The sequence below is a fragment of the Lissotriton helveticus genome, chromosome 7 (genome assembly GCF_964261635.1).
Source record: "Lissotriton helveticus chromosome 7, aLisHel1.1, whole genome shotgun sequence".
Classification (NCBI taxonomy): Eukaryota; Metazoa; Chordata; class Amphibia; order Caudata; family Salamandridae; genus Lissotriton; species Lissotriton helveticus.
Window position 1 is genome coordinate 1,021,732,973 of NC_136068.1, and position 256,370 is coordinate 1,021,989,342.

Consider the following 256,370-nt stretch of genomic DNA (forward strand, 5'->3'; position numbering starts at 1 on the left):
CGCACCGCATCAGTTGCTCTTTTATGCACGGTTGGCCTCTCATCCTTTTTATCCAGCGTCTTGTCCAACGTCACATTCCAATCTCCTCCACACACAACAGCGTGTCAATCATAACGTGTAACGGTGACCCTGCGCACATTCAACCCAACCAACATAGGAGCCAGATTGACTCACACCTATTCTAATTCCAGTGGGTATGCGTCACAAAGCACCACAAGCAAATACAGTAATAGGGTAACCAAACGCCAAATCACATCAAGCAGTATACTTAAAGCCACCGCAGTGCATTCATCCAGTCCGGTCACTGCCTGTAACAGCGATCATGGAAGACTCGAACATCAGTGTCAAGAACAGGAAATCAGTGGACAGTGACACCACAGCACAACAGGTTAAGGCCAATGTCCGTGCCATCCAGAGGCACCCGTTCACTCAGCTTCGTCTAGAGCCTCTGCCTCCTCGTTCCGCGCCGCAGTCGCGTCTCTTCCTTTTCTTCTGCTTCTTCGCATAATCCATAGCCGCCTTTGATGAGGTGAAGATTTTGTTATCCGACGGTGGTCCAATCCGGAGTCTGACGGGATATAGCATTGCATACGGAACGTCCTCGGCCCTAAGAAGTTGTTTCACTGCCTGGAATTCTTTTCTCGCCCTTTGCACCGCCACTGTAAAGTCGGGGTAGAACTCCAGTTTACTGCCTTGCCAGTCAATGGTGCCCTTTTCTCGTGCCAGTCGAAGAATCACGTCCCTGTCCTTATAATTCAATAAGCGGGCAATAACAGGACGCGGCGGTGCCCCGGACACCGGTCTCTTAGCAAGAGAGCGGTGCGCCCGTTCCACTATGAACACACGAGACAGTTGTTCCGCCCCAAAAAATCAGTGATCAGCCGCTCCATGAAGTCTTCCATGCGACCAACATTCGTGGATTCAGGCAGGCCCGTGACGCGAATGTTGTTGCGTCTGGACCTCCCTTCCAACTCCTCGTTCTTGGCCTGTATGACCGCCAGGACGCGCTCCATGTTAAACACTTTCGTAGTCACTGTGGTCAAACCGTCCTCCGTGGCCGATACCCTCTGCTCCACCTCTCCCATCCGCTCATTTTGCCTATCAAATTGGGTGGCCATGTGGTCCAATCTGTGATTGACCGCCTCCATGGTGCCTTCAATGGATTGCAATGTCTTCTGCATAGCGACAAGGACTCCCTCCAAATTCGGCGTACCGCCCGTTGCACCAGCAGACTCGGAGACCGGCGGTTCCTGCGTGGTAGACATAGTGGCCTTTTTTGCCTCAAATACCAACTTAGGCTGATTTCGTTCAGTCCTACCCATGTCGCAACCCACGCAGCGGGACCTCTGCAGGGTCAGTACAGTAGGCTATTGTCCAGAGAAGAAGGCGCACTTAGGAGCACTTCCGTCGCTACACCCGCTGAGGAACGCCAACAGCGCAGGGCCAGTCCTCTCCCCTATAGTGCCAAGCAAGTATCACCAGGCAGCTGCGTTCAGGTCCTCTGGCCTCACGTAGTCTCACAACGTGCACAATTCACGCTAATCCTCAATAACGTTCCACTCAGTTGCAGCTCAGTCCATCATGGCCGCGCCTATGCAGGAGGAAGCAGTACAGACACTACAGCCCCTCGGCTCGCAATAAGCAGTGCAGCAGTCGAGTAGCAAATATGTCCCCACCGAGAACGCTCTCCGATGAGTAGCAGTGGAGCAGGGACTGTCAGGGCACTTCTCAACCCAGCGCTTCCCTCGTCAGCTTTCCCGGACCCGCCCCGCCCCCACCAGCCACAGTTTGCGCGGCGCGTCCAAGTGCGGCCCAGCGCCACCTCCGCAGCCCCAGGCTATCCCAGGCCGTCACCCCACTCACCACAGCCAGCAGAAGTCGGACAAGGCCCCGCTGCCTCGCGCACTCCACCGCCGGTCAGCCGCTCCCCTCCGGCAGTCCAAGATGCGAAGTATCGTCCGATCACCAAGCCGCCACCGCAGCCGCCGTCTCCGGCGCCCAGCCCTTCCGCAGCCTCCGGGAACAGCCTCCGCTCTCGAGCACCACAATGGCGGTTCGCCAGCCGGCAGCTCACTCATCACCTGCAATGTCAGGGGAGCTCCGATCAGCCAGATCACCGGCGCCGATCAGGCTCGTCGCAGTTCTCCACTGCTGGCCACAACGCCTGGCACTTCACCGCGGCAGATTAAACAGGATAGATGAAGGATATTGATCCGATCTGGCGGAGCCTCACGGACGTGCGGCCATCTTGCCTGGCGCCCTCTAGCGCCCCGGCAATTACATAGTTAGCGAATTTAGGGGGTTTGATGGAATTTGCTAGGGCTTTTCCAGGGCGGTCGCCCTCCCCATAAACACGTGCTTCATGTGGTTTGCAGCGAAATCTACACTCGGTCTGCAACGGTCTCGTATTCAGTGAGTTTTTCCCCTTTTGTGGGCCATGGTCGCTGCATTATCCGCTTCCTGGCTGAGCGCGCGCTCTAATGTCTGTAGCTCGGTTTCCTCCCTGAGTGTCTTGGATGGCAATTACATAGTTAGCGAATTTAGGGGGTTTGATGGAATTTGCTAGGGCTTTTCCAGGGCGGTCGCCCTCCCCATAAACACGTGCTTCATGTGGTTTGCAGCGAAATCTACACTCTGTCTGCAACGGTCTCGCATTCAGTGAGTTTTTCACTTTTGTGGGCCATGGTCGCTGCATTAGCCGCTTCTCGGCTGAGCGCGCGCTATAATGTGTGTAGCTCGGTTTCCAACTTGCGAAGGTCCGCCCTTAGGTATTTAAGTATTCCCCCGCCTTTGGCTATGCACCACCCACGCATAGTGACTTTAAAAGCCTCCCACACTATTGTGACACTTTCTACAGATGTACGGTTACGGTCGAAAAAATCTTGGATATCCTGCTCTAGTTCAGCCTTGAAAGCCGTATCAGTGAGGTGGGAGGGATTGAGGCGCCAGCTTACAGATGGGGAACTATCCAACGGGATCTGCAATTCTACCAGTACTGGGGAGTGGTCGGAAAAGGTACGGGGCAGATGGGTTGCCTGTTGTATCCAATGCGTCATCCCTGTGGACGTAAACACGTCATCTAGTCTAGCCCAGGTGGCGTGAACTGCTGAGTAGTGTGTACCTTCTTTAAGTCCTGGGTGCATATGTCTCCACGTATCAATCAAGCTGTTCGCATCTGTTATGTCTCGCAGTGTGCGTTGCATGGCATTGTAAGAGACAGGCAGCGAGCGGGACTGGTCTACTTGCGGCTGTATGGCAGTATTGAAGTCACTCCCCAGGAGAACGTGGGTAATGCCTAGTGCTTGTATTTTACCCCATATCAAGAGCAGTGGATTGGGCGTGTCAGGGTTAGGGCCATAGTAGCTGGCCAACAGGATGTCATGTGTGTGCAGTTGCCCCCATAGTAAGTAGAATCTACCCTCCGCGTCGGCTTCCATGCCTTTGGGCGTGAAGGCCTCTCCGCGTTTGACTAGGATGGAAACCCCCCTAGAATAAGTGGAGTACGATGAAAAGTTACGTCACGTGGCCCATCGGGCTGCAAAGGGGGGGTTGTCATTGGGCGCTAAGTGTGTCTCTTGTAAGAGGGCTATTACTATGTTGTGTCTAAGTACCCCAGGATTTGCCTGCGTTTTCTAGGGTCATTGAGGCCTCGAACATTCCACGATGCCACTTTAAGAGTTCGGGGTTTGAGTGTCTCACCTATCGGTCCCCCGGTGGTACATACTGAACAGCGTGTGATGCAAAAGAGCTGCCCCACCCTCAGCACTAAGAAAAGCGTTGCATATTGTGTTGGTAACCCACCCACTCCGGCGTCCCCAACTTGCCGGGTACAGAAATCCCACCCTCTGAACTAAAACGTAGTACACTTATCAAGATCTCCCCCATGTGCCAGGGGGGGTCAGGGGTTTGCCCTATGAGGGGGGGGAAGTGTCACTAGGGGCGCTCGACTAGCCCATTCACCTCCATTCTTACACCCACTGGTCCGCCAGCTGCTAGGCCGGGCAGGCAGTCGTGGGACGGAGGTGGGTCGGCGAGCATATCTACAATTCGCATATTCAAGAAAAAAAAGGGGATATGTTAAATTATCATATACATCACCAAAGCAGTGCGCTCAGTCTCATCATGAGGAATCAATGTGACTCTCTCTTTGGGCATCCATTTGCCATAAGTATCAGTCCTGGTGTGATAGTGGAGAGCTGGATCTAGAGCGGTTGCGGGAATCAGTCTCTTGTGAGGATGCCTTTTTTAGACGTTTGATGTAATCTTCTGCCTGTTGCGGGGTGGTGAAGAAATACGGTTTCCCTCAATGTGTGATTTTGAGCTTCGCGGGGTAGAGCATGGCGTAGGGGATCTCTTGTGTTTGTAGCTTCTTCTTTACACCTGCGAACTTTCGTCGGGCCTCCTGCACAGCTGGGGTGAAGTCGGGGAAAAAAGCCAGAGGTGTGTTCTCATATGGTATTTGCTGTTTTTCTCGGGTCCGGGGGAGGACCGCATCTCTGTCGCGGTAATTGAGTAGGCGGGGAATAATAGGCCTCGGCGGTGCACCAGGAGGGGGGCGGGCAAGTGACCGATGCGCCCTCTCCACGGTGAGGTGAGGAGAAAAAGAGTCTCTGCCGAAAAGGTCTATTAGCAATTTCTCTATAAAGTCCTCCATACGGCCCGTGTTGGTGGTCTCCGCAAGGCCCTTGATGCGTATATTGTTTCTGCGGGACCGAGCCTCCAAATCTTCGTTTTTGTCGGCTATTATTTTAAGTAACTTGTCCATTTGTGAGACATGGCGGTCCCGCGACGTCGAGACCATCTTCCAAGTCCAATATTCGGCTCTCCGCTTCTTTCAGGCAGGTGTCATGCTGACCCAGTTTGGCCACCACTGTGTCCATTCTCATGTTTAGAGTGTCTATTTTAGAATCAATGGAGGTTAGACTGTGTTTCATCCCGAGCAGGATCTCCCGCCAGTCTTCCTCAGGTGGGGCGTCATTTTGTTGCGCAGCAGTGTCTGGCGGTGGAGGCGCTGGGGTTTTGAGAGTCTCAAAAGGGATTTTGGATTGTCTAGTGTCCGTGCGCCCCATTTTGTTGCGGCCCTGGTGTGAGGTGGAGTCGAAGTTGCAATGCGTAATGGGCAGGAGCGTAGCTTATAGAGTGTGGCGATATCCCTTCTGGTCCCTCAACTCCAAACCGACTGAAGCAGTCCCACGGGTTGTTTTGTGCGCCAATCAATGTAGTAGGCTTGTCGGGGCTCAGTGGAGAAAACAGCCAGAACGGTGCGGACTAGGGTGTGTCTAACCGCCGCCCAGGAACGCAAGTTAGTGATGTGTGGTGCCGGCCTTCGTTTGGGCTACAGGGCAGAGTCCTTCTTAAAAAACTGATATGACCGGGACCAGGCCGTCGCCAATTGCACCCTAATGGGATGAAAGGGTGGTCCAGAAGATCTGCAGGTGGTGCTGCCTGCGTCGTGTTTGGGCCTGATAAATGCTGTAGCTATTCCTGGGTGTGCATCAGCAGTTTGACCTGTATATCGACAGCCTAGTATTCCGTTCCACGGCGCCCTCCAGCCCGCCCGCACACTGCCATTGGTTCAGTAGGCCCCCTCAAAATGGCGGCGTCTATGGCTGCTCCGCGACCTCCCCCGCTCCGCCGGCTCTGTCTCCGTATCTCCTGCACTATGGTAGCACCAGCCCTCCGTCCGGCGCAGCTCGCTGGTCCTCCGCGCTGTCTCTTCCGGGGGGGGGGGGGGGGGGGGGGGGCGCTTACTCGTGAGCAGCACCAGGGGCCAGCACCAATGTTTCCGCGGGAGAAAAAAAGGGGTAGTAAGTAGTCCGGAGCACATCAGGTGTATGCGGCAGGGGCGGTCACTGCTAGCACGACGTGTCCCCAGGGGCTCACCAGTTGTCGCGGAGCTCACCTGCTTGTTCCGCTTGTCCCGCTGCCGGAGCTCTTGTCCGCCATGTTGTATTGGGCCAGCAAGCCTCTGTCTCACGTGAGAGCGCCAGCCGGGCGCGGGGTCCGCGAGCTCAGGGCGAAGGGTCGCGGCCGACTACTAGTGCCGCCGTTTCGCTCACCAATCGCAGTGGCGCCACATGTGGGGCATCGGCAGATGTCACGGCTCGTTCAGCTTCTATCGGTGATGTTTTCTTCTTGAAAATATGCAGCAGGATGGGGCTTATGTATATTTGTTTGCTCGGCGGGGCTGGAGCCTCACTCAAGTGCGCCCATCTTCGTCCAGCGCCACCTATCGCCCCCGAATTGTTCAAAATTAGACAGGGCTGTTACCATACCCTGGCTTGGTTATATTAAAGATATGGCTAATGAAATTGGTCACCCTGAATTTTTTGAGGCATCTGAGAGTATGGTATCTACTTCAAGAAAGACTTTAAAAATAGAATGTCCGATCCACATAGAAAATAAGAGATGGCTCAAAGAAAGAGTAATAATAACTGTCATGGACAACCAAATGATGTTAATATGCCAGGCACACAACCTTATCTGGCTCAAGTACAGGGAAGCTTCTATCGCATGCTTTTAAGTCGTTTTCGTTTTGGGACCTTCCATAGATTGATTACCTTTCCAGGAGTTAATGATTGGTCGAGAAATCTTCTCTGTTTTCCATGTGATGACATCTCAAACCAATCTACTATGCATACCATCTTATTTTGTAAATGTTATACATTACGCGGGAAAAGGTTCTTAATACCAATACAGAAAAGTATGGGTTGAAGACAATGTAGAATAGCTTACTTGAAGTTACAATCTCTGGAAAATGAAATGATTATGAGGGGTATCGCCTTATTTTAAAAAAGTGTCATTAGGTTCAGGAATACAATGTAAAGATAAAAACAATGTAACCCTTATCTGTTTCTTATGTATACATTGAGTTTATGTGGTAACATAATTGTGTATTTTAATTGTGCTTTTATGATTATCTTTTTTCAAAAATTGAATAAAGCTAATTTTGAATTACTAAATATATATCACTTGCAATTCTGATAATACAGTTTTCTGCTAGACATACCCATTAAACAAATTTTAACCAGCAAAAAGAAAGGTGTTGGAACATAGGAAAGATCAAAAACAGTCTTAATGAGGGCAGATCTCAGGGTGTGGATCGCCGTTTTTGGTAAATGATTCAAGTTTAAGGATTGCAATGGATATGCCCGTTGGCTGCAGAGCTCTGGGTTTAGAATGCCACCTTCTCTTCTAACTATGCCACCACCTCCCCGCCCAAAAATGTGTTTTATTTTTAAAGAGGATCACCCAGCTTGCAAACTAAAAATCAGGCAATAAGATTTATTTGTCATACTTTGCTCCCAAGTAACCAGGTCATCCCAGAGTTCTATTGAGGTACTCACAAACCTTGAAGCCTTTTTTTTTCCAGCCACAACGGACATGTGTCTTTAACAAATACGAGTTTAACACATTTTAATAGCCCTAACCTACAAAATGCACCTTTAGACAACTGGCTCCAGGCTAGATTAAATACTTGATCGAGACTGTACTTGGACCTCAGTTTTATTCTCAGGAGCATTTACTGTAATTTGGTGTACTCCTAAGTTTAACATATGTACCTCGTCCTAAACTTTTGCATGGTCTTAGTGTTCCAGTTCTGAACGATAGATATATCGCTCAGAACTTTAATGCCATGACAGCAGCACTCAAAGAATAATCTTCTAGAAATAGATTTTGAAGGTAGACAGCCTTACAAAAGTTCAAAATCCATCTGCCAAGTACCCATGCAGAAAGCTTTCCTATGTGTGCTCAAGATCAAATAATGTTATATAATATACTCGGAAGCTTTATAACAGGAAAGAATTGGCTTTTTTATGCACTCAATTATAAGAAGATCATCATGGATATGTTCCCACTTGGAAATGGTGGTGGAAGAGTAAGATTTTGTGTCCTCTCAAGAAAGTATTCAAAGAAACAATTGTCTCGTTAGAGGGGGAATAGAGTTTAAGACTCTTGGACTGCTAACTGAAAATGTTTGAGAGTTCTCGCTTTTAGTGGCAGCTGGTGATCTCTGAAAGTGGTGAGGGGCAATACTTGACCCGAATTCTAGGAAGTCAGCAAAGTGAATCTCGCCTCTTCTAGAAGGTTTAGAATGGGGTATTTACCCTTAGGATTTTTTTTTTTTAATGAGTCAACTACTGCATTTTAAAAACACAATTTACACATACACTTGCTTATGAACCAGTAATGGGCAAAAGAACGATGGATTTAACCCAGATCTTTTGACTGGGGGATAATGTTTGCATTGCCAGCATTCCATCCATCATTTGTTTGCTGTAACATTATTTTACTATCCTGCTTTACCAATGAAGCCCAAAGTTTACCAATAGTGGAACCCCAGGGCTCGAAAATTCCACTCAACCGCTCGCATAGTCGAGCTAAATTTAACAAGGCCGAGCTGTTTTTAGGTCCTACTCGCCCTTTCTGTCGAGTAGGAAAACAAAACAACTTTTGTCCTGGGTCTATGAAAACGGAGCAAATGTGACAAGATAATAAGATTTAAAGGCATTTTTATTGCTCACAAAGTTAATGAGCAATAAAGATGCCTTTAAATCTTGTTATCTTGTCACATTTGCTCCGCTTTCAGAGACAGAGGTCAAGTAGGTTGCAGTTAGGTCAAGGACATTTTTTAAGGTACTAGTCCTGCAGGACTAGTACCATTTTTGGGATTTTTCGAGCCCTGAACCCATTTTTTTTCTCTAAAATTTGCTAATTTAAATCTGCCTCAACGTTAAAAATGACCTCCAAGGGCCCACTGCCAGTATTTTGCATGTATGCCATGCATAAACAAAGAGTGCACCCTTGTGATAAGAATCATGTTTAACATATCAGTATCAGACTTTTGCCTTTGGTCATATTGTTTGATATGGGTATCCCATATGCCAAAATTATCTCTGGTATGTGAGGTCTAGCCTGTTCTCATGCCCTACCCACAACTATGCTGAGTTACTCTCCTTGAGGTCAATTACCTCCAACGTGCCAGCACCAGTATATTGTCCAAGGTGCCATAAATAACTATGAACGGCCTCTGGCATGCCAGGGCCTACATTTTGCCATGGGATTCCCATTAGGCTGAGAATTACATCCAGTATGCCAGAGCCTGAATTTTGCCACAGGTGACCACCCTTATACCACAAATTGCGTCCCAAATGCCAATGCCACATAATAATAAAATGATTATTGTCTTGATTAATGAAAAATATCAACAATACAATGGTGATCCAAATCATAAATACAAACAGTATCAAAAAGCACTTCCAAAACTTGTAGGTGCATGCATTAAAAGTCAGAAGACAAAGCAAGTGTTTAGTATAAATAGGATTGTGAGCCTACGATGGACTAAAAAAAGAATACATTTGTCCATAAGAAAGGGATACATATAGAAGGGATACAGATTACAAGCAGTTTGCCATGGGTGCCCCATAAGCTAAGAGATACCTAAAGTAAACCATGGCTTGCAGCAGAAACACAAGCATACCACACGCTCACCCACACTCATATTCCCTCAGTCACTCTTACTCATGCTCACTAACTTGTGCTAATTTTTCCTTCCTCATTCTAACTCACTCACACGCCCTTATTCGCACTCCCCCCACCACCCCTCTCTCTCTCACTCCAAAATACTCCACTACAGGCCCCATAGACACCCCCTCGCCCTTATATTCCATGATGGATTTTTTTTTAAAGCATCTGGTGTTCCTTAAAAAAACTTGTGCAGCTTTAAGAAAGAAAATGGCTTACATTTTGGAAAACTTCAGGTGGGAACAGGCAATGGTCCTAAGAGAACCCACTCACCTCCGTTGTGAATCAGTTATCACCACCATTGAGGAGTAAATATCTCTTCAAAGGTTTGCGACAGAACAATAGACACAAACCATTAATGTTTTCAATATTGATTCGTAATTTCTATGGAACGCCAGTTCCAAATTTGACATTCAGTGTGGGTCACAGAGCTCACTTTAAAGTTGGGAACATTTTTCTCACTCTTAAAAATCGGTTTTTGTACAAGACAAAGCCCTTCAGAGGAGAATGTGAAATATTTGAACAACTATTTTTCTGATGCACCTGGTACAACAAATCTCCTACACGAATAAGGATTGAATACAGAATATTTATAACACTCAATAAGCCCTAAAGTTCTTGCTGAATGAAGCACATTGGCTACAGGTTTTACCATAAATGAAGTATTAATGAAGTCAAAGGCAAAAATAGCAATGGACTATTTTGTACTTTTGCTTTTTTTCAACCGTCAGGTTGAACTGTGTTTTTTATACGAGTAAATTGGAATCACCTACTTGCATATTTGAGCGCCTAAGTAGAGTACTGAGTTAATTTGTAAAATCTGTCCTTAAGAGCAGACCTGGCAAAGTCATCATCAAATAATCCTCCAAATAAAGATTGATACAATACCAAAATTGACTGTTGAACGCCAAGGGGTTTGACCCTAGGCGAACCAGAAGCATGCTAACTGTACACTGGAAATCGGATTATGAATGAACGAATATTTATGACCTCATCATATACCAACACAACAACGAGTGATAGTGCTATTTAGTCAAAAATCCTGAAACACTAGCAATGGGCTAAACCTTTGCGCTAAATATATTAGGATATGAGGGAATTAAAATGGGAAGTGCAAAAGGTTTGTGTGGGTTAGCACAAGGGTACGCTCAATTTAACAGATGCAAATCAATCAAGTGGCGCTAATATCAAGGCTGGAAATTTAGCACCCACAGACTATGGAAATATTTATTTGGTGGTAACTTTCGGGTAGTGAGGTGGGTGGGATGGCCACAAAATAATGGTGTAGAGTAGGACAATTCAGGAGCTTGGAGTGGAAAAATCCGAATAAAACAGAGCAGGTTTTAGAGTTGGCCTAGTTTACTGAGGTGGATGTACTGACTACATAAAGTGAGGTCAGTAGAGAATGGAGAGGAGAGGCAAAATTTCAACCAAAGAAGTACATATGCTGATGCATAAATTTCAACCAAAGAAGGACATATGCTGATGCTATGAAGAAGAAGAAAAAAGCAACGGGAAGGGCTTTTGTTTTTTTTAAATTGCTATTCTCGTCTCGCTGAACAGGGGACAAAGGTGGAGGGCCAGAGTCGCCTCCAGCTTGTCAATGTCACAGGTACCACTAGCTTGTGGCCATACAGGGTTGTAGCCTTTTTTTAAACCCTTAAAACCAGGAGTTTCTTTTCTCCTCGTAAGACATGGGCCACAATGAGGGAAAGATGGGGGTGTGGAGTTTGGATTTGTGTCCATTTTATTAGCAGAAAAAAATTAGGGAGAGACTATGCAAATAAAAGGTACCTCACAAAGGGTGCCAAAATACTTTTGAAAAGCCCTGCATTGAGAATTCCTGTTTTGTTCAACTGATATCCATTTACAATCATGAGAGAACTGGATTACCATGCTGAAATACATCTTGGGAAACAAAACTGTGATGGAGAATATGTTCTACTCTATGCATGTTCATAGCTGCACAGCATTATATTTCTGTGTTATTTAATGGCAATTTAAAACAATATAATATTACATTAATATAACTCGCTATCTCAATGCGAGTGACGAGCTGCCAGTGTGTCGGTTAAGTTTTGTTTACGAAAAGAGAAAAAATCAATTTCAAAATACTTAAGGAAAAGCAAACATCTTGTGGTGTCTCAAAACTTTAAATTGAATTAAATGTTTTCAATCTTTATAAATGCCTTGCTTTCTTTTTCACAAACTTTTCACTTAGGAAACAGAAAGAATTTAAAAATAAGAAATGTAACGCTTCCCAATGCCTAATTACCTTTCCACAGTCATGTGGTCCTCCTGTTGCAACCCAAGGAAGAGGTTTATAGGCATCCTGGAGAAGCATCAAGCTAAATAAACCTTCTGACTCAGATGCCAGCTAAGTGAGTGCAACAGATGGCCCTTACCCCAGTGCAGAAAAAGCCTGTGTGTGACAAACTTTGACCTTTCATGCAATAGGTGGAACAGAAGGTAAAGAAAAAACCCTCTTTCAAAATCTGCTATTCAAAAGCCAATAACAATATCACTGCTGCTCTGATTTTACATACAAGTTGGGAGTTGAACAACACAGCACAAGGAGGAGAAGCAGCCCCTGACAGAGCTAGTAAAACACATTCATTTGCGTGGAGTGCTGAATGAAAACGAAAAACACAGATCCCTAAAGGAAGCTGTGGAAGGATACAAGTAATCCAATCAAGGGGTTCACAAATAGGCTAAGCTTCAGGGGAGCAACAAACACAGGAAGAGGAAGGCAAGCAATCAAATAATAAGCAAACAAATGAGAGTTACAATAATGCCAACCAATGGTAAGCAATGGATAGGCTTTAACTCTTATTTAAGTTCACAATAAGTCTTTCACAACCCGACAGCTCACACGGTTTGTTAGACTCGCCCTAAAGATGTGACTCATAACAGTACACAGACAAGGAACAAGTGGACCCTTATAGTCAGAAGGGACCAGGGGTAGTAGTAAGTTATTAGAGACAGCGGTCCCCTTCAAGAAAAATACATACAGATAGCCACAATACTACAATCAGGATTGGGTCTACTCGTGTCCAAATGGATGATATTTAGAAATTATTTACAAAAATTAAAGCTTAACATTACATGAACATTGAGTGAGCAGGATGTGACGGGGTTTTAGGAAATCAACAATTTCTTTACCACAGGCATATGACTTAAAAATGGCTTTTAATGAAAATACAAAATAACAATAGTCACAATACCAAAAGCATCTTATACTCCGCATAAATCTCAAGAAGGTTAAAGTTTAAGACGTGGTTGTCGACGGCGTTTCAATCCCCAACAACGGTTATGGGATCATCATCAGGACTAGGCAATCAAATAAATGCCTGGGAATTTGCCGATGAGGCAAGTGGTGAAGCTGTAGGTGCATTGGAGGGTACTGTGTCCCAACCAAGGCAGGTGGTGAATCACACTCTAAAGGTTATCTGATGAACTGCCATGAGGAGGAATAGGGCTGCCAGCACGAGCGTGATGAGGGTCCAGTTGGCCGGGAGGGGGTGGTGGGCGAGAACGAGGTATTGGTTCCTACAGGATCAGTGAATCGGGAGAATTGTTGGGTCCGCAGGATAGCAAGCTGATGATCGGGAGAGGCGAGGTGAAAATGAGGGGCCGAAGCACTACCGAGCCTAAAAAAGGGCTGCGTTGCAGGACAGAGAGAAGCGTGCAGAATGCCTGCGCCATTCGAAGCGGCGATCAATGAGCGGGATAGTAAAGGAGGCCAGGCAATGCTGGAACACCGGTGATTCAGCGATCGCATCTTTGAATTTTTTACTTAACCACTTGTTCCAATTGTAATTGTGATTCTTTGGGAAAGTGTGTGAAAGAGGTACAAAGTTGCCATAATATTAACATGGTCAAAGTAAAAGAAAATGAACTCCTTATAGGTAGCTGGGTGCGTAGTGTGTTTGTATGTGAGGTAAGGTGAAGTGAAGGCGATACCAGGAAGCAACATATGCAGAAGAGAGAGAAAACAGGGTGCTGAAGAGGAATGAGGTGAGGAGTGAAATATGCAGATAGAGGATTTAAAAAACAAGTGGGGATAAAAAAAAGGCGTAAGTATCTGCGAAAGGGACTGCAGAAGAAAGTCGTTAAGGAGAGAACAGGAGCGATTGAACCATTCCAAAGACATCCATCCTTCAACAGACCTCAGTGATGTTCATAAGTTTATAGTCTCATATTTTTAGAATTGAAACATTTTAATTTCCAACTATGCAAAACAACCATTGATGCAACTTATTTCTCTGACACTTCTAAAAAAGGGCCCTTACAAAGCCAATAGGTCTTGTTTGTTCAAAGCACATGCTTGGTTATCAAGTATTTTTATTTTATTTGAGAGTTTTATAGAGCGCAAATCACACCTGTGAGGGGATCAGAACACTTTACAGGATTGACAGATGGTACAAACAGTCTTAGGACAGGTGTAAACAATTGGGATGGGAACAAGTATATGCATTATACAAGGAACAAATAATAGGCAGTAACATGTCCTGGATACAGGTGGGATGAAAACAGGTAGATACTTTATATGAGAGAGCAGCTGTCTCAATTCCCGGGCGGGATGCCCAGAAATGCCAGGTAGGTAACATCCGGAAGAGCCATGGGTAATGCCGAACAGAAGGAGAAACAAAATCGCTGAAGTGACACTAACATGTCTTAAGCAATAACAGAAAGCTCACGGAGAGGCACCAAAACAAGTCAGGTGGCACAGAGTTGCAGCACTGCACTTTAGCTTGCGTTTTAAAAAGCGCAGCTGGAATAATGTGATTTTGCTGCAGCTACTTTTTTTGCAAAATTAAGGATGAGCTGCAAAATTCACCATCTGCTGCAAAATCTGCAGATGTTAACAAAAAATTGTTTCCAGCTCAAACGGTACTAGAAATGTGGCTATATGTGTTCCCACGTGTTGAAAGACACTTGGCAAAGGTCTTTCAGTGGCTTATTTATGTATTTGGCTGTTTAACTGGTAGTAATGAGGTGGAATGTTTGTCCACACAGAATTAGTATGTGTAAAAATGACAAAATAATGAAGTAATGCTATCAATTTTTTTAAAGTGATTCTAATTGCAGTGAGGATACGCCTCTTGGAAATTATTCCCAGTTACATTTATTAGGCACCGTTCCTTCTAGAGATTTCATCCTCATCATTTTTAAACCTACTTGAACCCGGGGTTCCTGTGCCTACAAAGGCGGTGAAGGTTCTTTCGACGAGATGTTTTTTAGCAGGAGTTCGTGTCCTCGCAGTCAAGCGCCCGGGAGAGACTGGCTATGGCCTTCGGCGATTGATTTACAGGCACCACTGACGGCCCGTGTGTGGCGAGGGGGTTCGTTTGGTTCGAAAGAAGGGTATATTATATAACATGGAAAAGCAGGACATGTTACATAGGGTGGGATTTGAAGGTTCGGCAGCCGGTGACGGAAAGGATATGTTTAAAACTAGAAGGGGGAGGGGTACAGCTACCCAGTCCGGTTGGGCACTCTTAAAGAATGTGTGTAATGAGGGTGGGCTTATCGCAGCCAGTCTCAGAGGGGTGTGATGAGGACTGCACCCAACCTATGCAAGCAATTCGCTGAAGTTAGAAACAGCCACGAGGGGGTGGGGCGGCTGTACACTCTGCCATACGGGGGATGGCGCAGACAGCAAAAGGGAAGATCACTCTCACTGCGATTAGAAGCGACCGCACACAGTCACCTTTCATTGTTTCAAATGCACCTTCATGTCCCTTCTTCTGGCCCTTTCCCAGCGTAAGATACCCTTTGCCGCCCCTCCCTCCTTGCACATACCTCAGCTCACCGGATATACATCACTTCTCCCCTTCTCTACAGGTTCACTTTAATGCACGCTACCCAGGCTGGGCCCCCATACGCTCACAACCACCACCCACTTTTTTCTACACACTAACACGTTAATTTCCGCCCCCCCAAATCCCTGGGAGTCAGACTCACAACAATCCGCTTGGGCCTCCGAGTCGCGCATGCGTACACCCTGATACACCAAACAGGCAATGACGCGTAGCTTAGACATAGACAATGGACGAAACAAAATGTGACAGCTCCCATCTGAGAGCTCCAGTTAACAGCAAGAGCGCTAACTTTGCAAGCAGCAGCATGCTCGCACTGTCGGCCATGTTGTTTGGCAGAATATGTTCAGGATTCTTCACGTCTTATCAAGTGATCTATTTCAGACGCGTCTTGTTTCCTTCCACAAGATGTAAACATTTCAACATGACCTCTAATCGGTTTTATCGTATTTTTAAAGAAATGCCAGGACGTTTTGATTTGCACAGCCGTGGTTCTCTTACAAACACACATCATAAAATAAGGTTAAGTTACATGGTGCAAACTCAGTATCCACTGCCTAGTTTATTATTATTAATATGTATATGCCAAGAGAGATTTAGAGAAAGTAATGGGGGAGTTAACCTTATCCAAATTTTTGGTTTTATGTAGCGCAGCCTAGACACAGTGAAGGATAACAGAGTACTTTACAAAAGGACGGGTAACGCCGTTGTAAAAGAAGATGAGAACCAGCAGTCGAAACACGTTACAAACAAGCATTGGCATAGCCGATAGGTCTCGCTTTTGGGACCTTCTAAGTATTTAGTTATGCAGCACAATATTCTTGGTGCAACAACAACTGTTGCATTGCTAAACACTTCCCCAGAGTGCGAAAATTCCTAGGCAGTCAGACTGCCTAGGAATTTTCGCACTCAGTTGTTTACCCTGCCCTAGGAGTCTAAATTAGCACTACCCAGGGGGTCCTTGTTATTTTCACATAAACACTTCCCCAGGCCTGTCAAGTATCACGCAACAGGTGTGACTCTAACGCATTTCAGTGCGGTGCTCCGCATCACCGCACTGAAATGCATTGTCACGCATTTTAGGCCACCATCTCACTCTGCTGTACCATCAGTGAAACTGGTAACACCAGGTTGCTAGCATGCACGGTGGTGCGCCTCTGATCCCTGTGCGCTGGCTCTGCTGTTCCCCGCAGGCTTGCCGGCCAGGCGCTGCCACCAGAACAGGCTCAGACTGTCAGTAAACAGACAGTTAATGATCTTGACGTGTGTACTGCTGCCTGCTACAATGTATCCAGGCCGAGGCAGTCCTTTGCCCGATCCGAGACACCCGGGCGGGGCCTGCTGTGCCCTCAGGAGTGGTTAAGGGCAGCATACTGACTGTGGCCCCACGGGGGGCCGATCTGACCTGACCTCACGTTCTGGAGGGAAGTGAGGTCAGATTCCGGAAGCTGGGACTAGTGAAGGCGTTCTGCGCGCCGGCGGGCTGACATGAACCCGGCCTCTACCGCCAAACCCGACTCGACAGGACCGAGCATATGTGAAGGCAGCCCCACTGTGCAGCAGTGAGGCTGCTGCTTGCTGAGTTTGTTACTCTAATGCCGGAGTGGCGCACGGTCCGACTCCGTGCCCGTTTGCCGAAGGAGAGACTAATCAGTTGCAGTCAAGTCTGAGGACACAGTTAGGCGGCTGGCCCCTAAACTGAACTGTGCAGTGGCAAGCAGCAGCCTCTTAAGTATTAAAGCATGTGAATTACTATAGTAGAGATCACCGATCTGTCTGTGTGTCGGTATGATATGCATTTTAACCATTGCACATGAGGTTATGAAATCAATGGTTTATAATGTGAGGAGAAGAAAATCAGCAAGCCACAGATCGCCCCAATTTATATCGTCATGGTAAAGGAGTCAGCATTGGAGTCCCTGATGAGAAAGTTTGTCTGCACTTGATCATCCACACAGCACCTGCTCGGGCCTCATTGGGTGTAGCGACGGCTGCTTCAGAGGCCTGCACATATTTGTTTAGCAGGCTGGGGTGCTCCTTGCACACGCACATTGGGACCTGGAAGGATCCGGCCAGTCGCTCTGCGAGGCCAGAGTGTGGCATTGACAGAATAAGGTAAGGGTATTCCATATTATTAATAAGGTGTTCTGCGTACCGCAGGTGCTTGATGGCTGGCACTGCAATGACCGTATTATTGCCTCCACTACCTTACATTGAGTATATCACCACGAGAAGTTGCTTTTGGGGGGCTGGAAAGCCATCCCAGCCTAAGGATGAGTTTGCAGAATTAGCAAACGGACTGTTGAAGGACAAACTAATGAAAGCATGCATGGCTTTACTGTTAACTGTTCAAACCTTCAAATATAAACCGTGCAGCTGCAGATATGCGTGTTTAAGTGCATGAAATCAAATAGCAAACCAAGAATGGAATACTGTAGCTATAGAGTTGCTTTTGAAAGGTCTGTTGGTGGTGATAAAGTCCCCTCACTAATTCATTCAACTATTTGTTGTCCTTGAAATGTATAACAGTTATGTAGGCTGACATGAACTTAATGCGCTTCGGCTTTCAGCAAGTTCTGAATTTGTAGGCAAATAAAAATAAAACTTCAAATCTCAGAATGCAGGAAGGGGTTGGCTTCAAGAGCAGGCTGGCTAAAGTTCTAATTCATAACAATGACAAAAGGGTTATAACTCTTCTGGCATATTATGACAGGATGACGAAGCAAAGGCACCAGTCAAAAGTTTCAATTTCTTATAGTGGCAGAAGTGGTGCATGACTGGTGCAACCATCTGAAAGTAAAAGCAAACTTTACAGGAGCAGGACAATGCATTTGATGTTTGGAGGTCCATATATTTTCTTTTTCAAAAGTTATTTTAAGTAAATTGATAATATGCATATAAAATTCCTTTGTTGATGGGGGTGTCAATCAATCAGAATCCTTATTTTTAATACAGTGTGAGTGTCACTATCAGATAGCTGTCATGTGGCAGTGAGGTGAAAACTGTCTATCATTCCTAGCTTTACATTCTGGGTCTGTATTTTTCACCTTTCTCACTGACATATTGGCAGTTAATCCTATCAGGCCAGTGCTAGTTGCGACTGATGTATTAAATGCCTAAAGTCAAAGCACACAGTGATGTATTGCAGCTGCACGTTCATATGATAATGTTCTTTATTATCGATGATGAAGGTAAATGTGCTTCTTAAGCAGCGTGATGCAACTCCTAACTGCCAAGCAAACAAGTGCTAGCACTCAGCTCACTATTTCTGCACAGTTTATACTCAGTATGTGTGCAGAATGGCACAAAGCATAACTGCTGGTTTCTATAGTCTCACTCAAAGAGAATGAAATGTCACAAACAAGCACACTGAGCTAAAGAATTGTCACACATAAGCAATCTGAAACCTAAGCAGCTGTGTTGCCGCAGCGCCGGCTCACCAGGCTTGCAAATAAGTGCCTGAGACTGAGTGAGGGTACAATCTCCTAGGTGCACTTGCTATGCTATGCTATGCTATAAAGTTTGTTTTGAGGCTAGCACATGGTCATGAATGATCAGATTGATGAGATAATATACTGAGCAGCTGCAGCGACTGCCTGCCCTGTTACTGAGAATTGCAGTCATTCAGTCTGTCTCTGGTTAGTGCCCCTCCAAGATCTTCTTAGAGTTTCTCGTTGCTCAAACAGGCGTAATTTCTGATATCTATATGTTTCCCTCATCTTCCTTGCTTGATTTTGCTCGAGCGAAAGTGTCACTCATAGTCATTGAAACATCACTCATAATTGCATTGAAATTATACAAGTTGGAGATTAAGAAAGCTCAATCTCAGCACTTTACGCAAAAGATCACTGATGCTAGGTCCAATTCTAAGGAAATATATAGAATAGTAAAAAGCCTTACTGTCCTTTCCCAGCCTCCCATAAACAGTGACAATCCACAAGTCCGTTGTAATGAGCTGGCAGACTACTTTTTTATTAAAATAGACCTTATATACTCTGCCTTTCCAATCACCCAACCAGATATCCCAGTAGCCATTTCTGGACATGCCAAACATGGCGTGACAGATAATACGTCACCAGTGCTGGATAACTTTCCATTGCTGCACTCGGATCTATTAGCCACCTTAATGACCCAGGTAAAATCGGGCTCTCCCAGCGACCCCGCCCCTCCGAGTTTCTTAAGGACCGTCAGTCAAACCATCCTTCCGATTATATTGAAGGTACTTAATGCCTCCATCTCCACCAACACAGTTCCATCTAGGTGGAAAGAGGCCAGGGTAAAGGCACTTGCTAAGAAGCCTAATCTGAACATCAACAACCTCAGCAATTATCGTCCAATCTCCCTGATTCCTTGGGCCAGCAAGCTACTGGAAAAATATATTAATAGTCTCCTGACCAATTTTCTGGAGAAGAACAGCCTCCTTGACCCCTCGCAAACCGGCTTCCGCCCCAAGCATGGGACGGAGTCGGCCTTATTGGCGGTCCTGGAGGAAACAAGGGGCATCTTGGATCGGGGAGGATCGGTGGCAGTCATCCTCCTCGATCTAAGTGCCGCTTTTGACACTGTAAACCATACCATCTTATTGCAGCGCCTCCAGGACACTGGGATTCAAGGAGTGTAGTTCTGAAAATTCTGGACTCGTGTAATAACTCTGGACTCGAGAATTAAACTTCGTCGTAATATGACGAATTTGGTATCAAAAGACCGAGAATGGCCAGTACACTATGTACAAGCATTTTCGTCATATTCGAGTGACGTTTTCACCTCGAAATCGTCATTCTCGTCTTGAACCCTTGGCTTCCAAGGCAGCCATTTTGTGAGTTGCCCTTTACATAGGCTTATAATACAGCTAAATTCGATTCCAAAGGACACGTACACCTTGATTGACTCTTCTCTGACCTGGGCAAGTTGGAACCATTGCCCCAGGCCGAACCTGTTTGGTCAGTTCCTCTCCCAGTGGTCGAACGAGATAGCATCAAGGTACAACAGGCCATAAACCCATTCATCGCACACACACCCTGCCGAATCTTGCTCACACCTGTCCTCGCTCTTTTCTCTTTCACTTGCTTTATGATGGGGAGGTGCCCGTTTTTATTGGGGGTGCACTGGTATCTGATGGAAATGCTGGACCTTGCCGGGTAATTTATTGTGGGCTGGACAAACTGAACTATGGCCTTGTCATCATGACTCTGCTTTTTCTTTGTAATGGAAACATTTCAATAGTATAGTAAAATGTAAAGAATGTTTGCCTAAAGCACAATATTTCGTATAAAAGGAGAAGCCTGACTTTGTGAATTGCAGCAGTCTCCTGAGAATATACATCCTGTGTGTTGTACTTCTAGGACGCTTGTTACCTTGGTTGCAGCCAATAAAATCGATCCTTGACTTCACCTAGAAGACTCTGAGTTTCTGTGGTCTGAATCAGGAAAGAACTCGAGGTCTTTGGGTGTGTTCCCTGACACCGCTGGGTTACCGGTTCAGTACCGGTTCTGAAAAACCCAGTACCTCAGTTGGCGCCCAACGTTTGGGGCGATTCCAGCGGTACCGGTCCAGCCAGAGGTTCGTGAGGAGCTTCGTCAGAAAATTCTGGAGGAAGGCCTGCCACTTCATCGACCCCTGCATGTCGACGTGGTCCGAAAGTCTTTGCTGCGAGGTTCCCCGCTTCCCGACGGCTACAAAGGACTGCTGCCCTGGCTAGCGCCCTGATTTGGACCCTTGAAGTTTGGTAGTGCGAAACGCTAAGACGAGTCTTCTGGTGACGTCATCGATATTTCAGTTAAGTATAAGTGGAGCGTCTCCCAGTCCTTAGTTGGTTCTTAGTCTTGGGTATCCTTTGGGATCAATTTGGAACTTGCAAGTGCCAAAGCCGAAAGACTCGTGTATTCACGAGAAATATCGTAATCGATAATCCTTCGAAGTTTGGAGCTAGACTAGAGAGCAAAAATGCCTGGTCTTAGACTTGGAAATTTGTTTTGTCTTGGTTGTAATAATAGGGACTCCCGATTGGAGGACTCGTGTCCGGTTCCTCCGGTTGGAACTCCAACTTATGAATTATATGTGAAACATGGAGTAGGCCCCATCACATATAACGAAGTGTGGATCAAATACACCAGAAAAGATGGTATTTTAAAATGGCCCCAATATGGTAGCTGTGACACCGAAATCCTAGATAACCTTGAAGTTAAACTTTTCAAGAAGAAAGCCCGGCCGGCGATGTTTGACTCTTTCCGCCTATGGCGTAAGGAGGCCAAACAGAAAGAAATTAAATCAGCAAAGAAAAATAAGAGAGAAGGGGGTACTTCAATAATGCAAGCTGCTATGCAGTTTAAAGACAATGAAGAAGAACAGATGAGTGAGCAGTTGCACAGGCAACGTAAAATGGTAATAGATAAGTGCTATCCAGTTTTGCCGCCTCTTAAGCAAGATGCAGCAAAAGAGCTTGAAAAAGATCCGCTAATATCGCATTTGTTAAGTTCGCCACCCCCCTATGCGCAAAATGCTACGGCACCTCCGCAACCTTTAGTTGCGCAACCTGTGATTGCATTGCCTCCTGCTCCTCCACAGCACCCACCAGCTACTCTTCAGCTGGCTCCTGCTCCTCTGGTGCAGCCTCCTCAAGCCCCACCGATCACATCTGCTTCACCTGTGCTTTCTACTACTTTGCCTAGTGCACCTTCTATTTCTCCTGATGCCCCCTCTGCTATTGCCTCTGCTCCTGCCTTATCTCACCCTGTTTTTCTGCCCGTTCTTCCGTCAGTTTCTCCTTCCGTTCGACAGAGAATGGCCAACACTGTTACTAATCTTTTCTCACCTTTTCTCGGGTCGCCTAATACGACCCCTAACACAGAACGAAGACAGTTGCGAAGTCAACTGCCTGACTATCGAGAGAGAGATTTACTGAATCGTTTAGCGCATAAATGGGTTATGGACACTGTAAGGTATGATGTAGAGTCTGTCATGGAAGTCTTCCGTCAATGGGAAGCACCGAAGCAGAGATACGTTTTTGAACAAATGTGTGTTTTTCTCTGTGAAGATTTGGAAGACAATGATCTGGAATGTAACCCGCCCGAGTTGTGTCGTGCGCGGTTCGATTTCGCAGAGGGCATGATTGTAGGTCCCGATGTCAAGAAAGCGGTTGAGACATTGTTGTCATATCGGAGTAAGGGAGGCACTTCTCAATCACTATTTGAGCGTGACGCATCCAGTAGGAAAAAGGCACGACAATACCCTGTAGGAAGGTGGATATCTGACTATGGTTACCCCCAAACTTTTTGCCTGGTGTTTAGCTGGTTTTTGACATAGTTGGCCTGGGATCCTGCTATTCAGGGCCCCAGGCTAATTGCTCTCTCCTTAAAATGGACTCCATGTACCTTAGGTGCATAACGAAATTGGAACTGGTTCACCTTATTGGCCCCTGTAACAGTGTACCCAGGTACCCAGGGCATAGGTGCTTCCAAGGCCTACCAGGGGCTGCAGCACGTATTGTGCCACCCCTGGCCTGACCTCCATATTTGACACAACTGGCTGATCACTCAGCTGGGGTAAGTCAGTGTAACCACCCTTTACTTAGGTGTAGTATGCCTATACCTAACCTAAAATGGACACATATGTTCCTATCAGTCACTCCTATGGAAGGCCTCATCAATCCTGGAGGCAGAGTGCTTGGAAATATGTGAGATGGTGCTCTGGCATGAGCTGAGCCTGTCTGCAGCTTTCGGAACCATGTCCTTTAGCTGTTTCATGATACTGCCATACCATATACTCTTAAGTGCATTATGAACCTCGCGGTTAAATGCTATCTTGGGTTTGGCTTTATCAAAACATGTCGAGTAAGGTGTCATACGAATTGGAATACTACCCCCTCGCCAGTTCTGGCGATGGGGGTAGCATTCCACCCTTCTAGAGGGACACGACATGTACCTAACCTGAACCCCGGTTAAAGTTAAACAGAGCCTCAGCATCACAAGATGGATGCTGCCACCGCAGACACAAGTCTGACCTCCTGTTGCTGGGAGTCCTTCCAGCGAGGGCAGCTTGGACAAAGGGTTTCCTGCCTTGGGAGGTGCTAGCACCACCCCAGACAGGATTTTGTGTATTGGGTAGGACAGGGCTGAATAGAATCAGACATGCCTGGGGCACACAAAGTGTCCCTGTGCATAGGCCAGTTCAAACCGGTGCTGGGGCCTTCCAGCCCCAGTCCTGGCGCGAAACTGGACAAAGGAAAGGGGGTGTAACCACCCCCCTTCCTGGTTTCACCCAGAGGAGGGACCTAGTAGGTGATCCGGCCCCCCAGATTCGAATAAGAGTGGGAGCTGTGTCCTGAGACTTCAGATCATCCTGAATCAACTTGAAACTACGAAGACGACTGGACTTCGACATTCTGCTGCACAGAAGACTGAAGAGCATCTCCCTTGTGGCCTAGGAGTGGCCACCCTGTGAACACAGGCACCATCCAGCAACTCGACGTCTGCTTTGCCGCCGCCTCCCGCCGGAGCCCGAGCCCAGAGCCTGACAAGACCCAGACTCCCAGACTTCTCACTGCCCGATCCACAGTTCCTGCAAAGAAGGGACCCGTGGAGGCACCGAGAGACGTGGGACCGGACCTCTTGAAAGACCCCCGAGGAGCTGACTGCGCAGCACCTGAGGCACCCTCGATGCTGTGCTTTGGGGTTTGAGAAGCCCCAACCTCGAGCAGCCCTTGCACCGAAGATCAGCCCCCCAGCATCTCCACGATCTGCGTGGGGCCCTTTTGCACTGTGCCACTCTAAGCGTCATCCCGGCCACTTGCCACGTGGCTAGCGGCCATCTTGGCGACGAACCCCAAGAACTACACCGCTGGTCTGGTTGCTCCAGACTGGCCCTTGCTCCCCTGAAAAGGAGCACCCGCTCTGACCTTGCTGGTCCGAGTGAGAAGCTTGAATCACTTCCTGCGTGGCTTGCTTTAGCCAAGGCCTGTTTGCTCCAATCAAGTTGCCGACACAGCCATCCGCGAGAGCCTAGGTGGGACAGCTCGTGACCGACTCCTGGACGTCCTTGACCTCTTTGTGTCCACGTGGCTGCAGAGACAATCTTCACGACATCACCTGTTTGCACCCAACATCGCCTGGTTCCGTCCTGGTTCCACGGTAGTCACTGGCTAGTGACTTTGAACATTGTCCCCTCTGCTTTCAGGTCTTCACCTCTTCAGATCCACCCTTGGATCCACCGGAACTCTTCACATCGAGCCGCCTGCAGCATCTTCAGCTCCAAGCACCATCGACCTGCGTGACGAAACCCGACACTACTTCGACCCTATGCACCCGCTTCCTGTGGGTGAGGTAACTCAGCTCCGCCGGTGTTCCCACACTGGTACACACCTCTAGTGTCTGTGTCTAAAGTTTCATCCTTCTAGGTCACTCGGAAGGTTCCTTAATAACTAACTTTGTAACTTTTACGCACCATTGACATTGCATTGGTATTGCGTGCGCTTTCCGCACTGCACCGAGTCCCGCGGGCCTTTCCCGACTTCTTCACTGCTAGTCCCGAACAGCTCCAGCGATTCCCCGGGCCCTAGGCCTCTTCACTTTCCTCATAGTGGTTCTTATACCACTATTTTGGTATATGGTTTAGGTGGCCCCTAGGGCTCATCCATATTCGTGCAACTTTTGTGTATTTAAACTGTGTTTTGTTTTAACGCATTTGCTTCTGTGCTCACAAAGAGTATAGGGGATATTTGTAGAAATAAATATATATATATTTTCAATATATATCTGTGTGGTGTCCTTTCATTTGGTATTCAAGGGGATTGTGTATGGTAAAACAGCTTGCTTCACATGCCTTTACAGAGTTTAGCCTAAGACTGCTTAGTCCATGCTACCCCTAGGATAGCTTGTCTATAAGGTTGACTTTACAATCTGCACGATAAGGGTTGCTTGGCATGGTACAAGGTGATCACTAGAACTAGTGAGCAGCATATACCAGGCCAACTTCTCACATACCCCATGAGAGAGGTTCCCCCACAATGGAGAGAGGGTGACGCAAATGCTAACCCACCTATTCTGCCACACTTTCAGCGTGTGTGGGTACATGTGCCATGGAAGCGAGCTGAAGTTTTGGCCCTTAAACAGACATTGCCTGATCTGCGTAAAAATCCTGCAGGGTATTACAAAGAGTTGTCACAGACTGCTGGGGCATGTATCATGAATTTAGCCGATATTGATATGTTATTTGGGAATGTTGTTCCACAGCCTTTATGGGGAAAGATTCGTCATACAGATCATGATCAGGAGTTAGGTGACTCATGGGCTAATATTGCTGCTGCAGATGCCCTACAAATTGGTGGTGCTAAACCTGAGCCTTTAGTAGCAGAACTTCCTGGTAGGATTATTAATTACATGAAAACGATAATGCCTGCGATGCGTGTGAACTGGGATAAACTGTCTGCATGTAAGCAGAAGAAAGATGAAACTGTGTCTGATTTCTTCACCAGGTTTGAAGAAACGTTTGTCGACCACAGTGGTCAAGATATGAGCACAGAAGGTGGTCAGCGTTTGTTCGTCGATACATTTGTGCACAATCTGCTTCCAGAGTTGTGTAAAAAGTTAAAGGATTCAGAGAGTTCTTGGGCAATTTCCTCTTCAGCACAGATATTGGCTACTGCACAATATTACGAAAATCGAGACAAAGACGAGAAAGATAGAGCAGAAAAGAAAACTAAAGAGTTGAAAACGAAGGTTTTGTTACAGCAAGCATATCCGCCACGTGGTGGTGGTGGCCAGACTAATGGTGGTCAGAATAACTATCAGAGTAATTATCAGCAGCCTCAGCAGTATCAGAGGAACTCGCAAAGAGTCGAGTATACTCAGCCACGTGTTCCTGTAGGTCCCAATCATTGTTCATATTGCAAGGAAGAAGGTCATTTTAAGTATAGTTGTCCTATTCTGTTACAGCGTGCAAATGGTGGTCCAAACACAAAAGGTAGAGGTGTTCAGCAAGCCTCTAGAGGTAGAGGACGTGGAAACCTCCCCCAGAACACACAGTCTCTTCCACCTCAAAATTCTATGAATAGGTTCGATCAGCAGAATAACGCGTCTGGTAGGACAGCTCAGTACTATGCTGATGATTACTATACAGAAGATGAACATTGGGAAGGTAATGATTGCTAGGACAGCCATAGACAAAGAGAGGGAGTTGTTTCAGTTCCAGTAGATCAGAGTGGACCATACGTTGAGGTGATTACATCAGGTGTGTCAGAACCTTTTCTGTTGGATACTGGTGCTACAAAGAGTTCTATTATGCACTCCAAGTTCCCTGGCGCACCTTTGTCTGGCGAAATGAATGTTTCTGTAGGTTTTTCTGGCGCCCCGGTTAGGAACCCGATTTCTGACCCTTTGTCTCTTTCTGTTGGTCCTTGTGAATTAGAAGCACCCCTTATTCTGACAACAGGTTGTGGTGAGAATTTGTTGGGATTAGATCTGTTAAAAAGATTGTATGCGACTTTGTACTGTTCTCCTTCAGGAGTACAACTTACTTTAGGTAAGCAAGTGGTTTCTCCAATGTATTTGTCAAGGGATAAACTTCCAACAGAATTGTCGTTCCTGCCTGATAGTCTTTGGGCTACTGGTCCTAATGATGTGGGTCTTTTAGAAATACCACCATATGTTGTAACATTGAAAGCCAATGTTAAAATGCCACAAATTCCCCAATACAGAATTTCTAGTGAAGGTGAAAAAGCTTTGCTAGCGATCATTTACGATCTAATTGAAAAAGATGTCATTGAAGAGACAAGAGGCAACGTTTGCAATAGTCCTGTTCTGCCTGTTTTGAAACGAACTGATCCTTCTCAGCCACCTTTTTACAGATTTGTGATTGATCTTAGAGAGGTGAATAAAATAGTTGTGGCACAATTCCCAGTTGTTCCTGATATTACTGCCCTATTGACTATGATTCCAGCTTCTGCAACATGGTTTTCGGTGATTGACGTGAAGAATGCTTTCTTCAGCATCCCCATTGCTGAGGAGAGCAGGGATATCTTTGGCTTCACTTTAGGAGGATGAAGCTTCCGCTTTAAACGCGCTGCCCAGGGCTACTGTGAAAGTCCATCAATATACAGTCAAGCTCTAAAAACACAGCTTGATACGATTGTTTTACCTAATGGTGCTACTCTTGTACAATACGTTGATGATTTGCTTGTTGCTGCAGATACTAAGGAAATCTGTAAGAAAGCCACGTTGTCATTGTTGCGTCATCTGTGTGATTTACATCACAAGGTGTCGCTTTCCAAATTGCAATATTGTCGACAAGAAGTGCCCTACTTAGGTCATCTCTTATCGAAGGAGGGAAGGAAACTGACCCCAGAGAGAATTCAGGCAATAGCGAAATTGAGTGTGCCAAGAACACAGAGAGAAGTGCGTGCTTTCTTGGGCATTACATCATATTGCAGGCAATGGATACCAAATTTTTCGTTATTGGCCAAACCTTTGATGGCATTAACGTGTAAAGGTACACCCAATCCCGTCCCTTGGTCTGAAGAGTGTCAGAAAAGTTTTTCTGAATTGCCTGATGCATTATGTTCGGCTCCTGTGTTAGGTACCCCCAACTACAGTAAGCCCTTTACGTTGTATGTCCATGAGAAACAAGGTTGTGCATTATCAGTACTGACACAGTTGTTTGGAAACAAACAGCGTCCATGTGCATATTTTTCGTCGACTTTGGATCCGGTAGCTAAAGCATTGCCAAGTTGTTTAAGAGCGGCAGGAGCTGTTTCTATTCGACAGTCTGCTGGTTTAGTGATGAATAACACCTTGATCGTCATGGTTCCGCATGCAGTAGACACGTTGTTAAACAGAACCAAGACACAGCACTTAACTAGTGCTCGATTGTCAGGTTACGAATTAACCTTGTTAGCGAGTCATGTGCATATAAAAAGATGCACACACTTAACCCAGCTACGTTGTTGCCAATTGTAGAAGAATTAGATGCTTCAGAACAGCATGATTGTTTCCTTAAGACAGAAGAGGAAACGAAAGGGAGAATAGATCTCTTAGACACTCCTCTTGCTGAATGTGATGGTACATTATGGGTGGATGGTTCATGTTTCAAGCTCCCGAATGGTGACACGACTGCAGCATATGCTGTCACGACTTTGCATACGATTGTTGAAACTGCACGTATTCCACATAATTCAGCTCAAGCAGCAGATTTGATTGCACTCACGAGAGCATGTGTGTTGTCGCAAGGAATGAAAGTGACTGTCTACACCGAAAGTCAGTACGCGTTTGGAGTGGCTCACAGTTTTGGACGATTGTGGAAAGAACGTGGGTTTCGGACTTCGCATGGAGCTAAGATTCAGCATGGTCAGTTGGTGAATGAGCTTCTTGAATCACTGACTTTGCCTCTGCAAGTGGCGATTGTGAAATGTAGTGCTCACAAGAAGGTGACTGATGATGTTGGTCGTGGAAATGCATTTGCTGACGAAATCGCGAAAGAAACTGCAAGGAATGTGATGAGCCGAATGTATGTTGCAGGCCCTGCAAGATGGGTTGGTGATGTTGGTATGTGTGAAGACACGATAGAGAGTGTGAAGTCTATTCAAGCTGAGGCTACAGAGAAAGAGTTGAGCATGTGGAGAGAAAGTACGGGTAGAATGGATGCAAATGGTTGTTGGGTTGAATTGTCAGATCATCAGAGATGGTTGTTACCCGATGCATATGTGCTTGCAGTGGTTACCATGGCTCATGGAATGGCTCATATCAGCGTGAAAGGGATTTGCAAGCTGTTGGCTCCAGTATGGCAAAATTCAGGAATTCCCAAGTGTGCAGAGAATGTCGTCAAGAATTGCATGGTGTGTCTGCAACACAATCCTTGTAGGGGAACCCCAACTCCAGCTGGTCATTTTGCACCTCCTACGTATCCGTTTGAGGTTTTGCAGCTAGATTTTATCCACATGGAGAGGTGCAACAATTTAAAATACGTACTCGTTGTTGTTTGTGCCTTTTCAAGATGGGTAGAAGCATACCCCCTAAAAGACAATACTGCCTTGTCCACAGCGAAAGCCCTTGTGAAAGAGTTCTTCCCCAGATTTGGAATGCCTAGAATGGTCTGGACTGATAATGGGAGTGAATTTGTGGGTCGTGTGATGAAGAATGTATGTGAAGGGCTAGGCATTCGGCAGAAGTTCCACGCTGCAAATCACCCCCAATCAGCTGGATTAGTAGAATGTTACAATGGCACGCTTAAGTTAAAATTAGCCAAAATTCAAGCGAGCACAGGTCTTAAATGGCCTGACGCTCTACCCTTAGCACTCCTATCCACCAGAATGACTGTGCATTCGCGAGTGAAACTTAGTCCCTATGAGATAGTCTTTGGCCGTCCGGCCAACATATGGGGAGTGCCAAGGCCCACCAAGTTCAGTGAATTGGAACACCCTGTTTTGCTTGATTACCTGTACGAATTGACGGCTAAATTGCGTGTTTTGCATCAACAGGTTCACGACACCCTGCCTCCGGTCTCTGAAACTCCAGGTCACCCAATCGACCCTGGATCCTGGGTCCTTGTCAAGAACTTCCAGCGAACCAAGAACGCGCAGCCCAGGTGGACCGGACCGCACCTCGTCCTTCTTTCCACAAGATCAGCTGTTCGAGTGGAAGGGAAGAAGCACTGGATCCACGGGGTCCATTGTAAAAGGATCCCTTTACCCCTGCCGTATGACCAGTGGGTCCAGAAGGGTGTCGCTGACTCAGACACTGACACCGTGCCACGTTTTCTGCCTTTCAGCAATGCACGTGTAAAAGGAACTAACTCTGAACGTGAAAGTGAGAACATTTTGCAAGAAGCTGTGCCACCATCAAACGATTGAACACTTTGGAGCCTGAACTCCTGTTTCAGGATCAGACAGTACCGGGAAAGAAGCGCTATAATTTGAGGCCGAGACTTATGGACAAATAAAACCTTTTTTCCCTCCAAGTGCTATTTTTGAAAGTGCAGCTCTCCCATCTGAAAACTTGCTTATTTTTGTTTTTCGAACCGCCATCCGGGTTCCGCTGCTAGGGCCGCGATTGCCCAAAGTCTTTGGGGTGCAGCTGACGACGTTAGGTCGGCAGTTCTGGTTGGTCCAAGGGAGTTGCCCTAGACTGACAGAAGCATTCCTTAGCAGAATCAACCTCCCATCGCGAGCAGCACTTTAGAGAGGATGGAGTTTTCCGAGATGGAGAGACCTGCCAAACCAATGAACTTTAAACACAGATTATGTAAAATTATGACAAAGAAAAGCTTCTTGATATTGTGCATTTTTATGTTATTCAGTGTGATGACATTTTTAATAGGATATGTTTTATTCTCTTTTCGTGTAACCTTTGCACCCACTGCATCGCCCATACCTCCTCCTACTGTTTCCTCTCATTCTTTTCAACTCCTTCCTGAACACGAATCCGCTAGGAGATTAGAGTTCATTAATACCTCCTTTGTTCAGCTTTTGCACCAACACCAACTAGTAATGAACACAACTAACTGTTGGGTGTGTGGTCTTATGCCTCACACAACGGATAAAGGTATCCCTTATCTGGTTCTGCCTTTCAGCCACAATGGTTCTGTGTGGGCATATAGAACAATGTTCATATACGCACGTGAAGCCCACCCCCTACGTTCTGTAAAAGACAACCCCAAGAATAGCGCCCTAGTCAAAGGTATAGTTGACATGATTAAGGATGATATCTCTTATGAAACTACCCCCGAAGATGAGATACGTGCCTATGTAGGATGGAACGTGACCGGATATGGAACTACTCTGAGTGAGAAACAGCAAGCTAAGAGATCCTCCCCGATTTGGATTGTACCCCATCAGGGTCACTTGTGTCTGCAAGGTACTGGCAAGAATCCCAGAGCTCAGTTAGGGAAGAGTGTCTGTACTGAAACGTATGTTTTTGGGTCTCAGACTTCCCCTGCGTTTTTGGCAGCTAAGGGTACTTATTTCATCTGCCATGATAGAGCCTATACATGGTTGCCCCCTGACTTTTCGGGCTCATGTTTTGTTTCATTCCTGTTGCCTCCCACCTACACAGCAGCGGCAGATTACCACAAGACAAGGGTAGTTAGAGGTGTCTTGATTAAAGAAGACACTGCAGGTCAAGAATTTGGGGACTTTGCAAAGGGTTTTCTGCCGTTCTGGGGACCCATGGTTAACAGCAGGAACATAAGGCAATTAACAAGGGTAGTTGAGTCTACCGTGATTGAAACTGCTGGTGCCCTTAGTAACTTGACTGCTGAGCTCCAGTCGGATCGTCTTATGACCCTTCAGAACAGGGTCGCTTTAGACGTCATACTTGCAGACCGAGGTGGGGTATGTAGATTGATCCAATCGAGTTGCTGTGTTTTCATCCCAGATAACGCTCCAACAGTGTACCAGGCCATCTCCAAACTGCATAAGATTTCCGAATCTATTCATGTGGATAAAGGAGATTGGTCATTAATGGGGTGGTTCTGGGAACTGATATCCGGCTGGGGATGGAAAATTCTGATGGTCATTGGGATGGTCTTAGCCATTCTTTTCCTGTTCTGTCTGTGTGTACAGTGTGCTCCTGCAATATGTGGCCTCGGTGTTACATCATGTGTAAGGAAACCTGTATCAAGAGACGAGCTAAGTACTAGGATGATGTTACAGCAACATCTCAATGACTTTAGGAATATAGATCTGGACTCAGAGGATAGATTAATTGCCTTTGTAAGGGCAAAAGGAGGGTTTGTAGTTCTGAAAAGTCTGGACTCGTGTAATAACTCTGGACTCGAGAATTAAACTTCGTCGTAAAATGACGAATTTGGTATCAAAAGACCGAGAATGGCTAGTACACTATGTACAAGCATTTTCGTCATATTCGAGTGACGTTTTCACCTCGAAATCGTCATTCTCGTCTTGAACCCTTGGCTTCCATTTTGTGTAAGGCAGCCATTTTGTGAGTTGCCCTTTACATAGGCTTATAATACAGCTAAATTCGATTCCAAAGGACACGTACACCTTGATTGACTCTTCTCTGACCTGGGCAAGTTGGAACCATTGCCCCAGGCCGAACCTCTTTGGTCAGTTCCTCTCCCAGTGGCCGAACGAGATAGCATCAAGGTACAACAGGCCATAAACACATTCATCGCACACACACCCTGCCGAATCTTGCTCACACCTGTCCTCGCTCTTTTCTCTTTCACTTGCTTTATGATGGGGAGGTGCCCGTTTTTATTGGGGGTCCACCGGTATCTGATGGAAATGCTGGACCTTGCCGGGTAATTTATTGTGGGCTGGACAAACTGAACTATGGCCTTGTCATCATGACTCTGCTTTTTCTTTGTAATGGAAACATTTCAATAGTATAGTAAAATGTAAAGAATGTTTGCCTAAAGCACAATATTTCGTATAAAAGGAGAAGCCTGACTTTGTGAATTGCAGCAGTCTCCTGAGAATATACATCCCGTGTGTTGTACTTCTAGTACGCTTGTTACCTTGGTTGCAGCCAATAAAATCGATCCTTGACTTCACCTAGAAGACTCTGAGTTTTTGTGGTCTGAATAAGGAAAGAACTCGAGGTCTTTGGGTGTGTTCCCTGACACCGCTGGGTTACCGGTTCAGTACCGGTTCTGAAAAACCCAGTACCTCAAGAGGAGCGTTGGAATGGATCCGTTCATTCTTAACCAATAGAAATTTCCAGGTCTTCGAGGGAACCACCACCTCTACCAGCAGGCCCTTGGATTGTGGAGTTCCGCAAGGTTCCTCACTCAGCCCGATGCTGTTTAATGTCTATATGAGGCCGCTGGCTGGGATCGTCCGCCCATATGGTATTAAGATCGTGACCTATGCGGACGATACCCAGCTGGTGGTCTCACTGGCGCGGGCTGAGGACCCTGTGGGTACAGTGGATCTGGTGGGCTGCTTGAGTGAGGTCAGCAGCTGGATGACCCTGTCTTGTCTCAAACTTAACGGGGACAAGACAGAGGTCATGCTGTTGGGCCACTCAGCTCCATCTGCGATCGACCAGATCTGGCCAGCTTGCTTGGGCATTCCTCCAGTCCCTAAGGATGCCATCAAGAGCTTGGGCGTCTGGTTGGACAAGTCCTTGACGTTTGACCATCAGGCTGTGGTGCTATCTGCCACCTGTTTTGGCCTCATTAGAATGTTGAGGAAGATTCTTCCTTTGCTACCTTTTGAGGCAAGACAAATTGTGGTTCAAGGACTGATTCTTTCCAGGTTGGATTTCGGAAACGCGCTTTATCTTGGGGCCCCAGATTTCACACTAAAGAAGCTGCAGGTGATTCAAAACTGTGCTGCTAGGACCCTGCTTCAAATCCCCCGTAGGACTTCCGTGAAACCTGGACTAGCAAGACTGCACTGGCTCACGGTGAAGGACAGGATTAGTTTCAAATCTCTTTGTGTCGCCCACCAGTCTTTCTGGGAAACTGGCCCAGTGATCAGTCACCCCTTAATTACCCCCTACCTTCCTTGCAGACAGCTACGGTCTACCAATGCTTTACGTGCTGTTGTGCCTAAGGTAATAAGGTCCAGATCAGGAGGTCGCTCTTTTTCCCTGAATGCGGCTAGGCTTTGGAACAGTCTACCTTTTCATTTAAGGTCCAATTCGGACCTCATCTCTTTTAGGAAACAGTTGAAAACTTTTCTGTTTAATAAATAGTTGTTTCTGTTCTGCTCACTAATTCAGCTGACAACACTCTGTTAGCACTCAGCGCTTGGACGCCCCCAGGCAGCTATCTGCGCTTTACAAAATTCATTTTCATTTCATTTTCATTTCATTTCATTATGAAAATGTCACACATAGCAATCTGAAACCTTGGCAGCTATGGGTCCCAAAGGCACGACCTATTGGCTATGCCAATGCTTGTTTTATTAGCTCATGCAATGAAACACCGCTTGTTGCAGGGCTTCTCCGAGCAGTTTGGAAACTAAGTCTGGCTATGATTTCAAAACTGATGAGTTAAGGTACATGTCATTCCACAGCCAGACAACACTTTGAGTATAAGATATTAATGGTCACCACCACTGCCGCATAATGAAGCTTTTGAGCTATTTAGTTATGTTTTGTGCAGTATAATGCCCCGTACTGGAATGAGCATGTGACATATGTGCTGTAACACTGTGGCCATTTTGTCCCGCTTCACAGCACATTGTTTTTGGGGGCTGAAGTGCACAAAAACAGGCTGGGTGGAATTAGTCAAGCTGTCTGAATCCTGCTGGCAGCCCGACACCGCCAAATCCATCTTCAGCAGGAGAGATGCAGGCCTGCCCCCTGCCCTTCTACACACATCACATGGCCCAAGAGGTATATGAGCGAGGGCGATAAGCCCCATTTTCTCTCAATATTGCAGGCATCATGGAGCCTCTTAGGATAATAAAGACAAAAAAAAAAAAAAAAGGAGCGGGAGAAAAGTCCCTTTTCCATCCAATCAATTCCATTTCTATTTAATGTCCAAGGGAGGCGCTGTTAAAGCGGTAATGACGGTGGAGAGATTTAGGTCGGCTGTCCCACTCTATGGCGAGTAATAACTTAGGAGCGAGCGGCGGGAGGGACGGGAGGGGGTGTACAGTCACCACGCCTGGAACACTTAGCCATATCCAATACCTTAATCTCTCACTCTTTACGACATTAAAGTGGGAAGGAAGAGGGGAAGCAGAGCAGGCTGTTCTGGCCCAACCTGGGAGAATACAAGACCACGGACTGCACCATTCCAGTGATGGGGCTGTACCACTGCTAAGGTGAATAGTTGGGGGGTGGGGGGAATGTGCCTTGTGAGTAAAGCATGCAAGTTGGCCCATACAACCGGGTTTAGGAGAGTGCGGATGGAACCATTGCAAGATTGGGGGGGGGGTTGTAGTAGATTGGGCTATTACTACATACAGTGAGCGTAGGCTGATTTCCAATAGGGCCAGACCAGAGCATAAAAGAATGGATCAATATCAGCCCATTGGTAGGAGTGGCTGTTTGATTTCAGACTGATCAATTCTAATAGCTACACCATTGTAAAAGCAGGGGTGAACCGAGTCCATTTGGATTGCGGAGGGGAGGAGATTAAGTCAAAAAGGATGGCATTAAAGAAGAGTGATGTATATGTAATGTAAGCCAACCGTAAGCCAATTCTAACTTGGTCTGTTTTGTGTATAACACGGTTAGCTGTGTTTACAATTGCATTTAAAGCTATTCTCCATCACTGCGATTTTAAGGTGTTTGCAGCGCTTGTTAATGTAAAATCCCACGGTTGCCCGGAGCAACGACTAACAAAGGCCGACAGCTCCCTTCCACAGCGTAATGATGAACCGGGAGATAAAGGCGTGACATTTGGGCTGCAGAATGAGTAATGGGGGCTGTGGGGTGAAACAGGGTGAATGCGTGAGAACTTTTGAGACAGCATGAAAGGGGTTTGTGGTTCCTGGTTGGCGTGCTGTATCTCTGTAGCGCATAAGAACGCCCCCAGTGATTTAAAAAGAACATCTCATAAGTTATCCCTATATAAGCACTCAGGAACATTGTGGACGGAAGAAGCAACGTGGTTAAGAGAACAAGCGCCCGCTCGTGCTGCAAGTTAAAAATAAACAAGCTGCGAGACGCGCTCTGTGGTGGGGGAGGGGGAGAGGTATTGAAGTGCGCGTGAAGGCAAGAGTGAAAGCAGAGGTGCGCGTGCGCGAGACGGCAAGCACGCTAGTGGAAAATTAAGATGAAGCTGATGAGGAGGGAGTGGGAGAAGGGAGGGGATATGGGAGGGGATTCACGCGCTGTAAGGCTGTAAGGCGTAGTGAGCCATTACAGAAAGACAGATGGCAGCTGTGCACGTCCACGCACGCGTAACTGCACGCTGGAGGCTGGCAGAAACCTTTGGGTAGCACTTTGAAAAGCCAGTTACTAAATGTCTCGCCAGGCCAGCACATGCGCTGGCTCAGGCGAGACCTAAAAGCATTGGCAAGTAAATAGGTCTCGTCTGTGCAAGAGGTACTGGCTTTGTCATTGCCAATGTGTTTTATCCACATTGTACACCAGCGTGGCTACTTTTCAGCATGGGTAAAAGTTAGTGATGTAGAGGTGAGTTGCGTGGAGTGTCGTAGACTGGAATGGCAATGAGTGTTGTAGAATGGAGTGGCAGAGAGTGTCATTTATTGAAGTGGCAAAGAGTGGAGTCGCATAGACTGGAGTGGCTTTTGAGTAGAGTGGACCGGTATAGAGTGCATTGGAGTAGAGTGTTGCAGAGTATAGTAGCACAGAGTGCAGTGTCACTGAATTCAGCAGCATCCAATGCATAATCGTAGAACACAGTGGAGTAGATTAACCCCTTCTGTGCTTGCGTCGACCAACGGCCGACGCAAGGACTACCTGCTGGGTGCTGCGCACAACTGTTGGCCGACGCAGCCCCGCCCACTCCGTCGAACGCCCGCACATGGGCAGAATGTTCGCCGCGGTAAACGGGTTAAAGGGACTGTGGTAGTCTGCATTTCTGTCTTTTCCATCTTTGCCTTGTATTAAACAATCTACCTTTGTTGAGATTGCTAGGATGTGTTCTAATGTGGAACTCTCTCCCCAGTGAGAGAATGTTGTTCTTTAAGCTTTTGTCAGTTGGCCTTGACTGTTGGTGGCTGAGATGTACAATAAACTTCTCTTGATTCTTCAACTACAATTTGTCTCCTGCCTGCTACTTAACCTTTGGAGAACACCTCAGGGATACATAGAAAAGTATAGTGGCATAGAGTGATCAGCCCTGCCAAGAACCACGCATCAGGCGCTGGACTAACGGATTCCGTTGTGGTGGTCCGCATCCCCACACTGAAATGCAAAGTCACGCATAATAGGCATAGAGCCTGCCTCGGCTGTCAAGCTATAGCACTGCTAATTCATAACTGAAACTTACAGCTGGGGAACCAGCACACTGTGGTGTGCACGCTGCTCCTGGCAGGCTTGGGGGCTGGCTGTCTGAGCCCTGCTAGTGCTACAATGTAACAATTCGGCACGGCATTAGTTGATTCTGCTGATGTCAGGAGAGGTGGTACTTCAAGTCCTGCTGCCTCCAGTGGCGGGTGGCGCGGACTGGCTGCACATGCAGATCACAAGTGTAACTGCGGCAAATGGCAGAGCTGCTTAAAGCGCTGCAGTCAAATTTTAAACTCAACATTGAACCTGCAATGACCGGACACAATCCACTGAATGCGGCGGCCACTGGAGCCCACAGCAGAACAGCACCAACTCTGCAGCTGCTGTTGTGCTGAGCCTGACTCTGAAGAATCCTGCCTTAGTGGCACATTGGCTGCAGGATGAGTCGTTGCGGCCATGATTGGTGGAGTCGGCCCGTAACCCGAATTTCCAGGCCGGCTTGCAAATTAGTAAGTGACTGTGTCAGGAAGAGCAGCCTAACCATTTCACTGACTCTCTGATCCTTGTATATCTCTAGAAACTATCCATATAACTGCTATTCAAATATGGCCTTATTCCTTGCACAGCGGTACAAAAGGGGGTGGTGATGGACGGAGCATCTGAACCAATCAAACACTCACACCCAGTCAACAGATCTGGGTTTAATCCATCACCGTTCTTTAGCCCACTTTGCCACCCTAGTTCAGACATGACCATATGCAAATCAGTCTGACCCTGTGCCTCAGGGGAACAGTCCAGCCTGAACTGCCAAGCCATGCCTTCCCTGGACCGGAAACAAGCTTCCTAGGACCGGTTTCTGGCATTTCAGCCGTCTTCAGCCAGGCTTGCTTGAATCCAGTGGCAAAGTGAGCAAGGGACTCTATGTTTGAGCATACCCTGCCAACTTTTGGCGAACAAAGCGGTACAAAAGGGGGGGGTCATGGACGGAGCATCTGAACCAATCAAACCCTCACACCCAGTCAACAGATCTGGGTTTAATCCATCACCGTTCTTTAGCCCACTTTGCCACCCCAGTTCAGACATGGCCATATGTAAATCAGTCTGACCCTGTGCCTCATGGGAACAATCCAGCCCGAACTGCCAAGCCGTGCCTTCCATGGACCGGAAACAAAAGGCATGGCTTGGCAGTTTGGGCTGGACTGTTCCCATGAGGCACAGGGTCAGACTGATTTGCATATGGCCATGTCTGAACTGGGGTGGCAGAGTGGGCTAAAGAACGGTGATGAATTAAACCCAGATCTGTTGACTGGGTGGGAGTGTTTGATTGGTTCAGATGCTCCGTCCATCACCACCCCCTTTTGTACCACTTTGTTCACCTTAAGTTGGCAGGGTATGCTCAGACGTGAGTCCCTTGCTCGCTTTGCCACTGGATTCAAGCAAGCCGGGCTGAAGACGGCTGAAATGCCAGAAACCGGTCCTCGGAAGCTTTTTCCGGTCCAGGGAAGGCATGGCTTGGCAGTTTGGACTGGACTGTTCCCATGAGGCACAGGGTCAGACTGATTTGCATATGGCCATGTCTGAACTGGGGTGGCAGAGTGGGCTAAAGAATGGTGATGGATTAAACCCAAATCTGTTGACTGGGTGTGAGGGGTTCAGATGCTCCATCCATCACCACCCCCTTTTGTACCACTGTGTTCGCCATAAGTTGGCAGGGTATGCTCAGACGTGAGTCCCTTGCTCGCTTTGCCACTGGATTCAAGCAAGCCGGGCTGAAGACGGCTGAAATGCCAGAAACCGGTCCTCGGAAGCTTGTTTCCGGTCCAGGGAAGGCATGGCTTGGCAGTTCGGGCTGGACTGTTCTCATGAGGCACAGGGTCAGACTGATTTGCATATGGCCATGTCTGAACTGGGGTGGCAGAGTGGGCTAAAGAACGGTGATGGATTAAACCCAGATCTGTTGACTGGGTGTGAGCGTTTTATTGGTTCAGATGCTCCGTCCATCACCACCCCCTTTTGTACGTATTCCTTGCACATCTGTAGACACAATACATCATTGAGTCCATCTTCAATGTTAATGGGCAGCAAGATTTGTCAGTGTCCGCTGCATTTCGAATCATGAGATCTCCTCGAGCAGCTCAGGGTCTGGGGGTCTAAAGTCACAGGCAAGAAGGCAGCGCCCATGGGTCTGTTTAAACCCAGGGTATTGTGATTCCACAGACTGGCACAAGCTCAAAGCAGCTCGAGGAAGCAGGTATTTTCACAACACTGACAGTAATTCTTAGTAAGTCAAAGACCTGCTGAGGAGAGATCAGAGTTTTTTCTAGTAGCAGTTTTGAGTTGTCTCAGACTCACCATATAGTAGTGCAGAAGGTTAATATGCCTGCAGCAAGGAACGTGTACCTTGATATCACCGAAATGTATTTTATGTAGCTAGCTCAGTGGGTTATTGCTTTTGCCATAGAGATCCTTTTGTTACTTGTGGTTCTGCCTCACCTGTGGCTGAGCTGGGGGAGGGGGTGTTGTGCTAAGACATAACTTATGGATGTAAATGCTCCTGCTGGAGAGTTACTTGTGGGTTCAGCATTTTTTACGCAACAATAAAAACATCAAAGTTAACTGATGATTAATGTTCCTGCTGGAGAGGGATCAGAGTTTTGCCTAATAGCAGTTTTGGCTCACCATAAAGTAGCTCCCAGCGTTAAAATGCATGCTGCAATGATCAGGTGCTTTGCAACAGTTTCAAGATCTAGAGTTTCTTGTTGCTCAAATGGGTGTCATTTCTGATATGTTTTTCCCCATGGACTGCATTGCTTGATTTTGATTTGATTTATGACATTTATAGGTTTCCCTCATCTTCATTGCTTGATTTTGCTCTCAACAAAGTGTCTCTCATAGCGGCTGAAATGTCACTCATAATTACACTGAAATTATGAAAATATCACGCATAGCACTCTGAAACCTTGGCATCTAAGAGTGATGCAGAGGCAGTGACATAGAGTCGAGATGATATACTGATATTTGGAGCCCCCAAAAGAAGCATGACAAGGCTCTTACACAGGTGTGCCAGTTTCTTGCTGATGCAGGTCTCACTCTGAACGGAGCAAAGTGTGAGTTTCACAAGACCAAACTTAAATTCTGTGGGCGCATTTTCTCTAATGGATGAGGAAATGACTTCTGACCAAGATAAAGTGCAAGCTCTATCAGCTACTTGCCACCCACAAGATTTCACCATGCTGCGATCCTTCTTAGGCATGTACAGCTATTGCTCAAGGTACATTTGTGACTTTGCTACTATGAGTGGCCCATTGGGAGACTTAACAAAACAAAATGTCCCTCTCTAGTGGTCTGCATAATGTGATCAAAGCTTCAAAAGAAAACAACATGCAATTGAGAATGCAACAGAGATGGCCTATTTTGACCCTAAGTTACAGACTGAGATCATAGTAGATGCAAACCCGGTGGGGCTGGGGACATCCTTGCTCAACATAATGGTCATCAAAAAGCTCATAGACACATTGGGGCCTATGCCAGTTGAAGCCTGTCTGACACACAATGCGCCTATTCTCAGCCAGAGAATGAGAGTCTGGCTGTAGTGTGGGCTTGCAAACATTTTCACGTGTTTCTAAACGTAAAACGTTTCACCATCATTACAGACCACCAAGCGCTGCTCAAGATTTTTGGAAATCCAAAAGCCAAGATACCCCCTCACATTGAGAGGTGGGGCTGCGACTGCAAGAGTATGACTAAGCAATTGGACACAAGCCAGGTACAGTTCAGAACCCCGCTGATTACTTTTCACGAGTACCACTGCATCATCACAGTTCAACATCCAAAATGGCTGAGGAGTACATTAACTTCATTGTGAGGTCCAGCACACCCACAGCCCTATCCAATGAATAGATTATTGCCTTTACTAATGCAGATAAGAACATGTTTATCCTCAAGCACATCATTTCAACTCAATCATGGAAAAAGAGTGCTCAACCTTTTGCTAACGATGTTGAATTTCAAAAATTCTAAAATTTACAGGATGTACCTTCCGTGACCAGTGAAGGTGTTGTATTGAGAGGCTTAAGAATCTTCATACCTGTGAGCTTAAGACAGCAAGTCATTGAACTAGTCCATGAAGGATATCATGGCACTGTAGCCACGAAAAGAGCCCTAAAGACAGAGTGTGGTTCGTGTGCCTAGACCAGCGAGTTGAGAGGGAACTAAAAGAGTGCCATCTTTACAACTGCCTGTCTTCTAAAGTGACGCAGAATCCATTGACAATGTCTGACCTTTCTGCACAGACTTGAGAAAGAGTTGCAGTTGATTTCTTTGGGCCCTTAGGAAACGGACATCATCAATCATTATCCTCAACAACCCATGGCAGGGTCATCAAGCGACTAGATGACATCTTTGCAGCATGGGGTATCCCTGCCATTCTTAAATCTGACAAAGGTCCACCTTTCAATAGCAACAAATTCAAGAAGTTCTAGTCAAACTAAATATCAAGCATTAAAAGCGTGCACCTCTGTGGCCCTATGCCAATGGTGTTGCGGAACTATTTATGGGTACCCTCAAAAGGGTAATTCAGCGAGCATCGATGGAGGAGATTTAGTTAAACCAAGTCCTATGTCAAGCCCTCCATGCTTATCGTTCAACTCCTCACTACACAACTGGAGAGAGACTTGCCACCTTGCTATTTGGGAGAGCCATCAGAACAAAACTGCTACAGTGGACAGTAGCCTGATTCCTGAATGCTGATAAGGTTCGTATCACAGACACTTCTCGAAAGTGCAAAATATGAAAACATATGCCAATTGGCCTTGAAAAGCTCAGGAAACAGTCTTTGATGGACTGGGTCCTGCTCAAGCAGAAACGAAAGCAGAAATCAAACACTTTGTTTGCTGTCAATCCTCTGAGGGTTGTGACATGCGAAGGACACATAGTGACAGCGCATTGTCCCAGGAAGTCCATCATGCAGGACTCGTCACAGTTTAAGCACCTACCTCGCCGATGGTCAGCTCTTGCAATTATCAATGAGGTGCTCCTGCCTAACAGCCCAGATCAAGCATCAGAACCTATGCCATCAGTACACAAGTGCGTCTCAACCATCTCATACCACTTGATCTGGCTAATTATTGCAATGTTTAGAGATGCACGCACATTTTACAATTCAGCATTTTATGAGGAGCAATGTATTATGGGACCAGTAGTGTTTACAGGAAAGCGCGGGAGGTTTCAGTGACACAGGTGCTAATTACGTGGAGAAGAGGGGGAGGGCAGCCTGCAGGGAGGAGTTAAAGTGCAGCTTATAGTTAGGAGGGTGAAAGGGAGAGGGGAAACTTCATTTGGGATGGAGCGAGGAGGATGAGTGCTTCTTAGCAGGTATGAAATGAACACGAGGAGGAAAATTAGAGAGATGTTTTTTTGAAGATGAATGGGAAAGGATGTTTACATTGGAAGGCTGGGGCGAAGGGGTGAAAGGTTGGGAAGGTTGGGAAGGTTGGGAAGCATGAAATGAGAAAGGAGAGAAGAGACTCGGGAGGGTCACATTTATATGATTGGGAAAGTAGGAAAGAGTAGATCGAGGCTGCAGGCAGTCATGGTTAAAGTCTGGTAATGAGTTACTGAGTGAGAGGAAGCAAGTTATGTTCCTTTATAAAGTGGGGCTTGAGTATGTCAGAAATACTAGGGGGAGTGAAAAACATGCATTCTAAGTTTCACTAATTATTGAGACTAAGAAGAGAGGGCAACTTTAAACGCGAGATTTTTTGCATTTGTTCGCATATATTGGCTGATGTAATATTAAAGCATGTGTATTTGTTATTTGCAGTTTTCCCTGACAAAGGGCCCCAGAGGCCCGAAATGCATTGGATTTTAATAAAACTGCTATGGATGAATTGGCTTTAGTCGTGTTTTTGAAGAGAGGTTCGGATGGCCCAGCAGGAATTTGAATTTGAATTTTAAAATATTTCTAAAGCGCTCTTATACCGGATCGGTTTCATGGCGCTAGATAGCCGAGGGTCAGTGGAAGGCGGGTTAAGCAGCAGCGGATCTGGAGAATAAGAAGGTCTTCAGTTGCTTACGGAATTCCAAATAGGAGGGAGACATCCTGAGAGCAGGAGGAAGTGAGTTCCAAAAGGATGGAGCCAGCACTGCAAATCTGGCCCCCCCGGCCTTCTGTTTCCTGAAACGAGGAACTGACAGAAGGGCCAGGTGGGTGGAGCGAAGTTCTCTGGACGGGAGATAGGGAGAGATGGCTTCGCACAAGAAGACGTGGGCGGTCCCAGATCTGGCCTGGTATGTGATGCATCCCAGCTTGAAGAGCGCCCTCTCCCTCACAGGGAGCCAGTGGAGGGACTGCAGCAAGGGGGTCGTACGATTAAACCTAGGGAGCCCAAAGATCAGGCGAGCCGCCTGATTTAGAATCAGTTGGAGTCGGCGGATAAGGTATGCCGGTGCACCGTTGAAGATAACATTCCCATAGTCGAGGCGCGACAGCACCATGGCCATGAGAATGAGTTTGAGTGCGGCAACAGAAAAAAATCGTGAGACCCTCCGGATAATCCGGAGGGAAAAAAAACAAGCAGACACAACAGCACTGGTCTGAGTATGGAGGGTGAGCAGTGGATTAATGAAAATACCCAAAGTTTTGACTTTGGGAGCTGGGAGGGGGGGAGGACCAAGTGAGGAAGGCCAGAAGGAAGGGGACCAGGGACTGCAACCACCCCCCGTCAGGACCAGTTCGGTCTTGTCCGGGTTTAATTTGAGGTGGTTGCAGTTCATCCACCCTTGGATGAAGAGCATAACCTTCTGGAAGTTGGAAGACGAGGAAGGGGAAGATGAAAGGTTAAAGATAAGTTGGAGGTCGTCGGCGTAATTAAACACCGAGACCTCCATCTGCTGTAAAGAAAAAATGAGGGGTGAGATGTATAAATTAAATAATAAAGGGGAAAGGGAGGAGCCTTGTGGGACTCCACAGGTCACCCTCCTAGGAGGGGCCGTGAAATTGGCAAGTTGAACGGCCTGCTCCCTGTCGGACAGAAAGGAGCGGAGCCAGGCCAAGGCCGTGCCCCCAATGCCCGCCGCTTGGACACGGGTTAACAAGATGTCATGGTCCACCGTGTCAAACGCGGCGGACAGATCTAACAGGACTAGGGCCTGTGGTCGGCCGGTGTCAATCCCCTCCCTTAATTGATCCATCACCGACACCACTACCTTCTCGGTCGAATGCAGCGGACGGAAGCCCGCCTGTCGGGCGAAGAGACAGCCCGTGGATTCTACAAAGGAACTGAGAGACCTGGTGACATGAGCCTCTGAGACCTTCGCAAGAAAAGGGAGAAGGGAGATAGGGCGGTAGTTGGAGGGCAGGGATGGGTCCGCCCCTGCCTTTTTCAAAATAGGGATGATAACTGCCGACTTATGAGCAGAGGGGACAGTGCCGATACTGAGGGAGTGGTTAATAAGGGTGAGAGGAGGAGAATGGCAGTTGGAGAAGAGCTCTTTTAGAGCGAATGCAGGGCCAATGTCCTGGGGGGAGCCCGATTTGATCCGGGCCAGGAGGGGGAGCAGGGAGTCTCGGGTGAGGAGGGGAAACTGAGTGAGTACAGGAATCGGGAGAGTAGGAGAGGCAGGGGGAGGTGTCAGAGGTAAGGGGGGGATATTGGCATTGATGAGAGCAATCTTCTCGAAGAAATAAGAATTGAGGGAATTGCAAAGGGTTTGAGACGGGGGGATTTTAGGGGTCGCCCTGTCGGAAGCAGCAAGCTCATGAACAGTGGCAAAGATCTCTTTTGGTTGGTTATCTGCAGTCAGGATTCTGCCTGAGAAGTACTCCATTTTAGCTTTTAGTATAGCGTGTTTGTACTCTTTCAAAGACAGACAGAAGTTGGTTTTGAGAAGGGGACAGTAGGTACGGCGCCAGGCGCGTTCGGCTCTGCGGGTGGCGAGCTTTTTGTCCTTTAAGGCAGGGGTAAACCATCGATTGGCCGCATGGGCACGTTTAATGGTCACTCTCTTAAGGGGGACGGTGGAATTGCACGCCTTTAACAGCCAGTTGTTAATGGCAGAGAGCTGAATGGGGAGGGAAAGGTCGTTAAGCTCCGGACTGGTTGCCGCAAGGGAGGAGCAGACCGCGGGGAGGACCGCCTTGTCCCACTTTCTAGCCCAGATGTTTTTGGGCAAAGGGGGTTTGGGCGGCCGTCCGAGGTCGGCCGTAAAGGAAATGAGGGAGTGGTCTGACCAAGAGCACGGAGAAATAATTGGAAGATCCATGGGGATGTTAAAGGACCAAATTTGGTCAAGTTGATGTCCTTTGATGTGGGTGGCCGAACTGAGCTGAGGAAGGAAGTTTAGGCTGGTGAGCAGAGCCGTAAACTCCTTGGATCTTGAGTCTTCAGCTTGGTCATTCGGCCAATAGTTCAGGTCTCCGAGTAATAGAATAGCGGAGTTATTCACCACCAGAGTGGCCAAAAGATCCTCAATAGCAGGTAAGAAGGCAGGGGTGGGCTGAGGCGGGCGGTAAAGAAGTACACAGGTTAGAGGTACCCCAAAAGAAATGGAGCGGACTACTAAGCAGTCCACAGACGGGATCACAGGGGACGGTAGGGTTTGGAAGAGGAGGTCCGTGCGGGTAATTAGGGCCACACCCCCCCCGTCTTCCCCCCTGAGCGGTCCCTCCTAATGGCCGAGTAAGTGGGGGGCAGTATGGACAACAGACTGGGTAACGAGTCGTCCCTGAACCATGTTTCCGTGAGGAATAACAGGTCGGGCTGGCGTGAGTCGAGCAAATGGATGGAAAAGCTCGTGTTGGTGCCCAACCGCAGACCTGGTGTTAAGGAGGATCGCAGATGTGCCAGATTTAGGGTTATCAGGGGTGCGTTGGAAAGTGTTATCAGATCTAGGAGGCGGCCTAGTAAGGGTGGAAGGGGTGTGATGAGGCTGTAGAGATAGAGTGCAAGGGCACGGGGGAACAGGGTTGGGATTGCGTAAGCCAAGTAAGGCAATACGTTCCAGTGCAGGGGTTGACGGGAAGCGGGGATGCCAAAGAGAGTGAAGCGTCGCCGAAGAGTAACTAATGGAGAAATGAGCATGGTGACCGAGCCCGGGCCCCGGCCAGCCGCGGACGGGCGCAGACGGGCTTGACTCTGGCGCAACTCCGGCGCGCCGACGTCGCGCCCGCTGCGCTCGTCCGCTGCGCTGACGCGTGGTGGCCATTTAAATAGTGATGGGAGCAGGGGGGAGTGGCTAAGATGTTCCAGGCCGACTGCCCAACCCAAAATGGCGCCCACAGTCGCCGGGGGTCGCCGTTAAGCGGCTAGCCCACGGTAGATTGCTGGCTTTAGGCGGCTATCGGGAAGCGTGTGGCGGCTAGTAATCAGCAGGGCCACTGAAAGGATTAAAAAAGCAATTACCGCTGCTCGTGATCAGCAGGGTGGGAAGGGAGTGAAGATGCGGATAAAACGCTCGTAATCAGCAGGGTGATCCAAAGTATTAAAATCAAATGCTCGCGCTCCAGTAGATGCGCGTTAACCCGCTGCCACCGGGCTACTAGCTATCGCTGGTGCAAGGGCAGGGCGGATCCTAAATAGTGATGGGAGCAGGGGGGAGTGGCTAAGATGTTCCAGGCCGACTGCCCAACCCAATATGGCGCCCACAGTCGCCGGGGGTCGCCGTTAAGCGGCTAGCCCACGGTAGATTGCTGGCTTTAGGCGGCTATCGGGAAGCGTGTGGCGGCTAGTAATCAGCAGGGCCACTGAAAGGATTAAAAAAGCAATTACCGCTGCTCGTGATCAGCAGGGTGGGAAGGGAGTGAAGATGGGGATAAAACGCTCGTAATCAGCAGGGTGATCCAAAGTATTAAAATCAAATGCTCGCGCTCCAGTAGATGCGCGTTAACCCGCTGCCACCGGGCTACTAGCTATCGCTGGTGCAAGGGCAGGGCGGATCCTAAATAGTGATGGGAGCAGGGGGGAGTGGCTAAGATGTTCCAGGCCGACTGCCCAACCCAAAATGGCGCCCACAGTCGCCGGGGGTCGCCGTTAAGCGGCTAGCCCACGGTAGATTGCTGGCTTTAGGCGGCTATCGGGAAGCGTGTGGCGGCTAGTAATCAGCAGGGCCACTGAAAGGATTAAAAAAGCAATTACCGCTGCTCGTGATCAGCAGGGTGGGAAGGGAGTGAAGATGCGGATAAAACGCTCGTAATCAGCAGGGTGATCCAAAGTATTAAAATCAAATGCTCGCGCTCCAGTAGATGCGCGTTAACCCGCTGCCACCGGGCTACTAGCTATCGCTGGTGCAAGGGCAGGGCGGATCCTAAATAGTGATGGGAGCAGGGGGGAGTGGCTAAGATGTTCCAGGCCGACTGCCCAACCCAAAATGGCGCCCACAGTCGCCGGGGGTCGCCGTTAAGCGGCTAGCCCACGGTAGATTGCTGGCTTTAGGCGGCTATCGGGAAGCGTGTGGCGGCTAGTAATCAGCAGGGCCACTGAAAGGATTAAAAAAGCAATTACCGCTGCTTTTGATCAGCAGGGTGGGAAGGGAGTGAAGATGCGGATAAAACGCTCGTAATCAGCAGGGTGATCCAAAGTATTAAAATCAAATGCTCGCGCTCCAGTAGATGCGCGTTAACCCGCTGCCACCGGGCTACTAGCTATCGCTGGTGCAAGGGCAGGGCGGATCCTAAATAGTGATGGGAGCAGGGGGGAGTGGCTAAGATGTTCCAGGCCGACTGCCCAACCCAAAATGGCGCCCATAGTCGCCGGGGGTCGCCGTTAAGCGGCTAGCCCACAGTAGATTGCTGGCTTTAGGCGGCTATCGGGAAGCGTGTGGCGGCTAGTAATCAGCAGGGCCACTGAAAGGATTAAAAAAACAATTACCGCTGCTCGTGATCAGCAGGGTGGGAAGGGAGTGAAGATGCGGATAAAACGCTCGTAATCAGCAGGGTGATCCAAAGTATTAAAATCAAATGCTCGCGCTCCAGTAGATGCGCGTTAACCCGCTGCCACCGGGCTAGGAGCATTGGAAATTTGGGAAATGGCCTTTTCCTTGCATGAGGAGTACTATTAATTCAAGTGAAAGTGTGGATTATTAATGGAGAAAAATAATGACTTGTAAAACGGAAAAGAGGAATATGTGAAGAAAAATAACATTGCAATTGCAATTTTGAAAATAGCTGTGCCAATGGTTAGGGGCAAAAAGGTGTCCCAATATATGTTGTTGTTTAATTATTGCAAGCGCCTGACGACTTATTGAAGGACTCTAACATGACTGTTGTTTGTACTTTTTATTTGACAAAGGGAAGACGTAATGTTGTGTTGCTGAGAGGTGTCAAGATGTGGCTATTAAAAGTTATGACGTAGTCAGAGGGCAGTATGTGATCATATGCTGAAGAATAAAGACGTCTTTTACAGAGGTCAATGTGTGGTGTATTCATTTGCATGCACCTGGGCGGTGAAGAACGCTACAGTGGCTAAGACAGTTTACAACATTTAGGTTGGAAAGATCAAGAAGAGTTACGGATGGTGTTGAGGCCAGGTACAGCTTGTACCATTTCCTTGGTTGAAGTTGGTGATTCCCAAGTGTGGTCACTGGATCAACTTTTGAATCAATGCAAACCTTTATTTGTAGATAGACTAAGCTCAGTGAAGGGATTTGAACATATAATTGTGTTGAAGGATCAGGTTGTCCGGGGATATAAGGTCAGAAATGTTTATTGCGCATTAGGAATGAGCTGAAACAGCACTTGAACATGTTATGTGTTATGTTATTTTTATGTTATATATTATTCACAGTTAAAATGTTCCATAAACTATCCATCTCCTACCCTCTTTCTCCCTTATTAATACCCTTTATGAACAATGGTACGTTCTCAGCTCAAGTTAATATGTTGAGAAATTACAGTTGGTGTAACAAGAGATGAGGAGACGTGCAATAAAGAAGATGTGTTTTATCTGATTGAAGTCCTATCTATGTTATTTCACTGGTGACAAGTATATTCCTGAGAAGGGGGCAGTTTCTGTTTTCTCCCTTTACTGTTCACCTCTGCTACCCAGTCAAATCCCTGGTCTTCAGTTGACTGGGTGACTTAAGACTTCTGTTAGAGACTTTGTGCAGACATCTGACTGGAACCCAGCGCCCTGCTATACCCTTTCCTGAGCTCCATTGTGTGTCCTGCTTTTCAGAGTTTCTTCCGTTTGCCAAGACTCTGTCTCTGTATGCGGTAAAGCACCTTCCTGTCAGGCACCGTAAAGGCGTGGAGGATCTTCTTGTTATCGGGGAGAAGTTGCCAGTTAACCATGCCCCTTGTATGGACAGAGGAGCTCCTGCTCACCACGCGTCTAAATGAGTGGACCCTTTTTTCTTGCGGTTAGATGTTGGCTGGGTGCAGTTTGCTCTTCACTTGTTTCCTCAGAAGGATGTTCACTGCTGGTACGAGAGATAAACAGCGAGGGGAGGAGATGGTAAAAAGGGGGTCATAAAAACTATTGACCCGTCAGAGTGGATATCCCCAATAGTCGTGGAAAAAAACTGGGTATTTAAGATGATTTATTTGTTTTAAAAACTTTTTATTGCATAGGTACCTTATGAACTTACACAGCTTTTTGCCTACAACCCTGGGGCCGGCAGCGGGATAACAGAAGAAATTAAACACAGCTTTGTGGCCAACAACCCATGGGGCAGGCAGCGGTATATATACCGTAAAATACCATATATCACATATGAATCACGACAATGATGCACTCAAGTCGAATCAACATAATACGTTGTCTTTGCTTACAATGGTCAGGAATCTATACAGCGCCTATTCTCACCCAGTAGAGGCAGTAGCAGAAAGTCGCCACTCTAAATTACATCTCTCCCTCCAATTTACACTAGCGTCTCCGAATTTCTCTACTTAACATCTCCTTGTTCTCCCACTAAGGATAGATTCGTGACATGTCTACCATCACCCATCATATGTTGTATAATGGTGTTAAACTTCTCCCTCTGGTACTGCCGACACTGTGTCCCCTGGCTTAACAGTCCTATTAAGCTGGTATGTTGTATATAAACCCCAGAAATTCTTAGGCCTGCTAAGAGGCAGGAGCAGCTCACTAAAATTATCCGATTGCGTGCAGCAGTTGAGCATATTATGGGACCACTGTGTAACAGTAGGAACTGGGCATCTCATCCAACACATCGCCACCCTGCGCTTTGCAATTAGGAGCCCATATCCACTAACCTACGTATCTCTTTAGGCAGGGCTTTAGAATACCCCAAAAGGGCTCAGGTGTGAGCTCCGCCTCTACCAGAGTTCCCAATTCCCAGAAGACAGCCTCCCAAAAAGCAAATACTCCGGGGCACTGCCACGCCAGATGCATAAATCCTCAGGAAGGGCCCGACATCTATCACAAAATGCATCCTCCCGCAGCCAGTATCTATGGAGCCTCTCAGGGGTGTAGTAGACTCTATTGATGTAGTTAAAGTCAACTAGTCTATGCCTGCTGTGTAATGAGATTTGTCTGGTGTTAGTGCAGCAGTAATTCCACATCGAGTCATCTACTGTAACCTGAAGATCTCTTTGCCATGCAAGCCTTTGAATATTGATTCACCCTATGTGACATAGCCAATTTGTATATGTTGGAGACCACTTTGCGGGGGGACTTAGTCTTTTTGACGTAAGACAGTTCCGGGACCTCAGGAGCTTCATTTGTGTCTTCACCCAGCAGTTCACGCATAGCTCTGTGCACCCTGTAAAACTGAAAGCGTTGCAGTAAGGTGTTGGCATCCGCCGCACCTGCAATTTGTTCCCACGTCTTAACCACCCCATCCTGGAACAGGTCTCCCGCAGTGACAATGTTCAATGTGTGAAGCGCTCGAGTGACCCCACTATCCCTGCATGGGGCTATTTGAGATGATTTCTCTGTATACAGTTTGAACTGGCCTCAGCAGCATCTGTTTTTCAAAAACTATTGTACAATTTGTTTGGGAATATAATAAATGTGCTAGCTTGCAAAAAATAAATCCTCATATTTACAGAGACTGAGCTGGAGCATTGAGTTGTTCTGCAAAAGGTATTCAACATTTCATTAGACAGGGATTTTACTGTTAAGAAAAGCAAGTATCAGTTCCTTTCGAAAGAGGTTGAATATCTTGGCCATAGTATTTCGGGGGAAGGGATCAAATATAAATTGAGTTTGGTTAAGGCTATAAAATATTTGAAAAGCCCTATAGGACGAAGATCAACTAAGATCATTTCTTGGGTTCTGTGAGTAATACTCCAGTTTCTTGGGGAATTTTGCACTACAAACACAGCTGTTGAGAAAACTGTTGAGGAGTGGTGTTATATTTAATTAGGCAGAGGAATCTTCATTTGAAGATCTGTAGAGTTTGACTATCAAAGCTCCAGTTCTTTATCATTTTTGTGATGATGTTGCTACCACTGTCAGAGTTGATGCCAGTGGAGTGTGTTCAGGAGCAGTGCAGCGTCAGTTTGTTGGGGGAAGAGAGACTACTCCTGAATTTGTGTTGAGGTCTCTCTCTTGGTCGGAAATAAATGACAGCAATTTCGAGAGAGAAGCGCTGCTGTGTGTGTGGGAAACCAAGCACTTTGTAACATATTTGTGTGGAAGGAAGTTCTCTTTGGGAACAGATTATAAACTTTTAGTACAGATGTTAAATAAAAAAAGTTCCAACAAATCCAGTCCAAAGTTGGTAAGGCTTTTGTCTAAAATGTATGAATAACATTTCAGGTGAAGCATATACGGAGATACTGGGTGGTGGGTGGGGGGGTGGGGGGGGCGGGGGTGCCAGAGCAGATTTTTTTCCCTCAGATGTCTGTTAGCTAATACTCAGGAAGAAGGTGGCATGAATGTGGGGGATTGTGTGGGTGTGATTTACGAGGGTGTCTTATCTCAAAAGGTGAAATCATCTCAGCAGTGGAAAATGTGTTCTGGTCAAGGCACTTGATTAGCTACCATAAAGAATTAATGAGGAAAGCTGAAGGTTTATTCTAAGGTTAAAGATAAGTTGACGATTGAGGCAGATTTGATAATAAGAGGTAACTGTCAGATTCCACCAGCAGAGCTGAGATCACGTTTTGTTAAACTGGCCCATATGCAGCATGCAGGTATGACTGTCACTAAGAAAAGGCTTTGAGGAAAGTATTGGTGGCCAGGAATGGATACAAAGTTTGACACCTATGTGGTATCTTGTGTTGAATGCAGGGGCGTAGACAGATCTCTTCGTACACACAACACTCCTTTATCTCATGTGGAATTCCCAGAATAACCATGGGAGGAATTGGGAATGGATTTCATCTGACCTTTGTAACGGGTCCAGGAAAGAATGAGGTATGATTTGAATATTATGGGCTATCGCTGGTATGGTGAAGAGAGTGAATTCAATTGGCAGTGACAACTGAGTCAGATGTTTGTTAGATGGTTGGTGAGAGAATACGGGGTTATCACAATACACCCTACGCCACTATGGGTGTAGCTCCTTGTTTTTTATTGAAAGGAACAGACTCATCTAACAAGTTACCTATGAGATGGGTTTTGGATAGTACACTGGTGATTCTACAGTGGTCAATATGCAAGATGTTCGGAAAAGGGTGGAGTGGGCGCAAGCCAAACGTAAGTCAAGGTATGATGAACTTAAGAGAGTGATTGATGGTTGTTTTAAAGTGTAAGATTTGGTGAGGATCGGAAGGCCTCTGGGTGCAGTCAAAGATAAATCGAAGTGTTATTGTGGGAGGGCTGGCTTGATGAACAGGCGTGAAGGCTTAAGAATAGGTTTAAAAGAAGATTTATTAACAAAAGTAGAAGATGTAGATTGTTGTGATAAAGTTATTGGTGGGTCTTTCTCTTCATCTGATGATTCCCGTGAACTGGAATGGTCTGATGAGGATAGGGGTGTTGTCCTGTCTTCTGGTGGTCCTTGGCCGTGGTGTTCATCCCGGAGGCTCATAGGAGAACAAAGAAATGAAAAGGAGCTGTCAGAATGGTATATGGTACTGTTTCAGGGGTATACTTCCATCACCACACCACACCAGGTGCACTAGGTTTTGTTTAAGGTGCCTCGAGCGAGAATGAGCGAGAATAGTTCCAACAACCAAGAATAAGGCAAGGATAAGGTAAGAAGAGGAATAACAAAAAAATTACACATATCTGTGTGACTTCGTTTAAATTCAGTATAGCAAGTCACGTTCCGTGTTCAACTAGAAAATGAAATGTTGCACGCTCTCAGGTCGATAGTTAGGGTTCTTTATCTAGGGCGTATGTAGTCACAAGGGGATAGCACTATGATGTTCCCTCTGTTATACGCTACTGCCAGAAAATTCCCTCCCATTATTTTACCACCCTCTCCTAATTCACTCCCGAGTCACAGACACTAACCTGCCTCCGCCGTAACTCTCCTGAGTCACGGCCGCTCCCCAGCCACCTCCGGACACCACCAGTCTTCGGACCAAGTTTCTTCACCGTCCTCGGTATTCTCCGGCATCCAGGTTTTCTCTGTGTCGGGTCCCGTGTCTTCTCTCTGTAACCCGGGTCCCGCGTCTTCCCTGCGTTGGTCGGGTCCCACGTCTTCTCTCCGTTGGTCGGGTCCCGCGTCTTCTTTCCGTTGGTCGGGTCCCGCGTCTTCTTTCCGCTGGTCAGGTCCCGCGTCTTCTTTCCGCTGATCGGGTCCCGCGTCTTCTTTCTGCCCTCCGTCACACTCAGTCCACCCTCCTATTATTGTTCCAGAATATCCTCTTCTGGTTCGTGAAGGCGGGACTTCCTGGTTGTAGCTCTGACCGCGTCCCTGTGGAAACAGATTAGAGGAGTCTGGATCTCATGGTCTTGAAACCGGGTATGGAACCGACATCCCTTTGGTAAGGGTACCGCTCCGCTCGGTATCTTTCTCACATCCCCTTTCCCTTGCTGTCTTTCTTCTAAGGGGTTATGTCTCTTGTGGATATCTTGACAGATAATCAGCATTTCCTTGATCTTGCCCTTTCCTATGTCGAGTATGGAATCTATATGGTTGTAAGGATAGAAACCGTCTCAGTACTCTCTCGTTGTGGCCTTTATTCCTAGCTAACCATTCTAATGGTGCATGGTCCGTAAACAGAGTGAATTCTCTCCCCTCCAGATAATATTGCAAAGTTTCTATTGCCCATTTGATGGTGAGGGCCTCTTTCTCGATTGTTGCATAATTTTGTTCCCGAGGAAAGAGTTCACGGCTAATGTATAGGATTGGTTTTTCTCCCTGAGGTGTCTCTTGAGAAAGAACCGCCCCTAACCCCTGATCTGAAGCGTCTGTTTGTAGAACAAAAGGACGAGAATAATCTGGACTGATTAGGACAGTGTCCGATGGTAGAGACTTTTTCAGTGCCTCAAAGGAATTTCTCACATGACTAGGGGGGTATTGTAATACCTGTTCCGTTTTACAGTTCTTCTGTAAAAGATCAGTCAGGGGAGCTGCCATCTGGGAAAACTGAGGGATAAATCTCCTATAGTAACCTAGTAAACCCAGGAATGCTCTCAAATATTTTTTTGTTTTGGGAAATGGTATTTGGGAGATAGCCGATAGTTTTGACGGCTGTGGTCTTATGACTCCTTCCCCCAGTAAGTATCCTAGATACTTGACTGTTTGAGCAGCCAGATGACTTTTGGCTGGATTGATTTTCAAACCCTGTGCACCTAAGGTTTGCACGATTGTAATGAGGTGGGTTAAATGTTGTTCCCATGTGTCGCTATATGTTACAATATCATCAATGTAAGCTCCAGCAAAATCATCATAAGGCCTTAGAATTGTATTCATGGCTCTCTGAAATGTTGCAGGCGCCCCGTGTAAGCCAAAAGGAAACATTCTAAAGTGGTACAACCCGTCGGGCGTGGAAAAAGCTGGTTTTTCCTTGTCTTCTTCTTTTAAAGGTATCTGCCAGTAACCTTTACATAGATCCAGGGTGCTGATATATTTGGCTTTTCCTATTCATTCTACAATTTCATCCACTCGTGGGAGCGGATAGGTGTCGAACTCTGAAATCTTGTTCACTTCTCTAAAGTCAATGCAAAATCTGACTGATCCATCTGGCTTAGGCACGAGCACTATGGGAGAATTCCATTCGCTCTTCGATGGTTCAATAATTCCCATCTGTAGCATTTTCTGTACTTCCTCTCTTATTATTTGTCGCCTTGCTTCGGGTATGCGGTAGGGTCTTAGTCTAACACGCTTATTAGGTGGTGTTTTTATGGCGTGTTCAATAAGGTCGGTTACACCTGGGGTAGTGGAAAAGACAGAATCAAGAGGTTGTAACACCTCGATTAACCTGTCCTGTAAAGCCTTAGGTAATTCTGGATCAAGGCATTGGTGAAACAGGGCCACCGGAGTTTCCATACTGTGAACGGCCACTGGAGCCGGTCCCTCCCATTTCTTCAGCAAATTCACATGATAAATCTGCGAGATTCTTTTATTGCTGTCTACTTCTATGCGGTAGGTTACAGGGGTGACTTGTTGGAGCATTGTGTAGGGACCCTGCCATTGTCCTAACAGTTTTTGGTCCGATGAGGACATCATCAGTAACACGAGATCCCCTACCTGGAAGGTTCTCAGTTTGGCCCCTTTGTCATATTGGATCTTTTGTGCATTCTATGCGCCTTCCAAATTGTTTCTGACTATCTCTTGTATTTGTCCTAAATGTGTCTTTAGATTTGAGACGTACTCTGGTAAGGGTTTGGTATTGTCTCGTTCAGTCTCCCACTGTTCTCGGGCCATATCTAAGAGAGTACGGGGTTTGTGCCCATAGAGTAACTTGAAGGGGGAATAACCGGTACTTTTTTGTTCCTTACACCTAATGGCAAAGAGCGCTAAGGGAAGAATGTCCTCCCACTTTCTAGTTTCGAGGTCCAGCAGCTTCTTAAGAGTGGCTTTGATAGTGGCGTTATATCGTTCCACCAATCCATCAGTTTGTGGATGATATGCAGATGTTCTGATTAGTTTTATTCCTAACTGTTTACATATGTCTTTCATCAGTTTGGAAACAAAAGGGGTTCCCTGATCAGTTAAGATTTCTTTGGGAAATCCTACCCTAGAAAAAACTCCAATCATAGCTTTGCTATATTAGTAGTGTCAGGACGACGGAGTGGTATGGCCTCAGGAAACCTAGTGGCGTAATCAACCATAACCAGTACATATCTATACTCACTTCGAGAAGGTAACAAGGGACCAATTATATCCATACCCACTCGACTGAAAGGATCATTGATGATGGGAAGTGGTAGCAATGGGGCTCTGGGGGGATGATACCAACTATGTCGCTGACAAATAGGACATTCTCTGCAGTATTTCTTTACTTGCTGGTATATCCCTGGCCAGTAGAAGTTTTCTACAATGGTTTTCTCAGTTTTATCTGCCCCGAAATGCCCCCCTAAAAGGTGACTATGGGCAAGATATAATACCTTTTCTCGAAAGGGCTCTGGTACTAACAACTGGGCTTTATGGTCGGCACCTCCTTTCCAATACAACAATCAATTCTTAGTAAAAAAATATGGACCTACGTGTTGAGGATCTTCCTCTTCAAGTGCATTTTTCCATGCCTCCTGAAGTACAGGGTCCTCTCGCTGTGCAGCATGAAAATTGCGGTCTGTTTCCCAAGGGTTTTCTATCGGAATGACTGGCATTACCAGGGTTTTTATTCCTTTCTCAGCCCTTCTCTGACTTCTGCTTTTACGGGGTTTGGAAGTCGGCCACTCTTTGTCTGTGTCTTTAGAAAAAGGAGCTGTAGCTAGCCAATTATTCGCTTCCTCTGATCCTGACTCCTGCAGCAACTGGGGTAGCTTGGCGGAATCATTACCAAGTATGGCTTGTTCTGGTAGTCGGGGTATTAGTCCTACAGTTAGAGACGTGCCTTGATCCTGAGGATGTTGAATTAATACCTTAGCGGTAGGATACGGTTTGGTGTCTCCATGTACACACTTAATAGCTACCATACCGTCAATGGGACCTAAATTTTTACCTAGGTCCTGAGGTCGGACTACACTATGTAGACATCCTGTGTCAGCTAAAGCTGTGACTGGTTGACCGTTCACAGAGACAGTGCATTTGTAAGGAGGAAGTTTCTTGTTGGGTGGAGAGCAATAGTAATTGCGAGCCATTCCTATTTCCATAGGCTCCTCTCGTTGTGGGCAAAATCGGGCTATATGTCCCATTCCTCCACATTGGAAACACTGAGGTCCAGTTACAGGAGGTCTGATGAACGGGATACTGGGCATAGGAGCGCTAGGAACAAGAGCAAGTGGTTCAGACTTTTTGGCTACGAGTGGCCTTGTTGGTCTATGAATTGGGTGCCCCCCGGTTTTCCCTACGTTGTCTTCTTTACCCTTCTGGAAATCTTGGGCCCTACTATAAGCACTAGCTATTTCTACTGCAGTTTCTAGTGTGAGATTCGCCTGCTGTCGAACCCAACGTTGAATAGGGGGATGCAAGGAGGTTAGGTATTGTTCCAGATAAATCTTTGCCATGATTCCGTCCTTGTCTGTAGTGGCAGGTTTCAACCAACGGTCTGCCATGTCCTTGACCCTAAAGTACAGAGCACGTGGTGTCTCTTGCGGGCCTTCTTTCATTTGCCTTAGTTTTATTCTATAAGTTTCATCATCAATTCCCAGTCTTTCTAGGATACTTTTTTTTATCTCTGTATAGGGAACTGTTCCCTGGAGGTTGGCAGCTTGGTATGCGGCCTGTAGGTCTCCTGATAACAGTGGTCCCAAATACTGACCCCATTTATCTGCGGGCCACGAGGCTGCACTTGCCATGTGTTCAAAATTACTGAAGAAAAAATCTGGATCTTCTCCCGCTACATATCGTTGTAATACTACTGAGGGCAGGGTTGTTGGACCTCTTTGTTGTCCAAGGGCCGTAGTAAGTTTGTCCATAACGGCCCCTTGAGTCTGTTCTTGACCAGCGAGTACTTGGTGTAATTTTCCTCGGTCTTCCTCGACAACAGTCAAAAAGTGTTCCATAACCTTCCCCAAATGTTCTTGATTTTCAGCCATCTTTGCTAGAGCAGCCTCCATTTCGCCTTTGTATCCCACTTCTGACACCACTTGTGGGAGGGCGGGCTTGATGAACAGGCGTGGAGGCTTAAGTATAGGTTTAAAAGAAGATTTATTAACAAAAGTAGAAGATGTAGATTGTTGTGATAAAGTTATTGGTGGCTCTTTCTCTTCATCTGATGATTCCCGTGAACTGGAATGGTCTGATGAGGATAGGGGTGTTGTCCTGTCTTCTGGTGGTCCTTGGCCGTGGTGTTCACCCCGGAGGCTCATAGGAGAACAAAGAAATGAAAAGGAGCTGTCAGAATGGTATATGGTACTGTTTCAGGGGTATACTTCCATCACCACACCACACCACACCAGGTGCACTAGGTTTTGTTTAAGGTGCCTCGAGCGAGAATGAGCGAGAATAGTTCCAACAACCAAGATTAAGGCAAGGATAAGGTAAGAAGAGGAATAACAAAAAAATGACATATATCTGTGTGACTTCGTTTAAATTCAGTATAGCAAGTCACGTTCCGTGTTTAACTAGAAAATGAAATGTTGCACGCTCTCAGGTCGATAGTTAGGGTTCTTTATCTAGGGCGTATGTAGTCACAAGGGGATAGCACTATGATGGTCCCTCTGTTATATGCTACTGCCAGAAAATTCCCTTCCACTCTTTTCCCACCCTCTCCTAATTCACTCCCAAGTCACAGACACTAACCTGCCTCCGCCGTAACTCTCCTGAGTCACGGCCGCTCCCCAGCCACCTCCGGACACCACCAGTCTTCGGACCAGGTTTCTTCACCGTCCTCGGTATTCTCCGGCATCCAGGTTTTCTCTGTATCGGGTCCCGCGTCTTCTCTCTGTAACCCGGGTCCCGCGTCTTCCCTCCGTTAGTCGGGTCCCGCGTCTTCTCTCCGTTGGTCGGGTCCCGAGTCTTCTTTCCGTTGGTCGGGTCCCGCGTCTTCTTTCCGCTGGTCGGGCCCGAGTCTTCTTTCCGCTGGTCGGGTCCCGCGTCTTCTTTCTGCCCTCCGTCACACTCAGTCCACCCTCCTATTATTGGTCCAGAGTATCCTCTTCCGGTTCGTGAAGGCGGGACTTCCTGGTTGTAGCTCTGACCGCGTCCCTGTGGAAACAGATTAGAGGAGTCTGGATCTCGTGGTCTTGAAACCGGGTATTGAACCGACATCCCTTTGATAAGGGTACCGCTCCGCTCGGTATCTTTCTCACAGTTATCCTTGTACAAGAGTTGTAAGAGTTTCCAAGAATGCTATTTTGCAAGAAAATTATAGATAGCAGAGCATGTATGCCAACAGACCCATTCAGGCAGGAGACATACGATTTTCATACATGCCAACAGACGCCAATTCAGGTGGAAGACTCCCTATTTTTAAAGCCAAAATTTGCATTATTTTAGCAGTCACACATCTGAAAATGTCCTGTGTTTCAATGTACTTCAACTGAGAAAATGAAGTCCCCCGGTTTATTTTTCAAAATCTCACTCTTTGTAGTGTCAAGATGTTGGCATGTATGGTGGAGCAAGAGAAGTTAAGTTCTGCCTTGATTAAGATAGGTAGTGATCCAGCGTAAGCAGTATTAAAAAATGTATTTTAAATTGAAATTCAACTGTACTGGCCTCCTACAGCTAGACGGATTATAGCATTGCCCTCACCACAGAGGCAAATGGACCTCTGATGGGTCTTTCTCTGCCGATAGGAGGGATGGGAATTAGGATGTCCTAAACACAACCTTACTCGATTCTCTTTAACAGCATCTATAAATTAAAAGCAAAAGATTAAAAGGAATCACATTTTTAAGTCCTATAAGGGCAAGTCCATGACCATGGGCAAAAAGGAAATATGAAGCAAAAACCAATTAGTTCTGGAAAGATGGATTTCAGGTTTACTGCATAAAGGCAGTAGCATCAGCAAAAAGCCAGTACATGACAGAAATATGAAGGATGATTATGAAATCATAGGAAAAGAGTTCTGTTCCCTCCCAAGGAAAGAAAAATAGATGCGTTGCCCCTCCTTTGGTGGTTCTTTTTTTATAGTCCTTATGACACCTTAATTAAGTGGTATCACTAGTAAGCTCATCGCATGATTCGTTTATGTATGTAGTCACCAAATACATTTAGTTACTCCTGCATTCTTTCCCGAGCACTTCATGTGAACAACTTGGCTCTCTAGGCCTCACGGGTTTGTCAACGGTAAGAAATATACAAAGTAACAGACTACGGCATCGGGTTAAAGTTGATTTTCCCATCGAGCCATCTCACAGTGAACTTCGAAAGAATGTTCTGTGTATGTAAATTAAACATGCAGAGAACAAATAATGCCGCATTTGCAGAAATGCCAATGAATTATTAATAGGGCTCGTGGTTTTATGGTATTCATTCGTTTTTAATTTCCTTCTGCATTTATCCATATTTATTTTTGGCCATTAGTATTAGTATTTATCCATATTTATTTTGTGTTTTGAGAATAAATGGAACTGTAAAATAGTATATTTCCGCAATTATTTAACTCTTCTATGTGCACTCATACATATACCTCAAATTAAGTAGCCACATAAAACAAAACAATATACTCACAGGTACATATTAGTGTTATACTACAAATATACGTTAACATATGCCTGTATTTAAGGAAATCTCATCCTGGTTTTCTCTCTCCATGCTATCTATCTGCTCAGCCGTTACCTGGGATTCATAAAAATAGCATGGAGAGTCTCTAACAAGAAGAACAATTTTCTGTATTTTCCACTTTTAAAAATAAATACAGACAGGAAACGCTTTGTTTTCTTTCTGTATTTATCTGTAAAAATCAGTAAACACGGAAAACAGTGAGCCTTAATTATTATGCTTACTAAAGGAAAATTGCAGCTCAAGAAAGAACACATTTCTATGGGAATGCCCACATAAAGCTAGATATTGGAGAGAGGTCCACTTATGGAAGGGGAGGTCATGGGCCAGGCAATCACTATTGAAGCTAAACGCTGCCTTCTAAATATATGGGAGCCAATGGACTTGTGTAGCAAAGAACAAACCTGGGTGACTCTGGGATTGATGATAGCCAAGAAAAATGTAGCAAGAAAATGGGGGGTACATGCAATCCTGAATCTTAGAGAATGGGAGGGCAACATGGACTGGTGCATGTTTCGTGAAAAAAAAGGTGCCGCTCGAAGGCAAGACTCTTGTTGCCTGACTCGCCCAAGGATACCTGGTAGTGCACAGGAGCACCAACGCGATTCCAGGGAGTCATCACCAACCCTTCTGTTCGAGGCGGGACTGCGAGGACCAGCGTGCAGCGCGGCGCTGATCGGCCGCAGCTGGTCCTCTTCCCGCCCCCTTCACCTCCATCTGCTCTTCCTATAACATCGTGCAGACCAACGCGCACGCGGGACGCGCGCGGGGAAACGGCCGGGGCGAAGACCGGGCAAAGAGCGGGCCGTTTAAGGCCGTTCAAGGACGGCAGAGGACGGCCCAGGCCCTGATTCCCTGTCTCATCGCCCTGAAACCACCATCCAGGCAGGCCGATTGTCGCTTACTTTTCTGTGAGGCCACAGCCAGTCAACATCTGGTACAGCCTTATTAAAGTCAATTATGCGACACAAAACAAGAAGCTGTACCAAAAAAGCCATGGAGGTAGCACAAGTGACTGGTCCCATTGACCTTTTCATCTCACGGGTAAATGAGACAATTGACAAGAGTATTGTACTCCTAGAGAAAAGAGTCTCTTTGGACCTCATGAATGCCAAACGCTCCTCCCTGGGCTCCCTTGCCAATGTAAACTCACCTTCCCAGCAAGCTCTGAACAATTGCTCCTTGCCCTTGCTCTTGGCCACCATAGGCACTGTTACAGTACCGAGTGCCGTTGACTTGTCGGTTACCTGTTCGGATTCGGACCCGTCCTTTGTGGATCTGGAGGCGACTCCAGACTTAGAAGCTTGCCGGACACCTAGAGAGACGGAACCGGGCCTGTATGGGTTAACCGCCAAGTCGACCCCTTTCGTGCCCAGTGACTCTGGGGGTAAGTTTACTTCTATACCTATAAAAGTAGTGCCTAAGCCCAAACCCAAGGAGTCTAAACCCAAGGAGAAGACCAAAGCCAAAGCTAGTAACCATAATTTGGTAACACCTACTCCATACTCAGCGTCTGGCATTCCTTGCTGGGTCGAAAACATGGTTACGGACCTCAAGCATGATCTTGAGGCTACAATAGCAGTCCAAATCAAACCATTGATTTCGAAACTCGATAGACTAACATCGCTCATTAATACAAAATGGCCTAATAAGATTAATGAGCCTGGGCCTGTTCAGCAACAGGGGCACAGAGAATTACCACCCAATCCCCAACCCCCAGCTAAGGTCACTAAGACTATAACCGATAAGGCGAAAATACCCCCATCTACCAAGGACCAATCTGCATCACATTCTCCCCATTCAGGGAACAATTTTGTTCAACCGCCACTTATTTCCACTTCAAAAGTGGCGAGCGATCCTTCATCCGTGCAGCAATTAGCCGCTGGTACCAATTCTACCATCTCCCAAGCCAAGGATTCCAAAGGGAAACCTACGAATATCCCAGCCCCTCACTCTACCAATAACTCTGAAGCTCCTAAGCCAAGGCAGGCTCGTTACAAATCTATTAGTTTGCCACCAGAAGTCTCTCCTTTTGTTGTTGTGTTGACTGCTGTCCCCCCACTGAAGGAAGGAGTCAAAGAGACCTATGTAGAGTTAAGAAATAAATGTGCCCAGTGGCTCCAACTACACAGACCCCTACCCAGTAGTATGAATGGGGAAATCCTTACTGTGCGTAGAGGGGATTGGGTGGGTAGGAGCAAGAAAACAATATCAGGGGATGTAATTACTGTCAATTTTAGGGATGTGGGAGCTGCGAGTTTCATCTGTAATGCACCTAACAGTGGTCCTGCCACCCAAATCAAACCACTCCCCTTGTCTTACTTCCTCCCCAACTTGTCAAGATCCAACTTCCACCGGCCAATTATTCCAAGTAATCAAGGGCCTGCACGTCCCCCACAATATGCCCCTAACCACTGGCAGCAGCCGCCTAATTTTCCATCTTTTGTCCCGCATCATGCTGGCCCTCAGTGGCAACAACCTCTCCACCCCTTACCACCTTTTTTCCAACCTGCCCAGCAGTGGCAACAACTCCCTCAGCCATTACTTTCTGCTAATCATCAATGGCAACAGCCATGGCAGGATCCGTCTTCGTCTTTGTCCTTTAACCCCACCTATTCACAGTTTGCCCATTCAAATAGGTATTGTGTACTAGATGAGGTTGATTGACTTCCTCTTAAGGGAGGTTTAGATACTAACCTCCCCTATGTTAATATCACTACGAAGGATGCAGAATTGGGTACATCTCTCCCCACAAACTTAGAGGTGTCACCACCTACACTAATTAGGGGCAGTGTAGATCCATTTAACCCCAAATGTACTGTGATCCCAGACGGAAATCCAGCACATGGCGAGATAAAAATCCTTAGTTGGAACCTTGCTGGGATCTTAAGGAAACTAGGCCTCCCGGACTGGAATGCCTTGGTTGATGCCCATAAAATTTGTATATTTCAAGAGACATGGGCTACTGAACCACTGCATCGGGTTGGGTTTGTCACTTTTTTTACACCAGCAGTAAAACCGAAGGCAGGGAAGGGGCGGCCATCGGGGGGGCTTATCATTTGGATAAGTATCCTGCTCAACTGCAGGTTGATTACTAAGAAGGCAGGAACACCGGATATTCTTGGTATTTCCCTATTGGGCCTACAGGGAAGAATAACTGTTGACCTCTATAATGTCTATATCAGGGGAACAAAAAATGGGCGCATCTCATCTACAATGATGGAGCTAGAGGCCCAGCTAGGAGAGCAGAGTGGACTTGGACATATCTTAGCAGCAGGGGATTTTAACTGTACATACGAGCCACTCCCCCTAGAAGGAATACCTGACCTAGGAGAAGAGGATAGCAGATGGGGTATCTCTACCCTCTCTATCCCACCCATCAAGCGCTGGACACGCAGTGCAATCCATCTAAATGCACTTACATTGGAGTTTGGATTACGAGCTGCCAATGGCCGCACTCGATCTGACCTGCTGGGTGCTCCCACATTCAACAGAGTTGGCCACTGTACACGGATTGACTATATTCTGTTGGATAGGGCCCTCTGGAGTCATGTTAATGATATGGTTGTTACTACTACCATAGAGAGCGACCATAACCCACTCTCCTTATCCTTAAAAAATCCCTGGCCCATTGAAGTATTGCCAGTTCCAGTAAGCCGCCCACAGCGGATTACTGTTTCCTCTTGTGGCAGGCGTCTAAAGTGGAGCAAGTTTATGTGTAACACCGACAAACTATCCACCATAGACGAAGTGGTTAAGGGCACGCAAGCCGAAATTGGCTCTATTGACCTAACTAAAGCAGCAGCCAAGGCCACCGCTATTTTTGAAGCTGCCGTAAAAACCATAGGGGACCTCTTTTGGGTACAATCGTCCTCAGGGAAACAGAAACCTCTATCTAAACCTAAAGGCAAACATGACTGGTACTCGGCAACTTGCAGGAAGGCCAAATCTCGCCTAATAGAGGCAGTCAAAGGGAAGTCCCCCCCATTAATTCAAATTGCCAGAAGAGATCATAAAAAGGCCCTGCAGGTAGCTAAAAGGGACTGGGAGGATGCCTACTGGTTAACCCTCAAGGAAGCAAGTATGAAAAAAGACTCCAAATCCTTCTGGGACACCATAAGGACACGAAACAGACCGGATAGTGACCTTGTAACCTGCAACATTTCGGGACAGGTATGGGAGGTTCACTTTTCCAAACTTTACTCCTGCCACAACGGCCCGAATGACAGAGGGTCTGCTCAATCCTCTCCTTACACTAACTACATGTTTCTCCCTAGCGATCCTGACTTTACGTTGAAGGAGGTAGAATATGCTATAAACTCCATCATTCCACAAAAAGCTGCCGGACCAGATGGCATCCCCGGGGACCTGCTAAAATCCGATAGTGTTAAATGGGGCAAACTTATCCACTCCCTCCTTCTTGCCATCTGTAGGGGAGCCCCCATTCCCGTGTCATGGAAGGGGGCGGAGGTGGTTCCCATCCACAAGAAAGGCCCAAGGGGTGATCCGTCCAATTATAGGCCGATTAGCTTGTTAGATGTCAGCCAGAAAGTTGTCGGTAAAGTTATTTTACTCAGGATACTCAACTGGGTAGATGAAAACAAAATACTTACCGATTTTCAGGCTGGTTTTAGAGTAGGTACTGGAACGATAGAGCAGGCCTTCAGGCTTATGATGATTTACTGGAAGGTGGTAGTGATAGGCAAGGGCAGTCTTTATCTCGCATTTATCGATTTAAAGACTGCCTTTGACCTTGTCCCTAGGGACTTGTTATGGAAGGTTCTGGCCAACATGGGGCTGCCACAGTATCTATTATCCTTATTAGTTAGGCTCCATCAGGACAGCTTTGCCCAAATTAGGTGGGGTTCTGGAGGGGAGAAAACGGACTGTATTCCGGTCGAGAGAGGGGTCCGCCAGGGATGTGTTCTGGCTCCAACCCTTTTCTCTCTGTACATCAATGGGGTTGTTGAGTACTTACTTAAATTTCCATCTGACGAACCATCCCTGGCTGGGGTACGCATACCGACCCTCCTCTTCGCGGACGACACGCTCTTAATTTCTAAAACCCCAATGGGACTACAGAAACTCCTGGACAATTTCCAATCATTTTGTACTGATCGGGGCCTGGTAATAAACACCAATAAAACAAAATACCTCGTCCTTAATCCCCCTAAACAGCAAGTGCGTCCCCCTATTTTAAACACCGAGCCCCTGGAAAGGGTAAAAGTATTTGATTACTTAGGGATACGCCTCTCAGATAAAATGGATTGGACCCCCCATCTAGACAAGATGCTGTTGAACCATAAAAGGATCACAGGTGCCCTATTGAGGGAGCAACGTTCCAGTTCGTTCAAACCAATAGGAACAGTCCTTGAGATCTATGCTGCAAAAGGTGTCAGCTCTGCCCTTTATGGAGCTGAACTTTGGGGCTCTGCATCTACCGAAGCTCTACAAAAATCTGAGAACAATTTCTGTAGACAAATAATGTCCCTCCCTCAAAGCACCCCACTCTTACCCTTATTTATGGACCTTGGCTGTACCCAGATCGGCGAAATCGCGAAATTTCGTCCTCTCTTACTATGGGCCCGTATTTGGCGGGTAGAGGAACTTAGTGGCTACGCCAGAGGTCTGGAAGAAATAATGGCATCACCAGATTGGGCCAGAATCAAATGGCTAAAAGACATGAAAACCTTATTGTCGAACTTGGGCCTATTTGATTCCTGGTCAAGCAGAACTTCACCTCCAAAACAAATACTCAAAAAGCTTTATCGGGATTGGATTTGCTCCCAAAGACATTCTAGCACATCCATTGGCAGGCTTACAGAGGATTTCTTGATGTTCAAAGACTGTCCCAGGCGAGAACCCTACCTAGACATAATCGGGAAACCATTTGCCCGGTCTTTGTATTTTAGATTTAGAACGGGTACTTTGCCACTGAATACTTTTACTAAAACATGGAAATCCTGTACAGGCAAAACTGACTTGTGTCCATCATGTTCTGCCCACCCAGAGACATTAGCCCATTTCTTTTTTGTCTGTAAGGAATATGCTAACCCAAGAAGGGTGTGGCTGAAGAATTTATGCCGACAGTTGGGAACCAGGAGCCATGATGTGGCAATTAGGATACTTGTTTCGGACAGTTATGTACCCTATGTTTGTGCCCTAGCTAAATTTTTATTCTGGGCTTGGGCTATTCGAGCCAGAAAGCTTAAATATTCTGTTTAATCCCTTTTTTAAAGAATATTCATTCTAGTGATGTTTTACTTTTTGCTATTAACTGGATATGTGTTACCAATTTTATTAACTTGCTTTTATGATAATGAAATTTTATCGAAATAAAGCTTTTTGACTTTGACTTTGATTACAGAGGTAATATCTGTGAGCCACCAGCTCTGCCGACGCAATCATCCCTAGAAATGTCAACACTCTAATGCTTCACTGTTTGCTGTAAAACTGTAAATGAGAGTATAATGCTGTGTGCAAAGTATTATTGATTTTCATGCTCTATGACTTGAACAATTGTAAGTCTGTGACAATGTTTTGTTGATAATAAAAAGAAATTTAAAAAAAGAACACATTTAAAGCTTAAAATGTATACATCGGCTTTAAATTAATTAAACTTAATTAGAATCAAATATATTGCATGGAATCACCATTTCATAATAAGGGAAGAATAATAAATGCTACACCAATGTATTATTACACTAAATTGATTTGCATTAGCTATGGCCTACTGTCACACATTTTTAAATATCCATACCTGTAAATTATTCTTAAAAAGCATTTTACTAAAATCGTTTCCTAATTTCTATTATCATTAGGGTCTCGCATATCACATCTGTAAGTATCAATTTCCTAAATAATTTCATCGCATAATTGCACCACAATCTATTCACAATCCATTTGCAATGAGACGCATTAGAACTGTTAGGCCTCATCTTTAGATGTATTAGTTCTCATGAGTATGTGAATAGTAAAACATAGTTTCATGAATCTTGTTATTAGAATCTATTAATACGTTTTATAAGTACTCAGCAATGTATTTTCTCCAAAAGTGAATGCGTGGAAGAATCACACATCTACTGGTGATAATATCATCGTTTTGAATGGCTCCGTACCTCTTCACAAGATTCAAGACAGGTAATTGACTTTACGGGAAGAGGTGTCAAGGGAATTGGAAAGATTGAAGGAAATGGATGTTATAGAACCAGTAATGCTCAGACTGGATTTCTCCACTGGTTATTGCCCGCCGCAGCAATGGAAAAATCTGTTTGTGTGAGGACTTAAACCATGTAAACAATAATATTCTTATTGACATTTTTCCTTTACCAAAAATTACAGAAATGGTGTCAAGTCTCAAGGGTGCAGCGTTGGTTTTCAACCATTGATCTTTCTATTGCTTATCACCAGATTTCCTTGTCAGAGAAGTCTAGAAAGATAACAACGTTCATCACGCCCTTTGGATGTTTCCAATTTAAGCGCATCCGTTCAGGCTTGCTTTGGCACAGCTGTATTTCAAAGACTCATGCACAAATTGTTTGGGAGGGAAAAAGGTGTACTTTCCAAGACGATATACTGATCTTTGGGGTGGATAGAACCAAACACAATAAGAGGTTGCATAACGTTTTGGGAATCTTAGAGAGTAAAGGGCTAACAGTTAGTTTGCTGAAAGAAGTGTGTCTTACCTAGGACATGTAATTTGTGAAGAAGATGTCAAGCCTAAACCTGATTTACTAAGTGCTATTACTGATGCGCCTGCTTCTACTATGTAGTATCCTCAGGTTATGTATATATGTTCCTTTTCTCTTTGTAACTAGCTGCTCAGCCAGTGTGAGTGTTCTGTGTAGAATGTTGGAATGAGTGACATGAGTGGAATGCTTGGGTGCCTGGTGTGTGAGTTCTGTCAGTTGGAAGATGCGTTGAGCAGCTAGGAGGCTGCTCCTGGCGGTGCTTGCTGTAACATCTACTTATGGACTCAATAGATTACATCAACTTCAACTCGGCTACGTCTACTTTGTCTCCTGTACACGTGGGTCCAGCCACTACATACTAATAAGGACGAGGTAAGATCTTTCCTAGGAATGGCCGAATATTGTGCCAAATGTATTCCTAAATTTGCTGAGAGAGTGTTTAATAGTATGCAACTACTCAAGAAGCATACAAAGTTTAGTTGGGATCCTCTATGTAAAGAAGACTTCTGCTATATTAAAAGATTATTTAGGAAAAGTACCACGTTTGAGCAGTTTTGATCCCAATATGGAGAGTTACATCACAGTGGATGCCAGCAACAAAGATCTTGGGGCTGTACTCACACATGGGGATGGTCATGGTAATAAGAACATAATTCTGTTTGCGTCCAGGTCTTTGTCTCCTACTGAGGAGAAATATCCCATTATAGAGAAAGAGGTGTTAGCGTGTGCGTGGGCACTTGATCATTTTTTAGCTTTTGTTTGGGAGAGGCCTATTGTTATTCGCAGTGACCATAAACTATTGGTGAAATTACTTACTACAGAAGGTAGTACATCTGCTTCAGCGAGACTGGCAAGACTGTCAATGAGAATGAAGGACTATGTTTATAGCATATTATATGTTCCAGGGAATGAAAATTTGATGGCTGACTGTTTATCTAGATTGCAAATAGTTTAGAGGTGTGTGAGGATTATCCGTGGAATGATTTCAAAGTAGCCCTGTTCCATGATTCTGGGTCACCAGCTATTGAGTATAAAGATTGGGAAAATTGAAGGAGGACACAATCTTGCAGGATATTTTGAAGTTCAGTGGTTGGCATAGGAAAGAATTGTTACCAGAGGAGTGCTTAGCTTTTTGGGAAGTTAGATCTGAATTATTGGTAGACAGGGATGTATATTTTAGAGGTTGTAAGATAATTTCGCCTGTGGGTGTGAGGAATGAAATTTTGGATCTCTCACATGAACGCCATTTTGGTGTTGTAAGAACCAAGAATGTGGTTGAGGAATTGTTTGGATGGTCTGGTGTGGATAAGGCTGTGGAGAGATTTGTTCGCAGTTGTGGGGTTTGCTCTGTTTCAGATAAAACGTTAAGTACCTTAAGACCTCCTATGAGTGAAGTTTTGGTTCGGAATTGTCAGTGAGAAAATGTGGCCATTGATTTAATGGGTCCAATTGGTGAGAAGCACGAGTATGTGATTGTATTGATGAATCTATTTACTAAATGGCCAGTTGTGGAAGTAGTGGAAAAAGCAGAAACGGTTACTGTGTTGGATTTTTTTAGATAGAACTTTTTGATCAGAGGGGATTCCAGTTACGCTTTTGAGTGATAATGGAGTACAATTTACTTCGGTGGCAGCTAAAAAATATTTTGAAAGAGTAGGGATAAAACACAAGACTACAGCACTTTACACTCATAGTGGGAATGACACAGGTAAGAGATTTAACCAGCAGTGAAAAGAGTGATTCAAGGTGCTGTTGCCAAATGAGATGATTGTAGAATAGCTGTCAAGAAAGCTGTGTGGGCATATAGATTTTCTAAGAATGAGGCTGCTGGTTGGTCTCCATTCATTATGAGGAGAGGTAGGGCTCCCAGTTGTAAATGTACACCAGATTGGCTGAGTAATAGTGTGGTACAGAAGTGGTCGCGAGAATTGGTAAAGGAAAGAATAGAAGAGAATCAGCACAAAAGCAAGGAGTATTATGATACTCGCAACAATAACAAGATGGTTCATGTGGAAGCGGGCGATTGGGTGAGAATTAGGAAACCGATTAAGGTGCTTACGGGAGAATGTCAGTTTTTTAAACCTCAAAGGGTGAAAGAGATTCTTAAAAATGCAGTACGGTTGGAAAATGGGAATGTGTGGAATATGAAGCAAATTGAGTTGTGTTCTAAAGATCGAATGGAGGATGTGAATATTGAGAAGGAAAGGGATCCACTTTGGTCTTCTGACATTTGTGACATATCTAATGAGAACATTACTTAACAAGACAGGAGCAGGAGTGATGTGATGAGTGGAGGTACTAGTAGAGTAGAAGAAAGTGTGGATGGAAGTATGCAGGGTGATGTTTTGGGAAAAGTGGCAGGAAAAGAAATTTACCAGGGTGGTTGAAAGATTTTTTGGTTGGATAGCACCTTAATTCGACTTATTTTTTGTACTCACTTTTTAGTTGTTGATTTGTTCATTTTAAAGAGGGGTGGGTGGTTGTTCAGGTATTTAGTTTTGTAGTATATTGTTACTGTATCAGTCATAATTACTTATTGAGTGGCATAAATATATATAGAGTATAGTATATATATTCATAATTGTGTTGTTATAAGAAAGGGGGTGTGTTGTGGTTTGTATTCTTGAACAGAACATGTGATGATATATGAGTGTTCCATATTTGGGAGTTCTAGCTCAGTACTGTTGCTGCAGCTGAACCTGACACACCCGTTTCCTGTGTGTACTAAACTTAAAAATGAATCTTGATTCCACAAGCATTCCGAGTATTTATTGGAAGACTAAACACAACACAGGTCCAAGAGAAACGCTGGCGTGCCCACGTATTTGTATGATTGTGTTTTATCTTAAAGTTTTTATGTTGTTTTCTTTTTATCTTTTCACAGTATTTTTGAGTTGCTTTAAAGTTAGTTGTGGGAAAATAGGGAGGTGTGTTGTGTGGTAATATTTACTGCTTTGTGGTCACTTTTTAGATGCTATGTTTGAATTAAAAATTTGCTAACATTCGTGCCAAGAATTTTCAATTCTATTAAGGACAGGAGGCGAGGATTATGCTTTCTCTATTTCTTTACTGAGGAAAAACAGCAGCCAATCAGTACACAGTAAGGAAAAAACTACAATACCCATAACAGTTAAGCAATGAAAAGTCAAAAACGTAGAAGAAGAAAAAACCAAGGATCCATAAAGAACATCTGGCCGCAGGACATCCACAAGGCAAGCAAACAGGCAAATCCAAGGACCAGAGGAACCAACCACAGCAGCAGTCGCAGACGCCGGATCCAATGATCATTTGAGGTCGGAACCTGAAACAGTAAACAAAGTCGTAATATCTACACCCACAACTCAAGGAAGCTAAAAACATGAGAGGGCGGGAGATATTGCAGAAACATTGCATAATAAGACATAAATCAGTCATATCAGAACAGTATAGAACAATGCAATATCAAGTAGAATAGCAAGGGTGGGATAATCCTCGCCTCCTGTCATTAATAGAATTGAAAATTCTTGGCACGAATGTTAGCAAATGTTTAATTCTATGGCAGGACGGAGGCTCCGATTATGCTTGTTCAAAGCCGGTCCACCACAACAGATGCAACATCAACAATTGGTTTAAAATAAAAAGTCTTAAACACAGATTTAGAGGACCAATCTGCAGCCCTCATGATGTCATGAAGGGTAGCACCCATTGAAAAAGCCTTCGAAGCCATAGCTCCCCTAGCGGAGTGAGCACCAAACATGGAAGTATCAATGCCCGCCTCCTGCATGAGCCAACAAAGCCAACGTGCCAGAGTAGCAGGAGTAACAGGCCTGAAAGGCTTTTGCAAAGCAATAATAAGTTGACCTTGTAAGTCATGTCGTAAAGATGCAGCGCTTACCTCGTAATCCTTGAGACACTGAACCACACACAATTGAGGATTGTGAGGAAAAGAGGGATAAGAAACGGAAGAGGTATTACATTTCGTCCGTTTAGAGATAACAAAAGTGACACCCTCCGGGGAAAAAGTGCGACCGGCGAGATCTAAAGCTCGCACATCAGAAACCCGTTTACAGGAGATCAAACACAGAAGCATAGTCAGCTTGGCTGAAAGCTGTTTACGGGTCAAGAACGAATTAGAGGGCCAAGACGAAAGAAAACGCAAAGCCACAGACACATCCCATAAAGCAACGTACTTGGGACAAGGAGGTTTTACCATCCTAATGCCCTTCAGCAATTTAGAAATCAAGGGATGTTCTCCCGCAGGTTTGCTATCAAAAGGAATGTGACCTGCCGAAATGGCAGACCGGAAATTGTTTACAGTCCTATAGGCCAGACCCGAGGAGGCCATAGAAGCCAAAAAATTGCTAATCATAGCGAGATCTGCTGAAACGGGATCCACTGACCGTTGTGCGCAACAAGCACACCAGCGTTTCAAGAGGACGCATAACGCTTGCGTGTGTTGGGAGCCCAAGCTTCATTGATAAATCGGGTAGCGTCTCCCGATAATCCCGGGACTTGCCAGCGTCCCCCGAAATCCTCCAAGCCACCAACAGGAGGTGACCCGACAAAACCAGAGGGTGAGGATTGTGAAGAGGATCCAAAAGCAGGTTCCACCGGTGTGGAAGGAGGAACAGCGTCGAGCAACTCATTTCCAGAACAACTGGAAACCACGCTTGGGCCCTCCAAAGAGGGGTGATCAGAATGAGTTCCGACAAGAATTGACGTACCCGGGCAAGAACCCGGGGAATCATCATGAACGGGGGAAACGCATAGCACAGAAGCGGAGGCCAGGGCTGGAGAAAGGCATCCGTAGCCAGGGCCTCCGGATCCGGGCACCAGCTGAAGAATTGGGGAAGCTGGGCCTTCAGACGGGAAGCAAATAGATCCAGATGACAAGACCCCCAGATGAGAGTCAATCTCCGAAAGACCCGAGGATGAAGCCTCCAATCGCTGAAGTCGCGGAGATGTCGGGAGTGCCAGTCCGCAATCTGATTGCAAGAGGCCGGCAGGTATTCTGCAATAACAGTGATCCTGCGCTGCAGACACAGATGCCAAAAGTCTTTCGCAATCTCTGAAAGAAGTCTGGACTTGGTACCCCCCAGTTTGTTCACATAACGAACTGCAGAAATATTGTCCATCCGGAGAAGAATGCAGCAATTCGTCTGCTGAGGGGATAGGCACCGAATCGCGAAGGAACCCGCTAGAAGTTCCAGGCAATTGATATGTAAAGACGGCTCCTCCTGTGACCAACGACCCCCCGTTGTCACAGAACCGCATCGGGCTCCCCAACCCCAAAGGCTGGCATCGGACTCGATCACAACATCGGGAGTCTTCCCGAACAACGCCCGGCCGTTCCAGGACTCCATGTGGTCTAGCCACCACATCATTTCCGTGCAAGCATCCTCCGACAGGGGGACATGATCCGAATACCGTAGACCCTTCTGAAGATGTCGGATCTTGAGACGCTGAAGCGCCCGATAATGCAGAGGACCCGGAAAGATCGCCTGGATGGAAGAGGACAGAAGGCCCACAATACGAGCCACCGATCGCAAGGAAACGGTCTGTTTGGCAAGAAGCAGACGCAAGTCCCTCTTGATGGACCTGATTTTTTGGCCGGGAAGACGGAGTTGGCAGGAGACAGAGTCTATCCGAAAGCCCAGGAAATCCATCGACTGAGACGGAATAAAGTCGGATTTTTGAGGATTTACCAGGAAACCCAAAGATTGTAACAGATCCATGGACCATTGCAAATGAGAGCGAAGAAGGAGAGGACACTGCGCCAAGAGAAGGACATCGTCCAGATAAACAATTAGACGAACTCCGCGGGATCTCAGAGATTCCATCACAGGACGAAGAAGCTTTGTGAAACACCACGGAGCTGAAGAAAGGCCGAAAGGAAGTACCTTGTACTCGTACCAATTTCCTAGCCATTGAAATTGTAGATAACGACGATGAGGGGCAAATATTGGCACTGAGAGATAAGCATCTTTGAGATCTAGACGAACCATCCAGTCGCCCTCTCGAAGCAAGTCTCGCAGAAGATGGATGCCCTCCATCTTGAAATGGCGGTATACCACTCCGCCGTTGAAATCCTTCAAATTGAGGACCAAACGAGACCCGCCCCCTTTTTTCTCTACGAGAAACACATTGCTGACGAAACCTCTGGGATGTGGAGTTGTTGGTACAATGGCTCCTTTGGCCAGAAGGGAGGCGATCTCTGCGGAGATAACCTCTTGATCTTGTTGGGAAAAAACAAGAGGGCGCGGCCGAAGATGCTGGCGAGGGCGAGAGTAAAACTCTATCTTGTACCCTTGTTCCGTCTCCAGCACCCAGGCATGGTTCAAGAGCAATTGCCAATTGTGGAGAAAAAATTGCACCCTTCCCCCCCCAAACCACATTGGAAGCGAGAATCAAGCTCACCTGAGGCGGAATCTGGACGTCCTCCTTGGTTACCGTTGTAACCGCCTTTTCCATAATTTCCTCTACCCTTTTTGGAAGGATAGAAACTAGACTTGTTGCCGGAATAGGTCTGATTTCCACGCTGGGACTTATTGCCTCGCTGCGAGACTTGATCCGCGCCACGGCCGGACGAACGTCCCCTTCGTCCGGCCCTTCCAAAAAGTGGACGAAAGGCTCTACGGAGGTTGGCCTGGGCCTTATCCAATACACTGAAGGTGGAAACAAACTTCGTCAATTCCTTCAGAAAAGGAGCTCCGAAAAGCAACCCTTGAGCTTGGGGACCCGATTCTGAGGAGGCCAGGTCAGTCAACCTAGCGTCCAATTTCATGAGGATAGAACGGCGTCGTTCCGAAGAAAGGGCGCAATTCGCATTGCCAAGAATACAAATCGCGCGCTGGGACCACCCCACCAGTTCGTCGGGGTCAATTAAGGTTCCTGAGTCTTTCGCCCGGTAGGCCATATCCAATATTTTAGTGAGCGGTCCCAACATATCCAAAAGTTTATCTTGGCAAGAACGCCAAGAACGATCCAAACCCTTAGTAGGATCCTTCGAATATTTTTTCATGTATGTGATCATTGTCGGATCCACCTCAGGAGTAAGTGCCAGCTTATCAAAAGGGGTGCGAATATGGTCCTGAACATACGCGCTGCCTCAGGAGAGAGCAGCCACGAGGAAGAGTTCGGATGTACTATATCCGCAGGGTCAAAAGTCAAAACCTGAGGAGTCGCAGGGGCATCCACAAAATGTTCCTTTCTAACCTTTTTAGAAGGAGGCGGCTTCGCAGGCTCAGAAGAAGAAGACGAGGTGGACGAACCGGTGTCTGAATCAGAGGATGGAGAATCACGTGGCGGAGCAGAACGCTTCTTAGGTGCCGGAGCAGAAGATAAAGTTATCGCCAACTTAGCAAAGTCAGATTGATGTGGGTTTTAGGCGACTTCTTACTGCGCTTAGAGGAAGGAGGCAACCAGCCCTGCTGGACAGCATACTCAGACAAATGCTTCTTTAAAGGCGCAATCACCTGAAATAATGCCTGACCCATGAAGTCATCCATGGAGGCAGAAGGCTCTTCCTCCTGGTAATACTCATAACCATCATCATTAAAATAGTCAGCCATAGCGACAAAAACCCAATAACAGTGCGCACTGTTTGAAAATTGGAAGAATTCCAAATTATTTGAAAGGCCAAAGCCTAATTTGGGGGAGTGGAACCCCTAATGCAAGCAAGAGAGACAAACTTGACAAGCAAGGTACAATTTAGAAAGTGGAGGGAGTGCTTGCATTAAAACAAGACAACCACTCTAGGCAGAGCCTATGCAGAAATTTTACAACCCCTGTATTTAAATAGAGCCAAACATAGCAATTAGGGGCGTAATGGGGCTCAAGCGGCAGGCGGGGAATAGGGCACGTTGTTTCACGAACTCGTAATGGTTGGAATACCTCAGGACTGACGAGCGCTACAGAAACGCGCCGTGTCCAAAACCAAAACAAACGCTGACGCGCCTGCGGGAACAGCAGCCGGCCGATAGGAAGGACGCGCGACACACGCGCGTCTTTCCAGCCCCAGAAATAAACTCCCGCTCCACTAAGGAAAGACGCGACACTGCGCGTGCAAAAAGAGAGGCGAAACACGCTCGCACACTACAGCGGCCGAAACCGAACCAACACAGCCACGGAAGACGGCGGAAAGCGACACACCGCACGCGCTACCAAGAAGGTACAGAGCAAGCGCGAGAATGCTAAATAAGCGCACAAAGCGTTAGCAACTACACCACAAAGCAGTACAGTCAATAGCAATAGCAAGTAAAAGTAGTGAAGTAGTAAATGCACTTAACAGCAAAGAAAGAGGACGTTATGACCTCTGTGACCCTATATATACTGTCTAAGTACTCATTGGTATTGTAGTTTTTTCTTTACTGTTTACTGATTGGCTGCTGTTTTTCCTCAGTAAAGAAATAGAGAAAGCATAATCGGAGCCTCCGTCCTGCCATAGAATCTAAGCTTTGCGTGGTGCAGTTCTGAATTCGAGTAAGTTGCTGCCTGGGAATGGAGCGAACACTAGGGCACATCGAGCGCTGTTCCATTATATGGATAGTAATATACCCTTTTATTAAGCTCCCCATCTTCACCGACATATGTTAAATGTTAATGCTAAAAGTCCCGTCTTTTGATGACTCCGCTTCTTGCTTTGGTTCTTAGAGAGTACCGTAGCTCAGAATTTACTAGCTTACCCATATCAGAACCAGTACGAATATGACCACCAATGCAGTACATATATTAAAATATAAGCACAATTGATGAAATGGAAACGTTCAAAACATTTTGTACAGAACGTATTTTACCCTACGTATTGTTTTGCTGCACGATAGTGTGAGGGATTCTAATGCTGCTTTGTCAAAAATCAATGCAACTAGTGTGGGCACATTTGAGGAGTAAATCAACAGCACTATCTTATTTATAAGAACTCTTCTCGGTTAATCGTGTTCTTTTCACCAAAGTAGAAGTCGGCGCAAAAAATGTCTTTCCTCGATGCCTATGAAGCCTACATATGTCCGTCATCTATTTTGCGGTTTCCTTCAGCGGACGTGACGTACAGCAACAGACGGTTGTTGCTGCGGCAGGTTTGGCTTTGGAAACTCTATGGACACGGTGTCCGGTGCGTGGTGGGCTTCAGTTGGGATGGAGTGTTAGCAGTAGGGGCTTCCATTTAGGTGACAGGAGTAGGTGAGCGGTGGTTAACGTGAATATAAGGGCCCCGGAAGGAACTGAGTTGTCGAGAGGGGTGTTTCATAAGGCAGTATGCTCTAAGAAAGGTGAACGGAGACAGACTTATAATGCAGTGAAAGTGGGTAGGGTACTGATAGAGCTGGGATCTCAAATAGCAACGTGTGAGATGTCCGCAATCCACCCCCCGTTCCGGTTTCCATTCTGTTATTAGCTAGAACATTTCACATTGAACACACCTTGACATAAAAGGATCAACGCTATTAATCATACACGTTTCTGAAAGAAAATAATGCAGATGCGATTCAGAGTTTTATCCTTTTATTAACGCTTTTTTCCCACCGTCCGTTTTGTGATCGTATTACTAAGTTACTTTGTCATTTGTACACGTTAACATCGGGTACAAGATATATCCAACATTACATACCGTAACGTAACATAACAGACGTGGTACGATGGCCTGTCTGCACAGTGGGTCTGACAATATGCTATAAGGTGAAGCAGGAGCAATTTGGAATGTGCACATGTGTTGAAAAGTAAACCAAATATGCGTATATCTGAACTTCTACTAGTTAGAGGAAATAACGCCGTAGAGTCCAAGGATAGTTACATTCTGTCTACTGAAGTAAGTCCGTCTTTATTTGCAACGGAGCCAGGTCATGCACATCATGTCTTTTGTTGCTACAGTGTCCCAGAAATATGGTAGTGTAATGAAGTAATGACCAATATTTGTATAACTCACATGGTTGTTCCTCTATAAATAGGTCAAACTAGGAACCAGTGGGAAATCGACAAATAGCGAGGATGCTAAAGCATGTACACCGTGTTAAAGTGCTGAGCATGGAAGGACACATCGTCATTCATGAGATTCAGTATGCATGCATGATAGCAAACATCAACTTATAACCAGACAAGGGGAGGAAAAACGAAATGGGTACTTATCAAAATGTAATTAATTTAATCAGAAAATGTTCAACACTTCTTTGTTTGACTTTTAAGTAGTAAAAACGTGTATTTAGGCCTTTGTATTTAAAACATTAACTCCTATATATAATTACACACACAAAGTTAAAAGCCATATTTCCATTCAAATCAGTTAAAAACTTTCACATTAGTTAAAACCATTAATACCCTGCACGTCACATCTAAAAATTGCAGAGCAAAAAAAAATGTATTTTCTCCTGTTGACCTTTTATCCAATATTTCAATAGTACTGGTTTTAGTAGCCGATGGCTTAGTTCGAAAAAATATAAACAATCACAAGATATGTACAGGGGAACTTCGTACTCTGAGGCTGCAGTTCCAAGTCCCATCCTTATCTAGGTATTCTTTCAAATAAGTACCTCTGGCATAAAGAGAATTTAATCAAGCCCTACATTTTAATAAACATTCCACTTTGCTGGATTGGGTATTCAACGAGATATGGGTACACTGTTACATCTTGCCAATAGGCTCTCAAATGCACACTGTAAATCTTCTTGGTCTAATAAAAATTCTTGACCCTGGACTCCACTAGGGCTCTGCTACTTAACTACTCTTTAGGTGGAAGTAGCAGATCCTCTTTATTAAAGTTCTTCAGTTTAAAATCTGGACTTGAAAACTCTTAACATTTTTACCAGAACTGCAGGCCTAGTGACTTGAATAATCTACTCGACCTAACTGTAATGCTCTTGTCCCATAAACTGTGTGCTTCTAGTCAAATATTTTACTTCACCGAGTCACCATTTTCTTGATTATCACATACAAGAGCACCTTCAAATGTGTGAGTTCTGTATGTCTGCTGTATAAAAAACTCTTTAGACCAAACATTTACTCTATGTATAATTAGAATCCAGCCCACATATAGCGTGCACATCTACCATGACTTGCCTCTTAGTTCATTGATAGCTTTGTGATCAGCGCTGGGCAAGTTGTTTCTCAGTTCATGTTTAAAAACTCACTTCTAATAAATTGCTAAAGCAGGATGTGGTAGCACTGCCATTTACAGACTGTACATTTTCATTGAAATGGCCACAAACTTTCCCACTGACAGGTATTTTTACTGAGAAAACTATGCAGCGTACAAACAAAATTGTGTGGAAATTGTGGTTCAGTGAATATTATTTGCACATCTCAAAGTTACATGTTTGATTTGTTTTTATCCTATTAAAAAAATTCCTTCACTCTTCGAAATGACAAAATATGCTTTCTTTGCTTATATAATTTGAAATATTTGTACTGTTCATTTACAAGCTATTTAAATGTTGACTGTTAGTTATTTTTCTATCTGCAGTCCTTATCAATCAATCAAAAAGTGTCTTTATTTAGATATAAACATATATCTTTAAAAGAAGTTACAAAGTTCACATTGTGTAGCTACTGTTAAAAAACAAGAAGAAAACATGTAACAGTTAATTAGCCAGCAGTAATAAAAAAAAGAGGTTATCCGCTCTTGGACCTCCTTAGTCCATGACAGTTTAAAATAAAAATAAAAACACAGGGCGATAATGATGAGAAAAAGAGTAGGTTAAAACGTATTGTGCAAGATACTTTTCCCATCAACCTTTTTGTAAAGTACCCGTTGTCCATGATGCCGTACATGTGCAAAACCGCCAACAGTCCTAAATCTCTATGTTAGGATTTCGTTTTGTCCCCCCTCAAAATTAAAACTGTTGTGGGGAACCGCAAGGTTAAAAAGTATAGGGGTGGGGGTGCGTTAGCAGGACCCAGTTTGGTTAAGTTTGCGGTATGCCAGCTGAATGAATTTTGTGAGTTTTATATTTAAAACTGTGTTTTCGGGGTTCAAAGCCACCATAATCGCTTGCCTACAGGATCGGACACCCTCATTGTTCCATTCAACTTTAAGTTTGGACCTACGTTCGGAGTTAAAGGCTGGGCAAAGGCAGACCACATGCATCAGAGTTTCTGCTGCTTTGCCACATCCTCTGCAAGTTACGTCCTCTGCCGTACGTCGCCATGAGGGTAGATCTTGCAGAAATCGCCAATCACCCATTCTGATAGCTGTAAAACTACGTTTAAGATACAGTGTGTATGTGCAGGCCAAATAGGCGGCAGGGACTAACCGGCTGTATGAGTTTAAAAGAGCCCAAGCGTGGCTGCGTTTTGAAAATTGTGCTTTGTCCATGATAAGAGATTTCATTCTCACACATTTTTAATCGTCATTTTAAAAGCTGTCTGACTGAGGTTAAGGGCCCATAATTCACTCGCTGAGATTTGCTGAATTGCGTCCTTGAAGAGGCGACCAAACGTTCCAACTGAGTTTTTCTGGGAGATTTCTAGCCAGACTAAGAATTCTAGTGTGCCAGGGTCCGCCTGCCTAACTTTGTGGCAGAGGTTCAGGTATACCCCGATGTCTGAGGCATCGTAGTTTAGTAGCCCCAGCTCTAGTCTTATCTGTGCAGCAGATGCGGACTTTGGTAACTGGAGAACCTTTTTATAAATTTTAGTCATGTGCCTATTCAAAGCGGTGTTCAATTTACCCCTGAATGTCTCCATGCCGTATGATAAGGTGGGGCCAATATTTGCTCTCATTACTTCTAAAAGAGGCATTAGAGTTGGACCTGAGAGTTTTTTAGAGAGCTTGCCTAGTGTCACCGCTAGGGTCGTGGCTTTGACTGTGATCTCTCAACGCTGTTTTAAAAGGTTGCGTCTAGAATCCAAATGGACACCTAGGTATTTGTGCGATTTTGTACAGTCTTTAATTTTGCACACGCTTTACAGCAGCATGATTGTCAGACAGTTCACTTTACAAAATCCTCTAACTGCAATTGGGGAAAGCAACATGAACACTAGTCTCCAGGCTAAAAGAAGCAGCAATTTGTTAGACATAAGTGGGCATTTGGCCTGTCTTTGAATGCACATCAAAATTGACAAGATAAAAACAAGATTTAAAGGCATGCTTAATGCTCATTCACTTTCTGGATGAACAGAACATCTTCTCTTTGCCAGCTTGCGCTCCCAGCAGAATTGGCTAGTAGGCTGTAAAAATAGGTTGCACTGAAAAAATCTGATTGGGCATAGAGCATGGCAAGTAGATTTTTCGAGGCCTGAATATCTTTCGTAATCTGAACTAGATGGTCTTTTTGTGCACTTGCCCGCTTTACATTTCTAACAATTGTTTTATGTTTCATGAAAGCAATATCATGATACCTTTAAAATTAGAGAATTGAGTTGTTTGAACGAGCAGCGAATAGTGAGGTTCTATGCCAGAGGTCTTCAAACTTTTTTGCTCTGAGCCCCCTTACCCAAAATATTTTGAAGTCGGGGCCCCCCTCCAAAACGTTATGGAAAGTCTTGGGTAATTGTGAGGGTTAGGGCTGAGTGCAAGGAGTGGGGCTTAAGGGATAATATCAGGGGCACTTTTTGAGTAGCTCATACTTCACACTAAATGTTAGAATTATAAAAGAGCAAACCCATACAAACTGAACTACACAAAAACACTGCTCCCATTAATTGAGGTCCTCATGCTCTTGGGTCCCAATGCATTTTCGTCTTTTGTACTAATGGTCGCTGTAGCCATGAATAATAGGTGATTCCCTCTGTCTCTTTCACCCCTTACCCACCACATCTGCCCTACACTCCATTCTTGTAACAGATTCTCTGTCCCTTACAGAAAAAACGAGCGTCCATGTGTCTACCACCTCGTCCCTAATGCTCTCTTCATGTCTTGTAAAGTATAAGACCGTCTTAATTGTGATGCAGTGGGTCCTTCACATTCCTGGGCCCCTGTGCCACTTTACTTGCTTTACTAATGAGACCTACTGACTTGCGAAGCAGTAAGTCTTCTCTACCCCGTGTTAAAGTCCTCCTCCCATCCTCCTATCTGCCATCTCCCTGAAGCCTAAAGCTAAGGAGTGTCCACTGCTCCAATTATTCTCTCTCTTGGGCCATTGGTCTGATGGAGGAAACAACACTGGCACAGCAAGGTTGGACTGAGCCCTAATGCAAGAAAGGAATGAGTAAAGCAGCAATGATTGGGGTTTAGTTGGGCCCTCACACCGCTGGGTCCTAGTACCACTGCAGCACCAATGATACCTACTCTTCTGCCCATTCCACTGGCCGTTATTTCCAGGCCTGAAACCCAAAGCAGACTGTCTGCCCCTTTGTTTTGAAAAAAGGGGGAAAATATACACATTCTCCCCCCATAGCTTGTAATCTGGACCATAACGCTAATAAGCAAAATGGCTCCCCACCCTTTGTGCTAGCGCCATGCTCTTATTGGTGTGCATTGGCCCCTCGCACGTTTGTCCCAGTGCCAATGCAGCTGCTGTACTAATGGTAGCGGTGGCCAAAAAAAGAAATATGAACCTGCATTTCTGAACACCTTCAGGCATCTCTCTGAGGATGGGGGAAGATGTCTCATTCATAAATGAAAAAATTCAGTTCCACATAGCGTGTCCTCCGCTTGGCCATCTCTTTTGATGCTATCCATGGATTTCACTCCTTTCCTCTTTCTCCTCGGCCATTACCCAGAAACCACAGATGTTCAGGCGATAGGGCCTCTGAATATTACATGTTAACAACACTGTAGTGATGGCACTGGGCTAGAAAAAGTTCCCATCAGCCCACCCATCTGGTGGAGTATCGTCACGTAGGAGATGTATCATGAATCCAATACTTAACCAAGGCACCTAAAGTTGATGCAAAGATGGATTCTGTTGATGTAATCTTAGACCACAGTGCTTCACTGGTGATGCCAATGGAGTGCAGTGCGCGTGATGAGTGAAAGTGAAACTAAAATAGACTCAAAGGACCAATAATGGTCCTAGCTTTCTTCAGGACCTAGTGAATACTGCGACTGCAAATTAAAGTAAAATAAATTTACAATAACGGTGAATTTGTGCACTGTAAATAATGGATAAGTCCTACCAGTTACTCTGAGCCCAGATGTACACTGGTGGTGATCCAATCATACCGTGTTTCCCAACTTTATGTGGGAGTGTGCCTCACCTCGCCCGGTCACCCACTCGGGAATAGGGAGGCCCCGCTCTGTCCGTCGGTACCTCTACACCAACATCCGAGAGGGGGTGGAGTGTAAATTTATTTTACTTTAATTTGCAGTCGCAGTATTCACTAGGTCCTGAAGAAAGCTAGGACCATTATGTCCATCTAGCTGAAACATGTCGACCACACCACACTGTGCCCTGATGTAGCTATTTTTTCAAAACTACTGGGCTCTGTTTTTAGATTTGACCTTAGTACCATACTTATTAAACTAATTTTTGGTCCTTTGAGTCTAAATTAGTTTCATTTTCACTCATCACGCGCACTGCACTCCATTGGCATCACCAGTGAAGCACTGTGGTCTAAGATTACATCAACAGAATCCATCTTTGCATCAACTTTAGGTGCCTTGGTTAAGTATTGGATTCATGATACATCTCCCACGTGACGATACTCCACCAGATGGGTGGGCTGATGGGAACTTTTTCTAGCCCAGTGCCATCACTACAGTGTTGTTAATGGGTCTCTGACTCAACACGGCATACTCACAACTATCTTTGACCAGGCCACTTTTTTTGTGTTTTGATAGTAGCTAGGGGCCTAAGTCGCCTTGGTCGTTTAAACTGCCCTTTTTGACCCTTCACTACCCCATTTTTCTAGTACCTCTGAATATTACCCCTTTTGGCTCTTCCCTTGTACCCTCTCAACTCACCTGCAAGGACATCTGCATGTGAACAGAGGCCAAAGTTGGCAGGGGTACGAGGACTAAGGTGCCTATATGTTTTTAATTTTGCAAAGACTTCCCATAACCTTTGTTAAAAACTACTATCCCAGATGTGTTAATGGGGACCTGGAGGTACCTCTGCGTGAGATTTCAAGGAGGTGGTCTAATGTGATTTAATTTATGAAATACCTTGAAGTATCATGATGACAAAAAAGAAATCTTTTTTAGAGGCAATGTAAGGATGTTGAGTTTTGAAAAGTGTAGTTTTAATGGACTTATAAAAATGATTCCTGCTAAAGGTACAGTCCAGTTAGTTATTACTAATATGTATTTTTTGAAAGCACTTGTTTAATCTTATACAGGGGCGCTGGAATTATGCGATTCTGCAGCTGTGACATTTGTCGCATATTTATGGGTTTGCGGATTTGCCACATAATCCACCACCTGCAGTATTACATGCAGATTTTAAAATATTTGTTTGAAGCTCAAATGGATCAAAAGTTACTAAGAACAAGGTGACGTGTTTGCACGCATTGGAAGCCCTCTTCAAAGGGTGACTGGACAACTTTCAGTGGCTTATTTCGGTAATTGCTGTTACATTGGTATTAATGAGGTGAAATCTTTGCCCAGACAGTAATAACAAGTAAAAAAATTAAAAAAGGTAAAAATAATTATGTAATACTAGTAAAAATGTGCCGCATTATACTGCATAATTTGTTTATGGTGCTCCACTGCCACATAATTTAATTGGCCCTGATGACATACACAAAATGATTGTGTGGCAGCCTATCTTAAACAGTGTTTAAAATAATTGTAGAATAATGCCCTACATATTCACATTGCTTTCTGTTACATGCTGGGACCTTAAAACATTATAAATACACGTCGCTATTATGCACTGCACCATACCGGATTCAGGTTTTTGACCCTGTTCTCATACAGATATCTTCGGGGATCAAAATAAACACGTTTCATAATATGAAGATGTGCGGGTCCCATCAATTTAATTAACACCTCGTTTCTCACTTGTTGGCGTGAGCATTATTTTAAATGCAGCTGCTGAACATGTAAATACAATAAAATACTTACAAAATAGTTAGTTGCTTTTAGCCTAGCTGTTTCCTTCGGGACCCCAAGATTCAGGATCACAGCTGCCTTACTTTTCTTGACACTTCAATAGTCATGTAAATGAAGAAGGTCTGGAAACGCGCAAAATAAACAAAGTTGCTCTTCCAGGCCATCTTCATTCTTAAGTACTTAATGAGGCATTTGCGCCCCCCCTGGGACTGCCGCCACGGACCCCCAGGGGGGCGCGCCCCACACTTTGAAGACCTCTGTTCTATGCTATTTAATCCCATGATTTCTAGTTGACTTCCAGTCTAATGGCTTGTACCATTAAGCAGCCGGGGAAACGCTGAAGATTTTCTAGGCAGCACCCTTCTGCCTTATCGTAGACTAGTTTTGTTCGTAAGCACAGTAACTTTGCCCTATATAGCATTTGAGGAGAGACCATCACATTGTAGGCTGTTAAAACCGGTTAATTGATGAGAATCTACCAAAATTCCCTTTTAACTTTCTTTAACCCTCCTAGTGGAATCAGCACGCAGAGTTTTAAGACTTCTAAATGCATTTTTATCAAAAGTCATGCCAAGGTATCTACAGTTGTAACCTTCGAACACCTCACTGCGGATTAATCATGTATATAGGGTTTACATTTTTGTTCCGAAGCCAGAACTTTGTTTTTTTCCCCATATTGATTATCGATGGATTTGCCTTGCAATACTAACTAAATTCCCTTAATTTTCTTTGGAGCCCCACTTGTGTCATATCCAGTATTGCTAGGTCATTTCCTACAGTAAACCTAGAATATGATGACACCCCCCCACCTAATTTAGTAAAGGAGTATGTATTCTCTAGGAAGACTGATTTCTCTCAACTGTGCAATCTCAATTGTATCCAAAGAGTGTTAAGCTGGAGGCTCAGCAATAGCCTGGGCGCTACAATATTGTAATGTATTTCTAATGGGAAACCTTGATTCCAGTTCCTTGAAGATCGTTACCTAACTTTAATTTGATAAATCTGTAGCATTCTTTTGGTTTGTTTTTCATCATACACTTTGTCCCTTCATTTAACACAAAGTTCATGATTCTAATTTTCTCAATTATCTAAGGATTTTAAGCTATTACCATTCAAAGCTGCTATGTATTTCCAGTTTCTGCTCTTCATTTGTGGCTTATGTCTGGTAGCAGTTATTTATTTATTTATTTAACTTCTAAAGCGCACTATCACCTAAAAAAGGCATCCTGGCGCTGGCAGACTCATATCGAAGGGAGGCCGAACTGATGGTGAGCTAAGGATTCGGGAAAAGCCATGTTTTTAAACTCCTGAATAAAAGGAGGTCGGAGGTGTGTCTAAGCTCAGCCGGAAGAGCATTCCACAGTTTCGCCGCGGCCACACCGAACAATCTTCCTCCTGCTTTGGATTTCTTGAACCTAGGTATTGTCACCAACCTAGCAGAGGAGGATCGTAGGTTACGGGCCGGCGCATGCCACATGAACTTCCTTTGTAAACAAACAGGGCCCAACCCATGGAGGGCTTTAACCAAACCGAGAGACTTGAATTTAACCCTCTGTCTCACCGGGAGCCAATACAGCTGAGCCAGAGCCCTTGAAGAGGAAGATCTTGTTGGCCACGCCAGGGCTAATTTTGCCGCCGCAGACTGAATTCTCTGGAGTCTATCCATAAGATAATTTGGAGACTCCAACAACAGAAAATTACAGTAGTCTAACCTACTGAGCACGGTGCAACGCAAGGCCGTAACAGTGGAAGGATTTTCCTCAAGAGTCTAATAATGGCCAGACAGCCAGCTACTATCTTCGAAACCTGCGCCTCCAGAGTAAGATCGCTGTTAAACATGACACCCAGGTTCCGCAATACCTTCACTGGCTGCACCGATGGCGAAAAATCTGCGTTCCAGAAGTTGCAGGGTAAAAGAGATTGCACCCTAGGCCTTGGGCAGTATAGCACCTCAGTTTTTCCTGTATTAAATTGCAGGGAATTAGCCTTCAGCCAACCCGCCGTATCTCGCAGGCAGTTGTGGAATACTTCCAAAGAGGTTGAGTAATCTCCCTCCAAGGAGAGAATCAACTGTGTGTCATCAGCATAGTTAACAATTTCAATATTGTTTTGTTTGATGACCGTGACTAAAGGGTTCATATAGATGTTGAATAATATCGGGCTAACTGCCGAGCCTTGAGGAACGCCATGCGAGATGGTAGAAAAGGCGGATTGGAAGGGAGGGAGGGACACAGCTTGTTCTGTCCTGAAGAAAGGACTCAAACCACCCAAAGGCACTACCTGCAACCCTCACCTCTCTCAGCCTGTCCAGCAGAATCCCGTGTCGAAGGCGGCAGACCGGTCAAGCAGGATCAAAACACCTGCCTGATCCCTGTCTGCCTGCCAGCGAAGCTCATCCAACACGGTCACCAAGGCCGTCACGGTGCCATGGGCTGGCCGAAAGCCAAACTGGACTTCCTCCAGGAGTTTATGCTGTTCTAGGTGTCTAGAAAGAGTGCCTGCCACTACCCGCTCTACAATTTTAGCTGGATAAGGTAGAAGCGAGAGGGGCCTGAAGTTCTTCAAGCACTCGTGATCAAGGGTGGGCTTTTTTAATAATTGGGTCACCACCGCTTGTTTCCACTGAGGTGGAACCACTCCAGTGGTGAGCGACTGGTTACAAACCAGCCGAAGCGTGGGAAAGAGCTCAGCCTCGAACTCCTTCCAGATTTTTAGTGGAATCGGATCAAGCAGAGACTCGGATGTAATGCCAAGGGCCACTCCCCTGAACTCATCTGCAGTCAACTGCGCGAATTCCAAAAGGGACTTATCTCCCCCCTGTTCAGGGACTGCCCGAGATTCATCGGGACCTGCTTCAGCGGACTGCCACAATCATCCAATGCTAAAGGGTCGATTCCGGTTTGTTGCTGCTCCACCCCCAAATCATCAATGATCGTTTTGATTTTGTCCTGAAATAATCTAGCTAGGTTCTCACAGAGTTCCTGGGCGGGGGAGCAGTTCTTTCCTCCAAGTGTGACTGCAGCTGTAGCCTGGAACCAGCTTAGAAGAGATTGAACTTCCCTAATGATCACCCTTGTTAGAAGCCCAGTTGTCTGTTAGACTCGGCATGGGGGCAGGAGGGGGTGTGGACTTCTGTGGTCATACTTCACAACTAATGATGAGGAGGTGAAGTTATGGTAACAATGGGTGCCATGCAAGGTCAAGCTCTTTTTCTCTTATATCGCTAGCATTAAGCATCATGTAAAATGGCATTAAAGAGCACCAATAACCAACATTCCACAAACGATGATGAATAAACAGTACTTCTACCTCAGTGGGTTAATGGTTTTCTCCATGTCCTTAATAGAATGAATACTTTGCGTCTCAGCTGCTAGAAAAATCTGTATTCTACATCAGGACTGGAGGAGCATTTTATGCTTTCAAAAGTCTGCTTATCAACATTGAAGCCACATGCTTGAAGTAAAATATCTTAAGCATTGGCAATGCCAATATCTCTTTCCTTTGAGAACTTTTGGCTTTGCTAACGACTTTTTAACCAGGCTGTACTGGGAGAAGTGCAGGAAAGCAACACTGGGAGAGGAGCACCCAAGGGTAAGCCCATCACATAGGGGAGTATGGGAAAACCACACAGACAAGACAGAGCGGCGCGGAGAGGGGAAGAAAATCACACTAGGGAAACAACTGGAAAACACTTGTGCTCTTGTCGTGTGCTTAAAAAGAAAAAAGTAGCGTCTAAAAGAATGAGCAGTGTAAGAACACAGTAATTCGCCCTTGGGGAGGGATAAACAAGAAGAGGAAGGAAAGCTCTCACACGCTAATGATAAGAAGCAAGTAAATGAGTGGCAATGAAGCCAACCAAAGGTAAGCCGTGGGTGGGCTCTAAGCCCAGTGTAAGCTAGCTATACATCTCACAACAGACCTCAAATGCACTGTCTTGTAGGCAAGACCTAAAAATTGAATCCCTGGTACAGATCGCAGACACGCTGCATCCAAACTGATAATTGAGGCCATAGCTCTTCTGGTGGAATGCGGCCCTATGCCAAAGTTACTAGTCCAGTGCAGCTCTAAGCTAAGGGTATCAATCCCTGGTTCCTCCATGATTCATCTTATCCAGTTAGGCAAAGGGTGTGTGGGAGAGGCACCGGTGGGACCCCAGGGAAAAGTGCTTCCTGAAATAAACAAGCATTTACAATGCAATAGGTCTTGCATTTGTAAAAGTAAGAGCTGTTGGCTTTTAAATTGACAATGTTTTTTTACTTTTGTGTTTTTATTTGCTGTGGAATCATTGTATTTGCAGAGCAGCATTGCCATTGGTATGTTTAACATCAACACCTCTAACTTTAACAAATGAGAAAGTGTTCTAGAGAAAGGCAAACGATAATCAAATTCCCACAGGAGCACTGATGTGAAAACGAGCTGGAAATTGTAAAAGAACCCTGCTGCATGCCTATAATGTTACTGGGGAGAAAGACCGGCCTTTGTTGGACTGAAATAGTAAGTAAAAAATTTGGCTTTTGTTGCTTGAAAGAAGTATTAGACAGTTGACTAACCACAGCGTGTGCTTTTGAGGTCAGAGGGTGAAACAACTTGTAGGTTATGACTTGTTATTTAACTTGTACGGTGTTCTATATAAGTATAAAATGAATGGGTAGTTAACACATCGCTCTATGTCGCTTTTGAGAAACCGCAAATCTGATTTCAAAATCCCCACTTCAAGGCTGATAACCAATCTGGTTTCTGCCTGGTGGGCATAATTGCACCTCCGATCACTAAAAAGAAGGCAGAGTGGGGCGTGGACATGACTGCTTGTGTATTTAGTTGCTCGATTCTGTGACGTGCGCAAAATAGAAATGTTTTGCTGTAAAACCGGCTTTAAAAAGCTATACATGGGCATGAATACACAAGTTGTATCCCAAAGTGTGACTGTTTTACGAATTAAAAACGGAAACATTCAGACTTGCTGACACGGTACTAAAACGCTTCTGAGAAGGTACGTTGTACAAGCTTGCCATAACTGTATTTGTTGTGCCTTTTATGTGCAATGCAGTGCAAACAAGAAGTCACTGATACAATTCACTCTGTATCACAAATGTGTAGACAGCATGTATTTCAGACCTTCTGGGCCAGATGATGACTGCCAAAATAAGACTGCTGCAGGGACGGTGTATGCTCAGAGGGTGTGGGGAGGGCTTATAAAGCAAAGGGGAATTAAAAGTGGGAAACCAGCGAGGCCAAAATCAACAGCAATAACATTTTTTAAAAGTTATTACACAAAGGAAAAATAAACCTCCGCCATGTGTTAAAAGACAGCCAGATCAATATAAAAGCAAGCAGATTGCAGACAGCGAACGGAGAACAATTTAACAAAAGGTGTGGCGGACAAAAATATATTACAACATGTTGCTTTGTAGCTAAGGTTTAGAGCTTACCTCCCACACAATAAAGAAAGAAGTAAACGAAGCGCTGCAAGGCATGTGTTACATATTTAAAAACGTCACTGGCGAGATGCAGTGAAATGCAAAAGTGAAACCGATATATATATATATATATATATATATATATATATATATAACACAGAGTTAACGAAGCACTGTCGAGTCTGCCGAGAACAAAAGAGATGCCGTGTGCAAAAGACGCCGTGTGCGTGCACATCTCCTGTCTGGGCAGGCACGGCAAACAGGAGACAGGGAGGGAACAAATATGCCTCCCTTCCAATCAAAAGAGCATTTTTGACACGTGCCAATTAAAAGCATGGTTGGAGCTTCCACCCCGCTTCCAAAGCAAAACAGACTACAATAGTTTCACAAGCGAGCAGCACTTGCACTGTGTCGCTAGGCGATGCCTAAAAATCAGTTGCCTCTCACCCTTTTGTCCGACTTCTCGGGTCATCGTCTCATATCCATTTAGGCAATGCACAACCTTGAGGCTAAGTTGATCTGCAAAACCACGGTTGCAACAGATCAGGATGGGACCGCTTTGATCTACAAATGTTAAATACATCCCTTTTTAGTGATTAAATCAGAAATCCAACACAAAATACTAATTTGTTTTAAAGTGTTTTTAATGAGATGTTTCCTCTCCCTGCTGTTTCTCTGTAAAGATTAAATAGCTTGCTGACCTCACATAAATGTGAATATTTACATGTGCATGGCTTTCCCGATCTAATTCTCCTCGATAAGTGTGCAACTAGATGGTGTTTTATTAAAAGCTTTTTCTCTGCCCTGCTGAAATTACCAGCCTCCAGTTATTTACAGGTCTGTAACTACATCCTCCCCTTACGTCACAGACTCCGCAGATCAAGCCTTCCAAGCTGTTCATGAACTGTCCGGTTCATCAAGCTCATGATTCCCTAACTAATGCAAACACTTCCAGTAACTCCCAGGATGGACCATCTCACCTTCAAATTCTCCAAGCCCTTGATGAACTAGTTCTGTGGAGATTAACAAATGAGATACTTTGTGCTGCACTGTGAACTACGTTAGGGTCGTCTACTCGAGAATGATCCGCTTCAGATTTCTTGTGTCTCCTGACTGGCAGAATTACCCTGGACATAGCAGAAAAATGTAATACCTAGATTGCACTTTGTGAATAACATTGGTTACCGGAGGATTAAGATGCCAACTGAAAACATCTTGGTATTTTGCCTTGATTCAGGGTTCAAAAATGTCTTTGGAGCTTGGACTCCACCAATGCACAAGGGCATATGTTTATTCTTCCAGTCCAGCATCTAGAGGCCCTCCTTGCAGAGGAGTCCAGTTTAAGAATCCTGGGTGGTGCTCTGCCTGTAATGGGTTCTTGATTCCAATGGCTTAGTGACAACATTTTTTTACCAAATTTGCTTCCTCTTGCATAAGATGATTTGTGAACCTCCTCAACCAGGAAATGTACATCTGAAGGAGGGTACAGCATTGTACTTTGATCATGGTCAAACATTGATCATAAAGGGGCCTTTTGGAAATTCCTAGTATTTCACCCCTACCTCCCAGATTTGTTTGTTCTTGCTATAAGTACGCATTTATCCTACAGCGGTCCTACTAGCATCTGACTTCATGATCAGATTCCGAGCTCAGTTGAAGTTTTTCCTCCCATTTTATGCTTCCATGTAATCGAACTACCACGGAGTTCAGTCCTGATACTTGGTGGAGGGAAATACCTGCTTGCTATAGGGTTTCAAGGGCCGATATTACCTTGATCAGCTGATGGTTCACTGATCCCGATTAACATCTTAAGGGTTCCACTGCAGCTTCAAGAGGCAATGTTTTTGAGTTTCCCATTGGTAGTGTGCATTTGTAGTTCAGATATGATGTTGAAGGTCCAGCTAAATATTGATTTCCTGTTATGGAATGACTTCAGAAAGTTGGTGGAGGCTGTGTTGACAAAGTCACTGACTATCCATCTAGAGTCTTGGAAAGAGGACACCAAAGACCAAGCTCCAATCAAAAGGTGTTATAAAACCCCAGAAAGTGTGTAACATAGCAGAGTCACCAGATCAGCCACCAGAGGTGAGATGCCTGTCCTCCATTGAAGCGTTGGATGGCAAGGCTTCTAGCCAGTATGTGTGCAGATCTGCAAGAGATGGTAGCTGGTGGTGATTCGCATAAAGTGTGTGTCCTGTTGTCAAAAGACTGAGTCCGTGATCCCTGTGCATTCAAATTGTGAAACAACTGAATGCTTCATGATAACCTGGTGTGATAGACTGCTATATAGTGAGTTTTCAGATCCTGAGGTTGGTCGTTCCCAGTTCCACCCAAACCTTACAAGGCAGCTTTCTGGGCCGCTTAGGAATCAGGAATGTAAAGGAGAGGCTTTACTTTCATTGAATTGACCTTGGATGGATATGTAAGTGGAAATATGTTTTCAATTTATTTCACAAGATGAAGGCTAATCTGTCTAGTCTTGAGGTACCGAAGACTCTTATGATAAGATTACTAGCATGGACTGTATATACTCTTCATGGTTCTGACAGCACTTTTTGTTTCCCCAGACCTCTATGATGTTCATATGCATTTTCTCTCAGACCTGCTGTGAAGTCTAAAAGAATTGCTGTGGTAGAAGTTTTTCATCTGCCCAATCCCCTTCCACCCCCTCCCCCCATCCCAATTTCATGCATCTCCATCAGGAAGGGGAAAGGACAGTTTTCCAAACTAGTTTTCCTAGTGCTATGTTGACATCCATATGTTTTCTGTAAATTGCAAGGCACACACATGGTCAGGGACTGCTTTAAGGCACACGTGGCTAGTATACCAAACTTAAGGTATTTCAGCTTATCCAAAGTTCATGGCCAAGCTAGTGATTTTAGAGATCTACAAATCTCCATTTGATGTTTCATTATTGTGTCTCAAAGCTGTGGAAAAGTCTGACAATTTATCTATCAGCTTGGACATAAACTATGTGTTGCTAAGTTACTTTGCCTTTATCGTTGAGTGCTGCCAGATTGCCCTTTGCACATCACCATGGAAAATATGGCATTCTCCATGCTAAAAGGATGTTTGGCTAAAAAATGTCGTTGGCATGTTAGGGAAGTTGATATACAGACATCAACTTTTGTGTTGTATACCTGGATGACCTAGCAATGTTGAGTTCCAGTTGTAAGAAACACATAGTCCATTTCAAGGTGTTGCAGGCCTTTCGGAGGGGTAGTCTGATTGGTAAGGGTTCCACGGGCCAGATTGATTGAGGTTTTGTGGTGTTTATTGCAAAAATGGGGAGATGGAGGGGCTTCTTGCCAAGCCACTTGCACCACTGGTGCGTCACTTCTAATATGGGGAAAAAAGTGACATACAAGCGGCGCAAGTAGCTTGTGAATAAGCCCTAGAGTCACTTAAGGTTAAGGCGGTGATGGACAAAGAGGTGGCCACAAACCTGGTCAAGGTGGGTATTTTTCCGGCTCTCACGTTATACTTTGGGTGCTTTGTAAGTATCTATTGTTTTATAGTTGGTTCCTTAATAACTCTGATGTCAAATATGCTTTTAATGGTTTTTAACAGAAATAAAAGCTACTGTACTATGAAGAAAAACAACCTCTGTCAATAAATTAGTGTCTCAATGTTTTTGACGTGCTCAAGAAGGCAGGGAATAAAACATATTTGCAAAAGACTCTTGACTTAAGTCCGCCTGTTATAATGATGTTGTCCATCAGACAAGGGAGTAGATGCCATCCTGGCACATCTTAAATGACTACAAGCATCGGGCAGCTTTCATTTTTGATTTCTCCTGCCCAACGAGCAAATTTAGGCAGTGATTCTGGAAGACAGGTGTACAGTCTTCAACTTTGTAGTGCTTTTATTTCTGTTTTTTCTTTGGCCATTTTCAAAGTCCTAATAGCTACAAAGCCTAATCAAATGACTGGAACTATCCAGGCCTGGTGTAATCCCTGGCTTGCCATAAGAGCAAATGTTTGTGCTGGGTCAGTCAATACTGTCCCACTTTTATCGCCGTTCTAGATTTGTCTCCCTTTTTGCTCTCCAATGGCTTGAATTCTCAGACCTTTTGAATTAATGATGCTTGCCTTTAGTGGCACTAGTCAGTAGTCTGGGCACAGTCTGTTTTTACTGCAAGCCTTGAGAATAAGGCCCACTAACCATTGCTGTGAAAATCCTTTAATTCCTCAACTTGGCTTGCTCACTTCCTCAGTTTGTGTGTACATGTGTTGAAGTGTGAATTGGCTCCTTTTTCGAGGATATCGTTTAAGTAACACAAATCAGTGATGTCGAAGTGTTGCAACACCCGCCTTAATTTGCTTGATGGTATAGCATTGCTAAGCAGACACCTTCTAAAAGTTGGATGTTAAGGCATTGACCTCCCTGGAATCCAGGCCTCTGTATTCTTTCTGCACCAAAAATGTTATTCCACTTGCTAGGTGACATACAGTAATAACGGTGACACCTTACTGATCAAATTCTGCTGTTTCTCCCGAAGCAGTGTTTCTTCACTAATGAATATTGCAGTGGAGTGAGCCCTTGGCTGCACAGAAATCCTGGTGTCCTGAAACCTGTGAGTTTATAACACAAGGGAACTTTACTGCTCAGGAGCAGGGCTGCGCAGAAAAAGAAACCAACCTGCCTGTGCAACAACCAATTTCAGGGTCTATCACCATACAAGGTCTCCCAACTTCATCGGAGTGTGTGTGTGTGTGTGTCTTAGGCCTGCCATGCCGTGTCACAAATCTGACGTGCTGTATGTAATGTTAGCATGCTGCTCTCCAAAGGAGTGCTAAACTCGCTTGGTCGGCTCAAGTTAGTGTCCACCCAAAGTGGTACTCCTTTCAACGTGAGTAACATTTCACTTTGGCCCGTCATGACACTGGTTCTGGTAGGAGCTGATTATAGTTTTGGGAGTTCTAGTGAGCTTAAAGCAGAGCCTAGTTCCTCTGTTTCCATGGATGACGATAATACTTTTTACATGATTACATATTTTTCTTTGGGTCACACCTGCCTTGTAGAACTAGTCTGACAACCACGAAGAGCCAGTCCTTTAAACTGATACTAAAGTATCTCAAAACCTTTACAAACATTTAACCGTGCGAAGATAGAGGTATGTGGAAGGGATGTTTTCCTGCCATGAGTAGCATAGAATAAAGTCTTGCTGCGATGGTTGGAGATGGAAGTATTGAAAATGAGATTCTGTTGGGGGATCTTTTTCCTCCTTTCTTCTCCCTTTTTGGTTCTATGGCCCTTGTGTATCCCTTCTTTCGGGGCTCTGTCTCGTCGTCTGTCCCCCTGGTGTCTTTCTGGGGTATTTTTCCGGTATCGCGATGATTCTGATTTGCTGGGTGTGTTTTCTGTATTTTCAATGTCTATTTTGTACCGGGTTATGGTTTTCCTGTTTCGTCGCCCGGGGGCGGGTGTTTGGATAAGAGTCCCTTCCTTTCCTTCTTCCCCCTTCCTTCCCCCCCCCCCCCCCCCTTATGCGGGGTTCCTTTCTTTTATTGGGGGTCCGTTTCGTATTGTTCTTGTATTTGGGTCTTTTTCTGTGCTGTTTGGTGGGACGGGTGGTAGCTGCGGTGGGCTGGCATTGAACGGTGTGTGCGATGGCCTTTCCTCATGTCTGTTGTTTTGACCGGTGCTTATTGGTATGCCTATTTCGTGTTTGTTTCTCCTGTGTTTTTACGATCATTGTATTGCTGCCCGCCGCGGCCCCGCCCCTTTGGATTGTCTCTTGGCCCGCCACACTCCTGTACTCCCTTACCCGTCCTTTAAAAATAAGAAAACTACCTTTCTAATTCTTATCTCCTGTGATCGCTCTAAGATGCTTGTTATTTCTCCTGTTTCTTTGCCTTTGTATACTGTGATACTCTGTGCATTGCTCCTGACATTCGGCTCTGTGGTGGCCAGCCCGGTGGGTTGTAGGCCCGTATTTGTGAGCTCTTTTTGTACAATAAAGGTTTTCAAAAAAAAAAAAAAGAAAATGAGATTCTGAGTGTTAAAGAAACATCTTTGTGGTCTGACCAGATTTTCTTTCCGAATACTTAGAATATGTATATTTGAGACAGTACATTTTATTTCCTTTGCATGCTGCGATTGGTAGTTTGAGTTAAAGCATAATTCTAGTTTTTCTCTTTGCTGTAAATTTGAAATATATAATTCCTCAGTTGTAACCATGCAGATGCCCACATTTTATTACGAAGCTGAAACATTCCTAAATTATATAATATGCAACACATTTTCAAAATAAAGAATCCAAATCACACCACTAGTTGGTTCTCTATTGCTCTCCTCTAGCCACTGGATTTGTTGATCCACATGCAGATTGTTCTGGCATAGTGAATGTGGTTACAATTTCAGGAGCCTTCTAAATTCTCCGAGGAGCAAATTCAAGAAAACATGTTTTGACTAAGGAACACACATCAGCCCTTGTTTAAATGTATTATTTTGAAAAGTTACTATTAGGCAATGGCTTTGTTCTCTGCAGCACATCATTCCTTGTAAGATGCGGGTCTTTTTGGTGGTTGAGCATCATTTTGGAATGTATCCAGAGAACAAAGCGAGAGTTCAAATGTTTGTGAAAAGATGGTTGATGGCACTTATGCTGCCTACTGCAAGATAGCACAATGGTCAATATGTTCAGCATTTCCACATGCCACATTGACTCTTTTACACTTTGTCTAAGACTCGTCCTTAGCAGAATAACCGTTCAATAAATCCCATGGGTCTGTGTGCCTCCCCACTCCTTTTTTATGGTCATACTCCTTCTAGGCCCTCTAGTCCAGAGATCAGACCTACTTCAGACTTTCTCCATCCCTGATTTTCTTTTCCTCACAGAAACCTGGTTCTCTTCCGATTCCCTCCCAGATCTTTTGGCCATCCTTCCAGACTCCTACTACGCCCTCCGAGCAGATCGCCCGGATGGCAAGGTTGGAGGGGGTGTGGCTATGATAATCCGCTCCTCCTTGAAATTCCAACTTCTTGCTCACCCCCTCATACCCAATGTAGACTATCTGGTAGCCCGTTCTCTCAATCTCCCCTCTCCCCTCACTGTTGTCCTTATGTACCGCCCCCCTCAAACTATGCCCCTGTTCGTGTCCACCCTGTTGGATCTCCTGGCCACACTGGTGGTTAACAACTCTTCGCTGCTACTGCTTGGTGATTTTAATTTCTGGCCAGGTGACCCCAGGGAGGACTCATCGTCCAAAGATTTCTCTGCCACACTTCAGTGTCTCAAGCTTACATCGCACGTTTTGGCCCCCACTCATATCCAGGGTCATATCTTGGACCAAATCTGGACCTTACACTGTAACGTTTCACTTACCTCCATTCTCCCTTGTGTTTGGTCGGACCACTCTATGATTTCATTCTCTATCTACTTGGGTCCAGCCGAGAAAGCCCCCCTACCTAAAAATATCCTGGCTCGTAGTTGGAACCAAACCGACCTTAACCCCCTTTTGTCTTCTTTGGCCTCTTCTGCTCCTGACCTGACTGACCTATCTTTGGAGAGTCAGGCAGATGCCATCAGCACCTGGCTCACCTCCTTATGCGACCAGGCTGCCCCGCTTAAGAGTGTCAAATCACTCCGTCCCTACGATGCGCATAAATGGTTTACCACAGAGCTTAAAGCTCTTAAACTTGATCTTAGGCGCTCGGAACGCCACTGGAGACGGAATTATTGTCCCACTCTCCGCCTCAAATATAAAGCTCTTCTCAATGCTTATAAAAGAGCTATCCTAGCGGCCAAAACAAAATATTGCACTGAGAGAGTGGCCCTCTCGGCCAACAAATCTCGAGAAATCTTCTCATTAGTCCACAATCTCGCAACTTCCGATCGCACCTGCATGTCTCCTGTTCCTTCCCAAACCCTCTGCTCTTCTTTGAATGACTATTTCATCAATAAGATCATCAATATTAAGGTCAATATTCCCACTGTACCTTCTTTTGAACTCCCTGCTCCCTTTCCTTTGCCCTCTTCTTCTTTGACCCATTTCCGACCCATCTCTCCTGAGCTTTTCCTTGACTTGCTTGCCAAGGTTAAGTCTGGTTCCCCGGCAGACTGTGCCCCTGCACGGATTCTCAGAACACTCTTTACTTGCTGCCCTGCCCCTCCTCTTACTTTTCTTAATGCTTCCTTGGCTCTGGGTTCTGTCCCTTCCTCATTCAAATCCGCTATAGTTCTCCCTATTCTCAAAAAACCTGGTTTAGATCCCTCCCTTTTATCTAATTTCAGGCCCTTTTCCTTGCTCCCTTACCTGGGGAAGATCCTTGAAAGCCATGCCACATCCTGCCTGTCCACTTATATCGAGGAGAACCATCTTCTGGCCTCCCATCAGGCGGGTTTTCGCCCAGGCCACTCCACTGAGGGAGTGGTTCTTGCGGTCCTGGACGAACTCCAGGGGAAAGCTGACAGCAATCTCCCCCAAGCTCTGGTCCTCCTCGACTTGTCCGCTGTGTTTGACACGGTCGACCATGCCATCCTTCTCGATCGTGTCAGCGCAGCGGGCATCCAGGGCGCTTCCTATTCTTGGATCGCGTCCTTTCTTCAAGGCAGATCGCAAGCGGTTCACCTATCTGGTTTCTCCGCTCCCCCTCGCTCGGTCACCTGTGGGGTCCCTCAAGGCTCCTCCCTCTCCCCTCTTCTTTTTAATCTTTATATCCGTCCTCTTATCTCTTCTCTTCTCGAGCTGCGGGTCTCGGTGTATAACTACGCAGATGACCTCCAGCTCGTCTTTGATCTTTCGTCCCCTTCTGATTCCCTTCCTAAGTTTTGCTCCACACTAGTCTTTATTTCTCAGTGGATGAGCTTCAATCATTTGAAGCTCAACCCGGACAAGACAGAGCTTGTCCTCACTGGTGGTCCTTCTAACCCCTGGTCCCTGGCACACTGGCCCCTTTCCTTTGGTTCCCCTCCTTCACCGCTTTCTTCTGTTCGTACTTTGGGTATCAAGTTCAGCCATGACCTGTCTATGCATGCCCAAATTAGCTCTGTTGTGTCATCTTGTTTTTTGTCTCTTCGTTTAATTCGTAAGATTTCCCGGTTTTTCTCTGTAGATGCCCTCAAGACCATCATTATGGCTCTCATCACTTCCCGTCTGGATTACGGGAATGGCCTGTATGTAGGCATTCCCGCCTATGAAACTCGCCGCCTCCAGGCCATTCAAAACCAAGCGGCCCGCCTCATCCTCCGCCTACCCAAATCCTCTCACATTACTCCCGCACTGAAATCCTTACATTGGCTCCCTGTTCATTTCAGATCCTTCTTTAAGCTTGCTTGTCTGGCTTCTCGGTCTTAGCCCCCCGGTTTTGGAACAGTCTCCCTCTTTCTCTACGCTCCATCCCTATCTATACCCACTTTCGTAGGGCCCTCAAAACTTTTTTGTTTTCTCGGGCATTCCCCAGTTAGTCCCCTTGGGTCCCCTCTGTGAGTTTGGTTGAGTCCTCAGCACCAGGAAGCCGCTTGGCCACAGTGCGCTTTATTAAGTTTCTTTTTCATTTCATTTCATTTCATCCTTCCTAGGTGTTTGGTTTCTTGCCTGTTAAGGCCCCAGATGCTACTAACTTAACAGTTAATTCCTCTTTTTATGTACCCAACCTTAATTGCTGAATTGAAGGTCTGACTCGTCTTAATTGTCCCCCAGGTGCTGCTTTTCAAGTGCTGGTGAGTCCAGAGGATGTCTGTATCACTGATTATAAAATGGGGCGGACAAGAGTTTTCAGTCACAGCTCTCTCCGAGGAAGACACAGTGCTAGACTTGAAGCAGTCCTTGCGGAGCCTCACTGGGGTCTTGCCCGAGCGGCAGAAGCTTCTGGGACTGAAATATAAAGGTAAAGCTGCTCTGTTTGGAAAATCTCATGCCACATTCTCCGGTTCAGACAACATGGTAAAATGCCCCATAGCTCTAAATACCTGGCTGGGCAAGTAGGGGATGGAGAGAGTTCTGATATTTCCTCACGTTGTCTGAAGATGTTGGGATAACCCTGCCATATGCTTACCTCTGATTCCTCAGTGCTGGCCCTCAGGCTTATTCAGCTGTGAGTGCCGGTGCTTTTCTACCAGTGGGTTGTCTCACCATGTTAATGTTTCGCTGAGAGTGGTAGGTTGTGTATCACCTACTGTTGTTGCTGGATCGGACCTTCTGCATGGGTTTTAATTAATAGCTGATTGATGATGGTAAAGCGATATGCCTGCGGCTCTTATGTTTGTAAGTGTAGTTTTAGCCATTTGAAATGCTGCTCCAATTATCAGGACTGTAAAAAAGCTTTCTCCCCTTAAATTCTGAGATCATTGATCGTGTGACAGCAGCCAAATAGGGGTAGGCTCTTGTCATAGTGAGTTGCTACTGAGGTGTCTGTCTTACTGCAGCGATCAGCTCTGGCAGTGCTAGTCTTCTTACACTGAGCATTGCAGATGGCGTGGACCTGATCATAGTTGGTGGTTCTGTTGGTCTGGCTGGAGCTTGTTTTATTACAATACTTGGTTCTCTTGGCATCCGCTTTGTCAGCATTAAGTGGCTGAGGCAGGGTGAGTCTTATAATAATTAACTCTGGTGGTGGTGCTCTTTTAACACCTTAATCTGACGTGTTTGAAGGCTGACCATTATATGTTGACTACAGGAGTGTGGAAATGTTGGATTCATGATGTTGGCCATGCCCTAGTCTCTTGATAATAATGATGTGGCCATCTCTAGATGGTGGTAACCAGCGATTACTTTAGTCTGACCATGCTTGATTGACGAATGGTGCGGTGTTCAGGTTTGGTCAATGATGGAGGTATGGCTATTTTAGTTTGTGGGTTTCAGGCCATAGTTAGTCAGTGATGGTAGTTTCTCTGTTTTTGGTTGACAAAACGACCAAGACTGGCTTTCAACACCTGCCAATCATGCTGCGTTTGACAGAATGCGCTGGGCCCCTGACCATAAAAGTGCTATGTTTTGAGACTTGCAACAGCATAGACTAATTTGTACTCGTGAACTCTGGCCAGTGTTCCTCATCACCCTCTTAAAAAGTTCTATCAGATGGATGAAACTCTGCATGTTGCAAATTACTAAAACAAATATATATACATTTATTTATATATATATATATATATATATATATATATATATATATATATATATATATATATATATATATATATACTTGTTTTGAGACCCTCCCCTGATGAAGAAGCCGCCCTGGCTTTGAAACGCGTTGGGAAAAGAAAAGAATCACGGACTAACATGCTGATTGAAATAAAATCCTGGTGTTGAACCTCCCTCCTTGAGTCTCGTTTCCGCATCAGGGCAACTTTCTTTGGATATATATATATATATATATATATATAACAGCTCCAAAACACCAGCCAACTGCACTCTCGAGCGGGTGCACACAAAGCGGGGGTGTGCCCGCGAACGTATTCAGGCTCCAAAATCCACAGGATATTAAATCCAAAAAAATGCAGCACACGCAGGGGTGGTTCCAACCAAGATTTTAATGTCGGAACACTCACAGATTTAATATCCTGTGGATTTTGGAGCCTGAATATATATATATATATATATATATATATATATATAGTGTCACATCAAGGTTGCCCAAATGAGGATGCCACATACACCGGGGTTGCTGCACTCGACGCCGCAGGCAGCCGTGGATTGAGTGAACTGCCTCTCCCTTTCAATCGCCAAACGCGTTTCGGGCTCCCATGAGCCCTTGGTCACTGGCAGAAAAGATGCAGGAAGCGGAATGCTGGAAATTACTTTATTTGAATATCCGGTCCCGCCCATGTGGGCGCAAGGTATGCTGGATAAGGTAGTCCGTTGTAATACCCCTGGCCAGTGCAGGCTTCTCAGGTGGGGTGTGATGTGGCTGCGTCGGGGGACATCGAGGATTAGTCATGCCGAGGCGTTCTGGATTCGTTTTAGTCGTCTCAGGAGCTTGGTTGTTGTTCCTGAGTAGAGGGGGGTTCCCGTAGTCGAGTCTTCTGGTGACGAGGGCCTGGGTGACGGTTTTTCTCGTGTCGGGAGGGATCCATTTGAAGATCCTGCGGAGCATTCGAGGGTGTTAAAGCAGGATGCGGAGACGGCGTTGACTTGCCTGGTCATGGAGAGGGTGGAGTCGAGGATGACCCCCAGGTTGCGAGCATGGTCTGTGGGTACCGGAGCTGTGCCTAGCGATGTGGGCCACCAGGTGTCGTCCCAGGCTGATGGGGAGGGTCCGAGGATGAGGACCTCCGTCTTGTCTGAGTTCAGCTTCAGTCTGCTGTCCTTCATCCAGTCGGCTACGGCCTTCATTCCTCTGTGTAGGTTGGTTTTGGCGGTGTGGTGGTCTCCGGTGAGGGATATGATCAGCTGGGTGTCGTCTGCGTAGGAGATGAGGTTGTGTTGTCGTGCGACGTGGGCGAGCGGTGCCATGTAGATGTTGAACTGCGTCAGGCTGAGAGAGGATCCCTGTGGGACGCCGCAGATGATCTCTGTGGTCTTCGAGCGGAACGGTGGGAGGCGCACGCTCTGGGTTCTGCCGGAGAGGAAGGATGTGGTCCAGGCCAGGGCTTTGTTATGTTATGTTACTTTGGTTTATATAGCGCCAACTCACCTACAGGTCTCGAGGCGCTTCTCTTGGATTCCGGCGTCGTGGAGGCGTGCTGATAGGGTGCGGTGGCAGACTGTGTCGAAGGCTGCTGATAGGTCCAGGAGAATGAGGGCGGCTGTTTCTCCTTTGTCCATCAGGATCCTAATGTCGGTGGCGGCGATGAGGGCGGTCTCAGTGCTGTGGTTGCTGCGGGAGCCGGATTTGGAGGGGTCCAGGATGTTATCTTCGAGGTAGCGGGTTAGCTGTTTGTTGACAATCTTCTCTGTCACTTTGGCCGGGAACGGGAGCAGGGAGATGGGCCGGAAGTTCTTGAGGACCTTTGGGTCCGCCTTGGGTTTCTTCAGTAGGGCGTTGATCTCGGCGTGCTTCCAGCTTTTCGGGAAGGTTGCAGTCTCGAAGGAACTGTTGATTGTTTTCCGGAGGTGGGGCGCGATGGTTGTGTTGGCTTTGTTGAAGACGTGGTGAGGGCAGGGGTCGGATGGGGATCCGGAGTGGATGGAGTTCATGGTTTTGATGGTGTCTTCGTCGCTGACGTTGGACCAGGTGGTCAGGCGTCTGGTGCGGATGGTGGTCACAGGGGTGGTGTACTCGGTGGTGGGTGCGAGGTTGTCGGAGTTGAACTTGTGTTTTGGTCAATTTTAATCTTGCTATTGTGGCATGGATTGTATATTTGGTTGCCGATTTCAATTTTCTATGATTAATAATCACTCTAGTATGATAATTTCATTATGCAACACTGACCATGTTTTTGATTACGGTGATCTGGTCATGCTTGTTTGATAGTCTAGTCCTGTTTAGACATATTGTAGTTAGTGTATTTACCCATTTTATGTATCTAGTAATTCTTTAATTTTATTTTTAGGTAAGCCTGCTGATAACAATGTAAAACTTGGTGTCTTGAAGTTAAAACCGAATACAAAGATCATGATGATGGGAACATGCGAAGAGCGTTTGGTAAGTATTCCTTTTTGAGACATTATCTGACTGCATTCGATTGCTTAATGTTTATTGTTTTGATCTACATACATATATGCAACTTCATAAATGAGCCATTACAAAGCACCACAGCAATATATCTCGAAATTCTGCTGACACTCCCTGTTTGCGAAATGATCCAGAAACGGGTCACAGATGCAGATTCCTGATTAGATGCTAATGTCAGATAGGATTATAGTTCGATCCCTAATTGATCACTTACAAATGCACCTGATTACTTCAAATTTTTCCATTGTCCCGATCCTTCCCTATTTTTCTTGTTTTTCAAATTCCCGATGTTGAGATTTTGAATGTTTGAAACATTTTTTGTTGAAGACTCAGTTTCGAATTAAGTGATGTATTTGAAGTTTTAAGGTAATGCCACCCAATGAACATCGGGTAACTCCTTGCCCCCTGTATTTACCATCTCTCTCACCTACTCTGTGGTCGACTGACTAGAACCTGGAAAGGCAAGGTCCTGCCATTTATAGCTTCATGCCTTTGTTTCTAGGAAGATGTTCTGGGTCCTCCACCTGACAACGATGACATAGTCAACGACTTTGACATTGAAGAGGAAGTTGTTGAAGTAGAAAACAGGTAAAAAAAAAGTAGGATGCTGTTCTGTACTGAGGATTCTATGTAATATCGATGGGAGGCGATTTTATGTAGGTTGCATGTTCATCCCAGTACATGCACACTTTTAATTGATTTTTGCAATGATTATACATATGCTCTTGTTTTTTTACTCGCTTCTGCTTGAAAACAGGGTATTTCTGACTCCACGTATCCACACTACATCCCATAGCTTAGTGCGCATATAGATTCTTTTGTTCACAGAATGTGTTTAACCTCTTATTTGTGTGTTTATTCTTGATGTATTTCTGTGATTACTTCTAGTGTGCCTTTGTGCTTAAGCGTTGCTTATTCTGTGTTGGTGAATACTGCTGCTAGAAGTGCCCTTGAGTTTGTGCAGGATTCCTGAGTGTGTAAGCTTGACAGGAGCTTAAAAGATTGGAGGCTTTCAGTATGCATCTGTTTGTAGGCTTCATAAATGTCTTTGATTACAGACTTAATTTGTGCTTGTGTGTGTAAAGTTCACGCTGTGTATTTGCAGGTCAACCTTTCTTGTGTGTGTAAGCTTCAAATGTTCCTTTTGTGTTGCAGGTTTTACACATGACTTTGGGGATGTGCTTTGCTTGTGCCTGTGTGAGTATACTAGTGTGTCTAGTTGATTGGGTAGGTGTAAGGTTGCAGGCATTTGTGTGTAGTAATCCTGTGTACGTGTCGGCAGGGATGAGGTCTCTGCACCCGTGTACATTTTGCACATTTTTTATGTGTACATGATGAGTTTTCAAGTGGCTATGTGAATTCTGCTGTACATGCTTACCCTGCATGGTTGTGTGTACAAAGAGCCTCATTTAATTGTTTTTTGGCATAAGTATGTGTGCACTTTACATGTATCTTTGTGTGTAAGCAGTACCACTACCCGCCTCTGTGTATTTGTATTCTGCATCTGCATTCTTTGATGGCATGTTAGACATGCAATATGTGTGTAGCCTTTCTCTCTGTGCATGTTTTATGTATGGGTGTTTAGCTGTTGTTGATTTTGAATGACTATTTTTATCTTGCACATTCTCTTTGTATGTTTTGCCTATGTTTGTCTGCTTTGACCATGTGGCATTAGTGCCTGTGGTCATCAGTTGTGTGTGTCTGATGAAATCTGAGTTATTTTAAGAATCTCTAACTTGTTCCAGGGAAGAGAATCTTGCTAAGATCGCACGGCGCGTGAAAGACCACAAGGTGGAGGTAATGAACGCTCCAAGAGAGGGCAAGAAGTTGCTAGTGCTGGATGTGGATTACACTTTATTTGGTGAGAGTTGTGAGGAACATTCTCTCTTTCATACCCAAAAAGTCTACATTTGTTCTTTGTCCTGATTTTTGGGTCTGCTTTTGTAATATTTGTTGCAGCTCTAGTTTTTTTTTAATTTTCCTGTCTTTACCCATTTCTCTTCCCAAACACCTTCTCTCCCAAACCTTTCTTTTAATATATTTCCATATCCACAGCCGTCTAATGTTTTCTTACCTATACACTGAACAACTTTATCCTTCACTATTATGTCCATTTCTTTCGTGTACCACTCCATTTGACATTGGAACTGTTATCCTGTATAGGAGAAATGCACTGTATAATGCTTTTAATGTCCTCGTTTGTTCTCAGACCATCGTTCCTGTGCTGAGACTGGAGTGGAACTCATGCGTCCATATCTGCATGAGTTCCTGACCTCGGCCTATGAAGACTTTGACATTGTCATCTGGTGTAAGTTCTGTGCTCTTCTGAATGGGGGTTATCAGGAAGTAAAGTAGGATCTCTTGATAATGTGCCTTTCCAACGTCTCCTTTGCTTGTCTGTTCGTATTAGATGCGTTTGTCTTGATGTAGTATTGATCTGCTCCCTTTACTTTTGTAGGTTTGGGCATTTGACATTGTGCTGCTTTTTTCTCTTGAATGGGCTGGTCTCTTAAGTGCAACCAGGTTCTTTCACAGGTTTTAATATGAAAGGACTGTAAGGTAGCATGAACTTCTAAGGCAGTGGTTCCCAAACTGTGCACCGTGGCTCCCTGGGGAGCCGTCATGCCTAGCAAGGGGATCCATGGACCAAGCAATTTAAAGCATTTCATGTTGAAAGGTCTGTTGGCTTCACGTGAACTAATTAGACTAATGATGTTGATGATTTGTAAGTGACTTGCCTAAAACTGTAAACGTAGTGCTTAATTGATGGCATTTCGAGGGAGATGATCGCCATATTTCACTGGATCCCCACGATCCTGATTTCTTTTGTTAGACTCGTTAATAGTTTATTTTTTTTCCAAATGCATTTTACACCAATGCAAGTTATCAGAAAAGTACAGTTGTTCCTGTCTATTAAACACATTAAGTATTATTAAGTATTGGCATTTATACTTGAATCATAGGTACTACCATTACACATTTCTTTCAGTACACACACATTTCCAGACAGGCGTGCTCTCTCCTTGAGTACAGGGAAGTAAAACACCATATACGGCATAACGCAAACCTTTGTAAGCAAGAAAGAGGGGCGTTAAAAATAAATAAATAAAAATCAGAGGAATTTATTTTACTTGCATTGATGTGGAGGCAATTGTAGGGAGGAGACAGCACAAATAAAGCTGTATGTGGTTTAAAAAATTGTGAGTCACCCTACTGAGACACGTGTGTTGGCATGTATGACATGGGTAGAAAAGGAAGTGCATCCAAATATTCTTCAAGCGCAAAAAACACTTTGGCAATGGGGCCTACATGCATAGGGGTGCTATCTAGCACTGTAAGTGGGATAACAAAGTTTGAGAAAGTTTTCTAAAAAAGGCATGTACAAAGAAGTGTAACTAGGAATATTTTATTACAGGTGCCGCCTTAGTAATACGAAGCACCCTAAGTATATGATTATAAAACCTTCATCAGCTTCATCCCAGTTATTTTCAGGGAGAAAAATGCAAGTACTCCAGAGGCTGCGCTTACACCCCCCCCCTCCAAAAAACTAATAGTGGGGAGCCACGGGCAATGGCCAATGGGTCAAGGGAGTAGTGGGTCGAAAATGCTTATAACCACTGTTCTAAGGAAACATTGACCCGTATTCCTAAGAGACCAAGTTATTTCAGGTTAATTTGATGCTCTGACAAATTTTTGCATATGCCTACCTGAAGATGTTGTTTGAGACATTTGTCTCATGCCGCTAGTATGTCTAAACTTGTCTCACAAAAATTCTCCAAACATTTCCTGTCCAAGTTATGGTAAGAATATTTTGTGGGGTAAAGCCACAAATGGTATCAGTAGAAAGTAATTCTATGTAAACAGCAGAGGAGACAGACTTTGCCATATATGGGATGGAAGTATTCCTATTGTCCGCAGGCACTGGAATAATTGGACATTACCAGGGGTTATGAATTGTCTTTATTGGAGAGGACCGCAGGAGTGGTTGTATGGGCCTAGGCAACAGGATAAGACCGCAAACTAAGGAGACACAATTGCACCGGCTGTAGATTGAGACATGAATGAAAACCAAAAACCCTATTTCAATAGGCTCAAGCACCTCAACGGAGGCTAAGCACTTGACAGAGAACCCAGATAGAATCCAAATTTATTTTTTTATTAGCCCCTTTCTCACAGTACTAGTAGCATGGTTCATTATCTGGTCTAAGCATGTTCCAGCGAGCATTTCGGATAATTTCCTACTTGTTTCAGTCTTTTAGATCAGCCACCTGGGGTCCTAGGCTATTGTGAGGGCTATAATTAATAACCTTTCTAAAACACAACATGCATAGGGTATACTTGTCCTCTAAATCTTGCTCATGTGTCTCAACCCTACAAATAAAATTATATTTGAAATAACTAACAAAAAAACAACAACAAAAAAACAGCGAGGTTTGCCAACTAAAGAAACTTTTATTTATTTTCCTTTTTAGCATCATCCGCACGCAATTTAGCTAAACTATTTTGGACTGAACCGTGTTCTAAAATTTAGTGAACCACTTGCCATTTCGAACAATAAAAATCTCAGGTCCCAATTACTTTTTTACCCCCTACTTGACACGGTGGACCATGCGCAGCTGCTAGCCCGTGTCGAGCGGCTGGGAGTCGGTGGGAGGGTACTTTAATGGATTACTTCCTTTTTGGAAAATCGATCTCAAAGAACCCAACCTGGGGACTGCAGGTCCAGGCAGGGTGTCCTACCCTGGGGGGCGGGAGGGGTCCCACAAGGCTCAGGCCTATTCCCCCTGCTATTTAACATCTATTTTCAACCTCTGGTCGAATCACTGGCAAAACTAGATTGCCAGGTGTTCAACTATGCTGACTACACCCAGCTAATACTCCGAATCAATAATTGACCCAAGCTCGGCTCAATGTCCAGAATATAGTACGGTTCACCATGAACTGGATGACCTTGAACTCACTAAAAGTGAATCCTGATAAGACAGAGGTGCTGGCCCTAACTACAGAGGCCTCACCCTGGTCAAACCTTTCTGGCCCCTAGAGCTCTGTTCCACCCCTACACCAGTACCAATTGTAAAGCGTCTCGGCATCAAATTAGATGCCAAACTTGCCCTCAACAATCCGGTGTCGGCAGTGGTGGGGAGCTGTACAAATCTGCAGCGACAACTTCGAAAGCTGGGTACCCTGCTGTTATTTTCTACCATGCGTACCGTTGTGACAGCCCTAATACGGTCACGGTTGGACTATGGTAGTGCAATATAAACAGGGCTCCCTGAAAAACTTCGGGGAAACTTCAGGTAGTCTTAAATGATACAGCAAGGCTGATCTTTAAATCTCCAAGAACACATGCCCCCCCCCCCCTGCTGAAACAGTTGCACTGGCTCCCTATTAGGCAGAGGATCAGGTTCAAGGGTCTGTGCATTGCGCACAAAGCCAAATATGGAATGGCACCGAAATATATCAAAGACCGCCTGAAGCCCTATGTTCCTAGTAGGCACCTTCAGTCGTCGGAGGCCAGCTTGCTGGCCTGCCCGCGCTTTAATAGAACCACCATGGGAGGACGGGCCTTTTCTGTCGTAATCCCCCAGGCCTGGAATAAACTCCCGGTTAATATACAAACGGAAACTATGTTACTGCCATTTAGGAAAAAACTCAAAACCATCTCGTTTACTGAGGCTTTCGGCTAAATCCACACAGTGCACTGACTACACCTCGGTCCATGCTACTAGCGCCTAGAGACCTATGGTGATTGGCGCTCTACAAGTATAAAATAACAATAACAATACTTTCCACTGGTTTATTTAGCAGGCGTTGGAAGATATTTAATTGTGTTTGGGCCACGCATCCTTTTCTCTCTGCACTTTCTGCCCCAGAACACGGGCACCTATACACACACAGCCTGATATTTTTTCCTTTACTTTTTACATATTGACTGTCCTGTCGGGCATTGTTCTAATAATACTGTAGTACTTGGCATGTGTAAGGAGCAATATGTCTACTATGGCAGTCTCTCTCTGGTTCACTGTTAAGTTCTGCTTGTACCATCTACAGTATGCAATGCATGTAACCCATGTGTGAAATGAACAGATTTGATATGTCCGGTTGGTCTCAATTATGCTGTTTTCATATTTGTTTACTATACACAGCCTTGGAAAAAGGCTCTACAAAACACGTATTGCCTTATGATCGTGTACTTGGTTGGAAACCTGTAAACCCAATAAAGATGACCAAAATATCACATGACCCTGGACTTATGGACTGACTTCTGTTTAAAAGAAAAAAATATTTATAGAGTTTTATATATCGCGGACTTGACCTTTGGGTATCAGAGCGCTTAGCATTTATATTTTGAACATAATTTTGAAATATTGAGATACGTACCGAAAAGCAACATTATTATAAATAGTATTCCTGTACGTGTCTTTCTTATCATTTTCAGCAAACATGCATTTTACACTGTTTAACAGTATTTCTATCCACACGGTTCCGATGTGCTTTCCGTTATTTCTCCCGCAGAACCGGTTCATGATCGAGCGTTTGGGTCATAGACAAGATGATAAAGTGTGCAGTCTCGTCTATGGAAGGAACTTGCTCATTAGGAAGTTCTTTGCGTCCTTCTTGAATGTTGCTATGTTTGGAATTTGTCTAATGTTTGGAGGGAGTGCGTTCCAGATTCTGGGGGCTGCTCCGGAGAAAGCTCTGTCATGTTTTCTTCTTCCGGAAGATGGGTGGTTTCAACAGCAGATCTCTGCTTCCCCCTTGGAGCTCTATTTTCTGAGCTAAATACCTTGGAGTGGTTTAGTGGAGCGCTTTGTGTGTAGTACATGCCAGTTTGATTTGAATTCTGGCTTCATATGGTAGCCAGTTTAATGCTTTCAGGTGAGGGGAGATATGGTCGTATTTTCTGGTTCCGGTAATGAGTCTTGCTGCCGCATTTAGACATGCTTTTAGTGGAGCTGTGGAAATTTTCGATTGACCTGCTACAGTTTTACATCCATATTCGATCCTTGAAATAACTAATGACTGAACTGCCAGTTTGAAGTCCGCTGTAGAGATGAGTGGTTTCATTTTTCTAATATAGTTCAGGTGAAACCGGGCACTTTTTCTCATTGACTTGATGTGGGCTTTCATGTCAAGGTCCTTATCAAGCGTGATTCCTAGTGATTTTGCAGATTCGACTAGTGAAGGGGTGCAATTTAGAGCTGTGATCAATTTGGTCCATTCCTTAACTTCTGTGGGTTTCTTAGCTGGTGAAATTAATAGGAATTCCGTTTTTTGTGCTTTTAGTTTCAGATGATTACTAGTTAACCAGTGTTGTGACATTCTCAAGGCCTCATTCGTTTTCTTTGTCTTCCAGTGACGTTATCTTGATGTAGATCTGAGTGTCATCTGCGTACATGTGATAAGAAATGCAAGCATCTCAGAGAATTTCTGTGAGGGGTTCAACATTGAGGTTGAATAGTGAAGGGGATAGTGTAGATCCTTGAGGGACTCCAATCGAATTCGGGCAAGATGGGAAAAGCGACTGGTTGACTAAGAATCTTTGAGTTATGTACTGGAGAAAGGATTCAAACCATTTCAGAACAATTCCAGATAGTCCCATCCTGTCTTGAAGTCTGGCTAGCAGTTTTTCATGGTTTACCGTGTCAAAGGTAGGCGACCGGTCAAGAAGGACTAGTAGGCATTGTTGATTGTGATCTACGGCCTGCAGCGCATCATCCACTATGTGTAGGAGTGCTGATTCTGTACTGTGGCCTGATCTGAATCCGGATTGGCAGTCGTCTAGCAGCTTGAAATTGGCGATGTGTTTGCTCAGTTGATTTTGTACACATTTCTCGATTAGTTTGGCAAGTATTGCAATATTGGTTACTGGGCAAAAGTTATTCGGCTCTGTTGGGTCCGCTGTAGGGTTTTTGATGATGGGGAGGAATTTATTATTTTTGTCCATACTGGGACGACAATATGATAGATTCTTTTCAGGCATTTAGAGGGGAGGGGGTCATTGTAGTGGTTATTAGGTTTGATATCCAATAGCGTTTTGTCAATGGTATTCTGGTCATATAGCTCGAAGGTTGTCCATTGTGCGTTGTTTTTCAATCTATCATGATCGTTTCTCGTGGTAACAATGTTTTGTGTTGGTGGTTGTCTAGGAAGGTTGTCGGCTGCCAACCTGAGCTCTCTTTCTCTTCCAGGGGATACTCATTAAAGTCATAAGCACTGAATTATCTCCGCCCATGAGCGGGAACCCGGAACACATAACAATATACATATATATGTAAATATATCAAAAAGTACATAGTACTAAACTAATTATACACATATACATGTATAATAACCATAATATGCAGCCTAACATATATACATAGGCTAATAAAGCCAACCTTACACACGTTCTGAAGCATGAAAATATGCTAAACATAAATGCAATAAACAGGCATGAGCCCAAAATGCATTTCATAACCATGAAAAAACTTTTATTTTCATCAAAGAACCTGTTGTAAACAGTTATTAGCCTAAAAGGCTGCATATGAAAAATTGTCTGTGTACAGAAAATCAGACTGGCACCCTGCCTTTAAGGCCCCAGAGAATCTGCACACTTTGCCTTTAAGGCCTCTAGGAGAACTCTGTTCCCATCATGCACCACAGGTGACCGTTAGGTCAGTTCTTTTTTCCGGCTTGTTCTGTGAGGAACCTGGAACTTGAGCTCTGCTCATTTGTAGTATTTTTCTGTCAGAAGTTGGTTTTTTCTTACCTTTTTTTGAGAAAAGATTACTTTGGTGGTGTTTTCTATCTTGTTCTGACTAACTGTTGGTATTTTTTAGTCAGAATGCCACCTTTATTTTACAAATGTCCTTCCTGTGGGAAGAAGATGTCAAAAACTGATCCACACTCTGTTTGTGTGTCTTCCAGCTTCTCATAAGGTGGAAGATTGTTATCACTGCCTCAACCTTTCTAGTAGAACTTTAAGAGAAAGGGAGAAAATGAGGTTGCTGGGCCTCCTGGAGAGAGAAAACCGTGGTGAGAAGAGTTCCAAGGGCTTATTATCATCTGCTAAGCCATCTTCTCATCCTAAACGTCGAAGATCCGCGTCTCCAGAAGGTAGAACTAAGAAAACTCGACTCCAGGGACCGTCGCCGTCAAAAAAGGTGCGGTCGACGTCGAGATCCAGATCGCCGTCAGCATTGTCGGCGTCGAAGAGGGCTCCGTCGACGTCGAGGACTTCGCCGGTGAGGCAAGGTTCAGCGTCTAGACAGTCGCCGTCGAAATCTTTCTCGACGTCGAGACATCTGGTGTCGATTGCTGTAAAGACGACGTCGGGGGTGCCACGTTCGACGTCGAAGACTGGTAAGAAGTCGACGTCGAGGGAAGAGAGGCGTTCGACGTCAAAGGATGGTGTGTCGGCGTCGAAGGTTGTGTCGACGTCGAAGGTTGGTGTGTCGAAATCGGAGGATGGTGTGTCGACGTCAAAGGATAGACCGAGGTCGAGAGAGAGACTTACGACGTCTTCGAAGAAGAGGTCGACGTCGAGAAAAAGGACGACGTCGAAGGAGTAGACGTCGAGACCTAAAAAGAGAAGATCAAGGTCTCCATCGCGACATAAGTCGATGTCGAAGTTTGCTTCGGGCTCGAAGCATGGAGTGTCTAGGTCTCCCCCACCTGAACACGGGTCGGCGTCGAGACTATCCAGACCGGGCTCTCGGACCTCAATTAGGTCTTTGTCGAGGTCAGACATCAGTCCAGAACATTTGTCTTCTCCGCGAGACCAGCAAGACGACAGGTCTGCGGTGGGGCAAGAGGTAGTGCACCAGGACTCGTCTGTGGTGGCTCATTCGGGCTCAACCTCAGGGCAGGTGTCGGATGACAGACAATTGGTGCCCAGACAACGGACTCCATTTGGCTCCTTGGTTTCTGAGCACAGTGTAGTTTCCAGAGCCTCCAAGTCTTCAACTGGACTGAATATTGTGCAGGTGTCACGTGAGGCTTCACCTGAGCGTGTAGGGCGGCCTATTAACTTGTCTCCGAGGTGGCTGGAAAGCCTGAGACATTGGAAGATGCGTCCAGATGCAGGACTGATGGGGATGAGGGCTCCGGTCCCTCAGACGGAGCTGCATAGAAGATCACGCTCGAGGTCCTTAGTTAGAGAGAAATCACGTTCAAGGGAACGAAGGAGGCAGCGATCGGCAACTCCTCAGAGGCGGAGTAGGACTCCTTCATCATCTTCTACGTCATCTAAGTCTTCTTTAAGATCTTCATATAGAGACTATTCTCCCACAATCTCATCTACTCCTCCGTCCAGAGTTTCTCCAGTGGATGATTTGGGCACATTTAATGATGTGTTGTGTCGTGGGGCGAATAAGTTCAAGATCAAGATGGCAGTTCCTCAAATAGCAACGTCAGTCATCTTTGAAACCCTACATCACAAGACGACTGGTAGGCCTCTTCTGCCGTTAGTGCCCGGGTTGATAGAACCAGCAATGAGAACATTCTTAACTCCGGCCACTGTGGGTTCTGGTCCTTCTAGGATTGCTAAGAAGTACAGGGCTCCAGCAGAGGATCCTTTATTTTTGCGTTCTGACCCTCCTCCAGATTCACTTATTGTGGCGGCAGTCAGAAAAGCACATTATGCGGCATCTACATCTTCTGCTCCACCTGAAAAGGATAGTAAGAGTATGGATTCCTTGGGGAGAAGAATGTGCAACACCTCAGGTTCGGTCATGAGAGTGGCCAGTGCGTCAGCCTTATTGGGCCGCTATGATCGTCTGCTCTGGGACTCAGTGGCTCGTTTTGCAGATAAACTCCCTAAGGAGGATCAGAAAGACTTCCTGGAAATAGTGGAAGAAGGAGGATTGGTGGCTAACCAGAGTATAAGTGCGGCTGCTGATGCGGCGGATCTGTCAGCTCATGGCTATGCACATGGTGTTTGTGCTAGACGTACGGCTTGGCTTTGCTTCGCCTTACGGGACTAAAGCCAGAGGCGGAGAGAAAAATGGTAAATTTACCTTTTAATGGTTCGACTCTGTTTGGCTCCCACGCTGACGACGAAATGTCTAAAATGAAGGTGGAGTTGGACACTCTGAAGGCCGTCGGTCTTGAAAAGAAAAAAGAATTTAGACGTCGGGGTAATTTTCGTCCCTTTGACAAAAGATCTTTTCAGCAGTGGGGCCAACAGTCGAATTAGTCCTCGCAAAATCAAGGCCAGAATCAGCAGAGGTCGCAATTTCAACAGCGACGACCTGGACGAGGCAGAGGCAATTGAAACAGGCAGCAATCCTCTGCTACCAAGCAGCCTCAAAAACAATAAACAGATGCTTCCTCCACAACCGTGTGCCACTCCGGTTGGAGGAAGTATTGTGTGGTATCTGGACGAGTGGAAGCAAATCACAAAGGACAGATGGGTGCTGAGTATCATTCAGAGCGGGTACCTTTTGAGATTCAAGAAGGCTCCTCCTGTCATTCGCCCCCTAAAGATGGGTCAGTGGAATATAAGGCGCTTGCAACAGGAAGCGAATGTTCTTCTGAAGAAGAACGCCATAGAACCAGTACCATCTCAACAGAGGGGTCAAGGACTGTACTCTCGATTTTTTTTCTCGTAAAGAAAAAAGGTCCAGCTACGGAGTTCAGACCCATTCTGGATCTGAGAAGATTGAACAAATTCATTCGGAAGGAGAAATTTCGAATGCTGGCTCTTCATCAGATTTTTCCTCAATTACACCAAGGGGATTGGATGTGCTCCATCGATCTGAAAGATGCGTACTTTCATATTCCGGTATCCAGAAAGCATCACAAGTTCCTCAGGTTCCAAGTAGAGGCTCATCATTACCAGTACTCTGTACTCCCTTTTGGCCTGAGATCAGCTCCCAGAACATTTTCAAAATGTATGGCGGTAGTGGCAGCTTGTCTTCGAAAGAGACGTATTTTCATATATCCGTACTTAGACGACTGGCTTCTGAAGAGTTCATCCCCATCGCTACTAGAAGAACATCTATCGATATGCCTCCAACTCATGTGCAAGTTGGGTCTGCAAGTCAACTACAAGAAGTCCATAATGAATCCCACCCAGAAGATCCACTACCTGGGTGCACAGCTGGACACAGAAAAAGAAAACGTGTGTCCTTCGGAGGAGAGATGGTCATCTATCAAGGCGAAGTGCGTGCTTCTCCTCCAGTATGCACGTCCGACAGTTCGTCAAGTATCCTCTCTCCTGGGGTCCATGGCATCATGCATATTCATCGTGCCAAACGCACGTTTGCAGATGCGTCCTCTGCAGCAGTGTCTGGAAGATCAGTGGAAACAGAGGACGGGACGCTGGGAGGATCGAATTCATCTTCAACAGTCGGCAAGAGATTCCATTCGGTGGTGGATGAAGAAGGCACACTTGATGAAGGGAGTTCCTTTTCATCAGGACCCACCAACGCAGACTCTAATCACAGATGCCTCTCTCTCTCCTTGGTTGGGGGGCACATATGGGCCCTCTTCAGGTACAAGGGCTATGGTCAGACTTCGAGAAAGGATATCACATCAATCTACTCTAACTCAGAGCGGTCCATCTTGCTCTCAAGTCTCTGGCTCCATCTCTACAGACTCGGTCCCTTCTGGTGCAAACAGACAATACAATAACAATGTATTATCTAAACAAGCAGGGGGGTACCAGATCCAGGACTCTGTCCATAGAAGCCCAGACCATCTGGCATTGGTTACTTGCACGGGACCTGTCCATAACAGCAGTTCACCTACCAGGGAGTCTCAACTCAGAGGCGGACGGCCTCAGCAGAGACTTTGTCGAAGCGCACGACTGGGTTCTCAACGAAGATGTCGCGCTCAGCATTTTCCATGCTTGGGGAACACCAGACATCGATCTGTTCGCAGACGCGGCAAACACAAAATGCCCCGTCTTCGCGTCCAGGTTTTCCCAGAAAGGGTGTCAAGGGAATGCCCTTTTGATAGACTGGTGTCAAAGTTTGCTGTACGCCTTTCCACCGACACCGTTGATACCAGCAGTGATCAACCGGATGTACAAGACCAACTCCAGAATGATATTGATTTGCCCGGAGTGGCCACGCCAGTGGTGGTTCCCAGATCTCCTCTAGTTGTCAATCAGGCCACACAGGAGATTGCCTTGTCGCCCGGATCTTCTGTCCAAGCAGAAGGGGCGAGTGTTTCATCCCAATCTGCCCTCCCTGCGCTTGGCAGCATGGCTCCTGAAGTCATCCACTACGGACATTTACAGCTTAATCAGGAGTGTATGAACATTCTTAAGAAGGCAAAGCGGCCTTCTACAAGACAATCCTACGGATTTAAGTGGAAACGCTTTTACCTCTGGTGTCATAGTAAAGGTCTTGACCCTATTCATGGTCAAGAACAGGTGATCTTGCCTTATCTTCTTTATCTTGCTGAGTCTGGTTTGCAGTTTAGTTCTATCAAGGTCCATCGTGCTGCAATAACTGCTTATAGAAAATCGCCAACACAGATATCGTTTTTTCGGATGCCTGTGGTGAAGGATTTTCTAGAGGGGTTAAGGAAGGTGTTTCCTCCAGTCAGGTCTCCTTCTCCACCTTGGGAGCTTAATGTGGTATTGACTAAGTTGATGGGTCCACCATTTGAGCCCATACATAAAGCTTCTTTGCAACACTTATCTTGGAAAGTAGCATTCCTGGTAGCCATCACTTCTGCTCGTAGAGTGAGCGAAATTCAGGCTCTGTGTTGCAAGGAACCGTACACCGTTTTTCATGGAAACAGAGTGGTGCTTAGGACTCATCCTGCTTTTTTACCAAAGGTGGTGTCGGATTTTCATGTTAACCAATCCATAACATTGCCTACTTTCTTTCCAAACCCTTCGAGTCCGGCTGAGCGGACTTTGCATTTATTGGATCTAAAGAGGGTTTTGAAATTTTACTTAGATAAAACGAAGTCTTTGAGACACACGGACCGTTTGTTTGTGAACTATGGTCCTACGAATACTGGTTTGGCAGCATCCAAGAGATCCATTTCTAGATGGATAGTGTCATGTATCTTACAGGCTTATCAGCTAGCCCACAAGTCTTTATCAGGTAGACCTAGGGCTCATTCTACGAGAGGGAAAGCTGCTACCACAGCTCTCCTTAGGAATGTGGCTATGTCAGAGATATGTAAAGCAGCTACTTGGCGTTCAGTGCATACGTTTACACGCCATTACTGCTTGGATTCTGATGCGCAGACTGATGCACAAGTGGGACAAGCATCACTCAGAAATTTGTTTGCTGTTTCTAGTTAAACACTGTATTTTTAAAAGTGCAGCTATGCATTTATCTGTTCGCCCGCTTCTAGTGGGTATGAGCTTGCTACTCTATTCAGTGCTTATGACTATTAATGAGTATCCCCTGGAAGAGAAGGATTAGTTACTTACCTGTAATCCTAGTTCTCTTCCAGGGGTATACTCATTAAAGTCATAAGCACCCTCCCGCCTCCCCGGGTGAGCAGTAGTATTGAAGTTTTTTCAATATGTATTATGAAGTTTTTAAGTGCAGATTCCTGCTAAAAGTTTACTGTACCGTACAAAAGAACTGACCTAACTGTCATCTGTGGTGCATGATGGGAACAGAGTTCTCCTAGAGGCCTTAAAGGCAAAGTGTGCAGATTCTCTGGGGCCTTAAAGGCAGGGTGCCAGTCTGATTTTCTGTACACAGACAATTTTTCATATGCAGCCTTTTAGGCTAATAACTGTTTACAACAGGTTCTTTGATGAAAATAAAAGTTTTTTCATGGTTATGAAATGCATTTTGGGCTCATGCCTGTTTATTGCATTTATGTTTAGCATATTTTCATGCTTCAGAACGTGTGTAAGGTTGGCTTTATTAGCCTATGTATATATGTTAGGCTGCATATTATGGTTATTATACATGTATATGTGTATAATTAGTTTAGTACTATGTACTTTTTGATATATTTACACATATATATGTATATTGTTATGTGTTCCGGGTTCCCGCTCATGGGCGGAGATAATTCAGTGCTTATGACTTTAATGAGTATACCCCTGGAAGAGAACTAGGATTACAGGTAAGTAACTAATCCTTCTAGCGTATAGGCCTTATCATTGAAGAAAGTTGAGAATTCTTTGCAGCTCAATTGAGTTTTAGTGGTTTCTTGTGCAGTTTTAGCCAATTTGTTTGATTGTTGTTTTAATATCTTGAATCGTTTCTGCGGTCTGTTTTTGGCGCTGTCCAGTTCCGATCTAAAGAATTCCTTCTTGAAATTGAGTACTTTTTTTTGTACTCGTTTCGGATCTTTTTGAGTGTTTAAAGTTGGTGGGATGATGGGTGCTGTCTCCATTTTCTTTATGCCAGTCTCAGTTTACACCTATCTTCATTCAAAGACTCATTAAACAATGGATTTTTATCCTTCTCAGATATTCTTTTTAGTTTTAGCGGCATGGTGGAGTTGACTAAATTCGTCATTGATTTAGTGTAGTGCTCAGTGAGTTTGTTAGCGTTCAGTAAGCTGTTGGGCGGATTTAGTTCCTTCTCACATCTTGCTATTAGCAGCTCAATATTAGGTTCTTTGGTGTCCCGGGTCCATTTTTTCATTTTGACAGGCTGTGTGATTCTGCTCTTTTTTTATTGTGGGTATCAGGAAGGTTGGCATGATGATCTGACCAATCACAAGGAACAATTGATTGGACTGTAATGTCTTTACTCCTTGAAATTACCCAATCTAAGGTTGCTCCTTTCGAGTGGGTCGGTTGTGTGCAGGCTTGAGTAAGGTTTAGATCTCTTAAAAAGTCTTTTAGTGGCATGATCTGTTTGTCCTTATTGTCATCCCAGTGTAAATTGAAGTCGCCTAGGAATATATTATTAGTGTGACTGTTAGTTAGCAGTGATGATCTCCATTAGCTGTTCAATGAAATTAGCGTTATTTCCTGGTGGGTGGTAAAGCGCATGCAGGTTGTATCTTTGATTGTCTGCAGTTCTTATGTTGAGGCCTAGGTATTCACAAGATTCGAGAGGGTCGGATTGTGTTTGGTTGATCTCTATATCCGATCGGTGAATGCAGGCTATACTGCCACCTGTCTTTTTTTGGCTATCTAATCAGACAATGTTATAAAGAGGTGGAACCAGAAGATCCATGAACGGGGAAGAGGATTCAGAGAGCCATGTTTCTGTTAGGATTGCTACGTCTATTTTCTGACTCACAATAAGGGCAGCGATGTCCGAGGCATGTTTTGCTGCGGACCGACAGTTAAGCAGTAGGCATAGTGATGGTTTCCCTGTGCTATTAGTGTTCATTTCTAGAGTATTGGTGGTTAGCTGGACTTGTTGTAGGTTGTTATGGTTGGGTTTCCTATTCTTAGGCCAAGATATTCTATTGGCATCGATCTGGACTGACTTAATTTCTTCCCCTCTGCTGCTAGCTTCCTGCTCATATAATCGTGTTATGGTTAAGGTTTCTTCATCTGATAGGTATTTAAGATTTCTGTCTGGTCGGTTATGCCTATTTGACAGTGGCATGGTTGTCTCTCTACTCTGTTCTTGAGAGCTATGCACTAGTTTTGGAACGTATTTGGCTTTGGCGTGGGTGCTTACCGTGATTTCCATAATTTTTTCCAACGATTGTAATGCATTAAAAATGTCCTGTGCCATATTATCCACTTTTGTTTGAAGAGCTTCGATTTCTTTCTGAGATTGTGAAAATATTTTGGGAATATGTGTCTGCCTATTTCGAGTTTTGCTTTTGTCCTGGGGCTTATGAACTTTGTGTTCTTCATTTTTCTTATTTGTGTCATTGGTTCGGGAGTTAGTGTCTTCTCTTTGAGTGGTGGGATGCACTCCCTTAGACCCGCGCTCTTGATCTTACGTTACGTGGATAAGATATTCTTAAGGTCCTTGATGTACTTTGTGAGTATGTTGATTGGGATATACTAGGGGGGGTTAGCTTTCATATCTTTTCTTTCTTGAGGGTGGTTCCCATTGTCTGTCTTACGTGTAGGAGAGTTCTCATCTCGAGATAGATGCGTTGATTCTTCTCGCTGAGGAGTCATCCGATCCCGGGATAGAGGTGTTGATTCTTCTCGCTGAGGTAGCGCATATCCCGGGATAGAGGTGTTGATTCTTTTCTGAGGTGGCGTTGAGGTGGTATTGGCATATGGTGTGGAATTTTCACCTGTCTCGGTATCATTACCGTCTAATGAACCTCCTGTTAATGTTGTTCCGTTGACTGTCCAACGTATGGGAGAATTCCAATCTTGAGAATGGAATGCGTTGATTCTTCTCGTTGACATGGCTTCAAATCCCGAGATAGAGGCGTTGAGTCTTCTCGCTGAGGTGGCGTCGGGGCAGTATCTCGCTGAGGTGGTGTCGGGGCGGTATTGGCATATGTGTGGAATTTTCCCCTGTCTTGGTATTATTTCCGTCTAATGAGCCTCCTGATAATGTTGGCCTCCTGGTATCATTGTAGAGTGTGGATCTATAGGTTCTCTGATTGTTGCGACGTCTGTGGAGATATTGTTGGAGGTGAGTAGTGTGGTCTGTTGTTGATTAGAGAGTTTATAGTTCTCTACCCACCCTTTTAGCATTGAAAATAGGTTGTCGAACTTTTCTAGCTCGTTGTTAGCTGCTAGTTTAAGTACAATGCCGTTCTTGTAGATAGTTATGTATAGATCCGCTCTTAGTCTTGGTGACGGAATGATCTTAAATTTTGTGCCATGTGGAATGTTGTTAGTGACTTATACATTAAGCATCTTTGAAATGATAGTGCGCCATTTAGCTGTTTTTCTGGTAAAAAATATCAAGTCATTAATAATTGTGCCTTTGTTTAGTTTGAAGTAGAGGTCCGAGATCAGCGTGTCTGGGTGTTTTCTAATAAGGTTGTGTTTGAATGTTTTGGTTGCATTCTTGGATAGGCTAGTTGGGTATTTTATGATAAGAGTTTGTGCCTGCTGGTTCTAAATTGGTTCCTGCCATAATAACAAAACAAAAAAAAAGTATATCTATATATATATCTCTACAGTGGTGCTCTCACCTGTATGCTATTCCTGGTCTCTCGCAGCTTGCAGGTCTATTAGTCGTAGTTTTATCCTCTTTGCCCCCTAGGTCTTATATTTCCCTTTAAGTGATTTCAACTGAGCCCTTCCAAGATGGCCATCGTCCTAGTAGTTTAGGCTCATCTCATGGCTGTGAGGGCCTTTACTCATGCCGTGTCCAGTCCTCTTTCTGTAGCCCTTTGCAGTGTAGTTCTCATTAATGGAGGTTGATTTGGGCTGTAACAATGTGGTGATCCCCCTTTTTTTGTTTCATTTCAAAGTGGTTGTGGCGCTGGGTAAAGTGAGAAAGCAGCTGATGATGGCTGCACTGTTTTGATTGTGCCCCTCATATTGCATCTATGTCCGCGGTGGCCGCCATTTTAGAGTCAGGCAGCCAGCAACCCTGTGCAATGCCACTTTCCAGGGGAGAGAAACAGTTAAAATCTTGATAAGTACTTTACTCGCGCATTACCGGCAGCGTGAACTTCGTCGATATGCCAGACTCCTGGGGACCTCCAACCATCTATGTGGGCGGAAAACGAAAGCATCTGAGGAGTTCTGCACGTCTGCTGATGGGCGGTTCATCCAGCGTTGCCCCCACCAACTCTCGAGCTCCTTGGGGGATCCACTCATCGATGTCCGGCCCCGCAGGAGAAAACTCCTCTCATCGGCGGGTGTGCGGCGCATCCAGCGGGGGGGGGGGGGTGGAGCTGGCCAGACAAAGGATACGGTTCAGGGACCCCACCTGATTGTCCCCCGTGCCGATGCCGCCCGGACGGCCCCGGTTCATTGCGGCTCCTATTTGATGCAGGCGGGCCAACAGCTGGCTAACATGCAACCCTCACCTGGTGAAGCATTGCCCTGCACTTAGCCCAAACATCGAGGCAGGAGAGGGGTTATTTGTTCTCAGTGTTATTTAAACTTTGTTGGAGCGCTCCAGTATATCGTTTTATGATTTAGTCTCCGGGGTTTACATCATACATTAGCTTACGAAGCTACATCCATCCTTTTTTTTTTCACACCAAGCTGAGCACTCCTCCATGCATATAAATGCTCTCTTGTATCTAATGTGAATTATACATGCGTCGTTGTAGCAACGATACAAAGACGTGATAAGGTAACGCTGTGTTTCGTTCCTTACTGGAATTTTCTGCCATTTGGAAATTTTATGTGCTGAACTGCAACAATTAGGGGTTTGTACAGCGTGGCTACTCACCAATGAGGGTCTCAAAGCGCTGTGGTGGGGTGTTATAGGGAGCCAGTGGAGTTGTCGGAGGTATTGTCATTTGGCTGTGGTGGGGGATGGCAAGGACCAGTCTGGCTGCGGCGTTTTTGGCGTTCTGTAGTTTTCTGAGCTGTTTTTGGGTGACCACACAGACTTGAAATAGGGTATAGAATATTGTCCTATAAGGACCATTCGTAGCTCCTTGAAATAGAGTATACGATGCAGTTTGTGGTTTGGAAAGTGACTGAGGGAGATGCTCTCCTCAGTCATGGAATGTTCTCTCCCCCTCTTTGTTGTTTGACCTGTTGGTCATAATTGGCTTATAGGTTCAACATTGTATTGAGGCGTACATGCACCTGCAAGAGAAGGATATGGGGAGGTCCTAAATAGTAACTGATCAGTTTTATAAAGAAAAAAGTAGTATAGTGAATGGGAAGGAGGAAAAGGAAGAAGCGGAGTTGCCCTACACGGAACCCTGTAGCAGAACCAAGCATTGGAAATGGTTCTAGATTAAAGATAGCAGAAAGTGACCTGTATGACAAAATGCAGAAGTAAGAGTTGCTGGAGACTAGAATACTTCTTCAAGAGAAATTAGCATAAATGCTCCTTCTGTTGAAGGAGAAGAGAAGGCTCTATGCTCCAATAAGGGAACAAGCTGTAAACAGTGAATTGGCGTGGGAGGGATTTAGTAGGTGTAGTGGGGAAGGAGGCAAAAGTGGTCAGACATTAAAATGATGCTGAAATGGGCCTTCAGTCAAGTAAGACAGGAATACACCTAGAAGATAAAGAACAGTTTAGAAGAACCAGTTGATAAATCATACAATGGAAAAGTGTACCAGTGGTAATATAGGGGAACGGGGCAGTAATGATGATATAGAGCAGTAATTCCAAATTGTGAGTCACAAGCTGATTTTTGGTGAGTCTGAAAAGTCAGAGCAATAACTAAAGATGCCTTTAAATTCTATTTTAAGCTTGTCACATTTGCCGGTGATTCAAAGACGGAGGTACAGTGTCAGGATGCTTTATTCATTTAACATGGAGATTGGCGTTTACTTCTCTTTCTTTGACTTTGAGAGGATGCAAATACCTGTCAATGAACTCTATGCATCCAGCAATTAAAACAAAAATTTAGCACTTTTATTTTGTAAAAATAGAGATTTGTAGTAGGACCAAAACGAATCAAGACACTTGGTGATGCACAAATGATAAGCATTCACAGAAGGACGATTTCCACGCATCATGTGTGCTATATAGTTTTATCAGTAAAACTGTATGTCTATGCAAATTTAGTGGCCATTTCAATGGAAAATGTGCAATCTGTAAATGACAGTGTGCAACCATACGATGGTTTACTTAAATTAAAAAATCGCTCCGCCTCGTGCCCATTAAAGGTAGGTTGGGTCGCAAAAGTTTGTTGTTTTAAAAATGAGTTGTGGTTCTGAAACATTTGGGAACCACTGATATAGAGGAAGGTGACAGGAGTGGTCGAACAAGGAAAGTAGGTGGGTGTTGTCATATAAGCAAAATAGGTGGAAATGGAAAGCAGTTGAAATGTACCTGCAAAGGAGGGAAGTGGGACTTGTCCTTCATGAGAAGGAGAGATGAATGGGCCTACAATTACTGCATTTGTTGTGCTTTCTAAAAGGCAAGGAGATTTCCCACCATGATATGATACGCAGGATTAATCATGCATGTGAATGGGGAATGATCTCTTTAGGTTTGTTAGCCAGGATTGTATAACCGGAGTTATGGATTTTAGAAGGAAAAATAAATCCGTACAATTCACTACAACAAAACGTTAACATTGATGTCACTAGAGAAAAACACTAGTAACAATTGGTCACTTGCAGATTGAGTCCAGTGGAAACCATTAGAGGGCAGGGTGACGTGGGTAGTGAGGAAAATTTAATTTTACCCTGCTATGTGTCCCTACGTGTTCCCCAACATGTAATACATATGTGCATGATCGCTATGCATACCCCCCCCATGACCGAATAAAAGACGCATTTACAGTTGCGTCCAACGTTATTATGTCAGTTGTCTAGTCCCCCGCGAAAGCAACGTGAATTAGGCTTTCAGGTCTATGTTGCCAACGTCTTTACATTGTGCACGATAAATCATCGAGATGCACCCGTTTCTAGGCCTCACAGGGCCCGGACGCCAGATTCGGGCCTCAAGTCTCCTAAAGCACTCCGAGAGATGCAGCCCCACCCGCATCCCTGACAAGCAACGCGGTGCCCGGCCTGGCCTGTCTGCCAAGAATATGTTATGCCTACAGTTATCTGTTCAGCTCCCCGGCTTCGCATTCCTAGCTAACGAACCGCATAAACATCTCCATCTACAGTCTAGTCTTCCTGTCTCCATGCAAGTGTTTCACTGAATTAGTATCCATAGAAGATCCATAGCACACGCAATACATGAAGAAATATATGCATGCACTAGCCTTAGTGACAAGTAGCCTTTGCCCTGATGACTTTTAGATTCAAGCAACATGTACTCTAAACACAAGATATCAGATATACTATAGGTACAGGTTGTTCTGACATCCCAGACTTCAGTCTCCTCTTCTAGTGCTAGGAGTCAGCGCCCCCCAGCTCTCCCCAGTTACACGTCATGACTCGTTTGCGTGCACCAGTAGGTTAAAGGTCCCAGCTGCCTGTGAAGCCCCCTCCATGTGTCCACCCACTTATGACACTTCTGTGACGTCTACATCACATGCTTCCGTGCACGCCCTGTGCACGCCTTCTTTTCACGCCCATATGTTCTTATCTTTCGTTTGTCACTTGTTACGCCTACTGTATCCAATGCAACTGTACTGTTTTACTATATATACTGTATGATGTTAATGAGATATTAGCTGTCCCCTCTTTTTCCTGAGATTGTCCCTTCCTGAACCTTAGCCGGTGATGGAACCCGATGGTCCATTGGCTCGAGCCACTTAATTAAAGCCCGTATGACTCGGATACCACGGATTCTGCCTCTTATTTATTGAGCTATCCTTTTTAGTTAATGCATAGAAAAATAGTACCGGTAATTATTTATTTATTTACCACATAATAGCGCCCGAACAGGCACGAGCCCCTTCCCCACGCGCCGGCGATGTAACGTAGGCCCCCCTGACCCTTCTACAGCCGTGACGGACCCCTACTGTACACCTGCAGGTTTTCCTGCTTAATCTCCCTCAGGCCCACGGAGGAGACGGAGACTGCGGTCCGGCATCCAGACGAGGCGGTGAGGAAGGCGGAGCGTCCCGACCAGAGCCCAAGCCGAGAGCAAGGTCCGAGGTATCCTGAGGCCCACCTGTTTCCGAAGCCCGAGGCGCATGCGTAGTGCGTAGTAACCAGACGTCGTAGCAGTCCAGTCCAGTCGAGTTTCCGAGGCCTTCAGTTTTGCTTCCCGGTGAGTACCATTGCTGGGAACGCATCTAGACGGGTTCATTAATTTGTGCCCGGTCCGACGGGTTTGGGTACACAGATCCGGTCCGACGTGTTCACCTAGGTGGATACGGTATGACGTGTCTCTTTAGGAGACCGGTATGTTCTGTACTGTTTTAGCAGTGCATCCAGTAATTCCAGTAATTCTGTTTTTCTAGTCTAAAACTCTCGAGAGTTCCAGTATTATGTTTTCGATGTATTATGTTTTCAATATGCGAGGTAGTATCTGTTCGAACTGTTTTTAATGTGTTTTGATGTCGTGGTATGAATGATTTGTTCGCTATTGCATTACTGTGTTCATTGTGTATTGTGTTCAAGCTTAAGTACGTTCAAATATGCCTCTGTTTTCAAAGTTACGTCAGATAGGAACCAGAAAAGGGTTACTCGAAGAATCAGTTCCTGTCCCTCCTAGGGACAGTCCCGGACATTTCATGTATCATAAACATGGCTTAGATGCCATACTGTATCTAGACTTATGGGTAGATTATACCAAGAATCTTGAAGAGAAATATAGATGGCCTGTTTCAGGAACTTGGGATGCCGAGTGCATCATGAGAGTAGAGGAAGCATTATGGAAAAAGAAAGCCAGACAATCCCAGAAAGATGCCATAGAATTGTGGCGTAAAGAATCGCATAAAAGAACAGAAAAAGAATTCAGGAAAGCAGAACTAAGTAGGGAATCCTCAGAAAAAGCCCAAGAAAGGGAACTACTAGAAGAAGGTGAACGAGTTAGAGCAGACCAGTCAGACAGACAAAGAAATGCCCTTATTAAAGGTATGTATCCCCTTCTGGCCGAGGGTTTGCCTAAGGCGACCCCGGAAACACCCTGTAATTTACCGCCACCATTGGTCCCGACTAAGTTACGTCATAAACCGACCGCAGCTGAAATTTTCCTTTCTTCCTATTTAGACGACACTGTCCCAGAATATGCTAATCCGAATCCTACCCCGCATGTTCAACCTCAAAACCCTGTTAATAACGTAATTACTGTTCCTCCAGTCATTGGTCCCGGGAATCCTTTTAATCCACCAGTACCCCAGGATCAACCCACTTTACGTATGCCTACTTTACCGGTCACATTACCAGCAACTGCACATCCAGTATTAATCGATGATTCTGGTTCAGGAGGAGCAGGGGGAGGTATTCCTGTCACCCCGCCTCAAGTAAAACGAATGACGCTAAGAGACGCAGCATTACAGCGTACGCCAAAAGTGGCTACATACGCAGCCCTCAAACACTACCTTACTGATTGTAGATATGATCCAGTGCCAGGCGAAGATAGGATGATATTATATTCCGTACGTTTACGACGAGTTGCAAACTTTTTGACTACCATGCCAGAAATGAGGGAACATCTAGACAGAATATATCATTTCATCAGAACAGGGGAAAAACCAGAAAGTATTCACGAAGCTATGGCACACAGGAAAGTCGAGATCCAAAGTATGATTTTGCAGTTTTTGATAAATTGTTTAATAAGAGAACAAGATCATCCTGATAAAGACAAAGACGAGATGAAGGTCCTGACAAGATGGAGTGACAATATAGCAGAAGGAAAACACAGTAAACAAAATTGTATAGAAACCATGTACAGAAAGATTCGTAAAGAAATCCTAGCCATACACGAAAAGGAGAAAGCAATGAGAGTAACCGAGAAAGAGAACGACACTTCAGACGAAGATGTAGACACCGAGAATCCAAACAGAATAGCGTACGTAGGTAGGACGAGACCTTTTGACAGACACACACGCCTAGAATGCAAGAAAAGTTTTCTTCCTCCCGTACCAGAACAGTGTTCTCTTGAGCATTTATTCCAAGCGACTGATAGAGTTTTGAAACAACGAATAGGTTACAGTGAGCTTAGTACCATGCATGAACAGGAACTAGCCCGGTCAGCAGTCCAATGGACTAGTGATTCTACCACATTCCCAGACGAAATAGTGGCCCAAACGTTTCTGAAACTTTCCCCAGACCAACAGCGACTGGTGGGTATGTACATGATCCAGCATCTCATTACACTGTACGAAAGTCAGCATTCTGATCCAGGTCCCTTATATAATGTACTGGACGAGTTACTCCCAAACAGATGGAAAGGCCTAGGTACCGATTTGATTAATGTCATTTTAGAGCAACGTCACAAATACAGAACATTCCTGACTCCACACTTTGTTCCTGTTCCACCCCCAGTAGGGAAGACATTTTACATAGACAGACAGAATCCTTTGCGAGAAGTGCATCCTGTTAAGGGAACGGGGGGTGAGCTTGAACGAGTATTTGTTTACACCCCTTTAACGAAAGTAGAACTATTGGAAAGAAAAAGTTAGTGCCCTGTCACGATAAAGATCCAGCAGGGTTCCACCGTGAATTAAAAGACATGCTCCGTATGGGAGAATACACGTATCCTGATATCATTAAAATGTTAAAGGTCCTGTTGCCTGCGGGCATATATGAAAAACTGAAAGAAAAAGAATGGGAGGTGGGAGAGAAAAAGATTGACTGGACAGCATTAGAGAACGAAGATAACACACGAGTTCCTGGTACCGGTCTCGGGGGAAAAAGCCAAAGCATTGCCCGAGTTGTTAATACAAGTCTTGCCAAGATTACTAGCCACGAAAAAGGAAGACTGGGATGCCATCTCAGCCTGTAAACAGAAACAAGACGAAGACACTAGTGATTTTTATTCCAGATTTGAAAAGTGTTTCATTATTAATAGCGGCTTGAAAACAAGTAGTAAGTCGTATCCACATCTTTTTGTTACCAAATTAGTAGAAAATTCTTTACCACAAGTCAAAAATCGAGTACTGAAAGTCGAGAGTACCTGGCAAGCTAATACCCCGTCCCAAATGTTACAGATGTTACAGTACCACCAGAACCGAATCAGAGAAGAGCAAGAACACGAAAGGAGACGTATGAAAGACACGAAAATGAAAGTATTAGTGGCACAGTCTGTTCCAGCAGATAGTCAGAAGAAGGGTACGACTCAGACCAGTCATTCTGCAGCTCCCGTTAAAGGGACATGCAATTACTGTAAACAGCCAGGTCACTATATAAACGAATGTGCCGTTCTGAAACACAACATAGCTACTGGTAAGACGAAAGAGAGACCGCGTCCTCCTAGACCGGAACATGTTCCGCAAAATACGCAACCACCGCAGAACGCACAACAGACAGTAACAGTACCGCAGCCTATAGCTGCCACACAACAAGTTACACAGCAGATGTACCAGTATGCACAGTCAGATTATCCAGAATATCAGCAGTATTCATGAAACAGCCTAGAGAGGGAGGTTGGCTTGCCTCTCATCGAGGTTCCTGTAGATCAAGAGGGTCCCTATGTACACAGTCAAGTATTAGGGAAAGACAGAAAGTTTCTGATTGATACAGGGGCAAGTAGGACTACCATCAGTCATGACGAGGTTCCAGGGGCTCCTCTCTCAGGCTCAAGAAATGTTTCCCTGGGATTTTCAGGAAAGCCTATTGTTAATGAAATATCGAAACCAGTTTCCCTAGAAGTTGGTCCATTGTCCCGAACTACAGACTTGTTACTTACGAAATCATGTCCTGAAAACTTACTTGGTATCAAAACATTGAAAGAATTAGGTGCCGTAATTTGTTGCTCTCCGGAAGGAGTGAGATTGTTTTTACGTGATTTTAAAGGACATTATGTGTTAAGAGATTTTGATCCAAGATTACTGAAGGTACCACAGCATTTATGGGCGCAAGGTCCAACTGATGTAGGTTGTATGCACATTACACCATATCGTGTCACTCTGAAGCAAGGAGTTGTATTACCCCGAATCCGATAATACAAGTTGCCACCTGAGGCTGTAGCAGCCTTATCGAAAATTATTGACGAGCTCATTGCTCAAGGAGTGGTTGTAGAAACTGACTCCAATGTATGTAATTCCCCGATCATCCCGATTCTTAAACGTACTGACCCAAATGCACCTCCAGTTTATCGACTAGTGATTGATCTTCGAGAACTTAACAAATGTATCATACCCCAGTACCCAGTAGTTCCAGATATCTCTTCCCTATTGACTGCCATTGATTCCGAAGCTACGTTCTTCACTGTTATTCATCTCAAGAACGCTTTCTTTAGTGTCCCCATCCATCCAGACAGCCAGTTCCTTTTCGGATTCTGTTTAAATGGAAGAAGCTATAAATTCACACGTGCACCTCAAGGTTTCACAGAAAGTCCTAGTATTTACAGTCAAGCACTGAAACGACAACTAGACAGTATTCACATGCCAACTGACACTGCCCTGCTCCAGTATGTCGATGACCTATTGATCACAGCCCGTACAGAACGTGACTGCGAACGTGCGTCACTGACAGTCTTGTATTTTCTGGCAGATATGGGGCACAAAGTGTCCCCTTCGAAACTGCAATTCTGTGTCCAGCAAGTGGTATACCTTGGACACTTGCTGTCCAAGAGGGGTAGACAGTTGACACCTGACCGTATCCAGTTAATTGCACATCTTCCACAGCCCAAGACACAGAAGGAGGTACGAGCTTTTATCGGCCTCACTTCTTACTGCAGACAATGGATCCCTCAGTACGCATATCTAGCCAAGCCACTGATACAGTTGACAACACAGGAGGCAGCGACATCGACTGTCCTCCCTTGGACCCAGGAACATACACTTGTTTTCGAAGAATTGAAGAAAGCTTTATGCCAAGCACCTGTCTTAGCGACACCAAACTACAGAAAACCTTTTACACTTTTTGTCACTGAACGCGATGGTACAGCATTATCTGTTCTCACACAAGATCAAGCAGGACAACACAAGCCTTGTGCTTATTTTTCTAGCACATTAGATCCAGTAGCCCAGGCTTTGCCTGCGTGCCTCAAATCAGTTGCAGCCACAGCTTTAGCTATTAGACAAAGTGATTCCATAGTGTTAGGACACTCCCTGACAGTACAGGTTCCACACTCCGTGGAAGTTCTTTTAAACTGAACACAGACTCAGCACTTGACAATTGCACGATTAACAGGATATGAACTGACACTGTTCCAGCCACACATAGAGATCAGACGCTGCAACATATTAAATCCTGCTACACTGTTACCCTCGACTGTTCCAAATCCTGCAACACATGACTGTGTGGAAGTTATTAACACCATGACAAAGCCAAGACAAGACTTGACGGACATTGCATTACCTGATCCAGACCTGACACTTTATGTGGATGGTTCATGTATGAGAACAAGTACTGGAGAGTTAGTGGCCGCATATGCAGTGACTACTGAAACTGAAGTTATAGAAACACATCGTATTGACACCCTGTCTGCTCAAGCAGCAGAGCTCATCGCTCTGACCCAAGCCTGCATACGAGCCAAGAACCTGAAAGTAAACATATATACAGATTCACGTTATGCATTCGGAGTCGTACACGACTTTGGAGTCCTCTGGCAAGAAAGAGGTTTCATGACCTCTCATGGAGCCAAGATTCAGCATGGCCCCCTCATTCAAGCTCTGTTAGAAGCAATACATTTACCGAAAGCCATTGCCATTATGAAGTGCAAAGCACATACGAAAGCCACTGACACCATTTCCCAGGGTAACGATCTGGCAGATCGAACAGCCAAGCTTACAGCTCAGACTCCAGACATTCCAGTTAACATGACAAAGACAGACGTTCCAGTCCCGCCAACTTGTATGACAGTCAAGGATCCTACACAAGACGTACTAGACATACAGACACATGCTACTCAAGACGAAATCAAGAAGTGGTCTGAACAAGGAGGGGTTCTGACAGATCAGGGATGGTTGACGAAGGGAAAAGCCACATGGTTTCTCCCCGACTCTATGGTTCAAGTCATTATTAATACAGCCCACAGTCCAGCACACTTAGGAGAAAAAGCCATGTTAGACAGTATCCAGAACCTCTGGTTTAACAAGCATTTACGAGCAGCAGCGAAGCAGAAAGTGCGTACCTGCATGATCTGTTGTCAGTTCAATCCAGGTAAAGGTGTTCCCGTGGAACAAGGTGGATTCCATCCTCCTGATCACCCTTTTGAAGTCCTCCAGATGGATTATATCCAGATGGATCGATGTCGAGGTTTCAAGTATGTCCTGGTAGTTGTATGCGCTTTATCCAGATGGACAGAAGCATATCCAGTCCCAGATTATACTGCCGCGACCACTGCCAAGCAGCTGGTTCGTGAGTTCTTCCCTCGCTATGGTTTGCCCCGGGTCGTGTATTCAGACAACGGACAGCCATTCTCATCCGAACTTATGAAACAGGTATCACTTCTGTTAGGGTACCAGTGGAAATTCCATTGCGTACGACATCCCGAGGCAGCTGGCCTCGTCGAGAGACACAATCAAACTCTGAAAATACGAATAGCGAAGGTCTGTGCAGAAAAAGGTGTAGATTGGATGGTAGCCCTGCCGGTTGCCCTCTTCTATATGAGAATGGTCGCTCACTCCCGATCTGGTTTGTCACCCTACGAAGTGGTGTTCGGTCGTCCCCCAAACATGTGGGGTACACCTATGCCTCGTAAAATCACCGATGTTGACAGTAATATGCTGACAGATTACCTAGCTTCCTTGATGTCTGCACTACTCTCTTGTCGTTCACAGGTCGCGGCTGCCTTTCCAGACAACACCCAGGTGAAACCGCACGAGGTCGTTCCAGGTGATCTCGTTCTGGTTAGAAATTTTGATCGTTCAAGCCCTCTGGAGCCCCGCTGGAAGGAGCCAAAACTCGTTCTGATGACCACAAGGACCGCCGTAAAGCTAGAAGGAAGAAAAGGCTGGCTCCACTCCAGTCACATCAAGCGTTTCCATGGACTGCGTCCAAAGACTTTTTTCAAGGACTGCCCCGATACTGACTCTAAACTTCCCCTGTTAGAGAAAACTCCGCAGCAGGAGTATAAACGGAAGTTGAGGTCTAGTAAGTCAGACTGCGTTTAATTGTTTAAGTCCCCCTCGGGTGAAGCGGTTAGACAGGTTCCTGACATGTATGAGATAGACCCACATAGTGAGAGAGATAGACGAAATTTCAAGAAAATGAAATACTGTAAAAGTCTGCGAAGCAGATGCATTGTTACGTTATTGTTTATGTTTATTCTGAGTCTTACGATCACATGTATAAGTTAAATGCTACATGTATTCTTTCCTCCTCTTGGTTCACATGTACACCTTTCCTCTAATGATACTGTGGAGCACACATTTAGTGAACTACCCCCTCACGAGTTATCCTATCGACTTGCAATGCGCAACAATACTTTTATTCGTATGTTACACTATTCTCACCAGACCAGCAATGCCACTAACTGCTGGGTATGTGGTCGACTCACCCCTTACCAGACAGTGAAGGGAGTTCTGCCACTCTTTCCTTATCCGTTTTCACACAATGGCTCGTGTGGAGCATGGTTTACGTTAACATCATCTTTAGACGATAAGTCCACAGCTTCCCTTCTGAATACAGTTATGAATGAAACAGGTTTCCCAGACAAGGAAGGTCTTTCCCATAGGACAGGGTTAGATCTAGAAAATGAAGTATATGATCTAGGTAATTTTTCCTCTAACCTCATGGTTTTGAATGTTCAGTCCGAGACCACTCCAGATTTGCCTTCTATAACAGTTCTACCAGTGAAAGGCGAATTATGTGTTAGAAAGAATGGTTCAGTACACCTAGGACACAGTGATTTTACTACTGTGGTCAAGTACAGTGACAGTGGGAAGTCTACTTTCAAAGCCTCACGTCATTCTTATTTTATATGTGGTCAGACCGCTTATATACGTTTGCCCCTAGATTGGGATGGAACATGTTACATTGCATTCCTACTGCCACCAGTTTTCCTGGCCCCATCCGATTATCACCGAAACACACATCTAGTACACGTTAGACATAGAAGGGAGATCGAGTCCCAAATTGTCGATCAGACTGAAACTGCATTAGAACAGTATACGGATTTCAATAAAGGTTTCTTCTTCTTCATAGGTCCTGTCCAGAATAGTAAATTAATACGCAGGTTAACCAGAACCCTTGAAGCAGTAGTGAATGAGACTACTTCCGCCCTAGGTAACTTAACAGAAGAGCAGTCTGCTATGAGATTTGTTGTTCTTCAGAACCGCCTTGTTCTTGACGTCATACTGGCCGATAGGGGCGGAGCTTGTAGAGTCATCGGATCTAGTTGTTGCGTTTTCATTCCTAATAACGCACCGTCTGTGTATTCAGCAATAACTAGACTTCATAAAATAGCTCATCAGCTACACCAGAATCCAGGCACCTGGACTTGGTCCGGCTGGCTCTGGAGTGTAATATCTGCGTGGGGATGGAAAGTACTGTCATTCCTAGGAGTAGTAGTAATGATCATATTCAGTTGTTGTCTCTGTTTACAATGTGGCCCTGCGATTTGCGGCTTGTGCGCTACATCTTGTATTCCACGTCCACGATCCCATTCCCAAATGAAGAAAGACGAGCAAATGATGCTGTATGAACAGATAGATGGTCTTATGAATATTGATGTTTCCTGAGGGAAACGTAGGGAACAAGGAGGGAATGAGGAAAATTGAATTTTACCCTGCTATGTGTCCCTACGTGTTCCCCAACATGTAATACATATGTGCATGATCGCTATGCATACCCCCCCCCATGACCGAATAAAAGACGCATTTACAGTTGCGTCCAACGTTATTATGTCAGTTGTCTAGTCCCCCGCGAAAGCAACGTGAATTAGGCTTTCAGGCCTATGTTGCCAACGTCTTTACATTGTGCACGATAAATCATCGAGATGCACCCGTTTCTAGGCCTCACAGGGCCCGGACACCAGATTCGGGCCTCAAGTCTCCTAAAGCACTCCGAGAGATGCAGCCCCACCTGCATCCCTGACCCTCCACTTACTTCCTGCCAAGCAACGCGGTGCCCAGCCTGGCCTGTCTGCCAAGAATATGTTATGCCTACAGTTATCTGTTCAGCTCCCCGGCTTCGCATTCCTAGCTAACGAACCGCATAAACATCTCCATCTACAGTCTAGTCTTCCTGTCTCCATGCAAGTGTTTCACTGAATTAGTATCCATAGAAGATCCATAGCACACGCAATACATGAAGAAATATATGCATGCACTAGCCTTAGTGACAAGTAGCCTTTGCCCTGATGACTTTTAGATTCAAGCAACATGTACTCTAAACACAAGATATCAGATATACTATAGGTACAGGTCGTTCTGACATCCCAGACTTCAGTCTCCTCTTCTAGTGCTAGGAGTCAGCGCCCCCCAGCTCTCCCCAGTTACACGTCATGACTCGTTTGCGCGCACCAGTAGGTTAAAGGTCCCAGCTGCCCGTGAAGCCCCCTCCATGTGTCCACCCACTTATGACACTCTGTGACGTCTACATCACATGCTTCCGTGCACGCCCTGTGCACGCCTTCTTTTCACGCCCATATGTTCTTATCTTTCGTTTGTCACTTGTTACGCCTACTGTATCCAATGCAACTGTACTGTTTTACTATATATACTGTATGATGTTAATGAGATATTAGCTGTCCCCTCTTTTTCCTGAGATTCTCCCTTCCTGAACCTTAGCCGGTGATGGAACCCGATGGTCCATTGGCTCGAGCCACTTAATTAAAGCCCGTATGACTCAGATACCACGGATTCTGCCTCTTATTTATTGAGCTATCCTTTTTAGTTAATGCATAGAAAAATAGTACCGGTAATTATTTATTTATTTACCACAGTAGGAGGACAAGGCCACGACAGTCAGTTGAATTCTGCCTGGCTCGTACGAACCAGTGCAGAGTGGTGCCTACTGTCCCTTGTGCTGAAGTGGGAGCTGGTTTTACCACTTGGGTGGTGATGGCAATGAAAGGGGTACAAATGCTCAAACGGGGCAGCTGAGATGTCGTGTTGATGATGTTGGAGTTCCCTCGAGGTGCAGTGTTGAGTAAAGGTAGTGTTAGCTTGGCTGGCCAGCAACAAGCCTTGGTAGTAGCAAACACAGCATGTAGTTACTTCAATGTTGTGTAGTCTGGGGGGAAAATGGTAGCTACCTGAATCTTGCTGGAGGTCAGGACTAAGTTTCCCACATTGCACTATACCATGGCGAGCCTGATGGCAGTGGTTCTTTGGTTCCAGAAGGATTTTGTACCTGCTTGCTGCAGGGGACTAGTGCCTCTAATACAAGAGAGTTCTAGAGTTGAATGTTGCTCTTAGAGGGGTTCCTCTGTCTTGGGGAACTGGTCTATGATCGGAATCTAGGGAGTTGCAGGGTGGCTGCCACAGGTGCAGGGGAATCTTGCCTTTGCTTTGTGCAGGACCTGAAGTCGCAGAATCTGGTCTCTCCTTTGTGGTGCCAGGGTTGCCCCTTAAATCCTAGATTCAGGGGTGTTAGGAGTGTGGGTGCAAGTAGCTAATGGGCTACTAGACCCAGCGGCTAATCCACCCCTGAGGTGACAACATCCAGGGGTGTGTCACTTTTTCTGCCCAGAACCCTCTATTCAGCCACTTTTAAAAATGGCAGAAACCTTCCTTGGCTTTTTGATCAAGTAGTCCACCCTAGGATTGTGGCTAGCCTTCTGGGGGTTTACACCTCCTGACTGTCTAATTTTCCTGCCTATCCGGGAGCAAAAGTGTCTGGGGGCAGGGGTTGGCTGAGAGATATGCACCCAGGCTGCCTGAGGCGGTGTAAGCTTTGAAGCTCACTGTCTTGATGTGCCACTTCACTAGTCAACCTGTCAGGAGGGGTATCACCTCATTCCTAGGCAGGCCTTGGATTCTGACTCCTGGGAGTGTTCACATCCCCTGGCATGGGGTAAGATTCCTGTCTTGGCGGCATCAGCTGTAAGCTGTTAGCCAGGGCATAGGTAAGCCTCGGGCAGCTAGGTGGGCAACCTCTAAAGTAGCAACCTGGGTGCATGTCACATTAAATCTGACTTTGGGACAAAACCGGATTTGATGAGACAAGTTTGATACCAAACATGACACTTTTTTCAGTGGGACCCTTATAGAGATGGCAATTTTGGGTTGCCTGGGTGCCATTCTATGTTGGCCTATTACCCCCTGAACACTTATAGTAGCCCTTAAGAGAGAGAGGTTACTATAGGGACATATACGCTTGCACTTAAATGTCCACATGTGTAATACAATGCACCCGGCCTCCTGGGTTCAGGAGGCCTACCTTGGAGGTGGATGACATATAAACAAGCCTTGGCAAAGCCAATAGGTCTCACCTATACTGCACCTAATGGCAATGTGTTTTCGCCATGTTGTACACCAGGGTGGCTGCTGTTCACCATGGCTAAACGTTAGTGGTGTGGCGTGTCATGGAGTGGGGGGTAGAGTGGAGTAGGGTGTAGAGAAGTTAGTTGCCTAGGTGATCTACTTTCTACCAGTAAAATTACTAAATTTTGGCAGACAAGCTAAACGCAGAAACAGCGGCTTTTGTAATCCCATCTTCTTGTGATCCAGAAGTTATCAAAACCCACATACAGTATAGAAGCACAATGCAGAAGGGTGCTGGCCTGTTCTACCACACCAAGGCACACGCTCCCATTCATCATGTGCCAGCCTGTCCTGTGACCATGCACACTCAATATCTCAGATTTCTGGCTCTGATAACTAGAGATTCATCAACCCCTTGTGTCGCCTCCAGGTAAATACAGGGTGCACCTGTAGCCCAACTCGCCTCAGGAATGTGTTGTTTTCATTGCCCTGTTCACCCATTCAACCCATCACTCCTTTATCATGATGTTGATTGCTCTTCATTGATCTATGCTGGGATGAAAAGTCACCATACTTTCCAGCAGAGTTGATTTTTGATGCTCCCCTACTAGTTTAATGTTGATGGCTGATCTTTTGATTGAGGTTGCAAGGCTCCTTTATCTTGAAGGTAAAGCCTGTTTAGTGCCAATTCCTCGACTGATTCCAGATGACTTATTGTAACAGCAAGGAACTGGTCAGCTAAATTGAAGAAAACTTCAGTTTGTTGTAGAAAAACATCTGAATACAGTAAAAGAAACTTCCAAGGATTCATGCTCTTCTATAAGCACGATGTGGGAAGAGAATAGCCTTCTGGAGCAAGCAACAAGATGGAAGAGCCACATTGTGATTCATCCATCAGGCTGCACAGACTCCTTTCATATGCTGCTCCAAAGTTGACGTGGAACAGAAAATACACAGGTGAATTTCCATTATATTGGTTTGGGAAGATCAGGACAATGCAATATAGAGATTACTCTCTCTCGAAGTAATTTGAGAAGTGGTTTTCACTTCACTTGAATCATTATCAGGATTCAAACAAAACACTTCCAAACAGGCTCCTCAGAAGAGAGAAACTTCTATAATGGCAGGACCACTGAAACACCAGAAGGAAAAAAGCTTGTCAGAAAGAGAGTGCAGAATGTTTTAAACTAACCACAATGCTGGAGGCATCTACTTTCTTTTTCACAAGCTGGAATGCCTCACTGCATGTATTTAGGAAGAGATTTATTCGGCCGGGCAAGAAGTAAGGCTTGCTTACCTCAGCCTGATCAGAATAACCTCTCGCAGTGTTGACACAACCACTCCTGTTCTGATAGCGAGGATATGAGTAAAGAGTAATAGCGACGAGAGCACAAGGAGAAAGCATGCTAGTCTGCACAGCTATAACTCTGTGAGTTGTGACACTTTGCCCCATCCAGGATGACCGGGTTTATCAGTGTTTCTTTTTTTTTTTTTAAACAAAAAAGCACTGTACCAGATGAGGTGCAAGGATCGGAGAGGAGGAAGAAATCATTTCAGTCTGTGGAAAAATTGCAATTTACCTCTAAATACAGGAATCACATATGTTATCAACCTCGCTCTTCTTGACCGTTAATTGTTTGGGGTAGTCAGATAATTCTGTCTCTTCTGAGACAGTGGTAAACATCTGTTTTCAAGCAGGAGACTTGAAAAGGGTGACTTTTCCAAGAAGTTGGCAATTTCACCAGTGACTTCATTAGTTATACAGGGTATTGAAAATAAATCATAAAATCTAGGACATCGTTTACATTGTTTAATAGAATATGGAAGTTTCCTAGAGGGAGCTCCAGTACTTGTCTCCAACCTTATGGATTGGTGAGGGTCTTCAGTGTTTATTGATCTTCCTGCTTTGCCATCCTTTGACCTGTTTCTAAATTAATCATTAATTTAATCTTCGTCTTGGATTTAGTTTTCATTATATCGTTGAAGACAGTAACCGACTCATTTAGAAAAAGGTGAAAAGACTTGAGCATGGTACCCCCTAAGATAAAACAAATAAAGACTGTTTCCTAATTGCAAATGTATTGAATTATTTTACTTTAATTCTGCAGTTGGTAGCAAGCATTTCTAATTGGTTTGGGAGGCATTGACGGAACAGCAGAAATAGGTATGGATTAATATGTGTCTGCCTATTTGTCTACGGATTGAATCCAGAAGAAAACGCTTTTGGATTTCTGATTTCTTACACAATTGGGTCCAAAATTTACAGATTAATTTTCTAGCCCAAGAATATATTGTTTCTCTTTAACTGACTATTTCCAATCCATTTAAGCTAAGATATTGTGATGATACATTGCTAATCCTTCAGGAAATAGAACAAATCTTGACCAGTTTATAAATATCTGATCAGAGGGATATTTCTCCGGTTTGGCCAGGGGTTGATGTCTCCTAAATCTTGAAAGAACTTCTCTTAACATGCCTGGCTGGTTCTTTAGAAAATAAATAAAATGTCATTAAGATAAACCTCTATTAAATGCAATAGGAAATCAGAAACATTTAAGTCTGTGAAATGCTGAAAAACTGTTGCAGCATTACAGAGACTAAAAGGCACAACTAGTCCTAATGCTGAAAGATGTTCTGAATGCAGTTCTCCATTTGTCACCATCCTTACTGCGAATAATGTGATGTGTTCCTCTCAAATCTAATTTGATAAACATCTTTCACCATAAACAGCCTCTACTATGGCTAAAATAATGGCAAGAGGATATATGTCCTTTTAGTATTACTTGATTTAATCCTCTAAAATCTATGCATGAGCTTAATTTAGAAGTTGCTTTCTTCGGCACACAAAATTAGGAAGCCACTGCAGGAGATGTTGATGGCATTAGGAAACCATTTCTTATACTCCGATATTGGAGCCTTTTCGTTCAGTAGGTGACGGGGAGTACACTTTTCCAAATGAACTGAACCTGGTGTCAGCCTTTCATACCTCCACCTGATCAGAACAATCACTGGAGGTATTGACATAGCCACACCCAATCTGTGACCGAGAATTCCATACTGCTCGGGAAAGTAGTGTCAGCGGAGCATGGAAGAGAAAACATCTTGGTCTTAATGGCTTTCTCACTCTTGAGTTCTTTTGCCCCAAGAGCTCATTTAAGACCTTTGATGTCTCTAGCAATTTCAGAATTATTATCCACTGGAGATTTTTTCCTTGCACATGCATAGGGGCTCTGGAATAGAGCAAAGTAATGTAACTAGATTAGCCTGCCGCAATTTATTTTTCTATTAATCACTCAAATTGACAGTAGAAGACCATAATAAGCTGGTGCTTTTGCTATGGGACCTTTGGGTGATCCAATTGCAGGACATCATTGCACGTCACAGTAGCTGCAAAGGCTCCCCTGCCAATAAATGGTTATGAGCAAAGAAACAAACTAGTTATCCTGTATAGGCACTGTATATTTACTATATTCTGTTAGTTTCAAACCATAAGGGTATTTGGCAGGGTCTAAGGCTGTACATGGTGGTTGGGCATTTGCATATGTTTGAGTTTTTTGTTTCTGTAGACCGTGGATTCAGGACTGGGAAAACCTGTCCAGACATCCCACGCTTCATTGATTCAATTCCTAACCTCCAGGGAAGAGCAGGACATCTTGTTGCCCCAGCCCCAAAAGTAATTTGTTTTGTTGTTTCTCAAGTGGTCTTTATAACTGATATGTGGAGCTATAGTTCAGGAAAGGGATGGTCCAGCATAGTTCCAGTATGTGGTGCTAAACTGAGTCACCACTCCACCTACTTTCATAATTGCACTGATTATTTGGTGTGCTCACACTGACAATTCGTTGTAATCACACTTTTAAGTGTTAAAGATTTTTTAGTGGCTAATCACGTTTTCTCACAAACACAAATGGAAAGCTAGGATAAGGTTGCCAGAAGGGACAGTCAGGGGGGATATCCAAAGATTTTGGAGTAGACCCCTCACCCACTTATTAGTTGCATGCTTCATCATCTGCAACTATCCTCAACCCGATATGATAGTACAACCAGGCTCCCTACTGTAGTCAATGATTGGTCAAGGTAGGGAACCTGTGAGTGAACCTGCCTCGTCCCGCATCAGAGCGCCGCTGAACCTGTACCTCTACTATTCTCTGGGTTGAGGGCTAAAAGAGTGAACCTTCCACCACCCACACCGTTGACCACCAATTAATCTAGATGAACTACAAGGAGATATTGGATAAGTTACCAATTTTTTTTAATTTTTTTTTTGGAAAACCTTTATTTGACATTTCAACCAAGTACAAACACGGGCCTACAACCCCCAGGGCCGGCCGCTAAGCAGTTGCAACACAATAAAACAATCAAAACCCAGACTCAGTCTCCCGGGGAGCAGATTCGCCACGTCCAATATACGTACTGGTTGTAAACATATCAAGTTGGTAACCGGATAAAAAGGTTCCATTTTATAATATAAGATAGAAGGATCAGGTGCCATACAATATCTCAAGTTGCGAAAAAATGGGGGGGGGGGCGAAATAGCATATGTCCACAGTTAAATCATCTTCGTGTAAGTCAGCGGCGTTAAAACATATTATTAATGGTAAGCGAGCGTACAAATACAGTTCACACCAGCGGAGTGCCCGCCCAGTACCACTGAAACATCGTGAGAATTGAGGCACATATGAAACAGAGATGGCCATAAAATTGAACCCATTACACTGACCCGGAAAGGAAGAAAAGAAAAGGGCAAAGAAAGATAAGAAGAAAAAAGGCCATAGAAATAAAACTAAAACAAAACACCCATCCCCCAACCCCCCACCCTGCACCCCTGCAGATGACTACAGCCTACCCCCCAGCAGCGTGCCTGTCGCCCAATAACTGAGACCCGAAATATAGAAAGACCCAGAGAAAGACAGAAAGAAATTAAACCCCACCCAAAGAGGGGAAATGGAGGAGGGCTATCTTCTACGTGCTCCTGGTCTCCCCCCCCCGCCCTAACAAAGGGGTCCCCCCGAAACTGTCACATCTGAATAGTCCAAACTGAGAAAACATCCCGGGGGAACCACCAGCCCTGCCCCGGACTCCGTTAAGCTAATGAAGCAGTCCCGTTACCGATAAGACCACAATGAACAACCCAAACAAAAGTCTCAGCCTTGGCCCCGTCGATCGAATTCGCCGAGTCTGAAGCCAGGCCTTATCACATCCGCCATCTTAATATACCGACTGGGGAGGGGGTTCGACACAATCCAAAACAGTGCACAGTACCAATTAAAAGGTTCCAGGATAGGGACAGCAGTTGAATGTTCCGACAGCTGCAAAACCGGGGATTCCCAAAAATTAGTTGTCACCGATCACAGCCCATTCAAGGAGATCCACTTCTGTAGGGGCAGGCACAGCTTCCAGCACTGGGTCTAATTGCGCCACTGGGGCGTCGATCAAGAGGCAAGCTGGCTGCCGGATCTCGGGCATCGAGTCAGGATCCGGTCTCAGTCCTTTAACCGCATGCGTGCGGGCGGAATTCCGCCCGTACGCTGAGTTTTTTTAAATCACATGTTACGTGACGAGCTGGGCTCGTCATGAGCGTGCGAGGAGGCTACCTCATGACGAGCCCAGCTCGTCATGAGAGTGGAAGGGGTTAAGTCCATCTGCCGCCGACAACAGGCCGCAGGGCTGAGCTGCCACAGTCGCCTGAAGTGCCTCTAGGGCCGCCAGCACCTCCCGCAATGACGGGCCCCTTTGGGCCTGCTCCGCCTGGTTCCATATTTCCTCAGGCATAATGGTCCCCACGGAGAGGCGCCTTCTCCGGGGTGAGATCAGCAGGAGCAGGGCTGTGCGGTGAGGGACCAACCGTCAGTATGCATTAGTACGCGACGAGACTCCAACCCAAGGTGCGCCGGCGATGCAAGTGCCGGGCCTCCTGGTCAGGGACCCCCGCGACACCGCACCGTGCGTCACTCGTCTCCTCACCTCCAACACAACACCAGGCTGCAGATGATGGCAAAGCAATCCAAAAATTCCGAAAGTTCCAGAGACCGGACCCTGCCGCCCTCAACAGTCCGCTGTTGTTCAACTCAGACCCGGCTAAGCCAGCACTCGAGACCCAGGCTTCCAGACTGGGTTAGGCCACAAATCGGTCCTCGACGTTACTCAGCTCCACAATGTCAGAAAAACCCCGGGATCACACCATCGGAGTGCGGATTAGTTCACACACACAGATCCGGGGCAGGAAATCAGGATAAGTGACAGGATCTTGGAGCGCAAGACGGAGGTCAGCGGAGCCGGGAGACTATGCGGCCATCTTGCTTGCTGTCGTAGCTCCTTCCCCAAGTTACCAATATTAAGTACAAAAAAACTTCCACCACTCAAGCGGGTGAGCAGGAGATACTGGTAGTCAAGAGAGGAGGCAAAAAGCAAAATGCGCAAAAAAAAAACCCATGTATTATAGAACGACAGAAGTCCAAGGCAAAATGTATACATTATGAAATTGGAATTGTGGTTAGAAGAAGAACTAAAACAAGGGAATGGATGACAGCGTGGTGAAGAGCCTGGCAAAGATAGGACTTAGAATATTTAGAATTAAGTCTCCAGGCATGCCACCCCTTATATCGTCAGCAGGCACTGGCTCAAGGTTTGATGGCCCTAAAATAAATCTATCCTGGATTTTGATGCCTTCCCTGTCTGCAGTGACACTTCCTGCGCCGCTTTGGGAAAAATCACTACATTCCTCCTACGTGCTGAGGTCCTTTAGGCCAGTGGTTTTAATCTGTGGTCTGAGAGACCCCTAGGGGTCCGCAATTGTTTTACAAAATAAAATATTACAATTAATCAATTAAAATGAATAAGGTCTATACACAGATGCAAAATTGAAAATGTGAAACCTTTTTCTATATTTGATTGTGAATTAAACAAAGTATTTCAATATGTGAGCATTTGTTAATGGTATAATAGTTTGTTTTTCTGTTTGAAGTCTAAATCATAGAATTTGTTTGGTCCTTAGCTTCCAATAATTACTCAGTGGGGATCTCCGAATTTCAGTAATGATTTAGTGGGGATCCACAGAAGACAAAAGGGTAAGCACTCCTGCTCAAGGGGATTGTATCTGAACAGCTCTCAACAAGATCAGACTTCTTAACTAAAAGGCTGGCAGGTCTGGACAATATCCAGGGAACGCTGAAAACATGAGTGATGTTCCAGCATGCTCCTGGCGAATGGCTCATTGTCCTTGAAATTCTCTACATATGAAAGCTACATTTTTTTGGTGAATAGAATAGTCTCTAAAGCAATATAGTGCTCCAGAAAAGATTTAGCATTGCTTATTTCAGGAAGTGCAGACATACTCTACTCTTCCCAATCCTTTCTTCGATGGAGTAAGGGGGCCAGCTCATGATTTCTCTGTATTCTTGTTGATTTTCTGCTGGCCTGTAGCTGGTTCCTGCACCACATCTTACCAATCCTCTTCATTAGACTTGTTGTGGGGGGGGGGGGGGGGGGGGTTGTGTTTGTGACTTATATGCCCTAACATACTGTTCGCAAATTTCAGTGCTATTTGATTCCATTTTCAATTAGTAAAAACAATGAACGCATTGTATGATTTATTTTTGGGGATCTGATGGAGTCTTGAATACTGTAACTCCTAAGTGGATTCTATTTTCAAATCCAAAATGTAATGAAGCATCAGTAAAATACCCGATATATTGATTACAGAAGACTTTTCTGACTGATTACATTTCCCACAATCCAGGTGTTGTGTGTAATTGGTGGGCTCTGATCTCAGAGCAGTACATATAGGGGGGATGCAGTCCAGTTTAGTGTGCTGGAAATAGAGGTTTGTTTTGTACACTACAAACTGCATTCTCTTATGTAATTACTTTTTCCTATGTCTCACAAACTAAAGGCCTCTATTCTGCTAAAATCTTGAATTTCTCTTCCCCATCGCCCATTAAACTGCTCTCTCTAAACATATAGTTTAGAGATCAGCGGCTTGAGTGGAGGATGTGTGAAATTGTGTCATCAGTCCGACACCTCTGCAGTGGCATCTGGATACCTATTAACTTATGACATACCCAAGTGCCACTTGCCAAAAATGTGGTACTGCATCAAAGAAAGCAAGTATGGTGCACTATGCAGCTACTGAAGATGGTAGGTGAGGCAGATACTTTCCCTCAGGATGATGTAAAAAAAAATGGGTGGTTAGCAGATGCAGATGCCGATTCCCTGCAGGTGATAACAGACCAGATAGGTGTACAGAGACACAGATTTGATCCGAGGTTAACACGTATTCAGCATTGCTGTCAAAAGCCGAGAACCAGAGTGCACTACACCACGGGTAAGCATAGCAAGGCTTGCAATTGTGCCTTACCTTTCCATTCAATTCCACATTTCTAGCAAACCTCTCCAGCTTGTCAGTTCAAGGCTGAACCGTTTGCTCGCTGCCATAGATTTGGAAGTCTATTTTTATAATCCTTGGATAAAGTATTGAATACATTCTTTGACCACGATATTGACTAAACCTCTTTGGGGGAAGACTCTGGAAAAAAGGCTCCTTGAGCAGAAGGCATTAAGAAAAGGTCCTGTAAGGGGTTTTCTTACTCACCTTAACGCTGTTCAGTCAGTTCTAGGTTTTTGAAATTCCTCTTAAGAATTGTCAGTTCAATGTTCGCCGATTCACTTGACTACCTTGATGGGGTTGTTGATTTAAAACCTTGGGGAGGTGTTAAAATCAGGTCTTGGGAGGCGAAGAGATTCCGACATGTCTCTGCACGGAGGAAGAATTGAGATTAAGAGGCTGTTTGTGGAAGCGGAGGCGAATTAAGACTACAAGGCCCACTAAATCTGCTATTTTTCCCCTAATCTATTTTAAGAGAGCAGCAAGTATCTGATCTATGTGCAATCTGCTGCTTTCTTAGGGCCCATTTTCCCATACAGTTAACCAGCTAGCAGACTGCTAGCTAGATGCATCGAGTCATTGTAGTCCACATAAGAACGTTAGCATGTCTGAACCACAATCTTCCTATTGTCTTACCCATGTATTACTAGAGCTCTCACACAATGTAATTGCAATGATACTCTGGTAATCTAGATGTGTACATGGTCATTTCAACAAGAATGGTTGAAAAATTACAGCCAGTGGCAGTTGCTCGGGGAGCATGTCAGTCTTACGTTTTCCCAGTGTGCCACCCAAATAGGAAACCGATGTATGCAAATCTAGCTTGGTCCTGTACCGCTGGGAACAGTCCATCCCAAACTGCCATGCAAGGTCCCCGTTAGTTGGGAGCATAAGCAACCTCTGACTCATTATGACCTTGCTAAATAGGAACCCTGTTTAACTAGGAAGACATCCAGGTCTGAGTTAGTTTGTTCTTTACGATAAAAAAACGAAACCGTGAAGCTATGATTGATCGGACTGATTAGTTCAGCTTGTTTGAGATCTAGCACAAAAAAACAAAAAATACAGTGTGCATTGGGGTGAAGTTTCCACTGATCTGGAAATGTGTATCGGCCTGATGCACTAAGCTAATTAGCAATTGCAAATCATGCGATTCCCCAAAATGTGAAATTTTGCGTCTTCTAAATTTGCTTTTTGGTATTTACTAAACCCATTTTAAAATTCAGTAAAGGATAACCTGATCGCAAAATAGGTTTAGAAGTGGTTAGGCATGTTTAAAGTCTCACTTTCAAATTGCAGTTCGGTCTCAATGTTTTGCGACTGCAAATCAGGTTGCAAACTTTTGAAAAGTTACTAATTCCTCCAAGGCGGTGGTAACTCATTTGCAGATAGGAAGGTGTCCTTTTGGGCCCCTTCTCCTTTGTGAAGGTTAAAAACAAGTTTTTGGGTGTTTAGTCGGTAAACATATCTTTTTAAAGGTGGGCTTATTTCCTTTAAGGAAAATGCGCTGTATTTACAGAAAAAAATGTGTTTCCTATATTGAGAGGCAATGACAGACCCACTGGACTGTTGACCTCAGCAAGCAACCATCCTAGTGACATCCGTAGGAGTGATTCACAATTTGTGACCTTTCTCTTGAATGTTAATAATATAGGGTAGATTGTGAATCATTTTTTGTAAACTAACCTATTCGTACATAGGTTGGCCTACAATAAAAATCTTGTGGTCACAGAAATTCTAGTTGCAAATTGCAACCGGTATTTGTGATCAGGAAGTACATACACCCGTGCTATCTCTGAAAGTGACCGATAATACTATTTTTATTTTGTATTTCATTGAGCTCTAAGAAGCCTGGGAAGACTTCCTCCATTGGTTTGGGGTGGTTTAAGCAGATTAGCAGAACCCCTGGCTCTTATTGTTCTCATAAGCAGGTATCTTACTCACTGCTAAATACTTATTACCATTGCGATGCTGCCTTCCAGGCATTCGTTCCCTTCTGCTGTCAAGGAACTGCAGTTGTTGAAAATTCTTTCTAGGACAGCCATAGAGGTCTTGTTTATGGACCAGATGAAACTGTTGTCGCCAGGGCTCTACATAACATGTTGATTTGACAGTAGTAACCTCCTTGATTTCTAAAGCTTTTCCTGGGGATTAAAAAATAGTTTTAGTTCTTTATGCGACTATTTTTAAGCCGCTTTGAAAGATGAAAAAAATAATGCCATATAATGAAAACGTATTAATTGGAAACTATCTGCGTCTGTGTGTGTTTTATATGGAACTCATGCTTTCATTTTAGCCTTCGATTTGCATAACAACACATTTTCTCTTTAGAGACTCCACTCCCTCATGCTAGCTGGCAATAAAATTAAAGCATCTTCTTGTGGCAGCTAGTTCTGTTTGCCACTCATCTGTATTAATGGGGCAGTGTATTTGTAAGCTTCTCACAGCCTTCTTTGGTGTTTGGGAGTTTTTTCTGCTTATATGGGGGAAATAAGGCAGCATTTATCTTGCTGCCGCTGGAGAAATGTTATTGATGCAAAGGGAGGAGTGACGGATGAAGTCTCACATTGTTTTTGCTACTGAAATGTCATTTATGTAAAGGAAGGAGAGGAGTATGAAGGACTAAGGGAAGTAGGAAAGATGGGTGCAGTAAAGAACTGGGTTCTACAGTGGGGGTGGGGGGGTCATAGGAAAAAACAAATTGGAAGAATCTGATTGCAGTTCAAGAACAGGATCTCAATTATGGGAGAAGAGTTGGGTTGTGTGTGCTGTCCCACCATGAAGATGTATAGCATTTCTATTTTCCTGCTTCGATTAGACTTTAAAAAAAATTATCTTCTTTTGCAGCCGCTACAAGCATGAAGTGGATTGAAGCTAAAATGAAGGTAGGTAGGGATTCTTACAACCACCATCATTATCCTGGCTAAAAGAAACCTCTTCAGAACACACTTTGTGTGTACTGTAAATCATTTTGTATTTGTGGTTTTGTGTCACTTACACATCTTTACATATCCAAATAATTCTTAATGTAGCTGTTTAGTGTAGTGGCTTTACACATAAATGCAAATCTATTTAGGGCATCCCTGAGTAAGTTGTGTCCACAGTTTGGGATTTAACTTGCATTATATAGAGAAGAATCCATTGGGAATTAACCTTGGTATTGCAGGAGGTAACATGGTCCTTTTGTGATTACCAGATTAGAACTTTTAATGGGTGCAGGGCAGGACACCATTTCATTAAATAGCAAAAAAATGTTAGCCTTTGGTTCGTTGCTAAGATCAAATGTCTTTAGCTATATTGAGTACATATTCTGGCATTACTGCCCACATAAGCAGGCCATGATAAATTGTGAGTGCCAGCTTCCTTAAGGTTAATTATTTTACAGCGGTGACACTTCTCAGCATGAAATGTACTTTGACATTATTGGTTCCTTCCTATTTTGGCCAGGTACCACAAGACTGTACATAAGGGGAGCCTTGCAGCATATTTGGAGATCACCTTTTTAGGTCTCGACTATTCCATTCCGCAAAGAATGAATATGTTGAGAATTATAGGGTTGGATCAGGAAAGCTAAACCAGGCGGCGGATTTCGACGAGTGCATGTGTCCGTGCATGCGCTTCCATCCGCCTGCCTCGCATCATTGCCACCAGCAGCTTCACTTCGATCCGCTCCGCCCCCTGCTGCACGCGCTTTCCATCCGCCTGCCTCGCGCGTCCGCATCAAAGCTATCTGTTGCTTCCCCAGCGTGCTCAGCCTCACTTCTTCACTTCTCCTTCCCCCTCCTAATTACATCCCTGCTGTTCACACTTCTTTCACGGCCGCGAGGCCGTGCTTCAAAGGGATCCGCTCCCCTGCCCCTAAAAGCTTCTTTCGGCGATTGTTGTTTTTAAGCTTGTGTGACAGTTATTCCGATTTTGACATTTACGGCCTTACATTTAAGTAAAATTAATCCTGCCTCTAATCCTTATGGGCTGCATTTGAGTTGCTTTCATAATTTCTTTACAGACACTTCTAAAAAATGCTTTAAATCCATACCAACAACCTCCTCAGCTCTTGTTATAAACTGAAACTGTCGCACAGTGATGCACTGATAATTTAAGACAACTAAGACTTAGCTTTGTATATAGCAATGGCTATATTAGTATATTACTTCTGAATGTGCAACTGATATTAGGAACTGAATACCAACATGTCCTCTTTCCTTCTCAGATAACTACAACATGATTTCGAGCGCTATACAAGTAGCAATTTACAGAATAATTGCGAAAGCATCCTGGGCCTCACAAAGGGCAGGAAACCACAATACGAATAATACCAATACAATGAATGTAAACTAACTTGGGCCGTTCCAGCTGTGCATTTGCGAGCAATATTGTTAATCGACTTTACTACACCAAAAATCAAGGCTATAAATAATTCGGAGTAGGTGACAAGCAAGTAGAACTGGGTTTATGTTGGCTTTCTAAAATGAATTTCCTAAACGGCAATTTTTGCCCTAGGGCATGTCTTTTTCTAACTTTTTCACTGTTGGGCAGAAAATCGATGGTCAGATCTGCTCCAGCAAACTCCCGCGCTCTTCGAGCTGGGGGGTGAGCATTAATCCTGGACCCCTGCACATCAGCTGTTGGGCACGAAAAGGTCGGCCAACAGGCCAAGAAGCCTTTTATAAACCAGTGACCACCAATGCACAGCCCACTTACGCCACGACTGTACGAGCGCGGTTATTTATACCCGTTGGAAGTCTTCGTTTCCTCTGGCTGCATGCTGCAGCACCGTCACGTCTGCCAACAAGAGGGCACCCTTTCAATGCCTCTTTGATAAGCCCCGTCACCGTATCCTGCAGGGGCTCCTCGAGACCCCCTGACATTTCCGCCACTCTTTTAAAGGCAGCTACACAGACTGTTTGGCTTCTATGTCTGCCTGCTCACTTCCTCTGCTCTTTCTCACATTGCTTTCAACCCCGAATTAAACACAGCAAATTAAGCTTTCAACATCGCCTTGCAGACCCTGCCCACAAACATGGCTTCTTCTGATCTTTTTTTTAATCACACACGTGCCAACTCCTTATGCACCCTTCCCAGAAGCAGTTCTTTTTTGCTATCTTTATGTGGGATTGTGAGCAGCAGGACATGCTCTGCAATGATGTGCTGCCTGAGGGGGAAGAGGGGAATATCCGTGTGCATCTATGCCACTTCAATCTCTGGCCCCTTTACTGAGGCTGCCAAGGAAGCAATATGAATGAATGTATGTCCATCTAATTTAAAGCTTCATCATTCGCCAGCAGTCTTTACATTTAATTATCTTGCGCATATCATTCAATTCCTTGATGTTCCTCCAGCGAACAGCACACTTCGTAGTTAAACATTAACAAATGCCTCTTAACTCACACGCAGCTGGTCTGTGGACTTCGCAGCGCTAACTGCTTCAGATTGCACGCAGCGCCGATGACTCTTACCCGATCTAACACGGTTACTAACACAGTCTCAAGTGTGACCTTTCGATATCAGGCAGAATTTCATGTAGAAAGTCTTCTTTTTAAAAAAAAACAGAAAAACGTCTCAGCGCTGCTCTCCTCGACGAGTTGGGTCCTTTATTTCCCACGTTTGGGTTAATCTATCCTCTTCACTGTATCACCTTTCCCATCTGGCAAGAGTACAAGCGTAGCCAAATTTGTTGTAGTTAGAAAAGCAGGAAGACACAAAAGGGAATCTGTTGGAAGTTGAGAAGTACTGAAGAAACAGGACACAGCTGGAGAAAGTACAACTCATTTATTGGCCATCCACTCTCCTCACTGGAGAACACCTCAACATTCTACAACCAGCTTCACAGCGGGAGAACCCAACAGGGGTCAGGGAGCAGGGATGTACGGAATGAACCAAACAGGTTGTAACACATCTCCCTTCCTTATAATGAGTACCCACGGGGCGTACCAACAGGTACGAGTTCACAACACCTGGTTGGCTCCCCGAAGGGGATAACAGAATGCTCCTGCAAAGAAAGGTTTATGGCTGCACTTTTACAATGTTGTCAAAACTCCACCATTGACCATTTTCAAACTGTACAACATTTTTTAACACTTTGACAATCCTGCTGGGGGAGTAGAACTTGCTGATGTCAGTTCCCAATTTAGTGTTCCTTCTGGCTTGCGCCATGTCCCCCACTTCCCACCTTTGAAACTTCACACCATGTTTTTTATCGTACCACTGTTTGTACTTAATTTGATGTTGTTTGACTTTCTCTCCTGCCTCCTCCCAATCTACATGCCTGACATCGCCCCCATTTAACCAACAGGGTTTAAGCTTGGTACTAGGCTCCCTTCCACGTAAAGACACAGAAGGAGAGACCCCAGTTATTTTATTGGGCGGCGACTGGTAAGCCCACAGACATTCCCTCAAACAATTCTCAACATCTTGTCCATTCACAGTGGCCAGCTGGATATTCTCTTTGATGACCCTATTAGCTCTCTCCACCATGCCATTTGCTTTGGGGCAATAAAGAGCTGTGGTCTCATGTCTGATGCCTGAAATCTCCAGAAAACTCTGCATTTCCTCGGAGGTGAATTGTACCCCATTGTTGGTAACTAATGTGGAGGGTATACCTTCTTCACAAAACACTTCAAGAAATTGAATCACTGATCTGGTGTTGATGTTGTGCACAAATTTTTGCTTCACCCAGTGAGAGGTGTAGTCCATCAGAACCAACATGAACTTTTTTTGCACACCAAGATTTTGCATAGGTCCAATGATGTCTAATGCCAATTTGCTCCATGGCTTGGTTGGAACACCTACTGGAGAGAGTGGAGACTTGTGTATTGTTTTAGACTTGTCACTCTTAGCGCATGCCCCACATTCCTTCACGGCTTCCTCCGTCATGTTGTCCATTTTGGGAAACCAAAAATTCGTTCTCACTCTAGCTTTTGTGGCACTACGCCCAAGGTGACCTTCGTGCGCCAAGTCTATGACTCTCTTCCGTAATTCTCTGGGCGGAATTACTCTGTTATTTCGGTACACTTTTCCTCCAATGGCACTCAATTCATTCCGTACTTCCCAGAACTCTTCTAGCTCTGCTTCAACATCCCTTTTCTTGTTAGGCCATCCTTTCTTGATCTGTTCCATTAGCACCTTAAGTTCTTTATCTTCCCTCATACTGTCTTCCCACTCTTTCTCTGTGATGGCAGGAAAATTCATCATCATTATTGGGCTGTCTAGAGCCTCGTCAGGTTCTTCCTCCTCTGGTAACGGTGATCTCGAGAGGAGATCTACAATTGTATTTTCCTTGCCTGGCACGTGTTCGACCTTGAAATTATAATGTTCTAATCCCAGAATCCACCTGCTGATGCGTGGGGTGCAATTTTCCAGACCTTTCACCGAAAATACATATATGACGGGCTTGTGATCCGTCCGTATCGTGAACCTCACACCCCATAGAAAAAACTTGAAATGTCTGACCGCCCAAAAACACGCCAGGGCTTCTCGTTCAATTACAGAGTAGTTTTTCTCTGGTGGAGAAAGGCTCCTGGACGCATAGGCAATTACCTTTTCTTCACTACCATCCTTCTGGACTAGTGTGGCACCCAAACCGTAGTTTGATGCATCTGTTGCGAGAATGTTTTTTTTGGTTGGATCAAACGTACCAAGCGCTGGGGAGTTGATTAGATCCTCCTTTAGAGCGTTCGCAACAGCCTCTTGCTCCACACTCCACACAAAATCCCTGTCTTTTTTTAACATCTCTCTCATGGGCGCGTACTTTGTTGCAAAATTGTCCACATACTTAGACATGTACTCCATGAGCCCCAAAAAGGATTTGAGTTCTTCTTTGTTACGTGGACACGGAGCCTCCTTCACTGCACGAATTAAACTTCCTTTTGGTTTGAAACCTTGTTCTGTGATGGAATGACCCAGGTATTCGACTTGTTTCACCTTAATCCTGCACTTATCCTTTTTGACAGTTAGTCCTGCATCCATGAGTTTTTTGAAAACCTGCCTTAGTACATTATCGTGTTCTTCTGAATCTTTACCATATACCAAGATGTCATCTTGAAAACACAGTGTGTTCTACTCCTTCGAGGATCTTCTGCATGACTCTTTGGAAAATGGCTGCCGCTGACGCAAGGCCAAACGGCATTCTTTTAAACATAAAAGCTCCAAATGGCGTGATAAACGCCGTGAGTGGCCTTGAGTCCGGATGCAATTCGATCTGGTGGTACGCCATGGATAGATCTATTACACTGAAATATCTTGCAGGGCCCATGGTGCTTAGCATCTCATTAATGACTGGCAAAGGGTGTCTCTCCACCCAGATACAGTCATTTAAACTGCGCAAATCCACACAGAGGCGGATGCCTTCCCCATTGGATTTGGCTGCGAGAACAATAGGGGCCAACCACTCAGAACAGCCAACTGGTTGGATAATGTCCAAATCGCACAACTTGCGCAGTTCATTTTCTAGGGGCTCTTTAAGTTTGAGGGGCACGGTGCGCAGGCCATGCACCACGGGTTTGGCATTTTGTTTTAGCTTAATCCTATGTTGGAAGTTGTGCAGGCATCCTAGCCCCTCTTTGAAAAGCGGGTTGAATTCATCACAGATCTTTTCACTTCCCGGGAATTTTTCAGTAAGCAAAACTTGTTCTGCACTATTAGGGTCCAGTATGATTCCCAACTCCTTTTGATGAACCCATCCCAAAAGGTTAGAACCAGACCTGACTACATATATTGTCCCATAAGTTTTCCTATCTTTGAATTGGATCTGCACATCCTTCATTCCCAGCAGGGGTATATTGCCCTTATTGTATCCTGAAGGAGAAATATCAGGGTTCTTTAGATCACTTATCTTATTTTCCCCCATGGAAACATAGTCATCCTTATTAATCAAGGTGAACGGAGAACAGGAATCAGCAAACATTTCAATGCGTTCATCATTTACTAATACATCACATTTAGGATAAATGGAATTCACAGTGTCATCAATATCCTTTACCTGCAAAATAAACTTTTCCATTTTCTGTTCAATACATTTTACTTCTCTATTTGCACCCCTTTCAGTACCTCTTTCGTTTTCTCTTGAATGTAACTCGCCATCGCGGCACACCCTGGCAAAATGCCCCCTTCTATTGCATTTCTTGCAAGTGACATACCTGGCTGGGCATTGGAAATAGGTAGCAAAGTGGTTGTTACTGCCACACCGGTAACACTTAGGGCTCTTCTCTCTGTGCTCTACCTTGGTACTGGCATTTTCTTTAAACCTCATCTTGTACACATCTAATCTCTCCTCAGTATCACTTATGGTAGCCACTACTTCCCCTTCTGGTCTCATCTCTTTGACACACCTTGCTGTATGCTCCACTGACTTTGCTATTTCAACAGCTTCCTTTAGCGCTGGATTCTTAGCCAACAACTTCTCCTGGATACGTGGGTTATTGGTACACCTCACCAATTGATCTCTTATGAGGGAGTCGGTGAGATCCCCAAATTCACATAGCTGAGTCAGTCCCCACAGATCTGCAATATAATTCTGTACTGACTCCTGTTTCCCTTGACATCTTTTAAAGAATTTATGGCGCTCCAGGACCACATTGATTCTATCCCCAAAATGTTTCTCTAATTTTTCCATGGTCTGCACAAACACATCCACTTCCCCCACCGCATTTACATCCTGCTCTGGAACAGATAGATTTTCATATACTTTACGCCCTTGCACACCCAGATTGTGGAATAGGATATGTTGTTTCCTTATAGAGTTGAACCTTTGTCCCCCAATTGCTATAAGGTAAGACTCAAAAAGCTTCACCCATTCCTTCCAGCTTCTCTCTGGTTCCCCTATGTCATTTAGGAAAGGCGGGAGTTGGTTCATGCTTGCTGCTGCCATGGTGGGCTAGGAAGGTTGACCAAAATCTCTTAGCAAAAGGAGTTAAAATACACCCTAGGAAAATGCTCACAGCCCCCTCATAGATTATGACCAATACATGAACAGTAAAATCACTGCGGGGAAAAAGGATATTGGAAAGTTTGGGTGAGTTCACCAGCTATTGAACCCTTAAGCCAGACGCTTTTAAAACAGGGCGAACACCCACAGTCGGAACAAATTTGCAAGCGATGCGCAGCTCTTACTAATGTTCACTTCCTCGTGACTTCTCTGTAAGCTGACTTCAGTGGTGATCCTAGTTATACTTGAGCTGGGCGAGTCAGTATTGTTTCTTCTCCGGGTTCTTTAGCAGAAACTAACATCCGGATGTTAACGTTATCACAGGGTTGACTTGAGGGAAACCGGCCCTTTGCACATGGTGCGCCGGCAATGCTCCCCTGACGGAACCTGGGCACCCTGACACTCTTTTCTTCCTCAGAAAGGGAATCTGATGAAACTACGCTAGCGCCGTCGAGCGACACCGCCAAACCCCGGATGTAGATGGCCTCCTGATACACTGACAGGAGTGGGCGGGCTGGATTCTCCGAGGCGTCGCTATGCCCAGACACTGCTTCTCCGGCACAGATTCCTCACACCAGCGCTTCTCCGCAATCGGCCTCCAGGGATTAATAAGTCAAACTGATTTAGCTTCCGAAGCGCCGCTATGCCCAGGCACTGCTCAGAGGCAGGAATTTTCACTCGCAGACGCCACAGTATGTGCTGCATATGGGACTTGAATATGAAGGAACGCCCAAGACGGACTCCCGCCGACAAGCTGTAGCGGTGACAACCAGAAAACCTCCTCTGCCTGCCGTCAATCTGCTCACGCCAACCTTCTTCAACAGCAAGGTACGTGAAATAACAGGGGTTTTAAGGTGCTTACACGTCATGAATTCCACGCGCTCCACTCAGTAAACCGGCTCCTTTTAAGACCCACTTCAATCTCTTCCGACTACTTCTCTCACCGTAGGCACCGAAGCACAATGAAAGTCAATTACATTCAACGCTCATGGCGATCTCATTTCACAAAATCTTGTTCGTCTTCTTCCAATACATATATATCTTCCCTTACTTCAAAGACCTTGTACGTTTCTGTGTGGAGAGAGCACACACAGGGGAGATGGCCACAACTGCCCCCTGCACAGGTCCGTCGCCAGTGTTGGAAGTTGAGAAGTACTGAAGAAACAGGACACAGCTGGAGAAAGTACAACTCATTTATTGGCCATCCACTCTCCTCACTGGAGAACACCTCAACATTCTACAATAAGCTTCACAGCGGGAGAACCCAACAGGGGTCAGGGAGCAGGGGTGGACGGAATGAACCAAACAGGTTGTAACAGTATCTTCAGGTGTGTTTATTATAAATGAATAAAGAGCCCAAACAGCCTCTTGCCAGACACAGCTGGGCCAACTTTCCCTAATGCCACTGGGATGACATCAGGCTAGAATCCCACAACATCACCTGAATGAACATTCCAGGCTACATCTTAAAGAAACATAACCGGGGCCTCTCATACAATTCTTCAAGATGAGCTTTGCTGTGGTTTGTTGAACAGGTTATCAGAGCACCCGTTTTTAGACCTGGGGAAAAGGGCGGCTCTTACAAGAGAACGTGTTTCATGGGCAATAAAGTAGTAACATCACACATTTAAGAAATACAAACATTCGTATGTCCATGAAGAAGACAGTAAAATAAATGCTTTTTGTTTTGATGGAATATAAATTTTAAAAATAGAAATGTTTGCACGTGTGACCTTCCTAGGACTATTATGTGTTCCTTTCTCACTGTCACGGTCCCATTGCTTGTTTTTATTCCCACTTAAAACCCTGCTCACCCTGCATCTCTGACTGCCCATAGTAATCTTGGCCTTCTAATTCACAAGAGCTTGTTTTCTGTAGTGTTTCCATCCACCCCCCACTCCATCCATCCCCCACTCTCCACCCTATCCAACACTCTAGCGCCCACACTCTAGCACCACCACTCTACCCGCCCACCACTCTATCCTCCACCTTCAAAATCCACCATCCAAATCCACCATCCAAGCACTACTACACCCTCCCAACTCCACCCTCCACCCTCCACCTCCACCCTCCACCTCCACCCTCCAACTCCACCCTCCAACTCCACAGCGCCACTCGCCGCCACTCGCCGCCACAGCGTCACTCGCCGCCACAGCGTCACTCGCCGCCACAGCGTCACTCGCCGACGCTGGCCGCCACAGCGCCACTCGCCGCCACAGCGCCACTCGCCGCCACAGCGCCACTCGCCGCCACAGCGTCACTCGCCGCCACAGCGTCACTCGCCGCCACAGCGTCACTCTGTGCAACCATTCAACAACAACTGGTTCTAATGTTTTCTCAATGTTTCACGATTTATTACAAATGTAACAAAAAGATGTTAATATTTCACTTCTGTTCTTGGATTTTCATCACAATAAAATACACTGAACATAATCTTCCCAAAAGTTATTTACAAAAGTTTAAGCTATTGCCATTATAAATTACAATAACTTTTATTTAAGTATTAATTATTAAAAACAATAAGACATTGTTATTTGTAATATTAATACATCTAAGTCATGTAAATACAACACATATTGCATTACAAATGCTATGTGTCACGTTTGCGAAAGTTAAAACTATTGGCATTGTAAATGACAAAGCTATTAATTTCGCTATTTTCAAAACCAACACATAAATAAAAAAATGTGTCATTTACAATACCAATACCTCAAACTTTCCTAATGCGAGACCTATGGCATTGTTCTTTGAAGAAGCTCTTCACCCCTCTGTAGTGGATGGCTGTAACCAGAGGCCGAAACTTTGACTGTGTGCTACAGTGGGTAAGGACAATACCCTCAGTAATGTTGTAACTTGAATAGAGAAGAGGTAGACTGCTTGGCTTATAGACTGTTTCTCAATACAGACTTTGAGCTCTAGCTTCTTCTAATTAATCCCTATGAGAACAGAGGCTTCTCAATCCTTCACAAAGATTTCTGGCAGCTTAAGCTTATCACTCAGAGGCAATGAAGGAGACACACACTGAAGAAGACATCCGAGTCCAATTTAGAAAAATAACAAGTTTTTATGTAATTTAGACACCAAGATCATTGGAATCAGTTCAGTACTTTCGGAGTTAGAGCCTTTACAGAAAAACAGGCAAATCCTCAAATAACGTTTTTGAGCTGAGCCTCGAACGTGCTAATGTTATCCAATGGGAGAAACATACACTGCATACATATACTTGCAAACGGTTGCGAGTGCAGAGAGGCTGGTCGCATTGTAGGTAGCCTCGAGCGCTACAAGTTCAAGTTGATGGAAGGGGGTACCTCTAACAAAAAGGCTGCAAGTGGGAACTTGGGGACAAATCCAGCAGAACCCAAAGGGTGACTCTGCTTGCGTGGTTCTCTTGTGCAAGGGTGCAGTTCTGTTGTCGTGTACCCAGACTGCTGGGTGGGTGGGTTGGGTGGCTCGGGTGCAGAGGTGTTTTGTCCGGGGGGTTGCTTGTGTTTCAGGCTCTCATGGTTGTAGTCAGTTTTGCAGAGGAGGGGAAAACAGGACTGCTTGGCCACTCTTGTCATGGGTCTCGCTGTCCTTGGAGTCTCTCAACATGCAGATCGGTCTTGCTCGTCTGTAGTGTCATGTCTGTACACCAATAATCTTCATTGATGCAGGTAGTCCTGAACCCAAGGTATTGATGTAGGGAAGCTCCTGGAGGGTCTGGTGTCTCGAAACCTGGAGGGTCTAGTATCTCGAAACCAGGGGGGGCGGTGCTGACCGCCTAGAGCCTCAATGATCTCGTCCTTGTGTGCTGCTCCCTCTGTGGACCCAATGGGCACCGACACGGTGTACCGGGTAGATGCAGTCGGTGAATACAGATGAAGGGTGTATGGCTTCTCCACCCCAAGGGAGATGCTAAGTGGTTGTTGAAGCACTAGATAGTCCTCCCAAGGGTTTGGGAGGATGCACAGCTTTTGGACGAGTCAGGTCTTTGAAATGGTCGAGGTACCAACAGCCAGGCATGGTTTGGCGTCCATTTTGGAGCAGGTCCTCTGTTCTTGCGGCGATGGCTCTTCTTTGTGGTCCTTCTGTTCCCAGGTAGACAAATCTGCTGCTCTGGTTTCGGGGGACTCCTAAATACTGGATTTAGGGGAGTATAGGGCAGTAACCAATGAGCTACCTACCACTGGGGTGTCTACACCCCCCTATATGACCACTTCTGCGAGGACCCAGAGTTCCTAATTTCACCAAAACTAAGATGATGAAACCCCATTCGACTGTCCACTTCATGTGGCCCACCTTAGAGTGTGCCTAGCCTGTGTGACGCACCTTCAAACTACCTAAGTTTCCACCTGCCCCGGTGTCAAATGTGCTGGGGCTCACGTTCCCCAGGTCTAGGGGAATGCCAGGGTCGCATATCAAAGGCGGCAGAGGCTTTGAAGTCTCTGGCCTTGATATGCAAAATCACTAGCCATCCTGCTGAAGGAGGTGTGGACATCTTCCTACGGAGCAGGCATTGTTTCTGGCTTCTGAGAGCACAGGCTTTCGCCTACAGAGGGTCGGAAACTTGTCTGGTGGCATGCTGGATGATACCAGTCAGCCAACATTTTAAAGGACTAGTAGATTTTCAGGGGGCACCTCTGGGCACATTTCACAATAAATATGATACTGGCACCAGTATAGATTTCAACCAGGTGTTTGATGCCAAACACTATTATTTTCAGTGTAGCTGGGTAACTCGTAATGACCAGTGCGCAGTACATACCTTGGTCTCCTGATCACTTGCAATGCTTAGCAATGGAACTAGATATTACAGGGACGCATCTGCTCCTAAAGATGTGCCCTCATATGTAATATAAATCACCTTGCCTTAGAGGTCTAGGGCCTTCTGTAGGGGTGACTTACATATAATACATGCAGTGTACAGGGGCATGGCACACAGTGTGCTATGCTAAGGGAATTGTAAAGCTCATGGCAACCCGGAGGCATCCCAGAGCTAGTTGGAGGCTGCACCATAATGATTTGAACCGTTTCACGCATCCTGCAATGGCAGCCTGCATGCATTTTGTGTGGGTCCCTTGGAGTGGCATAATATTTGCTGCAGCCCATTGGGACCCTCTTTAGTACCCATGCCCTGGGTACCATTTACAAGGGACTTACAAGTGTGCTGAAGTCCTTGCCATTTGAACATGTAGTTTTTAGGGAAAGAGCGCTGGCACTGGGGCCTGTTTAGCAGGGACCCACTGCACATCCAGTCAAAAACATCCGTCCCAGTGGCCAAAAAGTGGGGGAGCCACTTCATAAAGAGGCACACTCCTTCAATCTGCACCCAGAGAAGCTAAGTTCTCTTTATGACAAAAAACAAGCATCTGTAAATGTGAGTGGTGCAAAGAAAGAAGTGTCCCACTCCTAATCTTCTCCCCACTTGACATGGTAGAGCAGCATCTCTGCTGTAACCTAACCAGCAATATTTGATTTTAACCTTTGTCTGCTACTGCTTTCCTACAACCAGTCTCGCACAAAATTTCCAAGAGCCATGGCTGTCCGACAGTGCAGTGCCCAAGGCACTGTGGGCAGTCCAAATGTGTGCTAGACAATCAATGAGAGCCAGTGGCCCTCCTGAAATGTCTTAATAATGAAGCTGCCCATCTGCAACTGGACACGAAATAGACCCCCCAGGAGCGATTGTGACTCACCCTTGTGTCCGACACTTGTCTAACAATTCCGACACTTTTTAAATCTGTTTTATTGTTTTTTCTTATTGACACAGAACAAAGCAGGTATATGCAATATACATCACATATTTGACTTGACTCATTAAGCACATGTTACACAGTCTGATATTGTAACACTTTTAGCTCAGGCCGTTGCATATGACGGTTTGGTTCGCACTTTGCGGGTAATAGAAATCTTTCATTTTACATGCTAGCGACTGTCAATTGTATATTCTATCTGTTACCTGGCAATAAATGTACCACAGCTTGAGCTGCTAACTGGGGAGGCAGATAGGAAGGATGGGGATAACTAAAATGTAACGTGGGATGTGACTTGACTTAACATAGCGCCTCCTGAGAGTTTGAAGAGCCCACCCTAAATCCCACCGGTAGTAGGCATGAGACTACATCTTTGTCATAACATGTAGGTTATGTGTAATGTATATATGGTGCGCACCATTTAGGAGTGTCTTTTTGGTTATTGTGAGAGGTTGCAGCAATACACACCTAGTTCCTGTTTTCAAAACCTATCTGGCATAGTGGCGGGCGCAGTTTCAGGGGTTTCGTCTATTTCTTGTAGTTCCTGCAGCATTGTGTCCCAGTGTATTGCGATTATTTTACGCAACCCTAGCGCATCCTCTTTACGCAGAGCAACACTTTCTGGCTTGGCCCATACCTGTAACGAGCGCTTCCATGTTCGTGTGACAGGGGGTTCAGAGGAACGCCACCTTTTGGTAATCAACCGTTTGGCCACAATTAGTCCCAGGGCAATAAAACGGGATGTTGCTTTTTGGGTCTTAGTTCTACTATAGAGAAAAAGGATACAGGTTTCCCAGCAGAAGGGTATAGTTGTATCTGTGCAGTGATTTAGTGATGATACCACCGATTCCCAATCCAACCTCAGACGTGAGCAGCTCCATACCATGTGTAACCGGTCCCCTTCTGTGGTATGGCAATGCAGGCAGGCAACATCTGCGCCACTCGGATATTTATTGTTCTTCGCTGGAGTAAGATATGCCTTTTGTGTCATGAAGTATTGTATTAATGGAAAACGCATGTTGTGTGAAACGCTATTTGGTCCTTCTGTGCAGGCACGCTAGCGGTCCCTCTCCCTGCTCCTCTATAAGGGGAGTAACCCTGTCGCTGTGTGGTTCCTAAGGGAGGCGGTGAACCACCTAATTAGGTGATGCCCCTGTCCCATGACGTGTAAATATTGGGTAGTTAGATGTGTTGGGGGCTCTTTTGCCATGTCACCCATGTTTGCGCAATGCTGCTATAATTGTGCAGTGTATGAGGAATTACCTCGGCTGAAGCCCACCACTCCACCAGAGAGGCAAAAGATATCAAATTGCCCTCATGGTTCAACTACTCGCTGTTGTGAATCTCGTCATCTCTCGGGTGTCGTAATTTATAGGCCATGATGGCGGTGCGACCTTTGGGTCTACTTAGTAGTGGAAGCGCTTGGGTGTATGGTTTTGTGTCTCGCGTGATGATCAAGCTTCTGCGGTAGCTCCTATAGGCTACATAAAGCAGTAGCTATGTTGGCGCTTTCTGCCTATTGCATAGATGGAAAAATTAGAGCAGGGCCTTGTGTGACAGAGGTGGCAAGTTTGTAGCGGTGTCTGATAGGCAGCACTCGGAGAGCCACCCACTGCGGCTGCTCTACAAGATAGTATTGTTCTAGATTGGGTAATGCAAGTCCACCCTGATTGGTCGGCAGGTAGAGTTCCAAGTCCGACCCTCGTAGTGATTGTACTTGGCTAGATCAAAACCTAGTACCATTTTATTTTTTTACGGCTTGTACACACCTCAGTTTAAGAGGGAGTAGGATGGAAAGACTCATTTAATGAAATGATTATGCCATAAACTTCTTTAGGTTACTAAGCATATTATTTAATATGAAGTCTTATATTTATCTTCAGGAAGAACTCTGACTCTACATTGTTTGTGATTTATGTTTTGACTGAGCTACAAGCTTTACTCCTCACCATCATCCAAAAGTAAGCATTGACTATTTGCTATCACTTGCAAATGAGAGAAAAACCTAAGAAGACATTTCTTGGCAGTTCACAGACCTGAAGTGGTACCTTGTTTATGTATATCCAAAGACCTTTGCTTTATTTCTCTTGAAACCTACAGGCTTGGGGATGTGGCTAGACACAAGTATTTGGGTCTAATTTTAGCAACAACCTTCTGTGTTTGCTTTTAGTCAGTCAAAATGACAGGTTCTTCTTTATTTTAATTTTTTTACTTTATTTATGAAATTTTCACACCAAAACTGAGCAGTCCTACACAGGATCCTTCGAAACTATATCCATCAACTTATTTCCATTATATACATTTGAGTCCTGAACACATTTCACAGTTAAATATATTCTACACTTTCATGGTATAGCAGCAAAACCAGTGTCGAACACAATTCGGGTTATCACAAGCACCAACGTTTACATGCTACTGCTACTATCAGACTCACCATCCTGCTCACTGCCAATCCCCATTGTACTTAACAAGTCCCTCCCTACCTAACTCTCTCCAGATTACTATGTCCTCCTCTAGATTTCATACCTGCGACAGGCTTTCATATGGAGTTCCTCCGCCAGGGACCACTCTCCCACATCCCTCATCCAACTCACGAACGATGGAGCCCATTCACCCATCCAGCAAATGGCCACCCTCTGTTTAGCCAACACCAATGCTAGCTGTAACAACACTTTTTTCACAACTTTCTGCCACAGGAAGGCCGTTTGTCTAACCACATATGGTAGTTTCAAACTCACCCCAGCACCTTCCATCAAGATCGCAGGTAGGTCCTCTGGTTGCACTTGACCGCCAAGTAAGCGCTTTTCCCAATTATCCCCCTCATCCATCCCTTGCACAGCATGCTGAAGGTGCACTGCGTAATAATAGAGATCAAACCTAGGCACCCCCAGCCCCCCTCCTCATACCGCTTCAAAAACACCTGCAGCGCTACTCCGCAGTGCTTCCCCGCCCAAAACAGGGTTACCAGGAGGGTGTTCGGCTGTTGAAACACCTTCGCAGGAATCTGGCTCAACGCATTCTGCAGGACATACAAGCATCTCGGCAACATCACCATCTTTGCTGCAGCTATTCTACTCATTAGGGACAGTGGCAGCGTATTCCAAATGTCCATGAAGCGCCTCCGCGACTCAACTACCCTGGTTATATTCAACTGAAGTAACTTAGCATCCCCGTGTGCCACCTGCACCCACAGTGATCCGTCTCCCATCTCACACCCAGACGAGGCAGCTCCTCCGCCCTACTATCTCTGTCCTGCCAGGGGGAACGCCACGGACTTACGCCTATTGATGCGCAATCCCGAGTACACCGCAAATTGGTCCATCAACCGCAGCAATTTCGGATCTGAAAGAAACGGGATAGTATTAGAGTTCGAGGCATGTGGGCTGCTAAATTCATATCTTTTGCATAGATCGCCGCCTAGTGTTGGGTCCGGATGATCGCACATTGTTGTCCTGGAAGAGTCTTCGAAGTATCCTGAGATAGGTGGCTCCTCCCCTGGACTACAGTGCGCATGGGCATCGGCTCCATCCCCAGATTGTTTTTTTCCGCCATTGGGTTCGGATGCGGTCTCGACGTCTCTCTGTCGGAACCGAGAAAACTTACTTCTTTAAGGTCAAAAGACCTTCGTTACCTACGTCGGTATTGTTTGCGTGCGGTCTCGAGTTTCTCCCGTCTCTTTGAGGCGGAATCTGCGGAGTCGAGTTACTCTTCGGACATCGAGGCCTTCTCATCGCAGCAAGACCACGACTTTTTCAACATGGACCGGAGCCCGTTTAAACACTGTCCCGTCTGTGGGTCCAAATACCCACATATCGACGTGCACCCGGTCTGCAATAAATGCCTCTCGCCGGACCATAACGAGGAGAACTGCATGGCCTGCTCCAAGTTCCGGTCGAAGAAAACGCTCAAGCTTCGGCGCGCAGTGCGCCTCGAGGCCCTGCGGGCGGCCCCGGCACCCGATAACATCTTCGACGGCCCAGAAGAAGAGAGCCTAAGCCATCATCTTCAAATCTCACCACCTGCGACTGAGGTCGAAGCAGATCCCGACGAAGACGACAGGGTCATGGAACAAGACCTTGAATACGTCGACGAGGTAGGGGACGTCGAAGAAGTTTATGGGGCCGCGGAAGATAGCTCAGGGGATGAGCTATGCCCCGACAGTTATACGGATCAGGCTCAGGTCACGGGATTGCCTCTCAGCCTTACCCAAGACCCTGCACCGCAAGCCACGGCCAGCCTTCACGCCCGGCCACGGACACACCTGCGGGGGCTACGCAGCCCGTATCGAAACCGAAACTGAAACCAACGGTATCGACTGCACCTAAAATGGCCGACGCCAAATCGAAACCGAAACCACCGGATTCGAGTGCACCTAAGATGGCGGACGTTCCATCTAAGACGCCAAAGCCTGTTACCTCATCGGCTCCGTCGACCTCCGGGCCACCGAAGCCGAAGAAGACTGTCGACTCAACAGTGCCGAAGTTATCGGAGGGGGATGCGTCCTCAAAGAAGGTCGTCCGTCAAGGGTCGACCGGAGCGGCGCAGACGAAGTCCGCAAAAGTCGTCGACAAACACTCGGTGCCGACAGGGGCACCGTTAGACGGACGCATGGTCGAGGCGGAGTCTACGTAATCCCTCGGATCCAAGAGCGGAGGCTCGACTCATAGGCCCAAGGACTCCGTGTCTAAAGCTGCGGCATCGACGTCTAAGCCTCCAAAAGAGCCCCAGAAAGTCGGGGGCGGCGGCCCGTTGGCGGCCTCCTCGTCGGCGCCAGGTGCCTCGGCGGGTGGAGCATCACAAATCGCCAGTTCATTGCAACGGATTCGTGAGAAGGCTACTGCGACATCGGCTTCCGCGCCGTCGCACCAGAAGACACTGGACGTGCCTGCAAAGCCTACTGCCAAGCTTTTATACATTCTGCCGCCGAAGGAAGCCCCGAAAGCCTTTGCCCCAAAGACGGCGCCAAAGACATCAGAATCTTCAACGTCTAGCGGCCTATCGGGTCGACAACACGACTCAGGAGACGAATCTGAGCGTTTTATCGACGCAGACACTGGCAGGTTGACCCTTTATAAGAGGAAAATCACTTCCCTGCCAGTGGACTCCTATATTATTCCACTGAAAAAGAAAAGGCCTACACAGGACATTCCTGCCCTGGTTGAACCTATCCAGCCTCCGCCTAGGGGAAGTCCAACACCTTCCCCTGACCACTCTGGGGGAGAGGAGGAGAGACTGGATGACCAGTACAGTTTCCCCATCAATGACCCTGATGCACAACAGGATTCCTATGATGACGCTGGTGACCAGGGACACCAACCTGTGGGGCAAGACCCACAGCTTTTCAGTGCACGGGCATCCCCAACAGAGGATTCTGCAGGATTTCATGCACTAATCGAACGGGCAGCTGCTAATCATGACGTGGACATGCATGCTGACCCAGTGGAGGAAGACTTTCTATTTGACACTTTCTCTGTCTCTGAAAGAACAGTCAAGACACTTCCTATGCTAAAGGGGGTCCTTAAACATGCTGCAGAGATCTTTAAGGAGCCTACCAGAGCGAGAGTGGTCAACCCACGCATCGAGAAGAAATACAGACCGGCACCTGCAGACCCCGCATATATTCGGGGACAGTTGCCTCTGGACTCTCTGGTGGTCGCAAATGCCCGCAAACGGGCCAACTCCCAAACGACTGGTGAAGCTCCTCCCCCAGACAAGGAGTCCAAAGTGCTTGAGGCAGGGGGCAAAAGAATAGCTGCGCAGGCTGCCAATTTCTGGCGTATTGCAAATACACAGGCGCTATTGGCACGTTATGATAGGGCTCATTACGACACCCTAGAGCAACTTTTACAACACCTGCCTACGCAGTTTCAAGAGGGTACCAAACTGCTCATAGAGGAGGGCAAACTCATCTCCAACGCAGCAATAAAGTGTGCACTTGATGCCGCAGACACAGCAGCTAGGGCTATTAACACTAGCGTCATGCTAAGACGACAAGCGTGGCTACGCATATCAGGGTTTAAACCAGACATTCAAACAACCATACTCAACCAGCCCGTCAATCCTGATAGACTGTTTGGTCCTGATGTTGACACCACCCTCGAAAAGATTAAGAAAGACAACGAAACAGCTAAGTCTATGGGGGCCCTTCAGTCACAACAATTCCGGGGCAACACTTTTCGTCGCTCAGGTGCACGTGGGGTCACCCGAGGACAGATGGGTCAACAATCACAGTTCACTAGAGGTGGAGCACAGTCCTCGTACCCCAAGCAGAATAAAGGGGGTTATCGAGGAAACAGCACCAGGGGACGTGGCAGAGGAAACAACAACTCCCGTTCCTCTGCCCCAAACAAACAGTGACTCTCTGTCACTGCCCCCGACCATTTAACATCTGTCGGGGGGAGACTCCAGCAGTTCCTGCCAGTCTGGACAATCATCACCACAGACAGGTGGGTAAGACAACTTGTCCAGTACGGTTATTGTCTAGAGTTAACGTCCACTCCACCCAACAATCCACCAAGGCAACGGCCTATGTCCGCAGAGCACTTGCACTTATTGCAGCAAGAAGTAGTGATGATGCTGCAAAAAGGCGCAATCGAGCTCGTGCCAGTGGAGGAGGAAGGCACAGGGGTCTATTCCCTGTACTTCCTTATTCCAAAGAAGGACGGATCTCTCAGACCCATTCTAGATCTGCGCCCCCTCAACCTGTATATACTGTCAGAACATTTCCATATGCTTACACTGGAACAGATTCTTCCCTTGCTGAACCAAGGGGACTTCCTAGCAACCTTAGACCTCAAGGATGCTTATTTCCACATACCACTACACCCGTCCCACAGAAAGTATCTCAGGTTCACTATCCAAGGCAGGCATTATCAGTTCAAAGTCCTACCCTTCGGAGTGACCACCGCCCCCAGAGTGTTTACCAAGTGTCTGGCGACGGTAGCGGCGCACCTCAGGAGGCAGAACATACATGTCTACCCCTACCTAGACGACTGGCTCATTCAAGCCAAGTCAGAACATCAGTGCGCCGCGGACATGTCGACCACCATTCACCTCCTTCACAATCTGGGCTTCTCGTTGAACTACCCAAAGTCGCACCTTCAACCAGCACATGTGCGCCAGTTTCTGGGTGCGACAATCAATACCCTAACTGCTATGGCTCAGCCAAACAAGGTCAGGATAGACAGCATACAGTCTCTAATCCAAAAGTTCAGACCGCAACACTCGCTTCCAGCTCGAGTGTTCATGCAGTTGATAGGCATGATGGCCTCCTGCATCTTCATAGTCCATCACGCAAGGTTACATATACGTCCGCTCCAGGAGTGCTTAGCAAATCAGTGGACACAGGCTCAGGGACAATTGACAGACCTAGTGTTGGTTACCGGTCGGGCGTACAACTCTCTGCATTGGTGGAATCCACACAACCTTTGCAAGGGCCGACCGTTCCAGGAGCCAGTGCCACAGATTGTCCTGACAACGGACGCATCTCTCCAGGGATGGGGAGCTCATCTGCTCACTTACACAGTGCAGGGACTATGGACGACGCAGCAACAGAAGATGCACATCAACTATCTAGAACTGATGGCAATCTTCATGGCGCTCAAGTCCTTCAATGTACATCTGTGCAACAAGGTAGTGTTAGTCCGGACGGACAACATGACAGCGATGTACTACATTCAAAAGCAGGGAGGCACCCACTCGCCACAGCTGTCTCATCTGGCTCAGAGCATGTGGAAGTGGGCCATTCAAAGGAACATTTTCCTCATGGCAGAACACCTCCCGGGCAAGGACAATCAGATGGCGGATCTGCTCAGCAGATACAGCCATCAAATGCACGAGTGGGAGTGTGGGCTTTCGGGCGGGTTGTCCAATAAACTCACGGATACGGGGTTGCGAGGCAAAGAGGGTTTTATTATTTTATAAAGCCTCCGCTTTTGAACTGGTACTCGATAGAAAGGCAAAGGATTGTCAATGTCCTCTTTAGCTTGTTTGGCTGTTCCCAGTCTCCGACTTTCCCGATGCCTTCTGGACGTTGTAGGCTTTGCCTCCGCCGTCTTGTCTCTCGTTCCAGGTTCGGCACAATAAAGAAACAGAAACAAAGAAACCACTATTAGATCGCGGTTTTGGGGTGGTTGTCAGGGAAGGGAAGTGAGGGACCACACGTGCTCGTTGTTCTCAAAGTGCCGGTGAGGTGAAGGGAAGGTAACGTGCACTGAGGGTCGGTTGCTTGGTCTTACGGGGGTTTACCCCACTTACGTCCCGCCCACCCTGTGAACCTTGACCGTACCTGCTCGAGCCACACTTCATGTGAAGTGTGGCTGGGCGATGCGCCTCCTCGTTGGCCTCCCGACTTGTCGTGGTCGTCACGAGTCTTTCTCCCCTCGGTTTCCCAGGTCCGTTGTCCACTGTCTCCGTGGTCACTGGGCTCCGTCCTCCGCTGTTCCTCTAACGCCTCTTCCCTCCGCTGGTCCGCTCTCCAATCCGCTCCCGGTCTCCTCGTCTGCTCACCCGCCTCCTCCAGCTGATGTTCCTTGCTTCCGTCCTCTCCCGTCCTCCACTGCTCACATGCCTCCTCCAGCTGATGTTCCTTGCTTCCGTCCTCTCCCGTCCTCCACTGCTCACACGCCTCCTCCAGCTGATGTTCCTTGCTTCCGTCCTCTCCCGTCCTCCACTGCTCACACGCCTCCTCCAGCTGATGTTCCTTGCTTCCGTCCTCTCCCGTCCTCCACTGCTCACACGCCTCCTCCTCGTCACCGCGGGAACACCTTTTACAAAAACGTGAGAAACTCAGTGTCGAGAGAATGGTTTGCGTCTCCACGTTCGGGCCTCATACTAACCCGGTCCAGAAAATAATCAGAAACAATTGGCATCTTGTCGAAGAAATCCTACCAGACATTGGCAAACCCCTTTTCGCACTGAAGAAAAACAGAAGCATCGGACAACAGATCTCGTCCACAAGGGGTGTTCCGAGAAAAGACAAACAAGGAACCCTCTTCAATATGGGCCCGGTAACGGGCCACCGTAAATGCGGAACCTGTTCAGTGTGCAACCTAACAACAGAAGGGACCTTGTTCACGGATGGCAAAAAACACTGGCGCCATAATAACTTTACAAACTGTAGGACTAAGTATGCAGTATACGCCATCACTTGCCCGTGCGGAAAGGTCTACATCGGCAAAACAACCCAAGAAGCGCGCCAACGCATTATCCAGCATCGATCAAGGATAAATAATAAGGTGTTGACAGCGCCTTTAGTGTCCCACTTTTTGCGAAAAGAGCATTCATCCAATGATCTGACTTGGACAATCTTGGCAAACATCAAGAACACTCCAGGAGCAGGCGGAGACCCAGACGCACGCCTTGCCCAAAAAGAGGCCTACCTCATTCTGAGGTTCAATACTGCCATGGTGGGACTCAATGACCTTAATGAACTCAGTAATCTCTAATTATGCCTGTCCACAGCGATTGCTTGCCTGCGCTGCTTGCTGCTCACGTGTCTGTGCAACCACGCATCAACACACAGTTTGTTTGTTAATCGTTAAACCCACTGTTGGGGTCTTCCTTGAGGTGTCCCTTTAGTTTCTGAGCCCTTCGTAATACCGTAGTAAAATCGCGCCTGATCTTTTAACAGAGACCATAAATTCCACTTTGACCGCTTTTATTTTATTTTGTTCTCGCTCCTTCATTGTCAATAATTCATTCCCATTGTTTGTGCCATTTCATTGCACTGAGCGGGCATTTGTGTAATTGGACTACGTGTCCCATCAGGCTGTTGACACGCCGGGCGTAGTAAATACATGTGGACACGCCCCCTCCTGCAGTCGCGTTGTCAGTCCCTTGCCGTCTGCAGCCCACAGCACATTGCCGATTCATTCGTCTCCAAACGTGAGTTTACATTTTTTAACACCCTTTTTAACAGCCAGCGCGTGTGCGCTCTAAAGAACCGTGCTAACCCCCGCATCTCCTCTTGATTTCTAGTTGCTGAACCCGCGTTATAAATCAATCACTGGCACAGAAAGGTAGGACTCAGTTGGTTTCACAATGACGAGTAATTTAAACCGCGAACAGAGTGTTCTTTTCAAGAGACAAAATTTGAACACTTCGTATTTATTTCCTTAGGCGCAACTCCTGACCTTAGTCATATCAGCATCCCTCTCGTGTGCTTTGCACACTAAACATCAAGGTATGTGCCTCTAAATGAGGGAACTTTTTTCATCTTTACATAGTGGCTCAGATTATTTCCTACATAACAGGGACTAACTAGGGTTTATATCACCTTCCTTACAGGTAGCATCCTGATATTTCCTGAATAAGGTATTTAACCATTAATTCACAGTGTTTGAGTTGAAGTGAGGTGGTAGTCAGCTCTCCATTGACACCATGTTTTTTAACTTAATTCACAGTGACAACGACCTCCCCAATCCTTGTCCTGAGGAGAACCCTTAGAACTACTCAACGGGTTCGAAACGCGTCGGCGTCCTGTTCCACCCAGATACTGAATTGTTAGGGCACAATAGGAATATAACCCATACACAACTCTACACTGTTGCATAGTTTTGTGTCTTCCTATGTTGTGCATCATATGTTGAACCGCTTTATGTGTATCTAGTGGTGGTCATAACAAGTAGGCTAGTGTGTTATCCTAGTTGACCGCTTGTTTAATTGCATTCAGGATTGGTGCCTCTACAAAGAAAAATATTTTTTTGAGGCATTCTATAGTTGTCGTTATTTATGTTAACACAATTGTTATATGTGTATGTTTTTGATTTAATGTATTCTTTATGGTTTTTTCAATGCACCTGTGAACCTTTGTAAATGTGATGTGAATCCTTGTTGCTGCCATAAACATTTTTTCAAAATCTTTCTTTATAAAATACAAGTGACCAAAACACAGATGGTTTGTCAGCCTAGCAATTAATTATACTAGGTGTGTACTTGTCATTTAACTAATACTGCCCGGCAATCTGGTTTGTTTAGTCTATAAGAGTGGTCCGGCCGGTCAGAGACAGGACCCAGCCTTTCTTCTTTTTCCCTTGTTCTGGACGTTGTAGGCTTTGCCTCCGCCGTCTTGTCTCTCGTTCCAGGTTCGGCACAATAAAGAAACAGAAACAAAGAAACCACTATTAGATCGCGGTTTTGGGGTGGTTGTCAGGGAAGGGAAGTGAGGGACCACACGTGCTCGTTGTTCTCAAAGTGCCGGTGAGGTGAAGGGAAGGTAACGTGCACTGAGGGTCGGTTGCTTGGTCTTACGGGGGTTTACCCCACTTACGTCCCGCCCACCCTGTGAACCTTGACCGTACCTGCTCGAGCCACACTTCATGTGAAGTGTGGCTGGGCGATGCGCCTCCTCGTTGGCCTCCCGGCTTGTCGTGGTCGTCACGAGTCTTTCTCCCCTCGGTTTCCCAGGTCCGTTGTCCACTGTCTCCGTGGTCACTGGGCTCCGTCCTCCGCTGTTCCTCTAACGCCTCTTCCCTCCGCTGGTCCGCTCTCCAATCCGCTCCCGGTCTCCTCGTCTGCTCACCCGCCTCCTCCAGCTGATGTTCCTTGCTTCCGTCCTCTCCCGTCCTCCACTGCTCACATGCCTCCTCCAGCTGATGTTCCTTGCTTCCGTCCTCTCCCGTCCTCCACTGCTCACACGCCTCCTCCAGCTGATGTTCCTTGCTTCCGTCCTCTCCCGTCCTCCACTGCTCACACGCCTCCTCCAGCTGATGTTCCTTGCTTCCGTCCTCTCCCGTCCTCCACTGCTCACACGCCTCCTCCTCGTCTTCGGTTCTCCTCCACTCCGCTCCTCGCTCACGCCACCACTCTCCGCTCCCTCCGGGTGTAAAACACACCTGGGATCGATTTGGGCGCACCTTTACCTCCTGTGGGGGGGCGGTCTCCGGCTCCAGCTCCGCCCAGTTAAAGAAACACGGCTCCTCCGGATCCCCGGACGTTTGGGGAGAATGTCTGTTACGGATTTCCAGGCGTCTGCGTGCTGGGTGACAAAAGAGGACACAGGTAAAGGTAAGCCGGGAGGGTCCGGGTCCTCCTCGTCACAGGGAGTTACATCCATCAGTACTCCGCCCGTACTTCCAGCAGTGGGGTCATCCAGAGATAGACCTGTTTGGCACAAGCGAAAGCACAAAATGCCAACACTTTGCCGCCAGGTTCCCTCACCCACAGTCGCAGGGGAATGCGATATGGATGAACTGGTCAGGCAAATTTGCGTACGCTTTTCCACCAGCACCTCTAATACCGCTGGTGGCAAGAAAGCTAAGGCAGCACTCGATGACACTCATCCTAGTTGCTCCAACGTGGGCACGCCAACCATGGTACACCACGTTTCTGGAACTCTCCGTGATGCCGCATCAAAGGCTGCGCCTAACACCCAGGCTCTTGACGCAGAACCATAGAGACATTCAGCATCCAGATCCGCAACAGCTCAACCTGGCGATCTGGCTCCTGAAGTCCTAGAGTTTGGCTACCTTCACCTACCTCCAGAATGCATGGACATCATCAAGGAGGCAAGGAAGCCCACTACCAGAGCATGCTATGCTGCAAAATGGAAGCGTTTTGTCCTTCACTGTACAGCCAATAACATAAACCCGCTAGATGCATCTATCCCTAACATCATTTGCTATCTGTTACATCTTTACAAGTGCAATCTAGCGTACACTTCCATTCGGATACATCTATCCGCCATAGCAGCTTATCTTCAGAACAGGCAACATCCCTCTGTCTTAAGAGTGCCTGCCATTAAAGCCTTCCTTGAAGGTCTGAAACGAGTCATTCCCCCAAGAACACCGCCAGCTCTAGCTTGCTCTAAAAAGAATGTAAGTGCCTTTCCCCAGGTTCCTTATGAAAAGGAGGCAAAGAAACAAGATCAGGTTGCTAAAAAGACCTTCTCCTCTGCAAGCATGGCTTTGAAGTCCACTAATGCCACTTGTCTGATGGGGAGATATGTGCATGCCCTTATGGATTCTTTGCGTATTCTAACTCCTAAAGTTCCTGATGCCAACAGAAAAGATTTTGAGGAGGTGATCTCAGATGCACAGGCAGCTGCTCGCCAAGTTATACAAAGTGGTCTGGACACTGCAGACTCTGTGGCGCGTATCATGGGCACTGCTGTGGCCACTAGAAGATCAGCTTGGCTGAAATCCTCAGACTTTTCAGCGGATGTTCAGGCGACCTTATTAGATCTTCCTTTTGATGGGTCTGGCCTCTTTGGGAAGAAGGCTGATGTAGCTCTTGAGAGATTTAAAGACAGTAGAGCAACTGCTAAGTCTTTGGGTCTTCAGATAAGGAGCTCTTCAACCAACAAGAGATTAAGGGGTTTTGGTCGCTCTTCCTTTCGGAATTACCGACAAGGTCAGCAGCAGCAGCAACAGCAGCAGCAACAAAATTCCATGTACAGGTCATACAGGGCAAAGCAAAGATCGCGTCCTCGTGGACGTCAGGCCTCTTCCTCCTCCACTTCCTCCAATCCCCCTGCCTCAGAAAGGCAGTCCTAGATCCGCCATTCAGGATCATGTGGGTCCGGTGGGGGGTCGGCTTACCCATTTTCTACAAGATTGGGAATCGGTTACATCAGATCTTTGGGTTCTCACTCTTGTAGAGAATGGGTATGCCCTTCCCTTTCGGGTATTCCCTCCCAATTACCCGCCTTGCCAAGGTTTTTGCACCGAGGAACATCTGTTACTTCTGCAGGAGGAAGTGCAGACTCTTTTAAGAAAGGGTGCGATAGAGGTGGTTCCAGAGCAGGAAAGGGGTCAGGGATGCTACTCCCGGTATTTCCTGATACCCAAGAAGGATGGCAGACTTCGTCCAATCCTGGATCTCAGGATCTTGAATCCCTATCTGAAACAGGAGAAATTCAAGATGCTCACCCTTGTACAGGTTCTTCAAGCGCTGCTGGAAGAAGACTGGATGGTGTCACTCGACTTGCAGGATGCGTACTTTCACATCCCAATCCTGAAGTCGCACAGGAAGTATCTCCGTTTTACGGTGGGATCGCAGCACTATCAGTTTGTGGTCCTTCCGTTTGGGTTTACTACTGCGCCTCGAGTCTTCACCAAGGTGATGGCAGTGGTGGCGGCGCATCTCAGAAGGTCAGGGATTCCTGTATTCCCTTATTTGGACGACTGGCTGATCAAAGCAGAGTCGTCAGAGAGAGTGCTCCATCATCTGCGAGAGACAGCCCAGTTGTTGTACAGGTTGGGTTTTTCGATAAATGTACCCAAGTCTCACCTGGTGCCCTCCCAGCGCAACCTGTTCATAGGTGCTGTGCTGGACACAACTGTATGTCGTGCATTCCCTCCTCCTCAAAGGATTCGCGACATACAGGAAATGATTCCTTTATTTTTCAATGGAGCGGTCGTTCCATCCTGAAGGTATTTCGCCTGCTCGGTCTGATGGCTTCATGCATTCTGTTGGTCAACCATGTACGCTGGCACATGAGGGCGCTCCAGTGGTGCCTCCGCAGGCAGGGGTATCAACACAACGGAGATCTGAGGGAGTCAGTGAGGATCTCCAGAGAAGCTGCGGCGGATCTGTCTTGGTGGGGCGTGGAAGGCAACCTGTCTCAGGGGAAGCCTTTTCAGCTGCCTCCTCCGGTGGCCACAGTAATAACGGATGCATCCACTCTAGGGTGGGGTGCTCATCTGGGGGATCTGGAGGTCAAGGGTCTTTGGTCTCCAGAGGAAAGGTTGCTTCACATCAACCTTCTAGAATTGCGTGCGATACGTTTGGCGCTCAAGGCCTTCCTCTCTTCCCTTTGCGGTCGATCGGTCCAGGTCCTGACGGACAACACGACCGCGATGTGGTACATCAACAAACAGGGAGGAGTGGGGTCGCAGTGTCTCTGCAGAGAGGCTCTGCGTCTCTGGTCCTGGGTTCAGGACCATCAGATTTGTCTGATGGCAAATCTGGCCGGAGTTCTGAACGTGCGTGCAGACAGTCTCAGTCGGCAGTTCTCGGCCGACCACGAGTGGAGGCTTCACCCGGAGGTGGTTAGTCACGTCTTTCGGACGTGGGGGACTCCTCGGGTGGACCTGTTCGCCACTCGCGAGAATGCTCACTGCCTGTCATACTGCAGTCTCTAGTATCTGATGCAAGGAGCCTTGGGGGACGCGTTTCAGTTGAGTTGGGGAAATCAACTCCTTTACGCGTTTCGTCCCATACCTTTGATTCCTCGGGTTCAGAGGAAGATTCGCCAAGACCGGGCCCAAGTCATTTTGGTCGCCCCGGACTGGCCAAGAAGGGTGTGGTATACAGATCTTCTCCACCTCTCGCCCGCCGCTCCGTCTCCCTCTCAGGGCAGACCTCCTCTTTCAGATGGAGGGGCAGGTTCTACACCCCCACCTCCAAACATTGCACCTTCATGCCTGGAGATTGAACGGGGCAACCTGAATTCCTTTTCTCTCCCGCCTGACGTGGTGGATGTCATCTTGTCAGCCAGGCGTGACTTCACTAAGTCCATCTATTCTTATAGATGGTCATATTTTGTCACTTGGTGTGGAGGAAAATCTATTGACCCTTTGAGAGCCCATTTGTCTGATGTTCTCCAGTTTGCCCTTTCTCTGGCGTAGCAAGGGCTTGCTGTTGCCACAGTTAAGCGCTATCTTTCTGCGCTGTCGGCATTTCTCTGTTTGCCTGATCAGCCTTCTCTTTTCAAATCTCCTGTGTTTTTAAAAATTTTTTTTTTAAAACCTTTATTCGTATTAAAAGGATATACAAATCTGGGCCTACAACCAAATTGGCCGGCCACAATACGGAAATCGGGCAAAAGATCCAGAGCGAGCATTAGAGTACCAATCATTAAGGAGCATGAGCAATACAATCCCGGAAAGGGGGAAACACAGAAGATCTAGGCGACCAGCAAACAGGAGCAGAGAAGGTTAATTTTATAATATGGGGAGAAGGAGTACGACCGGTTCAGTGTCAACATAGAAGAATCCGAATTCCCAAGACAAACCCTCAACAACAGTAAGGGGGTATGGGGCCGCAATACAGGAGAGGCAACACCGTATACATAGGTATAAAAACAGTTGCGTTAAACACAATCAACATGCGATCACTATCGACTTTGCATGCCCACCACCCAATAGCACATCGAAACCAGAATGAAGGGATCGGATGAATATCTTACCAAAACTAACCCGTCATACTAACCTTGGGTAAAAGGGGGAGGGGAGGAAAGAGGGGGGGGAAGAGAAGAGGACAAGAAGGGAGAAAAAGGAAGAGAGGGAATTAAAAACAAAAAACGAAAGAGAAGAGCGCCACGCCGACACAGGCGTCCCGCGGCGGGGAACACAGGAGAGAGCAGGAGCATTAGCAACGAGGAGGGTATGGCAGTCGCCATGGAAAACAGCAGAACTATAAGAAGAAGATCAACGACGCTACAGACCCACCCCCAGTCATTCCACGGGAGGCAAGGACAGACGCAGCACTCCTATAAAGAGATACAAAAGGGCCATAGAACTGAGGAAAATGAACATCAAATAGGACCCCACCCATCCCACCCTGCACCCCTGTAGAAGGCTACGGCCTACCCTTCAGACAGCGTGCCTGTCGCCCTAAACCAGAACCCGAAATGCAGTAGAGAGAAGAGAAAGGAAGAATAAATGAGACAAAAAGAAAACATGAACACAAAGGAAGAAATGGGAGGGAGGAGCAAGAGGGCGGAAACAAAGACAGTCGGCCACAGCCCTCCGCCCAACCTTACACTCATTTTACGAATGAACCAGAACAACACGATCTCGAGCGCCATAATACTTACAGGGGGGACCTCCCACCACGCTATGAATATAAGCAACTACACCACCAGTTCGTACACCAAAAAATCCACCGGGAGTAGTGCACATCACCCCAAACCTTTCTTAACCACAAACCCCACCCACCACATGACAATGTGAAGTAAGCCACTCAATGCGAGGCAAGCACACAATTGAGAGAAAGTACGATAAAGACGTAGACAAGGGGGGTCAATCAACCCGCAAGTGAGCAAAAGTTCAAATAGGTAGTTCAAATGTATCAGCAACAGCAGCACGTGCGTCGAAAAACAGGAGTTCAGTTTCGCTGTTCGAAAACGCGGGAGTTTCCCCGCAATGTAGAAACACGAACTCGTAGATGCAGAGACAGGCAGCAGTCCAGCATTCCTCCCAGGCACCCAAGTGGGACCGGGCTCCGGCACAACATTCGAGTCCCCGATCTCAATACTTCGAAGAGCAAGGAGTTCCAAAGCCACTGGCCCACCAAGTGGTCGATGAACCGTGGCAACAACCCTCGCAACAGCCGAAGGGGGCGAGGCAATGGAAGCGCTGGGACAAGGGGGATGCATGGAGAAGCGTCCATCCAAGATGGCGGCGGACCGCGACGAGCGTATAGGGGCATTGGGGCCAGGGACGCGTGCAAGGATCTCAGGGCATCAAGAACATCTCCAATTGTAGGCTCACGCACACATGTCCAGGCCCCCGTGCAGTCTGGCAACCCAAGTCCGCCGCCACGAGGTGATCCATATTCCAGATAGGCGGCAGCCATTTTGTGAAGTCAACCCCTTCACCACCCTCCGTTACTCTCAAAACGGTTCAAAAATGTAGGACTTTACAGAGCTCCGGGGGGTCCCGGCAATGGCGGCCTCGGTGCAGAAAGGGTACGCGCCCAATGCGGGGGTCCACCTATATTAACGCCGGCGCTCCTCACAAGCAGAGTCCAGGCGCGAGGGTCCAGGGTCGCCGGACGCAGCAGCGGCGGGGGGGGACCCCTTCACATGATCAGTCCCCGGAGCATCGCGCCCCGCATCAGCCTCAGGCCACCAGGACTGGCCCGGCTCAGGATCACCGGGATGTTCGCACAACGGCTCTCACCAGTGGCTCACTCTCTCGGCCGGGGCCGACAGTCACAGCAACACCAAGGCGAGGTCCCGGGCCAGACTCCACGGAGGCCCCGGTCCATTCGGGGGGCACAACTTCGGAACCACGGCACGTCGGAGCTTCCGGGAAAGACGGTGAGTATGAGCAAAGCGTTATGTTCCCAGTTCTTCGATAATGTGTCGTCTCCGGACAGGATATAAGGCAGGATATACGAGTCAGGCCGGAGGGCTGACGGAGCCGAGCTAAAAGGAGACCATTACGCTCGCGAGCTTGGCTCCTCCCCTCTCCTGTGGTTTTAAGGTTTTTAAAGGGTCTCGCAAATAAGTTCCCTCCTGTTCCTTTTATTGTGCCTCAGTCGGACTTAAATCTTGTCTTGACCTTTTTGATGGGTGCTCCTTTTGAGCCTCTTCACAAATGTCCTATGAGGCTTTTGACTCTTAAGACAGTCTTCCTCGTTGCAATTACCTCTGCAAGTAGGGTAAGTGAGCTTCAAGCTCTTAGTTCCAAGCCCCCTTTCTTGACCATTCATGCTGATCGAATGGTTCTTAGGACCAGGGCTGCTTTTCTTCCACCTTGGTCAATCCATTACCCTCCCTACCTTTTATCCTCCCCCACACCCTTCCAAGGAGGAGGAGAGGTTGCACCGTCTGGACCCCAAAAGGGCGGTGTCTTTTTACTTGGACAGATCTAAAGACTATCGTTTGGATGACCAGCTCTTCACTGGCTTTGCTGGCTGCAAAAGAGGAAGAGCGGTCCTTAAAAAAACTTTATCAAGATGGATCGTCCTCTGTATAAAGATCTGCTACTCTTTGGCCGGTAAGGAACCACCAGAGGGTATAAGGGCTCATTCTACAAGAGCTAAGTCTTCAACCTCAGCATTGGCTAGAGGTGTTCCTGTAGAGGATATTTGTAGGGCGGCAACTTGGTCTTCCCTCCACACTTTCGCGAAGCATTACTGCTTGGATTCCGAAGTGAGGAGGGACGGCCACTTTGCGCGCTCTGTCCTCCAGGATTTCCTGGTTTAGAAGAGTGGACGCCCTCCTCCGGGAGTGGGGACTCCTGTGGGACTCTATTCACAAGGTGAGGAATCCACACGGCAGATGTATCTATCAGAAGAACAAGTTACTTACCTTGGGTAACGCTTTTTCTGGTAGATACAATATCTGCCTGTGGATTCCTCACTGACCCACCCGCCTCCCCGTTGTCCTCTCTTCTATACCAGAATTTCTGTAATGTATTTATTTTATTGTCAAGGAGTTGTTTATTTCAAATGTTTTATTGCATTTGCTTCACACTGTGTGTGTTACCTTGATATTTGTACTGCGTATACTGTGTATATGTCTACTGTCATTGGTCCGTCCGTGTGCCTCGAAGGCATGGAAAAAAGGGCGGAACTGATGTCATCATGCCGGCGTGGGCCTATTATAGGCGTCGGTGTCGTCAGCGGAGTCGCGAGCGATGTCGTGTCTCTATGATGTCTGAATCCACTTCGGCGCGAGGCTATGAAAAGAATTTTCGAATGTTGCTGACGCAAGGGGATATTCACAAGGTGAGGAATCCACAGGCAGATATTGTATCTACCAGAAAAAGCTTTACCGAAGGTAAGTAACTTGTTCGTCTCTACCATCCAGCTTACCAATTAATAACACAAAGCGACCTTCTAAATCTGCTTTGGTATACTGTATCGTAAAAAGGGCACCAGGTGCCACCCTAATCGGCACCTCCCTGGCATAAGTAGAGTATGACGACTAAAACACCTGACCCCTCCATTTTTTCGCCAGCATCCTCCAGATGCGTCTCTTGCAGGCATGCAAACGTTATGTTATGTCGCTTAAGGAATAAGAGGACTCTATGCCATTTAGTGTAGTTACCCAACCCCCAACGTTCCAACTAAGAAACTTCACCCCGCGCGCCATAGTCATTTACTCGTACACAGGGTCTGGCCATGTGCCAGGACGTATCACTCTCCTGCAATGACACGCCCTTCTTCGTTTCACAAGGCACGTTCACACAACAACAACTAAGCAAACACTTCGCACCCGCCTACGGACAATACTCGACTAACATCGCAGACGATACTGCCCACCCACCGCTTGTGCCAGGACGTACACAGCATCCCACTAAGCCCAACGGGCAACAAAAAGTCTCATCCCCATTCCGCTCGCCCTCTACGGAACTGGAGGCCCGCTGCCATTTTGGAGTACATACCCTACATATATAGATCAAGAGTGGCAACCATGATAAGTCGCGTTCTGAAGACAACGAACGAGCTCAATCAAATGCTCCGCCGCCCACAGCAACGAGCTCAGATCAACAGAGAACAACCTACCTAATTTCTGCCTTGATGAAGTCTCTGTGTGAGACGAAACACGTGTGGGCGATTTACGTGCTGGGAGATCTTTTTAAGAAATTATGAACACTAATAAAGAATGATCTGAAGAGGACTCTCTCTGAAATTACTGTGGATTGCTTGGACCTCTGTTCATTTATTCTCTGTGCTATTTCTTATCTTTGCTGTGTATAGTATTTATACCTTTCTACTGATGGCATATTACTTTAGCCAAGACTAAAATACTTTGATTGTAAGGTGTGCTGTAATTAGAACCTCATCCCCAATATTCCCTGTAAAAGCATAGGGACCTGCCCGACGCACAAATATCCCTGATGCAGCAGAATAGCAAACACTGCTCCTCCGCCCCACAGCAGTAGGCAAGGGCTGGAGCCAAACCTGCCCCAGAAGGTTCACACGTACACCGACCCCAGACCAGCAGGACTGGAGCAAGGGATCCTCAATTCACACAGGCAGCGTGCCAGGTACTAGGCCATGCAGTTGGACCAACATTTCAGCCCCAGGGCCGCTCCTAGTTGTGCTCGCCTTGTTGGGCCCTCAGGGCCCCTCAGCCAAGTCCATGTGGTCCCCATAGGCTCACCAGGGGCACCGCAGCAGGACAGATGCGCCAAGCTGCAGGGCAACAGACCCACAGTCCAGTTCTGCCCAGGAATATAGCCCCGGGGAGCCCAATGAACAGTGCCCCCCCCGCGCTCACACCACCTCCGGAGCCCATGGCCCCTGCACATGTCCCGCAGCCTGGGGGGGGCGGGGCACCAAGCGCAGACGCGACCCACCGGCACCACCAGGCCCGCAGCAGACAGCTTTGCTTCCCAGGCCCCGGCCGGGGGAGCCACGTCCGCCTCAGGCCCACTCACTAATGTCTGCCGGGTGATCAGGCCCCCACACGCTGCTCCACTGCCAATTAGTCCTGGATGCCAATAACTGTCAGTGCGTCCCAGAAATTCTCCGCACACCCGGCCGTGGGTCCGCAGCAGGTAGGGTGACCAACTGGCATGGGTGCAAATTCTGGACGGTGAGTGTAAAAAATAAAGGACAAAGGGTCAAAATTCAGGACAAAAATTCCGGACAAAAGGTACGTTTTACAGACACGCCAGAGGTCGTCACGCAATAGTATATAAGTAAGTAAATACATAATCACCATAAACTGCTCGTCATAGTTGGATTAAAAATAGAATCAAACAGTCCTGAGCACACGGAGCAAGTACTAAAATCTACAGAACTCCTAAACCGGATGTGCTGCCAACTGTGAACCCCCACTGATTTTTTGTTGCTAGACTGGAACCAGCTCAGCAACAACGCCACAACACATCGCCTTAGCATCACATTGTGCCATGCCGCTTTCTTGCATACAGTGCACCAATACATCATCCAAACACATGCTAGTTCACACAACACACCTCACCATTCAATATCACACCACAAAATATCCCTCTATTTGTATTTATCAGACATTACTGTAAATTAAATTCTCTCTCGGTATAAGAAGGCTCACAAAGAGACAGAGCTGGTGGAATGAGTCCAGTTAGAGGAGAAGTTGACTATTCCTGAGAACTAACAGTCTTAACTCCTCAATGAAAGGATAAAAGATTAGGGATCCATCTGCTTTCATGAGAAAGAAGGTTTCATAAACTTTAAGCTAAAAAGCTGCATTTTTGACAGCTCCTCTGCTCTTTTTGAACTTCAAGAACTGAAGAAGCGAGCACTGGATCTCAGGTAGCCCAAACTGGAATGCTAGCCTGTGGTTTATTGGTGATCATCCATGTAAAATTAAATGTCATGCAAGTTAAATGTCAAACTAACGTGTTAGAGATACTTATCATCACAGGATACCAGTGCAAGTAGGAGACATTATCATGTTTCACCATCAGAGATGAGACTTGTAGAGTTTTGCACATGCCTATTCACTGATTCTATGACAGCCTCCAAACAGATCTTTTGCAGATTTCTCAACACAAAATTAGGTTGGCCTGTGAATACTCCTGTTTTTAGGAGATATGGTTCAAAGAACCTGGACTCAACCACTCACCAAATATAGACATCACAACTTACTTCATAATTTCAAATTGATCCCAAGTACTGAGTCAGGGTATGTAGTAAGAATACCAAATGTATTAGGGCGAGATCCCGTTTTGCCAAATAGTGATAGAATTTAGTTTGGGCCCAACAATAAGATGTGTTTATGAGCCTTTCTTGTTTAGGGGGGGTTCTTCCATGTCCTCAGCTCCTCCAGAATCTCAAACCATGTGGTAACGGGCACCTGGGGGGCTGCTGATATGTTGGTAGATTTGTATATATTAAGCATAAAATGGTTCTGGGTGTCCCAGTATCTTATAAAAACGAATTAATCAATAGGTTAAAAGGAAATGGATGCAAAGGGCACTCTGCATTTCTTGACATTCCATTATGTCATATATGTATCAAAACAAAACTCCACTTCACAGCGCATCACACCATACCATACTTTACAACACTCATATACCTTATTGGACAACAAGCCGACCACACATCACTGGAGTTGGGGGCATAGAACATTGACAATAACAGGAAAGGAGCAGCAGTGTTGCTAGGTATGCTGCATGGCGTAGCGAGCTCTGGGGCAGTGACACGCCTGCCTAAGTAGGCATAGTAACAGGGTAAAAAGAAATAGGAGAAGGAATTTGCAGGAACATGAAAGGACAGGGCCCATCAGATGTGGTGGCCGGGGAAAGATGACCCTGTGTGGCTGCAGAGCTGGGCAAATAACAGAGCAGGGTACAGGAACTTGAAGGGTGGTCCTGAGAAAAGGCACCAAGGCGAGCGCGAGCTTGTTGGAATGACTACAGACAAACCTAAACCTGCATGCAAAATCTTGGGCAGTCATAATATTAAACAAAGTCCCACCTTTACCACGGATATCCCCACTTATAAATTCCATTACTTGTTTACGTGCCTGATATAAATCCATCACTATTACTCCAAAATTATAACATTACCACGCTTAACATTAAGTGGACTTAAAGCTTTGTTGAAAAGTAGCGAGTGCTATCTTCCAATAAAATCATTAAATTTTTTCACTTTTGCTTGTTTTGAATTCCAACTTTTCTTTGGTGGTGACTACTTATGGAGCATTGTTGAGTTGGTGTATCATTGCTACATCGTGAAAAAAATCTGTAGTAAAAACCATCTCATAAGGACACAGGCCTCTGTGTCTCGCAATAAGGAAAAGGAGTGCTGTATGCCGAAAAAAAACAGCCTCCTGGCACTGGCAGCAGGGAAGGTGCCACCCCCTCAGTGAACAACATAGGCATTTCAAACAGGTCCTCAAGTTCCGCACAGTACTCTTATAGGGGACCGCTCCTCTGCTACAATCTCCTGGCTCCAAGGCACTCACTTTCCTGTACATGTCATGTTTAAGGCAGACGGCCCATTATCATTCTAAATGTGATCATCATCCTTCATCAGAATGACAATGAGCCTTTCACACCCTGTGCGAGGTCGGGGAGAGGCTGCTGCATTCTGTAGAGTTAAAAAGAGAAGTGCGAGCTGGCCCCAATTGTGAGACACTTTAACTCCTGGAGCTCCTCACAGGGGAACAGCACAGCCTTCTGAAATGCCCAGAATTACGGACAAAAGGCGTCCGTAAAAGGAATGACGGACAACGGACAAGATACCAGAATGACGGACAGTCCGTGAAATTTACGGACGGTTGGTCACCCTAGCAGCAGGCCGTCCCACGAGCAGGCGTCTTCGGCAGATCAGAGTCCGCAGCAGGATCGCCGCCCTCCACGCCCAGGCATCTGACAGCAAACAAAGCAGCAAGTGGCCACCCAATGGCAGCCCAGGGGTCAAAGGCGCAGGAAGGGGGCACCACAAGCCGGGAAACGGCCTTTACAACGAAGCCGTTTCCCCGAAATCTTTAACCACGCATGCAGTACAACGCATGCGTGGTTACCACTAATGCCTTTACCACGCATACCTTTACTACGATGTTTGTAGTAAAGGCATATGTGGTAAAGGTAAAAAGAAAAAAAGGGGGGCTTGGGGGGGTCTCCCCCCCAAATAAAACAACTCCCCATAAGTCACGTCGGCGTCAGCGTCGTTAAAGAGAAATAGGAAAAAAATGCCGTTTTCTCTTAACGACGTATGACGTCACCACGCAATTATTCGAGGAAAAGTTTATTCGTGGTAAACGAATTCCGTTGTAACGCATGCGTGGTAAAGGCATGCGTTGCAACGGAATTCGTTGTATCATCATATATTCCCACAAGCCGAGACTCCACTCCACCGTAGGCCGGAGAGCCTCAGCAATGTTCCTGTTCTAGAAGAGCGTTATCCGTAGGCACGTTCGGCACTTTCGCCTTCCGACTGATCCCACTGTCGCAGGGGATCACCAGTCATCTTTTCCCGCTCAGAGCGTCTAGTTTCCAGCGGGGCAACCAGGATAATTATAGGATGTTTGGGCTGACTGACAGTGAGATGAAGAGGCTCACGTCCTGTCGAACATGTTGCTTGGCCAAGCCCCCCAGTCACAATGACCGAAGTAAATACAACTACTCAATCTGTTCAGTCTTCATACGTTTATTTTAATATTGAGTTATTGTCCGACATTGGTGCAATAGTGGAATCATTGCAAGTTCTGTTTCTGCACAACAACAGTTAGAAATGTGTACTTTTGTATTACTGTGTGTTCATGTGTATTACTGCCAGATAAGGGAAAATTGCACCCATTCCCTTTTTGGAATGAAAGCATGTTTTTGGACATTGCCCAAATGACTTTTTTTTTATAACTAATGTGGATAAAGGTATTGACTTTCTAGAAATGGCATAATGACAGTGATGGTGAACTTGCATTGCTGTTACCTTCTCGGCACTGTTATTTATGCCCCTGAAAGTTGTGTACCATCTCTTCAGGCCTAGTATTTTTTTTAATTTGAAATAACGACGGGGTAGTGATTTACAACACCGTAGGCAGCAGTGGATGGAGATTTCTTTGACAATGCAGATATGTGCAATTTTTCTCCACCACTGAGAATTGGCAGAGGACGCTTCAAGACTGTAGCATACCTCTAACATCCTCCACTTTCGCCCTAAAAAGTTTTGAACTTCAATCAAACCACCTTTGTGGGACTGTTAATGTATCGAGCAAGTATTAAACAGCCGACATAAAAAGATAACATGGAATCTACAACTAAGTTCTGTAGTGCTCTACTTAACATACTAACTGATAATGTTGGTAAAAGTGTTCTCCTCTTTAGATAGTTTGATATTGGGCACGCATTCAGTTACATTATTTATCTTGCTGTCTCTGACCTATGCTGCATGAGGCGAAACACATGTTTTTTTTGTATTGTAGTGGTATTTATATAGCTCTTCATACCCCTGATGAGGCACTGAAGTGCATTTGCTCAGTGGTGGCCAACTGGTTGAGTGCTTGGATGTAGAGTATGTGTGTGTCTCATGGCCTTCGGTTAATGTCTTCTGAGGACCAAAGTTGTTCTCTTAATGAGATTTTGTTGCTGCATCTTATTTAATGGCGATGTAAGACCATTAACTCTGCCTCATCCAACCCTCCAAATGAGTTCCTCAGTGACCTTTGTGACACCATCTTGGGAAGAGTAAAGCCTACACTGCCTTCCTGAGTTCCAGATGGTCTTGGATGTTTTTTCTTTGCCAACCAAGACTTTCTCAGTTTTCTACTGAGGTGGTTCCACTAATGTGTTACTACTTTTATAGAAGGATGGTCTGCAGGGGTTCTTTTCCATGGATACCTTTGCTTGGATAAAGGATGGCCATAGATGGTCCTGTTGGCAATGGTGTGTTTAGAAGTTGCAGATCTGAATGAATGCCACTCTTTTGATTAGTTTCGCTAACAATAGGCCATTTGAGATTGGTCAATAGCTGTCTCGATCTGCTCGATCTAAATTGTTCTTGTTGAACGGTCATAGGTGTAGGGTATCTTGTAATCTGCATGGAAAGTGCTTGATGAAGGGAAGTTTTGGCTCATGAGTTGGTCAGTTCTTAGTAGGATTTTCCTGAAAGGTATTTCCTAGGATAGTCTTGGATGTGTCTTGAGAAAGCCCTTGTGCGAGGGGAAAAACATTTGTAATGAGTGGCTATCACCCACCACATTTGCACCCTAGGAGCGCTCTTTTAGAAACTTTTTTATGAGCAACAACTAATTTATTTTTGTGCTCTTGGAGTATTAATATTTTTATGCGTAGTCACCAATGAGATTGACACGACCAGTGAATGTGGATTCAGCAGTTCATGTTTGTGTTTTGCAGGTTCTGAATATGCCTTGAACAGATCATGGAATGGGGAGAGAGGGACTTACTGGAAGGAAACCAGGGTCTGGAGTCTGCTTTTCTGTGTAGTCTTCTTAATGTAGCTTTGAATGGGTTTGATGGAGAACGTTATGTGCCTAGGGTGTCTGTCCAGCATCTTTGCTCTAGCCACAAGGTGGTCTTTAATTGTGTTCCATAAAACTTGTGATTCGGGCTGGGTTCTCTAAAATTGGTCCTGGAGAGCCGGACCCATGGCAGATTTTGAAGAGAACTACATTTATCTATGCTGGAAATCTTGCATAGATCTGGCCCACCAGGACTGACTTTGTAGAACCCTGGGCTAGAGAATCTTTGAAGTTATTCTATTAAGTTATTTGGTAGGACTTCTGACATTGAAGAAACTGTTAAAATAATGTTGTCTTTGCACCTACTTAATGGAAGATTTGTAGATCCTTTTGAATAATTGGAGAGGTGTTGCGTCATGCAGATGGCAGAATGTATTCCACTGGTATTGAAGTAAACCTAAAGAATCAGTGGGAGCTTGCATTAATCAGAACAAGTCATCTTAGGTAACATTCTCTCTGATGGATACAGGAGCTCCCTCCGCTTCCTGTCAACCCTCGTGCCACCCATCTTGAGTTTATTTTTATGCATATCATCCTTTTTCTTTATCTTCAGCTCCATACTTTTTGTCTTTAGCTTGGAAAATCTTGGACAAACTGACATCACTCGCGCTTGAGCACTATTTAAATTCATGCCATGTCCCATTCGGTGACGTTGCGTGACAGTCTGCAGCTCCTTTGGGCACATCCTTGCAACAGTGGCTCATTAATCCTGAAAATGTTTCCATATTCAGTCTCGCACCTAGGAAGTAACAAATGTGTGGGAGCTCTTTAATATGTCAGTAAGCACATTTTCAAAGGTAAGTAGCTTTTTCTTACCGGTCTGCTGAATACTCTTTTAACTACATTAGTTTTCTGGTGTTGCAGTGCTGATGTTTTTCATTGTAAAAGTCTGCCCAATATGCTTGCATAGGTATATTTAATGACTTCATTTGAATTTATTCCAAGATTTTCTACAATGTATGGAGCACTCTGCCTCTGGCCACCTTGTCTGTTAGTCAGTTACCAAGATTCCAATCATCCCTGGTGGCCTTGCAATCAGAGTACTAAAGCCACTACTTCGACGGTGCCACTCCTGACATTTAATGCATGCCTCCTGGAACTATTGAGAATGCACAAAGTTGAAATTGTATCAAGAAGTGAGACACTTCACAACAAATTAATGTCTGTGCAACACGGTGTAAGTTCCACACTTACTGAGTGAGACCAGTAAGATTGTGTACCGAGATGTAGAGCTCAAACTCTGGAATCTCCATGAAGTGAATTTCAATGCCCAGTGATCAAGACAGTGCTCCAGATAATGTGATTTCTCACCCAGACTGTACACCAAGATGTGGAATGCTCCTCAAATGAGTGAAGCAAGCACATCTTGTATAGCTCAGAGATATGGGGTCATTGCAACACTCCCGAACTTGAAAAAGTGGAAAATACCTTTCTCTGCTCTTTTGACACTCCCCCAGAACTCCCCTAAGCTACCAATTCGACTAGACTTGGCCCTGAAATCTATAGTAGATCATGTGAAATTGTGGCCAATTTTATACTGGGTTCAAGTAAGGACGGTAGAAAATCTCTCATTGTATAGAGTGAGTTTATTAGGTGTTTTGAGGAACTTGATTAGGTTATGTAAAGAAGTCCCTTATCGAGGTGAGGCTTGCAGCCTTTTGGCTATACACAGGCTTTTTGCTTGTCAATGCCAAACAAGTTAAGGATAGATTTGGGTACTGAAATTATGAAAAAGGTCTTCCCTCGTTCGATTGACCAGTGATTTTCTCTTATTTAAATGGGACTACAAATTTGATTTGAGGCTTTTTTTTATTATCTTCAACCAAGGTTAGCTAGAACTCTCAACACAAAGTTTAGGTTGAGGACTTTACTGATAGCCTCCTTTTGCAGTAATTGACGAGCTGAGGGTTAGATCTCCAGTCCATTTTTTAAGTTCCAGGATGAAACAGAAGGCCATATTTTATTTTTCTCTAAAGCATATAGTAGAGAGAGAGCCAAATGGGTAAAGTCGCTTTATAAGCTATATGGGGTCAGGCAGTGTCTTGTGGCATTAAGAATTTGAAAGACCAATACGAACCCTACGGTTGTCTTTGCAATACCAACATTTTTATTCTCTGCTTGAGTCATCCAGTATAAAGCCTATAAAGTGATGACTAGACATTTACCCTTTACTGATGTTCGGGAATGGGGTCCTTTTTTTCCACTGGATTGAACTACGTTAAACTGGTGCTTGGCGGAGAATGATGAAATAGGCAAGATATAACCTATTTCATTTAACTGCCTTTCTTGAATTTTACGATTTGTTTGTTTGTTCCCTGTAATTTTATTGATGTTTTTATATTGCTTTTTATGTTTTTGTCAAGGACGTTGTATCCGAAATGACATTTAATAAATAAATGAATAAAAATGAAATGAGTGAAACCGTGCTTCAAGAAGTCAGATGTTTATCCAGTGAGTGAGACTGAAGTTGTGAGAATGAAACAATGTACTTGTTTGCCTCTACAAGTGCCCCACCCCCCATTCCGCAAATTCCCTGGTTCTTGTGCTATCCTCTGGTCTGTATCACTGTTATTCTCTATGCTCAAGTTGCCTTTCGGGGCAGTGCTTTGTGAGCTCCTATTTTTTCCCCAAATAAAATCTTTGTTTATTCCAAACCAGTTTCTAAAACTAAACTGTAAATTGAGGCATAGAACTCATCAGAACTGTCCATTAAATACATACAATGCATCTACAGCCACAAGGCACATTTAGACAGCAAATTGTTATATCTGAGGTAAGACCAATTCTATGATCAGGAATCAAATGTCTCCCTTTCTGGCGTTCCATGGACCCCAGACCAGCTCTTAATTCCTTCCACATCCTTGCTGTTTGTATGAGCTCCTGTTTGAGTAATGAAGTGCTTGCCTTGGAGAAAGGACTTAACAGCACGATAAACCTGTCCAGTCACACAAGAATCTTAATTGAATATAGATTTGTGCAAATTGGCTTATCATAGTAGGGAGTTGCAGTTCAAATCTCTCCTCGGTACAAAAAGGGGTGGTGATGGACCGTCCATCATCCCCTTTTGTATCGCTTTGTTTGCCCTAAGTGTGGCAGGGTATGCTCAGACGTGAGTCCCTTGTTCACTTGGCCACTGGGTTCAAGATAGCCTGGCTGATGAGGATTATGAATCCGAAACCGGTCCCAGGATGCTTGTTTACGGTCCAGGGAAGACATGGCTTGGCAGTTCGGGCTGGACTGTTCCCACAAGGCACAGGGTCAGACTGATTTGCATATAGCCATGTCTGAACTGGGGTGGCTGAGTGAACTAAAGAATGGTGATGGATTAAACCCAGATCAGTTGACTGGGGGTGAGTGTTTGATTTATTCAAACGCTCCGTCCATCATCCCCTTTTGTATCGCCAAATCTCTCCTCGGGCAAGTATTTTTGTAAGATAAGTTGTATATTTGGTAACCTCCTACATTATTGGCTACAGACTGCCTACAGTCCTTAACGATTGCTTTATTTTCCAGGAACTGGGCGTGAGCACAAATGCTAACTACAAGATAACTTTTATGCTGGACAGCGCTGCAATGATCACTGTACACACACCACGGAGAGGGCTCATTGAAGTAAGGCTCTTCCCCTCTTCCTATTGCTGTTCTTATTATAGCTCTGCAGTACTAGCTTAATTGACCAGAAAAGCTATGTGCCATGTAGGTTTATTGTTGCTTCACTTATCCTAGAATTTCTTAATTCTTCCTTAGAGTCTGAATCTCTTACCCAAGGAACATTGTTTATCTAGTTGCTGATTCCAGCTTTCTGCAATAGAGCCTTCCTTTCTCTCCCCTCTAGCCTTAATTTCTCTTTCCCCTCTAACTATGTTTCCCCTGGCCTTTGCTTCTGATTCCCTCCCTCTGTCCTCTTCATCGGGTGCTTCTCTCCACTCCGTACGTTGGTTCTTTGTTCTCAAACTTGTTTTCCACTTCTACAATGTTTGCTACTCTCTTAGCTCACCTTTGCATTTTTTAAATACATTTTTTATTGTTCTAAAATTGTAGCAAGTAACAAGAACAGGGCTGTAATAAACAGGATACAGAATATTCCCCATATGGTACTGAATAGTTGCGGTAGTATCGCCCCACCACTAGATTAACAAAGCAAATACCAGTAGAGAAAGGGAATGGTATGGAGGAGACATATTGAGTCGGGTATGAAGAAATGAAAGGGAGAAGTGGAGATTAGAGACATAGTGTTCACTATAATAATTCTCATACTGTGGAAATTCTGATTTGGTCAACTTTGTCATAGCTGCATATAATCTATAGATTGCCCTCCTTGATTTAGCCAACAAAGCATTGAGCACTCAGTGTGTTGGAGGGAGCCCATTGCACTGCTAGCAAATATCCTTGGTGATACTGACCACTGCCTGAAAGTGTAAAAATGTTCCTTTCTGGACAGGATATGACCTGTGAAACATTTTGGAGAAATAACAAGAACATAGAACACCTGCCTTTGCCTAAGTGTGCCTGTCGGTGTCTGAGACTACTTTCCTGAGCTCAGGAATACCCCGCAGTGAAAGGTTGAGGCTGAAGGTGACCTTTGTGATAGATTTCGGTAGAACTCTGCCCCAGCAGTAACCAGCCACCTCTCGAAGAATGCTCCCAGTCAACTTGCGAACCTGGACAGAGTTCACTGCGGCCAGGAGTGATTAGCCTCCGAGGGTCTTTCAGAGCTGTACCTCCTCCACTGTGGCAGGATCTGCAAACAAGCATGCCGCCACCTGCAACCGAGCTGCCAGGTAATCATTTTTAAATTTCAGGAGTGCCAGTCAATCTCCCTCCTTCAAAAGCACATTGATGCCTGCACAGAGTGAATCGGTCTCTGACCATTCTAGACCAAATCTCTTAGGAGTATGTCATGCTCTGTGAAAAATAAAGTACTGAAAGTTATCGGAAATAAATAAAGAAACTGTGTCTAAATGACCATTTTAGCAATGGCGATGCTTTCTATTATCGTCCATGGCAATTTTGGGAAGAAAGACAGAGAAGCCCTTGTCTTAGAGCTAGACTTAGTACAATTGCCCACTATTCAATCTAGGTGCAGATGATGCACCTTAACCCCCAAAACCTTAATGGATGTACAGTCACAATTTAGCTGCAATCTGGGTAAGCTACCGATACCTCCACTCTTGGGGGCCCTCAATGGAAACAAATTGGATTTAGTGTAGTTGTATTTTTCTACATCTTTTTTGCAACAAAGAACGTACAGGGAAAGAAAAATAAACGTAAGTGTACAGCTTTACAATATTCATCCATCACCTTATCCTGCGTGGAAAGGATTTGGTAAAGCAAGAAGTTGTCTGCATACAAGGTGATTAAGTGGGAGGTTCACTTACTTTTACCCCCCTGCAGAGTTGACTTAATTCTGACTGGCGTGTGCCTCATTATTCACATCGGAAATGACTCTGCCCGTCTTGACTCCGGTGACTGGATCAAGCTAGAAAAGTCTATAATGTAGTGTAGGTCCTATATTCCCAATGGGCTCAGCGCATTGGAATAATATATCCTATAGATGTGACATAGGACTGAGGTCAGTATGTCTCTATCGAATTTACTAAACTTAATTGTGAGTGCCAGCTAGCTCAGAGGTCACTAGAAACTTTCGCGAATACACAAGAAGGGATTAGTTCGTGACAACCGCATAAACATGACCACTTTGTTTCCCTAGGACTGGAACAAATATCTTCAGAGTCGTGAAAACAATAGATAACTATTTTACTCAGTCAATTGTGCATGCTTTGTGGATTCGCCTCCCCCTTTCATTATTGGGCAGAATATCGTTATTGAAATGGTAGTCCTTCCCCACTTTCTCTACTTACTAACATACCTATGGTCCTACCAGCCCAGTTCTTCAGACATATCTGCTCATTGTTGATTAAGTTGTCCTGCCCTACTTGATGGGCGGACTAGGAGCGCCGGATCTTGATCTATACTATCGGGTGGCCCAGGCCTCACACGCCTACTTCTGGCTGCACCAGCAGACTACCCCACCCACCTGTATATAGAGCGCATAACTCGAGCACCGACGCATTTAGCAAACATTTTACATCACCCACCTGGTAGAACTACCACTATTTTGGATTCCATAAACACTACAGTTCATGCATGGCACAACCTAATGAACAGACAGGAGGCAACCATGTTATACTCGCCTCATACCCACTTGGTGTGACTGGTTACCAATGTTAACTTCACCAGAGATGGTAGCAGCTCTACATAACTTGGGCTTAAACACGGTAGGGGACTTCTTCAGTGATGGCCGGGGAACGGAGGGGGAAGCATTACTAGAGACAGAACCGAGGCCCAAGCTCTTGAATACTTTTCATTATTTCAGAGCCCGGAGTGCGTTGAGGCAAATGCTGGGCGATGAAATGCTGGAACCCCCGGAGGTGTGTTCTTCTACCGCAATGATTCAAGCAACATCCCCTAAATGACTTGTGGCAAAGATATACTCTCAGACGCAGGAACTATATAGAGACCGCCACAATAAAGCTCGACTTGACTGGCAACTGGACTTAGAGCAAGACATAGATGACGACATGTGGAGATACTGTTGTGAGACTACTAAGCGTGTCTCGCTTAACGGGCGACATAGGCTCATCCAGTTTAAATTCTTGAATCGCATTTACTACACACCAAAACGCCTCCATAAATATGGACTGCGTGACACGACTAGATGCGATCGTTGCGGGATGCTAGAGGCTGACTTCTGCACCTGTCATGGCTCTGTCCACAGATGGCTAACTATTGGACACCAATATTCACTGAAATTCAGGCGATAACGCAGGTGGACCTTGCCCCAGACCCATTATAAGTGCTACTAGGGTACTCAAAGAAGTTACAGAAACCCATTAGGCGCTTGGTGGATATGGCGCTCCTGGTTGCCAAACGAGTTTTACCTATACACTGATCCAGAGGCCCACCTCCTACGCTGAAACAATGGTCCAAGGACATGCTATATTGTAGCACACAAACAGAAACATATAGTGAGCTACTTCCCCCTAGGAACCGGCCGAAGAATTTTTGGGGGCTTTATGCCACTTACACTGCGACTAAAGCGTGGAACACGCTACAACACCCACAATGGCAGAAGATAATCTGTTAGCACAATAGACATTACTGAGACATCAGAGATAGATCTTAATAAGAAAACAGCCCAAGACTACCAGTCTTAGAAGCCAATGACTTTGTCGTCTCTTGAGTGCTATATGCATTGGTTTATAAAATCCTGCAGGATCTGGTTGTTGGTGGGGTTGGACAGAGTGGTGATGCATCAATCAAACAATGTTCGGATGAAGTGACTGTTTATCATGCTGTCATTATGTTTGTATTTTGCTGCAAAGTTGAACCTAACCCTCTCCTTTTCATTTTCTTTAGTATTCTTCATTCCCCCCTCTTTATTTCTCTCTCTCTCTATATATATATATATATATATATATATATATATATATATATATATATATATATATATATATATATATATATATATATATATATATATATATATATATATATATATATATATATATACACTTATTTTTCACATTATTGCCTTTGTTTTGTTTGTATTGTATTATTGAAATGAAAATAAAAAAATAAATAAATTGTGCATGCTTCGTTTCTACAGAGTTTGCAGAGAAATAGTGAGACGGGCATTTTCAATAAAAGGGTTTATTGAACAGTCTTCTTTCTCATGCAAGAGAGGTGAACTGCTACAATCGTTAGACAGAATGCAAAGTATAATGCGTACAGCGAGAATAGTATTATAAAATACTGTAATAGCATTGTTCACTGCTATGACATATAAAAATACATACATAAATAACACAGGCCAAAATATTCAACAGGTGCTTCTTAAATAAGCCTACCCCAATGTACCTAACCTAGGTCTAGTACGAGGTAAGAAGTAAGCATGGTCTTTACCATAGGTCTAGTTTTTGCCAAGAATTGCCAAAGGTTTCTCTAGATTCTAATCGGTTCCATGCCTTAGAATGAAGGAGGTTGGTATCTCCGTCTCGGGACTCGATTTCCCAACACCCCGCAAGGGGAATCCGAAACACTGGTGCTGGATTCTCGGTAGGAGAGGACAGCTTCTTGTCAGTGCGTCAGCTGGAGAGTCTGCTTCCTTCGGCACTTGCTGTAGCGAGCTGCGTCGGGCAAGTAGGTAGTCGAACTGCACCGAACCACACCGTGCTTTGCTATAGCAAGTGAAGGTATATATATACCTTGAAGGTGTTAAGGAATGCCAGCTTTGACGTAAAGTCGGGCATATGAACGTCATGGATGAACCCCTAAGGAATAGTTGTTCATGCATAATAATGAGTTTCTAGGAGAAATCAATATCCAGGCTAGGGGAAGTCCCTTCTGCTTAAGAGTCTGGTTTTCCAAGAAATCGTTGTGACGTTGATGAACGGATGGGAGTAGCCATGCCTGTATTTGGGCAGCGTGGGCTATGCCTAAATAAAGGCTTGATTTTTATTCCTATATAAGGGCAATGTGAATTGTACCTATATAAGGGTATGAATCGGGAAAACGTATTCGGAATCTAAAACGTCATACAACACCTACTCCACTTTCGTATGTACGACATTACTAAGTTCTAAACACGTTAAACATATCTAAACATGTAGTGTTAAAACCCACCCAAAACACATAAAAATGCAATGGTACTGGTTGTAAACAAAAGAGCATTGGTGCTATACGCATTTAAAGCAATAGTTCATTCTAAGCATATAGATGACATTTGTTAATGAAAATGCTATCTGAATGAATCAAGAAAATATACATTTATGAAATGGCTCGTAAATACAGAAGAAAAAGGGCCGAAACTATTTCATGTCAGATTACATAAAACTGTTTGTGAATGTGGACAAGGTCAAATATTGTCTCTGGAAGTTTTTCAAATAATTCTTGTTCTCTATGAATAGTTCTACTTTAAGCAGATTACTTTGTGCCAAAAAATAAAAAATACAAATTTGGAAAAGAAATTAATCATAGGAAAGAGTCCCAAAGTTAGAACTTTGTTTTGAAAAATGAAGGTCGAATTCAAAGTCTCTCAGAATACTGTGTGCCAAATCAAAAGTCAGTGCTAGTGTTTGGAAAAAACATCAAATCTTCCAAGTCTGTAAAAGTCGTCTACCATATTAGGTGAAAGTTGGATTACCTCTTTTAGAAGATTAACCGCACATAGATATGAAGCATCGCCGTCAGCATTGGTCGCATTAGCAATGTTCGTAATGGATGGTACCTGCGCGCCTGTTTCCTCTTGTACCTCACCATCAGCAATCTGTGAGACCTCAATGAATGCCGTCATCAGAATTGGTAGCCGCTGGGAACAACACAGTGCATGGGCCGGTTCAAGCAAAGTCTAAACATCCGTTGGCATGACTAATGGGAGTGTTAGACAGATGTCTAGCACGCATTCTTCTCCGCATAGCAGGCAGCGTAGAACAGGTAAGATGCAATCTTGCCAGATTGGTCTGAATGACAGAAACCATGTGGTATTTAATTCTCGTAGACGAGGTAGTCCCAAACTTTGGACGATGCGCTCACGAAACTTCGTCGCCAGTAGAGTTGTCTCCATGGAGAACTGGGTGTCGCTGGTGAATTGGCTTGCCATATCGCAGCAGTAGGAGAAAAAATAGTCTCCCTGCAGCGAGTCCCAAAATGAGAGGCAGTCCGCCAAACACAGAGTGCACAAAGTTTGGAAATATTCCTAAGACTGCTTCAAAAGGTGCTAACAGTCCAGAAAATACGGTCTTAAATGCATGTACAATATCGCTCGTATCAGACATATTTTAGATGCGACTTAACATTTCTGAGAAATGTACAGGGCAGTTTGTAGTTGAGAGGGCATGTATCTCGGCAGAAATCCTTGCAACTTGCATATCATAGGTTTCTTTGGCCGAGGTCAGTGGCACGGTTTTTTGCAAAAGAATGGCTTTCATTCTGCTTAAAGTATCAATTCGTATAGAAGAGATGTTCAGTGAAGGCCATAAAGGCGACTCCCTGTCTGTCTTGGTTTTTGGAAACAATACTTGCATACAGAAAGTGACCCTGGCTCATGATGAGATGATTTGTGTGGTTTGAGTAGTAATTTGATGGACAAAAGAGAAACAGCCGCCCTCATCCTCCTGGACCTATCAGCAGCCTTTGACAGTCTGGTCTGCCACCGCACCCTATCAGCACGCCTCCATGACGCCGGAATTCAAGAGAAGGCCCTGGCCTGGACCACATCCTTTCTCTCCGGCAGAAACCAGAGCATCCGCCTCCCACCCTTCCGCTCGAAATCCACCGAGATCTGCGGCGTCCCAGAAGGAATCCTCCCTCAGCCCTACGCTGTTCAATATCTACATGGCACCGCTCGCCCACGTCGCACGACAACATAACCTCAACATCATCTCCTACGCCGACAACACCCAGCTGATCATATCCCTCATCAAAGACCCCCACACCGCCAAAGCCAACCTCCACAGGGGAATGAAGGCCGTAGCCGACTGGATTAAGGACAGCAGACTGAAGCTGAACTCAGACAAGACGGAGGTCCTCATTCTCGGACCCACCCCACCAGTCTGGGACGACTCTTGGTGGCCCACATCGCTAGGCACAGCCCTGGAACCCCCGAATCACACATGCAACTTGGGGGTCATCCTCGACTCCACCCTCTCCATGACCAGGCAAGTCAACGCTGTCTCCGCGTCTTGCTTCAACACCCTCCGCATGCTCCGCAGGATCTTCAAATGGATCCCTCCCGACACGAGGAAAACCGTCACCCAGGCCCTCATCACCAGCAGACTCGACTACGGGAACGCCCTCTACTAAGGAACAACAACCAAGCTCCTGAGACGACTACAACGAATCCAGAACGCCTCGGCATGACTGATCCTCAACATCCCCGATGCAGCCACATCACACCCCACCTGAGAGGCCTGCACAGGCTCCCATCAACAAGAGGATCACATTCAAACTCCTCATCCACGCACACAAATCCCTACACAACACCGGACCTACATACCTCAACAACCGACTCAGCTTCCACACCCCCACCCCCAAGCCTCCGCTCAGCCAACCTCGCCCTTGCCACAGTTCCTCGTGTCCGGAAAGCCACCGCCGGCGGCAGATCCTTCTCCTACCTCGCCGCCAAGACCTGGAACGCTCTCCCCACCAGTCTACGACAGACTCAGGACCTGCTGGCCTTCAGGGGACTCCTCAAGACCTGGCTCTTCGATCAGTTGCGGCCCCCCACCCCCTCCAGCGCCTTGAGACCCTCACGGGTATGTAGCGCGCTTTATAAATGCAGTGATTGATTACTTGCTGTGTCCATTTTGACATATCTTCCATTTATCAGCATTCCCAGTGTTATTGTGGAGAAGTGTGGCTCAATGGTTAGAGCGGCAGACCCTGATGCAGAGGTCTAGCCCGAGACCAGGGTTCAATTCCCGCCTCGGCGGGTCTTGGGCTCAAAAAAAAAAATTCCACGGACCTGATAATTCTCCCCTCGTGCCTATTCCAATCATGGAGTCCCACTCTGCAACTCTGGGCAATAGCTTGCTTAATCTCCACAACGGCCCCCACAACGCTAAGGATGCCTGGCCTCCACCTTGGGCGTGCCCAGGAGTGGACACCTCACAGGGAAAGCCAGGATGGGTTCCACAGCGGTATTCGTACAAGCGCATTGAGACCCTTGCGGGTGAGTAGTGCGCTATACAAGTATCAATTTACATTTTATTACCAGAGTCAACCAAAGTTCAATCCATGGTGAAACCAGATAAGTCTTTTCCAGGTGATGAAAAAGATCTGTTGCTTGTTCTTTGAAAGTTCCTTTTGCTGGCGTTGTCAGAAAACATATCAAAGTTAATGAAATAGCCAGAGGCAGTTCTGTCAATTGTTGGGATTGCATCAGGATTTGTTGAAATCGCTGGAACCACTTGATCACTTTTCGTTGTAGACAGGTGTTTCTTGACTAACTTTTATTTGGATTTCAAGAGGTACAAGTTCCTTAGCTTTGTTGCATTGTCCTTCTTTTCGCACTGCAAATTCTTCAAAGGTGATGAGTCTTTCAGTTTGAACCTCTTGGATAGTAGCTAGATTAGGGCGTCTGCTACATTGGCGGAGTCCACTTGGCCTACTGCTTAGTATCTGCCACATGATGTGGTTTGACCAGGTCGATTGACACAAACCTGTTCTTGTTTTTACCAGCAAGGGGCGGCAGTAAAACTGTTCTTGATCCGGGGATTGCTAGGACAGGTACTGGTTGTCTGTAAGAAGGCCCAAATTCCTTCTTGTCTTCGATCTTTTCTCTGACTAGATCCCCAAGCTTAGGAATCCAGACGGGCCTTGTTGGGACAGTCTGTTTTTCTTCAGTGGTTGTTGGCTTCAGGAACACATTACTTTGTTTCGTTCTCAGTACATTTAAGTCCTGTAAAACAGCCAAACGTTCTTTGATATCAAAAGATTTTTAGTCTACCACTGAAGTCTGACAATCAAGGTCCGCTACTAACATTCTGGTCCCAAAAAGGACTTCATATGGAGTGCTTCCCCTCCAGAGAACTTCTTGGCAGATTGTTAAGACTATGTTGGACAATTATTAGATGTTTGCCCCACCCGCCACCCTAGCCTAATACCCTAGCGGTTATGGATTGCTTTATGTCCCGGTTTTTCTCTCCACAACCGAATTTCCCTCCGAATGGAATGGACTAGAGTACCGCAATGCAAAGCCTAATTTGGCCATGGCCTCCTTGTAAGCTCGAGAGCTAAACGCAGGACCCTGGTAAGAATGTTGCGTGCCGACTGTGTATGTGCCGATAAAGACTCGCAAATCTTTTATAACAGTTTGAGCGTCAGCCGAGCGCTGAGGCCATATCCAAATGAACCTTGTCTTAATATTTGTGGGACCGTATTTGTCCACAGGGACGTCTGCGTGTAGAAAGTCTAATGCTGTCTAACAATGGTACCTGTACTGGGCTAGCTATGCTATAGTCCGCAATCTGGCGGCGTTCTGTGCTGCGATCTCTATTGCAGTCATTGCAGTTAATTACAAATGTGTGAATGTGTGCATTCATTCCTGGCCACCCGTACATCTCTTTTAATTCTAGTATAGTCTTAGAGATCCCCTGATGCATCAGTCCCTCTCCCAAATGCGCTTCGTATATCAAAGCTACTCTACATTTCCTGTTTGGAATTACCCTATCCCCCAATCCAGGGATTCGAGCAAAAGGAACGGAGTTTGCATCAATTATATATGAGTATTTGAGTGATAACGTATTAGGTAACGCTGCACCGCTGCCCTTGCTTGTGGCATGGACAGCTAGCATTATTTTGCTATTTTTGTTTTTGAATGAGTGATTGCAGTTTGCACAGCTGCCTTCGCGGCTTCATCAGCCAATGAATTCCCTTCAACTTGAATGCCATCACGTTGATGACTCACCGTATGTATCACGTGAGTGTTTTGTAGTCCTTGTCGTAACTAAACTACTTGTTCCTAAAGCAGTTTATGCTTGATTGTGCCACCTTTTGCATCTTTGTAACCGTTTTGAATCCAGTTTTGCAAGTATTCATTGTAAGATTGAACACAATAATACGAATCGCACACTATGGGTGTGGGGAATTCGTCATCCGTATTCTCAAGTGCAATCTTGAATGCTTGTAGTTCAGCTCGCTGAGCTGTACGATCTCCTAGAGATTGAGTTTTAGTGACCATTGGTTGGAATTTGCCACCACGCCAGCGACCTTTAACGATCGCGCAAGCCACACTATAGGCTTGTTTACCCCCACCCCGCAGCGGGTTGAGCTGATTTTCAGTATAAATGATGTATTCATATTGGTCATGAGACAGAATTTCAGTAGGCAGAGGACATTCTTGTTGGTATTGTAGAAATGCTTGTGTTTTCAAATATGGGTCAAAAACGTATTCAACGTCTGTTGCAGCAAGAGAATTAACCCATTCTATCCATCTGGGATGTAAAGCTTTAGCATTTGTAATGCTCGCTTTTTTCACTGCCTCTAAGGCAGGTACAGTGTAGCCACCATAATGCGCTTACCCTGTGCGAGGGCTCTCTCTTTTGCTACTGCAGTTTGAACCGGTCAGAATTTTTTCTGTTGAAGTGAATTTCATTTCTGCTTGTGTGTACAAGTGTGATTTGTAAGCTATTGGTACTTTTTCACCTTCTTTAAAAGTTAAGTACATGAATATGCATTGTCCTGGAATGATTTGTATCACTAAGTGGCGTACGTTTAAGTATATTTGCAAATGGTTAGTTGCTAACATGTCTGTTTGCAATGAACGCAAAATTTATGTGTGTTTTTGTGTCCAATTTACTTTTTTTTAAATCTGGATTGATTAATTCATAGAGAGCTTTAACCCTTTCTGCGTAAATTAGTCTAAGTTCTTCCGAAATTCAGGAAACCTAGAATCGAGTAAGTTTTTCAGCGTTTTTGGAGGTTGGAGCTGCGCACTCTTTTCTAGAAAGTTGGCTGCCGGGCTTTTGCCTTCACTTGATAATTCGTATCCTAAGGACAGGACGTTTAAATGGGCAATTCTAGATTTTTTTTAAATTGAATTTGTAACCCTCAGAGGCGAATCAGACTATAATTGTATTTACCCTATTCAAGTGCCTATCAAAGTCATCATCTGTCATATAGATGTCATCCACATATGATAATGCTTTATCATCATAACTTTGCAGCAACTCTGTTACCCTTGCTGAAAGTAACCCATGACTATTCTTGAGTCCCTTTTTTGAGACCACAGAAGTGACGCTGTGTCCCCATAATTGAGAAAGCGATCAGATACCTACTTTCTGGTGCAATGTTTTTACAGAAGAAACAGTTTGAAATATCTAATGTGGTTTTGTACTTTTTACGCACAATGTTATTCATTAATGCTGTACTGTGTGCGTTCTGCACTGCAAATGTTTTGCAACAAGAATTTAGATGTCTGTAATCCAAAACTAGACGATATGTATTGTCTGGTTTGGAGACAGGAAACAAAGGATTGTTCATTGACGAGGTGAATGTTTCAATCACCCCCTGGTATTCAAGTTGATCTAAGATCTCCCTGACCTGTTTTTTAGCTTCTTGCTTAACTGGGTACTGCCTTTGTGCAGTTGGTTGATTCTTTAGTTGGATTTTATGGTGAGGTAAGTCCTCATCCCATCCTACATGATTTTTGTATAATGCAGGAGCCTGGGCAACTGCCCATTTCCTGGCGTAAGTATATTTTAAATGAATTGGAATGTGGTTGGAGAAGGCTGGCATAATGATGTCTTTGAAATGTGGGCACTCCCTGACAAATTGTGGTGGCCAGTCTTTTTCAGCTAGAAGAATGCCATAACCCTTAGAGAGTTGCTCCAAAAAGAGTGCGCTTATCTTTCTTGGTATGTCTCCCTCCATCCGGAGTGTTATTTCATATAACTTATGTGGAGAACTAACCCTGGTATCTGCAGATTCAACTTGAATGAATTCATTCAAGTCCACTGTCTCCAGATGATCCTTCAAGTTCTTGCGAGCTATGGTGACTTCTGCTGCGCTGTCCAACATTGTCTGAGCCCATTCTCCGTTCTTGAGTTGTCCTCGAGATCCTCGGCTTGTCTGATTTTTAGACCTGCTACATTCTTTTTGGTGATTTGAGGTTTCTTGTTTTTCTGAACGTGTTGATCGTCTTTGGACTTCACGCGTTCTTCCTTGTTTTCTGACCGTCCTCTTCTTTCTGATTTCTGTGCCGAAGTCTGAAAGGTACGAGAGGAACATGTATCGGTATTTTGATATCTATCAGGTTTTTTCAAATTATCCCTATTCCTGAGGTTATACCTCCTTTCAGAGGGCTCCTTTTGAGGAGACCTACCTCTGGATTGAAAACGCTTCTCTTTAGAAGTTTGTTTGCTATTTTCCCACTTCCTTTTTAGAAGGAGTAGGAGTGTTTTTAATAAAGACCTTTTCAGGACTTTCTGACAGTTGGGGTTTTACTTGTATAATTCCACTAATCTTTGTATATTACTAAGTAATTCATCGTCTGACATTGCTTCAGTGTCAGGGTCAGGTGTATAGCCGGCTAAGGCCTACCATGTTGCTCCTGGTCTACCTAGTGGACTGAGCCTGGTAATGTGATTTAAATGTTTTACGGTGCTTTTAAACCAGAGCTGAGGCTCCTGGTATGTGAGTAGAATTTCAATATCCTCGAAAGGAATATATTCCTCTGGTGGTTCATCTTCTTTGTAGAAGTGAAACATCTGTGTTACTGGATTTGCTTCGGGGAAGAATATCCACAAATAGAATACCTCTGCTGGTGATCTTCCTGTGCCTCTATCACAAAAACTAACCTACCACCTCTCGATGTTAGGCCATTTTGTTATAAGTTTTATAGTGATGGCTTTCCTTAAAGTCATAGGAATGCATATAGCATCCTCGTCGGTTTCATTAAAACCTGTTGTGTTGCTGCTGGATCAGCCGCAGCTCCACCGTTCTCGGTGTTGTTGCCGTTATTCGACATTTTTGTTGACTGAAAGTTTGCAGACCAAGTTTCACGGAAACAAAGATAAGGTGCACAATATTTTGGAACACTGTATCCTTCAACGTTTAACAAACCAAAAAGCTAATACATAGGATTTTCGTCCTACTCAGCTATGGCGGATATTATCCCTTTATCCACTCCAGACGTCTATTGGAGTATTTACGGGAAAAAGGGGTCTGAGAAAAGCACGACTCAGTTACTTTAGTATCTAGCGTTAAATTAGTGCCTTACCAAACGTTGGCCGCCATGTAGTGTAGTTCCTATATTCCCAATAGGTTCTGCGCATTGGAATAATATATCCTATAGATGTGACATAGGACTGAGGTCAGTATGTCTCTATCAAATATACTAAACTTAATTGTGAGTGCCAGCTAGCTCAGAGATCACTAGAAACCTTCTCGAATATACAAGAAGGGATTAGTTTCTGACAACCCCATAAACATGACAACTTTGTTTCCCTAGGACTGGAACAAATTTCTTCAGTCTCGCCGTGGAAACAATAGATAACTATTTTACTCATTCAGTCGTGCATGTTCGTTTCTACAGAGTTTGCAGAAAAATGGTGAGACGGGCGTTTTCAATAAAAGGGTTTATTGAACAGTCTTCTTACTCATGCAAGAGAGGTGAACTGCTACAATCATTAGACAGAATGCAAAGTATAACGCGTACAGCGAGAATAGTATTATAAAATAATACTGTAATAACATTGTCTAGTGCTATGACATATAAAGATACATACATAAATAACACAGGCTAAAATACTCAACTGGTGCTTCTAAAATACGCCTACCCCAAGGTACCTAACCTAGGTCTAGTACGAGGGAAGAAAAAGTATGGTCTTTAGCATAGGGTTAGTTTTTGACAAGAACTACCAAAGGTTTCTCTAGGTTCTAATTGGCTCCATACCTTAGAATGAAGGAGGTTGGTATCTTTCTCGGGACTCGATTTCCCAACACCTCGTAAGGGGAGTCCGAAACACTGGAGCTGGATTCTCGGCAGGAGAGAACAGCTTCTTGTCAGTGCGTCAGCGTGAGAGAGTCGGCTTCCTTCTGCACTTGCTGTAGCGAGCTGCGTCGGGCAAGTAGGTAGTCGAACTGCACCGAACCACAACGTGCTTTGCTATAGCAAGTGAAGGTATATTTATACCTTGAAGGTGTTTAGGAATGCCAGCTTTGACGTAAAGTCGGTCATATGAACGTCATGGATGAACCCCTAAGGAATAGTTGTTCATGCATAATAATGTGTTTCTTGACGAAATCAGTATCCAGGCTAGGGGAAGTCCCTTCTGCTTAAGAGTCTGGTTTTCCAAGAAATCGTGTGACGTTGATGAACTGATGGAAGTAGCCATGCTTGTATTTGGGCATGAATCAGGAAAATTAATTAGGAATCTAAAACGCCATACAACAATGCAGGACGGCAAATAGATATTCCCAATTTGAGGAGTCAAATGTTTTTTCCATGTCATAGAGTGACGCGGTCGATGTCATGCTCCTGTTGGAATGCGGCCTCACTTTTCTTTATAGTGGGCATTTGGCCACGGTGTGATAGCAGGAAATACAGGATGACAGAAGGAGATGCAGGCTGAGAGACCATGACCTATCCTCTGCTTAGATAGGGGATGACTTGGTCTGGGCTGTCCACAAGAGACAAAAAGTTGGTCTGAAGTGTTTTTTGCCCTTTGTGTTGTCAATGTAAAACATGAGGCATCTATCTTTTTGTAGACGTAAATGGATTTAGAAAGAAAGATCGTAAAATGGCAGTTCATTTAAATGAAAATCAGAAGGAATCTTGGGTATAAACATTGGGTTGGTTCGCAATATTATTTTGTCCTTTGCGAACCTAAGGAAGGGTTCCTTGATGGTGAATGCTTGAAGTTCTCATACTCTCCTTGCAGATGTAAAAGCCGGAAAACATGTTTTCCATAAATCAAATTTTAAATGCACCTTATGTATAGGTTTTGAAAGGAGGCAACATTAATTGACATATTGTTCCCACAGAACTGGTGGATATCAAAGCAGTGGAAATGCTCTAAAGAGTCCTTTCATAAACTGTTTTATAAATCTTTGGGAGAACAGAGAAGAGGTTGAGTGTTCAGTTCTCCTAAACCTCGAGACTGTTGCTAGATGAAACCTGACTGAAGAGTATTTTAACCCTCTGTTCTCCAGACTCATTAAATATGGAAGCATTTGATAAGGTTTTATTCTTAGTGGATGATGGCTATTATTCCTGCACCATATACAGAAACTTTTCCACTTGGTTTTGTGGGTGGTCTTTGTTGACAGAGCTCAAGCTTATGTCGGAATATTCCTACAGTTCTGAGGCAGATCCAAATGACCAAACTGGAGGTGGTCCTGTACAAACTGTCACGTTCAGTGACTTGGGATTGTGATGGGGAACCTGTCCATGATATCTGGACTGAATCCTGGGGGACACTTTCAGAGGATTGGCTGGAGCGTGCTGACAACTTCAGGAGTTTGCTGTACCAATACTGACTTGGTTACGCCTGAGGAATGAGGATCAGAGTGCATCTATCTAACTTCGCCTTCCTCCGCACACTTGCTGGGGGGGAGTTAGGAGAGGCGCAGGCAAATAACTTGGAACAACTGATCAAATGAGCATTGCTCATCGTCCATGGATGCCAATACCTTCTTGCGAAGCATGGGCATTTCTTGTTGATCAGAGTAGCAAACATTGATTGAAAATGTAATCCACCTGTTTCTGCTCTAGTTCCCACTCGTGACATTCTGACATTTGTCGACTGATTGCATCCGCCTGATTGTTCTGGTAAGCTGGCAAGTGTTTTGTGATCTCGTGAGAAATTACCTTGTTCCACAGCAGTTGAGACTCTTCTGCGAGGGATGGGACGTGTTCCTCCTTGCTTGACTATATAGAACATGGACATTGTGCTGTCCGTTCTGACCAGTACTGGTTGACCTTTTTGCCTGGGAAGGAATTCTTGCAGACCTAGATGTATGCCACAAAGTTCTAACACATTTATGTGAAGCATCTTTTCCGTATTCTACAAGAAAACCTCTTACTGAAAGTTCTTGCAGGTGCACTGCCAATCCTTCCAAGGATACATCTGTTGTAAGAAACATCCTGTTTGACACAGGTAGGAAAGACCGCCCTGAGTTCAAATTTGTTGGAAGCATCCACCACAGCACTGCATGTTTCTGTATTCCTGTGACTTGTATGGTATCTTTCCCAGATCCTTCAACTTGCTTCCATTGCACATCGAGCTCCAGTTGAACGGGTCTCATATGGAGTCTGCAAAAGGGAACAAGGCCTATGCATTACACCATTAAACCCACAAGTGATTTTGTAGAGATGTTTGTGTTTCACTTTGCAACTTCTTTTCCCTTTCTATCGATGGTTTTTCCAGCTGCACGTTGTTTTGCTCCCAGAAACTGGACATCTGTAGGGAGCTCCAATGAAGTCTTTTCTTTTAAAAGTGAGACACAATTTTGTGAATAGTTGATACAAGCCGTTGTAGACCTTCTTGCCTATTTATTCAATGGTGCCTTTACAAGCCAGTTGTCGAGGTAAGCAAACACCTGATGACCTTCTCATTTGAGAAAGGCAGCTACCAGAGCAAGGCACTTGGTAAAGATTAGAGAGGCTGATTTGAGCCCAAAAGGATTTGATAATGCTGCCGTGACACCAGAAACTGTTGATATTTTCTGTGTCTTTAATGGATGGGTATGTGAAAATACGCATCCTCTAGATCCAGGGAGGTAATGAAATATCCTCCCTGCATCATCCGAGGACTTTCTATAGGGTAACCAACCGGAAACACTTTCTTAATCACTTTAAGCCCTTCTGACCAAATGATATCCAGTATTGGAATAACTCTTAAAGGTTTCGGAGATTGTCCTTTAAAGTCGTAAGGAAATCATTGTTGCTCTCCAGGACATAGCAAGATTAAATTTCTTTGTAGGCCTTTCTAGCAGAGAATACATCTTGGAACTATTATCCTTCTGATCTTGATCATGTGTCATCCCCTTCTCAATGGGTCACAATAGCATCTGCTGTATCATCCTGACCATCATCTGGTGGAAGTGCACCACCTTCCTCATCAGCATTGATATAGATAGAATGATTGGAGTAATCATTAACCATATCTTGAGGCATTGATGGAACTATTGGTGTTTGAACTACTGTGGGTGATGTTCTACTAGATGGTGGAGTAAGAAGTAGTAACTGCTTTGGAGGAGGATTAGCTGATACAAGAGTAAGTTGGTGTTGTTGTGTCACCAACCTTTGTAAAAAGTTTGAATCGTTTGTTGAAATGTAGTCCAAAAAGCTATAGGCACCAGATCAAACTCAGGGTGTCTGTGTCCAGGGGGAATGCAAGACCTTGAATCATGAGATAAACTACCCTGATGGTAATCAAAGTCTGAATAAAAGTAGTTTTCCTCAATATCTTCAGCAAATTCTGGGACATATTGCACATTGAATTGAGTTGGGCTATACGCAGTCTGCCAACCATATTCACTTGCCTCATCTTCCTGATCAGATTGCAGAATTGTCACCGGAGGCATTGTTGATACCTTCAACTGTGAAAACAGAGGCGTGAAAACTGCATCATCTGGTGTTGACGGCATTGCAGACATCGTCTGATGGTATCGTCAACAATGACATTGATGTAATGGTCACAGATGGCCGCATCAACAACAACAAAGCCATCGTCGACAGAGCTGATTTCTTCGTTGATGGGTCCGACATCGTAGTACCAGCGTAGATGGTGCCGTCGACGCTGAAGGTCTCATTTTCGATGGTCTTGTAGATGTCTGTGTGGGAATATTTGGGGAAATGTCTTCTTTGCCGAGAAAGGCAAAAGACTTTGGCATCATACAACACAAGGACTCAGTCAGAATATAGAACTATTTTGACACAAATATGTCCAAGAGCAACTAATAAGAATCTCCTTGCTGAAACTGCACAAGAACATTTGGGCTAGGACAATCCTGTAAACATTTCAAGAAGGAAAAAGCTATTTAAAACTGAAGATTGTCATTTATTGCTAGGGTGCAGTCCCTCCAGCACACTTGGTCAGCAGAGGGCCTTACTGACCGTCTGCCTCATGAATAGATCCCCGCCTGCCAGACAGGGCTCTCCGTGCGATGGAAATGTCTCAACTGATGTGAAAGATGCACTTTGATCACAGCTGAATGCTGAGTGGGCTATTAAGTTTATACAGCCTGCTGCGCATTCATTTTCGTTTTTGAGAAACTAGCACACTAAGACCCATAAAATAGGTTTATTTTGGAAAAGCAAAAAACATGTATGTTTTGTTTCCCTTGGATGTTAGATGCCCAAGGCTTACCACTGTTGGAACCATCTTATGAAACCAGAGTAGTGTTACTGCTAGAAGAAACGCAGCTACTACATCCCTTATTGGAAACATCCCTCCTGCTAATATTTGCTGAGCAGCCATCTGGAGAACAGTTCACGCAATTACGAGGCACTACTGCCTGGCCTCAGGCACACAAATGGCCAAGTATCTATGCTAAATGTGCTTGCCTTCTTTTTCCTCACCTCTCTTCCACTCTTTCTTTTTTTTTTTATTGTTTCTCGATAGGCAGACTGTAGGTTAAGTTGCACTTTTAACTGGTGTTTATGAATATAGGTGGCAATCTTATGATGGAGGAGGAAATGCTACTTTCTTGGAACACCGGGCCTCATATACAAAGGTATACAAAGGTATTTTGTGATCTCAAAGTCTGTGATTCACAAAACGCAGTTGTTGGGACTTTAAAATATTGTAATGTACAAAAGCCATGTTGCGAGTGGGAAAAGCCTTTCTGGCTTGCAAAATGGATTTTGCAATCAGCTATGCATTCAAAATTGTTGTCCTATGAAAGAGGCATATTTGTCTGCCTTTCAAAAAATATACAACTAATCCAATTCTATTAGTGGACGTTCTTCTGTCCTGTTTAGCGCATCCCTTGAGAGTAACAACAGTCAATTAAACATTTCCTAGCTATCGAGAAGGAAAGTTTCAATTCGATTAAGAACAAGTAGGTGAGAGGAGTAGGCTGTACTTTCTTCGCTTTAATCACATTTGAATAACTCCAGCAGCCATTTCAAGAATTTAATAAGTAAACAAAACTACATTTCCCATGAACTTTAGGGAGAGAGAGAAACATCCAATCACAAAGTCCATCCAATCCCAGTACACTCTCTTGTATAATATCCTGTGTAGCCTTTCTATCCTCCTCTTTCTTCCTGCGGCGGCTGCAAACTGCCCATCTTCTCATTACTGTTTGTTAGATTCTGCTCCTAAAGAACAAGGACAACATATTACTAGATACTGCATTGGACCTAATTGCAGCACAGATCAATTACAGCGTGACAATGTAACCAACAATGTAAACGACAGATACTTCATCATAACGGGCCAATTACACAAGTCTCTTGATTACACCTCCTCTCAACCTCCTCTCAATAGCGGGAGGAAAACAGTTTATCGTAGAAATTGACGGGGGCTAATCCTCACCTCAGTGTCCTTAATAGAATTGTAACTTTCCTTTATGATAGCTTTTTCATTCTCTGTCAGGACCCGGAGGCGAGGATTAGGCTGGTTCAAAGCGTAACTACCACCAGGCTTGCTAGAGAGGAAACTGGTTTAAAATAAAAAGTTTAGAAGGTGGAGTCATTAGACCAGTCCGCCGCATTGAGGATGTCCTCAATGCGTACTCCCAGATAAAAGGCCTTTAAAGCCATAGCCCCTCCTACAGATTGGGCCCCAAAGCGAGAGGTGACAATTCCTGCTTCTTGCATGACCCACCTGATGCATCTGGCAGTCATGGGGGATGAAACCGCTTTGTGGTGTTTAGTGAGGGCAATTATTAATTGCTTCTCCCCATGTGTCATCAGTCATGGTTTCGTATGCCTTAATAGTATAAACTATTCACAACTCTGGGTTTTGACGCAAGGGCGGGTAGGATATTATCCTGGAGTTACATTTAGTTCTGCGAGAAATGTGGAAAACCACCCCTTCGGGGGTAAAGACTCTACCTGTTATGTCCAGGGACCGGACATCCGAGACTCGGTGGCAGGAGAGTAGACACAATAGCATCGCTAACTTTGCCAGCAGCTGTTTCCTGGGGAGGTACTTGTTGGAGGGCCAAGACTGAAATAAGGAGGGGACTTTCTTAGCATCCAACAAAGATGAATATTTAGGCCCAGGTGGAATAGAGTCTAATACCTCTTAGTAACTTCCGGACTAGCAGGTGTTCCTCTACAGGGTGTCCGTCTACCGGTAAATGACAAGCCAAGATCACCAATCTGAAGGAATTTATAGACCGGTATGCCAAACCTTGTGAAGCCAGGTCCGCTAAAAAATTCTTGACCTGGACAATGTCATCCCCCATGGGATCAATTTGGTGTTGGAGACACTAACCCAGCCATCTTGACCAGGCAGATCAATATAGTTTTCGATATCGTTTGCTGGTATTGTCTGCCCAGGCTTTTGCGAGTAAGGAGGAAGCTTACGCCGAAAGGCCTGGGACTTTCCAACATCGCCTGAACCCTCCAGGCCATGAGGCAGAGAGATCCCGCTACAACCAGCGGGTGAGGATTGTGCTGGGAATCCTGAAGGAGATCGGGAAATAGGGGTAGAGGGATTGGATAATCCCTGGAAAGTTCCATCATCGCTGGAAACCAGACCTGAGACCTCCGGATCGGGGTAATCCCCACAAAATTTGCCCTCTGTCTACGCACCGGTACAATAAGTCTGGTTATCATGGCGAAGGGAGGAAACAAGTAGAGCTGTTCCCTGCTCCAATCTTAGAGTTGCAGATACATGATGGCGGTTAAAGGATTGAAGCATCTAGAGACTAAGAGCTTGGGAGTAGAGGGAATTGCGTTAAATGATACACAGGGCAGCCCCCATCTCGGAACAAGACACTTTTCGTAGAACAGGCAACATCGAGGGCCTCTGTCCATTCCATCATGCTGATCATTCCGAGTAAGATTTTGAATATGGAAGAACTTAATCTTCATTGTGAGATTTCCAACGGTTTTTATCATGAAAATTCCACAGTATTTTGGAGCATCAAACAATTGCAGTCAATGCCATTTCCAGTCCACATCCTGAGGAGAACCCTAGAATAACGTAGGGTTTGAAACGCGATGACTCTGAGCTGAAGTCAGAACAGTTGTGGGGTACTCCAGGGAACTATTAATGAAATGTATCCCTCCTTGGTGCAACGACCCTTTACATAGAGTAGCCTTCAACCCAGTAAACAGGTAGGACTTCTCGAATTAGGTTATGTCCACCTGTTTGTATATCCATTACACAAGGACTGATGTCCTCTAAAGATGTTTGGAGGCAATTGACAATTTACATGGTGTTCATGTTTTGTACATGTGTTAATTGAGTATTTTGTATTATGTGTTTTTGATTTACACGTATTGTTGGTGATAAATGTGTTATATCTGTGTCGCTTTTAAGGCCATGATAGAATGTTAATGCACGTTTTTTTTAAATTGAAAAATAATCCAAAATAAATTGTGCACACTTAGGATTGATTGGCTAGGTGGTGCTAAATATTGGTTAAACAACCTATCTGGTCACTTTCCTGTTTTCCAAATTATAGTGGTCCAGGCCAGATAGTGATAGGACCTAGGCCTTCTTTGTTCTTATTGCCAATCTTGGAGAAAGACATCCACGGCTGTTGCATGGGGATCTGGCCTCCAGCTGCAATGTCTGTTGAGGTGGCAGTCCAGCCGGGAGGCGAAGAGGTCTATCAAGAAGAGACCCCTTCTGGCTTGGATCTGACAAAAGATCTGGTTCACCTTCCAAAGACTGGCATCCGTCCAGTTTCGGGAGTGCCAATCGGTTATCCGGTTGGAAGTCCCCGGGAGAAGTTCTGCCAAAAGAGAGATTTGGTTGGCCAGACAATATTCCCCTGGAGTGCGGACGAGATCCGAGAGGGTCTTCGATCTCGTCCTCCCCAGGTGATTGACGTAGCTTACCACCGCTACGTTGTCCATTTTGAGGAGGACTGAGCACTTCACTCTCTCCTTGGTCCAGCAACGGATGGCAAAGAAGCCTGCCATTAATTCCAGTCAGTTGATGTGCAAAGAACATTTGATCGACGACCATTTGCCGGCGGTGGTGAATTCCCCACACCATGCACCCCTGCCGGAGCCGCTGGCGTCCGACTCTATTATGAGGTCTGGTTGGGAGCCAAAGATCGCTCTGCTATTCCAGGCATCCATGTGGGCTAGCCTCCAGTTCATCTCCTCTTTTGCTTCTAGCGACCGAGGGATCATTTGTGAGTAAAAGAGGGCTTTCCGGAGATGTTCACTCTTCAAGGGTTTCAAAGCCCAGTAATGGAGGGGGCATCGGAAGATCGCCTGTATGGACGACAAGAGTAGACCCAAGTGCCGGAGTGAAACATGGGACTTTGAGATGGTTCTCCTGAGTTTGTGTCGGATCTTGGACAGCTTCTGCGAGGAAAGGCTGAGAGTCGCGTCAACCGAAGTTATGAGAAAACCTAAAAATTCCATTGACTGGGATGGAACCAGAGCCGATTTCTCTTCGTTGATTACAAATCCTAAAGATTCTAGAATGTCTATTGCTGGCTGCATTTGTGTGGACAAGCGGAGCGGGCATTGGTCCACAAGCAAAATATTGTTGAGGTAAATAATAAGCCTTACCCCTTGGGATCGTACATTTTCAATGATTGGTTTTATCAGCTTGGTAAATCACCTTGGGGCTGATGAGAGACCGAATGGAAGGGTGGTGAATTCGAACACCTGGTAACCCCACATGAACTGCAGGAATCGTCTGTGTGGGGGAAAGATTGGTACCACCAAATAGGTGTCTTTGAGGTCCAGGCAAACCATCCAGTCTGCTGCCTGGAGAAGATCCCGCAGAAGGTGAATACCCTCCATTTTGAAGTGACTGTAGAGTAGCCAGGCATTGATTTCTCTGAGGTTGATGACCGGTCGCTGCTCGCCATTCCTCTTCTCCACGAGGAAGAGATTGCTGATGAACCCCCCGCGGGTGAATAGTAGACTGCACTTTCGCCCCTTTCCATAAGAGGCTGTCTATCTCCTGATCCACCAACTCCCTCTGTTCCGTGGAAAAGGACAGTGGGGCGGGAATGCAGTTTTGCCGTGGCGCTCCGTAAAATTCGATGTGAAACCTCCCACCGTCTGGATTACCTATGCATCTGAGGACAATTTTTCCCAGTTCTGCTGAAAAAAGGCCAACCGACCCCCAACTGAAATTGTCAGGTCTTTAAGTCTCACCTTGTGTTGTTAAAGTTGCCTCCTCAGAGGCCGCCTCTGCCTCCGTGGCAGTGGGGATAGGATTTAGTTTGGTACAAATTGCCAAACTTGCCGGGATCCTGCCACTGGCCCCGTCTTGAGTCGCCACCTCTGGGGGCTTGTTGGGAAGGACGGCCGGAAGAGCGCCCCCCTACCTCGACCAACTGTGGCAAAAACACTAGAAGTAAAAATCCTCTTGATGGAAGGCTGCTGCGCTTTGTTAAGGGAATTGAAGGTATTTATGAATTTTCCCAAAAAGGTTACCGTCGGCCACTGTCCCTGCCTCCGAAAGTGGAAAGGGCCCCCAATTTGGGATCGATTTTAATGAGAAGCGACCTGCGCCGCTCTGTAGAAATGGCGCAGTTCGTGTTCCCCAGGAAGGTGATGGCCCTCTGAGCCCAGCTAGATACCATTTCCAGGGAAATGAGGGAGCTTGAGGCTTTGGCGTCCTCCGCCATATGCATGATTCTGGCCAAAGGTCCAGTGAAGTCCAGGAGTTTATCCTGGCACGACCAACAGGCCATGTCAATGTCCTTCTTGGGGTCGGGGACAAATTTGGAGAGGAAAGTGGCCATCTTGGGATCTATTTCCGGTGTGGTGGCCACTTTCTCCTCCAAAGAGGGCCGTGGGCATTCGGCCTTAAGACCTCCCCTCCCCTCCTTTTCTAGGACCATGTAGGCCCCAGCCTTGGGTGCCAGGCACCTCAGATGTAGGAGATCGTCGGGTCCAGCAAATCCCCCTGAGAAGAGGGGCCGGCGTTCCCGGTTGGAGCTGTCCCCATTGGGGTGCTGGGCGTCATGGTCTAGAACCATGATCGTCCCCATCTGATATGTTGGGAAGAGTCATACCGGTCCCCTTGGTCCCCCTGTGGGGGTGTATGTGGAAAAAGTGCGGAGGGGTCAGATGTCATTGGCTCTAAAATGGGCTGAGCATCTAGGAACACCTTTTTGAGGTGTGCTAAAGCATCAAGATTGACCCCGGGGTCGTCCGAACGCTTGTGTTTGTTTGGGTTCTGGGGTGGGCTTGGTCCTGGATTAGCCGGTTGACCTGGAGGTAGGGGGGGGGGGGGCTGTGGTCCGTTGGGGTCTTCTCTTGTTGCACTGCGCCTGGAGTGCAAGCAATCTCTTCTCCAGAAGGCTACTACCAGAGAGACCTCCCTGAGGATGGACACGTCCATTACCTCGCAAAATTGGTCATCTATGGGGAGATAGGTGATCTCCTCCTCCTCCTCCTCCATATAGTCCAGTCTATCAAAAATCCATAGTAGGCTTATGGGCAATATAGGTGAGGGATACCACTCTCACAATAATCTTGGGGATTTTAAATGCAAATTTCCAAATCTGGAAAATTGGGATCACACCCTGTATGTACAACGGGGTTAATAAAGCCTGGGGTGTCCCTGAGTAGTTGTGTGTCTTACCCCGTAGGGTATTGTCCCTTCAGGCGTGGGCTCGCTTTCTACTCCCACACCGTGTAGCCCTCGTGAGCGGGACGCTTTATTGTCAATCTGCTCGAGTCTGGGCTAAAAATAGAATGATCGATCGAGCACCAAAGCGCAAACCTTCCCCCGCGTGAACACTAGGGTGACCAACTGGCATTGGTGCAAATTCAGGACGGTGAGTGTAAAAATTCAGGACAAAGGGTCAAAATTCAGGACACAAATTCAGGACAGGAGGTCAAAATTCAGGACAAAACTTCAGGACAATAGGTACGTTTTACAGACACATCAGAGGCCGCGCAATAGTATACAAGTAAGCCCAGCCATTTCATATTCAACCATTTGCAAACCTATCCATCATGTATCCTTCCATCTATCCTTTCACTCATCCATCCCTTCATCCATCCATCCACCCACCCTATCCATCTGTACACTTATCCATCCACTCTTCATCCCATCCATCCATTCAGCCATTTACCCTTTCACCAATCCAGCTATCCAACTTACTAATCCTTCCACCCATCCACTCTTTTAGTCATCCATCCATCCTCCCTTTCTCTCTCCATTGACCCTTTCACTTAGCCATCCTACCATCCATCCATCCATCCACCCACCCATCCATCTACTCATTCACTCATGAATCCATCCATTGACCCTATCATTCATTCATCTATCATTTCACTACTTCACACATCTATTCATCCTTTTGTCCATCTACCCTCCCTTTCACTCACTCATCCATCCTTGCATCCACCCTTTCACTCATATGTCCATTCATTCACCCTTGCACTTATCAATCCATCAATCCATCCATAATTTCACTCATCCACCTACCCACCCATCATCCACCTACCCACCCATCATCCACCTACCCACCCACCCATCATCCACCCACCCACCCATCATCCACCCACCCAACCATCCACCCACCCTTCACCCACCCACTCTCCATCCATCCTTTCACCCACCCACTCTCCATCCATCCTTTCACCCACCCACTCTCCATCCATCCTTTCACCCACCCACTATCCATCCATCCACCCATCATCCATCCATCCCCTCATCATCCATCCATCCATCCCCTCATCCATCCATCCTTCCCCTCATCATCCATCCTTTTCCCTCATCATCCATCCTTTTCCCTCATCATCCATCCTTTTCCCTCATCATCCATCCTTTTCCCTCATCATCCATCCTTCTACCCACCCACTCATCATCCATCCATCCCCTCATCATCCATCCATCCTTCCCCTCATCATCCATCCATCCTTCCCCTCATCATCCATCCATCCTTTCACCCACCCCCTCATCATCCATCCAATCCCTCATCATCCATCCACCCATCCTTTCACCCACCCCCTCATCATCCATCCACCCTTCCCCTCATCATCCATCCATCCTTTCACCCACCCCCTCATCATCAATCCATTCCCTCATCATCCATCCATCCTTTCACCCACCCCCTCATCATCCATCCATCCATCCTCCCCCTCATCATCCATCCATCCTCCCCCTCATCATCCATCCATCCTTCCCCTCATCATCCATCCATCCACCCACCCATCCATCCTTCCCCTCCATCCATCCCCTCATCCATCCATCCCCTCATCCATCCATCCCCTCATCCATCCATCCCCTCATCCATCCATCCCCTCATCTATCCATCTATCCCCTCATCCATCCATCCCCTCATCCATCCATCCCCTCATCCATCCATCCCCTCATCCATCCATCCCCTCATCCATCCATCCCCTCATCCATCCACCCTTCCCCCTCATCCATCCACCCTTCCCCTCATCCATCCACCCTTCCCCTCATCCATCCATCCTTCCTTCCCCTCATCCATCCATCCTTCCTTCCCCTCATCCATCCTTCCTTCCCCTCATCCATCCATCCTTCCTTCCCCTCATCCATCCATCCTTCCTTCCCCTCATCCATCCATCCTTCCTTCCCCTCATCCATCCATCCTTCCTTCCCCTCATCCATCCTTCCTTCCCCTCATCCATCCTTCCTTCCCCTCATCCATCCTTCCTTCCCCTCATCCATCCTTCCTTCCCCTCATCCATCCATCCTTCCCCTCATCCATCCATCCTTCCCCTCATCCATCCATCCTTCCCCTCATCCATCCATCCTTCCCCTCATCCATCCATCATCCATCCTTCCCCTTACCCATCCATCCATCCCATCCATTTATCCTTCCCCTCATCCATCCATCATCCATCCTTCCCCTTACCCATCCATCCATCCCATCCATTTATCCTTCCCCTCATCCATCCATCCTTCCCTCCATCCATCCATTCTTCCCCTCATCCATCCATCCTTCCCCTCATCCATCCATCCATTCTTCCCCTCATCCATCCTTCCTTCCCCTCATCCATCCATCCCCTCATCCATCCATCCTTCCCCTCATCCATCCATCCATCCTTTCATCCATCATCCATCCTTCCCCTCACCCATCCTTCCCCTCACCCATCCTTCCCCTCACCCATCCTTCCCCTCACCCATCCTTCCCCTCACCCATCCTTCCCCTCACCCATCCTTCCCCTCACCCATCCTTCCCCTCACCCATCCTTCCCCTCACCCATCCTTCCCCTCACCCATCCTTCCCCTCATCCATCCATCCTTCCCCTCATCCATCCATCCTTCCCCTCATCCATCCATCCTTCCCCTCATCCATCCATCCTTCCCCTCATCCATCCATCCTTCCCCTCATCCATCCATCCTTCCCCTCATCCATCCATCCTTCCCCTCATCCATCCATCCTTCCCCTCATCCATCCATCCTTCCCCTCATCCATCCATCCTTCCCCTCATCCATCCATCCATCCTTCCCCTCATCCATCCATCCTTCCCCTCATCCATCCATCCTTCCCCTCATCCATCCATCCTTCCCCTCATCCATCCATCCTTCCCCTCATCCATCCATCCTTCCCCTCATCCATCCATCCTTCCCCTCATCCATCCATCCTTCCCCTCATCCATCCATCCTTCCCCTCATCCATCCATCCTTCCTTCCCCTCATCCATCCATCCTTCCTTCCCCTCATCCATCCATCCATCCTTCCCCTCATCCATCCATCCTTCCCCTCATCCATCCTTCCTTCCCCTCATCCATCCATCCCCTCATCCATCCATCCATCCCCTCATCCATCCATCCATCCCCTCATCCATCCATCCCCTCATCCATCCATCCCCTCATCCATCCATCCCCTCATCCATCCATCCCCTCATCCATCCATCCCCTCATCCATCCATCCCCTCATCCATCCATCCCCTCATCCATCCATCCCCTCATCCATCCATCCCCTCATCCATCCATCCCCTCATCCATCCATCCCCTCATCCATCCATCCTTCCCCTCACCCATCCATCCTTCCCCTCACCCATCCATCCCATCCATTTATCCTTCCATCCCATCCATTTATCCTTCCATCCATCCATCTCCTCATCCATCATCCTTCCCCCTCATCCATCTTTCCCCTCATCCATCATCCAGCTACCCTTCCACCCATGCATCCAGCTATTTACATTTTCTCTCCATCCTTCCCCTCACTCATAAATCCATCCATCCTCTCTCATCCATTTATTCAATCTTTCATTCATTCACCCTTTCACTAATTCATCCAGCCATTCACCCATCCCTTCACTTACTTACTCGCCGACCTTTCCATATTAATTTGGAGCTGAGCCCTTTTGAGAAGAGGCCCATCAAGAACTTCACCCTCGCTGCAGGGGGTGTTCCAGGACTGGGACAGAAGCCACCCAGGGCAGAGACCGGATCCACCACAGGGGAGGACAAGAGCCATCACATGCGGGGGTGGACTGGAGCCACAACATGGGGGGGGACAGGAGCCATCACAGGCGGGGGGTGGACTGGAGCCACCACATGGGGGGGGACAGGAGCCATCACTGAGGGGAGGGCAGGAGCCATCACAGGAGAGGGAACAGGATCCACCAGGGTGGGCACAGGGGTGGGCATGCAGTATTCTAGTATCCTCTTGGGCTCCTCGCCCCCTCCTGCACAAGACAACAAGAAGACAGGCTCTCTCCAAAATGCCACCCCCCACTGTGATGTACAGTACTTACAGGAGATAATCTAAGAAAACTGATTGAACTGGTTTTCTACCATACTTTGTTAATCAGTGTGGGTGCGATTGTGCCATTTCTTTATTGTATTACATTATAGACTGCATGTTTGAAGAACCGAGGTTTGCTTACAATTTAGTGACAGTAATTAAGCTCGGTGAAGAGAAGCACATGCTGCTTCGGAGTAATCAGGGGTGTAATCTGGCCGAGTCTAGAATGTTTCGGGGCCCTGGGTAGAAATGGAATGTGTGAGCCCCCCTCTAAATAGCAGAGACATGGTGCATTCAGGGCTGTTTGCATGTGAATAGATGTCGCTGCTCCTGAACCTGCAGCCCCTCCCTCTCAGTCACCTTCGAAGCACCTCTTAACAGGTCATCAAGGGCTGGAGGTGTGAGGGTTGCCATCCCGCGGTGCCTCTCCAATGCTGCTGAGTATCGGAGGAGCTTTGGTGCAGCATCTGAGTGAAGAAGGGAGGTGGGTGCAAGCTGTGCCGGCTTTAGGGTGGGGCAACCAATGCCCTGTTAAAACAAGCATTGGCATAGCCAATAGGTCTCGCTTTTGGGACCTTATAAGTGTTTAGCCATGCAACAGTTGATGCTGTTGCACCAAGGATATTGTGCTGCATAACTAAATGCTTATACGGTTCCAAAAGCGAGACCTATTGGCTATGCCAATGCTCGGTATTTAAAGGGCATGTAGTAAACTGTACTGGCAAAGTTAATAGGTCTCGTCTTTGGGACCTATTTGCTTTGGCAATGGGTTTAGCCTAACAAAAGAGAAAACAAGCATTTGCAATGCAATAGGTCTTGCATTTGTGATTTTGAGAGAGTTAGAGCTATTGGCGTTCTAACTGATAATGTTTTTTAAGTAGGTCTTTTGTTTTAGTGTGGTGGATGAATGTGGAGTGGAATTATGTGGGTTGTATTGGAATTGTTAGCTGTGGAATTGTGTGTAGTGTATTTGTGTTGTGGCATTATGTGGCATGGTGAATATATAGTGGCGAGAGATGCAGAGAATAGACAACGGATGGATGATAGGAATAGGGAGTTTGTGTAGGAAGGCGTTATTGAACTTGGGACAGGAGCAGACATATGTTTGTGAGAAAGACAGGGAGAGCAGGGCACAGATGCATAAAGAGGGTTAGTTTTGTGTATACACGAAAGACACCCTAAGAAGAGAAGGAGAGTGTGGGTTTGAGGGATGGAAACTTTGAAAAGTTACGGGATAGATACTGTGTTTGAAGCCCTGAAGTGAACCATATGAGAGAAGCACGAATAGTGCGTGAGAGGTGGGTGAGAAACAGTACGAGACAGAGAGATAGAGGGACAAGTGGATGGGGCACCGGAGAGGAGGCGAGAGGAGGACTAGTGTACATCATGAGGCGGTAGAAGAAGGTAGCATGTGTGAGTAGGCAGTATAGAGAGGAGCTAGGTAGTGAGAGGGATGAGAGAGGGCAGTGGTATTGCGAGATGAGAGTGGGTAGTGGGAGCGTGAGAGAGAGATGAGGGAAAGAGGGTATGGAGGTGAAAGTTGGCAGTGTCTACGTGGGACAAATAAAGTTTCCTTAGTGCCACTCATACAATGCAGCAGAGAGGATATACATGCTGAATGGGTAGTGGATTACTGGCTGTTGCACAAATACATAAAAATGCCTGTTTAAGAATATAATTAAAAGACAAATTAACGTTTACATAAAAGCACATTGCCAAAACATTAGGCCATTTTATTTAAAAAAAATACACCTTTGTGTCTTGTTTTACCCCTGTTTAAAACTGTAGCAGATAGGTAAGAATTTACTGTACTGCACAGGTTAAAAGTAGGGATTGCTAATCAATCACAATGCCAATAAGACTCACCAATAGGATATCTACTGCGTTTACTGTACTGCACAGGTTAAAAGCAGGGATTGGTTATCAATCACAAGCATTGGTAATGCCAATAAGTCTCACCAAAGGAGATCTACTGGCTTTGTCAATGGGGTGAGGTTGGTGCACGAAGATCACCTGAGTGATGGTTGGCAGTAGTGGGCTCTCAGTGGAGGCAGTGAAGAACTCATGATGACGAAGGCAGGGCAGCAGGAAACAGAGCAGGGTTTTGAGAGAAATAGACAGGGAAGGTCTCAGAGGAAGGCATGCAATGAAGGTCGCCACGAAGAGCACTGGTGCAGCGAGGTTGGCAGCGGAACCCCGTCCTCCCATGTAGCCTTCATGGTCGGCCAGGGCACTGAGGAGAGTATGTAATGAAGGTTGCAACGAAGGATGCCAGTGCAGCAAGGATGACAGCGGAGCCCCGTACTGCTGTGCAGTCTTCCTAGTTGGGCTGTGTGCTGAGGTCTGTGAGTGGCTCGTTTGCCTCAGACAGAGAGGTGAAGCTGGAGTCAGGGCAGAGGGAGGAGACACCAAAAGTGCCAGACATGTTAAAAGACAAACTTAGGGCAAGATACTGGCACTATAAGAGGGTCTTGTAAGAGGAGTGGAGGAAAGGTGTTCAACAAGGGGTGGCTACAGTAAAACAGTAGATTTTGTGTAGGACACATGGCAGTAAGCAACAGCATCGATGTCCCCAGAGTTACAAACCTCTTTGCAGCAGTCTTTACTCTTTAGTTCAACTTGTGTTTGAAATTGAAATCGCCCACAACACCACCGAACAAAGGGAAGTTTATAATCAGACTATGCGATGTTAGACTCCCATGACAGTGTTCACCATTTGAGTGATGTCATGCCCCGCCCCGCGAGGGGTCGAGGGGTGGGGGGGTTGGGGGGTTATGGGGGGTTATGGGGGGGGGGGGGGGAGGACCGCCGTGCATAAGCGCAGTTGTAGCAGTCTGGGCAGTTAATTTTGTTACAGCTGGTGGGTTACTTAAATGCATTGTAAGAGCGAAAGCAAAACTAGAGATTGAATTATACAACATTTTGTATACGGCCCGAAAGCCAGTCACTGAAAACAAGTTTTTCGTTGTGGGACAGCATCCTCGTGAGGTGCAGTGACAGGATTTTTACTTCACTATTATGCATACATGATCTGGCACACTGCCTGTTGTTGTAACATTGCTACGGGCATTTCCGAAGCTGTTGTGTTTTGTAAGATGTGAATATCCGCCCACAAAAGTAGTAGAACACAACGCCTAAAGTATAAAATGTATTAAAAAACAAGATCTAACAAGCATTGGCCACCCAATGAAAGTAACGCGGCCCCGCGGCCGTGAAAGCGAGTTATCGCAGGGACGCGCTCTGTGGTGGGGGGGGCAGAGCGAGGTGCTTGGGAGAGCGCTGTAAGGCTTTATGAGCCATGACAGAGGAATGACAGATGGTGGCTGCGTGCGTACAGGCGCGCGTATGCGCAAGCTTGAGGTCAGGAAAAGCCTCTGGTAGCACTTTAAAAACCCACTAACTAAATGTCTGGCAGCGCATGCGCTGGCTCAGGCGAGACCTAAAAAGCCCCCTTACTGTGTGCACATTGCTGATGACAATGAAAAGCAGACAATGTGATGAAGCTGCTGAACGTGTCCCAGTGTCTGAAAATGACACAGGGACAATTCAACTTATTTCTGTGGGGCCCAACTTCTTGTCATGGGGGACGGTGTCCACCCTGTGAAAAGAGTGGGTGGACGCCATGTACCCGCGTGTACCCCCGACTCGTGCCCTGCTGCCCCCACTTCCCCATAGATGGAACCTCCAATCCCCACTGTGGTTCTGGTAGAGCTTTTAGCTGTGGCATTTGTACAAAATTCACCCCTATTTCCAATCCAATTTTAAATAAAACAAAGGTGATACTGTTCTACTTTTAGGTGTGTCCTTTGATTTCAAGTGCACTAAAGGTACCTTGGTGGCATGGAGAATTTTGCAAGTAAGATAAACTGGAAAAGCCGAAAAAGGAAGGAAAACACAAAAAGAGAAAGAAAATTCAGAAAACGCAAAAAGGCTGAAAGGTGAAAGCAGATGTACAATGTAAGAGGAATGGTACAGAACCTGAGAAGTATATGGGAAAGCAATAGGGCAGAGGGAAAAGGACAAAAAGAGAGAAATTGGGAAATAAACAAAGGAAAATAGATGAAAGGATCAAAAGGGGAGAACAATAAAAATGAGAAGAACTCTTCCGAACAGGCGTTGAATGGTTTAAGCATGTGTTTAATCTGCATAGCAGCGGCTGGAATCGGTGCAACATAGTTCAATGGGTTGATAAATAGAGTGACTGCAAAAAAACATGCCTAGCCTGTAGGCAGGGCCACTGAAATTATGCAATTCCACTGTCGCAGCATTTTCCACGTCATTATGGCTCTGCCGTATTTGCCACATAATCCATCATCTGCTGCATAATTTGCAGATTTTTACAACAAAACAATTGTTTCAAACTCAAACGGATCAAAAGTTACTAAACGCGCTGTGACGCGTGTACACGCAGTAGAAGGCCCTTCACAAAGTTTAACTGGTCATCGTTCAGTTGCTTCTTTATGTATTTAGTTTTTAATTTAAACTGGTACCATTCAGGTGAAATCATTGCCCAGACAGTATTACCATGTGTAGAAATTACAAAATAATGTAGTAATACTCTAAAAAAAAAAAGTGTGCATTATGCCGTATAATTTGCCTTTTCTTGCCGCATAACTTTGTCAACCCTGCCTCGTAATTTAGTGCTCTTCTGCAGATTCTACTTCCAGTCAGAAAGTTCAGTAGGTGAATGCACCTACTGTAGAAATATCTGCACCCTGCCAGCCAGAGTCTGCTCAATGTGGCAACTCAGTGGCTAATCCACTTAATGAAGATATGAGTGTGTAACAGATAAATCATGGGTTTATAATCACTGTGCGATAGATCCAATATTAGATGTGCAGATACTTGAAGGTAAAATGTACAGAATATTTCGTACCAGTGGCCCTAGAACTAAGGGTGCTGGAGGGGCGCCCCTCCCCCATAACTTTGAAGGAGTTCACTTTGTCAACTAATAAATGCTTTTGCCTGATTGTCTAGCAATGTATAATATGTTTTCAAAGACAGAATATCAAATATCAGATAGTCTGCTTTGAGCAGCTGCTAATAATTTTTTTTAAAACAGCATTTACTTTTTCATTCTTGACTCAAAAATGGTGGCATATTGTAAAAGGACCGTAGCAATACTTGCTGAGATATAGGAGAGTGTAAAATAAGAATGCTGCACTATGCTAATCAGTTCAAACTAACATGAAATAAAAACAGCTGCTTGGTTTACAAAATAAATCTTTAGAACAAAACTGCGGTGCAGTATTTATCAGGTGTGGTATTACCTACCCATTGTGAGTTCTACAACTCGAAATTATGAATAGAATGCTAATAACACATGTTTTCCCATGTTCTGAGCCTCAAAACTCAGAATGTGGCTGTATTTTTCCATTCAATTTCTTCCACATATGACCTGACAACATTTGTGCTGGAAAAAGTATTTTCTTTTCGTTCAATTTTGGAATCCTGATCCAAGTGCACGTGTCATCACAATAACAGACCGAACATTTCAGACATGTATTTGCTAACATGTGCTCCAAAATGCACAATGAGCCTTATATTACTCCGCCTTTGCACTAAGCAGGAATCCCTCAATCAACAAACACACTTGCTCTTTCAGTAGTATTTGAATTCTTCACCAGCCCTGCCTTCAGTGAGTTGATGCTGCTGCCAGCACCCCACGACCACTGGCCCTGCCCCTAGGCCCCCTCGCCTCCCTCTGCCCTCCAGATCAAAGTTCCTAAAATATTTGTGCACACTTCGATCACTACAAACAGCTCAAGAGGGCCTCGCGTACCGCACACAGCTCAGGAACACGGGTACAGCTCAGGAGCAGCCCTCATACAAGGCACTGCTTAGGATACCCTTCACACAAAACACAACTTCAGAGCACCCCTTATACAGTAGGCAGCTCTGGGACTCCCCTCGTGCAGCTTGGGGGCACCTCCCATACATCTCACTGCTCAGGAGCACCCCCAGGAGCCAATCACACTACACACCGCTCGGAATCCCCTCTCTAACAGAGCGAGGATCAGCAAGGCCCTCCTCGTGCAGCACCGCCGAACAGCACCAGAGCTCCCTCGCACAGGACACAGCTCAGGAGCAGCATCTATACCACACACAGCTCATAGGCGCCGCCTCTCAGACAGCACACAGTACAGTAACACCCCTCATGCAGTTCACAGCTCGTGCACCTCACAACCCGGGTGACACGTTAATACATCAGAAAGCTCAGAAGCCCCCTCCTAATACAGCACAACCTTCACACCCCGCACAGCTCAGAAGCCCCCTCCTCATACAGCACAACCTTCACACCCCGCACAGCTCAGAAGCCCCCTCCTCATACAGCACACAGCTCATGAACACACCTTTCATGCCCAGCACAGCTCAGAAGCCCCCTCCTCATACAGCACACAGCTCATGAACACACCTTTCATGCCCAGCACAGCTCAGAAGCCCCCTCCTCATACAGCACACAGCTCATGAACCCACCTTTCATGCCCAGCACAGCTCAGAAGCCCCCTCCTCATACAGCACAACCTTCACACCCTGCACAGCTCAGAAGCCTCCTCCTCATACAGCACAACCTTCCCACCCCGCACAGCTCAGAAGCCCCTCCTCATACAGCACAACCTTCACACCCGCACAGCTCAGAAGCCCCCTCCTCATACAGCACAACCTTCACAACCCGCACAGCTCAGAAGCCGCCTCATACAGCACACAGCTCATGAGCACACCTTTCATGCCCAGCACAGCTCAGAAGCCCCCTCCTCATACAGCACAACCTACACACCCCGCACAGCTCAGAAGCCCCCTCCTCATACAGCACAACCTTCACACCCCGCACAGCTCAGAAGCCCCCTCCTCATACAGCACAACCTTCACACCTCGCACAGCTCAGAAGCCCCCTCCTCATACAGCACAACCTTCTCAACGCGCACTGCTCAGAAGCCCCCTCCTCATACAGCACAACCTTCACACCCGCACAGCTCAGAAGCCTCCTCCTCATACAGCACAACCTTCACACCCCGCACAGCTCAGAAGCCCCCTCCTCATACAGCACAACCTTCACACCGCGCACAGCTCAGAAGCCCCCTCCTCATACAGCACAACCTTCACACCCCGCACAGCTCAGAAGCCCCCTCCTCATACAGCACAACCTTCACAACCCGCACAGCTCAGAAGCCCCCTCCTCATACAGCACACAGCTCATGAGCACACCTTTCATGCCCAGCACAGCACAGAAGCCCCCTCCTCATACAGCACAACCTACACACCCCGCACAGCTCAGAAGCCTCCTCCTCATACAGCACAACCTTCACACCCCGCACAGCTCAGAAGCCCCCTCCTCAAACAGCACAACCTTCACACCCCGTACAGCTCAAAAGCCCCCTCCTCGTGCAGCACAACCTTCACACCCCGCACAGCTCAGAAGCCCCCTCCTCGTGCAGCACACTGCTAAGGAGCACAACCGTCCTGCCCTGCACAGCTCAGACGCCCGCTCCTCGCAGAACTCCGAGCTCTTGGACGCCCTCTTCGTGCACCGCACAACAAGAGCGCCCCATCCTCAGCCGCACACAGCCTAGTACAGCACCCCCCATGGAGCAGCGCTACTCTCTGTAGAGCAGCCGCACACAGCACCCTGCCGCGCAGTGTGCATCAATCAGGGCGGACGCACTCTCCCTTACTCAGTCAGTTGTATGCAGCGGACAGCACAGCACAGCAGAGGCTCGCGTGTGACTTGAGAGAGCACACACACACGGGAGCACGCTCCTCACGTGCACACACGTACAAACAGGAGCATCCGTCCTCGTGCACCCTTCGTACACACTCTCCACCCCCTCTTTGACAGCTGAGGGCTGCAGCATCCTTTCCACACAGCACGCAGCTACCAATCACTGCAGCGCACTCGGACCAGCCCCCCTCGTCCACCAGACCCCGAGCCACGGGCGGCCAGGGTGCCGGGGGCTCTCCCGCCACCCTCGCCCACGTGCTCCGCACACCCACCATCCGGCCCTCTTACCTCCAGCCGCCCGCTGCAGTGCACAGGATTCCCGCGTCTGACCCTTCTCGGTCCCTCCAGTCCACACCTGACGGTTCCCTCCGCCTCTCAATCCGTTTAACACATATTCCGAGATGGATGGCAGATTGGTCCAGTGCCAGGGATCCGGTGCTCTCTCAACGGTGCGTGAGGAGATCTCGCCAAGCCCAGGCTGTCTGCAGAAGCCTCGGGGGCCGGGGAGCGCAGGTCAATAAGCCGCATGCGGGAAAACTCTCTCATCAACGTATACACGGCAACGTAGTTTAGGTTATTTTAACATTTTCTTTTGTGTTTTACACTCAAGACATAAACTATTGACAAACAAGAGGGTTCGCTATGAAGAGAGATCATCTAGATGTGCAGAAGTTAAAAACATAAATAAAACAAGTTTCGTATGGGCCAGGTGCGAGGAGGTGCAGAGCTGCTTTGGCTGGAGCGTCTGGTCACTGCGCTTGCGCGTTTGAGCCAGTTCCTTTGGGCGGGACTTCCGGCTTCGGAAGTCCCGCGCACGCGCCCACGGAGTGCCTGAGAGCGGGCTCCCATGCCCGAGGGAGAGCCCCGGCTACAGAAGTCCCGAATGGCGGTAAGTGGGGCTTAGTTCTAGGGGGGAGGGGGGTGCGCTTGTGTGTGTGTGTGTGTGTATGTGTGCGGTGGCGGCGGGGGGTCTCTGTATGTGTGCGTGCGTGTGTGTAGGTGCCCTGGTGTGTGTGTAGGTGCGCTAGTGTGTGTGTAGGTGCGGTGGCGACGGGGGGGTGTGTGTGTGTGTGTGTGTGTGTGTGCCTGTGTGTGCGTGTAGCTGTGTATGCGTGTGGTTGTGTATGTGCGCATGCGTGAGTGTGGGTGCGCGTGCGCGTGCACGCAATCAAATCCAGCACAAGAAAAGCGCGTGGCACCCTCTTGTCCCTCATTCCCCCGAGACAGGCAACTTTAAGTCTCCAGCTGGACGCATCCTTCGGATGCAGTACCAGCGAGACCTAATGACGGACAAATGGCGTCCGTTAAAGATTCCTTCACGGACAACGGACAGACGGCCGAAATTACGGACTGTCCGTGAAATTTAGGGACGGTTGGTCACCCTAGTGAACACCTCACTGAAATCCGACAATAAAATAGATGTTTTCCGGCTGCGGGGGGTTCAGGACGCGCTGCGTGCATATTGCGTCAGTGCAGGCCCTCTAGCGGCCGAAGACCGCACTGCGCTCTGGCGAGTCAAGAATGACTGCGGCCGCGTAGGAGGGGTTAAGCTCCCGCGGCGCCGACGATTAGCGCTCGTGTCACCTATTCAAAGCTTCAATCTGCTGAAACTGAACACAAAGGTACAGTTATAATAAATAAATAAGGGAATCTAATGCACTTATCTGTATTGCTGCTGGAGCAGCGAAGATAGAGGAGGATAGACAGGCTGCACAGGATATTATACGAGAGACTGTACTGTGATTGGATGGACTTTCTTTCTTTCTCTCTTCCCTACTGTTAATGGGAAATGTAGTTTTGTTTGCTTATTAAATGCTTGAAATGTCTGCTGAAGTTATTCAAATGGGATTAAAATTAAGAAAGTACAGCCTAATCTTCGCCTCTGGGTACGGACACAGAATTACTTTCTTTTAGTCTGACGACATTCTTCTGATTGTCTAAGATAATTAGCATTATCCTGTTTGTGCTTTTTTTCCTATTGCAGGTGAAGCCGCTTGGAGTGATTTGGGGAAAGTATCCCGAGTTCTACACAAAGAAAAACACCATCATGTTTGATGATATTGGAAGAAACTTTCTTATGAACCCTCAGAATGGGCTAAAGGTAGCTAGCTAATGATTGTCTAGATATTCCACATTCTCACTGCTGTTTTCAATCATAACACTACCCCTCCATGAGATGATCTTTTAAATGGATAGGTTCTATCTAAACCCATTCCTCTGTTGTTTACACATCACCAGAGGACTGCTAATTTTAGATCCTCTCCGTCCATCCTTAATGGGTCGGAGGGCATTTATGTTCTAGCTTTTGTCCCTGTTCTTGATGAACTTTCTCAATCACAGAAATTACATGACTGTACCTCCTTTGTCCTTTCATTTTGAGTCTGCTTGATAATGAATAGGTTTTAACCCTTTTGATGACTACTTAATCTGACTACTTACTGTGACCCTCACAGATCCACCTTCCTTTGTCTAATGACAGCAGATTTCTTACTTTTTGCTTTATCTGTCACTGATCGTTTGTATCGTTTTTCTAAAGAAAAAAAAGATGTAACAGAAGTCAGCTTCCATGTATCTGCCTGAAAACCGCAACATTCTCACCTGTCCTTTTCAGATTGGCTTTTGATTCTATAGACCGCTTGTTTCTAACCTCTATCCTTTGCTTGGTCTCTGATAATGCCTAGTTCTATCCTCTTCTCACATTCATTATAGATCCGACCCTTCATGAAAGCCCACCTAAATCGTGATAAGGACAAGGAGCTCTTAAAGTTGTCACAGTATTTGAAAGAAATTGCAAAATTAGAAGACCTGTCCGATCTAAACCACAAGCACTGGGAGAGGTGAGCAGGAAAGCCTTGTTGTAATGATATACTAATTTAAAACCTTTTCACTCTTTCAGAGCATGTATTTCTAGTGCCCCCAAATTGGTATTTTCTCCAGTTTTTCCCTTTGCATGTTCTGTTTTATTCAAAACATAGTAATGGGGCACACTTAAATGGATATTGATAAGAGTGGGCACCCTTGTCGTTTGTCATATACAAGTGTACAATAAGCAGAGAATGAGCTGTTGGCTTTGATGTATGCCTTATGGCTCACGGTATAGGGTGTAACACTTTTTGATGAACCACTATGCCTAATCCAAATCCTAGCATTATTTATTATGTGTTTGAAGACTCTCATACTGACAATCAACATACTAGTTTATATGACTCACCATTATAACAGCGTGATTTGGAAAGCACCATTTATATTCTAAAAGAAAGAAAAGTTACTGTAAACACACAATATAGCATAACGTTTTCATAATATAATCAACCACACCCCTTTGTAGCAGCCAAGCTAATCCATGATTTCAGGATGCAATTCAGGATCTCTGAACACAGGCCATGCTTTCTATCGATATTTGAACTTTTATTTTGAATTTGAGTAGGCTTTTCCCCTTTTTAAGCCTTGTGTTTCCAGCTTTTCTTGCCCCCTTTACACATCAACCTGTCTTTGCGTATGGTTCTTAGACTCTGAAAATGATTGGAAGGGATTACTGCCAAGTTGGCACTTGGATAGATGTCTCCTCGAGGGAGAACATGAGCAAAGAAGAACTAGCGTGCCATTTGTATAGTATGCATTCCCAATAGCCACTCCATGAAGGTTTCACTGCTTCTGCTAAATTTCATATAAAACCCTAATAAACTGGGATGGATCATCTCTTGGGGTTTTCCTTCATGAGGCCTCCAACTCTTCACCTCATGCTTTGGGTCCAGTAGAGTCCCACTGCAGCCTTGAGGATGCATCTTCGTTATCGTAGCCTTCAGAAGACTATGTAAGGCTCTCCCAGGCATATACTGCCATGTCTATTCGATGTTAAGAGCCTTGACATGTTCTTAGGCATGGAGATCCCACACAACATTGAAGTCACCTCAACATTAGTCCAAGGCATCAAACAGCTTACTTTCATCGACTTTGACATCAAGGTACTATCAGTTTTTTTTCTCAACATGGAGGGCTGTTTCCTCCACCATGTTAACTTAGTGGTGTTACATGTGGTCCTTAAAGTCCAGAGTGCAAGGACAGAGAGACTGGCACCTCAAGATCCTCCTCTTGTCCCCCAGACAGTGGTCTTTTCCTCCCACTACAACAAGTGCAAAAGGGCTTCTTAAAACAACAAAGCAGAAGAGACCTTACCGAATGCCTTCTCTAACGCGGTAACCTTCTGCTCAATAACTGGCATCTGACTCAGAATCTAGTTCATGTTATCCTACTAACTGGAGATGCCACTTTCCATTCTGACTTAGAATGCTCTTTCAGGTGCGTTTTGCCTTCTGGATATGTTTACTGCTATAAGGTATTTTGCTTAAAGAGATATTGAGGGTCTAGTAGATTTCCCCGCCAATCATCTCATAAGTAAATTATTTTCTTTACTCTGTTATCCTGCTCTTCCTCCTTCACGTTGGTTTGAATTTACCATTGCTGCATCACTCTGTCTGAAAGCGGCCCTCAAAAGAACACTGTTGAAAGTATTTTATTCTCCTCCTTGCACAGAAGCTACACATGTTACCTGTGCGTTACCAACTAGTATAGCAATCTTGTGTTTTTTCTGCCTATTAGGAGTTCACAATAGGACCAAAGCAGTCAACTCGGTTAAAATGAATACCTTGTCATATATATACAAATCTTGTTTGTCCCAGCAAGCCAGTCCCTTTGCCCAGTCTGTGACACTCTATTTTCTATTTAGGAGGGAAACCTCTCGATGCACATATGTGCGAGCCCCTCATGGAGTGAACACACCAAGTGGCTCGACTAGGATTCCTGTGATACAATTTGACCTATTAACATTCGACTGGTCCAGGTGTTAAGACTGTAGAGTAAATACATCTTGCGCCTTCCCTGAACAGGCTTGTGGCACCTTGGGGTTGCTCAGAGATCCACATACTATGTAAATAGGCTCCTGACCAAATTCCTTTTTTTGGAGGGTTGTCTTTGCTCCCTTTTCACTTCTAGTGCAAGTTGTGCCCTTTGACGATTTTCCTGCCCCAAATCCCCCTACCTCCAGAGCTTGCTGGGAATGATCAAATGCAGTTTCCTCTGGGCACTGGTAGTAGTGGATAACCTTCTTCCACACACTGTTCCCAGTACCTCTGCCACTGGAACCCACATGGCAACTGCTTGTAGCCCGGCCTAGGGTTATGTTGAGATGGTACTTCTTTACCCATAACACTCTTGAGCCCATGTTTTTTTCAGTTATTTTTTGTTTTGTAAGCCCAGTACTCTTGCCTCCACTATTCAGTGGGCACTGCCTTTAATCTTGTCCAATGGGCACTTGTGATCAGTCTCTCAGGTTCCAGTATCTGTTGGACACATCCTTTTCACTATGATTAATAGTTACTAAGCACAGTACTTCACATTTGGGCACAGCCTGCATCCCATAGCTTGCTTTATTGCCCACTAGGCCCAGTTCAGTACATAAATACAGTGTATCAAGTTGGATATGATCTTTCTATTCTCTGCCCTAGTCTCTTGGTAGTGCCTGGTGGAGATCAGGGTATCTCGAAGTATAAATCCAGGTGCCTGAGTATCCTAAAGAATAAGCTAAAAATTTAGAAACCCCATAAAGCCACCACTCTGGTGGTAAAATGTGCGGGAGAGTTGACAATTATATGTGCGTGGTTTGTTTCCCTGTCGCTCATTTCATTAGGGACTGTGACACTTGCATAATGATGTCTTTCAGGAGGCTGAGGAACAGAAAGGGTTCGCTTAAGTGTAAGAAATGTGAGATTTACAAAACAGTCTGCCTTGGATGTGATAATGCCAGTTTACCCCTTTCTGCCTCTTGCTACACCAATTCAGGGGGTGAATGGGCGGCAGCAACTCCAGGATCTCTGGTGCTCGCACTCTTGGTTAAGAAACACTTTAAACCAATCTTCTCTGTCAAAACATATATCTAGGCATTTTCATGCTTTAACGTTGGGTGTTTCAGATACTCTAGTTTGACATGAAAGTTTTGTTCAACACTGATTGACATTTTGCTGTTCGAGGGCTAGTCATCCCTCCGAGTTTCACCCTTTGTGCTGTTCACAAGGCTACTGTCTTACCATAAGCTCTGGAAATGAACGTTTCCGTCTCTTGATTCACCACAGCCTATGGCGGGTAAAGTGGTGTCTGCGCACCCTAAAGGGCTACACTTCAGCCCTGTTCACATTCATAAGTTTGGCAGTTTAACCTTCCCTGTTCAAATTCCTGATCGAAGCTCTGCCGGCTTCGAAAGACATTCAGATGGGGATCCCCACAGAATCCAGAAAGACGGTCACCCAAGCACTAATCACCAGCAGATTCGACTACGGCAATGCACTCTATGCTGGCATCACCAGAACAGCTCAGGAAACTACAGAACATTCAATAAGCTGCAGCCAGACTGGTCCTTGACATCCCCCGCCACAGCCATATCACACAGCAGCTCCAACAACTCCACTGGCGCTCAGTCAACAAGAGAATCACCTTCAAGCTCCTCACAGATGCCTACAAATCTCTGCACGATGCAGGACCAGCATAGCTGAACCCCAGCCTCTCATTCCATGTACCCTCCAGACAACTTCGCTCCGCCCAACTATCCATGGCCGCCATCCCACTGATTCACAAGACCAAAACTCGAGTAATATCCTTCTCCTACTTTGCTGCCAAGTCCTGAACACCCTGCCCCTCCACCTCAAGCAATCCCTGTCGCTGGCCCAATCCAGTAAGGATTTCAATATCTGGCTCTTTGATTGAACCTCCACGCCCAGAGTGATCAGTAACTTCCTTAACCTCCACTCTTCCCAGCTGTGGCCCTTAGGCTGAAATTTCTGATGCAACAGCATAGACATCTCTCCATAGTTTGGACAAGTATTAATGCTTTGATTCAGAAGTGAGAAGGGCTGGCCATTTCACACTTACGGTGCTTCAGGGTTGCATTGTCCGACCACTTACTTAAACCCACCTCGTGGTAATGGGATTTCTGCTTACCGATCTGTTTACAAAATGGGGAATCTGCACGTAGAATCCATTAGAAGAAAAAAGTAAATTTCTAGTTCTCTTTATGGTGGATACTCTTATCTACCTGCAGATTCCTCACCGTTCCTGCCCATCTCCTAGTTCTGAAGAATGGTTGCGTGTTTTCCATCTAACAAGGTTCCAATGTAAATTTTACACTGCACTTCAAAGATCAGTATGTCGTCATATTCACCTATGACTCTAAGGACGTAGAAAAAATGGATGGGTAACTAACGTCTTTGTGCCAAGGTAGCCCTGTTAAGCACCAGTGACGTCACACCTGCACCACTTCCCACGCTGAGAGAGAGCCATTTCAACCTACCAGTAAAGAAATGTTATGGAAAGTTTCAGAACTAAAAATATTTTTCACATAACAGGCACTCAGACCGCCATTGCCAATCCAAGGCAGAGGGCTCAGTCCTCCAGCCATCCTATCAGCCTTAGCTATTGGGACAGCAAAAGTCTTCATACAGCAGGAGACCCAGCAGAGGTAAGGAGAAACAGCAGCACCACCAACCTTCTTCCTTGGGAAGTCCCAGTCCCATTTGAGACAATGGCTTTCTACTTCCTCACCCGTGTGCACCAAATTTGTAGCAGGTAGTGTTTCCAGACATCCCGGAGGGTGACAAAACATATCTAATTGGTTCTTCATCAGACATAACCTGATTACACTCTTCAGTTCAAATCTCCACTCTGAGTCACACTGATGCCTGCTCTAAAAGAAGAGCTTCTTTTAGTTGGAATGAAAGCAAAATCTCTGCTACATAAGTGTACAATCGAGCCCATTCTTTTTTCTCAAAGAGTAAAACAAATCTATTCAAGATATGTTTTAGTGTCCCAGAAAGGGCCTAACAATGAGTTGAGACTGATGTTAGACAAGCCAACAAATAAATCACGAAGCAGAAATCCATAATTTTGACTCTGCACCAAGTTTATATACTCATGAAGGGAGAAAAGGTGGACTTGCAAGAGGTCCATTTTTACATCTCAGTAACAAGGAAACATAGAACGTTCCTGACATTCGTAAAAAGTAACTCCATTTACCATTACAAAATTCTTCCCTTTGATCTAATATTTGCGACTCCAACCTTTTGAAAGTACATGCTGGTGGTCTCAACTCATCTCCACAACAAAAGATCTCCCTTAATCCCTGTCTCGACAGTTGGGTGATGAAAGCCCATACTGCAGGAAGTATATTCATGGGTCAATGAGAAGATGTAATGTTGGCAGAGTCCAAAGTTCACGACAATATAACACGGTGGCCATTTCATTTTTAGACCCTCAGCTGCAAATGACCATAACCACAGACTCTTTCCTCATGGAATTGGAGATGTATCTAAACACCCTGACCATTCACATTGCATGGATCGGCAACAAGAAAAAATACACATCAGTTTCTTAAAGCTGACGACAATGCACTTGGCTCTAAGTGTTACACTAATTTGCAGCAAGACCGTCCTCGTACAGAGTGTCCATGCAGTCTCAATGTATTACAGTCAAAATCAATTCACTTCAGTTGTCAACATTGAGGCAAATGATATGTCTCTTTCCCATTTATCACCAGGGTTTGCTTCTAGTGGAGCATCTGCTGAGGCTTGATGACAACTTTGTGGACCTGCTAAGCAGAAAAAAGCATTAAAGTGGGAGATGAATACACATCTACTTCAGCTTTACTTCCAGAAATGGAGGATGCCTACCGTCCACCTGTTCACCACCTCACAAAATGCAATATACCCAAGCTTAGTTCTACTGGACATGTCCATTCACTCACACGAGAAGTTACCCTTGAGAGGAGACCTAATATGACATTAGAAGGAACTTCAACAACAAAACCTCAAGACAATGACCCTTGTTAAAAGAGCTTGTTAAGCTGCAGAATTGAAAAGATGTGTACACTACTGTCAGTAGAGACAAACAACCTATTCAGAGCTTTAGTGCAAGACACAGTTTGTTAGAGTTGCAATAATCATGCCTAGAATACACCTCATTAGATTTTATTTGGTAGCTGTGGCAGTTTACATGCAGAATAGACAACATCTGTCTCTATTTATTATATAATTTGTCTAAACATTCCTGGAGGATCTTAAAACGAGTTATCTAACAAAGGACATCACCAGTCCATTCAACGACTTTGATGTAGTTCTTAACACTACTCATGGGGACCCCCTTCGAGCTGTTACATTCCTGTCAGATGCAGTTTTTCTCACAGAAATGTGCCTTCCTAGTAGCGGAAACTTCCTTACGTAGACTTAATGAATTGCAAGGTTCTTAATAATCAAGTCATTCTAAGGGCTCATTTGCAATTTATATCAAATGTCAGTCAAACAATTGAACTTCCAATTTTCTTTCCATATTCCCAGTTGGTTGCAGAAAGAACTTTACACACATTAGATGTAAAAATGCATTACATTGATCATACCAAATTAGTTGGAAAGGAAAACAACTCTTGCATTTTTTAAATACCATTTGGGTAAACCGGTTTCAAAATCGGAGATTGCAAGATGAATACTATACTCCACGCCTAGACCACATTCCTCTCGCCAAAAAGGTGTCACTATGGCTTTCTTTCCTTGCATATCTCTTGCAGACATCTGGAAAGCAGCGACATGGTCCACGCTGCACTATTTAATAAAGCATTATTAGGTAGACGTCAATGCCTGTGAAGAAGCACAGGGTGGGCAATCTGCTTAATACGTTATTCCGAACATCTCTCAAGCCACTGCTTTAGGGTAAGAACTTCTTTTCAGTCAAAGCAAAATGTTATGTACCGCAATAGATGCTACAAGCAGAAGATGATACTTGGCTTGTAGTGCTGTAGACTTGCATATGCTATCCCAACTCCTCTAATGCAAGCGTTCTCATCACTACAAATGCATCCTTCACACTTTCCCAGTCTACCTGTACATACATACTTTCCTACTTCACTTTTTCACAATTTCTCTCACCTTTTGGAGGGAAAACAACCGAAGGTGTGGAGTTTGTGTCCTGGTCCATTGTGGGTTTCCGGTACGGACGGACCATGATTCACTTTGAAATAGAAGCTTGTACTGGGAAGAACGTTAACTTGCAATAGCCATTTCCAACACTAGATGGCAGGAGTGCGCAAAGCTTGTGAATCTGCCGCGCTAACAGCAAATAACATTTCCTCCCCTAATTTAATGGTACTCCATAATTCTAATAGGTTTTTATGTGACGTATATAATTAATCTACCCTTTTCCCTAATCTGTCTTCAAATGTGGAAAGATCCCCATATGCTGTAGACTTAAAAAGAAGCCTTCAATATTACATTGATTTGGTCAAAGAGATTATGAAAACTAAGTAGCTTTTCATTAATAATCGTGATGATCATCCAAGATTGTTAAAATGATGAAAAATGTACAGTCAGAAGACCATTTCTTTTATCATATGCTATCAGGGGCCAGCATTCCCTTTCCGAGTATGCCTCTATCCACCTCAACCTTGAGTTAAAACATTTAATAGTGTTGCATTTGGGAATGTGCCATGTAATGAGATTTGCGTAGTGACTGCGTGGAAATTGGTTCATAAGTTTGTCAAAAACTGCGGTTTGGATTTTAACTCCAAAGCAGACACCCAAGTGGGTGGAGCTTAGCTGCAGAATTTAATTAGACTCTCCCTATCCTCTTCTACATGCTGCTTGTTCATTTGTCTCTTTCCACCACCTCCTACACCCTTTAAGGCTTTGATTTGCTATTCTCGTATTTATCAATATTAATTAACGTCCCACAATGAAGAAGCAAAATGTACTTACTTTAGATACTGATTATCAAATCGCTGTCTATCCGATAAATACCCTTGTCAGGAGAATTATTCTAGAGTAAATGCTTAAAATCCATGTGCTACTCACCTGCCGAAGTTTACTTGGCACTGTTACTACACTTCATTATGAGACTGAGGAATAGGCTGGTTGCTTAAGAGGAGCAGTCACATTTTTTTACTATGTGGATGTTATTTATCTGCTTAACATTTCTTTCATCCCTTCCTAAGGGCGGATTCAAAGAAGGGTTTGTTATATTTTAAGTGAGTTCTAATTAGCGTGCATGTGTGTATGCACATGAACAATAATGAGATCAGTTTCAAATTAATGTTATGACTGGATCTACCAATTTATCACCTGAAATTAGACCTTTATGCATAAACAACCAAAACGTATGTTATTTGCTTTCTAGTTAAACAGTGACTTTATTAGGTTTACACTGATGATCATAATCATAATTGAGCAAATGTAGAGATTTTCCATTCTAACCATAGAATCCTCCAGTGTCAATGTCTTCTAATTTTTGGGGTTTTACATTGTCTAGTTGACGCAATGTGACTAGCGAACCCCCATTCAAGTGACATTACCGTAATCTGTAATAATGTCCTCCAATTTTCATACCTGACCCCAAAACTTTCAACATTCCGGGACTACCAAAGCTCTGGCATCAAAACCAGACAATTGTTTTTGCAAAAGAAGACATTTATAATCCCTAAGGAATGTACCTAATGTCCTCTTCTCTGAACACTTAGTTTGTTTTTGTGCACGATAGCATTACATTTTCTGTGGCATTGAGTCTCTGTATGTTAAACTTGGTGACATTGTGTGGTCCCCTTGTGTATTCTGTCCCAAAAAGGCCCCCTTTTTGAGAAATAATAAATCCATTGATGAGTGCATGTCTTTCATTTTTCAAACTAAAGTGGTTTATATTTTTTGCTTAGAAACATTTGTGTTCCAAGTTTCGTAAAAGGTATTAGCTGTTAAAAAATTGATTTTTCTGTAGGCTAACTGATCTGTAAGGTAGAGCTCGCTCACCCTTTCTGTCATTGCACAGGATAGCCAATTTAGTTTTTTTCTTTGCACTTGGTATTTACAGTCCTTTCTTTATGATGGGATTAAAAAAAAGACTACTAGAATGCACAGAACCATCCTAGGGCCACCGCACATTGAATCAGGAACCTTGAGAGCTCTGTAACAAAACAGGCACTGCACCTCGTGTTTGTGCTTCAGATTGGCATGAGAAGTTTTAAAGTAAAGATATTACATTTAAAGAAGGTGGGCAAAAGTCTAGTGTTATGAATATAATGACAATGCTTATGGAGGATTTAGGATTACAAGCAAGTCATTTTATTACGATCACCAAAATGGATGAGGGCACAACCTTCATAGAGCGCTGACATTCTCTGACAGTTCTAGAAATCCTTTGTAGGAGTTGTTTCTTATGTCTATTTGAGTTTTTGTGTTAATTTCCTTTTTGCAGGTACCTTTCAAAGAAGCAAGGCCAGTAGTTGCTATTAATGTCGATGTGGTGAGACCGAAAGCTATTTGCGGCCCAGGACCTTCCCTTCTTTTACTGATGTGCCGAATGGTGGTCTTCCAGTGGAAGAAAGGATGTTGCAGACCGTTTCCTGCCGTCAGTTTCCCTGTCTTGGAGAGTGACTATAATTCACTAATTAGAAAAAAAAAGCGGCTCAGGCCTCAAATATGCCTCTTGTTGGAATATTCCTTTGCATATCTCTGGATTGTTAGCTGGACTCTTTAAAGCCCCTTCAGTAAAAGGGGCAAACATTGGCTCTTCAGCCTTGTGGCCATTGTGCACCTTCAGAGCTTACACCTTTTTCTATGTTAGCCACTCTTATCCAAAATTACGACCAGAGGCTTGTTCTGAGACTTTTCTTTCTTAATCACATTTTTATCATGTTTTCTTTTGCCGGCCCTCTAGTTAGGAGCTAACCTTTAGAGAGCAGTTCTCATTTTAAGACTTCTTATATTTGTTCCAAGTAATGCTTAATCTGCCTCCCTCAGTCCATGGCAGAGTCTCAAAACGTCTAGATGTTTGCAGTGTTTTTGTGTGTCTGTCTTTGGTGTGCATTGGGATCCTGCCCTCCAGTAGCTTCTGAAGACCTAGACCTCCTATCCCCACAATGGAAACCTAACCAAGCAGATATCGGGATGCTGTGGCATTAGTATAAAAATGTTTCTGTAGGAAAATAAAAACATAACAGAACTCTGTTCATTTATATAGCAATTGTGCAAAATTAAAATAGGCCTAACTATTAACTGTAAAGGTTGCACTTCAAATGTCCTTGCTATTTCTCAGGATTAATGCACATTTTTACAGAGCTTTATACATCATATAATTTAGAGTTTGCTTTCGGGATCCTCTCAGTTGTGGTTCTCAGGTACCCAAAGCTAAGTATTAGCGAATAATTATAGCTACGGCCAGATGAGTAGCATGCTGACAACGTAACTTTTTGTAGCAACATTTCTGGATTGTTTTGGGAGGTTTCACAGTGATACATTATGAAGGTTATATTGTGATCTGGAAAGTATACAAAGATCTGCCCTTTTGTGCAAGTTATAGTAAAGAATTTGTGAGGCATCTCCTTCTCAGCAGTAGCAACAGTTCTTCCATTCACTGGCAGCTGCATCTGTACTTGTGTGTCTGGGTGTGTCAGGCTACATGGTGTCTAACCTCTTCTTCGCACAGCAGTTCTTTTCGCCACTTGCAGCTGCTTCTGCTTCTCCATAGTCTTGCTTTGGGCCTTTCTCCCAGCATTTTTGGTTTCTGCTGCTCTGTGCAGAATTGCAGTTTCTTCTGCTATGCATTCTTAGCACTGAATCCTGTAAGATGCCCGAGTTATAAAATGCACAGTGATGTGTATTGTTTTTCAGAGAATATTGCATTGGTGTACATAATAAATACTTTTTTCGTAAAGTGATGGATATCTTTTCCTAACCTATTTCTGTACTCCTGTAGTTATATTTCAACTCTCACACACTTATATCTCGCCCCCTATTCTAAGATGTCAGTTATTGCTATGGAATGCGGCACTACAGTGAATTTCAGACATCTATGGATCTATCCTTCAGGATGATGTTCTGGTTTGTAAATATATCTATTCTTTATCATATATGTGATGCTCAAGGTTACCTTCCTTCAAAACTTGTCAATCATCTGCTACTTATTGTAGCTGGTGTGGGGAGGAGGTAGGTCCAGTGTTAGCATGCAGGACTGAAACGAGTCTCTAAAACAACATAGTTCTCCAGTATTGGATCTTTCATAGATTCACATGCTTAAATCCTTCCTCGTCGTCGAAGTGGTAGTCCCACAGTAGTATATCCAAGCAATCCTATTAGTGCCATAGGCTAAAGTGGCACTAGGCCATGAATTTAATAGCCTATCTATGACTTTTTTGTTGTTGAAAGGACCAAACTTAGTCTGCTACCAAGCAGGAGACAGCACCCTCTAGAACCTTCCTCATAGAGGCTAGCTCCCTCATATTTTGTACTGCATGTCGTGTGAAGGGAGCCTCTCTGAGCTCTCCTCAGTTATTCTTCAAACCTTCTGATTTCAAGAAAGTTCTCTTCAGATCAGATATATATATATATATATATATATATATATATATATATATATATATATTCACTAAAAAAACCATAGGTTTCAGGTACGTTAGTTAGAAATTAGCATTTAAAAAACCTTAGACATTCACAGAAAAAAACACAGGTTTCAGAGACGTTATAGTTTGTTGGACATTTCACTCATACAAAACCAGAGAAATTCCACCGTTATAGTTAGTTCAGCTAACTAAAACTCGCGCCCCCGCAATGCATTGCTGATGACGTCACATATTACATCATTCATAACCTGGTCAGTGACATCACTGATGACATCTCAAATGAATAATCACTGATGACATCATCCACATGATAATCTGATTTACCTCCTCAGCTTTGTGGTGCATATTGGAGGTACCTGGTGGCCTACTTGGCCCCCAGGGACCATCAGTATTCCAGCGGAATATAACAACGTGCCAGGGGGCTCGTTTGCAGAGTGGTGGAGAAAGGGCCGTGGCCTCAGGCAAGATGCCAGCTTTATTTTTTTGTGCACAAGGGGGACTGTGTGGCCCCCCTTTTTAAAACTTTTTTGGGGTCTTGGGGACCCCATCCCCCAGGGCCTGGCCCCTTTAAAAAAAAAAATAATAATAATACATTTAAATCGGGAAGGGGGCTGCATGGCCCCTCTCCCGAGGCCAATTTCTGCCGGCCCAAATCCCCTTGGGCATGGCCAGACTTAATGTTGTTTTTTTTATAAATGAAATTATTTGGAGGGGGAGCCGTGTGGCCCCCTCCCTAGGGCAATTATGGGCTGGGGATCCCATTCCCCGGGTCCGGCCTTTCTGTTTTTTGAATTTTTTTATTTATTGAATTAACAGGGAGAACGCCATTGCCTGGGACCTGGCCTTTCCGTTGCGTACCGTGGGGGGAAGCCCCAATGCCCCCACGGTCCTGCACAAGGGGCGCTGCAGACAAGCAGCCGCCCTTGTGCAAAAGCAATACTGCTTTGCTTCATTGAAGCGAGATCAGGTTTTCCTGCTTTCCCTTCAATGAACCAAAGCAGGAGTTTGTTGTGGCAGGGTGGGAGCCGTGTTCCTGCCCGGCCATAGCAAACCGCAATGGCCCGGGGGTGGGCACCCCGGGACATTGCAGGAGCCGGCCCTGGGGAGTGGCGGCCCCCAGAGCCATCAAGGGCTCCAGGAGGGGGGCCATGCGCCCCCTCCCTTCATTTACATAGCACCGGGGAGGTGATGGTCCACAGGGCTCGGGGGTCCATAGCAGACCCCCCCCCCCCCGGAATAAATTGTGCCCCAGGGAGATGGTGGTCCCCGGGGCAGTGTAGGGGAAGCAGGAGCTCCCCCCGCACCTATTAATTTATTTTAGCTCCAGGGAGGTGGCAGTCCCCGGGGCCATGTGCCCCCCACCCCGTATAATCAAAACCCCTGGGAGTTGGCGGTCCCGGGGTTTGGGGGCGGGGGGGGCCTGGTACCCCCCCACATCTAATTAAACAAGCCCCGGGAGGTGGCTCCCAATATTTATTTTTGGCGTTGCCTCCGGGGCCTGGCCCACCCAGGGGCTCATTAAAATGAAGCACGGGAGACCGCACTTAATTTTTTTTTTTCCTGCAGGATTCGCAACCCCAGCGAGAATTTGCCCGATTTTTTTTTTTTTTTTTTTTTTTTTTTCTTTTTAAAATAAATGCTATTTTGAGCCCTGGGGGTCCTTGTGGGACCCCTTGAGAAGGCCTAGGGGGGGTCAGGGTGTTTGTACCCTGCCCCCTTTTCTTGTGTTTTTACCTTTTTATTTACTCTTTTCTTGTGACTCGATTACTGAGTCACAAGATGGCTGCCAACACTTCCTGGTTTGGAGTGTTGGCAGCCAATCAGAGTGAAGCTCGTGCCCGGTTCTCAGATATCGAAACTTTTTCTAATTTCTCAGGAACTAATGAACGAATTTACATCATTCAAAAAAGGGTCGCTTTCTGAACCAAGACCTACCTATTTTCCAAATTTGGTGTAATTCCGTTCAGCAGTTAGGAAACTTTAGACAAAGCTACAGCCCTATGGAAATTAACATGGGGAAAACGTGTTTTGAGACCCCCCTTCTTTTCTCGGCCACCGCTTCACAAATCACCCAGAAACTTTCAAGACAGGAGCTGACCGGAGCGCCCCATCTTCCTTGAAAATTTCGATAAAATTCGTCAAACGGCGACAAAGTTATTGGCAAAACAATAAACTTGGAAAATAGGCTCTAACTATAACTACCTAGTGGCGACCGCCAGTAGGTCATATGTGTTTTTTTTTTCTTCTAGATTTCCTTGGGAGATTCTAACCATGTCAAACCATGCTAAGAAGGGAATATTCAGCCCATGTAACACCTGTGGCAAAAGAAACTTTATATTGATGATCCTCATAAAAGTGCATTTATTGCCTCTATCCTGGCCACATAGTCAAAGACTGTAAAATTTGTTGCACTTTCTCACAGAAGTCCCTCAAGGACGTAGAGGGAAGACTTCTGTTATGGCTACAGAGGATTAAATCTAAAGACAACCCTGTTTTTGAGGCAGAGAGCGATGATTCTCTTACAGCTGGCAAATCATTAACAAGGGGTAGATCCTCTGATAAAGACACTTCTGAACACCCTAAAAAGGCCATTAAGAAAACACATAATGATACACCCGGTCATTCTAAGAAATATTGGGATAAATATCATCACCGACCTTCCTCAAAGGTTTCTTCTGAGCCTTCTACGCCATCTGAAAAATTATACCTGGCAGAAGGACTTCAAAATCCCTCCCGTCTATATACCTGCTGAAAAAATAAAGATTTCTATATTTTTATTCCATCGACGATGCTCTTGTCGACAACGTTGACGTCTACATTCACTACAGCGGCATCGCCATTGATGATAATGTCGTCTCCTACAGCGTTGACGACCATTGTTACATGTAGACTGTTATCGGTGACGATGACCTCCAAGTCAATTCTCCTGTCTCCACCTCAGTCGAGGAAGCGTTCAGCTAAGCGCGCGACGACAACTAAGGATCCTGCACAGTCGACAGACATTCCTGTTGACGGACATATCAAAGAAACTAAAGTCTACTTAACTCTCTTTGACACCATCGACGACGATAACCTCTTTGACGGCACATCAATCAGAAACAGTTTTTTTTTTTCCAGAACAAAATTTTATTTTCAAGTACTGACATTACACAGAGCATAAGAACATCGTCCCGCATCACAACGCAGGACCAACGAGCATAAGCATATAGAAAAAAGGATATGCATTCAGTACAAGCATTATTGCATTAAACACCCAACCCCCCAACTCCCTAACTCCCCTGACCCAACCCCGCCCCCCACCCAGTGTCTGCTAATCTCAAGGCCTAGAATATAATAATAGCCAGTGTGCGTACTCCCTGTCGCCCAGGGTACAGTAGTTAAAGGTCTTCCCCAGTGTCCTGGGCCATCGGTGGTTCCAGCCACAGTCCCCTGTAGTCCGCCCATCTTTTCCATATCTTAAAATGTTTCCGGGGGCAACCCCTGGCCTCAAAGATCGGGCGCTCAAGTCCCATGCAAAAGTCCAATCCTCGTCTCCAAACCTCCAACAAAGGGGCCCTGGGGTCCTTCCAGGCCCTGGCTATGTCCCGCTTGGCTACAGTAAGGCCCAGGACCAGTAAGTGACGCTTGTAAATGTTGCCCCCCACCTGTTCCATAACATGAAGCAAGCCAAGTTGCGGTGATAGGGGAAGGTCCCAGCCCAGAACCTCAGCCAAACAGTCCCAGACCCCCACCCAGTACCTGGCCAAGTTCGCACACGACCACACAGTATGGACAAACGTTCCAACCGCCCGGCCACATCTCAAGCATTCGGGGGAGGCAATCAAACCTGCTTTCCACAACCGCTCTCTGGTAAAGTAGGCCCTATGTAAGTATTTAAACTGGATAAAGCGGAGGCGCATCGCAATGGCCGCCCCCTTAGGGGCCTCCAGGGCTTCTCTCCAGTCCTCTTCTTCGAACGCACCAAGATCTCTCTCCCATGCAGAACGTAATCCATCAAGAGAGGAGGAACAGTGCGTGACCAGAGTTTGGTATATATTGGAGATCTTTTTCTCCTCTAGTTCCCCCATGAACACCTTGGCCTCCAGGGGGCTAAACTCGGGCAGAGATCCCAAGCCCACCAGGGAGGGAGATAGTGCATGACGTAGTTGCAAATATTTAAAGAATTGAGTTTTGGGCATGTCATATTCCTCCCTCAACATCTGGAAAGACTTAAGGGTGGTGCCCCTCATGATGCTGCCGAGCGTGGAGATACCGATATCATCCCAGCTCCTGAATCCCTGTAGGGACGCCAGCTCCGGGAGACAGCCGTTCTGCCACAGCGGGGTCTCCCTCGTCAATCTGTTCCACCAACCCATACGGCGCAAGGCAGCGCGCCACACCCGGAAGACCACCTGAGTGACCATGGGGAGTCGTTTCCTGATAGCTGCCGAATAAAGAATGGTGTGGACCGTGTCTGGGTCCATCAGGTACCGCTCCAGGGCATAAGTCGGGTCGCCCCGATCCCCATACCACCAGTCGTTAAGCACCAGCAGGTGCGCCGCCTGATAGTATGATAAGATGTCCGAGGCGGCCAGGCCCCCGCAGTACGTAGAAAGGAAGCAGGTGCGGAGAGCCACTCTCGCCACTCCCCCAGCCCAAAGGAACTGACTGAGAGCGGCGTTCACTTGGCGAAACCACTGCGGTGCAATGGGGTAAGGGTGGTTCTGCAATTGGTATAGAAGGCGCGGCAGGGCCACCATTTTAAAGATCGCCGACCGGCCATATATGTTCAGTGGCATTCTGGACCAGGTTTTGATGTCCGAATGCACCCTGTCCCACACAGGCACCACATTGCGCTCCCATGCCAAGTCCGGAACATCTGTAAGAAAGATACCCAGGTATTTGAGGCCCCCCACCGCGCTCTGCAGTGTCAAGGCCCAATCACCCGGCCTGTCTCCGCCGCCCAGAGCCCACAGCTTGGACTTCTGCACATTCAGATGCAATCCTGAAATCTCCCCGAAAACTTTCATTATCTCCAGGACCCTGGGTCCGGACCGATTGAGGTCCGTGAGGAAGAACAGGACATCGTCGGCGTAGAGCGCAATACGGTCGGAGGGGCCCATGTCCCATTCCAGTCCCCGGAGTTGCGCATCCATCCTCACCCACGCCGCCAGAGGCTCCATGGCCAGGGCGAATAGGTAGGGGGAGAGAGGGCATCCCTGCCTGGTGCCCCGTCCGATGGGGAAGGACTCGGACGCCGCTCCCGCCACCCGCACCGACGCGGTCAGGTCCGTATAGAGCAAGCTCAAGTATGAGAGGAAAACCGGCCCGAGATTAAGGCGGGACAGCAGTGCCCTAAGGTACACCCAGCTGAGAGAGTCAAAGGCTCGGTCGATATCTGCCAGGAGGAGCGCCGTTGGGATCCCGGCGGCCCGGGCCGTCTCCACCACCACCTGCGCCCGGCGAATGTTGTGCCGAGTTGCTCTATGGGGCATGAACCCCGCCTGGTCAGGGTGTACTAAGTCAGTGATGTACGGGAGAAGGCGGTTGGCCAAGGCCTTGGCCAATATTTTCGCCTCGAAATTCAAGAGGGAAATCGGTCTGTACGAAGAGTGCTGTTCCGGGGGCCTCCCTGGCTTACAGAAAACAACAATTTCTGCGTGTCGCCAATCCGCTGGTAGGTGTCCACTCTCCCTGGCCGCCTCCAGTGCCAACTGGTAGCGCCCCTCCAGCTGGATATGAAAGGTCTTCATAAACTCGCACGGGAATCCGTTCGGTCCCGGGGCTTTGCCGGTGTTCAATTCCCCAAGTGCCGTGCCCAGTTCCTCCAAAGAAAGGGGAAGGTCTAGCCGATCCCTGGCCTCCTCTGGGAGGGCGCGCGGCGGGATATCTGCCAAAAATTTGTCTATATCGTCCGCTGAGAGGACCTCACGGGGGGCATAAAGATCGGCATAATACATCGCGAAGCTGGCAGCTATGGCCTCAGGGGCCGCCAACTGGACACCTTGGTCATCCCAAATGCCCGGCAGAGCCTGGGGCCGGAAGGTGTGTTGGCAAAGTCTATATAGCATGGTACTGGATTTATCCCCCCATTGATAGATCCTGCTCTGAGTGGCTAGCCAAAGCTGGCGCGCCTCATTGTGTAGCAGGGAGGAGTACAACTGCTGTGCCTGCAGGAGCGGCCCCACCGCCTCGTCCGTGTCACTCGCGGTACAGTCCCTCTCCAGGTCCCGAACCCGCCCCGCCGCCTCCTCCACCTCGCGCAGATGGGTCCTGCGGGCCTCCACACACCAGGCAATGTCCACTCCCCTGAGCACCGACTTCATCGCCTCCCACTGGGTGACGGCGTCGACCTCTGGCCCGCCATTCTCTGTCCAATAATCGGAGATAGACTCGCGCAAACGTGTGCGGTATCCATCCTGCTGTAGGTGCCACGCTGATTGGCGCCAGCGGAAGGGCTGTCGCCTCCTGTCCAGCAGCAGGTCAAGGGACACGGGGGAGTGGTCCGAGACGCCATGGGGGAGTACGGCCGTGGTAGCGACCCTCGACAGCCAAGGAGTCGGTACGAACAGGTAGTCTAGCCTAGAGAAGGACTTGTGCACAGCCGACACATAGGAGTATTCTCGGCTCAAGGCATGCTGGTAGCGCCATGTATCGGTCCAACCCATGCCCTGTGCCAGGCCATGAAGCCTCGTCGGCGCCGCTGTCTGGGGTTCCCTACCGGGCCTGTAGCGATCCATCCGCCCATCCATCACATCATTCCAGTCTCCTCCCACAATCGCCAAAACATCCGGGATACCGATCCACACCTCGAACAACTTCTCAATAAGGGCATCCTGCAGCGGGGGCGGGGCATACACGCTACCAAAGACCATCGGCTCATTCCCAATCATTCCTTTAACAAACACGTATCTGCCATGTGCATCTACCCAATGAGTTTCGTGTACATATGAGAGCCTTCGGTGTATCAGGACCGCCACCCCCCGGGACCCCCTTGCAAACCCGGCATGGAACACCTGTTGATAGCCAAACCTCTGTAAACTAAGGGTCTTGGTGCCTTGAAGGTGCGTCTCCTGGAGGAGGAGGACATCCGCCCCAGAAACACTGGTTTTGACTGGAAAAACACTGAAATCTTTGTCGAAGGAGACCCAGAAGTTGTCATCCTCATCACCATTAACACCTCTGATGAGTTAATCACGCCTTTCATATACTGATAAACCCAGTGTTGACGTAATTCTTCCAGTTCACACTTCACCACCAAAGTTTTGCCTTTTCCAACAGCTCTGCTACTGGAGGAAGAATCTAAAGAGTAAAGTCTTTTTAGAGCGGCTCATATCCCTTCAGAATTAAATTTAAAAATGTCAGGACTTCAATGACAAATATGATCATTACTATGATAAAGGTTATCAGCAATATTCTGAATATATGCCTCAAGAGCACTCTATCCAAATGCCCTTTGGCTTAGTAACCAATTTCCAAGGAATGTTACAAGATTACTATAAACGGTTCCCGGAACCTGTTTCTACTACTCCTTCTCTTCGACTTCAGCCATCAATCCAGTTCTCAAAACACGCCACCTCCTAGGCCATGCAAATTACAGGTACTCCTCTATCATCATTACCTTTGGCAGACCCCCCCCCCTCTCCCCCGGCACATGACGCTTCGGAGGGTGATGAAAATGAAGAGATCAGGGACTATGCCTCCACTATCAATGAATGGGGTGACTATTTGATAACTATGCCTTCTCCCCTGAATGCACCGCCGGTGGATCCCCTTCCGGACGATATTGGAGGTTTCTAGAACATCATGGAAAGAGTGGCGAAACATTTTCAATTGCCTTTCACTACCAAACAGGCAGAATATTTTCTTTACGATTTTAAAGGTCCAACTAAAAATTAATAAGAGCTATTCCTAGTATAGATTTTATATGGCAGGAAGGTGTGCGTATAATGAAGAACCCGGCCACAGTGACAGCGGTCATGCCCAGGTTAGATAAGAAGTACAAGGTGCCGGGTGATGCTCCTGCATGCCTTATTGGACAACCAAGGGCAGATTCTGTCATCAGTCAAGCAGCCGAGAGACGTTCTAGAAACCCTGCTACCCCTATTACAACGCCAGAAGATAGGGAAGGGCGTCGCCTTGAAACGATTGGAAAACGTTTTTTCCAGCATGGCGGTAATAACAGAACAGCAAATTCTCTGGCAATTCTAGGGCGATTTGACAGACAAATGTGGTCGGATATAGCACAGTACATCGATCTTCCGCCAGAGGATGCTAATCTTGATGCCAGGAAGATTATCATAGAAGGCGAATGAGCTTCTTTGGGGATAATAGATTGTGCTGTTGATATATCCTCTACAGGTTTCTGGCAACTAGCTGGAGCAGCTGTTCTCCGCAGGCAGGGCTGGCAGAAAGCAACTACATTCAGATCAGAAGTCCAGACGAAAATCATGGATCTGCCATATGACAGAAGCGTTGTTCGGAAAACATATCGATCAAGCTCTGCAGTCCATTAAGGCGGAAACTGACACTGCCAAGGCCGTGGGAACATTCATTTCGCAAACAAACCTTTTGAGGAACCAGAGGAAAAAGTTCCTACGCTTACAGAGGAGGATTCCAATATTTCAGGCAATATCAGCCTTATCAAGGACAATATAGCCCGCAATATGTTCAGCAGTGCAGGCAGCCAGCCACCTGCAGAGGCTTACAAGCAACCAGCCAGAGGCAAACAGCCCACTAAGGGGCGAGATGTTAACAGAAAACAATGATCTTTCTTTTCCTCTGGCTACCTTCCCCAAATCCAAGAAAAAAGTAGGAGGTCGCATTTCTGATTATACTCACCAATGGTCCAGCATAACATTGGACAAGTCGGTCCTAGACATCATAGATAAAGGGCATACCCTCAAATTCGTCTGCAAACTACCGAATGTGCATCCAAAATGGACGTTTGCTCCCCATCTGAAACAACTATTGAAGGAGTTCGCTGTCATGTTGCAGAAAGTTGCGATAGAGAAGGTTTTGAAGTCTCAGAAGTGCACAGGCTTCTATTCCCATTTCTTCCTTATCAGGAAAAAATCAGGAGACTGGCGCCCAGTCTTGGATCTTCGACAGTTGAACAAATACCTGAAAAAACTGTCATTCGGATGGTCACCCTGCAAGATATCTTACACCTTCTCAACCATAGGGACTATAGGACCTCTGTGGACCTTCAAGACACATACTTTCACGTCCTAATTTATTACAGCCATCGAAGATACCTTCGTTTCCAGGTAGCCAGAACACACTTTCGGTTCACAGTGTTCCCCTTTGGACTACGATCAGCTCCAAGAATATTCACCAATTACACAGCCCCTGTGGCAGTAAATCTGAGACTAAACGGAGTTCAGGTCTTTCCGTATTTAGGCGATTGGCTAATTAAAGCTCCAACATTCCAACAAGGCACCTCGGGCACTGCACTATGTCTTTTGTCTTTCAAACAATTGGGTCTCAAATCAAATCTGCAGAAACCAACCCTCGAACAGACAACATAATTTAATGTTTATATGAGCAGTCTTAGACACCCAGTCCAAGGCTTTTGTCTCTCCAAAGTGGCAGGACGAGATCAGGATACTGGCTTAAAGACTTTGCAACAGTCCGTTTCTATCCAGAGAAATGTGCTCCTCCTGCATTCCTCTGATACCAAACTGCAGACTTGATATGTGTCCCTTGCAAGAGCAGTTAGACAAACAGTGGCTGCACGTTCTGGGCTCATTCGACAATGTGATACTGGTAACCCCCAACAATGATAAAAGCTATACAATGGTGGACGGCATCAGCCAATATTTCTCAAGAGATAACTTTTCTCTCACAAGCAGCAGATCTGGTCATCACCACGAATGTGTCCCTGGAGGGATGGGGCACTCACCTTCAAGAGTTATCTGTCAGTGCCAAATGGACAACCTCTGGAAAAAGAATGCATAGAAATCTTCTAGAACTGAAGGCCATAGCTTTGGAGCCTTTTTTCATTCGTCCCCAGAATTGCAGGCTCGTCTGTACTTATCCGGATGGACAATACCACCAGCATGCACTACCTAAACAAACAAGGAGGGACAAAATCAGCGGCTCTATCTCATCTGGCACAAACACTGAGGGCAGAACACGTCCCAGGAGTATCCAGTGTGCTGGCGGACACCTTGAGCAACCTGACAACCACTTGTCACGAGTGGGAACTCGATTCTCTGGTTCTCCAAGACGTTATCTTTTTGCGACCAAGAAAAGCAAATGCCAATATTACGCAATCTGGCATACCCAGAGAGGACTGTGGGGCAATGCCTTTTTGATCGGATGGTCGAAAATATTAGCTTACGCTTTTCCCATAATTCCTTTGATACCAAGGGTTCTCAAAACAATGAAGAGAGAACCATTCTGGTTAATCTTTTGAACCACTTCTCTCGGAACAACATCACATTACTCTGACATGTCCCCCCTACGTTACTATCCATGAACAAGGCCAAGTATTTCATCCCAACCTGACTGCTCTTCACTTGTTGGCCTGGATCCTACAACCATGAGCTTGTACTATTCGATATCCCCAAAGACTGCAGAGAAATACTCTATAAAGTGCGAGCAGAATCCACAAATAAGTCATACGAGTTTAAGTGGAAACGTTTCTGAATGTGGTGTAAAGAAAAAGAATTGCATCCATTCCTTGCAACATCAAAACAGATTTCACCTGATCTTTTTCAGTTATCCAAGGCTGGCCTTGCCCATTCATCAATGAAAGTGCACTTCGCAGCAATTTCTCGTTTTAGGAGCTCAAGGATCTCCTCATCTCTGTGGTCTGCAAGATTAATTAAACAGTTCCTCAAGGGACTCTTTAGAGCTTTTCAACCTGTGAAAGAACCTCCTCCTTCTTGGCATCTAAGCGTGGTAGTCCGTTAATGAAAAGCCCTTTTGAACCAATCCATAAAACACAGTTGAAATATTTGTCATGGAAGATGGCTCTGTTACTAGCAATAACAACAGCAAGAAGAGTTATTGAATTACAAGCATTCACTATAAAACAACCGTTCATGCAATTAAAAAAAGACAGAGTAATATTAAGGACTAACCCTAAATGTATACCAAGAGTACCTTTTGATTTCCATCTCAACAAACCTATTATACTAAAGACATTCTTTCCGAACCACAAACTATTGCTGAAAGATCTCTATATACTTTGGATGTTAAAAGATGCTCTAAGTTTTTTCTGAATAGATCAAAACATTTTCGAAAATCTGATCAATTGTTCCTTGCCTATGACAATTTGAATAAAGGACTATCCGTCTCTAAATCGTCCATTGCAAGATGGATTGCAACAGCCATTCAATTCTGCCATAACGTGGAAGGACAACCCTTATCTAGTAGAGTAAAGGCTCATTCAACAAGAGCTGTTTCTACGTCCACAGCATTATTTGCTGTTGTTCCCATTCAGCAAATCTGCAGAGCAACCACATGTTTCACCAGGCATACCTTTACCCAGCATTATTGCCTGGATGCTACATCCAAAGCTGATATGGCAGTGGGACAGGCTGTGTTGCAACATCTATTTCAGTAAGGTGAGCCGCTTCCCATTTATGCATTTCTCTCCCACCATTCGCTTTCGTTTTGTTATTACTTTCATTATGCTTGTTGCTACTTTTGGCTATGTTTGCGTTATGATATGCTAATATGTGTTTGTTACTGCTAGCTACTCTGATTCAAGCATGTGAATCTATGAAAGATCCAATACTGGAGAAGAAAATAAGGTATTTACCTGTAACTGTAGTTTTCTGGTATTGGTATCTTTCATATATTCACACGCGACCCATCCTTCTTCCCTAGTGGCTCCCCTTTACATTTGGAATTACAGTTATACCCACTTGTGCTTGAAAGTCTGATGGTTCTAGCCTCTGTTTGGGAGGCCCTAGAGGGTGCTGTTGTCTGATTGGTTGTAGACTAAGTTTGGTCCTTCCAAAAAAATATTAAAAGGCCATAGGTAGGCTATTAAATTCATGGCCTTTTGCCACTGTAGCCTATCCTACTGATATAATTGCATTTTTTGTTTTTCGTAGTTTTATATAGCGCAAACTTGACCTGAAGGTATCAGAGCCCTTTACATGAGCACCAGTTTCCTTACACAAGGACATGTTAATTTTTGTTAGGTACAGAGAGATTAAGTGATATCCCCAGAATTACAGGATGTTGAGCGTCCTTGCCTAGACTCGAAACTGGTTCCTCTAGATTTGAGATCGACCACCCTAGACCTTAGGCTACATCCTCTCTCCAGCTTTGAATTAATACCGTGGGACTTCCACTTCTACGACGGGTAATGATTCAAGCTTGTGAAATTATGAAAGATACCAATACTGCAGAACTACAGTTAAAGGTAAGTAACTTATTTTCTTATCTGCATTGGATTGTGTATAGATTTGTATGCTTGAATTATCCTTCATCATTGGGCTGGGAATCCCCAGTAACGTTTTTCTTCCAGTGGAAGTAAACCATGTTAAAATGGTTACAGGCCCAACAAGAGTGTTTGTTTAGTAGCACAGCCACCTCCTTTGAAACAACCCAAATCTCAGCCAACTAGGTGGAAGGGTTGAGCTCTCACACTACAGGCTACACTGCTTACATTTCTTCCGCAAATCGTGTCTGAAGGAGCCCCTGTGGAAGGCTATAGTGTGTTTGACTGTATTCTTGCTACAACTTTGTCTCTACTTCATCTTCCCTGGACTTTAACCATTTCTAATTTCTGTTTTCAACAAACAGCAAGTTGTTTTAAGGGGATTTTTGGATGCATTTCCATATATCTAGCCCAGGGGCACTGCAACCTTAATACCTGGCACTATGATTGAAATAGGGAACATATCCCCTTCCAAGTTTTTGCGTAAACTGAGTGTTTGGCTCAGCTCTACAAGATGCGTTTTCACACCTAGAGGTGACACGAGTTAACTTAGTTTAATGCACCAGCGCTGAATGTGATAGACCGGTTATTGTAGCTCTGCAGAACCCCACCCAGTACATAGATAAGGTGGTGTCAATGCTTTTGGGTTGCTAACGGAGAGAAGTGGTAT

General features: G+C 45.7%; 2 protein-coding genes across 9 annotated transcripts in view; one reads left to right on the top strand and one right to left on the bottom strand.

Annotated features, from left to right (window-relative positions):
• The window catches only part of RNF145 (ring finger protein 145), a 353,477-nt gene extending 337,892 nt beyond the window's left edge, over nt 1-15,585 (bottom strand). The window contains exon 1 of one of the 2 annotated variants that reach the window (XM_078653727.1): nt 15,493-15,585. The gene's annotated coding sequence lies outside the window, so the exon portion shown is untranslated. Of the gene's footprint in view, nt 1-14,706; nt 14,726-15,492 lie in introns of those variants that run through there. The other variant, XM_078653728.1, reaches the window with a different exon arrangement.
• A 61,309-nt stretch (nt 15,586-76,894) lies between these two features.
• UBLCP1 (ubiquitin like domain containing CTD phosphatase 1) lies at nt 76,895-242,633 on the top strand. Of its 7 annotated transcripts, none has more exons than XM_078653733.1 (12): nt 77,490-77,581; nt 78,414-78,583; nt 100,458-100,644; nt 104,252-104,343; nt 104,876-104,961; nt 106,119-106,234; nt 106,583-106,681; nt 149,438-149,475; nt 192,351-192,449; nt 230,887-231,003; nt 231,612-231,739; nt 241,176-242,633. In XM_078653733.1, the coding sequence occupies exons 3-12, from the start codon at nt 100,491-100,493 to the stop codon at nt 241,201-241,203; spliced, it is 957 nt and encodes a 318-aa protein (XP_078509859.1). In that variant the 5' UTR covers nt 77,490-77,581; nt 78,414-78,583; nt 100,458-100,490; the 3' UTR covers nt 241,204-242,633. The 7 variants fall into 7 exon arrangements, with proteins under 7 accessions (XP_078509861.1, XP_078509859.1, XP_078509855.1 ...); XM_078653734.1 differs by having other exon boundaries at nt 77,532-77,581; nt 78,414-78,597; XM_078653732.1 differs by lacking the exon at nt 78,414-78,583 and adding an exon at nt 89,691-89,887 and having other exon boundaries at nt 77,532-77,581.
• The last annotated feature ends 13,737 nt before the right edge of the window (nt 242,634-256,370 follow it).

Coding starts and splice junctions, on each gene's coding strand:
- UBLCP1 (XM_078653735.1), top strand. CDS start 100,491: ATGTCTGTATCACTGATTATAAAATGGGGCGGACAAGAGTTTTCAGTC. Junction 104,344..104,875: donor GAACATGCGAAGAGCGTTTG/GTAAGTATTCCT, acceptor CTTTGTTTCTAG/GAAGATGTTCTGGGTCCTCC. Junction 192,450..230,886: donor CACGGAGAGGGCTCATTGAA/GTAAGGCTCTTC, acceptor TTCCTATTGCAG/GTGAAGCCGCTTGGAGTGAT.